A 288,358-nucleotide genomic window follows, 5' to 3' on the forward strand; every position below is an offset into this window, starting at 1 on the left:
AAAGGCTCAGAAGAAGCAGAAAATTTAACCTGGCATAGTGAAGCAAATGTAAATCACGTTCACGTACAGAGTAATAGCAGTAACATATGCTAATGACTTGCATCTTTTAATTAATAGAGTTGTTTACCGGGCTCCAGACAGCCAGGCAGGAGTCCCTCCTATTATTTTTGGAGGCGTACAATCTTGCAAATCTAAAGTTGTTACGTACGTATGGAACAAATCCAGTAATCTCCATGTAATTCAGAGGAGCCTTTTCAAGCCTGAAGATTTATTTTAATTGCAGATGTTAACAAGATGTGTACTTTTGCCTATGTCCTTGTCCACCTGGTCTTTTATGTTGCCTGGTTTCTATGTCACTATTGAAATTGAGACTCATCGTGTTGACTTTGGTCATTCTCAACAATGTGACGTGAAATGAATTAGAACTATCCTGAGTCAGTGTACAGGAAACAAGTCAGATCTTTCAAAACAATTATTTCTATAAATGAAGGAGTTAAAATAAATTGTTTTTCCTCATATTGAAAGGTCTCCTGAAATACAAGTCTGTTGAAGGTTTATTTTATTTTATTATTTTTTTGCAGTATGAGGGCCCGTCACTGTTGTGGCCTCTCCCGTTGCGGAGCACAGGCTCCGGACGCGCAGGCTCAGTAGTTGTGGCTCACGGGCCCAGCCGCTCGGCGGCACGTGGGATCTTCCCGGACCGGGGCACGAACCCGTGTCCCCTGCATCGGCAGGCGGACTCTCAACCACTGCGCCACCAGGGAAGCCCCTGTTGAAGGTTTATTGAGCTCAGTTGAATCAGGTGACTTCAATTCAATTCAATATAAAATATTCCCTACAATTCAAATCAATATAAAATCACTCATTGGACACCTACTATCTTTTAGGTATATGAAGAATGAATGGATTGGTAAGGAGCCTGGATGGCCAAAATCAGGCATTTTGGTTTAGTAGAGTGAATCATAGAATTCCAGAATCTTAAAGCTGGAAGAAAGCTTAAACAGCTGCATGGGTGTGTGATTTATGGGTAAGTAAGCAAGAGGCCATAGTGAAGTAATGACACATGGTCAAGGTCACCAGCTAAGACCTCAGCTTGAACCAAAGTCTGAGACCTACTCCAGTCCACCCATCAGGCCTTCTCCTTTTACATCTTGAGTGAAGTCTGTCTTGTGTGAAATCATCATCTAACTGTGTTTCAAACTCTCTGCTAATACAACCGTGGTTAACAATGGCATATCCACTCAATGAAATATTATTCAACCATTAAAGGTAATATTTATGATGTCTGAATAATAACAGGGAAAAGTGACCAAGAGGTAATGATAAAGGAAGAAGCAGGAAGTAAAGCTGTGTATGTAGCATAACGACAATTGTTTTTTTAAAAAAACTTTAAGTAGAAAAAATTGGGAAAAAAATGAAAGTTATTTGTGTGTATATTTGAATGTGGGAATGGCAAGAAATGTTTCCCTTTATTCCCATTTTCCAATACTTTTTAACTTTCCTTATAAGCATATCCCATTTTAAAGTGGAAATGTGACAACAACTGTTCTGCCATGTTCAAAGATAGATGAGGCTTTCTGCAGTGGGTCTAAAGATGTTTCTGGAGCAGAATATACCTCAAACAGAGAAGAGCAAGCCATCCACTCAAGAAGTTGGAGTGAGGGTGCAGGTCTCTCTCTCCTCCGAGCTTTCTTTCACAGTGAACCCAGGCCAGGGAGTCGGGAGAGCTCTCTCCACCCCGAACTCAGCCTGAGCCCTGGAAGAGAGGCACAATTAACAGGAGCATCGGAGGGCATCTACCAGATCAGACAAATCAATAACAAGGTTCCTCTCCAAGCACCAGAGAGCAGACTTGAGCTACACCCAGGAAGGCTCCTGATCTGAGAAATGAGAGCCTAATTGAAATGGGGAAATCCTATGCTTCAGTGCACTCACTCATTCAGATCATTACTGTGAAACGTTATGAAACATGTCAACTTTCACTATTGCTCTGATGACACTGACCCAGAACTCCATTCCTTCCATCACTCCTTTCAGTCCATTCTAAATTCTCTCAAGTTTTGGATTCCCAATGGCCTTGCAGTTGGCTTACTTGCTTTCCCAGAGGTGGGTGCTGAAATTTTTCTTTTTCTTTTTCTCTCTTACTTTTTTTTGGCTGTGGCATGCGGCATACAGAATCTTAGTTCCCCAACCAGGGATCGAACCCGTGCCCCCTACAGTGGAAGTGCAGTCTTAACCACTGGACCACCAGGGAGGTCCCCGAAATTTCTTTTTTTAACAACTTTCTTGAGGCATAGTTTACAAGAAATGAACTGCACATTTTTAAAAATATGCATTTTGAACAGTTTTGACAGACTTATACATCCAGGAAATCACAACCACTAACAAGACACCAACATTTCCATCACTCCCGAAGTTTCTTTGTGTCCCTTTGCATGTGATCCCTCCCGGTTCCCTCCAAACCCCTCCACCTGTTCCCAGGCAACCACCCATCTGCCTTCGGTCATTATAGATTCGTTTTCATTTTCTAAAAATGGATATAAATGGAATAATCCAGTGTATACGCTTTTGAATCTGGTCTATTTAACTCAGCATAACAACTTTGATATACATTCAAGTTATTAAGGGTATCAGTAGATGTTTTCTTTTGGTTGATAACCAGTATTTTATTTTATGAATGGACAACATTTTGTTTATTCACTTGTTGATGGACATTGGGGCTGTTTCCCTTTGAGGGGTATTACAATTAAGCGGCCATGAAAATTCAGTACAAGTCTGTGTGTGAACATATATTTTCATTTCTCTGGGGTAAATACCTAGGAGTGGAATGGCTAGGTTACATGTTGGATGTCTGTTTACCGTTTTAAGAAAATACTGCTTCCTATTTTATGTACGCACAGCAGTGTCAGTTCCAGTAGCCCCAGCTCCTTGCCATCTCTTAGTATATTCCACGTTTAGCCACTCTGGTGGGTATGGACAGATAGTTCACTGTGGGTCACGTCTCTGTCTCGCATCCCAGTCTCCTTGTGAAAGAAAGCTTGGAGGAGAGCTTCCAGCAGCCTCTACTCCGACCTTTTGAGTGGATGGTTTGTTCTTCTCTGTGTTTGAGTTCATTCTGCTACAAAACAGCTTTAGAACTCACCGTCACCGGGCTTTGCTTCTGCCTGAAAATGATCCCTACCACTCCCTTTAGAGAGCTTCCTATTCTGCCCTGGCCATGAAACAAGCCAGCATTCACTGAATTCTTACTGTATTCATTTGCTTGGGCTGCTGGAAAAAAATTCCCGCAAACTTGGTGGCTTAAAACGACAGAAATGTATTCTCACACAGTTCAGGAGGTCAGAGTCCAAAATGAAGGTGCTGGCAGGGTGGGCTTCCTGGAGGCTCTGAGGGGAAATCTGCTCCATGCCGTCGCTTGGAGCTGCCTCCCTCCAATCCTGCCTCTGTCTTCACGTGCGTTCCCTTTTGTGCGTGTCTTCTCCTCTGTATGTCCTCTCTCAGCGCCCCCCCCCCGCCCTTTTGCCTCGCTTGTCATAGGATTTAGGGTCCACCCTGGTAATCCAGGATGATCTCTTAATCTCAAGATCTTGAATCACATCGGCAAAGACCTTTTTCTAGATAAGGTAACATTCAAAGACATCCAGGGATGTGCCTTGGCTATATCTTGGGGGTATCATTCTTCAACGTTCCACATTTGGTAAGAACTAGGCACATTGCTAGACACTGTATTGACCATCTGATTTCCTCATAAACACCCTGTGAGGTATTATTCCTCTTTGGGGGTAATATAGGCTTAAAGAAGCAGGTGCTAGTGAGAGGTAGAATCAGGTAGAATCATGCAGCTTTTCCTCCCTCCTATGTTGCCCTTTGCTTCTCTGTCAGAGATTCTGAAACCTCCAAATACTTGAAAGCACCACCTGAAACATGTTTACTAGGTGGATTCTTAGAGTCAGATCTACCGATTTTGCTTCCTTATTGAACATCTAAGTGGTCTTTGGGTCAGTGGTTCTTAACCCTGGCTACACATCAGATTCACTAAGAGCTTTTAAAAAATGATTCATGCTGCCTGCCGATGCAGGGGACACGGGTTCGCGCCCCGGTCCGGGAAGATCCTACGTGCCGCGGAGCGGCTGGGCCCGTGAGCCGTGGCCGCTGAGCCTGCGCGTCCGGAGCCTGTGCTCCGCAACGGGAGAGGCCACAGCAGTGAGAGGCCCGCGTACCGCAAAAAAAAAAAAAAAAAAAAAAAAAAAAAAAGACTCATGCCCAGTTCAACCCTGAACCTTTGAGCCACATTTGAGGTGGCGGTGTCTAGCTTTCTAAAAAGCTTCTCGGGTAATCCTTTTATACAGCTAGGACTGAGGAACCTTGGAATTCTCGATCGAACCTGTGGCTTCCATGCTGTATTCCATTTTCCTTGGAAGTCCTCTGAAGTAGGTTAATTCCATTCAACGATCAGAAATGGCCTCAAGATCTTCCACTGTCAAAGGCCAAGTCCTGTTTTGTTTTTTTAAAAACTTTTTTGGCTGGGTTGGGCCTTTGTTGCTGCATATGGGTTTTCTCTACTTGCTGCGAGCCGGGGCTACTCTTTGTTGCGGTGTGCGGGCTTCTCATTGCGGTGGCTTCTCTTGTTGTGGAGCGTGGGCTTTAGGTGTGCAGGCTTCAGTAATTGCAGCTCGCAGGCTCAGTAGTTGCGGCTTGCAGGCTCTAGAGTGCAAGCTCAGTAGTTGCGGCACACAGGCTTAGTTGCTCTGCGGCATGTAGGATCTTCCTGGACCAGGGCTCGAACCCGTATCCCCTGCATTGGCAGGAGGATTTTTAACCACTGCACCACCAGGCAAGTCCTTCAAGTCCTGTTTTAAACTTACCCACCAAGTCTCTGGAAACTGCAGGAGGGGTGACTTGGATTATCAGCTCATTTGCTCATCCATTTAAGTGCTATTTATAGGAATCAGTGAATGAATGACTGAGCCAGGTTATTCTACAACTCTGCCTGCCTCCTCTGGTTCTTTTGATCAATCACTGCCCAGGAGTTTACTGAAGAAAGAGATCTTCTAGACGTTTATCTGTAGAAAGTTACATATCAAAAATACATCACCAAAAACTTCACACACAGAGGCAAAATGAAAGACATCATATTCATCAAAGGAATGTGGAGTCAATTGTAATTTTTCTTCTTTGTATTAAGAAAGGCATATTATTTCCTTCCTTTGCATAATTAGACATGGCTGGATGGATTCCATATGATTTTTTTTTCTCTAAAAACTGCCTAAGGACTAAAAGCAAGCATGGAAAGATTTATCCCTAAAGTAAATATTTGGGAGACAGTTATGGCACCTTAATATTTTCTCCTTTGAACACAGTAATTAAGGAATTTAGATACATAAGCTGATGTACTTCAAATGTTCCTTTAAAATATCTTATTTAGTGGTCTGTATTTATCAGTGCCTTTCCCACAGACCATTTGCTTTTGAAGATGAGTCTTTTGGGCTTTCTTGTATTTGATGTTTCACTATGATTTCTCCCACATGGCACAATTCAGCTAAGAAATTCCCAGTTTTCAGGTTTGTCTCTGAAGAACTTACAATGTGCAACGTTTATTGTTTCCCTAATTGTACTACATTAGAGTCTGTTTGCATGTTTTCCATAGAGAACTAGGGGCTACCCAAGTCTGTTCTTGGATTTACTTTTTTTCTGTGTAATCTACACTCTTTAGGAAGACATAGGATGGGAAATTTGGTAGGGTTGCCAAGTAATCTCTGAGTCTCTTCCAAATCGAAGTCTCTTTTGCTGATAATAAGTCATAATCAAACCAAATGCCTGAGTTCAGGTTCTGCCAAATGGAAGAAAAGGTCCCTGAGAGGGCCCTTCTGTGGAATATAAAAAGTCCCCAAGTTAAGAATGTGTCATGGATCTATTCTCTGCCTAGATGTACAGAAAAATAGGCTGAGGGATCCTGCATGGTTTCATACAAACTTATCCTCTAGTGCAACTCCAGGGAATTTGAGCAGGTTCCCAAAAAGAGTAGCTCCCTAGGGAACTATTTTCTGAAAGAATTGCATAACTTCATATTGTCCAGAAAGGACTCAGGAGGAAATCTTTTTTTTTTTTTTTTTTTTTTTTTTTGCGGTACGCGGACCTCTCACTGTTGTGGCCTCTCCCGTTGCGGAGCACAGGCTCCAGACGCGCAGGCTCAGTGGCCACGGCTCACGGGCCCAGCCGCTCCGCGGCATGTGGGATCTTCCCAGACCGGGACACGAACCCGCGTCCCCTGCATCGGCAGGTGGACTCTCAACCACTGCGCCACCAGGGAAGCCCCAGGAGGAAATCTGTTAAAAATTTCCCTTCTGAATGTGCTGAGAGGGTAGTCCTCACCTGTCTGAACAGTTAGGAAAATGAGCTCCAGAAAGTTTGAACGGAGGCTTGCCAAGAGAGTCTTCATTGTAACTCTGTCCTCAAATGCCCAAAGGGCAGAGGGTGTAGCCCGGAAAAAACATTTACACATAATAATTTTCCTTTCAGTCATCCTAGTAAGTACAGTTCAACAGTCAGTTGATTTGGATTGTTTGGGCCATCGCCAAACTGATGGAAATGGCACATATTTGACTTTAGTTATGAAGAAGGCCAAAAGCAAGGGAAACTACCATTTCAAAGATCAGTGATTTTGGCCAAATTTATGACTAAATCAATGTCTGGGGAGAGTTTAAATGACAGTCAGGGCGTCAGACCTCATAATGCTCCGAGTCACTGATCAACTGGGCAATTAGCATAGTTACACTCATAACTGATCACAAACTATGCATATTTTTCCACTTTATTTGACTGTCAAAAAGTGTTAGCCAACATCTATTGAGCACTTATTTTGGGAAAACACATTGCTTCCAGGGAGCAGTGAATATTCATAAAATGTGGCCTTTGCCTTAGGGGATTTTTCAGTCTCTATAAAGACACACTCTTAGCTCATTAATGGAGCTCGAATAGAGAACAAAATGTGATAATACCATTTGCAGAAACATGAATGGACTTAGAGATTATCATACTAACTGGAGTAAGTCAGACAAACAAAGACAAATATCATATGATATCACTTATATGTGTAATCTAAAATATGATACAAATTAACTTATTTACAAAACAGAAATAGACTTGCAGACATAGAAAACAAACATGTTTACCAATGGGGAAAGTGGGGAGGGTGGATAAATTAGGAGTTTGGGATTGGCAGATGCAAGCTACAGTATATAAAATAGATAAACAAGGCTCTAATATATAACACAGGGAACTATATTCAATATCTTGTAAATAAACTGTAATTGAAAAGAATATGAAAAAGAGTATATACACTATATATATTATATATACTCTTTTTCACTGTATATATATAGTGAGATATATATATGTGTATATATATATATATATATATCACTTTGATGTACACTAGAAACTAACACAGCATTGTAAATGAACTATACTTCAATTTAAAAAAAAAAAGAACAAAATGTAAGGCAGGAATATCTTTCTCTGGGGGTCCTCAAAGGAAGCAAAGCAACAGTGCTCCCAGCCTTCAGGGCGCCACCTGTTGGATGTCATGGATAGATGAAGGGGATGAGAGTCTCACAGAGGATGAAAACAGGAGGCAGAATGATGGCGCATAGTAGATACTTAAAACGTTTGCCACGTAATCCTAATATTAAGCCACTGTAGCATGACTTTCAGTAAGTGTCAAAATCCCCAGGCAGGAGTAAAACAAAAGAGCTTATGAAAAACCAGACAGAAATTGGAAATAAAAAAGAATCAATGTAATTTTAAAAATTGTACTAAACTCTAGGCTGAATTAAATCAACTAATTGGAAGAATCAGCCAGAATGTAGCACAGATATAAAGAGATGAACACTATGAAAGTGCACTGAAGACACATAAGCAAGATAAATTGAGATTCTTCAGTATAGGACTAAGAGGAGTGAGAGAAATAGAGAATGCGCTCTAAAATGACAGAGCAAAACAATATTCAAAAGAATAGTGGTTGAATATTTTCCAGCACTGATGAAAGAGATGACATTCCAGACTTAGGAAGCATAATGCTAAGCATGATCAAATAAAATGAATCCACATCTTAATATATCATAACATAATGGTATATCATCAAAGAGAAGAATCATAAAAGCTAACATGAATAAAAGACAGATTACTTACAAAGTAAAAACAATTAAACTTAAAGTGGACTTTTCATCAAGAAGACTAGATGCCAGGAGAAAATAATGAAGTAATATCTCCTAAATGGTGAGGGAAAATAATTGCCATATATGATTTCTATACCCAGCTAAGCTACCATCAGCGTTGTTGTTTTTGCTTTTGGTGGTGGTAATGATGATGGGGTGGGGATGGGGAATAGGAAAAATAGTTTTTTCCCCAGATATACAACAACTAAGAAAGTTTGCTACCTGTCTAAGTTTGCTGGGGATGCTATAACAAAATACCACAGGCTAAGTAGCTTAAGCAACATTTATTTCTCATAGTTCTGAAGTCTGGGAAATCCAAGACCAAGGTGCCAGCCAATTCACTTGTGCTGTCTACTCAACAATCAACAGCCTGTTATGATTCCTATCATCTCAGCACATATTTGTGAGCGTATCAATGTTCATTGTATATTAAAACATTTATTCGACTTGACTTCTCTCATGGATGGATCTGAAAGATGGCTGCTTTAAACAAAAAGTCGATCTTGTGGCTCTGAACAAGCAAAAAGTTGAACAATTTGGAACGAAGATGAATAACTTCAGCCTTCAGATCGTGAAAAACTGGAAGGCAAGCTATCCAAGATGAAATAACGAATGATTTTCGGAGCAGCCCACTGCAAAGATGCCCACATATTGCAAAACACACAGTTTGTGTTTTTCTCCCCTTTGTCACAACACCTTCTGTGCTCCAACAAAAACAGAATAAATGAATAGACTTGATGGTGCACCTGATATGGAGTCTGACTCAGCCCCATTGTTCCAAATGTTAATACCCGATAAAGGGAAGGATGTAAAATAGAGTTCGGTCGAAATCTGTTCGGTATGTTGGGTTTTATAATGCAAAGCATAAACTGAAAGATGATTTATTCTTTATATAGTTTATAGTTTGCTCTTAATAAAATAAAGTTATATTTGTATAAGTTATAGTGTATGTTAAAAGCATCTAAATTATCTATGATAAAAAGACAATTCAATAAAAATAGAGCAAAATATCTGGACAGACCTCTCACTAAAAAAAAATCTACACGGCAAGCAAACAGATGCAAAAATGTTCAACATCACTAGCCGTTAAGGACATGAAATTAAAACCAAATGAAATACCACTGCACACGCACTAGAATGGCTAAGGTTAACAAGGCTGACAATACCAAGTGTTGGTGAGGATGGGGGGAAGATGGGATTCTCATTCATTTCTTAACACAAAAGAAATGTATTCTCTCACAGTTCTGGAGGCCAGAAGTCCGAAATCAGGTTACAGGCAGGACCACACTCCCTCTGGAGGCTCTAGCAGAGAACCCTCCTCTTTAGCTCCTGGTGGCTATGGGCTTTCCTTGGCTCCTGGCTGCATCTCTCTCTACCCCATCTTCACGTCACCTCTCCTCCCCCTGTCTGTCTCCAAACTCTCTCAGCCTCTCTTACAAGGATACATGTGATGGCACTTAGGACCTACCCAGATAATCCAGGCTGAATTCCCTCTCTGGAGACCCTTAACTTCATCACATCTTTTGCCACAGTAGGTAATTTTCACAGGTTTTGGGGATCAGGATACATACATATCTTCAGCCCACTACACAACCCCAAAACCCAAATGTCCATCAATGGGTGAACGTAAAAACAAATTATGATACATCCATATAGTGCACTAGCAGACGACCATAAGAAAGAACTAGCTACTGATAAATGCAACAACATAGATGCATTTCAAAAGCACGTTGCTAAGTGAAAGAAGCCAGATTCAAAAAAACTACAAACTGTATGATGCCATTTGTATGATATACCCGAAAAGGCATCACTATAGGGATAGAAAGCTTATCAGTGGTGGCCAAGGGCTAGAGGTGGAAGGAAGGGATTGACTTCAAAGCGACAGAAGGGAATTGTGTGTGGGGGGGGGTGATGGAAATGTTACACATACTGATTACAGTGTTGGTTACATGACTACACACATTTCAAAAGTCATCAAACTACACACTTAAAATTGGTGAATTTTCTTTTACATAAAGTATACCTCAATAAACCCACTTTTAAACTAGCATATCAGTCAAATTTTGATAATGTCATGCATTTAATCTGAGACATTTGGGGGCTCCTGATAATATTCTTTCGAATGGTATAACTTTTCATTATTCTGTGGTTTAAGAAAAGTTTGGAAACCTCCTTCTGTCTCCCCTCCCTGGAATACATTATAAGCCACTGTGAAGAAGATAAGTAAAATGAATTCTCTCCCAAGACCACACTTGTCCAAGAAACATGGAAGTCCTCTCAGTTTCTAGAATGCCTTGTAACTCCCCAGCCCTCCAGAATTTCTTCCCCAGCTCACTACATCCACCTCTTTATCAGTGTCTGGCCCTCATCTCTATCTCGATCCCTTCTCCATAGTGACACCAAAATTACCTTCCTAAAAACCAAATCTAATCATGTAAATTTTAGGTTTAAAAATTACTTTTATCCCCCCCCCCCCCCCCCCCCCCCGCATAAGATAAATTCACATGCTGTGCCAGTTAGGACTCTTAATAATACACTCTTAAACCTGTCTTCCAACCTCATCATCTACCACCTTCCGTAAGGTACACTCTGTGTTTCTGGGTTCAGAGTGTCTTATTGTTTCTTACAGACAGTGCATTTCACACTCGTGCAGTTTTGCTTTTATTCTTTCTGGCTTCCCACATGCCGTCCCTTCCACCCACCTCATCATACGCTGATGGGCTTAGGCCTCAGGCCACTGCTTGTCTCTGACACAATCACTGTGGCCACGGGATGAGAGTCCTCTAATGGGTTGTCCGCTGGATGGGAACCCCTATATTCACACACCCGCTGCCAGTTTCCTCCGCCTCCAGTAGAGATGATAAGGGACTGGACAGCCATGGTAGAAGGTACAGGGCCATCTGTAGAGGTGAAGAGTGCTAGACACTCCCACTTGCTCGCCATACCCAGAGGCTCGGAAGATTACATGTAATTGTGTGTGTGTGCGTGTGTGTACACAGACACACTCCCACACACGCGCACACACAGCTGTCCTGAGTGCCTGCGGGTAACAGGAGGGAACCACCTACAGCGCGCAGGTGAGAAGTGGCGGGTGGCTGTGTGGGAACCACTGGACTTCATCACAGTCACCTTTAAACTGTATCCAAGCCGATCTTGCCTATTCCATGTGCTTTTCATTCTTTCTTTTCTTGTGACCAGCGAATTAATAGAGTGTAGACTCCCCCCAAACAAACAAATAAAAAACGTTCTAGAAAAGCCCATCCTCAGCGCGCCCCGGGCTAGGAGTCCATACTCAGTGACTACGTCGTGGCCTTGACTGCGGCGTCTATACAGCCCCTCCTGGGCCACTAAGCACCGGCCTCCCTTTCGCCCGAGAGCCGGAAGGAGTCGCCTCCCTTCCCCGCGCCACCTTCTCCCCAGTGGAGGACACGCCGCGGAAAGCGGGGAGAAGCCCTGGCTCGGCCCTGGACGTCCTCGTGGGAACGCGCCCGTGATCGCCGTCGCCGGCGGCCCGTGCGCGCCCCTCTTCGCCCCCCGAGTCGGAGGCCCGGCGTGTGATCGCGTTCCAGGGAGCAGGCGGGGTCCCGGGCCGCCAGGCGCAGGGCGGGCGCCTGTGATGTGCGGCCAGGGAGCGCGCGGAGCGTCCCGGGCGCCAACCTGTGATCGCCCGCCAAGCGCACAAGCGTAGCTCCCGGCCCGGGAGCCAAGCTCCCGCCGGAAGCGCCCAGGACGAAGGAATCGGGAACCGGGCTCAGGCTGGCGGCCGTGGTCTGCTGCCTCGCGCGCCCACCTGCAACCGGCCGCTGACCAAATACAGCGAGGATCCCCCAAACCTGCTCCGCAGAGATCCCTAACGTCCGCTCGCTTCCAGACAGAGCCCGGGGGGGGGGGGGGCACCCAGTCCCGAGACACAGGACTCGGTCCCTGGGCTGCTTGTCACGTGGGCCAGAAAAGAGGAGAAGGTGGATTCGTGCCTCCTCGCCATCCACAGGGCCTCTGCCTTGCTGAGCGTGTGTCCACTTAGGGGAAGATCTCTCTGGAATGGTATTTTAGTGCCACACTAGGTGATTATCAGAACAGGTGTGAATAGTTTACCAAGAAAGAACCATTTCTCCCTTAAATGCCTCCCTGTGCAAATTCAAAAGCAGACAAAAGCCTCATATTAGCATAGGTGGTGCAAGCCACCTGTTCAAATAACTCAGGCAAATAGTGAAAAACAGCCTTGGAAAGAAGAAAAGAACTCGAAACCAGTGCAAATACTTGAACACAAGTCGAAGGATTAAGCTTCATCAACAGTAATAGGCAAGGAGCTGGAGAGGTGTTTCCCGTTTGAAGCACAAACTTGCAGGAGTTATTTTTAGCAGACTATTTGATTCCATCAGATGGCCAGATAGCAGCTTTCTTAGCCTTGTCAAAATAAAAATACAGGAGAAAAATCCAGTCTGCTCGAATCCAGCAAGCATTTATGTTTGGAAAATCCTGATTTCAGGTAATGGGTGAGCAGAAAGGATTCTGTTCACAAAACAGCTAGGCACTGGAGAGGCTGCATCTCTGAGGCTGTTAACTGCCTCTTACATCCCAAGAAAACAAAACATGATTTCATCAGCATTAATTTTCAATATTTAAAAAATGCTATTTTTACATTTGTTTCCTGGCATAAGAGAAAAGCAGGGGAAGGAGTGGGGAATGCTACAGGAAAGGAGCCAAGAGAAACTTGACTTGGGGAGAGTGGGTGGGAGATCAAAGGGCTGCGGTGGAAGAGCTGGTAGGGGAGGACCAGGGCCCACAGTGCGGGAACAGAGCCCATTGATGCATCAGGATGTGGGCAAAGAAGGGACCAGACTGCCCTTAGACCAGGGCAAGAGGCCTCTGCCCCGAGCCTCACACTTTAGGGGACCCCAGTCCAGCCCTCCACTGACCCCGCCAGTCCCCACGGGGTGAAGCCTCTGAGAACCAAGGGTACACAACTATCCAGAGCCCATTCCTCCAGATGCTCGGTTGGCAAAGTGTGGACCACAGACCCGCAGCATGGGCATCTCCCGGACACTGGTTAGAAATGCAGGCTCTCAGCCCTGCCCTCTAACCTATAGCAGGTTAACAAGAGTCTGCATCGTAACAAGATCCCCAAGTGGATTATTTGCACCTTGAAGATCCAGAAGCACTGATCTAGATCACTCAGGGTACCCACGATCCTGGAATGGCCTGCCCGAAGTTCCCAGCCCACTTCAAGGACATGCGTGGGCCTATTGCCTGAGTCTGTCCTCCCAAGGACGAAAGCACCAGGCAACATCTCAGGCGTGAGTAGTCCTGGGCCTGGGAGGGCCCCTTTGCAAGGATAGGGAGGGGTGGACAGAACTTACCTGTGCCATCGGGGGTGTCTTCACTCGTGTGAATGGGGCTCCTTTTGGTGTGGGCTGTGGTCATGGGCCTGTTCTCCCCACATCTCCACATTTCAGCAAGAACTCTGAGAATCCAAGAATTCTAAATTAGAATCAGGCCTTCCAGGTAGTTGGGAAGGATTATCAAGTTGGGAGGGTAACATATTTTATTGAACACTTTGTTGGCTTGGTTTATAGCTCTACCTATTTAGACGTGATATGCTGGCCTCCACTTGTACTGCTCTGGGCTAGAAAATATCAGGGGTGAGCCCTGCTGATAATAGATACTTCCTACATTAAAGCAGCAGAAAACAACAACAGAGAAAGAATTGGTGTAACACAGCACACTTAGCACATAAATACACTGTCTCCAATCACTTGACTCAAAGTTTAAACTACATCTGAATTTTTTGGTGTTGAGATGTAGGTAACGGCCGTTCACCAGAAACAAGCATCAACTTGTTCAACTAACACTCAGTATGAAAGCCATTCATTCTTTCCACCAACACTAACTATTCTTCTGTGGTCTAGATGCCATGTTTAGCCAGACTCCGATGAGAGAGACCTGGCTGCCCTCAGAAACTCCCTTGGTACCTAAGCAGCCTAACCCTCTCCATACTAAGTAGGCCTGGTTCTTCAACTTCCTTCTTCCCAGAATGAGGAACTCCAAGCCAAAGCCTACAAGATCCTTCAACCAGTTCTGATCCAGGGTGAATTTGAGTGATAATTTGATTCAATAGGCAAGGCTGGCAGGTGGGTGATGCTCAAATCTGTCCATCTGGCTGCACAAAGTGAAGGCAAATTCAATTGCTTATGTGTTATCCAGGATACTGGCAATTTCCTTATTGTGATTTGATATTATTGTGCAACCTGGTTGTTGAAACATCTTTACCGGTGAAGTTTCCTGTCATGTTTACTGAGGATGAGTTCTTCCCTTCCAGGTGGATCATAAACACCCACCCTCCCAAATTATGTCTGGTATCCACTGCTTCTTTTATTAGAGAGAAAGCAATAATGGCAAACTCACTTGAGTTAAAGTGTTAGTGACTTAATGTTTTACACCTTCATTAAAATACAGGAACTTCGTTTTAAAAGGACCTCAAGGAGGGCTTCCCTGGTGGCGCAGTGGTTGAGAATCCGCCTGCCGATGCAGGGGTCACGGGTTCGTGCCCTGGTCCGGGAAGATCCCATATGCCGCGGAGCAACTAAGCCCGTGAGCCATGGCCGCTAGGCCTGCGCGTCCGGAGCCTGTGCTCCGCAACGGGAGAGGCCACAGCAGTGAGAGGCCCGCATACCACAAAAAAAATAAAAAATAAAAAATAAAAAAAATTAAAAAAATTTAAAAAAAATAAAAGGACCTCAAGGAAAGAGCACATGGTATCCACGTGAATGAATCAACAATGATGGCCCTTCAAGCACCAGTGGAAAACATACTCTGTGTAGAGGATTTCCCCAGGGCTCCCTAAATCACAATACATGGGTGGCTACCTGGTCTACCTACTCAAAACACTAGCTTTAAAGAGAGGCTCCTGACACTGATGAAATCAATATAGTGATATCTTTATCAGGTAGGGATAACTATTGCTGAGTCTAATATAGAACCCATTCTCAAAAAGGCTAGACTGTCTCCATCCCAAAGACTAGTAGTCAGGAAATCCTCTAAGCTGGAGTCAAGTTCTAATTAGAAGGAGAGGGAACCAAGGGGAGAAAGCAAGGAAGAGAACTAAAGGCTACCTACAGATAGCTAACCTGTCCTCCTCTGTGGGCTAGACATGCTGAGGTCCAGCCACAGACATCACAGCTGGGCTGGCTTGTTGATACAGTCTATCTATCAGTCCTCACCTCAGGAGCCCAGATGCTGCAGAAAGACCTGAAAGTCCAAATTCCCCCAAACAAGTAATTGTCTCAGGTTCCTAATTGTCATCTGCATTTTTACCCCTACACATGTAAATCAGAAACACCAAGCTTCTCAGGGAAATTTTCCTAACTTTTCTCTTTGCCTGATGACTGATCTTAGGTGCCTCCCCAAGAGACATGTGGCAGCAAATCTAGACCCATTGTGTAACTTAGAAGCCAAAATGTCAGTGAAAACTAGATCTGATATAGGGCCGACCATTATTGTGGCTGTTTGGAAGTTGTATTGACAAAGCACTGTGTGTTCATCACTGTTAACTTGGTTTTCTTAACTCTTTCACAGTGATATTTATGTATTTATTAAATGAATTTTCAAAGTTTTAGGAATGAATGATTATCTATCCTAAGAGTGTCCTCACAGTGTGGGGATATTGAAGCTAGGAGCTTCTGTGAGGTGGATAAGATACTGTTCATAAGTAAAATATAAACTCCCCAGTCTATCCTAACTGAAAGAGGCACTGTGACTTCTCTTTACATATTTTCTGGACCTTAAAATTAACCCATGCTCGTTGTAGGTAATTTGGAAAATTCAGAAAACCTATGAAAATTAAAATCAGTGATAATCAAACCAGTCAGAAATAATTAACATTTTTTAAACTTTATTTTCTTCTTTTTAAAAATTTTATCATTTTTTGTTATACAGCAGGTTCTTATTAGTTATCTGTTTTATACATATTAGTGTATAGATGTCAATCCCAATCTCCCAATTCATCCCTCCACTACCCACCCTCCCGCCGCTCTCCCCCTTGGTGTCCATACGTTTGTTCTCTACATCTGTGTCTCTATTTCTGCCCTGCAAACCAGTTCAGATGAAATGAAAATGTACCATTTTCTACATTCCACATGTATGTGTTAAAATACGATATTTGTTTTTCTCTTTCTGACTTACTTCACTCTGTATGACAGTCTCTAGGTCCATCCACGTCTCTACAAATGACCCAATTTCATTCCTTTTTATGGCTGAGTAATATTCCATTGTATATATGTACCACATCTTCCTTATCCATTCATCTGTTGATGGGCATTTAGGTTGTTTCCATGACCTGGCTATTGTAGAGTGCTGCAATGAATATTGGGGTGCATGTGTCTTGAATTATGGTTTTCTCTGGGTATATGCCCAGTAGTGGGATTGCTGGGTCCTATGGTAGTTCTATTTTTAGTTTTTTAAGGAACCTCCATACTGTTCTCCATAGTGGCTGTATCAATTTACATTCCCACCAACAGTGCAAGAGGGTTGCCTTTTCTCCACACCCCTCCAGCATTTGTTGTTTGTAGATTTTCTCATGATGCCCATTCTAACCGGTGTGAGGTGATACCTCATTGTAGTTTTGATTTGCATTTCTCTAACAATTAGTGATGTTGAGCAGCTTTTCATGTGCCTCTTGCCCATCTGTATGTCTTCTTTGGAGAAATGTCTGTTTAGGTCTTCTGCCTATTTTTTGATTGGGTTATTTGTTTTTCCAATATTGAACTGCATGAGTGGTTTATATATTTTGGAGATTAATCCTCTGACCGTTGATTCGTTTGCAAATATTTTCTCCCATTCTGAGGGTTGTCTTTTAGTCTTGTTTATAGTTTCCTTTGCTGTGCAAAAGCTTTTAACTTTCATTCAGTCCCATTTGTTTATTTTTATTTCCATTACTCTAGGGGATGGATCAAAAAAGATCTTACTGTGATTTATGTCTAAGAGTGTTCTTCCTAGGTTTTCCTTAAAGAGTTTTATAGTGTCTGGTCTTACATTTAGGTCTTTAATCCATTTTGAGTTTATTTTTGTGTATGGTGTTAGGGAGTGTTCTAATTTCATTCTTTTTACATGTAGCTGTCCAGTTTTCCCAGCACCACTTATTGAAGAGACTGTCTTTTCTCCATTGCATATCCTTGCCTCTTTTGTCATAGATTAGTTGACCATAGGTGTGTGGGTTTATCTCTGGGCTTTCTATCCTGTTCCATTGATCTATATTTCCGTTTTTGTGCCAGTACCATATTGTCTTGATTACTCTAGCTTTGTAGTATAGTCTGAAGTCAGGGAGTCCAATTTCTCCAGCTCCATTTTTTCCCCTCAAGATTGCTTTGGCTATTCGGGGTCTTTTGTGTCTCCATACAAATTTTAAGATTTTTTGTTCAGTTCTGTAAAAAATGCCATTGGTAATTTGATAAGGATTGCATTGAATCTGTAGATTGCTTTGGGTAGTATAGTCATTTTCACAATATTGATTCTTCCAGTCCAAGAACATGGTATATCTCTCCATCTGTTTGTGTCATCTTTGATTTCTTTCATCAGTGTCTTACAGTTTTCTGAGTACAGGTCTTTTACCTCCTTAGGTAGGTTTATTCCTAGGTATTTTATTCTTTTTGTTGCAATGGTGAATGGGACTGTTTTCTTAATTTATCTTTCTGATCTTTCACTGTTAGTGTATAGGAATGCAAGAGATTTCTGTGCATTAATTTTGTATCCTGCAACATTACCAAATTCATTGATTAGCTCTAGTAGTTTTCTGGTGGCATCTTTAGGATTCTCTATGTATAGAATCATGTCATCTGCAAAGACAGTTTTACTTCTTCTTTTCTAATTTGTATTCCTTTTATTTCTTTATTTTCTCTGATTGCCATGGCTAGGACTTCCAGAACTATGTTGAATAATAGTTTCAAGTATTGAAAATAGTTTCAATGGCAAGAGTGGACATCCTTGTCTTGTTCCTGATCTTAGAGGAAATGCTTTCAGTTTTTCACCATTGAGAATTATGTTTGCTGTGGGTTTGTCGTAGATGGGCTTTATTATGTTGAGGTAGGTTCCCTCTATGCCCACTTTCTGGAGAGTTTTTATCATAAATCCTTGTTGAATTTTGTCAAAAGCTTTTCCTGCATCTATTGAGATGATTATATGGTTTTTATTCTTCAGTTTGTTAATATGGTGGATCACATTGATTGATTTGCATATATTGAAAAATCCTTGCATCCCTGGGATATATCCCACTTGATCATGTTGTATGATCCTTTTAATGTGCTGTTGGATTCTGTTTGCTAGTATTTGGTTGAGGATTTTTGCATTTATGTTCATCAGTGATATTGGTCTGTAATTTTCTTTTTTGCAGTATCTTTGTCTGGTTCTTGTATCAGGGTGATGGTGGCCTCATAGAATGAGTTTGGGAGTGTTCCTTCCTCTGTAATTTTTTGGAAGAGATTGAGAAGGATGGGTGTTAGCTCTTCTCTAAATGGTGATAGAATTCACCTGTGAAGCCAACTGGTCCTGAACTTTTGTTTGTTGGAAGATATTTAATCACAGTTTCAATTTCAGTGCTTGTGATTGGTCTGTTCATATTTTCTATTTCTTCCTGGTTGAGTCTTGGAAGGTTATACCTTTCTAAGAATTTGTCCATTTCTTCCAGGTTGTCCATTTTATTGGCCTAGAGTTGCTTGTAGTAGTCTCTTAGGATGCTCTTGTTTCTGCAGTGTCCGTTGTTAACTTCTCCTTTTCATTTCTAATTTTATTGATTTGAGTCCTCTCTCTCTTTTTCTTGATGAGTCTGGCTAAGGTTTATCGATTTTGTTTATCCTCTGAAAGAACCAGATTTTTAGTTTTATTGATCTTTGCTATTGTTTTCTTTGTTTTTATTTCATTTACTTCTGATCTGATCTTCATGATTTCTTTCATTCTACTAACTTTGGGTTTTGTTTCCTCTTCTTTCTCTAGTTCCTTTAGGTGTAAGGTTAGATTGTTTGAGATTTTTCTTGTTTCTTGAGGTAGGCTTGTGTTGCTATAAACTTCCCTCTTAGAACTGCTTTTGCTGCATCCCATAGGTTTTGGATCATCGTGTTTTCATTGTCATTTGTCTCTAGGTATTTTTTGGTTTCCTCTTTGATTTCTTCAGTGATCTCTTGGTTATTTAGTAACATATTGTTTAGCCTCCATGTGTTTGTGTTTTTTACATATTTTCCTCCTGTAATTGATTTCTAATCTCATAACATTGTGGTCAGAAAAGATGCTTGATATGATTTCAATTTTCTTAAATTTACTGAGGCTTGATTTGTGACGCAAGATGTGATCTATCCTGGAGAATGTTCCATGTGCACTTAAGATGAAAGTGTAATCTGCTGTTTTTGGATGGAGTGTCCTATAAATATCAATTAAATCTATCTGGTCTATTGTGTCATTTAAAGCTTGTGTTTCCTTATTAATTTTCTTTCTGGATGATCTGTCCATTGGTGTAAGTGAGGTGTTAAAGTCCCCACTATTATTGTGTTACTGTCGATTTCCTCTTTTATAACTGTTAGCATCTGTCTTATGTATTGAGGTGCTCCTATGTTGCGTGTATATATATTTATAATTGCTATATCTTCTAGGATTGATCCCTTGATCATTATGTAGTGTTCTTGTCTACTGCAACGTTCTTTATTTTAATGTCTATTTTATCTGATATGAGAATTGCTACTCGAGCTTTCTTTTGATTTCCATTTGCATGGAACATCTTTTTCCATCCCCTTACTTTCAGTTTGTAAGTGTCCCTAGGTCTGAAGTGGGTCTCTTGTAGACAGCATATATACAGGTCTTGTTTTTGTATCCATTGAGCGAGCCTGTGTCTTTTGGTTGGAGCATTTAATCCATACATAATTAAGGTAATTATCAATATGTATGTTCCTATTACCATTTTCTTAATTGTTTTGGGTTTGTTTTGTAAGGTCTTTTCTTCTCTTGTGTTTCCCACTTAGAGAATTTCCTTTAGCATTTGCTGTAGAGCTGGTTTGGTGGTGCTGAATTTTCTTAGCTTTTGTTTGTCTGTAAAGCTTTTGATTTCTCTATCAAATCTGAATGAGATCCTTGCTGGGTAGAGTAATCTTGGTTGTAGGTTCTTCCCTTTCATCACTTTGAGTATATCATGCCACTCCTCTCTGGCTTATAGAGTTTCTGCTGAGAAATCAGCTGTTAACCTTATGGGAGTTCCCTTGTATGTTATTTGTCATTTTTCCCTTGTTGCTTTCAGTAATTTTTCTTTGTCTTTAATTTTTGTCAGTTTAATTACTATGTGTCTTGGTGTGTTTCTCCTTGGCTTTATCCTGCCTGGGAATCTCTGTGCTTACTGGACTTGGGTGGTTATTTCCTTTCCCATGTTAGGGAAGTTTTCGACTGTAATCTCTTCAAATATTTTCTTGGGTCCTTTCTCTCTCTCTTCTCTGGGACCCCTATAATGTGAATGTTGGTGCATTTAATGTTGTCCCAGAGGTTGTTGTCCCTCATTATTTTCACTGTATTTGACATAAAACAACAAGGAAGAAAAGCTGGAAATATTTAGTAGAAGAAATGTGCAGTAGAAATTTAAAGGAATCAGAAATGTGAAATCAGACATCCCTGTTTCTCAGCATTATCTCAAATTGCCAAGGTGAGCTTTCTTGAAAATGGTTTCCTACTTGGAGGAAAGGAATTCTAGAATCATTAACCTTCTCCTATTTGGTTGCGTGTTGGCTTGGTTACTACACATACAAGTAGCATCAACCTGGCGATGATGCTTTCTTATAGAGTCCACTAGTGGCAGAGTCAGAGAAGTTAAACCAGGTCTTTAAGAAAAGTAATGAAAAGCACTTGGTCTATTTACCAGAATAAAGTTGATTGGCACAACTCCAGGTAGAAATATCTATATATCCTGGGAGAAGAGAGAGCTTTCTGGAGAAAATGAATTTACACCAGAACACATAGTTTGGGGGAGTCTACAGGGCTTCTGTTGAGCAGCAAAGAGCAGTCTTTTGTGTTTCAGCTGCCCACGGAGGCCCCAGGCATCCACTCCTCACTGCAGCTCTGCTATTGGCAGAACCTCCACTCAGGACACAGGAGGATCCCACAGGGGCCACTCCCTCTGACAACAGTGGAGTGAATGGCAGTCCTGGGAATTTGGCTCATAGCTGAGTCTGCATTTGGCATTATTAGATCCTTAAAAAAAAAAAAAAAAAAAGTCACGTAATGCCGTATCCTGCCTGTGTGAAAACTAATTTTGTTACCAGTAAGCACCTCGACTCCACATGTGTGGGTACTGTACATGTTACTGTGGGTAACTGTAGCCCATTTTGTCAAAGATGGTGCCATTCTACTGTCCTGGCACCTTGGCTGGTTGTTGCTTTTCTTTCAGTCTCAAGGGTCCAAAATTCTGGACGATATATTCTTTGGGAACCCACATTGCTAGCAAGTGGCAGAGAAAGACCTGGCAAGCAGATCAGTGTGACTGACTTCAAAACCCGGGCTTTTCTAGTATCCCAGGCCACCTCTTAACATTTCAAAATTATAAAGTTTAGAGGGAAGATTTGTTCTCAGTCATCACTTTTTCACTTATTCATTCAGCAAACATTTACTGAGCACCCCCTATGTGATAGACACCGTGCTGGAAGATGTGACTAAAAAGTGAACAGGGCACAGTTCCAAGTCTTTAGAAGTTCATGGTTTAGTGAGAAAACAGACCACCTGTGAATGCTCATAATCAGGGCAGGCTACATAATTTACAAGATGCTGTGCAAAATGGAAAGCAGGTCCCTTGTTTAAAAATTAAGCATTTCACGATGGCAACAACAGGACATTAATCCAAATGTGGTTCGGTTTAACAAAAGAGAGGTGCTCAGGGTATTACAGAAATACGAGTTACCTAGGATGACGATTGATCTTAAGCTGGCTTCGTAGAAGAGGTGAAAACTGGGCTGACTCTGGAGAATGAAGCTCTCTCCCCTACATGGACCTTCTCCTCTTTTTTAGACCTCAATACAGGTATTAAGGAGAATCACTCAGTCATTCTGACTTACACGTCAGTCACCAAGAGTGTTCTGCCACAGTACGTCCTAATTATCTACCTCTGGAGCTGTGACAAATGCCACTTGGGGCATGGAGATGTGTTGTCCAGACCTCCCTTCAAGGACTTGTTGCCCAGCTGCTGGAAGCGCTGCCAGTGGGCAAGCTTAGGCTACCAGACCCTCTGGGGGCAGCCTCTCTGTAATGACCCATCCAGGTGGAGGTATAAAGGCCTGGCCAGTGGATGTGTCAGGACAGCCGTGAAGGGCCATCCTCACTCCAGAGCCCCAACGGAGTCAGCTAAGGTCATCTGGACAGCATTCCAGCTTGATTTCTCCCTCTGTCCTAATCTGTTTCTTCCCCGCTGATTCCACAAGTACTGATCCAAAGGCCACCCCTAATAAACACCCCAACACTAAACTCCATCTGAGTCTGTATCCCAGAGGACAAGCCTGCAACACATATCAAAAAAGATTCCATTGCTTGGGGAGGATTTTTATTTGACAATTACTGGTTATAAACATACTTAAAACATTTTAAAATCCCCAAATAGAATACAGAATGGTGGAAACAAGGACTCTGTGTTCCCCTTTTGTTTAAAATTCTTAATTTGATAAGGATTAAAGTCCATATGCCACAAACTTTGTGGAAATTAATCCATGAATTTACTGCAATTCTTGAGAAAACCTACAAACCTTTTTTTAATCTGTTCTTGGGAGGTGATGTAGTCTAACTTTTTTATAGAGAATATAATTTCCTTCAGTGACACACACTTATTCAGTTTTCAATAAATGAACTTTGGAGAATTAGGTCATTTGGTGACTAAACTGGGTTGTTTATAAAGATGGCTTTTAGGATTTTTGTTTTTAATTTGAATTTTCTCAATTTTCTTCATTCCAAGTGAAAGACTTCTTTGCTTTTAAAAAAATAAGTTCATCCATTCCCTGAACTACATTAGTGAAATTACAAGGAAGTTTTTTTCTTGAAATGTGGTATGCAGAATGTCATCATTTTCTAGGTAAAGATGTTACCTTGAAAACACTCCAAAACAGAATCAGTTGTGAAAGTGACTTACATATTCAGGCGCTAAATCTACCACACTCAGGTCATAAGGTTCTGAACATCATTAAACTTTTCAGAATTAGGTATGAAACAAGGACTCAGGTTTGAGAAGAGGGGCTTCTAATATCTCCAGTCAAACTATCAGAAAGAAAAGCCCCAGATTTTCACCGATTTACATAGGGTCAAAGTTAATCGGCTGATTAACAAAGTTAATCGGCTGATTAACAGGGTCAAAGTTGACATAGGGTCAAAGTTAATCGGCTGATTAACAGTTAACTCACCAAATTGCCATAATTGCCTAAATCACTGCCTTATGGAATTAACTTCAGTTGTTTCTTCACAAAACACATTTACGGTGTTATCAAAGCAGTTAGTATTAGAGATTGATTTGCTTGTGTCTTTCCTACTAATGGAGATTAAAAGCGAGGGTGGGAGGAAACTTTTGGAGGTGATGGATATTATATTCATGGCATAGATTGTGGGGTTGATTTCATGAGCGTAAACTTATCTCCAACACTTTCAAGTTGTTTACATTAAATATGTACAGCTTTTGAAACGTCGAGCATACCTCAATAAAGTGGTTTAAAAAAAAGGGATCATTTGGAGAGAACTGGAGAGAGGAAGTAGGATTTATTTTGATTGTTTAGAGAAAATATTGACTTTGAGCTCTTTGGTACCAAGAGCTTCATATGAGGCCATTTGTGACGGGCCAGAAGACCTTGCACAGCTTCATATTTTAAGAACTCAGCAGAAATAACTCCCCAGATGCAGGATTATTCCCGTTTAGATGACTGGACCACTGCGTTTGAACGAGATTCTAAAATAAAACTGAGGCAGTGAAGTTTCTTTTTCGTTAACTCAATTGTGAAGTATGACATGCAACAGAGAAGTGCTGAAAATAAACGAAGAGCCCAAGGAATGCCCATCTAACCTTCCCCAAACCCCCCAACGAGAGAATACTGTAAGCACCTCAGAAGCTACCCTTTTATTTCTCCCAATCACCAAACACCTTCTAACTCCCCCAAGTGAAGTACGGACTCTGAGCTCTACGATTTGATCGTAACTATGTTCAAACTTTGTATAAAGGGAATCATAAATATTCTTTGGGGTCAGACTTAAGTTTGTGATGCACCTGTGTTGTTGACGTTCAACTGCTTTCACTGCTGGGGGATATTCTACTAGATCACAGTCCACTCTCCTTCTGCAGTTGACGTGCATTTGGATTATGTCCAGCTTGAGGCCACTAGGAATTAGGTTTCTAGGAACATCCTTGAGCACATGTATATGTTTGGAGCAGGATTAACAGATCACAGGGTGTGCATTTTGAGTAAATGCCGTCAAACTGTTTTCCAAAGGCTTTTTTTCAACATACACGTTTTCGCACACAGAGTAGTGCACAAGAGTTCCCACTACTCCATCAGCACTCAGTTCCTAGTCTCCACCTTTTTCACTTTAGCCTGTTCTACTTGGTGTTTAGCGGTACCTCGTTGTGGTTTTAGTTTGCATTTCCTTGTTAACTAATGAGACTGAGCACTTTTCCAGTTATTGGCCATCTGGATATTCTCTTTTGTGAATTGCCTATCTGAGTCTCTTGTCCATTTCTCTAATTGGGCTTTCTGTGTTTTTCTTAATGAGTTTTAGGAGTCTTTTATTTTCTATGGTACTGCTTCTCAGACTTCAGAATGCATCAGAATCATCCTTAGGCCTTGTTAAGACAGACTACTGGTCCCTACCACCAGTGCCTATTCAGTTCAAGCTTGGGACATAAGCTAATACTTTCCCTTTATGGAAGGGGTACACCTGCGATTACTTCAGTAGCAACTGTTTAAATCTGTCGGACACCCTCCTCTCTGCATAGAGTATCTGGTGTACCTACTTAGCCAAGAAACCAGTTGAAAATAGATATTTCATTATCTCAGGGAAACTCACTGGCTTTCAACAGCAAGGACATGAGTCAGTTATACCTCTAAAAATACAAATACAGCTCTCTGGAGATGAAAACATTTATTTCAATTGAATTTTGTTTCATTAAAAAACTCTACAATGACTTTAAAAAAGAAATAAAATAGAAACATATTTAACTGCCTTTAAAGAGCAAATAAACACATATACATTTCAAATATCTCCACTGTTTTAACAAACCTCAATATTATCCTTGTTGTCATGTCATTCTCCTGAAATAAGAACCATGACTATTACACAATTTACTGGACTAAACATTAACCATATTATTTCTAAATACAAACTGCACTCAATGTATTTTGGTAGGTTGCTGCGTATGTGGTTTTTAAGGCTTAATTCTATGAGACATCTGTTTCTCTCTTAAAGAATCCAAAAACCGGCTATCAGAAGGCATATACATGTATATGTGTGTGTGTGTGTGTGTATGTGTGTGTGTGTGTGTATATAAACATATTCCATTTGAGGGCGGTTATGCCTTATTCTGAGAGTACATGTAAAACCAGGACAGTAAAACCTTTAGTAACTTGAACACACCATATCATAGGCACCACCATCGAAAAAAGCTAAGGACCCATAGTTCAAACAAAGTACGGCAGGCCCTAGGAAGTATTGTGGTTTGTTGATCTACTGATCAGAAAGAGCTAAACAAAGTACAATTAGTGGTCAGAAGTAAACTAACCTAGGCAGGCTCACGAAAGTGAACCTTCTAGATGCATCCTGAGAACATACTGCATAAATACAGTCAATGTACGCAACGTCTTTCTGTTTTTCTCACCAAGTCAGGAGAGCCCATGCATGTGATTTAGAAAGGATTTCAATGACAGGCAAAGCAAAAGCCTTATGTCAGCAGAGGGTCGACCCTCAATTGACGGTCAATTACAGTTAGCAACAGGGCCTTTTTGAAAATATCACCAAGCTGAGTCTAAAACTGCAACAGATATCATGTAGGAGCCACAAAATCCGTAAGACGATCAATGATAACACGTGTCCATCATTATCAAATCCCCTAGAAGGGCTCCTATCTTCTGAAAGCACTTTCTCTTCCATCTCTTTTAGAAAATATAATTAAATACTGACCTTCTGTATTTTAACCATCTATCTTTTTTTTGGGGGGGGGGGCTCTCCTACTATAATGCCACTTACTAAAGTGTATTTTTTTGTTTTTCCTATTAGTTTTTTTCTGTACTAGTTTAGCCAGAGGTTTTGGGCAGGGAATAGTGGATCCTACTTATGTTAAAGAAAGTGGTAGGGCAAAATGATAACTTCCACAGTCTTCAAGTAAATAGAATCCCTGATATAAGTGGAAAGTAATATGTAATTTGGGGGCAGTAAAAAACATCTATGACAACTTTGTCTTATACCTTAGAAAATGTGCTTTGGCTCTGGAGTCTCTTTAAGGCACAAAACCTGGTAAACAGCTTTTATTGGTGGCCTGTACCTGTGATTCAGATAAGACAAAAACATACTATAACGTATAAATAACAATAATAAATCATTTTGTTAGAGCTTGAAATCATTGGGTGAAGTGGGGGGAAAAAAATCCAAATAGACTAACAACTTGTATGTAAATATTTGTTGCTGGTGTAAAAAAAAAAGTAAAATGTAGTTTACACAGTGCAAAGACTATTGGAAAATTTGGAATAGAGTTGACCTCATGGTAGAATCACAGTGCTGTCTCAAAAACTGTTAAGGCTGAGGGCTGTCCATTGGAAGCATTCATAACCACATGCCCATTGTGAGTAATTTCTGGATAATTCCTTTTGAAGTACACCTGAAAAAAAAAGGTATAAAAACATGTTTAAAAGTTTTAAAGTCTTCCTCCACAAAGCAGTGCATTTCTTTTTTTAAAAAAATTAATTTATTTAATTTATTTATTTTTGGCTGCACTGGGTCTTCGCTGCTGCGTGCAGGCTTTCTCTAGTTGCGGCAAGCGGGGGCTACTCTTTGTTGTGGTGCGTGGGCTTCTCACTGTGGTGGCTTCTCTTGTTGCGGAGCACAGGCTTCAGTAGTTGTGGCCTTGGGCTCAGTAGTTGTGGCGCACGGGCTTAGTTGTTTCGCGGCATGTGGGATCTTCCCGGACCAGGGCTCGAACCCCTGTCCCCTGGATTGCCAGGTGGATTCTTAACCACTGTGCTGCTGGGGAAGCCCCAAGCAGCGCATTTCTACGTCCACTTTTCATGTGAAGCAATCCCATCACTAGTGGAGGAACAATTGAAAAAACCAGGGATGTATTTATTCTGTGGAGGAAGTAGCCCCACTAAAACCCTCAGTGGGGCTGGGCCTAATGCCAAACAACCTGTAGATCCACTTGAGTCCGATCATTCTGATTCACAGATATGCTTTATCACTACATTAAAGTGATAAGTGAAATCATTTTACTGACTCAAAGCCTGGCGATAAATTAAAAACAGGGTGACAAAGAGGCTCGGAAATCTAGCGTCTGCATGAGGGTTTCTCATTTTCGCACACAAAATGAGCACAATAGATTTGGATGTTAATATCAGGTTGCAATCCCTATATTTTATAAACTCTGATGACAAGCATTGAAATGCTGGCGTATATGTATGAAATATCCTGGTGTTTAATTTCTGCGGCAAAGCAGTTATAGGGCCTATAGAAATGTGATCTGTGGATAGTGGGATATAAGAATGAGAAGAGAATCAAAAGCTTTAACAATGACTCAACCAAGCAACTTCTCTAAAATGGAAGATGATACCAAATAATAGGACAGGTCTTTGCCAAGCCTTTGAGTTCTTGAATTCTACCAATTTCTAGCTGAACTGGAAGAGATACAGGTTTTCTGATAAATGTATAATCAGAACACAATGGAAATGAAATGCTGTCAAGATTCTCTGTTCCACAATCATCAGTTTTTAGTAGCTGTATCGTATCTCAGTTCCTTGACAGACGCACAGAACAAAATGAAATAATGTCAAGACTTGTGAGCTCTTATCTCTAAATGTGTTTGGGTGAAAAAGGACTTCAAAAGTAATTTTTTTTTCCTCCAAAGAAGAATGGGAAAAGTTTTGTTTGAGTCTTTAAAACAGAAAATGTACCATCTATCTGAGGCTTGCTTGTGTCATGTGCTGGGTTGCTTAGTCATACGAGTTCAGATCTATTTTACAAAACCTGACTCCAAGTGCATTTGTGGGTGCTGTCAACAAAGTGATCATGAGAGATAGTGGACATCACATATGAAATGGAAAAGCTCTGAGACACCTACCTTCATATTACGTGTATTTTCTTTTTCTCTTATTGCTTGCATACTTGCTACCCCCAAGACAGCACTACATATGAAATGCTGTATATTAAAATGTCACTTAAAAGGAGAAAAATAAGAATTTCTCCAAGAATGATTGGATCCCACTGGATGAAATTTGAGGCTATTTCCATTATAATGCAAGTATTTAAAAATAAAGCTTTGGGGGTGGGGCTAACTGCATTTCATCCCCTTCCTCAATTTTTTTTTAAGTAGCCATATTTGTGTGGTTATGTATTTATATACTCTGTTAGTGAAAGTAAAAACAGCCAGAAGAACAGAAGGGAATGCATTTCATTTCCTACTGCTTGACAGCCACCCCTCCCCCATCGACCTGGTTCCTTTCTCCATACCCCTTTCTCAATGTAATTTTTTATTACAAATTTTTTATTATAAGCAATTTTTAACCAAAATGGTCTTCATTTCATGGTCTGAAATACTTGGAACTGAATAATGAAAATGAGCTTCCTGTGTATAAAATCCTTGATTTGACCTTTCTTTTTCTCATCTGTTGCCATGGTGTAGACCACACTCTGGCTGACAGCACAAGTGAGAGAAGGTATCTTTTTCACAGGGCAGGTTATGAAGGGAGTCGAGATGACTGAAAGCTTGTTAGCGGAGTCCTTGTGGATGGGTTGAGCCTGGGATGGAGAGGCCCAAACTCACCTCTCTCTCCTGGGACCACTGCTGACCTTGGAAAAGTCACTTAAGCTCTCTCTGCAGCAGTTGCCTCATTTGTGAAATGAGACAATGACCTACCTCATAGGAACTAAGTGATGGCCACAAACTGCAGGTTGAAAACACACTGAGCTAAGTGTTGGGTGTGATTATGATGCTGCTCAGAGACGTGGCCCCTTAAGTCCACAGAAAGCAGCAGCACCACCCAGCTTAAATGATGAAAAGAGAACATCTCGGAGGCCCTTTTGTGAATCGTTTGATTTTTCTCTTTACAGAAGCGCAGGGTCGTAGTTACTACACATTTTATTCAGTAAATATAGTAACCCGGGAGGCAGAAAGTAGTTAAAAGATTACTAACACTTTCTACCCCGTGACTTTGAGAAGTTCCTTAGGCCCGTCTGCCTCAGTTTCTCGATCTGAGGGATAATACTGCCAGCTCAGAATGGTTTTAATGAGGATTAAAAGAGACAATGCCAAAAAAGTTCAAATTCTGGCCAAGCAGAACATAAGACCAGTGAGTGCTGGGTTTCAGCCTTTTCCTGTCCTTCTTTGGGTTTAGTTCATTATATAGTTCCTCCAATGTAGGTTGAAACTAAGTTTAGTATTTAAACTCCAACTTGTAAACAAAGCCACCATCATGGAATTAGATCTTACTAAATGCAACAGAGCAATAAACGCTCCCCTGCACGGATAAAGGCCAGCAATCAGTGGTTCAATATATGTAGAATTATGGTTCAAGAATCTGTCTACTCATTCTCACTGAACTGCACGGCCCTAGTTCAATCCCAGTAACCCTCAAACTCCTCATCTTTAAAGCAGGTCTAACTTTGTGGACATACTGGCAGGTATATTATCAAAGTTAAAGAGTGCTGGAGAGTTAGAGACGATTTCTCCTTTTAACTTAACGGAATATTGGATTTTTTTCTCCCCTTATCCTCTCAGAAATCACTCTCAACAGCAAGGATAGTGGAAGATTAAAGAGTAAGCCCAATATTTGATGAAATCAGGAATCATTTGAAATCACAACTGACCAAGTATCTAGATGGACTGCTCTATGCAACTGGATCCAATGGGCTGTAGCAAGACAGAGAGAAAGTACCTAAAGAGAGCAGATCTCAGCAATCATGGGAGAGCACAGTTCTCCAACTAACTGGCAAATTCTAAGGTGCCCATGAGGAATCATACAGAATCACCATATTTGCCTAAAGCATGTACACTGGTAAGGTCCTAGGACAAGAGAGATTCTAAAATGCAAACAGCATTGTAACTGCCCATCTCTGCAGGCTAGGGAGGAGTACAGGCTAAATGAATATGTATTATCAATTTCTCTCTCTCTTTCACACACACACACACACACACACACACACACACACACACACACACACACTCTCACTCACTCACTGTCTTTCTCTGGATCATGGGGAATGCTTCCATGTTAAGCAGAGGGAATTCCCTTTAGTGTGAAATGATGTGCTAGCAACAACTATCTAGCAAATATATGGTCTTAAAAAAATGAAATTAAAAAGTGAATGGTAGGAATAATAATAAATAAAAAAGTAATACAGAACTTGTAAAACACACAAACAAAAAATTAGGAAAAGCAACAGGATAAGAACATGATGGATGAAAGAAATAATCACTGAACAGATCAAAATTATGAAAAAAATAATATTACATATTTAAAGAAAATGTAGTAGAATAATCAACTCATGGAGGCAGAGATCTGAAAGTACAGGAAAACATGGCACAGCAACAAAAGATGAAACATGAACTGACAGATGTCAAAGTGAACAGGAAGATAAAAATGAAAACATCAAAGAAATGACAGTTCTGAAGGCTGCACAAAGATTAGTCACTACTGAACAAACAATATGAGACAAGGAGAATAGAACTGAGAAAGCAAGTCTAATAATTATAAATTAATAAGAATTTTAAAAAGATTAAGGAGGTAATAGCTTTATGAAACAAAGGACAATATATACATTATAGATATTTGTAAAGAGAATCCAATCAACTAAAACAAATTCAAAGGTATAATTCAAATAAACTCCCTAAAATAAAAGACTAGAAGCTAGTGACCAAGAGTCTGTGATGTTCTAGGAAAAACAAATGACTTTCAAAACAGAAAAAGAATCCTCTGAGTATCCAGGAAAGATCAAGTTATGTTCAACGTGGCCTTAGACTCCTACACGTGAATAAACAATGCTGGAAGACCTTATAGCAAAGATTACAACACAGTAAGTGAAAGGATGTGTGATCCAAGAATATTATAACCAGAAATATAAACTGGGGATGTAGCAGAAAAATATTTCATATAGGTGACCCTTGAGCAACATAGGGGTTAGGGACCCTCCACACAGTCGAAAATCCAAGTATAACTTTACAGTTGCTCCTTCATATTCACAGTTTCACATCATGCATTCAACCAACTACAGATCATGTAGTATTATAGTACATATTTACTGGAAAAAAAAACATATAAGTGGACTCCTGCAATTCAAATCCCTGTTGTTCAAGGGTCAACTCTATAGACAGTAAGTCGGGGATTCTTAACTCCAATGACCCTCCTTTATGATGGTATAGAAATTTGTTTTCAACCTTTCATTTGTACTGCCACCCACAATAGTAAGTACACTTAACTTTACTTTGAGTCTCAGTACAGATTCACAATCTGTATCTATATTTATCTATCCTGAAAGGAGTTTCATGAAATATTTACTATTACTATGAAAGATACATTGCTCCTTTTCTTCTATTCCATTCTTTTCTATTTCATTTCTTTTTTTTTTTTTTTTTTCTTTTTTTGCGGTACACGGGCCTCTCACTGTTGTGGCCTCTCCCGTTGTGGAGTGCAGGCTCCGGACGCGCAGGCTCAGTGGCTGTGGCTCACAGGCCCAGCCGGTCTGCGGCACGTGGGATCTTCCCGGACCGGGGCACGAACCCGTGTCCCCTGCATCGGCAGGCGGACTCTCAACCACTGCGCCACCAGGGAAGCCCTATTTCATTTCTTAAAGCATGCTGGTCATGACTGATTAAACGGATTTCTTAGCCCCACTAGTGAATCAAACCCTACACTGTAAAAACACAATACCAGAGGACAAATTTTAGCCAACTAAGAGATGGAAAAAGTATCATTTAATACAAGTAAGTAAAATAGTAAAGGTTTAAGGATTTTTAAAGATATGAAGATAAAAAGTAGAAGAAAAACAATTAAAATCTGATGGGAGAATGGGGAGAAGGAAGATATGACATCCTTGTTCATAATGGGGAGCCAAAAATAAGAAATAAAGTATTCTTAGAGGAAATGAAAGGAACATACATAAAACGAGCAAAGAAACACAAATTACAGGCTAAAAAATTTTTTTAAAGGAGCACTAAAATCTGACAGTATAACACGACTGAACTAAGACAAAACGTAACTATAATCTTAATAAATGTAAATGGCCTAAACTCATATATTTGGGGGGGGTGCCTCATGTGCTAAGATTAAATCTCAGAGCTAAACCTAACTACATGCCATTGCAAGAGACATATCTGTAATCTGCTATTAAAAGATAATCGGAGGAATCCCCTGGTGCTCCAGTGGTAGAGAATCCATCTTGCAATGCAGGGGACACCAGTTTGATCCCTGGTCACACAACTAAGCCTGTGCGCCACAACTACAGAGCCCATGCACTCTGGAGCCCACACGTCACAACTAGAGAGAAGCCTGCACATACACCACAATGAAGCAAAGAGTCCACATGTCACAATGAAAGATCCCGCATGCCATAACTAACACCCAACGTAGCCAATAAATAAATGAATATCGGGCTTCCCTGGTGGCGCAGTGGTTGAGAATCCGCCTGCCGATGCAGGAGACACGGGTTCGTGCCCTGGTCCGGGAAGATCCCACATGCCACGGAGCGACTGAGCCCGTGAGCCATGGCCGCTGAGCCTGTGCGTCCGGAGCCTGTGCTCCGCAACGGGAGAGGCCACAACAGTGAGAGGCCCGCATACCGCAAAAAAAAAAAAAATAAAAAAAATAAAAAAAAAAAAATAAATAAATAAATAAATAAATGAATATCAAAAAAAAAAAAAGAGAGAGACTATCAAAGACTGAGACTTCCCTAGTGGTCTAGAGGAGGTTAAGACTCTGCACTTCCACTGCAGGGGGAGTGGATGGATTTAATCCTTGGTCAGGGAACTAAGATCCCACATGCCCCACAGCATGGCCAAAACAAAAACAAAAACAGACAGTCAAAGACATACCAGGCAAATGAAAATAACGTGAAAAGGGGGACTCAATTTAATTATGAACCATATTGGATTCAGGGCCAAGACCATTAAATGAATCAATGAAAGGCACTTTAAAATAGTAGAAAATATAATTCATACTGATAACAAAAGTCAAGAATATATTTGTGCACTGAAAAAACTCATATCATCAAAATTATAACAACCAAAGAAAGCAGGAAGTACAAAGTGAAACTTGGTAGCATGAGACTAATTCACCTAGTCCAAGTTACATTAACCAGACCAAAATAAATAAGGACAGAGAAGAACTAAATAATGTAATTAAATAGATCTAATTAAAAATGAAGCTCTATAACTTAAAGACAATAGCCCATCTTTTTAAATACCCACAGAACACTCACAAAAATTGCCTATTTACTAGAACACAAAAAAAGTATTAAGAAATATTGTTTCTTGGGGGAAACAGGACAGACAACATTTTTTGATCATAAGGTACTGAGACTGTAGAGGAAAATAGAAACAAACATAAAAAAACTCCAACCCCCAGGAAGTTTTAAAGATATCCTTCTCAAATAATTTGTGGACCAAAGAGGAAACGAAAACCAATATCGCAGAATCTATACAAAAAACCTAACTATGATGAAAGCACTACACACCAGAACCTATAAGATATATCTAAAACAGTATTCAGAGAAAAGTTCACAGCCTTGAAATATTTATATTAATAAACAAGAAAAAATAAAAACAAATGCATTCAGGTAGTAAGCAACAATAAAATAAGCCAAAGAAAGAAAGATAATAGAAGGTGATAAATTATAAAAAAGAATACAAATAGTGAGTGAACTAGAGAGCTCCTCTTGTGGGGAAATAAACATAAAACTGTAACAATTAATTAGAAAGGAAAATGAGGAGGAGGGAATGGAGAAAGCATAAATACTATGTAGCCATTAAACAGAATGAGATAACTATGCACATAGATATAATATTCAATGAAAAAAGTAAGGAACAGCTATCATTTGTGCTTAAAAACAGGAAGGCCACATAGGCACAAATTTTTACTGAAGCACAGAACATGTCAAGAGAATAGTCAAAGATGGTGCTGGAGCTCCACCCCGGGGGAGGAGCTGTGTAATGACAGGAATGATAAAGTAACTTAAATTTCATTCATAAAATTTTAAAACCTATTCTAAAAAAGTAAAGTTTCTGAGTATTGTAGCATTAGACACATCATTTCTTTAAGAACTGATTATTAAAAATAAAATTTAATTATTTAGAGTCTCTAATGCTCCTTAGAAGAACTGTGGGTACATTTTCTTACTGGGAGATAAGGGTTGAATCTATAGCCTGAAAAAAAAAAATGATGCCACTTTTATCTTATAAAATGCTCAATATTCACAAAGCACTCTCTCATCTGATTCTTCAAGTGCGAAGGAGCCGGGCAGTGCTGCAATCCCTGCACTACATACAGGTGAGGACCCTGAGGCAGGCTCAGAGACAACAAAAGAGGTCACGAGGTTGCTAAGTGCCTCCTGCACTATTCAAACCAGTCCAGGGTCCTAGATCTAGTATATTAGGATTTCATAATTTTGGGGTTGTATCTGGTGATAAAACAAATAAAATGAAACCTCTGTTACACACTGGCAACAAAGAAACTTCAAACAGGCCTCAGTCAGGTCTGCTTCATGACAGAAGAAAATGAATGATAGGCATTTATCCTTTGTTATGGGATGAATTGTGTCCCCTCCAATTTTTTTTTTTTTTTTTTTTTTTTTTTTGGTCTGTGGTGGGTCCTCGTTTCTGCACGCGGCCTTTCTCTAGTTGCGGCGAGCGGGGGCTACTCTTAGTTGCGGTGCGCGGGCTTCTCATTGCGGTGGCTTCTCTTGTTGCGGAGCATGGGCTCTAGGCGTTCGGGCTTCAGTAGTTGTGGCACACGGGCTCAGCAGTTGTGGCGCACGGGCTTAGTTGCTCCGCGGCATGTGGGATCTTCCTGGACCTGGGCTCGAACACGTGTCCCCTGCATGGGCAGGCGGATTCTTAACCACGGTGCCACCAGGGAAGCTCCCCTTCCAATTTTATATGTTCAAGTCCTAAACCCACCAGTCATTCAGAATGTGACTGTATTTGGAGACAGGGTCGTTATAAAGGCGATTCAGTTAAAATGAAGTCATATAAGTGGCCCCTAATCTAATATGACTGGAGTCCTTATAAGAAGAGGCGATGAGGACACAGGCACACACACACGAAAGATCATGTTTCTTTCTTTTTCCTCTTTGAAAGAGGAAAAAATGGCATCTACAAGCCAAGGAGAGAGGCCTCAGAGGAAATCAATCCTGCCTATACCTTGACCTCAGATTTCCAGTCTCCAGGGCTGTGAGAAAATCAGTTTATGCTAAGGTGCCCACTCTGTGGTACTTTGTATGGCAGCCCTAGCAAACTAACGTACCCTTCAGCTTTATGTGGCTGAAAGGCACTTTCTCTATTTCATGAATCATCTAAAAGGGTCAATCAGACAGTGACTCAGCTTGCGTGCACCATTTTCAGAGAATCAACTACGTAGTCAAGAAAACATGACTTGGATGCACGTTTTCCCAGATGTTGAGTTTTCTTTTCAAATGAATGAATTCTGTTAAGAGTGAAAAGCTTGTTGACTTAGGCTAATCCTCCCGGTGTTACAGCTCTGAACGATGCTCTGAACGATATCTGATGCTTGCACGTTTGAAAAATTGACAATCTGAGAGCTTGTTCTCCTAAGAGGATCAAGCATACGTAGAAATAATGTCAAGAAGATACTCAACTGAGATGAGAATCAGGATATGTTATTTTTTTATGTCTTTCCGAAGAAGTGACCTGAGCCAGTGGCAGGACTGAAATCCAAGAGTGATGTTCTGTCTCCCTGTGAACTTGGGTGACTGGCCGGGCCTTGGCTACCACATGAAAGGAGCGGCGTTCTCATGCTCAACACTGAGCAGAGTACCTAGGGTGGAACTCAGCCTCCCCCACCAGTTCACCCCCTGCGCTCCCCGGACCAGCTCTGTGACCTTAGGTGAGCCCTGGACCCAACCTCCTCATCCGTGATGGGGGATAAAAAAGGGCCGTGATGAGGATTAAGTGTAATCATACATGCGAGAAATACGTATGTAAATTATAAAGAACTACACAAATGTAACTTACCACTGATACTGTTTAAGTACATGCAGGATTACTAGACCAGGAATCACAAGATATCTAATTCTATGACCTATGCCTGTTTTTCTATGTATGTTACACTTGATTTAAAACATTTATTGGAAGAGAAGATTTCTAATCCTGTGTCTGCTGCACACAAGCATTATCACTACTTGTATGTATATGGACACTTCCTTCTAAGGGGGGCTTTAGCTTCCTTACCTGTAAAAATGAGGGTGTCGACCTTATGTTATGTACCTACCTAAAAATGCTGTGATCTATTTCTCATTGCTCAATGTTTGATAATATATAATCATAACATATTTTTTAAGTGGAGACTTTTGACTCATACATGAGGACACATGTGTCTGATGTGTGAGATTCCTGGCTGTTCTGTGACTAGGTTATATAGGGAATCCCAAATAATTACTGGGTGTTAGGAGGGAAGCTCTGACTGGGAGACACTCTAGTGGATGAAAGCGCTCCGTGAATTTCATGCATGAAAAAATATAGGGCTCCAAGTGCAACTTCTCTGTATTTACATACAATATAAGTACTTGTGAAAAGTTCAGAATACAATCTTCCGTGTTCCCTAAACTCTTCAGCCAGCTCTGTGACCCAGCACAATTTCCTACATTATGAACAGTGGAAGGTACTGCTCTTCATTTCTAAGGAGGAAGAATGAGATAAAACAATGACAGAGAATTCAGGCCACATTTCAGATAAATGTTTCGTATAGAATTACTCAGATACTGGGACGTGTTTTCTTTTCCCTTGTTTTGTTTTGCTTCGTTTTGTTTGTCTGTCTGCTTAGGTTGTGGCACATGGGATCTTCGTTGCGGCATGCAGACTCTTAGTTGTGGCACGCAGCCTAGGCTTCTTAGTTGTGGCATTCGGACTTCTTAGTTGCAGCATGCGTGTGGGATCTAGTTCCCCAACCAGGGATCAAACCTGGTCGGTCCCTGCAGGCCGTTCCCGGGCCCCCTGCATTGGGAACGCACAGTCTTACCCACTGGACCACCAGGGATGTCCTGCAACTGGCAATTGTTGAACACAGTATTCTGTATATATGCCTGTGATGTCAAATTGGTTAACTGATTATTCAGATCTTTGGTATTCTGACCTAGTTTTCTTCTTGCTCTATTAATTTGATAGAAACTTGTTTTAATACCTCCCACTGATTGTGGATTTTTCTATTTCTCCTTGCGGCTTTATCCATTTTTGCCCTTTTTAAAAAAATTAAGCTATTTTACTATTTTGAAGTCTTATAATGGGAGCATACAAATTTCTAATTCTCTCTCTTGCTGGTAACATTATGGGATGTTTTCTTTAAGAGATATTTTAAATACTGAAAGAGTAATTTTATTCAACTAACAAGTGAAAATCTGGGAAATGCAGAGAAGTACAAAGAAGGAAAAATGCACCCACAATTTAACACCCAGAGGTAAAGTTTTGACGGAAAGCCTCACGACATACATTCCGAGGCCTCAACACCCGCGAACCCACCCATCAAAAAGGGCAAGAACAGCAGACTTTTCTTCTCGCCCTCTATCCTTCCATCAATCCCACTCCTATCTTATTCCAGAGAGAATTACAGCTGGCTGCATGACAGTGGCTAAGTCCCTTACCAGACCTCAGTTACCACATTTGTACTAGGAGATACCACCACCTCACCTTTGTTAGAAAGACACCACGTGACCTGAATGCTACTCATCCAGCACCTTTCTCACACCATGTACAGTGCTCAGTGCTTCCACACGCCTCATCTGTGAAAATGCTTTGTAAACCTTTCAAGCGCCATTCAGGCTACAGTTAGGGTTACTGTGAATTCTTGATTTATCCTGATGACAATTTCATCTTCTAGAAAGAAGAGGAAGCAAAGGGAGGCAACCAGACTTAACTCTAAACAACGAAGAATTAGGAAGAAAGTGACAGTATCATGTAAGAGTTTTCTTTACAGTTAGAAGCCAGAAGGGACCTACATCTTTCCCTGGTAGATCTTTCTAGACCCAATTCATATTCTTTTTTTTTTTTTTTTGCGGTACGCGGGCCTCTCACTGTTGCGGAGCACAGGCTCCAGACGCGCAGGCTCAGCGGCCAAGGCTCACGGGCCCAGCCGCTCCGCGGCACGTGGGATCTTCCCGGACCGGGGCACGAACCCGCGTCCCCTGCATCGGCAGGCGGACTCTCAACCACTGCGCCACCAGGGAAGCCCCCAATTCATAATATTCCACTCCAGTGCTTCTTCTCAAACTCTCAAATTTCCTGGATGTTCCCTGACAGCATTTGCATCATAAATGTGCTAAGCACCAATCGTAAGAACGTAAAGGGTCTGCAAAATGAGTGTTCTGTGCTCTATGAGATCTGACCCCAGAGTCCAAACATGTGGAAGCTCCAATCCGAAATCTCTCTCTCATGCGCACGTGTGTGCACACACGTCCTGCCACACACATCCCGCCCCCAACTAGTTCTGCAGGTTCTCAGCAGACATGTCCTCCCCGTGCAATGTACTCTCTTAAGGTGCAGTCATGAAGCTTTGTCTCTGGAGGCTTATAATTGAAAAGGGCACAGAGTGCTTGTTACCAGACCCCTGGTGCCAGATCCTGAGGAGTGAACCCTGGAGACGAACCTTAATTACAGCTCCCTGCAGTGGGCTCACCTGTTTTGCTGTTTCAGTGACGGCAGCGGCCTCAGCCTTGCCCAGCTGTTGCACCATCTTGTAAAATAGACTGTCTCTATTTTGTAGCAAAACATACGGCTCATCATATTCTTTCAGTCTCCCTGAATCCAAAACCTGTTAATCAGCAGAAAGCAGCCCATTAGCACACAATGTTTTGCAGTAACATATTATAACTCAGACAATATTTCCGAAAGGGGTAAGACAGTGAGAATAGAATCTATTTGGGTGGTAGGCCTGGCTGGTGTTTAAGCGGTTTGATTACCCTGTTTTACTAGGCAGACAAAGGCCCAACCCGACCTTTTATTATTATAATGTTATAGGAAGAAAATGAAAGTTTTAGACTATGATTAGAGGCACTCAGCAGTGGGTGGCATTTTATATTCTGCCCAGGGCATTGGGGGTGGTTATCGTTAGTTAGTGCTTTTAGCTCTCAGACTCTTGAGCTTTGAGAGCTATTTATACAGATATACAGAGCTGGGAAATTTCCTGATTCAAGGAAATCAAACTCAATTTAGCAAAAAATTAGGGTGATGTCATAGAAACTGATGGCAGAGAGCAAATGAACTCCCGAGTTGGTTTTACAGAATCTGAGCAATTTTGGGGACAGACAGTAAATGCTTCTGGAATTTCCTTAGGGCCCTGGAATATTTCAGCTAAGTGGGGATAGAATCTTTTGCCAGAGAGGTTAAGGTGCTTCTTGAAGTTAGCTTTGGTAGTAGTTTATCCTCCTGAGAGTGAAAAGCTGGCCAAAAGAGCTGCTACCTAAACAGCTTTAGCAGAATTGCTCTGCACAGAAGAAAATCTCTAGAAATCCAATTTTCTCTTTGGATAAGTCTAAAGAAGCAATTAAGAAATTGAGCTCCAAATTCCAGTGATCACGGCCTGCAGAGCACACGGGGGCAGCCCAGTCTGAATTACCGAGGATCTGAGTCTGCTTTCACAAATTATCTTTCCTTGCCTCTTGTTCTTTCTTCAGCTGCCTTCCTTTCACCCATTTTAGTGATCATTAATATGTCCACTAATTGGAAACTGAAAGGATGAGGAAAGGGCTCTTAACTCTGCCTTTCTACTTATTAGTGGCTTTGGTTAATGGTTTCAGAGGGAAAAAAAAGAATCTGAAATAATTGGCCCAAATGACATACCTAGGAAAACAGTTTTGATGTTAAGTGGTACTTAGTTCTTCATTTAGGTCATATTTAGAGTAAATGTATCTTAAGAGAAGACGATGAAAGTTTAAGCAGGACACAGGTTGTTCTTCCACATCTAGGTATTAACAGTTAATTTGGTCCCAGGGTATTCAATCGGAAACATTTATTAACTCTCATAAAGGCCATTTTCCTGTTAAACTTTTACTGCTGAGAATCACTGCTAACAGCAGCTCTCTCAAAAGAGTTTAAGAATAACTGAATCTGGGCTTCCCTGGTGGCGCAGTGGTTGGGAGTCGGCCTGCCGACGCAGGGGACGCGGGTTCGTGCCCCGGTCCGGGAGGATCGCACGTGCCGTGGAGCGGCTGGGCCCGTGAGCCATGGCCGCTGAGCCTGCGCGTCCGGAGCCTGTGCTCCGCGACGGGAGAGGCCGCGGCGGTGAGAGGCCCGCCTACCGCAAAACAAACAAACAAAACACAAAAAACAAACAAAAAAGAATAACTGAATCTGCTATATCCACATAATTATTAAAATGTCATATAATTTGACATGCCAATTTAGATGCCCTGAATGTGTAATTTTACTTATGCGTAGCATTATAGAGCATAACCATTCCTCCTGACGGTGAAGAAGAAAAAAAATGCAATTTAAAAACATAGGTCTCTCTCATGCCAAAGACAAAGTAAATAATTATATCAAATTAATTCATACAATGAAGAATTTTACCTTCTTCAAAAGCAACAACTTTTTTTTTTTTTTTTTTTTTTGCGGTACGCGGGCCTCTCACTGTTGTGGCCTCTCCCGTTGCGGAGCCCACGCTCCGGACGCGCAGGCTCAGTGGCCATGGCTCACGGGCCCAGCCGCTCCGCGGCACATGGGATCTTCCCGGACCGGGGCACGAACCCGCGTCCCCTGCATCGGCAGGCGGACCCTCAACCACTGCGCCACCAGGGAAGCCCGCAACAACTTTTAAAAATCACCACTTCAGAGTTGGTGGAAACGAGTTCTCTGACTATAAAGACTTTATATATTTTTTAGGAGAAGTATTATTAATATTTTGTCCTTGTCCAGGGCTTCCCTGGTGGCGCAGTGGTTGAGAATCTGCCTGCCAATTCAGGGGACAAGGGTTCGAGCTGTGGTCTGAGAGGATCCCACATGCCGCGCAGCAACTGGGCCCGTGAGCCACAACTACTGAGCCTGCGTGTCTGGAGCCTGTGCTCCGCAACGGGAGAGGCCGCGATAGCGAGAGGCCCGCGCACCGCGATGAAGAGTGGCCCCCGCTCGCCGCAACTAGAGAAAGTCCTCGCACAGAAACGAAGACCCAACACAGCCATAAATAAATAAATAATTTTTAAAAAAAATTTAGGAAGAAAAAAAATTTTTGTCCTTGTCCAGCTTTCTACTTTATTTACTAAAATTTGAATGAATAGCAAACCTTTTCATTTTCTTTCATATTGTCTAAAATACATGATTCCACTGAGATGAGTAGTGCTCAGGATTGACTAATATCTAAGAAAGGCAAAGCCAGAAAAAACATCAACACTCAAAAAACAATAGGATTAACAATATAAATGGCAGAAAGATCTATTTTGGCCCTTATAAGCATTAGCAACATAATGACTACGCATAAGGACAGTTTTCAAATTTTTTTTGTCGGGGGGTGACAAACAGTTTCTGGTTTTCATTCATCTGGGAAAACATTACTAAAAAGAGGTCTGAGTTGAGGAAGAAAGGCAAAGAATATTAAGCCGTAAGACTGTCTAGAAACAGAAGAGGTGGACTCCACGTTTCCTGGCCCTGGTGTTGGGGCCTCACCATCCATTTCCAAAGAATTCTCTAACTGTTGACCACAGGCAACAATATTGTTAGAGCAACTGCAGATTTTCACATGCTTCCTTTGCTCACACTTCTAGGGAGAATCCACGGTGATGTGAAGACTGCAGTGTGCAGGGACTGGAGGGAAAAGCTGTGCTATTGGCTGAAGAGAAAACAGGTCACAAGCAACCAGCTAATCCTAAAAACTACAGGAAGAAGCCTTTAATGTGGAGATCGTTGTTGAGTCTTAGGAGGAAGAGGATTTCTGATTTGTCTGTCTTGCTCCACTGTTTTGCGGCAACAGAGAAAGTAAGGAAGATTACATTAGCTGTCATTATGTCTCCATCATGTTGAATAAACTTAGAATTGAGAGGACATCTTTGCAAAATAGAATTTTTAGCCTGACACGTTAACGGTGCTTAATGAACCCAAACTGGGTAAATCCATTTGGAGAGCCAACACATAAACTTATAGCTATTAATTAGGTCACAGTTGTTTCCCAACAAGCCTTTTGCTTAATTTACTTACAGTAAACAAAACCATATCCACCCGACTTACTTTGTGCAGAAGTATTCGTCAGTGCAACAAAATGTAATTATTACACCTTAAGTACCTGTAATTACATGACTTTATGGTGTTAACTCTGTTCCTTTTGCCCTTCATTAGCACCTGTCACTTGCCCAGCCACTGCCGGAGGCTGGCCGCCCACCCCCTGCAACATCAGGATTTGCAGCAGATTGACTTGTCTTTATGCCCTTAAAGCTTTAGAAACAGACAATCACTTACTTACATCCCTCTCAGATTTGGGGGGTTCGGTTCCTGAACACCACAAAGACATGAATATCACAATACATTGGCTCACATGAATTTTCTGGTTCCCCAGGACGCACAGAAATTATGTTGATACTACATTGTAGCCTATCAAGTGAACAATAGCATTATGACTGAGAAAACAAAATACACACCTTAATTTAAAAATCCTTCATTGCTAAAAAACGGCAACCATCATCTGAGCCTTCAGCAAGCCGTAGTAGTAACATCGGAGATCACTGATCACAGATCACCATAACAAATGTAACGATAGTGAAACAGTGAATGTGAAATCGTGCTGAGAATTACCAAAATGTGACACAGAGACATGGAGTGAGCAAACGTGTTGGAAAAATGGCACCGATAGACCTTCTTGCCTTAGGGTTGCCACAGACTGTGTGCTCCACAGACGTAAAACAATGCAACATCTGAGAAGCACAGTTAAACAAGGTATGCCCATATTTCTAAAACAAGCAAGCAAGCAAGCAAAAAAAAAAAAAAAATTGCCACAAAAATCAAAGGTGTGGGAAAGAACATTATTTATGAGACTTTTGCAAAATTGAAAGCCAACTGGTAATCAGAAGCTCCAGAACAACATAAAAGGTTTACGCCTAGGGTGGATGGGACCACAGAGAACAAGTCCCCAGCTCTGAAGCTAGGGGATGCACGTCTCTTGGGTCCCCTGAGGTCTAAGGAGTCAGCAACCGCAACCAGCTTGGACCAAGATGTAAACAAGTGGCCATGTTTACATTTCCTGGTGGTACCTCCCTGCAACATCACCGATGACCTTGACCAGGGAGCCCTAAACTGAAGGTCTCCCAACACAGGAGTGCGAAGGGCAGCTCCATGGTCAAGGGCAAGGTCCACCACAGAAAACAATGTCGGTCATCACAGAGGTGACAGGTTCCGAAGAGAACCCTTGCAGCATTTCCCTTCTCCCAATGGACTCCTCTTCCTCATTCACTCAGATGATCAGGCCAGAAACCAGCATCGACTCCTCTCCCTTCCCTCAGATCCCACATTCAATCCATCACACAGTTCACTTGGCTCCATTTTGCTGTCTATCCCAAATCCAACCATCTCACCGTTTCCACTACTACCACCTTAGTCTAAGCCACCAATATTAAAAGAGAGGGCACAATTATGAGAGAGGGTGAAAACCGCACTTGGAGAACTGAAAGACCATCAATGTGGTTTTAGCTCTAAAGGAAAGCGCAGAGTGAGACAAAACTAGAACGGAGCGGGGGAGGGGCCGGGCTGTAAACCACTTTGTAAAACCATGTTAAGGATTTGTTCAGAAAAACTGAGAGAAAAATTTGAGATTATAGAAATTTACCAGAACATGCTGGTACATAAAGCGTTAAACAAATGGGACGTATTTTGATAACGGCAACAAAGCTGATTGGCTAATGTGATACAGATGTTCACACCTGTGGATCAAGTGCTGATGGATAAGATTTAGGAGTGACCAGCTGACATGTCTGCAAATTCTGTCCCTTCTCACTGTTTCTTTAACCAATCATATATTCCACAGTGACAGTACTTCTAATAATTAGATAATAAAAGAAACCAACTACCATAAATGCTGTAATGCCAAAAACCAAAAATTAATCTCCAGGTTACATTTAGGAGCAGTGATTAAATTCAGTGGGTCCCCCAACTGAACTGGGTGGAGATCAAGCCACCATTCTGCTGCTGCCTCGAAATACTGACAAAGGGCTTGAAACAGGTACACTACACAGCATCATTCACTTCTTGTGGAAGAAAGATGCTTTGAGGGACAGTCTGGAAAATACAATGCTGAGACATGAGACCAACAAATCGAAAAGTAAAGAACAGAAATAAAAGGATGCTTTTCCAATTAGCATTCAAGAACACAAAATGAGGGACTAAGGGTGATCCATGCTAAACAATGCTCCTGGTTTCTAAGTGTCATTGTCCTACAATCTTGGAATGCCACCTGGTTCCGCACAGAAGACTGCTGGTGGGGCCTGCTTCCTACTGTGACGTCCTAGTCCAGATGACCAGACACACTGCTTGGAGCCCAGAGCATCCCTCTGGTTGGGGATGCCCTGCTCCTGTCGTCTGCCTCCCCAGAGCTCACTCCTGGGCACGTCCAGCTCGGGGAAGTGAGGCTAATGGCGTTGCTTTAGTGCTGACGGACTGGTCAATTCCCCCACTGGATCCCACATGACAATGCATGTGAAGTAGCGTGGGAGGTGATATTCCAGAAACTGCCCAAGAAGTCAAAAGAGACACCTCCATTATCACTGGACACAAGGGACTTTGGGTATTACTGATCGTATATTACTGACTATCATCTGTTTAGTATGGACCATCAAAATCACTAGTTAACTGCATCTGTTGCCTCTTATGAATTGTGCAGGCTTTCTTTATCTCTTTACTTCATCACTAACCAGCATCACTGGATATAGTGGTACCTTGTGACAACAGTTATCATCTGTAAGATGAGTAAAACCAGCTCATTGCCACAGGCTGGGGGTTAGCCTGAAAATAACTTACATTCTTTTGGGCTTATTTGCAGTCAAAGGTTTTTCCTCTGAGGGATGATTATCTTATCATTTTATAAAGCCACACCCTAAAATATATTGACACTCAGCAAGCAACAGAGGGAAAGGACAAAGAGAGAGAAAAGAAGAAGAGAGAGAAAAGTAGAAGAGGGAGGAAGGAAGGAAATAAAGCTAAATAAATAAACATTAAATTACTAAGAAAGACAGAGCCAATCAAATCTGGAAGGAAGATACTAGACAGATATACAGAGACCGAAGCTTGGAGTCAGCTATGTGTGCAGTGCCCAGATCTATTGTGAAAGAGACCTGCTAGTTAGGTCTGCAGATCTGTCCTAGATAGTTGCTTCCTAACATTACTTACGCAGTGTTCACTTTCAGTTTCCCATGCCTCCAATTCCTATGTAGTAAAATTTCCTAAATTAAATCCATTCTGTTAAAATACTTTTTTTATCTCACTAGGCCTTTCTTCTCATAGACTCCCCTCTGACAGGAAATGTTGTGAGAGTCCCAACAGGTAAGAAATTCTGCAACCTTACCCAACAACCTCTTGGCGGTCTAAATGAAAGGCTAATTTCTTGATTAAGGGAATCTAAAAATCTGAAAAAATAACTGACAAAGGAAAAACGACTGTGTTCTAGAACACTGAAATATGAAGCTGCGGTCTTGGATTTGGAGTATTTTCGTGGCTGGCCATCTTAATGAAAACTAACATTTCAAATAAACTTTTAATATGAAAATATGAAATTACTGGATATATTATTTAATAGCACATTCTGAAAGTGTAGGTAAGTACTTGAGTTACTGTCAGGAATGAGAGGAAAACTTAAGAGAAAATTAATTTATTGGATGTTCCTATCACGTTTTCTAAGGAAGGATACATTGACAAAAGTGAACATAAATGGGAATGACTGAAATTCCACAGGTGAGGGTCTTACCATTATCCTGTCGCTGTCAATAATGGTGTTCAATCTGTGTGCAATGGTTAGCACAGTGCACTGGGCAAATTTCTCACGGATCTTTTTTTGTATTAACTCATCAGTTCTGGAAACAAAGAAGTTGAATTTAGTTCAGTAAAGGCAGAAATAGTAGACTTAAGACTTAAAAAAAAAAATCACATATTTTTATAATGTTTTAAAAAATCAATACTTTAAGACGTAATATTGCTCTTCAAAAACTGAGTATAAAAAGTCTCCTTAGAAGATTTTTCATAAAACAATGTAAGATTGTCTTCCCTCGAAATTACTTGAAACTATCAGAAGCTGGGTTTAGGAATCTAGCCCTCTTAGGTTGCCTAATAACATTAGCACCACATAACAGGTTTTGGTTTCTTCCTTTGTTTTCTGCAATTAATGTTATCAAGAGATATCTGTAGGGAAAAGAGAACGCTTAGAACATTTCTCAGCAACATTAAGTGTTTTCCATTTACCACATTTAAAATTCAGATTCCAAGTTTCATGGACCTCAACTCCATACCTTGGATCCACATTTGCTGTGGCTTCATCAATAATCAATATACGATTCTTCCTGAGAATAGCCCTGGCTAGGCACACCAGTTGTCTCTGTCCAACACTAAAGTTCGATCCTGATTCTGCTAATTCGGTATCCATTTTACCAGGAAGATCTTCGATGGCTTCTTTAAGTTGTACCTGTGGATTCAGAAAGAAGAATGACATTTTCCTAAAAAGAACTACTGAAGAAGGAGTCAAGCCTTTTAGACATTAGAGCTTTGAAGTCCTCAGGACTTCCTGTGTATCTCACATGTACAGCCAGGTGATGGGAAGAGCTCCTTCCAAGCAGCGTTCACTGAGAAAGATGGTAGACTCAACTCAGGACAGAAAGATCTGTGTCCCCCATCACCGCCACATGACATCCACCAGAAACCCCCCCATGGGATAAGTTAAGGAAGTCTCTCAAAAAATAAAGCTATTTCTCCCAATGTGATATAAACAGGATCTTTAGGGCTGATAGGAGTCAGTACACTACAGGGAAAAATTTTTTTTTAATTATTGTGGGAAGTATGGTTCTCTAGAGACATAATCTCATCAGCACTTTACCATGTTGGAAGGTCTAAAGGTTTAAAAAAAAAAACATTCGAACAATGACAAACTGTACCACAGTAAACCTTGAGCCTATTTGGGGGATGCTTCTTTCCCAAGTTTAACACCATACTGCTAGACCAGTCAAGGGTATTTACTTTAATTTCATTAATGTTTCATAGTGAATGAGAACTCATGAAAAACAGGACACAACATAAAGTTTTATTTTCCCCAGACTATGCGTGTAGATGGTGTTTAAAGCAGTGGATTGTTATAAGATTAAACTGTACTACAAGATTAAACAAACAAACAAAAAACCCAACTTTTAACTGCCAAACATAATCTGACTTCAGAAACCAGAATTATTGGCAGGAAAAACTCTAGGGCCGAATCAGCTTGCTCAGAGTCTGAGCTCATCCATAAAAACTGCAGATTTCACAGCTATCCTTGGAGAGGTGACATTGAATGTCAAAATGTACAAATTTAAAACAACAACATGTGAGCAATTGGTCACTGGGATTTGTACAAAAACAACAACAATAAAACTGCAATTTTTTAAAAAAATAAACAAGCCACACTTTTCTGAAATGAAGAGATCAAGCAAATATCCAGTAACTGCTTATTAAGTGTTTACTTTCTAAAAGCAAAAGACTGCACTAGGTTGTATGAGGAATTAAAAACCTGTGTATGGTTTACAAGTCTAGATATAGTTTCTGTCCTCAGTAGCTTAAAATCAATTTTCAGAACTAGAGCACATGCACAGAATAATTAGTATTAAAATATACAAACCATCAGTACCCTACCATTCAAAAGCTTTTTCATGCAAGAGTAAGGAAATTCAAAGAGGTGGTCCAAAGTGAAACACTACACAAATGAGAGAAAATCCTCTAGAAAGGAACTTATCCGTATAAAAACTGAGCAAAAGGGCCAGGGTTCTGTTACCTGCATTCATGCTGCAGCATTCAAATGACATGATTCCCAATTAATAATTATTATCACATTCCAAAATGTATAGCTCACCTTTATAAAATTTTGTTTCTAAAACTTCACAGCATGTTATTAGTATGATTTCAATTATCTTTCGGTTAATAGTGAAAAACTATCATTGTCTCCACTTAGTAGATGTCCCCTAAGACCAGAGGAATAAAATGAATGTTGCAGGGTAATTAGGATAATTACTTCACTAGGTCACTATTAGAATTAAAACCCATAATTGTAACTTCTGGTTTAGTGCTCTGCTAAGGACAAAAATAATCCGTCTCGCTGCTTTGGGTTCTAGGGCAAAAGCTAAAAAGCATGAGGCATTATGTTGCTGGTTTCCATCAGCATCAGTACACACATTTTAACTGCACCACGCCATCAGTAGTCTCCTAGGAGGTAAACAAAGTCAGTGAAACCTATAAGCTCCCCTTAATTACCTGCAATGCTATAAATGTCCATCCATATATATTGATGTTAACAAATTAATTGCATTTTATAAATTACCTCTTCTAAGGCATTCCACAGTTCCTCATCCGTATGCTCATTAAAGGGATCCAGGTTTTTCCTCATTGTTCCAGTGAATAAAACAGGCTCCTAAATGCCACAAAATAGGGAATGTTATTACTGTAGCTTATTTTCATTTTACTCGAATGCTTACAGAAAATAATTAAAATACGAAAAGAATTCACGATAATCATTAGCAATAAGGTTGCAAATGCCTCTTTGCAAAATTTTATCTCTATTAACTTTCCATTTTATAAAATGTGCTCCAAAATATCTTCCAGACCACTGAACGCTAATAACAGAAGAAAGTGTTGAAGTGTATCACCTGAAGAAGAAACGGAAGAAGAGAAAGAAAGGTCTGATTTTTTTTTTTTTAAATGCCTTCCTGGTAATATCTAAATAGAAACAAACAAAAAGGAAAGAGGATATAATTATTTGAGGAAGGTTACATCAAGAGTTATATAAGTTAACTGCCAATCCTGGTAGGATACTGGAAAATGCCAAGAGCATGATTAGTTGAAGTTTGTGGCTCACAGCAGAATTGCTAAATATTTGCACATTTGAACTAGAATATTTTCTTCATTCCTAAAACAGCCTTCAGGGATAGGGAATCTCTCCACATGTGTGAAAGGAACATCTCCACATGTGCAAAGAGAACGTCAGCTACTGGGGCCCGTGGCACCTCTGGTTCCTGAGGGTTTGGCCTCTGATTCTGCATCAGCTGATCCCCACGTTATCTCCCCTGAGCGTTAGGATTCCAGGCCTCACAGAACCTCGTTATCAACTGCAAGGCCAGGATGACCTGAAACCCACTGTGACCTGTGTCATAAAGAAATTCTTTTGATTTAAATAGCTCTTCCTATTCATCTGCTTCAGGAGGAACCACAAGGAAATTACTCTGCAAATATATGCCTCTTGCTGGGTTTCAAGAGAGAATCTTGTATGTAAACTCATGTAGGCCATTTAAGTTTTCTTCTGGAAGGCTCTGGTAAGCCAGGGCACAAGATTATACAACGGGACGCACACAGGTGGGAACAAGAGGAGATCTGACTCTTCCACAAGTGCCCGTGAACTGCCTGGAATCACCACGTTCAAACCCTGGCTGCTCTTGGGGCTGGACTATTCCTCCTCACTTCACAGAAGCCTGAGAAGAAAGAAGGCAGACATTTCTTTTCCCTAGCCAAGAAGAATGACACTCAGAGAGCCTCCAGTACGTTATTTCCCTACTGTCTTAGTTTTAAGTCTGGTGAGAGAGAAATGCATGAAAACACAGGGTGTGTCACCAAAAAAGATGTGTCCCTAAGCAAAATCCAAAACTAAAAAGACATTATAAAGGCAGCTTTCTTTGCACAAAGTGGATCAAGTGGCTGATACACTCCAAAAGCACTGGAATCACTGGTCATACGATGTTTCAAAATGATTACTGAATTGAACTGAAAAACCCAAGACCCAAGTTCCTTGTCAGGGGAATAACTATCATTCTACTTCAGAGTTTTATAAAAAAAAAAGTGTTTTATTCTTTGTAATTATCAACTCTAAGATTCTAATACGCCAGGCGATTTTCCTTCTTTTATCTGTGTCCATGAGGTTGACACTAATGATGTGGCCAGAAGAGGGGAGGCTGGTCCCCGGTATTCCACCCTCTCCCTTGACTCTTCTCCACATTCACCACTTAAGGCTCTAAACCATGGGCAGGATGCTAGTCTGAGGCCCCAAATGAGGGACTAGGACTGGTGTTTGAGGAGATAAAGGGGCTGAAAGAGGCCAGGTTTAGGAATTGGACTGAGCCCAACTGGGAGAAGTGAGACAGGGTATCTGCTTATAGTAACAACGGGACCATTTCTTTAGCCAACGGGGCTTGTACAACCTGACCATTTTTTCCTTCAGGTTCTTCTCATAGACCAAATTCACAAGTGGTAAGAGGTCCAAGTTTTTGATGAAGTGCCTACCTGGTTTTCTTAGTACACTCCAGAGTCATTACTTAAGCTAATCTACGAAATAAATTGCCCTCTTTTTAAAAGACAGACCTTTCTTCCTTCCTTGAACAATCAAAGGGCTCACGGTATTAGCATGTTGGTGAAGTGAGGTTTTGGTGATTCAAGACAGCAGTCACAGGGACCTCATTTAAAGTTTAATCACAGGCTTCTCTGGTGGTGCAGTGGTTAAGAATCCACCTGCCAATGCAGGGGACACGGGTTTGATCCCTGGTCTGGGAAGATCCCACATGCCGCAGAGCAACTAAGTCCACACGCCATGCACCATGCGCCACAACTACTGAGCCTGCGCTGTAGAGCCCGCGAGCCACAACTACTGAGCCCACGAGCCACAACTACTGAAGCCTGTGTGCCTAGAGCCCGTGCTCCGCAACAAGAGAAGCCACCACAATGAGGAGCCCGCGCACCACAATGAAGAGTAGCCCCCGCTCGCCGCAACTAGAGAAAACCTGCGCACAGCAACCAAGACCCAATGCAGCCAAGAATAATATAAATAAATTTTTTAAAAAATAAATAAAGTTCAATCACCTATTTCATAATCAGGGCCTCTCTCTATTGTCACTTCCCTCAACTTCTTCTCTTTAGGAAACTCTCTGAAGGGCATGAGTCTCTCCAAAGACTAGGGGGCTAAAACGGGATTCTGTGCAGAAAGAGAAGTCCCTCACTTCTGAACCCCCGACCAATGCCTGAACTTGGATTATGCTAACCTTTAAACAGAGCCCTCAGACATTCTGTAGGCCTTAAGGGACGAGAGGGTGTCCACTTAAGTCTGTACTGTCAGTCTAAAAGGATATGTTTGGAAATTTCACTTCTTTATTTAGCAGCACTAGATGGAAGAAAATTGTTTTCTATACAAGAATATTTCTCTTTGTTATGACATGCCCAATATATATTTCAAAATCAGTAAAATTTCAATCAAAACTTGTTGATGAAAAGAATGATTTACTAAAACATTAACTGATTGAAGCTATATTTTTCTTTAAAGGCAGCAGGCAATTTGTGAACAATGTCTGTTTTAGTATGTCAATGTGTTTTATGCAGGGTGTTCATTTTGGTTTCTACTCATTCTTCTTTCATCCACTTGCCAAATAAGAAAACATTATATTATCTACAAAAGGTAATAAAGTGCTCACAGTAGACACATACTGCAAGGGCAGATAAGGGTCAAATTAATGATCATTTCTGACAGATATGATTATTTAAAGTACCCACCTCGAAGCAATGAAGTTAATAAACTAATCGTATAAGTAAGTGTTGTAAAAACGTTTGCATGCAGAACCCTTCAGTGTAGAGATTTATGGCAGGATATACAGACTTCATGTAAATATACACTAAATTTATTAGCCTAAGAATATTTTTTTCTGAAGGGACACAACTAAACCTCACTTAATAAGAGGTGGCACAGTACAGTCAAAAACAAATGCTCTTGTTCAACGTAGTATTTTAAATGAAGCATTCACTTCAAACCTGTTTTTCATCAAGGTTTAAAGTTGATACTTAAAAAAAAACACATTTATTTATTTATTTTTGGCTGTGTTGGGTCTTCATTTCTGCGCGAAGGCTTTCTCCAGTTGCGGCGAGCGGGGACCACTCTTCATCGCGGTGCGCGGGCCTCTCACTGTCACGGCCTCTCCCGTTGTGCAGCGCAGGCTCCAGACGTTGCAGGCTCAGTAGTGGTGGCTCACGGGTTTAGCTGCTCCGCGGCACGTGGGATCCTCCCAGACCAGGGCTCGAACCCGTGTCCCCTGCATCGGCAGGCGGATTCTTAACCACTGCGCCACCAGGGAAGCCCTAAAGTTGATCCTTTTTACATGTAACCCTTTGTGCCATGTTCAGTAGTAATTTTCTCCTTGTTACTAGCATAACACGAGCTCATATTAGGCGTGTAACCCGAAATTGGCCACTCTGAATCAGAGTATTTAATATAGTAAATTGATAATCCCTCGACACAACTGTAAGACTGAAAACTGCAGTTTTACTGGACCTTTTGTATACGCTGCTGGAAGACAAGCTTCTCATTATCTTACAAAGAAATCCTACTCACTAACCTTCAGAGGGTTAAAATGCCCTGGGACCAAGACAAAAACTGTAGAAGTGGTTACAAACGTGGGAGGATAGAGCACAATCCTTACCCTCATCATTTCAGTCCCCAACCAGGAAACTGCCCTCTACTAAAATATATGTAGCTACTGCTAAATATATATATGTAAAACTGAATGTATACTTTGCTGTACACCTGAAACTAATGCAACATTGTAAATCAACCATACTTTGATTTAAAAGAAAAAAAACAAACAAACAAGTAGCTACTGCTGCTGTTTCCTCCAGTCCTAAAGCTATGTTCTCATTTCTAATCTGAGGACTTTTCTTAAGGGGAAGCTCATCTCCCTGTTTCAAGAATAAGAGAATCACCTGAAGTCACTTTACATTTTGGTTTCCTTTTTTTTTTTTCTAAATCCTGTAGCCTCTGAATGAACTGATCATCATCCATATTCAGGAGAAAAGGACATTGTTCTCCAACAAAGGAAAAAGAATTTAAGTCCTGTAAAGTCCTCTTTCAGGGGCTCCAGGGAGCAGTTCCAAAGGATTTAATGAAGACTTCAGTGTCAGAGACAAAGGGCCGACTGCATTAGGCTAGAATCCAGTTGTATTTCTTTACTAGTAACAGCATAGCCACCTCTTCTCTCTTTTCAGTTTTGTTCTCAACAAGGAAAAAAGGGAAAGAAAACCAGGTAACCAGCGAGAAGTCAGAGAGACAGCTCTGGTTCACGTTCTTTAACCTACTGAAGAAAACTCAGGGAACAGAAATACCAAAAGAGCAGACTGGACTGTATTAAAAAAATACCTAGCTGTTGATTTGATTGAGAAAAGAAAACTTTTAAATATAAAAAATCAATCTGTTTAATCATGATAACGACGATGGCTGCTGATCTGTGTCAACCCTTGGGCTGCAGTCATAAATAATGAATTTGCATGGAAGCCCTCTTCAACTAAAAACATTTTCTTTGTGCCAACAGGATAAAGGGCTCTAGGTGTAGAGATCATCCAAAGAGGTTTTGAAATCCATTTTTCCAGATCCTTTCAGATAAGCAATCTACTCCCTGGATATAACCTAAACGTTTCCTCTCTAACAAACTTAACTGCTTCATATCATGAGCACGAATGCCCTATACATTTCCGCTACCTGTCCTGTTTAAGGATATTATTTCAGAAGTGTGTTCGTCTTTTGCTTATTCCTGAAACTGTGAACACAAATCGAGGAGTACCTTACTAAGAATGTAGTATTTGTTTTTGAAAGTTCCATCCAGGACTCAAGGATTGATTGACTATATGTCACTACGCCCCTGCCTCTGGTTCCTATGCAGGTCTTGGTACTATCACATCTCCTCCAATTCTAACCTGCTCACAGTGAGGTCAGCAGCGATGAGGATGGGCCTGGGTGAGAGAGAGATCACCCCAGAAGCTCGCTGCTGCACCCAGGATCACAGAGAGCAGGGAGCCAGGGAAGATGATGTGGGCCTGGCCCACCAAAGCGGAGCAACTCAAAGAAACAGGACTGGGCTCCCTGGGCTCCCTCAATCTGCAGAATCTGCTCGCAGTTTCTAAGGTTCCCTAAATTACGGTCTTCAGACATGAGCGACACTTCTTCCTATGCATTTTAGAAGAAGAGGGATGCAAGCTTTTTGCAGTTAAGATTTTGTTTGTTTGTTTGTTTGTTTTGCGGTACACAGGCCTCTCACTGTTGTGGCCTCTCCCGTTGCGGAGCACAGGCTCCGGACGCGCAGGCTCAGCGGCCATGGCTCACGGGCCCAGCCGCTCCGCGGCACGTGGGATCTTCCCAGACCGGGGCACGAACCCGCGTCCCCTGCATCGGCAGGCGGATTCTCAACCACTGCGCCACCAGGGAAGCCCCTGCAGTTAAGATTTTGAGTATCGTCTCCTGACACATATTACCCCATGACATATAAATGAATAAATGTGTTTCTAAATTGATACTGTCCCAAAGCAGGACAGAGCACTAGGAGAAGTATCTTTCAGCTCTGTTCTACACTTATTAACTTTTGTGATGGTTTTGGGAATCCTTTTTAGTGGGGTGGTAGTAAAAAAAAAAAAAAAAAAAAAAAGGGTAAAATATCAAATGAAAACATCATTCAGTACAGCAAACGTATATGGAAATATACATATATGTATTTGCAGTCAGACAGTTCTGATTCTACTGCTTATTAGCAATTAGACTCAGGGTAAGTTACTAATCTTCCCAAGACTCAGTTCCCTTACGGTAAAATGGGGGTAATGCTGCAGGGCCCCCGTGAGAATCTGGAACAACAGTGAAGCTCCTGGAGTAATGCTAACAATGACCTGCAGGTGCAGCCAATGGATCCGGAAGTCAATTTTGTGCCTTGTGACCATCATTTTATCATTTGTATTAACTAGAATAGAAGGGATATAACAGAAAATATTAGAGTGCAGAGCACAAGAGAAATAATGTGTTCTGAAATTTTTATTCCCGTGTGTGTGTGTGTACGTGAAATCACGATACGAAGCAGTTCTACTGCAACAGCATGTTGAAGTCGCCAGCAGAGTGGTTAGCTGCTCAGGCTCTGGAGTTGAGAATCTCCCTAAAATAGATCTGAATCCGGGCTCTGCCTCTTACTTGATAAGTGGGTTAAGCTCACAGTGCCTCAGTTTTCAAATCTGTCAGATGAGGATAAGTAGAAAATTGTGAGGATTAAGTGGGAGATGGTAGAGAAAGAGGCTAAAACGTGTTAAGGATTCCACAAATGCTAGGAATTCTTATTAAAACTTGTGCAACGTGTCAGGGCCTGCAACAAGCACTAGAGCAACAGAAATGAGAGACACAGTCCCTGTCCTCAAGGAGAGGAAGAAAATAGTCGAGACCATGGGGAGGACTGAGAAAAAATGCCGGAGGTCTTGGTGGAGGACTGGGAAGTATGAGTGGGGTAACAGGGTGGTAATCAGGAAAGAACCTGGCAGGAGGGGAGCCAGAAATCGAAAGAAAAAAGAAAGTAACATTCTTTCCTCTTGTTCCTTGGAGAAAACACATTACGTAGATTTTTTGCGGCTATGCTTTTCTCCTAAAACTGCTACTGTGTTGATTTTTTTCTTTTGCTTCACTCTTTAAATTTATATAAACAGCGTGGTTTATGTTATAAGCAGTAAATAAATGTAATGAAAATCACCAAGGACCACAAAAACATAAACGGAAATTAAAGAACAAAAACATTAAACAGAAAAGAACAAAGCCTTTCCATAATGTGTTAGTCTTATAGAAATAATACCTAAAAGGCCAGTGCCCCAATCCTTAAGAATATTTATAGTTACTGTTGACTGAGCGTTCCCAAAACCCAGGTATGGGCCACAGACATTTTCTCATCCAGTCACACCTTCACAACAAATCCATGTGACATTAATTCCTAGACCTAGTTTAAGGGCGAGGACTCTGAGACTCGGAAGCCAAGTGACGTCATCAAGTCCCCACGTTCGTATGAGGCAAAGCAGGAATAAAAATGCGGGTCATGTTGACACTCTGTCTACCACTCTTAAACATTCTGTCCCTGGCTGCCTCCTGAATGATTTCCCGGGACCCGTTACACAAACACTCTCTTTAATCAACTAGCATTGCGCCTCAGAGACAAAGGGATATAAAGTGGAAAAAAAAAAAAAAAAAGAGTTCTGTGTTTACAATGGTTGGTGATCTTTACTTACGCGGATACCAAGCTTAGCACTGTTTGGTAGGCACACTCTCCGGAGTGTATACACAGAGCATACTCAGAAAAGTAGGGTGGAAACCGATGGAACAGAACCAAAACCTGGTGATGTCAAGGTATGTTTATAGTCTTTGCTCAGATGTGCTTCCAAAACATTACCGGCAGAGCCAAGAATCATCTCGTGTTATTTCTTTATTTACAGAGTTCTTTTATGTACACAAGCGTACAACTTCTCTTATTAAGAAGCATTAAAAGTAATGCAGGGCACGTTTCACATTCCTTTCATCCAAGAACATAAAAGCACTTTACAGACATGCTCATTATTTCTGAAAACTAATCTCATTTGGCCCATTTCAGAGATGGGTACCATCAAAATTTAAAAGTTGGGAATCTAAAATCACTTATTTTCTACATTAATCACTAAGCCACCAATCTAATAGCCAGAGGGCATCTTCAAATCCAGGGATTCTACATGCTGAAAATTTCTTTCCGTTTTTCGTAAAAGGGAAACGGTTATACACATAAGAAATGATATATAATAAAACATATATATCATTATATACATAATATTTTTTTTACTTGCAGTAAAATACATATAAAATTTACCACTTTAACCATTTTTCAGGGTACAGTTCAGTGGTATTAAATACATTCACATTGTTGTACAGCCATCACCACCATCCAGCTACAGAACTCCTTTCATCTGGCAAACCTGAAACTCTGTACCCATTAAACCACAACTCCTCCAACAAAGATGTTAAAAAATAAAATGAGGGCTTCCCTGGTGGCGCAGTGGTTGAGAATCTGCCTGCCGATGCAGGAGACACGGGTTCGTGCCCTGGTCCGGGAAGATCCCACATGCCGCGGAGCAACTAAGCCCGTGAGCCATGGCCGCTAGGCCTGCGCGTCCGGAGCCTGTGCTCCGCAACGGGAGAGGCCACAACAGTGAGAGGCCCGCATACCACAAAACAAAAAAAATTAAATAAAAAAAAATTTTAAAAAATAAAATAAAATGAAATAAAATAACAAACAAAAAAACCCCCACAACTTCCCCCTCCCCCCTCTCCTGTCTGGGTAGCTCCTGGCAACCACCATTCTACCGCCTGTCCCCATGAACTGACTACTGTATGTACTTCATGTAAATAGTATTTGTCCTTTGTGAGGAGCTCATTTCACTGAGCATAATGTCATCAAGGTGCAGCCACGCTGTAGCATGTGTCAGAATCTGTTTTCTTTTTAAGGCCAAAGAACGTTCCGTTGAATATACACCACATTTGTTTATCCATCCGTCAATGGACCATGGGGTGCTTCCACCTCTTTGCTAATGTGAATAATCCTGGGATGAACATACATGTACAGACAGATATCTCTGTAACATTCCCTTCTCAACTCTTTTGTGTTTATACCGTAAATTAGAATTGTTGGATCATACAATAATTCTATGTTTAACTTTTTTAAGGAACCTACACAGTGTTCTCCAGTCACTGTACCATTCTGCATTCTACCAGCCATGCACAAGGATTCCCATTTTTCCACATCCTCACCAACACTTATTTTTTTGTTTTTAATTTTTCTTAAACAGCAGCCATCATAAAGGGTGTGAGATGGCATATCATTGTGATCTGACAGGATTGTCTTCATTTCAAAAGTACTTAGAGTAATTCCAGGTATTTTGGAGGCTAGGGGTAGGTAGCAACACCTCAACTCAGTCATAAGACACAAGTCCACATTCTACTTCCTTTGGGTGCCCTGTTCTATATGCTTCCCACTAACCAGGCATTTCAGAGCTCATTATACCCACATTCCCGGAGTACATGTCCCTGGCTCTTTAATCATGTCTCTTCTCTGTGGTTCTCACCTCAAGAAGGTATATGTTTTAGTCAGCTTCCCTTGGTGACCTGATGATTGTAGAATATTAAAAAAAAAAAAAACAAAAAAATACCCAGCCCTGAACCAAGATGGCGGAGTAGAAGGACGTGCTCTCACTCCTTCTTGCGAGAACACTAGAATCACAATTAGCTGCTGGACAATCATCGACAGGAAGACATTGGAACTCACCAAAAAAGATACCCCACATCCAAAGACAAAGGAGAAGCCACAATGAGACAGTAGGAAGTGCACAATCACAGTAAAATCAAATCCCATAACTGCTGGGTGGGTGATTCACAGACTGGAGAACACTTATACCACAGAAATCCATCCACTGGAGTGAAGGTTCTGAGCCCCACGTCAGGCTTCCCAACATGGGGATCTGGAAATGGGAGAAGGAATCCCTAGAGAATCAGACTTTGAAGGCCAGTGGGATTTGATTGCAGGACCTTGACAGGACTGGGGGAAACAGAGACTCCAGTCTTGGAGGGCACACACAAAGTAGTGTGCTCATTGGGATGCAGGGCAAGGAGCAGTGACCCCAGGGGAGACTGAACCAGACCTACCTGTTGGTGTTGGAGGGTCTCCTGCAGAGGCAGGGGGTGGCTGTGGCTCACCGTGGGGACAAGGACACAGGCAGCAGAAGTTCTGGGAAGTACTCCTTGGCATGAGCCCTCCCGGAGTCCACCATTAGCCCCACCAAAGAGCCCAGGTAGGCTCCAGTGTTGGGTTGCCTCAGGCCAAACAACCAACAGGGAGGGAACCCAGCCCCAACCATCAGCAATCAAACAGATTAAAGTTTTACTGAGCTCTGCCCACCAGAGCAACAGTCAGCCCTACCCACCACCAGTCTCTCCCATGAGGAAACATGCACAAGCCTCTTAGATAGACTCATCCACCAGAGGGCAGACAGCAAAAGCAAGAAGAACTACAATACTGCAGCCTGTGGAACGAAAACCACATTCACAGAAATACAGACAATATAAAAAGGCAGAGGGCTATGTACCAGATGAAGGAACAAGATAAAACCCCAGAAAAACAACTAAATGAAGTGGAGATAGGCAACCTTTCAGAAAAAGGATTCAGAATAATGATAGTGAAGATGATCCAGGACCTCAGAAAAAGAATGGAGGCAAAGATCGAGAAGATGCAAGAAAAGTTTAACAAAGACTTACAAGAATTAAAGAACAAATAAACACAGATGAACAATACAATAACTAAAATGAAAACTACACTAGAAGGAATCAATAGCAGAATAACTGAGGCAGAAGAACAGATAAGTGACCTGGAAGACAGAATGGTGGAATTCACTGCTGAGGAACAAAATAAAGAAAAAAGAATGAAAAGAAATGAAGACAGCGTAAGAGACCTCTGGGACAACATTAAACGCAACAATATTCACATTATACGGGTCCCAGAACGAGAAGAAAGAAAGGACCTGAGAAAATATTTGAAGAGATTATAGTCAAAAACTTCCATAACATGGGCAAGGAAATAGCCACTCAAGTCCAGAAAGCATAGAGAGTCCCATACAGGATAAACCCAAGGAGAAACACACTGAAACACAGTAATCAAATTGGGAAAAATCAAAGACAAAGAAAAATTATTGAAAGCGGCAAAGGGAAAAACAACAAATTGTATACAAGGGAACTCCCATAACGTTAACAGATGATTTCTCAGCAGAAACTCTACAAGCCAGAAGGGAGTGACATGATATACTTAAAGTGATGAAAGGGAAGAACCTACAACCAAGATTATTCTACTCAGCAAGGATCTCATGCAGATTCAATGGAGAAATCAAAAGCTTTACAGACAAGCAAAAACTAAGAAAATTCAGCACCACCAAACCATCTCTACAACAAATGCTACAGAAACTTCTCTAAGTGGGAAACACAAGAGAAGAAAAGGCCCTACAAAAACAAACCCCAAACAATTAAGAAAATGGTCATAGGAACATACATATCTATAATTACCTTAAATGTGAAGGAATTAAATTCTCCGACCAAAAGACACGGCCTTGCTGAATGGATACAAAAACAAGACACAGGGGCTTCCCTGGTGGCACAGTGGTTGGGAGTCCGCCTGCTGATGCAGGGGACACGGGTTCGTGCCCCAGTCCGGGAAGATACCACATGCTGCGGAGCGGCTGGTCCCGTGAGCCATGGCCACTGAGCCTACGCGTCCGAAGCCTGTGCTCCGCAACAGGAGAAGCCCCAACAATGAGAGGCCCGCGTACCAAAAAAAAAAAAAAAAAAAAAAGACCCATATATATGCTGTCTACAAGAGACCCACTTCAGTCCTAGGGTCACATACAGACTGAAAGTGAGGGGATGGAAAAAGATATTCCATGCAAAGGGAAATCAAAAGAAAGCTGCAGGAGCAATACTCATATCAGATAAAACAGACTTTAAAATAAAGAATGTTACAAGAGACAAGGAAGGACACTACATAATCATCAAGGGATCAATCCAAGAAGATATAACAATTATAAATATATATGCACCCAACATAGGAGCACCTCAATACATAAGGCAACTGCTAACAGCTCTAAAAGAGGAAATAGACAGTAACACAATAATAGTGGGGGACTTTGACACCTCACTTACACCAATGGACAGATCATCCAGAAAGAAAATTAATAAGGAAACACAAGCTTTAAATGACACAACAGACCAGATAGATTTAATTGATATTTATAGGACATTCCATCCAACGCAGATTACACTTTCTTCTCAAGTGCGAACAGAACATTCTCCAGGATAGATCACATCTTGCGTCACAAATCAAGCCTCAGTAAATTTAAGAAAACTGAAATCATATCAAGCGTCTTTTCTGACCACAACGCTATGAGATTAGAAATGAATTACAAGGAAAAAAACGTAAAAAACACAAACACATGGACGCTAAACAATACGTTACTAAATGACCAAGAGATCACTGAAGAAATCAAAGAGGAAATTAAAAAATACCTAGAGACAAATGATAATGAAAACACGACGACCCAAAACCTATGGGATGCAGCAAAAGCAGTTCTAAGAGGGAAGTTTATAGCGATACAAGCCCACCTCAAGAAACAACAAAAATCTCAAAAACACCCACAATCTAACCTTACACCTAAAGTAACTAGAGAAAGAAGAACAAACAAAACCCAAAGTTAGCAGAAGGAAAGAAATCATAAAGATCAGAGCAGAAATAAATGCAATAGAAACAAAGAAAACAAGAGCAAAGATCAATAAAACTAAAAGCTGGTTCCTTGAGAAGATAACCAAAACTGATAAACCACTAGCCAGACGCATCAAGAAAAACAGGGAGAGGACTCAAATCAATGAAATTAGAAATGAAAAAAGAGAAGTTACAACAGACACCGCAGAAATACAAAGCATCCTAAGAGACTACTAGAAGCAACTGTATGCCAATAAAATGGACAACCTAGAAGAAATGGACAAATTCTTAGAAAGGTATAACCTTCCAAGATTGCACCAGGAAGAAATAGAAAATATGAACAGACCAATCAGAAGTAATGAAGTTGAAACTGTGATTAAAAATCTTCCAAAAAACAAAAGTCCAGGACCAGATGGCTTCCCAGGTGAATTCGATCAAACATTTAGAGAAGAGCTAACACCCATCCTTCTCAAACCCTTCCAAAAAATTGCGGACGAAGTAACATTCCCAAACTCATTCTATGAGGCCACCATCACCCTGATACCAAAATCAGACAAAAGATACTACAAAAAAGGAAAATTACAGACCAATATCACTGATGAATACAGATGCAAAAATCCTCAACAAAATACTAGCAAACAGAATCCAACAGCACATTAAGAGGATCATACACCACAATCAAGTGGGATTTATCCCAGGGATGCAAGGATTCTTCAATGTATACAAATCAATCAATGTGATAAACCATATTAACAGATTGAAGGAGAAAAAACACATGATCATTTCAATAGATGCAGGAAAAGCTTTTGACAAAATTCAACACCGTTTATGTTAAAAACTCTCCAGAAAGTGGGCAGAGAGGGAACCTATTTCAACATAATAAAGCCCATCTACGACAAACCCACAGCAAACATCATTCTCAATGGTGAAAAACTGAAAGCATTTCCTCTAAGATCAGGAACAAGACAAGGATGTCCACTCTCGCCACTATTATTCAACATAGTTTTGGAAGTCCTAGCCACGGCAATCAGAGAAGAAAAAGAAATAAAAAGAACACAAATTGGAAAAGAAGAAGTAAAACTGTCACTGTTTTCAGATGACATGATACTATACATAGAGAATCCTAAAGATGCCACCAGAAAACTACTACTAGAGCTAATCAATGAATTTGGTAAAGTTGCAGGATACAAAATTAATGCACAGAAATCTCTTGCATTCCTATACACTAATAATGAAAAATCTGAAAGAGAAATTAAGGAAAAACTCCCATTTATCACTGCAACAGAAAGAGTAAAATACCTAGGAATAAACCTACCTAGGGAGACATAAGACCTGTATGCAGAAAACTATAAGACACTGATGAAAGAAATTAAAGATGATACCAACAGATGGAGAGATATACCGTGTTCTTGGATTGGAAGAATCAATATTGTGAAAATGACTGTACTACCCAAAGCAATCTAGAGATTCAATGCAATCCCTATCAAATTACCAATGGCATTTTTTACAGAACTAGAACAAAAAATGTTAAAATTTGTATGGAGACACAAAAGACTCCGAATAGCCAAAGCAGTCTTGAGGGAAAAAAACGGAGCTGGAGGAATCAGACTCCCTGACTTCGGACTATACTACAAAGCTATAGTAATCAAGACAATATGGTACTGGCACAAAAACAGAAACATAGATTAATGGAACAAGACAGAAAGCCCAGAGATAAATGCATGCACCTACAGTCAACCAATCTATGACAAAGGAGGCAAGGATATACAATGGAGAAAAGACAGTCTCTTCAATAAGTGGTGCTGGGAAAACTAGACAGCTACATGCAAAAGAATGAAATTCGAACACTCCCTAACACCACACACAAAAATAAACTCAAAATGGATTCGAGACCTAAATGTAAGACCGGACACTATAAAACTCTTAGAGGAAAACACTCTTTGACATAAATCACAGCAAGACCTTTTTTGATCCACCCCCTAGAGTAATGGAATAAAAACAAAAATAAACACATGGGACCTAATGAAACTTCAAAACTTTTGAACAGCAAAGAAAACCATAAACAAGACAAAAAGACAACCCTCAGAATGGGAGAAAACATTTGCAAATGAATCAACAGACAAAGGATTAATTTCCAAAATATATAAATGGCTCATGCAGCTCAATATTAAAAAAACAACTCAATCCAAAAATGGGCAGAAGACTTAAATAGACATTTCTCCAAAGAAGACATACAGATGGCCAAGAAGCACATGAAAAGCTGCTCAACTTTCAACCCTGGAGAGGGTTTGGAGAAAAGGGAACCCTCTTGCACTGTTGTGTAAATTGATACAGCCACTATGGAGAACAGTATGGAGGTTCCTTAAAAAACTACAAATAGAACTACCATATGATCCAGCAATCCCACTACTGGGCATATACCCCGAGAAAACCATAATTCAAAATGACACATGCACCCCAATGTTCATTGCAGCACTATTTACAATAGCCAGGTCATGGAAGCAACCTAAATGCCCATCGACGGACAAATGGATAAAGAAGATGTGGTACATATATACAATGGAATATTACTCAGCCATTAAAAGGAACGAAATTGGGTCGTTTGTGGAGACGTGTATGGATCTAGAGACTGTCATACAGATTGAAGTAAGTCAGAAAGAGAAAAACAAATATCGTATATTAACGCATATATGTGGAAGCTAGAAAAATGGTACAGATGAACCGGTTTACAAGGCAGAAATTGAGAAACAGATGTAGAGAACAAACGTATGGACACCAAGGGGAGAAGGCGGCAGGGGGTGGGGTGGTAGTGTGATGAATTGGGCGATTAGGATTGACATGTATACACTGATGTGTATAAAATTGATGACTAATAAGAACCTGCTGTATAAAAAAATAAAATTCAAAAATTGAAGAAAAAAAAAAAAAAAAGGAAAAAGGAAAAAAAAAAAAACCTCAGCAAGTTTATCAAAGCAGAAAGCAGGATAGAAGATGAAGGCACAGGGCCTATGTTGCCCTTGGGTATATATCTGGAGGATAGTAATTGCTCAATAAAAGTTCTCTGAATTATTTTGAGTGGATGAAACATAAGGAATGACAGGAGCTTCTATTGTGCAAATAATCAAACACTCCCTGAAACCCATAGTTATTTAAGAAGTGGAAAAAAAGAAAATAGAATCAGAGCCCAATTCAACACTCCACCATCACAGAAACCATGTATGGGGTCTACGGGAAGCACTCCACACACACTGACCTATTTAGTCCTCACAACAGCTCGATGAGTTGGTCCTGTTAGCTGCCTCAAGAGAGAGAAAACTGAGGTGCACTGAGATGGCATTCCACGTCCTGTGTTCTTATGCACTATTCCGTACTGCCTGCCTGATTAAAATCACCTACTTATGGCTGAATTCTAAAAGTCTCTCCAAAGCATATATACATGCTGTAATTCTCAAAGCCCCACAGTTTCACAGAAAGTACTCCAGGGAGATAATCACCTTTGAAAAGGTAGCTTATTTCCTACAGCATAATTCCATCAAGACACTTAAAATTCGTATTTCCCTACACAAATCGCTCACATGCTAAACAAACCACTTATTTTTTTTCAGAATTATGTGGTTATCAGTGGATGAAATTGTGGTACCTGATAAAGTCTGAATCCAGAAATCTGTCTGGGTAAGTTATTGAATCACAGGCACACAAAAACAAACAAACAAACAAACAAAAACAGGTATCTGATGAAAATATCTGTTGAAAATCCCTGAAGTTAAAAATATGCTCTGTTGGGGGAAAAACGATCAACCCTTTCATCCAATTTTAAAAAGACAATCAAATTGAAAGACATTTAACTTAGGTGCCGTATTGAAAGAATATGTGCCAATGCTCTGAAGTACGTACCTGAGGTATGATTGACATTTTCTTCCTTAAATCATGAAGTCCAATTTCGGTTGTCAAGATCTTATCAATCCAAATTTTCCCTTCAGGTTCTGACAATCTAAAAAGGGCAGCGATGAGGGAACTTTTTCCAGCTCCTGTTCTTCCCACAATGCCAACCTGTAAAGAGATCCAGGAGGGATTAAGAATTCACAATATGCAACAAACCTAGGAAAATCCTTGGTTGTTGAAGATGAATTTTAAAAGTTCTGTACAGAGTACAGTCTATAAGTTTCTCAACTGTGGCACTGTTGAAATTTGGGGAAAGACCATTCTTCGTTGGGAAATGGGGGCTGTCCTGTGTATTCTAGGATGTTTAGCAGTATCCCTGGACTCTGCCCACTGGATACCAGGAGCACCCCTGAGATTGCGGCAACCAAAAATGTCAGACACTGACAAATGTCCCCGGTTAAGACGCCCTGGTCCAAGGAAGAGTTAAAAATAACAGAATCAGTCTACTGGCAGTGAAACAACAGCAGTTGCCTATGTGTTCAATTAGCAGTCAGCTTTTAAATTAGTTGTATTCCTAGCGTCTGGCTATTCTGAACATTGAGAATTATGTGAGCAATTTTACAGAGATGTCAACAAGTAAGAAGTATTATACACAAACAAGAATTCAGGATCCCAGATTCTATCATTTAAGAGGAAGTATTCTTTGGCAGACAAACAAAATCACTTCCTGATAAGAAGTACCGTAATAATGCTCTATCTTAAAAGGAAACACCTTAGAATTGTAAAATGCAGGTTTCAATGTCTTAAAAGGCAGTACCCAGTAGGCAAAATACACATAATGAGATCAACAACAACAACACAAATAACATTTGCTATTTACATGGGACCTTTCATCTGAGCACTTCAAAAGGCTTTTTACAAACCAATTAATACTTCTAATTAAACCCTGGAAAGATACATGTCACGTATCAGTCGAGTTATTAAAATCAAAGCAAAGAGAAATTAAGTGCATTAACAATAAGATCAAAGAATCAGTATAATGCAGGTAAAATGCTGGTCAGGAATGAAACTGTATTGTCAAAGCTGAATTCAAACATGTATGCAGAAACTGGCCTTTTTTTTTTTTTTACCAATGAGCTTCCCAACTACAAATTCCCTGGAGCTTCCCAAGAGAAGATTTCATCTCTATTTATAAATCTAAATACAGATGGGGGCCTAAGATATGCTTTCAATCATTTGTAAATTAATTTAGTAAATTTTAACAACTCATGGCTTTAAACAGAGAAGAACTAAACCCCTCTGAGCACTGATTATAGAACGGTAACTTGATATATTTTCTCATTAAATACCTCCAAAGTTTCCAATCTTAGTCTGTAAAAACAATAATCGAATTTCAAAAAATAATTTATCTTTATAGAAATTAACTGAAAGAAAAGTGGCTTTAGTTGATTTACATTTGTAGCCATTTTGTATGATACGGTAAATCCTAATTTATATAATATAGATGGGACACTCTCTGCATATAGGCAGGTCCTAGAGGGTATATATACATATGGGTCATTTGTTCTGTGTACATGCAGACTTTGAACATACTATGGATTTGGTTCCAGACCACCACAGAAATGGGAATATTGCGAAATAAAGCAAGTCATATGAATATTTTTCTTCCTCTGTGCATACAAAAGTTATGTTTACACTATACTGTAGCATACTAAATGTACAACAGAATTAAGTCTAAAAAAGAATGTACATAATGTCAAATACTTTACTGCTAAAAAAGGCTAACCATCATCTGAGCCTTCACTGGGTTGTAGTAAGCTTAAGAACACTGATCACAGTTCACCATAACAAATAGAATTATAATGAAAAGGTTTAAAATATTGCAAGAATTACCAAACTGTGACAAAGAGACACGAAGTGAGCAAATGTCGTAGGAAAAATGGTGCTGATGGACATGCTCAATGCAGGGTTGCAACAAATGTTCGACTTGTTATTTAAAAACAAACAAACAAACAAACAAAAACCACACCCACACATGCAAAAAAACCCCAAACAGCAGTATGCCTGTATTTCTGGGTGTTCTCATGTGTACATCAGCACACATCAGAACACAGGTGAGAACTGTGTCTGTGAGAATGTATGTATATTCCTATGCTATTAGCTGTACTGAAACTGATCCATCTATGCAAACTGGAACATTTGTAGACTCCTGGTAAACGGCGTAGATACGGCAGTGGCTCCGAAGGCTGCTTATGGGCCACAGGAATGGAAGTACAACGCTCCAGCGAGGAGGGTAAGAAAACAGCAACTCAAAGAAAACCCAGCTTAAGCTATTTCTACCATTCAGTTATCAAAACTATAATCTGAAAAAGTCTCTTTCCAGGTCACCAAAGGGTTCTACCAATTGCCTGAGGAGAGTGCCACCATTACCAGTTAAGTTTACGTTCCTAAAAGCAAAGACACTTGGAGAAAATCTTTACTGGGAGGTCTCCCTCAAATGCGATGCTGAGTCAGTAGGTCTGGGTGGGCCTGAGATTCTGCATTTCTAAGACGCTCCAGGCGATGCAGGTGTGCTGGCCCGGGCACCGCAGTCTGAGTCACAAGGAATTAGGAAGTCTGCAGGGGAAGTGCGACAATCTGGGAGTGAGGGGAGGGGTTGCCGAGGAAATACCGTGTAAAAGAGGAGAAAATGTAGCAAACTGATATTTCTGCACATTATAGCAAGGTCTAGTAAGCATCTGTAAGGATGCATTATTCAAGTAGTAGCTCTGAGCAAGAAAACAAAATAACAAATCAAAATCAATCTACCTCTAGAGCTGGAAAAGGCTTGAAAATGGCCCAGTCCTCTCTAAAATGATCAAATAAACCACAAAATCATCTAAATGAAAAATGCAGCCAGTGTTCAGAATCTAACCAGGAAGCCTAGGGTGCCATCTACCTCATTTTGGGTCTTTATTTTTACTTGCTCTTTCTTCCATGAATCCGAAACCTGCATAGTGCCTATTAATGTTTCCCATTCCCACTCGAACTCCCAGAAATTGGGACAGCAGAGGAAAGGACGGAAAGAGAATGAAGCTCCACTTCTGCTGGCCTGGCTCAGTCCCACATCCCAGCCTCTCTCAAAATCAAATCCAACTCCAAAGGGGTGTCCCAGAGCAACAGGGGCCGGGGCAGGTGTGCAGGAGAGGAAACCTGGGATGTACACAGACGGAGTGAAATGGCTTCATGACTATCCTACCCAGGTATAATCTCCAAACACAGAAATGAAGTTAACGGTGATACTGTGAGTGGATCAAGACATAAATAAAAAGTCACGTTACTACAGTTATTAATTCAGTCTCCGGATTCAATTTTCCCACAAACGTCTGCAAGCTCAGCTAATCGTACGACTTGGGGATTTTAAGACAGAAGAGCACACGTATGTTATGTTCCTAAATTCTACTGCACAGTTTCTTAAATTTCCCCCAAAGCCAGAAAGCATGAATTAAGACAAGTGCAAATTAACAGAATTATGTATCCAACAGGAAATATGATGAGCACATTGTAAGCAAACATCGCCTACAGAGTTCTCAGGGACGGGATTGCATCGAGAGCTGCAGCGAATGTTTTCTCGACACAGCAATCCTCACCTTCTTCCCAACCTGTGGTGAAACTGGAGATAATGAGAAGCCAGCTCTTGCCGTGTGACTACCTGAAGCTGCTCCCTGGGTATCACTTGGGCATTAAGTTGAATATCCTTTCCCATCACAAGGGTATCGTTCATTAAATTACGGCTATAGTCCACTAGATGGGTCTGTGGTGGAAAGAGTTTTAAAGAGCAGTTCTTAAAGTATTTGACACTCTAGGTGATCAGCTGTTTACGCAGTTGTCTTGTGTGTGTATTTTGGTTACTGGTTGCTCACACCTGTACATGTTAACTCACTCAACTCTCCCAGACAGCAGTTCCTCAGCACCCTCTCTGTGCCCTGTCGAAGGCCAGTTTGGGGGGAACAAGAGATGAAAACATGACGCTCGCCGATCTTAAGGAGCCTCAGGGTTCGGTGAGATACAGACCCACCATTACAAAGCATGCCACCGATGCCACCAGTTAATTGTGGTAAAATACAGATAACATAAAATTTACCAACTAAAGCATTTTTTATTTATTTATTTTTTTGTGTGGTACGCAGGCTTCTCACTGTTGTGGCCTCTCCCTTTGCGGAGCGCAGGCTCCGGACGCACAGGCTCAGTGGCCATGGCTCACGGGCCCAGCCGCTCTGCGGCATGTGGGATCTTCCCGGACCGGGGCACGAACCCGTCTCCCCTACATCGGCAGGCGGATTCTCAACCACTGCGCCACCAGGGAAGCTCAACTAAACCATTTTTAAGTGGACACTTTAGTGATAAGTACATTCATATTCTTGTCCCTACAGAATATTTTCTCCCTTGTAACAAAGAAACTCTGTACCCTTTAAACAACAACACCCAATTTCCCTTACCCAGTCTCTGGTGACCACCCCATCCTACTTTCTGCCTTCATGGATTTGACTGACCTAGGAACCTCATGTAAGTGGAATCAGACAGTATTTGTTCTCTTCATGTCTGACTTATTTCATTTAACCTGTTGTCCTCAAGGTTTATGCATAAGTTGGAATTTTATTCCTTTTAAGACTGAATAATATTTCATATAAGTGGAGTCATACAGTAATTGTTCCCTTTATGTCTAACTTATTTCATTTAACCCGATGTCCTCCAGGTTTATCCATAGATTGGAATTTTACTCCTTTTTAAGGCTGCATAATGTTTCACTGTTAAGGCTACAGCGCATTTGTTCACCCATTCATCTGTTACTTTCATTACGTAAGAGACGCTGAGGAACAATAGAGGGTCTCAGAGAAGCAGACGAATGAGAGTTGACTCAGAAAATGAGGAGACTTTCAGCAGCCACCATGACAGAAGGGGAGGGTCTCTGAGGTCGAGAGGCGGCGTGCCCACTGGAGGCAGGGAGGACGTGATATACTGGGAGAACCGACACCCGACCCGAGGGCAGGGGGTGTATGTACATCAGGACTTGAAGCTGGAGGGGCAGGTGCGGGGAGATTCCTGCCACCGTGTCTGTTCTCGTTTAGTCTCTTTTTCAAGAGCTTGCCCTGGTCCCGCCTGAGGGACTGATCTAATCAGCAACCGCACAGCAAAAAAAAAAAAAAGAAAAAGAGGCAAATGGCTAAAACAAACCTTTTCTCTCGACTTAATGAGTGCTGTCAGGTGCTTCAATACGAGAGGCCCATCTAAGCTGTAGGAGAAGCTCACGTTGTCAAAAAGGATCACTCCTTCCTGGGGCCAGGACGGCGGTGGGCGTTTCTGGTATTCCCAGGATGCTTCTTTTTCCAGATCTGTATATTCAATCACCCTTTCTACGGAGATCATCTGAAAGATATGACATCATATGACTCATATGACTCATATGACTCATCATATGAGTCAGGTTCTGCATTTATATCATTATATTTGCCTTTATATAATGAAGAACATCTCAGGTCTTAACAACCCCAAAAGACAGAAGTAGTAGTTTGATGGCGATGCTGATGATTTGTAAACTTGCTCATGGTCCTGTAACACTTTTATTACGGCTACCTTCTTCAACGTTGTATTAAAGCAAAAAGAACTAGAGAGGGCTTCCCTGGTGGCGCAGCGGGTGAGAATCCGCCTGCCGATGCAGGAGACACGGGTTCGTGCCCCGGTCTGGGAGGATCCCACGTGCCGCGGAGCGGCTGAGCCCGTGAGCCATGGCCGCTAGGCCTGCGCGTCCGGAGCCTGTGCTCCGCAATGGGAGAGGCCACAACAGTGAGAGCCCCGCATACCGGAAAAAAAAAAAAAAAAAAAAGAACTAGAGAAATGAATACTACGATTTCGCTGATCCAATTTTCGCATATGAATTTTAGAAAACAGAGAATTTTGTCAATGAAAAGAGTATGTATGGACGCCCACCAGTAGCATTTTGCTACAGAAGGGTCATCTGTTATAGATGAATGGAACTGCATAGTCAGTACACCTCATTTTAATAATTAGTTACTTTCTTCTCTGTTAGAGAGCGAAATAGAAAAGTTTCATTTTCATCATTTTTCTCCCTTTAGGAGAAATTGAAAATATTCGAAACAGCAGAAAATTTACATATTGACTAAGGCCTTCTAAACAACCGTAACTTGATAGTACAGTTCGGAGAGAAGGGGCACCAATAAATTCAGGTGTTCAACACGTATGAGGAAAAATTCTCAAATGGGGAGGGTGGGGAATAATTAAATTAAATGAATTAAACAAATAAACCTCAAAATACTAAATTCTCCTTTCACCAGGAATGAGGAATTACCCTAGCTTATATCTTCTTCTCCAGGATTTCAGAACCTCCCTCCTACAGAGACATTTATTATATTTGAAGACAGCTTGTGATGAATATAAAACCTGCTGACATGGCATACATAAGACTGAGAAAAAGATGTATATATTTTATTTTAAATAAATTGTAAACAGATGGAGGAAGGATCTAACAAACCCTGTTAGCTATGATGTAAAAAAAAAAAAAAAAAAAAAAGAAAAGAAAAGAAAAGAAAAGAAAAGTTTTAAGGTTTTTTTTTTTACATAAGAATTGCCTTTATGTGATGTAATGAGAAGGAGACCGGAAAAGGCTAAAAGGTAAATGTTACCATATTTTCAACTTCGGCACTTTGCCTGACACACCACTGGAACATCCCCATGAGCGTGAGGGCATAGGACAGCGCCAGGCCCACCTGCCCGGCATCCAACGCTAAATGAGGAAGAAGAAAGGAAATAACTTAGCTCCATTCTTAACCCTGAGTTGGGATCCCACTGTCACTGTACCAAGACTTCTTTATAATATTTAAAACACTTGCACATAACAACAGCATTACTTATATTTTTACTACCTGTTGATTGAGACCATAATACAACGAAAAAAAGAAAAAGAAAAAAAAAAGAAAAGCAAACAAACAAAAAAAACTACGAACTCAGAAAACTATTAAATAAGTTTATTAATCCCGACAGGATTGACATACGCTTGACAGTATTATACAGGCGAGGAATCATGTCATCGTTCAGGTTTCCGTCACTATGGTTTCAAGGACCACTATGTACTTTCATTGTGTACGCCCAACGCAGCCGCAGTTGGAAACCACGAAACACAAGTCAATAGGTTCTAAGAGCCAGTCCTTTTAAATCTACAATACTGCTCTCACTGTTCCATTATTAAACACTCTGATTCAGTGTTGTTACTACGGAAGAGTTAGGGATGGTGAATTCAAGCCACACACACCATTACCTGCTCATCTGGTACCCACACAGCAGAGAATACTGTCCTTTCCTACAGGGAATATTTCTCACCTCAGTACACCAGGAATCTACAACCAAGAGATCCGAGGAGCCTGAATGCCATAGGCTTGACAAAAAGCTTAAGAGCAAACTTGGTTCTCTCCTCCCAACACTAAGACGTTATCAGGAACGTTCAGAAGGTCTGTTGCTAGAGTTGTATAGACTTCAACCCACTTAAGAAATATAAAAGGATCAAAGCCCTCATCAAGACATCTCATTAAAGGCCTCATCAAGACCCAAATGACTCCTCTACAAGGGCCACACTGAAAAACCACACGCTGCAAACACTTTAATACAATTCATTAGAACCAAATGGAATATGAGATTAGACAAAGAGGCAAGAGTTTAAATTAATAACTGCAAACGAAGCTATAAATTGTAATCATCATACAAATAGTTATTCACATCTGTACTTACTTTTTGCCAGAATCAGGGACCCAAAGGCAACAACGATGACAAAGATGGCACAGATGGCATCCAGACGTACAGCGAACCATCGGGACGTGGTCAAAAACAAGAACCAAGCCTCTGGATTTGTGAAGTATAATAAGCATAATGAATAGGCAGAAGTATCATGGAGGCTGCTTCTAATGAAGGAGAGCATTTTGCTCAGCTGAGCTACAGAAGATTTTGACACAAGGTAGGACAGCAAACTTACGTACTCAAGCAAGCTAAAGATCACAAAAAGCGAGGTTCTGACGCAAGACAACGTATGGTATACACAGATATCGGTCCAGGGGCTTTGTGGGAAGAAGGTACTAAAATCTTCAACCCACAGGTTATAAACAGAATTACGATCATAATAATGAACACAGAAAAATGGTCTCATCGGTGTGTTTCTTACAGTTCTGGGCCTGAACATGAGGCTCATCCTCTCACAGGGTTGACTGTTCCTAGTTCTCTGCCGGCAGAGAGCGCAGCTCACACTCTGTTTCCAGCACCTTCTGCACTTACTGCAGGGCCCTGCACAATGTTTATTCTTAGGAGCCAGTATGCAAACGACCGTCAGCGAACAGCATCTGCGTGTGGCTTGCAAAACGCCACTTTACCTTCAAAATACAATAAAGACTGGAAAGTTGGGCCAGGATTTTACTGACTTAGAGGGAATTCTGGGTGGCAAATCTGTAAGAGAGAAATTATTTTCCTTCTTCAGGTCTGCCACCCTGTATGCTCTGAAAAGAGTCAGCAAATTACAGCCTGAGGGCCAAGAATGGCCACAACCTGCTTTTGTAAATAACGCTTTACTGGAACACAGCCATTTGCTGACGTTATTATTTTTGTCTGCTTTAGTGCGGTAATAAACAGCAAAGCTGGAATTCTCTGGTGGCACAGTGGTTAAGAATCCGCATGCCAATGCAGGGAACATGGGTTTGAGCCCTGGTCCGGGATGATCCCACATGCCACGGAGCAGCTGAGCCCGTGCACCACAACTACTGAGCCTGCGCTCTAGAGCCTGTGAGCCACAACTACTGAGCCCGCGATCCTAGAGCCCGTGCTCCACAAAAAGAGAAGCCACCACAATAAGAAGCCTGCACACGGCAACAAAGTGTAGCCCTCGCTCACCGCTACTAGAGAAAGCCCACGTGCAGCAAGGAAGACCCAATGCAGCCAAAAATGAACAAACAAACAAACAAATAAATAAATCTTTTGACAATTCAATTATTAAAGTAAATAAATAGCAAAGCTGAGTAGCTGCCAACAGAGACCGTGTGGCTCTTTGCTTAAAAAAATAAAATCTGTTGACATCCTCCCTAAACGGACAGAAGGCCACAGGGCACCTTGAAGGAAGGACAACGCAAGCCAGTGAGGGGAGAAAAGCAGGGGTGTGACAGGGGAAGAGGGGCGCACAGAGGGGATGCTGAGGGGAAGGGGTGGAGAGGAGGACGTGCAGAGGCACAGAGAGAGGTGTGGGCCTGCAAGGCCACCTGACAAGGACTCAAGCCTCAGAAGGCAGCACCTCCCACCCTTTGAAACCATTTCTAGAAACTTACAGACCTGAATGCAAATCCTGGTGTGCATCGAACAGTTCCTGAAACCTCTCTTCGGCTTTGTACGCCCGGATGGTCCAGAGTCCTTGGAGAGAAGATGATAAGTGGGAAAATACTGGGCTCCGAGCTGGGGAAGCAGAGACAGACAAGCGACAGAGAAAGTCAGGGAGACTCGATGCAAAGAAATCCACCGCCTTCCACAGGGCACACCCAAGGGCTTCCTGGAGGGCTGCCTGGAGGAAGAGGGATGACACCCTTCTGGAGAGGATCCACCATGTGACCCTCCAACTCCTGCTCACACTAGGTTTCACTCTTATGACCTGGACATGAAAGATTGTCTTTAAAACCATCTTTGACCGAATTCAAATCTGACCTAGATTTAGATAATGAATCTCCACACCAACTCAATCATCAAGGTCCTCCTCAAACAGGGCCACATTCCAAATTCTTCCCCGACATCCCTCCAGGTAGACATTACCTGGAGGTAATTCCCTGTTCACTAATTTTTCATTCAGTATCATTTTTAAATTTAATTCTCCATCAGAGTCCCTTCACCACACTGAATTTTGATGACCTATCTGTGTGTTGTCTCCACCTGAGATTAGAAACTTAAGGGCTGGCACAGGACAGACGTGAGATGAGTAAGGTGAACGGACAGTCTGCCATCTCCTTCCATCCTGGGAATTTTCCTACACCTATGCCAAGAGCCTCTTCGTGTGCCACACGGCCCTTGTGCCCAGTCAAGGGGTATTTGAATAGTTGCAACTTCCGCTCTGGGAACCTCAGGGATGTTTTTATAACTGCCCTACTGGATACCTGAGGCACTTGGAGGCCACTGTGGTATGTGGCACTGATAGCACTCTTTTAGACTCTGACAGTGGCCATTCTCTTTCTAGTGACTACGCACTGGTTTGGGGCCTCGTGTCACATGACTGGCCATTTGTTTCCTGGCATCTTCTCTAAGAGCACACTGAACGAGCGCCACGGTCTGGCCCCTGCACATCAGGGAACAGGTGGGTTGTAGGTTGCTGGGCAGGGAGGACCCCTTTTGGTTTTCGTTCCCCACCGTGAATGAGGCAACTTGCTTTTTTGTGTGGGCAGATTCTGAGCCTGTGACCTTTCTGGGATGAGTGATAACTTGTTCTGTATCAGCAGGAAATACTGACATCACTTTTGTTACCTGTGCATCTCATAGAGAAGACATTAGTTCCAACCTGATGAAATGTTGTATGTTTAAGAAAAGTATTTATGGAGCAGATGCTCGGTGTGAGGAAGTGTGTCGTGAACAAGACAGAATCAGTCTCCTTCCTCATGGTGCTCACATCCGTCCTCCTTGTGCTAGAATGCAAAGCTGCAGCTCACCTGCCACCAGATCCATGTGCCTTAAGGGCCCCGTGGACTCACAGTGGCCATAATATCCGATTACCTCATGTTAACTTAGTGAGAAATTCCAGAAGACGGAGTCTGCAGAACTTCAGGGGTCTGGTTCCTTACAGCATAAATGGAAGCCAGCCTGAGCTGCCATCCCAACCTGAGAGCCCCTTGAATCTACTCACTTGTAGATTCAAGGCGTTTCACATCCCTTGACGTCTGCAGGAAATATCTCCGGAGAACAAAGAAAATGATGCCAAGGGGAACCAGGGGTATCGCAATCCAAGGAATCACCGAAACTGCCACACCCACCACACCAATCACTTGTAGAAATGTCTGGAAGAGTGAAAACAGATACAGTGGCCTGTTTATCCAGCATTCTCTTCAAAAATAACCTTTAATGGGTTGTTTTGTTAGGATTAAACTCCTTTCTTCGAAGGACATGTTGGAATGGTAAGGAATGCTTTCCCATCCAAAGAAAGAAGAAAAGTATAGGTGCTGCTCATGATATTTACTGCCCACTTACCATGTGACAAACTTTTCTAAAAAATATTTATTTATTTATTTGTCTGTTTATTTATTTATTTATGGCCGCATTGGGTCCTCGTGGCTGCGCACGGGCTTTTCTCTAGCTGCAGCGAGGGGGGGCTACTCTTCGTTGCGGTGCGCAGGCTTCTCATCGTGGTGGCTTCTCTTGTTGAGGAACACACAGACTCTAGGTGCTCGGGCTTCAGTAGTTGTGGCTCGCAGGCTCAGGAGTTGCGGCTCGTGGGCTTTAAAGAGCAGGCTCAGTAGTTGTGGCGCACGGGCTTAGTTGCTCTGCGGCATGTGGGATCTTCCCGGACCAGGGCTCAGACCCGTGTCCCGTGCATTGGCAGGCGGATTCTTAACCACTGCGCCACCAGGGAAGTCTGACGAATACTCTTAATCTAAGCAAAAACTGCGATATACCAACAACATAAAAGGACGGTGATGCGAATCAAATGAGATACTGTATATAAAATGCTTCCCAGTTCATATATAACAAATATAAGTTCTAACTCCCTTAACTGTGTTCTAGATTCAAGGAGCCAGGGGAGACAGGACGGTGTATTAATAGATTTATGGACCCAAAGAATCTTAAGAATCTCATGAGGTTGGACCCTGTTAGACAGTTCATTCTAAGGACTGGAACAGCTCAGTACTAACCAAGGACATATTGGAGCAGGTGCTATTTTTCCTAGGTGTGGTAATGATGTCCCCTGTACCAAAGTGACTGTGGCTTTTCTCTGGCCACAGAGAAAACTTGAATGTGAGGTCTATTCTGTTTGAAGACACACTTTTAAAATAATAGGAACAATAAACCTCCTCCCTACTACAATTTCTGTCCCCTCTGTATTTTCTTCCCAACTCTAGGCCTTCCAAAGATCGATAACCTTAGGGGAATGGAGGCAAGTCGACATTTTGAGATGTTTCCTATTCTGTATCCTTTTTTCATTTCAAACTTTGCTTCTTATTAGTGGAAATTTACTGCTCTGAAATTGCTGAGCATTTCTTGGAGGCTAAGGGGAAAAAATGGTAGACCTCTGAAGCACCAAAGCAAACCTGATTAAGAAGTATATTCCAAACAGAAGATCAATCTGACGTTTTCTCTTTCATGCACCATGCATTGGTGAGTTGGTATCAAAGAAAGTACAAAAGCTACATCTTGTAAACTAGTGAATCCCGGGAAATTTAACTGTGTCCACCCTAGGTCACCCTTCTTGGTGGAAGGAAGCAGCCTTGTTAGGATGTCAGGATGACTCAGGCAGAGGACACTGTCACCACCACCTGTGGAAGGGAGGTCTAACGAGCACCTCTCATCCTCAGAAATGACGCTGTCCTGTGAGCAGCTCTTTCTGACAAACCACACTGTAAGCTACATGAATTGTTACTCGAGTATAAAAAAAGAGTAAAGGAAAAAAAATAATAATGCCTTCTGGAAAATGTTAATGGTTTTGTTTAAAAAACCTCCCCATCCAAAAATGTGAAAACTAAGATAACTGCTGTATTGCTAGTGCCCGTGGCAAATTTTTTCACAATACTGAAGAAATTCCACAATGCTCTAGATCTGGTTGACAACCAAATAAACGGTGGTTATTACCATACCCGCCAAATTACCAATAATGGATGACATTTCATGAGGCTTGCCATGGGTCCCACCTCTCTAGTATTTCACAAGCATTACTAATTTCATTCTCATATCCCATCTGAGTAGGAGAGATTATCCTTTCTGTTTACAAAGCTCAGAGAGGTTTGGGAGTTTGCTCGAAGTCAGAGAATTTACTCATTTTGTCCCCAAGCCCGTTCTTTTAATTTCTGCCTGATACAGTATCCCAGATACAGATAAAATTCATAATAAAAAAATTAAGATTAAATATACTCTCCTTTTATAATTTTCCCCATTTATTTGCATTCTCTCCCAGGCAGGGACCAGTTCTAGTTTCCTAGCTAATTAGAGCCTGAGCAGCTCACAGAACAGACTGATCATTAAAAGGTCTTGAAAATGACTGCTCATAGAACACACTAGCATGTTTTAATAATTACTGTTTAAATTTTTTTTAAAAGTTTCATAAGAAAGCATAAAATACAACATGACTTAATTTTAATAAATACATAAACCCCAAGAACACAAACATGAGGCTAAGGATTTTATAAGTTCAATATATACACTTGGATTAAAGTTTCCCCAGGAAGTCTCTCAGTCTAGAATTAACACTATATTCTAATATTGCAGACTTTAACATATTCCTTTTACAAGCACAGTGTGAAATATGAGGGCCTGTTTGCCTGTTTGGCATTTAAAGTCCAAATTGCTTACAGTCCTGTAGGAATTCCTAGGTATCTCTACCCACATGTTACTTTAAACTTAATTCCATGGGATTCTGTTCCTGCTAGTCTCTGTGAAGCTTGTGCCAAAGAACATGTTCTCTATAAACACCAGTAAAAATGTATTCTTCTTACTCGATGCAAACAAATATGCCATCCATACTTTTGGCTGACTCTATTCTTATGTGAACTCTCTCACTCACGCCTGTATTGGGCACAATGTGAAATATGTATTTAATCATAAAATCACTTAATAAGTAGCCAGGACTTTTATTATCTGTTTACAGGATTAAAAATAAAATCAGGATCATTAAGATTGTTAACACCCCAAGAGAATTTCAGATCTTTGAATTTTGCTCCCAGTCAGAATCTAAAGAATTATATTCCAAGTTGCGATAAGTACAAATCGTCCAGATTGCCTCAAACTATTACTGATTTTTGCAGAAGATATGACTCAAGTGCAATAAACAAAGCAAGATTCACTTCTTGGCAAGAAAATACAGCAAGATTTTCTTCTGATTTAGGGAGATAAAAAAATAATGCCCAGTTTTTGATCAGTAAGCTGTTTATTGATGTGGGTGTAGGAAAGCTTCTTCTACCTATTTATTCTGGAAACATATGAGATTTTTTAAAAAGCCTTTCAATGAAATGACTATCTCATCAGTTGTGCTGCTAGCTAACACAAGATTCTTGTAGAGGTAGTAAAATCCCGAACACCTACACGAAGCTCTCTAAGTATTAAGAAATAAAATGTGATTTCTGGGACTTCCCTGGTGGTCCAGGGGTTCAGAACCTGCCTTCCAAGGCGAGGGACGTGGGTTCGACCCCTTGTCTGGAACTAAGATCTCACATGCCGTGGGGCAACTAAGCCCACGAGCTCTGCAGCCCGGGCGCCACGACTAAAGAGAAGCCCACATGCAACAACCAAGAGCCCACGTGCTGCAACGAAGAGTTGACACAGCCAAATAAATACATAAATAAATATTTTTTAAAAATACAAAGCAATATAATGTAATTTCTATGAAGCAATACTCCTTACCCTTCAATTACAGGATAAATAGAAGCAAAGGGAAAAATAGGGAAAGCTCTTCAGTGCAAGCTCCTAAACTTAATACTAACCCTAGAGTTAACACTGAGTCTGCAGGTGTAAGGTGACATACTACCTTGCATGTCTAAGGGAGTCTACAGATCAGCTCTGGTTCCAGACCCCTCCTTTATCACATTTCTGTTGACCTCATCCAACCCAATTAACTCTTTTATATAAGAAAATGATGAAAAGTGGTGTGTCTTATCTCTATGATGAGATCCATACACACTCTAATTTTTTTTTTTTTTTTGCGGTACACGGGCCTCTCACTGCTGTGGCCTCTCCCGTTGCGGAGCACAGGCTCCGGACGCGCAGGCCCAGCGGCCATGGCTCACGGGCCCAGCCGCTCCGCGGCATGTGGGATCCTCCCAGACCGGGGCATGAACCCATGTCCCCTGCCTCGGCAGGCGGACTCTCAACCACTGCGCCACCAGGGAAGCCCCCACACTCTAATATGAATAAAGCTTTTCTAAACCTGTCCTTTCCTTAGGATTCACTAATCATGCTTTTCATCCCTCAGTTGACTGCCTTAGATCTTTTCAGATCCACACTAGCTGTGGAACCTGTGTAATCCTTCAGGTAGCCCTTAATCCTGAGTCACAGTTAACTCCACTAAAGAGTGAATGGTGGGGTTTGGTTTACAGTTTCTTAACCAACACAAGAGCAATGATTAGGGAAACAGAGTGCACTTCTCCCTTCCTTTGTGTTCAGCAAATCTCAATGATCAATAGCTTCCGTACTAACCTTTTTCAGTGTTTGAGCTTATTATGAAATTCAAGACTATAGTCCGTCTATTTCCTATGTTTGAAAAGCACAGCTTAGAAATAACACCAAATAAAAGTGGAAATAAAATGTTGAACAAGGTACCCCATGTAAAAACTAACCAAAAGAAAGCTGGAATATCTATCTAACATGAAGTTTGGAAGGATTACTAGAAATAAAGGAAAACATTTCCTAAGAATAAAGGGTCAATTTTTTCTAAAAGATATTTAAAAAAATCCAAACTTACATAATCCTAATAACACAGCTCACCAATGTATAAAGCAAAATCTGACAGAACTCAGTAGAAATAGACAATGCCATACCCATAGTGGGAGACTGAAACCCACCCATCTCAAAGACTGATAGAAAAAGCAGATAAAAATCAACGGAGAGGGCTTCCCTGGTGGCGCAGTGGTTAGGAGTCCGCCTGCCGATGCAGAGGACACGGGTTCGTGCCCCGGTCCAGGAAGATCCCACGTGCCGCGGAGCGGCTGGGCCCGTGAGCCATGGCTGCTGAGCCTGCGTGTCCGGAGCCTGTGCTCCGCAACGGGAGAGGCCACAACAGTGAGAGGCCCGCGTACCGCAAAAAAAAAAAAAAAAAAAAAATCAACGGAGATATAAAAGATTTTAAAAATGTCATTAATATATTTGACCTAATTAGGAACTATACAGCACGGCAGCCAGTGAGACATTCTTTTCAATTGCATATATCCTATATTATAAAGCAAGTAGCAACAAACTTCAAGGGACAGAAATTGTACAGAATATATTCTGACCTAACAAGAAATTAGTAACAAAAAGGTAACTAGTATATCACTAAATATTTGGAAGTTCAATAATACATTTCAAGGTATCATCTAATTCAAAATTACAATAAAATTACAAAGAATTTTGGCACAAAAGAAAATGAATATCTACAAATATTAAAATTTGAAGTCTGCAACTAAGGTGCTTAGAGGTAAATTTATAACTTTGAACATTTTTTTTAAAGGCCACAGAGAATACATGGGAAATCTCTGAATCTTCCTCTTAATTTCACTGTGAACTAAACTGCTGTAACAAAAAAAGTCTTATTTAAAAAAACAAAAAGAAGGTATAAAAGTCAAGGGTCTTAAAATAAAAGGACAGCATATTTCACAAAATTATGTAAAAGAATGGAAAGTAAAAAGCAGACACTAATGAAATACAAAACTACCTTCTAAGGAGAAAAATTAATAAACCCAAAGCTTGGTTCTTTGAAAGCACCAAGGAAATACTAAGAGAAAAAACCAAAAAAACGGGGGCGGGGGGAGGGATTACCATGAACATGAATTAAAAGAGAATAACGAGATACCACAGGCACTAAAAACGGGATATAATGAGCATTGTGCTCATAAACTTAAAAATACAATGCAAACAACAAATTTCTTGAAAAACCACATACAAAGACTGACATAATATGAAACAGAAGATCTGAATACTTCCATATCAATTTAAGAATCTGACTCCATAATATGAAAATTTCCCACCAAAAAAAGACTTTAGGTCTAGAACGGCTTCACAAGTAGACTGTGAAAAGTTTTACCAAATTCTTCCAGGGAATTTGACTCCAGCATTATCATGATATAAAAACCACACAAACACATTAAAAGAAAAAAAATTACAATCCAAACTGTCTTAGGAACACTAAACAACATACCAATAAACTGAATCTAACAACATAAAACAAGTAGTATTTCACAATCAAACTTGGCTAGGCAAGTCAGAAATCCACAGGGCCAGCTGTTACAAACGATAGGCTGGAACTCTTGGGCAGGAGCCAATGCTGTTATCCACATGCAGAACTTCTTCCTATTCAGGGAAGCCTTAACTCTTAAGTCCTTTCAACAGACTGAATCAGGCCCACCAAGACTATCGAAGATAGCATTCCTTACTTAAAGTCAACTGATTATGCACTTTAATCATATTTATAAAATATCTGCATAGTAACACCTAGTCTACTTTGTGGCTGAATAACTAGAATGCAGCCTGGTCAAACTGACACATAAAACTGACCATGGGAGTGCCCTGGTGGCCTAGTGGTTAGGATTCCGGGCTTTCACTGCCCTGGCCCGGGCTCAGTCCCTGGTTGGGGAACTGAGATCCCACAAGCCACAAGGTGCAGCTAAAAAAAAAAAAAAGACCATAACAAAAATATCCATTTCCCATGTCTTTTTATGAGGACTGCATAACTCTGATACCAAAACCTGGCAAAGCATTTAAAGAAAAGCAAGTTATGAACCAAGATGCCTCATGAACAACAGATACAAATATTATTGACAAAACATTAACAAATTGCATACAATGATACATAAAAAATATATATATGGTACACATTAGGACCAAGTGGAGTTTATTCTAGAATATAAGGTTAATTTAACCTGTAAATATCAACCGGTATAATATACCACATTAAAAGATTAATGGTGAATAATAATATAATTATCTGAAGAAATGTAGAAAAATACTGGTCAAATTTTAACACCTATTCTTGATTTTAAAAACGTTAAAATTCTCAGGAATTTAGGAATTAAAAGAAACATTCAATCTACCTGAAAAATTGCAGTTAACATCATTCTTGATGGAAAAATATTAACAGATATTATCTTAAGAGTACAAGAATGTATCATCATCTTTTTTCAACATTGTACTCAAACCTCTAGCCACAGCAAGGAAATAAAACTAATAAATATTGGAAATGAAGAAGTAAAATTGTTAATATTCACAGCTAACATGATTGTGGATATAGAAAATTCTACAAGATTAAAAAAGAAAAACCACGCCCAGGAAATGCAAAATGTATTCACAAATAAATCAATTGTATTTCTATATACCAGCAACAAGCAATTGGAAAGTGATATTAAAAACAATCCCATAAATACAATCAAAAGACATCAAATATTCAGGAATGAATTTAACCAAAAGATTGTAAGATTGCTGTAACAACTACAAAACACTTCTAAAATTCAACATGACCTAAATAAGTAGAGAGATGTACCACATACATAACTGACAGATTCAACAGTGTTAAACTCAGACACTCCTCAAATGGATCTATAGCTAAAAGAAAATATTAATCAAAATTCCAGCAGGCTTTCATTGAAAACAAATGAAAAGGCTTCTAAAATTTATAGAGAAAAGTAAATGATCTAGAATGATCAAAGCAATCTTAAGGAAGAAGTACAAAGTTAGAGGACTTAAACCAGAGGATTTCAAGTCTTACTAAAACGAACAGTAACTAAGACCACAGTACTGGTACAAGGATAAACAGATCAATGGAACAGAATAAAGTATACAAACTCAGGCTTGCTCACATACAGTCAGATGGTTTTTAATCAAGGTGCCAATTCAATCCATAAAAGTCTTTTAAACAAATGTGGCTAGAATAACTAGAAAAAATAGTCAGTAAGCATGCATGAAAAAGAGCTCAATATCATTAATCATCAGGAAAATGCAAATTGACACCACAATGAGAGTAGTCATGCACAGAAAGACTTGAATCACAAAGACTGATAATACTAAGTGCTGCAAAAATTGCTAAGGTGTGGAACAACCAGAACTCCCATATATTGCTGGCGGGTGTGTAAAATGGTGCAACTATCTTGAAAAACTTTACGGTAATTTTTTTTAAAGTTAACAAACGCCTACCTTATGACCCAACAATTCCACTGTACATGGAGCTTGTGTCATTCCTCTAAAATAGAGCTGAGAAGAATGATAAGTTGTGTCCGTATAAACACTTCTCCAAGAAGGTTCATTGCTAAAAGCTATGAACATCACAAATATCCATCAACTGGAGAATGGATAAATAAATTGTGGTATCTTCATATAATGGAATGACTCAGAAAGGAAAAAGAAGGAAAGAACCACTGAAACAAGTAGCAGCATGGATGGATCTTGAAAATCTTGACAATACGTTAAGCAAAACAAGGCTTCACAGCAAAACCCGTACCGTGTTGATTCCATTTATATACGGAGCCCGAGAACAGGAAAACTGATTTATGTAGACAGAAATATCGGATAACTGCAGGGGTGTGGAAACTGACTGCAAAGGGGCAAGAGAGACTTTCTGAGGTCATGGGAATGCTCTACATTTTGTTTTGTGTGGTAATCAAAGGGATGTAAACAATTATCAAAACTCATTAACCAAAAAAATGAAAAACTGCTTGATTCCTCGTACGTAAACTATACCTCAAAAAAATCAATAAATACGTTTTAAAAAATAGATTAAAAGACGGTCCAGTGGTTAGGACTCGGTGCTTTTCACTGCTTGGGTATGGGTTCGATCCCTGGTGGGAGAACTAAGATGCCGCAAGCCCCACAGAGCAGCCAAATCATAAAACAAAACAAAACAAAAAGACAAACAACAAGAGGAAAAAGAAAAACACAGCAATGACAGCCATGGTGACACCAGAATCCAATTCCCATACCTTAGGTTACGCTGAGGCAGGTGCTGGCAATGTGTAAAACACACAATCATAATTTCATGTGTTGATTACCTTGGGTGCACTGGGAAAGGAAGGCTGGGGGGACACAGGCGGGAGATAACGGTAACCAGCGGGGGGCCTGAGCCCCATTTGACATATCTCCTACAGGATGCTGCCCTTAGCTTCAGTGCTAGAGCTGTCCTATCTGCTTCCTAACTGGATGCAGATAACAATCAGGGAAAACTAAATCAAAAGACCCAGAGAAAGAGGTGCAAGAAACAAAACTCACAAGCAGAGGGCAACCACAAGACAAATAGATTATAATGAATCACGTCCCACATCAGATTGAAGACATAGATCCATATGCATAAAAATAGCAAGGACGAGGTTTTCATAAAAATGAAGGAAGTTCTCCAGCTCACCCGTTCTTCTTAATTTTATCAAGAAAATACACTGGTAGATAGAATTGAAGAAATATACTCAAGAAGAGCATATAGAGACCCTAAAGGTCCTCAACATGACTAAATGTTTTGCCATCTTCCTCTCCCTGGGAACAACAGTCCATTGGATCATTCCTAAAGATACAAGATGGCGGGGAGAGAAAGTGCTGTGAATGTCCACTATAGTTTTGTAATGGACATCATCCAATAATGCTACAATGCAAAGTTCTATGCTCTGAATACCACCACAAGGCTTGATAAAAATGGGGTCCTTATTTTTCTTTCTTTAGGTCTTAATTAGCTTCTTGTTAAACTATAAACGCTATCATTGGACCACACATGCTGGGACAGACAAAATGGAACACTTGGTTGCCAGCCTAGGAAGGTCCCCGCTGATTAACTGTCACCAGGCTGATGCTGACAGCGCTGATTTCTAAGTGTGCTAACTATCAGGCTGGAAAAACCCACCCGCCGTCTGATCTTTCATTAAAAAGAAAGGTAAACGGAGCGTATGAGTCGGTTTGTGTGAAGCATATCACCTTAATCTCTGAAACCCAAGGGTCAAGTGTTTGCAAATATTTCCAGTAACCAATATCATCAATTCTCCTTTCTATTAAAAAGGAAACCCACTTTAACTTGGCAGTGTGCATGAATCTTTATCTCCGGAACCAGCATTTTCAGGGAATATCCCATCCCTGAAAATGCCAAACTAAAACGCTTCTGTTGATTTTAAAAGCGGGAAAAAAGCTGTGATTCGGTTAAAATGGATGAGTTTACTTTTGAAGAGTCCCAAAAACAGAGATCTTTCAAACAGGGCAAGGCAGCCTAACTAACAATCTCTTTTGTCCAATGGGGATTTGAGGGAGGGGGTGGGGAAAGGGTCAACACACCACAGAAATCTCAAAATGACAAAGTCATTGTTCAGTGAAAGAGGCTGGAATGCTTTCTACACACTTTCCCTGACATCTCTACACAATGAAATGCAAGGGTCAGTGGTACTGAGACAAGCAAAGGCAGTTCCACTCTTTGCTTCTATGAAAGCAAGTGACCCAACCCTATTATGCCCTGGTCTCAGGCTTGCTTTGTTCTCAATATCCAGATGCAGCAGCTTGTTCTTTTGTGCTCCCCCCTCTGGAAAGAAATGACTGAGAACACCTCCTTCACATTTTCTTTTTCTTGGGCATTTTCACTTCATAAAGCTGCAGTCAATGTGTTTTGTGTGTGGTGAGGAGGGAATGACACGTTCCCTGGTGGTCCCCGCCATTGCCAGCATTGGTGGCTCAAGTAGCCTCTGGATGAGCCCTTTGTGTCCATGAAAGGATATGAAAAGTCAGTTATTTAAGCTCAGCCAAGCTGCTGTGTTTTGTTTTGTTTTGTTTTTGGGTGGATTAGGGGTGTGTGAGGAGGAAAGGTTTTGCAGTGCAGTTTTCCTCAATAAATTACAGCATTTCGCTGTATGCAAGTTTGCACGCTCAGAGCAGTTCCCAAGTTTTATTAATTAATATACCTAAAGCCAACCTTCCGAATCTTACTGGTCATTGTCACTCACTCATTTTTCTATTGGAAGACTTCTTGAAAGTGGACATTTTAATGGAAAGAATTCTGGAATAATTGTGACTCCTTACTCAATGTTATCTGGGATCTTGAGGTTTCCGAAATTGTATGGAAATATTTAGTACTCGATGGTCTATTTAGAAAACAACTGTTGTTTCCCCCCCCCGTAAGTCTACATTGGAAAGTGTCCATTAAATTCTTCAGGATCACAAACCTAGAATCTTTGTAGCACACACTTATGTGGTGATATAGATGGACCTGGAAACTGTCTGTAACAATTACTTTATTTATTTTTATTTATTTATTTTTTTTGCTGTACGCAGGCCTCTCACTGCTGTGGCCTCTCCCGTTGCGGAGCACAGGCTCCGGACGCGCAGGCGCAGCGGCCACGGCTCACGGGCCCAGCCGCCCCGCGGCACGTGGGATCCTCCCGGACCGGGGCACGAACCCGCGTCCCCTGCATCGGCAGGCGGACTCCCAACCACTGCGCCACCAGGGAAGCCCATAACAATTACTTTATTGTATAACATAATGCTGTTATTGGACTGTTTTTCCTAATGAAAAATATATGTGTTATTTCAAAAATAAGTAGCCATTATTTAGCGCTTAACATGTAGTTAGAATTTTATTGACTTCAATGTCTTCCCAACCAACTTTATGAAGTTGGTAATATTCTCTCTATTTTACAGAGAAGGAAAGTGTAGCTTTGTGGGAGAGAGCTGGGATTGAAGCTTGGAAAGGGAGACTGCGGGTCTCCAACTCCAGCACTCCTTAAAGCTCCTGACATCACAGACGATTATCCCTTAACATATAATCAGTATATAATACAAGAGCACAATCACACCACTAAAACATCAAGTTTTTCCTAGAGAACAAAGAACACTGAAAAAAAAACCATTTTCAGGGCTCTTACATCCTCAGGTAGAATCACACTAAATAGACCACATCAATTGGCTTTTTTAAAAAGTTGACTTCCTTCTTCCTTTAGAATGATGAACAGCTCCCATTTGGACAATAACTATAATTCAACTGGACAGGAAACATATCTGGTAACTACAAGAGTCAAACGAATGGTGTACAAACTCGTGATTCCCCTGCTAGGATATGGGGATAATAATGCCCTCACCTGAGGGGATGGACAGTCCTGCAGCGTGGAACGCCTATTAAGAATCCAGGGTTTGGGCTTCCCTGGTGGCGCAGTGGTTGAGAGTCCGCCTGCCGATGCAGGGGACGCGGGTTCGTGCCCCGGTCCGGGAAGATCCCACGTGCCGCGGGGCGGCTGGGTCCGTGAGCCATGGCCGCTGAGCCTGCGCGTCCGGAGCCTGTGCTCTGCGGCGGGAGAGGCCACAGCAGAGAGAGGCCCGCGTACCGCAAAAAAAAAAAAAAAAAAAAAAAAAAAAAAAAAAAAGAATCCAGGGTTTTCATTAGAAACGCAAGGCACCGCTACTTGGATGCCCCAGAGGTAAACCTGGGCAAGTCAGTGCCTCGTCCTGTCTTCCCTATGTTGGCAAAATCCTATCCTTCTTCCTCTCTGTAGCCTTCTATCCAACTCTCCAAACCAAATTCCTGTGCTGGAGACACGAGTTACCCTGTGGTCTGTCCCACTGGGCCTCTCCATCTTTATCTCCTGCGATGACCGACCCCCCACGCTTCACAATCCAGCTATTCACAGAATGCTGGCCTCCCCCACACACACACACATCCTACACTCTCCTGGGCTCCCTGTCACTTGTGAATCCCTCCATGTCTACACGAGGTTCAGGAATCAATGCGAAGCCATGCCCAGTCCCTCCAGGCAGCAGGGTTACAGAAGATGCCCCCTTACCTGCTACAACCTGAATAGTTAGTCAACTCTAGAATAATACAAAGTCTTAATGTTTCGGTATAATTTAACAGCACAAATAGGTATCATGTCAAGAGTTTCTCTTGTAGAAATCACATCTGTAGTGCATCATCTACAATTTCTAAAACACCTCTGAAACTCTCAGCACAGAATTCTCCTATATTTCTCCAATTCATCCCCCACCCCCATCTGTTGTCTCATCGACACCTTTTTTACTTAAGTGACGCCTTTATTAATTCCTTCCAAAGTATCCAACTTGCCAGACAAACAACTCTTCAGTTTGGAATCCAGAGATTTACAGTTAAGATGATACAACAAGGGCAAGTGTAGCACGAACAAGGTTAGCAAGAGTCACAACGGATTCAGAAGAAAGATACCGAGGCTGAGGACTGGAGCGGAGCGTGTAGGCACCCCGGAAGCACAGTTTACAGAGGAAATGGAGAGATGATGTGATGCCGGAGGAGGTGAGAATGAAGAAGTGGATTAACCGAAAAAGAGCAGCTGCTGAATCTGCCGTCCCATCCAGAGGCAATCAGCCTCCTGTTACAAGGTCTCTTCTTTTCTGTAAGGTATGGACATTGTTTTATTGCAGAAAAGAGCGGTCAAGAAAAGCTTCATTAATGTGGAAGAGAGACTTTTTCTGGTCCTTAAAAACTGAAGCATTGAGAGGGTCCATTTGAGAATGGGCTAAAGATGTGCAAACGCACGCGCACACACACACACACACACACACACACACACACACACACACACACACACACACACAGACAAACCAGTAGATCAACAGCCAGTCCATCAGACATGTAAACTTTCTTTCCAGGAACTGTAGGGAGATTAGATTTAAGGACTAGGAAATTTCAATTTTACTCTCTAGGCCTGGGCTCCTTCATAACACAAATCACTGGCAAAGAAAGAGAAACAAATCTCTTTAGATGTGTATTCCAAGACGGTACTGCACCGTGGGAAAAGGGTGTGGGTCCCGCTCCAGTGTCAGGGGTGCTCCACGGCCAGTCTCTGAGGATCCTGGGATCCGATGATCCCTTCAAGGGTCTCACCCTTTTATGATATAGTAGTCTGCATTTCAGTGAAAAAGCAAACTTAACTTCTGAAATAAGCAATTATTTGGGCATCTGAAGCAAAAATAATAAAGATATCTGATCTTCGAGGATCGTGGGCAGGTTAAACTATGCAACGTGCTATTCATAAGGAAAAGACAGAAGAAACAAAGAAATAACACAAAGCAGGTGTTTTGTATAATTACAAAATACTAAATGAATTACCTGAGATTTCATTTTAGGGAAGGAGAAAGAATTAGACGAGAAAAAGTATAGGGAACAAACACTTTAGAATGAAAATGATCAACTATATTTCAAGGTTTATCAAATATACCCAAGGATGAGCAGCATCATCAAAAATGAGTCTGTGGGACTTCCCTGGTGGTCCAGTGGGTAAGGCTCTGCGCTCCCAATGCAGGGGGCCTGGGTTCAATCCCCGGTCAGGGAACTAGATCCCGCACGCACGCCGCGACTAAGAGTTCACATGCCCCAACTAAGAGCCTGCATGCCGCAGCGAAGATCCCTCGTGCCACAACTAAGATCCGGAGCAGCCTAAATAAATAAATAAATACATTAAAAAAAAAAAAATGAGCTTTGAACACACTTGGCAGTACCTATATCCCTTAAAACAAAACAGAACTGAAAAACCCTCTTCAAGGCCCTTGCCAACACCACTCTCAGCTGGTGACAGACAGAAAAGACTGTTGCCCATTTGGAACTCTGCTTCCAGCGGTCCCTCCTGCCCCACCATCCACAGAGGCCTTTTCCTCTCATCGGGGATCAAAGGTCGCTTTCTAGAAGCCACGCCCACCTCCTGGACCAGGCTCCCTTACGACCTCCAGCCCCACAGCCAGTTTGCCTTCCAGGACTTCCACGGGGCCGCTGCCACAGTTAGGATATTCCAAAGGCGGCAAGGGGTGGACCTCTGTGTGTCTCCCTCCCCTTGGGGGCCTGGAGGGGAGGATTCCTGCCTGACTCACCCCTGTACTTCAGGGCCTCAGCGCTAATCCCTGTTTGTTGAGGGGAAGGAGGGACAGAGGAGAATATTACCCACCACACAACCCCCAGCCCCAAAACTAAACACCCAACCAGCAGCTCCTCCGCAGACCCTACATTCCGGATGGGTTTCTCTCCTGTTGCAGCCAGACTCCTTCCAGGAGCAGCCTGCCTTCCCTTCAGCTTCCTCCACGCCTCCTGCATTTGCAGCCCTTTGCAATCTGGCCCCTCCCATCTGAAACCTGCTCCTGTGGTCACCAGAAGCCTCCTGATTTCTAAATCAACCGACAACTTTCCAGGGACTGACCTTCTCCTTTGCACTTAACAGGCCTGTCCTTCCTCGGTCCCCCAACCTATTTCCTCATCTCTCCATTGTGTGTCTCCTCTGCTTCCCTCCTCTCTCTGCTTTCTCTCTGAATATCAAGGCTTCCATAAGGATCTTTGCTCCTGAAATGCTTCACTCTCTCTCTGGGCCATCTTATCCATTTTCACAGATTCAGCTTTTACCTACTCAGTAAAGAATACACAGGTGCCACACTCATCCCAGGTCTCTCTTTCAGACACCACACTCTTACTTCCAATGAAGCACAGGATGCTTCCACCTGGAGGTCCAAAAATGTCAAGGAAGATCTGGGTGTGGAAATCAGATCTGTCTCACACTAAAGCCTTATCCAGTCTCCTATCCAGTATACTCCCGTTGTAACTTACCACACAGCACAGTACTTGCTGACTTCCGATCTGTCTCTCCCAGGAGAGTGTGCCTCAAGGAAGACGGGAATTAGATTTCACTCAACTCCACATCCCCAAGCCCTGCGAGGCGCCTAGCACACGCGGCACACTCAAATGAATGCTTGTCCAATGAACGGAGACAAAGGCTTTACCTTTTTCATCCCCACATCCCTAGCACATAATAGAAGCCCGATAACAGACTGCTGCAAACAATCCCAAAATGAAGACATGTTGTGGGGAAAGAGAAATACTGAACGAATTACAAATCCACACATCACAAATATGCAATGGAAATCATTCGTTTGAGAGAAACTTCAAGATTTTCCATTATATTTCTAGTTGCAAATACATTCACAAAACAATACAACTGCCCATCAAATATTACACATTTACTGTATTCTTAAAATGATCATTAAGAATTAATTTAATCCGTAATAAAATTAAATTTTAAATTTAAATACTACTGAAGCATAAATATTATGTATGTACGGTACCATTATTAATTAAATCAATCACTGTTTTAAGGAAGTGAGAGGCTATATTTATGTTGCTGGTATTTATGCTGTGGCATTAGGAAGTCAAGTCATACACTTAAGAATGTGAATTTTAAGTGACCACATTTTGTTTGTTTGTTTATGTTTATTCAAATACATTATGTTTTAAAGGCCAAAGTCCTATCCAAAGAATTCTCCTTCATTGATTTCTCACATACGAGGTTTATATGGTCTTTATACTTTGTATTTCAATCCCTGTTTTCATAAAGATATTTAAGTTTTCATGAGTGAAGAACCATGTTCGGGATTGACAGATGACTTGGTTTTTAAAATACTGTTAATACTCAAAGCTGTTATGATTTTTGAAGAAGCAAACAACCAAAATGTGTCTGAACAACACTTTAATAAGCCAGATGTGCACTGCCAGCCACTGGCTAACCTATCTGATAAGCCCAAGGCAACCCTGAGATAACCTGCAGACTGTTGTTATTTTGTATAAATTATTTATTTCCTATATTTAAAAAACTTCCCTCATTTCTGGCCTACCCTTCCAAAATGCCTCGTCAGTCAAAAATTGGTCTCTCTTCATTCACTCGTGTTCCATGCCTGTGTCAGCTCAGGTTCCCAAATCCCACACATTAACCCCGCTGTTCCTCTGGAATTCTCACTGAAATGTTGCACAATAGTAAATTACACTCATTTCAAAATGAGCTGTGTCACTGTTTCCCATCAGCATGGATATGAATCACTAAATGAAACCAAAAACAAAACAAAAAGCAAACAAAACCCCACCAATGTTCACACAAATAGAAATCATTTGTTGAAGTCCAAGAGACATAAGTAAATACCTTCCATGTGGCCAGAAAACTTGCTCACATTTTAAACAGAATTTTCTCATCTCAGTCACTGTGTTAGTGGAATAATAAAATCTGACTTCTGACTTCCTTCATGGGAGTATACCCCCTCCCCCATTATGAGGCTCTGTCTCAGTTCCCTTTCTTCAATTCATCCGCATCAGACTTAACTGGAGACACAATTATGTTCTAGGCCAATGGTCCATATTTCTGAACTCTTACTTACAAAACCAACAAAATTATCATTGTTTTACAGATACAGTAACGAAACACGCATGCTATGGATTAAAAAGTTACCATGGATAAGTGTAATTACATTATTTCTGTATCTGTTTGATTTTAATTCTCCTGAAAAGTATTATCACATGCTTATCTTCAGGAAGAAACAAACATTAAACATGTCAGTGTTGGCTTTAATATTCTGAAAAGTGGAAAGATATCTAAGCTTTGAATTTTGATTTGCATTCTATTTGTTACTATAAATCCTGCCAAGTTCTTTCTGGCTCAAGAATAAGACATGACATGTAGATCAGGAAGGACCACAAGATCAAACCAAAGTTAACTTTTTTTTTTTTTTTTTTTTTGCGGTACGCGGGCCTCTCACTGTCGTGGCCTCTCCCGTTGCGGAGCACAGGCTCCGGACGCGCAGGCGCAGCGGCCACGGCTCACGGGCCCAGCCGCTCCGCGGCACGTGCGATCCTCCCGGGCCGGGGCGCGAACCCGCGTCCCCTGCGTCGGCAGGCGGACGGACCCCCAACCACTGCGCCACCAGGGAAGCCCATAAGGTTAACTTCTTGATACGGAATTTCCCAACCCTTCCTAAAGTCAGCTGTTGGGTGCAGAAGGCCTCATGTTCTGTGAGCCTCCCTGAGCAGAGGAAGCGCTGACAGTCATTAGGATTTGGACCCCAAGAATCAGACGAGAGACATTAAAACCCAGGGTCTCCTGATGTCAGCGGCCCGTTCTGCTAATGACATTAAAATCAAAGGCACACAAGAAATTTTCTATCTCAATTCTGAAAGGGGATGACAAAACTCTTCAGAGAAGCTGATGGGCCAGACAGGAGACCTAAAAGTCACTTCCATTTCAGATTCCTATGCGCTTGAGAGGGTGTTAACTGTTAACAGAGATAATATTCAGGATGCCTTTCATCCCGACTTTTTAAATTAGAGGATTGGGTCCAAGTGGATAAAATTTCCTTAAAAAAAAAAAAATTAACTCCTTAAAAAAAAAATCCACCTCTTAAGCAAAGCCGTAAGGTGAGTCAAGCTGACTGTCATTTTGACCTTCCTTTGCTTTAATTCGGGAGCCTATTTAGAAATGTAACAAGCAACCCTCTTCATTCGGTTCAGCTCAGCTAGCAGAGCTAATAGGCTTCTAATTAATTTCCAGTAGATTGCTGTTATAACTAACAGGTTTTAAACATTTGGTTGATTGGGGAAAATGAATTGAATATAATGTATTTGATTTGGAAAATTAGTTTTCATTCTATGTGCTTACCATAATAGTGTTTAAGTTTACATGATTCCATTAAGAGTCCCAGATCACCACTGGGTTCTTTTCATCTTTACAGTGCCCTATCCAAATTCAAAAAAAGAGAAAAAAATAATCAATTTACATTTTTATTTTTGTTGGCCTTTCTTTTGAGGGCAGGTTAACTTCATTTTTGTGACTTTAATAAAAATCTTTGCTTGCTAATATAGCAACAGGTCCAAATACTTCAAAATGATCCCAGTGATACCTCATCAAAACCCCACTCACTGAATGCAAAGCCTCTGGAGAAAGGCTTCTGCACACAAAGTAAGATGAACCAGTTACTGCATTGTTCATTAAGTTTCACCTGATTCCTCCTGACAACCATTTAAACAATGAATGTTGGGAAATGTCTCTCAAAGAATCAACAACAATGGCAGAGATCAGGGCTTTTATATTTAACTAATACTATCTTTTAGAGGAGAAAATATTTCTTCCTGAAGGGATTATGGGAGCCTTCTTAAAGACACCTGCAAACAAAACCAGTGACAATAGATCTTTATCGTAATTGATAACTGAGTCATCCTTTATACAAAAACTCCTTTCTTGAAGACAATCATATTGAGATTTACTATTGCGATTAGATTCAAGAAATCAGCTGAGTGGAACTACTGGTATTTAAGATTAAGTTAGACCACCTTTGTCCCTCAGGTTAAAAAGAAGAAGAGTAAGACTCTGCCTCTAAATCACAGCTTACTTCACATCGGTAAACAGTGGAGGCCTCTGCCCATAGGCTACATTCATTGGCACATTACTCTGTGACTAACAGGAATAGCTAGAATAATCTCAGGCCTATTACTGATATTTGTGACACAGCTCATTTTCCAAATTAAGTATTTGTGGCTCCTTTTATAAAAATGGCTCCAGGAGAGACCCTAAGTTTTTACTTAAAGAGCACTTGAGCATCGAAATAAAAACTGGGGCAATGGCGAGCAACAGCATCAAGATGTAACTGCAGCATTTCTCCTTCGTGGTCTTAAAATGGGTTCATGTTAACTGGCACTTGGGGAAAGTGAAAAGGCTTCAAACGTAGGAAGAATCAATATTAGCAGCAGCAGCAGCTGGGATTTTAGAAAACGTACACCTTTCGATAATCGCTTTTGATGTCCAAAACACTTGGAAATGAAAAAGAAAGTCCCCTCAGCCTGAATCACTTAAAACGAGACAGAATTAAACAACAGAAAAAAACATCCCAAACGAGATTAGAGCTCAGATGACCTAACATCATTCTTTAGAACCTCCAAGTCCACAGACAAAACAAAGGCTGTGTAGAAGATATTTCTGTGGCATTGAAGGTTTGTTTTTTTAAAGACACCTTAAGACAGAGCAATCAATGTGTGAAAAGAAAAGCTGCCTACAAAAACAAAAAAGACATTTTCTGAGATAACTTTGATCCCTTACTCAAATTATTGGCTTAAACGTACTTGCTTTTAAAGGCTTTGTATCTTCCATAACTGCTCTCTATTGTCCTTGTTCAAGTATCATTTTCACCTTATTATTACTAATCTTTTCTTTGTAAGTAACCACACCTGGCTTTATACAAAAAAAAAAAAAAAAGGTGCAGTAAATATTTGTCCTTTGTGGCAATCCAATGCATAATTTAGTTAATCTAGGCTACCTTTCCGTGAGAGGAGACTGCTTCCTCTGTTGTGAAATGTGCTCACAGTAAAGGGAGTCCAGGCCAGACACCTGAACAGCAGCAGGAGGGCCACTTACCAAGCACATCGCTGCTTCGAACCAACCTCGACGAGACTGCCCGGCCACTCCTACAGCAGGTGTCACGCATGTTAACTCGGCCTCCCGATCACAACCGCACCTTTCTCTTACAAACGCGGCCTCTTAGTTAATTAAGATAACACAGTCAGGCTGAAGGGCCCATCTCAGCCCCTGTGCAAAGGCCTTGAAAAGCAGGCACTTTGCTTTGCGCTGTGAGAACTCTGACATGACTGTTCCCTTACCTGGATGAAATCAAGAAATGTCAGGGGCAGTAAGTCATCCATATGCCCAATGTCTTTGGAGAAACGATTCAAAATTCTTCCTGCAAGAACAGGATATGAGAAATTACTCATTTCCCCAGACAGGCCCTTTAAGAGAAACAATTCACGAACAAATCAAAACAATATTTTAAATGCATATGTATTTAATACATTATAGATTCATATGAAATAAGCCAATGTCAGTGGTAAAGAAAAAAACAGACGTTACCTAAAGAGATATTAAAATACCAATGGCAGTGAGCGGGCAGTTGAAACTTTTGGCCCTTATTTTTAAACGGTGGGGGCTGGGGGGGGAGAAGAAGAGGATCTTGTGGAAGTATCAGGAAGGGTTGGTGGATTTTAGAATGTTTCGTCCTTTTACATCCATCCTATTTACGACTTCAAGTGCGAGAGGCGGTAAACAATTTAAAATTCATAAATTACTCCTAATTGTTACACTAACTTTGATTTATCAGAATTAATTTTGCAGAGGGGCTTCCCTGGTGGCGCAGTGGTTGAGAGCCCGCCTGCCGATGCAGGGGACACTTGTTCGTGCCCCGGTCCGGGAGGGTCCCGCGTGCCGCGGAGCGGCTGGGCCCGTGAGCCACGGCCGCTGAGCCTGCGCGTCCGGAGCCTGTGCTCCGCGACGGGAGAGGCCACGACAGTGAGAGGCCCGCGTACCGCTAAGAAAAAAAAAAGAATTAATTTTGCTAAGTGATACTTTTAAAAAAAGGCAAACTAATTATAACCTCTCTGCAATTCTTTAATCCCCAGGAGGATGCATAGCACCTTACATTTTGGGAAATTTGGGATTATTCCAATTTCCAAGTCGTGCGTTTACCAGGGTAATAAGTTGTTGTTTTCAGAGGCGCACCAAGTGTGAAGAACACACGACACATTCTTAAGCCTCCAAGAAGACTAGAGGGATGGAAGCAGGAAAACAAATGTTACTTGATGACTAAAAGATCATTTCTTATTGCTTTTATTTCCCTTCTCAAAATTCACCAAAACAGTATACTCTGAAGGCTGCAGGATTGGAAGATGAGAACTAATTTGTAATAAATATCTGTGGTCTTTTTTTTTTTTGGCGGTATGCAGGCGTCTAACTGTTGTGGCCTCTCCCGTTGCGGAGCACAGGCTCCGGACGCGCAGGCTCAGCGGCCATGGCTCACGGGCCCAGCCGCTCCGCGGCATGTGGGATCGTCCCGGACCGGGGCACGAACCCGTGTCCCCTGCATCGGCAGGCGGACTCCCAACCACTGCGCCACCAGGGAAGCCCATATCCGGTCTTTTTAATGATTAAATTCAAAGGCGTCGAAGTAACAACACACGCAGGCACGCACACAGCCTACTCTGGTGTAGCAACTCCTGAGAAATGTGTTTATCGAGGCCCCTGAATTTCTTTTGTAATGAAGGCTGGCTCCAGGAAGCCCGCCGGTAGGTGAGATGTGGGACCTCAACCTGCTCTTTCTGACCTCTGTCAGAGGCTTCACACCACGCCACAGTTGGACACTGAAGGAGCAGGGGCTGGGCGCTGAGTTTCTGCTGCCGGGGTGAGCCAGCTCCGCTGTCCTCCACAGGGCGCCTGGCTCACCGGAAGCACAGCGTGCGCCCAAGCCAGGAGCCACAGACATTGGAGGCTTTCGCCCTTGGCCAGGCCAGGCCAGGCCGTTACAGGCTGGGCCTCAATTCTCCTGTCTCAGGCTTAGGAAATACAGACTCCAGGAAACTGTCTTTTAGTGACACGTTCAGAGGCCCAGGGACACATTTTCGGAGCCTCTAGGAACGCTTGCTTGCTTTAGAAGGTGATTCTCAGGAGTAAATGGGCTCATGCAGGTGAAAGAACCCAGTCACAATGCCCGGTGAGTTAACAGGTGCTCAACCACCAAGGTGAGATAATGACTGTTCCCTCCAGGTTCTGCAGCATCATGTCACCTGGGAGTCTACCAGACGCCGTAGGAGTGTCCACTTGTTAAAATGCACTTTCTGATTCAGGAGTGTTGGGGGGGAGCCAGAGAGTCTGCATTTCTTCCCAGCTGTCAGGTGACGCCCCCCCACCTTTCTGCTATTTCCCAGATCACACTTCGAGCGACAAGAAGATGGGAATCATTTAATCAATTCTGCTTTAGGAACATTAAAATGAGATGTGCAATTTGCCCACATATTCTTATGCATATTGTGGCCCATTTAGTTATTCTTTTACCTTCTCAAAGCAGCAGTGCCCAAATAAGGAAGATACGCGTCAAAAAATGTTAAAGACATGGTTAAAATTCTTGTGATTACTTCAATGGAAAAACACAACTTTTTAACGTAGGCAGAATTTGGAAACAAGTACAATTTGTCTTAGGAAGTGTTACAAAAGATATTGGCTACTCAGGGATGAACAGTAGGTGTCAACCACCCCTTTACCAAATGAAATCCTAATGATGAATTCGCTTCACACGCATGCCGTGACTCTTCACCCAAATGACACGTGGCCCCTGCTAGAGTATCTCCAGGGAGGTAGAGGGAAGGGGAGTTCACACGAACATGGGGAACCCAATGCATTTTCAGACTGTTCTGTTAGACAGGGCTTTTCTTACGTTAAACCAAATCTTGCCTTCCTGGAACATCCAAGCTGTGCTGCTTATTCTGCCCTTATGACCACACAAAGTGAACCTAATTTCTCTCGATATGACAGCGTTTCAAATACTTGAGTGAAGTGAATCATATCCTTTCCAGCAACTACTCCCTGGTGCCTCAATGATCCCTCATAAGGCATGGAGTCCTGTCTTGGCCGCTGCCTCTTGTCCAGACTCAGGTGGACAGTCTCCGTTAATGCCTTGTGCCCAGTATTAAAATCAATACCCCAGATACTGCTTGATTACCTTCGGGTACAGTGGTATCACCACCTCTCCCGTCTTGCATATCCAATCACACAGCCAACAATCACGATAAATTCTGGTGGCCAGGTCACATTTTAGATGTGGGTATAGAGAATATCCACGTTGCTCCCATCTGTACTACACAGAAAGATATTAGGGACCGACGAGCAGTATGTATGAACAACTCTAAGAGTGAACCTCTTCTGACCCAGAAATTCCATTTCCATGAACATATACCCAGGAGTGAATGAGTGCATCAGAGATATTCAATGCGGCAAATTTGGCAAGTGAGAAGTAGAAAACCACCTGAACAAGTCTGAAACAAGTCTACAATGTATTATGTGCAATTTTAATTTTTTTCTCTCCCCAAGGGAAGCCAACTCACTGACTAGCCGCCTCGTCATTCCGGTTTACCCCCTCAAGCAATACGAGGCCAGGAGAGAAGCCAGGAAAGTGGACCAGCCTCGCCATACCCAGCAAAGATCAGAGGCAAAGTGGCTCTGAGCACGAGCCCTGTGACAATGGCGCCAGCTCCCATGAGGACCCCAGTTCCCAGCTTCAGTTACAGGAAACTCAGCATCGTTCCAGCTCCAGGAGATGCCCATTTCCTTTCGATCAAGGTCTCCTCGTCTGAACTGACTTGTGGAGATTCTGCCCCTAGCAACCCAAAAGCCTGGACTAGAACCAGCGCCACATGTCCAACAAGAGACTTGCATTCTAAAATTAGTTGGGGGTGGGCTTCCCTGGTGGCGCAGTGGTTGAGAGTCCCCCTGCGTATGCAGGGGACACGGGTTCATGCCCCGATCCGGGAAGATCCCATATGCCGCGGAGCGGCTGGGCCCGTGAGCCATGGCCGCTGAGCCTGTGCGTCCGGAGCCTGTGCTCCGCAACGGGAGAGACCACAACAGTGCGAGGCCCACGTACTGCACAAAATAAATAAATAAAAAAAAATAAAATTAGTTGGGGGAATTGTACAGTTAGAATTACTAATTACCCTTTTAAGTAACAAAACTAACCTTTTTTACTTTGAGCGTTAATCGTTAAACTGTTTTTAAACGTGGCAATAGCCTTTGGGGCTGCTTAAGGCTACTGAAGCTGCACTCCAACCTCCACCCGACTACTTTTTAAAAATATATATATTTTTATAATACTGTGCTTTCAGCTGATATACTACGCTATTGCCCAGAGCTTGCCACCAACTTCCATTTTTCCTTTTAGAGCTGAGGACTGAGGAGACCCTACATCCAAGTAGAGGCGAAAAGAAGACTCCACACACTCTCGGCAAAGACATTAAGTGATTCTCATGTTTAAAGGCATAGATTTTCTGACACTTTGTTTGGTGAGGGACTGTTTCAGCGAGCTTCCAGATTCCACCTGGGGTCTGGGTACATTCTTAGAACATATCACAGTATAATCTATTTAGTGGTTTGACTACTTTTCATGTATATTAGTCTTGAGTTTACATCTAGATTATACACCCTTTGTAAACATACACCACATTTCTCACACAATCTATAACAAAATGCAAAGTGCTGGGTAAGGCAGAAGGTGGGGTTTACTATTAAAACACCACAAAGGCCCTGGCTTTCCAACCTTCTTTCTAAAAATAGGAACCCTTCTGTGCAGATACACTCTTACACAAAAACCTAAAACAAATCTATGAAATGAATTAGTTCAGAAGGGGCTCATCCTGAAGGGAGATATATAGTAAGACCTGGAACCCACTTAGTGACCATCTTATACATGTCAATCGGGGGCACAGCTGGAAAGATTAATTCTGATCACTACGGAGTCCACCAGCACTCCGGTCATGTTCGATTTATAAACACATGGGTGAACGTTCCAGGACCTTGAAGGCTCCTGTGCATCCAAGTGAAGTTTGATCACAAAGAGCCCAAGACTCACAAAACGATGCTTCTAAGCTATAATCTGTATGAAAATCTCCAAGGCACCTGGATTAAAATGTACTTTTTCTCAAGAGCTCTGTCTGGGTGAGGTCCGAGATTCCTGATTTCTAAGAACTCCCAGGGTAATGTTGATGCGAGCCGGTCAAAGGACCACACTTTGAGCAACAAGGAACAACCTGAACATTTCTGACGACGTTCTGTCTCAAGAACCTTTAATCTGGTTTCATCAACACGTATAATTATGTCCCCTTTATTTATTTATTTTGGCCGAGTGGCTCACCAGGGATTGAACCCGGGGCCCTGGGCAATGAAATCGCAGAGCCCTAACTACTGGATTGACAGGGAATTCTCACGGCCCCTTTAAATTCCATTCTTTGCTTCCAGAAGCTAATAACCACTTGTCTCCATCTTAGTCACAGAAACTGAATTATAATATAGACATTATTAAGGCAGGAGTTTTACCCGTTGCATTCACTGCTGTTACCCCAGTGCCTGGACCGATGCCTCACAGATAGAGGGTACTTGAGCATATTCTGTATCAATCTATAAAACGAGCCTTTCTATAAAGAAATGGTTTGTTTCCAAATCTCAATATCTATCGATCTTTCATGCACTCTTTTCTGCTGGGTGCTATTTTCCAAGCTGGGGAAATAAATACGAAGTGTCTGGTTCGCCACACTCACACCAGCAAAGGCCACATTAACAACGCCTGGGAAATAAAACTAGAATCTGGGTCATAAAACCAAGTCCAACCGTTTTTCTTCTCCTTTGTGCTTCATCAAGTTTCACGGGCTCACACACCGCCTCGGGCAGATCGCTGGCCCTGCACCCGGCCCTTCAGACCAGAGGCCCCGGCGCGCCACGGCCGTGCCGACGCCTCAGCTCGGCGGCCCGGCTGCAGAGAGGCCGGGCCCGGCACCGCGATCCAAGACGGCACAGAGCGAAGACGGAGCCACGGCAGCAGCGGGTGACACCAGGCAGTGCCACTGGCTCGCAGGCTCGGGCGGGGTCAGGCTGATGGGTTCTCACGGAGGAAACACAGCCTGAGCACTCAGAAGGAGGCCAGAGGATGGACGGATGGAGAGTGGAGTTTGTCCGGGTGGGAGGACAAATATTTGCCTACTTGGAGAGCTAAGACAGGGGAGAACCTGTGTGTGAACGGGCGTGGAGAAGAGTGTAGTGTTAAGGGGCCTCTGCTGAAAATTCCCTAGAGTCAGAAAGAGGTCTGGGGCTTCCCTGGTGGCGCAGTGGTTGAGAATCTGCCTGCCGATGCAGGGGACACAGGTTCGAGCCCTGGTCTGGGAAGATCCCACATGCCGCGGAGCAACTAGGCCCGTGAGCCACAACTACTGAGCCTGCGCGTCTGGAGCCTGTGCTCCGCAACAAGAGAGGCCACGATAGTGAGAGGCCTGCGCACCGTGATGAAGTTGCCGCAACTAGAGAAAGCCCTCACACAGAAATGAAGACCCAACACAGCCAGCAATCAATCAATCAATCAATCAATCAATCAATCAATAAAAAGAAAGAGGTCTGACTTGTCTTGTCAAAGCCGTGCTTCTGAGGAGGAAGTCCTGAGGAGGGCGCCTGGCGGAGTCAGCATGCATCTTACACATCCGACCCAGGCCAGAGAGCGTCTGAGAGCTCCCAGCCCACAGCCGAGGACCAGTTCTGTCTTGGCCTCCGGGCCCCACACACAAACCCTGCACAGATTCACCAGGCTGCCTGCGCTACACACCAGAGGTCTGGTGGGATTTTTTTTTCTTGTGGTCGCTCTGCTTGGTTTCCAGAACACCACCAACACCACGTGACCACCAAGGAAGTGCCACAGACTACGTTCATATCATCTCAAAACCAGGAGCGAGCTGTTGTCCCCATTTTACAGAAGAGGCAGCTTAAGCTTAGAGGCAGGAGGAAACTAATTCAATGACACTCGGCTGTAAAGTAGCCAGGCTGGGGACTTGCACCCAGGGTTACAGAGACGAAGAAAATGCACGTCCTCACCTCTGGGACACAGAGCTACTTTACTGGACACATCTGAAAACTCTATTAAAAATGTACTAATAAGGATGAGACACTAAAATCATAGGCAGGGCTGGTGGTGTTAAGCTGGTATGAACGGTGATCGTCAAACTGGCCTTGGCCAGCCCAGCCACTTCGGATTGGCTAATGCTGGATCCATTAGCATCCACTGGACGCTGAATGCTTTGAGGATTAGAAGAGTTCCAGGAATTCTCTCTTGGCTAACCATAATTAAAGCAAAACATTTAATATAACCCCATCTGAAAATTAAATTATACAAGTTATTGAAGATGGAATGAATCGATAGATTAACAAGTGAACAAGTGACTGAAAAAGAATGTATGAGGACAGAAGCAAAGTCCAGGGCTTCAGAGCCTCCCCATTCCAGGCCTTACCCTGTCCTGTGACACAGGGCAAGTCACACCACTCTCACTGCTAAGTTTGGAAAGGGACTGACCTTGAAGGAGTGGATACACCCCACAAATTGACACAGAAAACCATGCTGCTGCAGCCGCCATGATATCTTACATCGCCTAAGCATTGGCAGGGGGGGTGGAGGGGGGAGTGTCGGGAAGCTAGACCAGGCTAGTTCCTTTACCGCTGGATCTCGTTCATATGTCACGCAGGACTCTGGCTCACAGCTCATATAAGGTCAGGAATGGACAGCAACAGGCAGAAAAATCTCTAAGACAGCGGCTCTGAAACGCTGCGGGTTTGATGAAACCTACACAGCATGTCCGCTGGAAAATGCCCATGTGCACAGTCTGCATGATCTCAGGGGACACCTAAACCATGAACCACAGGAAGTGGGGTGGCCACGAGAGTCGTGGGCCAGGTGAGAACTGCCAACTCTGAGGGAACAGGACACCACCCATCACGGGGCCCCTCCTGCCACAGGAATGCACCACTCTGTCTCCAAGGTCTTTGTTTCCCGGCCCAGTGCACCCTGACCACCTTTTAAGGCAAAATGCACAGTCTCTATCTCATATCTCCCAAAGAATGGGGATCTGAGGGGGGGGCGGGGAGGGGGGGGGACATAGAGCAGTCTCACCTGGGGAATGTGTTCCCACAGAGACGCAGGCAAAACCACCTATTAATAAAGCTTTCATCTAAGCAGAGAAGTCCCACTTCCACAGAGGCACATTATCAGGAAGTTACCATTCAACACGCGAAATCCGCCTGTCCCATCTCCAATACACGTACAAGGACATGTAATGCTCAGACACGGCACAGCAAAACATTTGGTGTGAGAATGTGACGAAACTTTCAGACCGTCGTCACTCCCACTATACCCACCCAACGTGCAGTGACTGAAGGTGAGCTGGAGTGCGATCAACCAACACCCAAACGTGATCTCAGCTGATCTCCAGCGCATCGTGTGAATATCTGGGGACCACCTATAGACGTTACACAAATGTGGATGGGTCGTATTAAAGTGTATGCGCGTGGACCTTTGTTGGGGGGAAGAAACTGCAAAGTAAGAACACCATTACAAAGGAGGGGGTGAAGAAATTTAAACAAAATCACAGACAGAAAACAATCTTATGGTTACCAAAAGGACAGGGGGGTAAACTAGGACTAGGAGTTTGAGATCAACAGATACACGCTACTAAATACAAAACAGAGAAACAATAAGGACCTACTGGACAGCACAGGGAACTACGTTCAATAGCTTATAATAAACTATAATGGAAAAGAACCTCAAAAAAGATAGATACCTAGATAGATAGATAGATATGTATATACAAATAACTGAATCACTTTGCAGTACACCTAAAACTAATACAACACTGTAGGTCAACTATACTTCAATGATTTTTTTTTTAAAGAAAAAAAAAGGAGGGGAAAAAAATCATTGTCAACTACTGTACTCCTTCTTTCAAACATCAGATAAAAGTGATAAGTGGAAATATTGCTCTAAGAGTTATAACTGTATGATTTCTATTGTCAGTTATAAAAAGCTGAGGAGATACATTATCTCTTAGCCAGACGATGGAATCATGACCTATTCAAAAACCCCACAAATCCCTTCCAGTCCATCTTCTGCCCTCTCTACACCCCTCATCTAGTTTCTAAAACCAGTAGCCAGCTTTCCCTCCATCCTCACTCATCCTGTAGCAGATAACACGTCTAATGACCTTCTTTTTGAAATAGTCCTGTACACGCTGGTTTCTGGGATATAATGGTTTTTTTCTTTGAATACCTCTCGTCCTTCCTGCGACCTGGCTTGTTGCCAAAATGCAACTCCCCCCTGCTCCCCACCCCGTATTTGGAACTCTACCCCCACGGTGATCATCTCCTACCTCTTCTGCCGTCATCTGTTCTCTAAGGGCAGAGACCGGCCCCACTGTCCCTTCACCATCGGTGTGTCTAGCTGGTGGATCTCTCCCCCTGGACATCTCACGTGCGCGTACACGGTGACACATTATGAAATGAGGAAGCTGACCCATTTGTATAAAATGTTGAACACAGCCGAATGAATATCTTAAAAAGAATTTCAACATAACAAGAAAACCTTTCCAGACTGATGCTGAATTTTGATTCCTAAAACTTTTGCATATTAAAAGAAAAACTGAAATCCCAATTTGTACGGGGTTTTGATACTTTTTGAGACGGTCTCTGAGCTTTGAGCAACCACAGAGGTCGGCCTGTCAGCACTAAGGCAGGTACAGCAAGGACAGAGCTGACTTCCCCAGCGCCGGGGGGGGGGGGGGGGGTGTGTATTTTACATCATATAACTTAATCAGAACACAAACTGTTCTCAGATTCCGTGGGAGGTAATTAAACACCAATTCAATGCCAATTAATCACAATCAAATAAGAGTCTGTCAGAGAAGAACTCTATACACATGGAGGCTATTTAATGGTCAAATACTTGGCAGGATCTTAGTTAAACAATGATTCATTAAGCCTCCTCTACCACACAATGGCCAGGCTGAACTCCAAGTGAAAAAAATCAAAACTCTTTTGTTCCCCCATAAAAAGACATCAAATGGGGCTTCCCTGGTGGCGCAGTGGTTGAGAATCCGCCTGCCGATGCAGGAGACACGGGTTCGTGCCCTGGTCCGGGAAGATCCCACATGCCGCGGAGCAACTAAGCCCGTGAGCCATGGCCGCTGCGCCTGCGCGTCCGGAGCCTGTGCTCCGCAACGGGAGAGGCCACAACAGTGAGAGGCCCGCGTACCGCAAAAGGAAAAAAAAAAAAAAAAAAAGACATCAAATGCCTGTGCATGATATTCCTTCCTTCCCCACTTAGCAGGCAGCTCAATTTGCATGTTTCAGGATGTGCTGGGCTAGTCCTCCTGAGTTCTATTCTCAATACCATACCTAAGCAACTCCCTTCTTCCTAAAGGAAAAGTGAAGAGCTGCACAGCTGACCACATACTTAAAATATTTACTCACTCTGAGCAGGGAAAAGAATAAGAGACAGGGAACCTACCTTCCACCTGAAGGAAAGGCAAGCTATGGTCACTTCTCCCAAGGGCAGATAATGAGCCGCCATAAAAGCCCTCGGTCCACACAACTGTCCTCCAGCAAAAACGCACCTACCTAATCAATTTGCTTCCCTTAAATTACTCATCCCTTCAGAACACAACACCCCAAGAAAAGCCAGAGGGCTAACACAACACTGTATGTCAACTACACCCCCAATAAAAATTAATTTTAAAAAAAGAAAAGAAAACCCAGAGGGCCATTTTAAGTTCAGTTGATAATTCCCAGAGACTTGCCCCCAAGTTTCTTAGATGAACTACTACTTTCCTGCAAGTTCATTTCTTCCTAAGGGTGAAGTATCAAGGAAAACGACATTGGTCTCTATTTGCTGGGGTTTCCCCCACACACACACTAGCACTATAAGCACTTCCATAGTTTCACTAATGCTGCTATTTTTTTTTTTTTTTTTTGCGGTACGTGGGCCTCTCACTATTGTGGCCTCTCCCATCGCGGAGCACAGGCTCCGGACGCGCCGGCCCATTGGCCATGGCTCACGGGCCCAGCCACTCCGCGGCATGTGGGATCTTCCCGGACCGGGGCACGAACCCGCGTCCCCTGCATCGGCAGGCGGACTCCCAACCACTGCGCCACCAGGGAAGCCCCAATGCTGCTATTTTTAAAGTGCATGATTTCTACCCTTCATTGTGGACTCAGATATGAATTAGAAATCTTAGAGTTGGCTGAAAATGGGTTTTATGGTGGTGTAGTACAGGTGCTGCTGAAGAGTCTACTTGCCTCTTTAGAGAGGGATGTGTAGTCCAGCTTTATGAAATGCTGTATCGTTACTAGTTTTATCATGCACTTAAAAATAAAATTGTGAAAGTGAATGAATAAAATTAACTGTATTTCTCTTTATTTAATAACCAAATATGTACTAGGAAATATTTTTAGAAGGGGAAGTGTCTCGTGAAAAATTTTGAAGTTTGGTATATCTTACCGCCCCAACTGAATTTATTATAATTGATAAAAGATAAATACACGTGACATTGTTTTCCATAAGAAAGTTTAGAAACGTCATGTAAAACTTATTAGCACAATGTATTCTAACTCTGCTCATAAACTGGGCGATACAAAAAAAGGATGCACTTTTACTGGGTCTCATTGGACACAAAATATTAAATTCATATGCAAACCATAACAGTGAATGTAGGATACACTGTATATTTATAATTTCAAAAAGCATACAAAATCTGAGTCCAAAACTGCTAAGTCTCAACACAGTAACAAAAAAAACCAAATGAATAAATTTTAAAATTGACCTTAATTATAAATATTAAATCTGTTTTTGTGATCCCTGAGGCATAAACCCACATCTTGTTTTATGTTGCTCTAATAGGACACAAGGATAACAGCCCTGCATGTGTTTATTTCTCAGCTACACTATGACATATAATGATTCTGAAAAGGAAAGTCACACTGTGTCTGTACATAAAAATAGGAAAACAAATTCTCCTGCAAATATAAGCAGTTGTACAGCCTATCAAAGTGAAGCCAAAAAGTAGATTTATTCACATTAAGTGCTGACAGGAGCGAAACATTTCAGCAGTAAATAAAGTACACTGTAACCCAATCTTCAAATCAATAAAGTCATTAAAAATAGGCTCCATTCTTCAACGGAATGGTGAGTTGAGGGGAAAAAATAATATTCGGTCGCAATGGAGAATGTATCTCCAACACATCTGACAGTAACTGATCTGGACCCTGTCTTCTCCCCTGTGCCTAGAAAAAAAGTCTTTGGGTTTCTTATCTTTCTTCATCTGTATTTAGCCATGTAAACTGCCAGGCGGCACTGTCAGCTTCCCTACAGGCGTCCTATAAATACAAATAAGAAAATATGTAATTTTTCTTCTTATTATTCTAGGCCCCAAACTGACAAAATATTAGCACTTTTGTAGACTCTTGCAAAGGGGCACATTAGCACTGGGCAGAAATGTGCTGAGATTATAATATCCATTTATCTAAACTGCCAGCATATAACAAAATTCGGGTGGGGTGCTTGCCACCTCAATTAATTTACTACTTGAAAGAGACTTCTTAAGTCAAGCCTGTTAAAAGGGAAACAGGAAAGGAGTTAGGAAACTGTAAATAAATCTAAACACGGTTTGCATTTGAACTAATTTTCAAGTGTAGAATTTTAAAAAGGCAACAAGAGGAGACCAGCAACAGAGAAACCTGCACTCAGAGCACAGGACCCGCACGGGCATCCTGTTTTCAGGGAACTGTTGCCCAGCTGTTTGGGGGACGCAGCCCGTGCTGCCATAGAGGACTGGCATCCAAAGCCACCTCCTACGATTTACTCAAGAAAATAAAGGATTCGACCACCTCGCACGTGTTACAATAGCTACCATCAAAAACAAATCAAAAAACAGCAAGTGCTGGCGACGATGTGGAACCCTTGGAACTCTGTTCACTCTAAGTGAGAATCTAAAATGGTGCGGCTGCTATGGAAGAAGTATGGCAGTTCCTCAAAAAAAAAAAGAAACACAGAATTGCCACATGATCCAGTAATTCCACTTCTGGGGATGTGCCCGAGAGAACTGAAAGCAGGGTCTTGAAGAGATGCTTGTACACCTGTGTTCAGAGCAGCACTGTCCACCATCGCCGAAAGGTAGAAGCAACCCTAAGTGCCAATTGACAGGTGAATGGAAAAACAAAATGTGATGTATATACACACAGCAGAGCATGATTCATCCTCAAGAATGGAAATTCTGACACATGCCCAGCACGGGTGAACCTGGAGGACAACCTGCTAAGTGAAATCAGCCAGACACAGAAGGTCAAGAAGGTCACAGAAGGAACAGTCAAATTCACAGACAGAAAGGGGAACGGTGGTTGGCAGGACGTGAGTACAGGGAGTTGGCTGCGGGTTCAGAGTGTCGGTTGGGGAAGACGAAGAAGCTCTGGAGATGGATGGTGCTGGAAGCTGCACAATGGACAATGACTATGTACTTGATGTCACTGAGTGTAAGTAAAAATGAATACAATGGTACATTTTATGTTGTATGTATTTTACCATAACTTTTTTAAAATAAAAAGAGAAGACAAGATTCAAGCTGATCCTTCTCTCAGAATCCATTCCATCCGTCTCGCCCATCTGCTCCCGCTGACCTTATTAGAAGTGTCAGCTCTACGTGTACACTTACGCCCGACGTGCCAGGGCCAAGGAGGAGGTGCCCGTTGGGGCAGCCAGCTCTGTCACCATCCCGGTGAGGAAGACAGAGGCTTGGGCACTTACGGATATCAAGAGGTCCCAGGTCCCCCCCAGCACACCAACAGAGGAGAGCTGTCTCTCAGTAGGTTAAGGAGAACAGAGTGAAGATGAAGAAATTCTGCCAGGGTGGAAATGAGCAAAGGGCCGGGCTGCCTGCTGCTGGCACAGAAGAGGGCCAGAGAGACACAAATGCACCCACCACACAGTGAAGAAAAGGAGACAGAACAGAATGTGTAAACATTTTAGTCTTCAAAACATGGCTACAGTGCTGTAGCAATTTACCCTTTTCAAAAATATTTCACCCAGTCCATAAACGTTCTTGATGCACTCCCCCACCCCGTTGATAAACTCGCCAAGACCTTGAAAAGCCTTTCAAGATGCAAAAGATATGTAAGTCAACTATACTTCCATAAAAATTTTTTTTTAAAGATGCAGAAGATGAGCATAAATGGAATCCAGCCCCACTGGATGACGCGGCTGGATCAACACAACCAGGACTCACTTAAAGCCTCCCGGTCTATATAATTTCAAGGCAAGGACAACCCCATCAGAACCCCATAGACAGTACCTAGGCTGGCCATCAACACCCAGAAGCAGGATTAGGAGCCTTTTAGAAGTGCCAACAGCCTTTGCCCTCTGTGAAGTGACATATAACTTAAAAACAGAAAGCAAAGGGAGAAAACACCAAAATAAATCTAAATTGGATCTAAACAGAAGATGACAGCCGAGTATATACGTTCTTTGTACTTCCGGGGCATGTGTCTCCCGGAATAAAAAACAAAGAGAGATATATCATTAGATCAAGTGAGGTGAGTATGGGCCAAGCATTGAGTCCAAAGAAGAAAAACACCACGGGTACACCAGAAAAGAGTTATCTAGGAACATGGATTAAGGGAAGGGTGATCCTGAAAAGCACTTAAAGGATGGAAAGGAGCCTTGAAGCTCGGTGGGCAGGAATAAAAGACCCACCAAACCAACGCCTGGGGGAGGGTGCGGGGAGGGGTGAAGGTGGCAACACCAAATGCTGAAGGCAACGCCACACAGGGGTTACTCCGACGGCCCTGGGGCCTCACTTTCAGAACACGTGTAACACGGACTTCCCTGGCGACGCAGTGGCTGAGAATCCGCCTGCCAGGGTTTGAGCCCTGGTCCGCGAAGATCCCACATGCCGCGGAGCAGCTAAGCCCGAGCGCCACAACTACTGAGCCTGTGCTCTAGAGCCCGCGAACTACAACTACTGAGCCCGAATGCTGCAACTACTGAAGCCCGCACGCCTAGAGCCTGTGCTCCGCAGCAAGAGAGCCCACCGCAATGAGAAGCCCCCGCACCGCAACGAAGAGTAGCCCTCGCTTGCCGCAACTAATAGAAAGGCCACGCGTAGCGACGAAGACCCAACGCAGCCAAAACTTTAATTAATTAATTAATTACAAGAATACATGTAACAGGTCTGATTGTGTCCAAACTTCGGACAGCACATGGCATCCGTTTTCATTTATTTCTTTAAAAGGCAGTAAGTAAAACCACTAGCTAATGTATTTTTTTTTTTTTACCACATATACACAAAATTGCTATTATTTTCTCCCTTATGCAGAAACTGTTCGAAAACCTCTGAACAAGCCTTGGTAGAACTTAGTAGTGACGACTTAGCATCCAGCAGAAAACACCAGCATCATTCTGAACATGACGCCATTTTAAAGGGTTTCGTATCATATGATAGTTAATTTAGACCCTTAGGCAAAGTACAAGGGAAGAATACCATCAGAACCAAAGGAAATTAAATGAGGAGCATGGAAATACAGTTTTACAAACTCAGCACAAAAGTTTCTTCCCTGAACCCTACCATTTCAAGATCAGGTAAAATCCTAATGATATCCATAATTCTCATTGGAAAAATCAAGATGTTGCTAGCATTCAAAACACCAATATTAGGGGCTTCCCTGGTGGCGCAGTGGTTGAGAGTCTGCCTGTCAATGCGGGGGATACGGGTTCGTGCCCCGGTCCAGGAGGATCCCACATGCCGCGGAGCGGCTGGGCCCGTGAGCCATGGCCGCTGGGCCTGCGCGTCCGGAGCCTGTGCTCTGCAGCGGGAGAGGCCACGGCGGTGAGAGGCCCGCGTACCGCAAAAAAACACACCAATATTAGAAGGAGAAAATACTTTGACAATTATATTCAATTTAGATTTTCATTCATTAGGCATAAAAGCTACCTATACCTCCTGTGTACAATTGCAGAGATCTAATGCTCAAAAGCAACCTGAAGCCAATACTGATCTCAGAGATGTAAGATACAAAAATTATATTTAAAAAAACCACCAGTTCCAATGAGTAAAAGAACATCAGGTATGAAAGCACCTGTAGCTAAATGTCAACGTGGGCTTTAAAATACATTTAGCGAAATCAAAACTCAATGGATTTTTTAAAGTGTGGGTAAATCGTGACTTTTCAGACACAATTCAATGGAAAACTCATTAAGTGGAAAAGCGAATTGATAATTTTATAAATATTTAAGGGACAGCAAGCCATTTATTCTCAGTTCTCAAATCCAAAACAAACCCAAAGGGCTAGGTTAACTGGATTGAGCAGACAGCCAGTGTTGCTGAGGATATACCCAGCAGGACTGGCAGCATCGAGAACCTAAGCCAAGTTAGATTCTTTTTTTTTTTTTTTTTTTGTGATATGCGGGCCTCTCACTGTTGTGGCCTCTCCCGTTGCGGAGCACAGGCTCCGGACGCGCAGGCGCAGCGGCCATGGCTCACGGGCCCAGCCACTCCACGGCACGTGGGATCTTCCCGGACCGGGGCACGAACCCGTGTCCCCTGCATCAGCAGGCGGACTCTCAACCACTGCGCCACCAGGGAAGGCCCCAAGTTAGATTCTTGAAGTCACTGATGACAAGGCTGGATTCCTCAAAGGAGATCCAGCCTCAAGCTGACGGAAGTCAAACGGTGCCTCTCCAGATAGGCCAACCTGTAGAAGACAAGAGAGCTCCATGCCCTTTGGGCTAAATTCACTGAGCTTAAAGGCAATTCTTTTCAACTCTCTCACCTAAGGGTGGCTGATACGCTGGAGAGGAAGATGGGAGGGAGAATCAAGCACTTGAAAAGGTAACGAGCCACAGGCAGTTCCCAAGAGCACGGACGCACGAAGCCCGGACTGCCAGCAACTGGGCTGGTTAACAGCTCACGTGCCGCCCTTCTAGGAAGGCTCCCAGGTTAGCGAGGAAAGCACCACAGACTTCTGGACGGGTAACGCCCAGAGCTGGGCTAGGGTTAAGGTCAAGTTTACACCTCGCGTGGTTTGCTCTGTAGAGAACACCGTGTTCAGAATAGGTACGAAGGTACGAGAGACGGTTTCTTTTCAAGGCTGTCACTTCGCACAACTGACTGCCTGCCTTTCCTCCTTCCACGTGTCTCACCCGGAAGACATCTGCGGTGAGGAACGGAAGCAAGAAAACATCTACTGATTGCTTTCACAACGCTGATCGATGATGCCATAACCCAAATGCATGATCTCTAGAACATTCGGGTTAAGAACATCAAAGAAGGCCTTCTGTGTCTGAGACTTTCATAGCAGAAGAGCTTCTGCAGCTCCTGCCTCTACTCATGCGTCTCTACGGCCTCAACCATTGAGGGCGCTTCCTTGTTCTGAGGTATCGGTCACCGGGGCAGTAATGATCACTACAACAACTCTTGCTGTTTTCCATTTAGATGGTTTTATTTTTAAACTAATATAGAAAGTGACACCCCTATTTCTAATGGGCTGTCTTTAAAATTCTGTGTTGGTTAATTTAGTCATATTCAGGGATGGTGGAGAAATCATTATTGCCTATGTTTGAAAGGAAGAAATAAAAACATCAGTGCTAAAATGTGGTTAAGACAAGAGGTCAGAGGTGCCCCAGCGAGCTAACAGAAGGCCTTGTTCTGCAGGAGGGTTTCAGGCGAAGATCCCTCACTGAGCAGAGAGAAAGAACCCCACCCAGGATGGGTTCTTCACCAGGTGCTTGGGCCCCATCTGGAACATTCCTCAAGACAAGAGGTGGACAGCAAGAGCTCTTACTTGGTTCCTTTCATAGAAATCATTTCAAAGGCAGGCCTGAAGTGCTACAAAGAGTTCCTAAGACATAAGTCTTTGATCTTTGTGGCTTTGCCATGTATGTTTTTAAAATTTCTGGAATGCACCCAGGGAGGCAAACGGCTTGACAGCAAACACTATAAATATCGAAATAAATAAATACACACAAACATCTGGAACCCTGATTAAGCACCAAAGTTTCATTTTTTTTCAGGAAAGGAGGGGTGTGGGTAGCGGAGGAGAATCCCCCATGAACAGCATTTTTATTTTGATGGAAAAATGTCCTACTCTTTTCATATAACAAACCCCCTCTGACATGAATAAAACTTTTAGAAAGCTGAAGTCTGTGAGTCCCAGGGAAAGGGAGGAGCTGCTGGTGTTCTGTAGCTGCATCCTCACAAAGGGGCAACTTCACTGCTATCCCAGAACCCAGATGGAACCACAATTCACTTTTCTGATAACTAGTGGTAGATGAGTATCTATGAAATATTAGTCATTACTTAGAACTACAAAAATAAATCCAGGCAATACAGTAATCTGTCCTGAGTTTCAAATTAAGTTTGCACAGATTTTACAGTTACTCATTATGCAATAATTTTCTTTGTTAAAGGTATGCTAAAATACGTTGGGTTTTTTTCCCTCTTCATAAGGCACTCTGAACAATAATAAACAGTGAGAAGACAGAATTTGTCAGTTACGGCCGATACAATTAAACGAAAACCAAAGAAGCAAATGGCCACACAGCATGTGGTTAAGTGTGAACTAGGAGTCAGAGAATTACAGAAGTTTTAAAGGAGAAAACGCCCCCGAATTCCCACTCCACCTACTATGAGGTTCCACGGTGTGACGGAGCTTTGGGAAGCACAGAACGGCGTGTGATCACGCATCTTACCTATCGGATCCTACCGATCTCGGGATAGAGTTCAAAGTCGTTCCCTCCACCCGGCCCACGGCCACGCCACTCCAGGCCAGCAGACGTCCTCCCCTGGTTTCCAGGGCAGGGTCACCCCAATCAGCCACCCCCACATCCTGGATAACCCAACTCCTTCTCTGGTCGGTCCCACCTGTGCCACAATAGCAGCGGCTCCTCAGATCTGCTTAGGTCCCCTTGCACATGTGGCCGGTTCCCTGAGCTGAGCCGCTTTGGCTCCACAAGGCCGACCACAGCCATACTCCCACGGTCACGAACGTGGTGTCCAGCAGCAGACGCACAGGTGTGGATGACACCATGCCTCGAGAAAAACTTAGGGAGCCATTATCACAAAAGATGGATAAAAGACTGAACAAACGTGTTTAGAAAAGGGTGCTTTCAGATTGGCACTGTTCAGAAAAGAGATATTATGGGAACCTCATTATGAGCCTCTGAGGCCAATGTGGAGACAGGCTGGCACTGACCACCCAAAGGAGGGATGAAAGAGGGCATCAAAGGTGGGTGTCGGGGGGTAGATGGGGCCAGTCACTGGTCTAATTCAAAACAAGAGGAATGTTCCAGCTTCTTCCTGTGGCGGCTACGACACAGACAGAAACTTGGCCCTGTGACAAAAGCATGATGGGGGCGGGGGCGGGGGGAGACCTCACCCAGCGCCGGGAACTGCCACCCCCGGCCCGGGAGCACCCTAGCCGCCCATGCTGAAGGAGGCCCTGTGCTCCCAGAAGCAACATGCGCGTGTACGTGATTTCTGTCTGCCTCCACCTCAAGGAAGGCAGGATCTACAGAAATTCTCCAAACTCAACAAAGAAAATAAGATTTCGTCTTGCTCGTCATTCTAAGTTCCCTCTTTGCAGCTTCAAGATAATTAAGGATCCCGTGTTGTAGTCAACTGTGATTCCCCACTCAGTTCACACCGGTACAACTCGCCATCTCGGTAGCTGTTCTAAAAGGGGAAGATTCTGGTGCCAAATGTCTGAGTGGTTAATCACATCTACATGACCGTGTGCTTCCGTAAACGCCACAGCATCCCCTGGCATGCAGCTGGCAACAACCCACGTGGAAAACTCTTGTCAACTCCATGCTGATCTCCTAGCCTCTGGCGCTCATTCCGACCCGTTCTACTATCCGCCACCAAAATTGAATTCTGTGTTGCCTCAATTATCCCCACTCCAACCCTCTCCTGGTTCCACTCAGAATGCTTCTGCTTCCGAAGTCTTGCCTCAGGCTCTCCTTCTTCAAAGTCTCTCCTCCCCCCGTGAAGTCAGCCCAGTGCACTCTCACCAACACGCAGGATGGATACACCCACGGGCTCTGCGTTTCCTCCACGGTGGGAAGGGGGTGTCTCCATTCTCTTGTCTCCCTCAGAGGGGAGGGCAGCCTATGGATATTCCACAGCCTCAAAGGAAAGGCAACAAAGCTAGTCTAAGGACAAGATACAGATTAACCGAAGAATTTGCAGGTATTTATTAACCAAAGAATCTGCAGGTGTTCATCAGGTATTAAAACCTGATTTCTCGCTGCACAAGCAAACAATATGAACAGCAAACCATCTCAGTAATCCAGGCTACCAAAGACTGCACCAGTGTACTATTCTCGAGGATTGGTATGCATTTCTTAAGGGACAGTTAAAAAGAAATCCATAGAATAAAAGGCTTCTCGCGCATTCTTTCAACAGAAAACTCTAGCAACTAAGGAAAGGAGAAATCTCTATGTAAGGGGGAAAGGGTTTAAAATCTACGAAGACATAATTTTGTTGAACTTTTAAGAAAATTCTCTATTAGGAAAATCTGCAAAAGTATCATCATTCCTAGTAAAACCCAACTGACACATCTGCAGGAATATTCTTGGCCTGGTATTTATGGATTTCCATGACTAATTTTTGCATACTAGTTATTCTTTTTCCTCAAAATACATATTCCGCCTGACATTCCCATCCCTCTCAGGGTATGTTGGCGATTGTAACCTACACGAACAAATATTCATCTCCCAAGAGCTACACTGCACAAGCTGCTCTACATATTAGGCGAAAATCAGGCTTCTGCAGGACATAAAAGTCCTTTAAAACCATGACCTTAACTGTGTTCCTTAGCAGCATTTGAAACTTGGTTGCATTAAATAATGTTGGTGTAGGCTTGTAATGAAGCAAAATCACTGCAAGATCCCAATCTCTTGGACAGTCACGGGCTCACAGGCCTCAGATGAAAAGTCCCATTACTGAAAAGGTTTCCTCAGAGCCAAATAGATCCACTAGTCACAATTCCGAAATTGCTAACATTTTCATCAGAAAGGAGTAAGAGAGCTTTAATTCACCAAGACATTACAACGTGGAGGCTGCAAGGAGGCCCAAGGCTGAATGGTTCTCGCCTTCAAATGCCATGAAATGTATCGAAATGTGCATGGCGAAGAGAGTCCAAGACGTTTTACTTTTCTCAGATCAAAGCACATTATTCCTTATCCTTGGATTTTTTAGGTCAATTCACTTTTCACCTAGGTCTCATTTGTTTCTGTTTTTGTCCAGATGCAGTCTTTATCAGCCAATGATTTTTGCCTAACCTGTGCCCTCAACAAAGGAAACAAAAAGTTTCAAAAATCCAAGAACTTAATACTGCTCTGAAGTAACAGTGTGAAGAGAGAGAACACAGGCTATCACATGAACAGAAAGCCCCATATGCAATCTTTCACTAAATTACACATCATACTGGGCTTGGGGGGGGGGGGGGGGTCACGCGCCCGGGGATTAATGACATTTTTGATAAATAAATCTTCATCTGTTTCAGCCAATATTTGAAAAGAACCTGAGAGGTGAGGCATGTGGGGGGAGGATGGATAACTGGGGACCAGGACCATGACACTGGGTTACTTTAGCCCAACAAAGGAGAAGCTGGTCCAACCATCATCCAGGGAGCCGGCCAAGCCCGCCACGGTTCAGAAACCCTATTTCTGCATTTCTATCAACACTTAAATGACACTAGAAACAGGTTTTCCCAGGAACCAAGAAAACAGTGATACTTCCAGGTTATACACCTAAGTTCACAACAAAAAAACAAAAAGATGGCTAAAATTAGGATTGGCTCCTATCCGTATACCGATTGGGATAAGGCGAATAAGCAAAAGTTGAATGAGCAGAAATAAAACTGTCTCACTGTAAAAGATTGGGCCTTATAGAGACTAAATAATAAGATATTCTAGGCACTATTTTCCTGCAACTTTCCAAATATTTTTTCACTTCTATATCAGACAGTCAAACAAGTAAGAAAGCAAAACACTAACGTCACTGCAAAAAAAAAAATTATGACACAGGCAGTAAAACAGACAACTGAAGAATCTCTTCTCTTTCCAGTCACCATAAATTTGGGGAGTAGGGGCATGGGGTAGGGGAGTGAAAAACGAACTAGGTACTGAATAAACGAAAGAGAAAAGGTGGTTTTAAGTGGGATTTCGCCTGGATTGATTCATCTATGGCTCCAGGCTGCCATCATTATCAACTCTAAGCTCCTGATTAGTAACAGGGTTTATCTAAACTAAACCAATGTGAGACCTTACCCAATCTTCTATAGCACCGCCATATGGGTGGGGTTCCTATAATACCAGGAGTCGTTTTGCTGTGGTTCCCCCAATAGGAACATTCTCAGATCTCTATTCTTCCACTCTGAGTCCTCTAACCATAATATTCTCCCATTTAAAGTCAACATGAACCCTATTAAACATTAAACTACTTTCCAAAATAGCCTACCTAAGGGTAGTTTTCTCTTTATGCAAATTATTAAAGACATCATGGGATGCTTAACAGCATTTCTAATATGATAGGATCTGAGAACTAACTCTTACTCTCTGACTCCTCCTCCCCATTTAAGTTAGGGAAAAAAACGCTCGTACGCGTCCTTTGCTGTTTTCACTCCCAAGAGTGACTTAAATGCCAAAGAAGAGTTCACTATGAAACCAAGATCCCACATACTTTCTTATAATATCAAATAATATAAATTTCAGATCTAACATTTTCCTAACTTATGATCACTTATAAAATTACAAAAATTGTATTCTGAAAGTCAAGACAGAAATGGAACAGGATGCAGAATAGATACATGCACTCCTGTTTTTACTGCAGCATTATTCCCAATAACAAAGATACAGAAACAATCAAAGAGTCTATCAACAGATGAATGGACAAAGAAGATGTTATATGCATAGATAAATACATAGATACGTACATACACAGGGAAATACGATTCAGCCATGGGAAAAAAGAAAATTCTTTTTTTTTTTTTTTTTTTTTTTTTTTGCAAAAACATGGATGGACTTTGAGAAAATTGTGCGAAGTGAGATATGTCAGACAGGGAAAGACAAATACTGTATGATATCTCTTATATATGAAATCTAAAAAAAAAAAAAAAAAAAAAAAAAAAATCAAACTCATAAAACCAGACAGTAAAATGAGAGTTAAAAGGTCTATATTTGCAATTAAAAGATAAATAAGCCCTGGAGACCTAAAACACAGTACAGTGATGATAGACAACAAAACTGTACTACAGATATTAAATTTGCTAAGAGACTAGATATTAATCATTTCCCAACATGAGAATAAACAATTATGTGATGCCACAGGTGTTAGTCAACTAACACAATAATATCAATCATACTGCAATATAAATATACCAAATCAATATGTTGGACACTTTAAACTTATACAATGTTGTACCACAAATATACCTTTTTTAAAAGTCATGACAAGGCACTAGTAAAAGTCTCTTAAAAAATAGGGCCACGAGAACAGGCAAAAATGATCATCTAGTTTTCAGAAACAGTCATCTTCCTTGCAGATGAAAGATCCATCTCCGATTCCCCATTCTGGAACTAATTCATTTTCAAATGCTAAATCCTTCTGAAAACTGATAAAAGCAAGAAGCTCGTGTAAAAGCTGGATAAACAAAATGAGGAAGATGAAGATCAAAGAATTCATACACCCACACTCAGATGCACATATCCATTCATTTCATACACACTGAAATACCTGTTTTGTGCAGACTGTCCAGGTCATGGAAATTTCTGAAACAATTTCTGATTAATACAATGTCCACATTCATTTCATAGGAAATACTAGGCTAAACATAATTTCACCTCTACCTGAAGAGCTGCCATTATTGTATAGTGAAATGTAATATGTAGGAATGGGTGCTGGATCTTTAGAAAATGGCCATGGAGATTTCAGAATACAGTATTTGGTTACCGTATGCAAAATTCCCAGCACACTGGCATATGCAGATGCTTCTTAAATGTTGAGTTATATAATCTGTAAGATGATTAATGATTTGGGGCAAACTGGTTCTTTATTTCCAATTCGAGGCATCATATCTCTATGGTTTCCACATAAAAACCAATGGGGACAATAACTAGAGGATTCGGCGAGAAGGTAAAGAAGACCATGCGTCTGACAGAGGCAGAAGAGACTGCAAAAAATGTTCTTGTTCTTCAATGGTATTAGAGATGAAATGACCTACTAGAGCATGGACTTGAGGATATGGGGAGGGGGAAGGGTAAGATGTGACAAAGTGAGAGAGTGGCAGGGACATATACACACTACCAAATGTAAAACAGATAGCTAGTGGGAAGCTGCCGCATGGCACAGGGAGATCAGCTTGGTGCTTTGTGACCACCTAGAGGGGTGGGATAGGGAGGGTGGGAGGGAGGGAGGGTGACGCAAGAGGGAAGAGATATGGGAACATACGTATATGTATAACTGATTCACTTTGTTGTAAAGGAGAAACTAACACACTATTGTAAAACAGTTATACTCCAATAAAGATGTTAAAAAAAAAAAGAATGAAATGAAACAATGGAAGAGACAGTAGTTTAACAAGATTAAATTGTCAAATACATTTACACCGTTGCTCTGAAATGACAAGACATAGGGCAGAAGTCCAAATTTATCATACTTCAGGCTGATGTTCAATATGATGGAGAAATACATCAAAACTGCCAACAGACGAAACCTCTGTCGGGCAGCAGATCTCTGAAACATTGTACCGTGTGCGGAAACTACCATCACAAAAACACTCTAAGTCCTTACAACCTATTTTTGGTTTTTTTCTTCTTCATCAAATTATTTCTAAGCCAGTTCTGCAGGATGATAAAATCATTGAACTTCCGAGCTTAAGGCCTCTCAGACATAACTGAGGTTGAATGCCAAGACTTGGGACGAGGTAGGTGCTCCCTGCCTAACTAATACGGCCACCTGGCAGGCAGGTGGTTAACCAAGGAAGTGCTCTGTCTGTCTTCACTTAGGTCTCTCCACCCAAAATGATGTATTCTTCACCGGCCTCAATGCCATTTTACCCAGCCAGTAAGTTATGGCATTTACACGGTTCATTTATTAATGCTAATTGAGAGATATTTATAGGAAAACTGTATTTGTTCTGTTGCATTTGGTATGCCTTTAACTGCATTAAAAATGCAATCTACGGTTTATAACAACTAACAGGGAATCTCATTTTCATCCCAAGCTGCCTTAACCATTATTTTGTGCAAGAAGAAGTTTTGAAGTATCAGAATGTCCATCTGACAGAAATGCGGGAAAACTGCCTGGAATTAACCTGAGTGAACAAACCACGAAATTTCTCTTAAAAACATCCCATGAATAAACTTTGAAGGCTGGACAATCTAAAACTGCCTTAGGTCAACTTTAACTTTCACTTGTGAAATTTGCCATTTTTCATGCTTTTTGGAAAAGGTGAATACATTTTGACCAGTTACAGCGTTGTCTTTAAAAAATAGTTAAGTTGGGGCTTCCCTGGTGGCGCAGTGGTTGAGAATCCGCCTGCCGATGCAGGAGACACGGGTTCGTGCCCTGGTCCGGGAAGATCCCACATGCCGCGGAGCAACTGAGCCCGTGAGCCATGGCCGCTGAGCCTGTGCATCCGGAGCCTGTGCTCCGCAACGGGAGAGGCCACAACAGTGAGAGGCCCGCATACCGCAAAAAAAAAAAAAAAAAAAAAAAAATAGTTAAGTTCCTGCTGCCCCTAAGAAGTATAGCCGTTCCCTGGAATAATTACAATGTTCCATTTAAATAGAAGTTATATTATAAAATTTCAAACTGTCTTTACTTAATTACACAATAGACTTCTGTAATAAACTTCAGCCGTATCATTTTCAAACAAACAAAACAGACCAGATGTTTGGTACTTATATGCAAAACTGAGCTCCCGCTGTGAAACCAAATTAAAATGAACTCGGGAATGAAGCTAAGCCCCGATGAAAACAAAAACAAAACAAGCAAACAAACAAAAAAACATGCTGTTGATTTTGCTTTGTAGGTTGTTAGTCTTGATCATTTACATATTTTTCTTTGCATCTGGGAAAATACACACATCCTTTCCCACCATTTTATCAAAATTCACATAATCCTCTGGATTTTGTAGGTGTAAAAAAAGACAAAAAGAAAAATCGCTAAAAGTTCATGATGTCAATTAGTCAAAATTCAATCAATGTCAGTTATTTCTTGGGCATTTTTACATGCTTTACATAAAGTAATTCTCTTAATGCTCACAGGCATAAAAAAAACATTGGGACTATTATTATACAATCATCCCCATTGTACAGATAAAGTTGAGGCAGATAGAGTTTAAATGACTGGACAAAGGTCTGTCTGTCTCTGGCCAAGCTGGATTCACATTCAGGCAGGTTGATTCCAACGTCTGTTCTCTTTACCACTGGGCACCGTGGATCCCAAATTACAGTGGTCAAAACCACTATCGTAAAATAAAGGAAAACCATTCAATCTGGTGTTGGTAAAGTCAAAGATCACTTTATTGGCTGGTTACTAACCAAACCTTAAATTTCACATCTCTTTAATAGAATCTGATACTCGGTGTGACAATCTAACTCAAAAGAACTCATTCACAAACACACACACACACACACACACCACCACCACCACCACCACCAACACCACCAACACCAACACCACCACCACCACCACCACCACACCACCACCAACACCACCACCACCAACAACAACAACCAGCCCACATCAATGCTGCTGAAGATAACTGTTCTCCAGTCATGAGGATCTTGATTGTGCCAGTGAAGTGACAGGCGCAGCTCTTCCAAAGCTCTGTTCTAGCAGATCTGAGACATCGCAATATCTCCACCTACATCCCAACTCCATTCCCATTAATAGCTTTAAAATGTCTACTGATGACAATCAAAGTTCTCTTATCTGATGTCAAATAAAAAATGGACATAAGAATTAGGGGGAGAGAAAAGGTGAGGTATATTTTTGAAAATACTCAATGTTTATCCAAAACCTATAAGGTACTCATTGTGTTACCTAAAATCTCAAACCTTAATCTTATGTTAAAAAGTTGGCAACTTGCTTGTAACAAGAACTAAGAGACGAAACACCTGAAGGCCAGGTCAATTAAGCATGAAACTCTTATAATGTCTACTTTGTGAAAGGAGATGCGAGTGGTTAGAAAATGTGATGTCACGGGGAATTAAACCTCCTTCATTCAAGTTTTAAAATTCCCTAATGTATGACTGAAATATACTCTCACCTGGTCTAAAGACTTGACAATTTGTTTAAAAAAAAACAGCAGCTTATCTGATTGTAGGCTAAACCACTGACTGTCTGGATTACACAGGTGCTGCCTTTTATTAGTATGGCTATTTACATCAACAACTATTTATTTAATCTTGAAGTCAAGGAAGAACAATTTTCTAGCAACACTGATTACTCATCATCTTGAAATACGTGTTTATTTTCCTTCTATTTACAGGATTATGTCAAGACTAACATTTAAAACTTGGCACCAAAAAGAAATATTCCTGTCTACGGTATCACCCATCGGTGGAACTCATTAAGCCATATTTGACAACCTTCTCATTTCTATGCTAAGAGGAAAATATAGTGAAGATTTACATAACTGTGAGATATAATTTTAAGATATTATTGCCACTTTATTCTCCAAAAAGGAAAAATAGTAAATGTATATAGTTCCACCAAAGGAAATAAATTTTATGAGCCCAGGCCAGTCTGACACCAACAGAAAAGATTTAAAAATTCTAAAAATAATGACTACATGTAAGAAAGCAACCATTTCTTCTTATTCTATGTCTAAATATGTGGAGGTAATGAAAAAAAATTAATCCATGATCTTGACTACATCTCAAAGCACTGCTACTGACCTAGATAAACAGAATTATTTATGTAAGAAAATATGTTTAAGGACAAATCCACATCCACTGTGGTATCTGTTCAGATATCTTTGTGTGGAACAGAAAGAGGTGGAGGCTTTGTTTTTCTTACCACACCCTCAAAAGTCTCTATACATTTTCATTATATGCCTCAAGCAGTGTAAAGAATAAGATCAGTCACTGAGTCAAAAGAACACTTCTAGAAACATCCACTTGAAGTTGAGAGAGAAATCATTAACTAATTATTGACTTAAACATCCCCAAATCAGGAACTTGGGCTGCAAATCAACCAGGGCAGATACCCTGGTTTCTCCTGACGTGTTAACAACACGCTGCTCGGTGGCACTGCCTTCTCCCAGCAGCAGACCCAGAGGCAGGGTTCCCCTTCATGAAGAGCATGACTGCAGCGGGAATAATGTCTGGATAAAGATTCTTTTTTTTTTTTTTTTTTTTTTTTTGGTACACGGGCCTCTCACTGTTGTGGCCTCTCCCGTTGCGGAGCACAGGCTCTGGACGCGCAGGCTCAGCGGCCATGGCTCACGGGCCCAGCCGCTCCGCGGCACGTGGGATCCTCCCGGACCGGGGCACGAACCCGTGTCCCCTGCATCGGCAGGCGGATTCTCAACCACTGTGCCACCAGGGAAGCCCTGGATAAAGATTCTTAAACACATAACAAGTCTAAAATAGACTTTCCAGGTGTTCAAGAGGTTGAAACATTTCCCCGTGTGATACAATCTATGAAAACGCAGATGCAAAAGAGAAATGAAAGGAAAATATTTCCAGAACAGAGAACTTGATTTCATGATATCTTTCCACTTAACCACAGTATTTTCATAAACTTCCACTCAAAGTGTACTTTGAAGCTTGTCAGATAGACTTTCTATCTAAATGAGGGGGAACTTTTTAACAGAATAATCGTGGTTACCAAGAATGAAAAGAACACTCAACAGATCACAGTTGATTGCATAACATTACTTATGGAGAAAATGTCATTGCTTATGGTCTACCTACTGTCAAAGCATTTGTAACACACTTCTAAAAAGCCCAAAGAGGGGGCTTCCCTGGTGGCGCAGTGGTTGAGAATCCGCCTGCCAATGCAAGGGACACGGGTTCGTGCCCCGGTCCGGGAAGATCCCACATGCCGCGGAGCGGCTGAGCCCGTGAGCCGTGGCCGCTGGGCCTGTGCATCCGGAGCCTGTGCTCCGCAACGGGAGAGGCCACAGCAGTGAGAGGCCCGCGTACCACAAAAAAAATAAATAAATAAAAAAAATAAAAAGCCCAAAGAGGACTTCCCTGGAGGTCCAGCAGTTAAGGGTCCATGCTCCCAACACAGGGGGCATGGGTTCGATCCCTGATCGGGGAACTACGATCCCACATGCTGCAACTAAGAGCCCACAGGCCTCTGAATCTGTACCTTTTCTATATGGAATTGTAGAATATTAACACTAGATTTAAAAAAAATAATAAACAATCCACTGTCGGCAATTTTTTTAAAATTTGCAAATGCCTTGAAGACCGGACTTTGTGCTCCAATGCTTGGGACCACAACTGACCAGTCAGTGACCGATAAATGGTCATTTTGACGAGTAAAAAAGCCCCAGTTAAAAGTGAAGTGACAGCTCTTCCAAAGCTCTATTCTAGCGGAGCAGGAACACTGCAACATCTCCACCTACGTCTGAGCTCCCTATCTAATAACCGTTTACTAATGTCTACTGACATTTTAAAATGGTTGAATTCCCCCTCTTTACTTCTTAAGGGACTGTAGTTTAGAAGGTAAAACTACCAGGTATCAAACATTTAACCCTCTTAAGTGCCAAGATTCATCTTCAATGCACAACTAAACCACAGGGAAATGTATTAGCTGTAACAGTTCCATTTCCATGACTGCCTGGCATTAGGAGAACTTGGAACCTTGCATAGTCTGGTTCTATGAGCCGCAGCTTCCAAAGAACCAATATGTGTGGGTTTTTTGTTTGTTTGTTTGTTTTTGCGGTACGCGGGCCTCTCACCGCCGTGGCCTCTCCCGCTGCGGAGCACAGGCTCAGCGGCCGTGGCTCACAGGCCCAGCGGCTCCGCGGCACGTGGGATCTTCCCGGACCGGGGCACGAACCTGTGTCCCCTGCATCGGCAGGCGGACTCTCAACCGCTGCGCCACCAGGGAAGCCCGATATGTGTGGTTTTATTCTTCATGCCATCAAATACCAAAAACAAAGTCCACCATAAATAATCGATTGTACAGGGCTTCCCTGGTGGCGCAGTGGTTGAGAGTCCGCCTGCCGACGCGGGTTCGTGCCCCGGTCCGGGAAGATCCCACGTGCCGCGGAGCGGCTGGGCCCGTGAGCCGTGGCCGCTGAGCCTGTGCGTCCGGAGCCTGTGCTCCGCAACGGGAGAGGCCACAGCAGTGAGAGGCCCACGTACCGCAAAAAAAAAAAAAAAAAAAAAAAAAAAAAAAAAATCTATTACAAATTCTACCTTTGAAAATAAACTATATGGAAGAATTCAATTTAATATAAACACCAAGTGTTCTTTCAAGACTGTAAACTTCCATTGTTCTTCGAGATCATGGCATGGACAGATTCATATACACTCCTGAACACCCTTTCTTCTATCCAGTCAACAAATACTTACTACGCAGCTACAGTTGCCCAATCCTGATTTGGAGGCTTTCACAGTAACACCACAGATATACTCTAGGAGGGCAGAGAGCACAAGGCCAACAGAGGAGACAGGCAGTCAATATATAATTACCTAAATTATAATTTACTTGTAATTGTGAAAAGTACTATAAAGATGAGATTAAAAACATAACTTTATGGGGACTTCCCTGGCAGTCCAGGGGCTAAGACTCCAGGCTCCCAATGCAGGGGGCCCGCGTTCGATCCCTGGTCAGGGAACTAGACCTGACATGCCACAACTAAGAGGCCTAGGAGCCCACACGCCTCAACGAACATCCCGCACGTGGCAAAGAAGATCCCACACGCCGCAACTAAGACCGGCGCAGCCAAATAAATAAATATTTTTAAAACAAATAAATTAATTAAATAAAACATAACTTTGTGTGAAATAAAACATTGCTGGCTCAATGTTATTAATATTTGGATTTTTTTCATTCTCTTCATGGCAAAATAATAATAAAGTTTAAAATAAAGGGGAGGAAGGGAAGAAATGGTAACAGAAGATGAAGGCTCCAGTAAGAAAATGAAAATCAAACTTCGCCCCATGGTGTCATAGGAGAGCTTTGAAATCAAATCTTTGAGAGGAAAGACTTGGCCGTAAAGCAAAACCATATGGAATTTTCTATCCAGGAAAATGATATACTTAATGTTTATTGTTGTTGAATCCGACCTCGAAGAACTATTCCAGTTTCTCTTGAAATAGCTGTACAAAAGCAATGAACTGTGTCATAAAACTACTTTGATGTATTTTCTGAGTGTCACAAACAGCTACAAGGTTGAAGTAATTGTGTGTGTGTGTGTGTGTGTGTGTGTGTGTGTGTGTGTGTGTCTGGGGAGGCAGGTGTTGTTAAATAACAGTATTTGAATTATACTTACACTTGGGCCTTCCCATCCATGAGTTCCACATCCTTGAATTCAACCAACCATGGATCAAAAATATTTGAAAAAAATCCCAGAAAGCTCCAAAAAGCAAAACTTGAATTTGCTTATATAAGTAAAAGTATAAGTAATCTAGAAGGGATTTAAAGTATATGGGAGGAGGATGTGCATAGGTTGTATTAGGGACATAGAGCATACTCAGACTTTGGTATCCACAGGGGTCCTGTAACAAACCACCCGAGGATACCAAGGGATAACTGTATAATTCATACATCCCATAAAATAATGCCAAATTACTGAGCACACTAAGACCAGAAACTGGAATACAGAAGTGAAGTCCTGGGTACCAAAGTCTGCCTGGCTCCAATTAAGCTGAAGGTTGATACAACACATATTAAAATGAAGTGGAGAACTTCTATATCCTATGATATTGGAAAAGTCTTAAATGCAATCAAGTAAAATGTCATCCTTAACAATTTCCGGAGACAGTACCATTAGCACATGGAACAAGGTACAAGCTTCTCAAATCTTATCTTTTTAACATTTTATTGGAGAACCGCAGTGCTTTCTCTGTTATTAAACTGTCCGCATTTCCATGTATGATTATTAACGGAGGAAAATAATGGATAAAGAGTAACCAGAACATTCTAGTAGATTTAAAATGTACACCAAAATGTTGCAATATTTACCAGGTGTAGACAAGTGCTATAATAATCACCTTTATAGAGATTACTGACAAAATAACAATGGTAATCAAATATATGTAACTATTTAAACTCGTAACAAAGGCTTCTATGATACTATTAGCAGTAAATGAGCAACACCCATAAAATATGACTTAATATCACCCCCGATAAGACTTTAAGTACATATAACCATTGTTATGTGAAAAACATTATTTTTAATATGTCACAACCCAACAGGATTTAATTACCACACCTACTTCAAACTATTAGCTGTTTAATTGAAACCTGAAAAAGTAGTATTTATGTGGCCATTGAGAATCATTATGATTGATGAAATCTTTTGTGTTATTCCCATTATAGTCACTTGCATTTGTTATTTTTAACAAGGAAAAATGAAAGGGGAAATGTGTGTTTTAGTTTTGCAACAAAGCTTCTCAGATGATGACTAACTTCTTCCTTTGAACACAAAAAGCCTCTTTAACTCATGTACATATATACAAATATGTTCTCTACAATGTGCGCTGAGCAAAGAAAGGGAAGAAAAAACAAAGACGGGGGGGGGGGGGTGGGGAGGCTGTAGGACTTAAGCCAGAATTAAAAGCAACCTAGGCAAGATGAGCACATGAAAGCTGTCAGGATAGTTGTTATTCTTATTCTCAATTACTTACAGCCCATCTGCTCTCAAGGAAGAAAAATCATAGTTTCTTTTAACCATATCCACAACAGATCTCACTTGAAAGGAAACATAGCAAGTGATTTGGCATGAATGGGCATATTACCAATTTTCCAGCATCACTGCTGAATATTTATGTAGGTGACGAATGATGACACTGGTGAAATATTTTAACACGAAGCCTTGCCTTGTAAATCGTCTGAATGATGCTCTGTCAAAACAACACCTACCATAAATCAGAGGTTTTAGGACCAGTATTTCTTGTTCTAACATGCTGCCTGCTCAGCAGAATCGCTTGTGTGAACAGGAATAGATTACTGGGTGCTAAGCAGAGCCATCTTACCTCCTAACTTATAGAGCTATAATTTAACAGGCCTATTATCGTGAAGGTAATTTTGACAGTGCTGAAATATTATACTTGTTAAAAATATGCATTTAGCACTAACCTCAGTGGTCACTTGCACTGAATAAACAGACAGGTATCCCCGCAATTATTCCTCTTCCCTACGGAGGACTCTCTTTTCTAGCAAGGCAGTGGTCTGTTGACAACCGATTTTATAAATAGTATATAGCAAGAGGGTTATTCTGATAGTACAAAAAGCTCACCACGCTGCTTTCAAATCACTTTTCACTTCTTCACAAGTTCACTAGCAACCTGCAGTGGAGGCTAAGGACTCCCTTTCCAGGTTAAAGCAACGGCCATGGTTCAAACCTCCACTACCGTCCTCCTTGTTTCAACCCTCAATTCCTACACGATGCACACCCTAATTCGGGGTATTTTACATGCGCGCAAATCTGCAGAGCCTCACTTCCCACTCAGTCAAGTTGGAAATATTAACCCTTAGGGCAATTCTAGAGCTTTGATTACGGAAGATAAAAGAATATATCTTCTCTCGAACTGTAGTGCTACCAGAAGAATAAAGAGGACAAAAGAAATCAGTACTTTTTCTCTTTTGGTAATGCATTAAGCCCTAACTTAACTTGATCTGTGAAGAAAAACTAAGGATATACATTTGTACCTTTCTTTTTACACTGAATGCATAAATAAGTGAACTAACACGTGTGCGCACACTGCAGAAAAATCAGTCGCGTGAAATGAACATACTGGCCACAGTCCAATTAACTTCGCGTTTCCCTAAGGGAAGAAACACAACATCTAGCAACGCCGGTGGCACGGTTTCTTAGAGCCAAATTAACAAACGGACAGAAAATAAACAATTATTTATCCGGAATCCATTACACTCAAAGCACTCAGCCAAGTGTTTTGTCACAAGGATTCAGCATGAAAAAGCAGGACAACTATCTTCTCATCTTGTCTCCAAAACAAAGGGTGAAATTCTAGACACTTGATAAGAATAAAATATTTCTGCTGACTCTGATGGCATGGATGAAAATGGAAGAAACTGTGTGGTCATATTTCTTACAAAACTCATGTTTGACTCAGGTCCTACAACTGACCATATTCTACCCTTCGGGAATTAAAATATATCCAGTCAAGATGTCAGCAGCGGGGCTTCCCTGGTGGTGCAGTGGTTAAGAATCTGCCTGCCAATGCAGGCGACGCGGGTTCGATCCCTGGTCCAGGAAGATCCCATCCCACCTGCCGCGGAGCAGCTAAGCCGGTGCGCCACAACCACTGAGCCTGCGCTCTAGAGCCCGCGAGCCACAACTACTGAGCCCGCGTGCCACAACTACTGAAGCCGGCACACTTGGAGCCGATGTTCCGCGCAGGAGAAGCCACCACGATGAGAAGCCTGCGCACCGCGACTAAGAATAGACCCTGCCTGCTAGCTTCAACTAAAGAAAGCTGGTGCGCAGCAACCAAAGCAGCCAAAAAAAAAAGTCAGCAGCAGTCTATTCCAGTTACTAGGGTAGAACATATAAACTAAGAAATCCCTGGCAGTCCAGTGGTTAAGACTCCGTGCTTCCACTGCTAGGAGGGCAGGTTCGATCCCTGGTAGGGGAACTAAGATCCTGCATGCAGCACTGCACAGCCAAAAAAAGCAAAGCCCAACTTGTTATTAAAAAAAAAGAAAGGGATCTAAATACCTTGAATGCTAGATATTTCAGGACAACAAGAGTTTACTGTTTCACACATAATAAACCACAACAATGTCTCTAAAATTCTGTATCAATACTACAAAATACAAAGATTCAAGACATAAAAATGGAATTTCCAAGAAATCTTTAATACAAAAAAACCAGATTTTGCAATAAGGTGCTCCTTACATTAGATCCCTGAAATAATGTAGATCATGCTGCCCTCTTGTGCCAGATGTAGAAAATAAAACAATTTCTGCCTGTTCAACGGAAACACAATTTGGATTCAAAATAGAAATGATCTCTAAGTGTCTAACTGATTTACTGTTGACCTGAGAGATTTGCGTTACCTGTGTATGAAGATCTGATACAAGTGGAATGCAGCTTCGGTGATAACAGACAAAGACTGGCTAGGAAGAGGTGGACGTAGCAAACAGCACAGGGACACAGCCCACATCTGCAAAGGCAGCATACTATCCAAATCCAGCTGCAATCAAATCGTGTAAGAAATGTCGAGGCCCCTGGAAACGTGTGGCACTTTAATAAACACACACAGTACCATTACTAAAATACATCAAAGGAAGAAAGCATAGCAGAGAGATCGGTGAGATAATGGCAAGGCAAGAAGAAAAGAGAAAAAAAGAAACATTGCTTTTGCCATTCTAAGGAACAGATTATGAAAGACCAGTAGGCAGTAAGGTATCAAATTATATAAACAAACTAAGTAAACTTCATGCACCCAATACAAGGATTCAAAATGGAGAGGAACATAGCCACTGGAGCTTAGAGGGATAGAACCCTCTTTAAAATCGGCTTCCTGGAATGTTAAACTGCAGGCAGAGAAACTATGCTATTCAGAAGAACCGCACACTTGCCAGGTTGACTCTGCCCTCCTTCTTAAAATACAAGTAAATGAACCCGGGACTTTGGTAGGACAACCTGGGTTTCCGGAACTTCCCCTGGAGGCCTGGTTCTTAGCGTAAGTGCAGAGTACCCCAGTGTCTAACAAAGTTCATGAAGATCTGAGATGAAGCATGAGAAGGGAGACAGGACATCTGGAGCATTCCCACCAATGGACAAACGTATAAGAGGCATTGTGACAATCCAGTTCAGGGTCATTGAGAAGCTACTGGCGCAAGTGGGCCCTGGAGACAAGTATAAAGAAGGGAACTCCTGGCAAACTGCCTGCAAATCCCAGCCAGACTGGGGAATGGGGCAGATTCGATGGGCCTCTGCCTGGAGTTTCCAGCGTCCATCAGTCACCATGCCAACTGCACACACCGGCCAAAGTCCTTCCTCTCCCTCCCTTTTCTAACTCTGGGAGGCTGTCAGGATCCTGAACTCACAGGAAACTTCCTCACCCCTGGGGTCTCCCGGAGAGTGTGCTCTGACAATGGAAGGATATGCTTCCTGATCTCTCCGTGCTCCCTGGAGAACATACTCTGGAACTCAGGGGCCACAACTTTATGCTGGGAGCTTGGATGCATTAAACGCAGATATCTAATGCAACTTAAAAGTCAAGCATGTCCGTCTCTCTACTGTAGAGGGGAATTTTTAAAAATATTATACAATTATTAGGTTACACACAATCCATAATGTCAACTAAGAGGCGTAATTCTTACCCATGTAAGAATCTGTGCTTTTTCCAACTACAAAAAGTACAAAATTTTTATCCAAACAGAAAATTAAACTCGATCACTTAAAATTTTTAATTAAAAAAAGTTTTCACCTACCACTAAAAGAGTAAGTAAATAATTCTTGGCCCCTAAACCTTTGGGGCAAAGTAGGCCTATGCTTGTAGTACTTATTTGGGCTTCTATTTTCTTGAAGGAATGAAGTCCTGCTAATAGATACGGGAGGGGGAGGCAAGATAAACACGAGCGTGCCAGCTGCTCTAAGATTAGTGACCTCGAAGATGTAACCGTGGTCCCAGATCCTTGAATAACAAATAAACCAGCGTCTGAAGAAGCCTACAGGTCTTGAACACGAAGGGCCAGGTTAACGGTGGTCGCGAGCACTCAGGAGGCTGGGGTGACAGACATCCACTCCCACTTAATGCTCCCAACTTTATGGCTGTAGTTTTCACATTAACTGACAAATTGAAGCAACTTCACAGCCGTGATAGCACGTAATCCTCCCATCACTTCGGCACTATGGTGACATAAAAAGACGAGATCTGTGTGGGCCTCTGCAGTTTACCGTCCTGTGCTCTGCACAGGGCCTGGACTAGACAACACGTGCTGAGTAAATCTGCACAAGATGCTGCCCTGAACAGTCTTACTGAATCCTCACAACAGTCCTGTGAAACAGGAGGGGCAGCAGTTATGCCCATTTCACAGGGGAGGAAGTCCCCAGGTACCAAGCAGTCAGAGCCACCAAGGTCCATTAGGCACTGACCGTACGTATATGCCAAGCGCTGTGAATGTACTGACCTAATTAATTCTAACAGTATCAATATATTAATGAGTATGTGGATAGCGCCCCCATTTTACAGATAAAACTGAGACACAGAGAAATTAAATAACCAACACATACATATTAATATAACTTTAACAGACTATTACTATTAGTAACTAGCACCAGAACTGAACCCAGGCAACTGGCTCCAGAGTCCATACTTTCAGAGCAAGGCAGACAACGTCCTGCCTTGAGATTCGCCTGCCCAGCAGTAGGTATCTGCTTTGGCCTTGGTCACATGGCTAGTTGATGGCCAGGCCAAGGTTACTCCTGTCCTCCCCTCCAGCCCACATCCCTGCCTTGAAAGGTACTGTTGGTCACTGCCTGCAAAAACAAAGCCAACCCTGGGCCTCACCACGAGTCGAACCAACTGAACAGAGAGGGCAGGTATGCTGATGAACTAACTCTTCATCGGGGCCCAGGTCAGGAGCAAGACAGGTCAAAGGCCTGAGGGTGGAGGAAGCAACCACGGATAAGCCTCCAGGGACACTCATATCCAGAAACTTACTACTGAAGATCCACCTGCTATGTACCACAAAGCCTCTTACGTGTCACCAAAAGTCCAATGTAAATTATACAGTTAATTTTATTGAAAAGGACGTTTACATTTCACTAATCTTGGGTTTTAATTAATTTTTCATTACCATTCTAGGTAAACCTCATAGTCACGGCACATGCCAGAGCTCTGTGATTCCAGAAGCGGATGGGAAATGAGAGAAAGAAACACACAGCCTGTCGTGTAGAGATTCATTATAAGGAGGTTCTAGCAGACGACCTACCTTAACAGAATATAACGCAGCCAATAATTTAGCAACTAGCCCCAAATATTTAAATATATTTGCATCAAATGTAGGGTGTTTCATTTGCCACACAACAGATCGGTTCCTAAATCATTCTGCAAAGTGAGCATACACTTATCTTTCCACATACACATAAATTGGAATAAAAGCTTATATGCCTCTATATTTAGATATCCTCTCGTAGGCGAAAAATATCAGCAAAGCTTTTTGTAGAAAACGGATGAACATGCACAGTGACTTTCTTCCAAGCATCTCAAATATCAAACGTAATCAGGCATTAAGTACGATAACAAGACATATTTACTGAGAAACTTGGTGTCTGACTTACCTACTGGGTTTCTATCAAAGAACAATACTGGAGCTCTCAAAATGGACTCGAACATTTGGTTGTGCAAAGTTTGTGAAGAACTAACAAGGACGTAGAAAACCAACAGAGATCTGGCGAGGCCAAAAAGGACGGCAGATACAGTTAACCCTGAAATAAAGAAACCACTCAGCACAAGATCTCTGCCTTTTCTTCAAGGATGCTAAACCATGTCACGCAGCTTATAAAGATACTATGTAAATACCTCATTCCATTAAGCATCTGGATTCTAAAGGAGTTTAATGCATTCACAAGATACATTTAAAAAGAGGAATATAAAAAAATCACTGTATTCCTCTCATTAAATAGAAACCTCATGGGGGAAAAACATCAAGTGTGAAATAAAATTTCATTCAAGGATTTCCTAATTCAATTATACAGTCTACTAAAAACTCAGAAGAAAGGTAATTTTTAAAAGTAGTTGATGGTCCCTTCTTCGCACTTGAAATCTTACTAATTACAACGTGTCTCAATCTAATATTGTGATATGCTTTGGTAACGGCATGTGAATTAACAGGTAACAGGAGAAATGATTTACTACCATTTCCTTGTAGACAAAGCCCAAGTAGCTTTAAAGAATATGACAATACCACATTAATTTTCAAGCAGAAAATCTAATTCTAACTAACTGAATTGTAAGAAAAATACAAATTATAAATATAAATAATCATCATTTAAATTCCATTTTGTTAGTGATATAAATGAGTACCTACTATGCACATAAAAATTAAAATACTCTCCCCTAAGACCTTTTTGAACTCACGGTGCTAAATAGAATAACTTCTGTAATAAATATTCCATCAAGCACTTTTTTTCCCTTAGATGACACAACACTTATTTAAACCCTGAGAGCCGCTCAAATTCCTGGATTCCATCAATAAGCATTTTCCTTAGCCCACCATCCTATGTGAATGTATAACAAAATCCCTTCCTTCTCCCTTTAAGCCCCCATATCCACCAGTTCAGAAGGTAAACAGCTAATGGATTTAGATTTCTTAGCAAGAGATCAACAAAATACACACAAAATTTCAGTGAGTATGTTCTTCCGAAGATAACTCACTCTCTATCTTTGCAGAAGGCTTGGGTGAGTATTTCCTGTGGGAATATTTAAAATTTTAGATGAGGATTTCCTTTTAAAAAAGTATGCAAGGCTACATATATTCTAGGCACTCTTGTGAAAACAGACAGCCATGTTAATATTAGCCTGGCAAGCCAGAAGTTAAATTAATCGCACAGTTGCAGATACGATAACATTGTGATCTCAAGGTAAGAAAGACTCGGAATCCTACTTCCCAGACACTGGATTTCTCCCTGCTTAGCTTCTCTCTTAAGTAATTAGTGAAGCCCAAGACATGAGCAATGTGGCAAAGGGGAGTTTTGCATACCTACAAGGGAATAATGCTTTTATCTGGGGGCCCTCGCTGCCAGAGGATTTCATCCAAGGTCCATAAACGCCAAGGTTTATTCAGACAGAATTGGAAACAATCCGAACCACAGGTGGGGATCCGTTTCTAATCCTCTTCCCCATCCATCTAATGAGATAAGATTTAGCTAAAGCAACCTATTAGAATAGACAATAGCCACATATTTCCAGTGGCTGATTTTCTGAATGTGAAATCCTGGTTTGACTTCCAAAATCCAGTACAGAGCAAATTAAGAGTTTTCATGCAACCTCTCTCTTCTAGTAGATTCTAGAAATAATTATTCTAATTAATTCACAGAATAAATGCGACTCAGACTCTTAATCTGTTAAGACATTACTGAATTACTCCTGGAAGCCCTGGTTGCTCACACAGGCTCATAGTAAGCACCTCCGACTCTCGTATAATAGAGCAGATGATTCAATTTTACCTGAGTAAATTCCTAAGTACCAGTATAAATCGAGTTTTTCAGTTACATTTCCTTGTCCGTTAACAGTGACGTTCACGGCACTCTGTTCGTTCGCCCTGTGGAACAGGGAAGAAAAAAACATTATGCAATAGATGGAATTAGGTAAATTAAAAAAAAAATTAACCTCGATTTAGGAGTCATGTTTTATGCTGGAAAATGGTTCCCAGCTCACAAGGCCCTGGGACTGTCTACCTTATAAAAATTCAATTTGAATCACGACTTACAGTTCTCAAAATTGTAAGGAACCTGCTAAGGGTCCGACATCAGGAGAGACCACGGGAGGCTCACACCCACCAGCAGGAACTTTAATTTTTCTTCAGGGAAATGACGTGAGGATTAGAAGAGGGGGCTGAACAAGCCCCATCTCTCCCCCCGGGACTCTGTGGGAAACTGAGGAGTCGTGTCGAGTTTACAGCACTTTGGGTCAGACCAGGAATCACTCACCAGTATGAAAGCCACCAATCCTGAAGGACGTAGGCAACCTGGAGCAGGAAACAACAATCACTCAAACACTGTCATCACTGACCCCCTCAAAACCCCACGCACTAGGATGGGTGATGGAAAGGCTGCAGAGAACGGAGACGGTCCTTCCAGCTCAGGTCAGTGGCAAGCCCCACCCCCCAGATATCCACAGGTCAGGGAAGGGCATGTGACATTTTAAAATCTTTAAAAGACTTCATATTTTTCCTAGAATCTCTCTGTCACGCACACACAACACCAGTAAGCCTCACTTATTTTGCTCTGCACGTATTAACGCTTTTCAGTGCAAACCCTAGTGGACTGCAAAATACAGTAATAATTGTATAAATGTCAGGATTTTTCAAAGGAAGAAAGCTTGACAGCTACTGTGATGGAGAGTTTTCTTTTTTTTTTTTTTTTCGGTACGTGGGCCTCTCACTGTTGTGGCCTCTCCCTTTGTGGAGCACAGGCTCCGGATGCACAGGCTCAGTGGCCATGGCTCACGGGCCTAGCCGTTCTGTGGCATGTGGGATCTTCCCAGACCAGGGCACGAACCCGTGTCCCCTGCATCGGCAGGTGGATTCTCAACCACTGCACCACCAGGGAAGCCCGATGGAGAGTTTTCTGTGTCAGCTTGCCCAGGCCAGTCTCCAGTGATTCCACGAAACCCTCATCTAGATACTGCTGTGAAGGTGCCTTGCAGATGTGGTTCGCATCTATCGTCAGAACTTCAGTAAAGAACATTCCCCTGAACAGTGTGATGGGCCTTCTCCAGTGAGACGAAGGCCTCAAGAGCCATGCCTGAGGCTTCCTGGAGAGGGAAGAAATTCCGCCTCAAAACTGCAGGGTCAGCTCCTGCCTGGGCTTCCAGCCCGCACACCTGCCTTTCCGATTTCAGATTCACTCAGCCAGATCCCACAATCTCATGGAGGCAGTTCTCTGAAATAAATCCCTCGATACACATATTGAAAATAATAACACAGGAAAGTAAATAATACAGCATGAAGAGTATTATTAAGTGTCCACCTTAGGGCACAAATCAAAATAAACGTCCTTACGTACCTGAGCCGCGATGTTTAGTGGAAAAAGGAACATGATGATGAGCCAGTGAGCACTGGCTGTGAAGTAATGTTTGTAGGCCTTGAAACCAACGTTTCCTTCCAAACGGCTCTCCTCAGAGAGTGTAACCTGCATATTCGCAGTCTGGAAAGGAAAGGCAGTGAGAGACAAAACTATCGATAATGAACGCTAAAATTCTCAAAGTTCAACCATGACCTCCACCGCAAAGCTGTAGGGAAAGAGACACAACCTACATTCTGACAGGCGTGTGCAAGACGGTCCGCCTCCTTACAGAGAAAGGTGGGGAAACATCCAGCCAGACCGTGTATGCATTTACCCAACCATGCTACTTCTGGGAATCTATTCGAGATAAGGAATACCATTTGCGCAATGTTCTTGGGTACCTTTGCTTAAATCCGAACACCACGATTTGATAGCCCACTTAAAACATAACTGATTATAAAGTATATGTGCAGAAGCTTTTACCAAAATAATTACACGAAATGTCATGTAGCCAAAGTTGGCCTCTAGTTTATTTGTGTCACTCAGTTACAGAAACATAACACAAAGTGTGGGCTCAAAATATTAGTTAAATAGAGCAAACTGAGTTCACACTGTGAGCTGGAGACGTGTGAGTTTGGATGGCAGGGGAACAGCATTAGGATCCACATCTATTTGGTTCCCGAATTTCAGAGAGGGATTCCTGAGTTTGGAATGTCAGTGGCTAATCTGAACGCTTATCAGAATCATCCAGACTCCCGGGTTTGGAGAGTGAGGGATTGGATATCGAGAAATACCTGTGCATGTTTCTAAGGGAGATCTAGTGCGTTTCTGCATGTCTGTCGGGAGGACTTAGAATACATCATAGAGTCACATGGGCTATGGACGTCCTGGGCTCTATGCTGGCCACTGGAAATGCAAGGTGGATAAGGTGTGGTTCTCGGTCTTGAAAGGTCAGAAAGAAAGACAAGAACTAACTCCAGAGTGTCTACTATGTGTCGGGTCCTTTGGACATGCTACCTTTGGCCTATCACAGGCCATCTGACAATGGGGAAAAATACTACCATCAGTCACCTGCACTGCCAGAACATTCCAACATGTAGGAAAAGTAGCTGATTTTAATGTAAGTCATAGCAGGCTGGGTATGAGGGGGTCTTCAAATTAAGCCTCTTAATTTGAAGAATAAGGGAAGCCAGCGTCTACCAGAGCAAGTACGATTTAATATGGTAACATGAAGAGTTCTAATGTCAGTATCACATGCATCTTAGAATTCACAGCAGTACACCCACTACTGGAGTCCATAGGATTCTCGACCCTACACCCAGAGAAGAACCCTAATCAGGCTTGCTCCCTGCACGCTCTTTTAATTCTACCAATTCCATGGAGTAAGGCCTAGGCAACTTGGGATCTACTTTGGGACAAACGAAGATGTCACGAGCGGAGCAGGTGGAAGGTCCTTGAGTCCACCAAAGAGCAGACAGACCAGGACATGTTGCAGGAGGACAAACTCACATCTTGGTCCTCTGGAGCAGCATCTTTCAACGAGGGTCTGGAAGACTGTTGAGACCAAACTGAGGACTCGGAAAAGGTGCGATTCCTCAGAGCTGGAGTTCCTGGAACTGCAGATGGTTCAGTCTCCTCATTCTCCTTCTTTAAAATGGAACCAAAATCTATCCCAGATTTCAGGAACTCAGTGTAAGTCCCCTTTTGCACCATTTCTCCCTAAAATAGCAATACAGAATTTGAAAGGAATGCATCTGCATTTGACAATACTGATATAATATAAATACTAATCAAGAGACGTAAATTAAGCTTAAATTATGATTTTTGTTAAAAAAATGATCCTTAGGGCTTCCCTGGTGGCGCAGTGGTTGAGAGTCCGCCTGCCGATGCGGGGGACGCGGGTTCGTGCCCCGGTCCGGGAGGATCCCACATGCCGCGGAGCAACTAAGCCCGCGAGCCATGGCTGCTGCGCCTGCGCGTCCGGAGCCTGTGCTCCGCAACGGGAGACGCCACAGCAGTGAGAGGCCCGCGTACCGCAAAAAAAAAAAAAAAAAAAAAAGATCCTTAGATCTGAAATTCTGGTTAACAAATGCAGTTCAGTTCAACTGAACTGAGCATTCTGTTCTCTGTCACAGCCTGTGGTAGATACTGGGGGATATGAAAGAAATGTGTGATCATGAATTTAAAATGCAGGCCACTGATGTAACTATATCATGGGCATTTTCAGGGAAGCAAAAAGCACAGATGTTGGTGGGAGGATCAACACAGTCTGTTTAGACAACATGGGAATTGAGAGAACCCATGAGCGGCGTCTTCATGGCCTTTACAACCTCCCCACAAACGCAGAAGTTAGAAAATTCAATATTCCACCTGATGAAGTAGCTAAACAAGGAGGCCCTAAGACTGGGATGGCTCTAATGCCTTGGTACCCCATAGGCCACAAACGAAAACTTCAGTCAGAACCAACGCACTTCAGTTTGAGAAAGGACTTAGGAATGAACAAGCAGCCAAGTCTTCCCCAAATCAGGCAACTGCTTCAACTACAGCCAGTCCAACCATTTTCCTTGAACACATGTGACACCATCATTGCAGTTGATAAAATAATGTGCAGAAGATTTCTATTTTTTTCACCATACAAAAAAAGACACAGCTGATTCATTCAGTTCCAAACAAAATATGGAAAATCCCAGGATGCAAAACTAAACAAAGGAGGGCAGCTCTGGTTAAGGCAGTATGGCCGAGTCCCTTTGCTGTGCACCTGAAACTATCGCAACATTGTTCATTGTCTATACTCCAATATGAAATAAAAAGTGTATATATATATGCATACAGTGAATCACTGCCACTTTTTCCAGAAGATGAGCTGCTTCTAGGAGTCTCAGTAGGTTTAAGCCACGTTTTACCTGCTGATTCTCTGCAGTAAGCCTACCCCTTTCTTTCCAAAGAGCCCCGTGCGTGTGTAGGATGGCATATGCGTACCGGGAGTCTGTGTCTACATTTAAGATCTTCCCTGTCCTGAGCTCCAATGCTCAGGTGAGTGTTATCAGCTCACCTTTTGGGCTGAAGTCCCTGGGGTCAGGCTTCGTGCCTCTATGACTTGGGTCTGGGAGGTCACCGTGGGGCCCACCAGCCTTTTTCCCTCTCTTATGAAGCTGCTCCCATCTGTGAACCATTCCTCTTCTGTGTCTGGGAGAGAGGCTCACTTCCTAGGTCGGGCAACTGGAATAGATCATGTCTGTGGTTTCTATACAATCAGGCTCCAGAGGCCCTGTTTCTGTGGGTAACAGGGTAGCCGGACTGAGTGTGGGACAGGTTCTTATGGTAACCACTGGGTTATCTAAAAGCATAGCCTGAACCTGACCTTCACGGCATAGCCATTCTGTTCCCTTAGAACGTACTAAATAAAGCCTGAACCTGGCATGGGGTCCACAGAGTGACTGGCTGACCCAACGTTCACTTTTCGGCCTCCTTTAGCAGAGTTGTAGTAGCTGCTGCTGCCCGTAGGCAAGGAGGCCATCCCTTAGCAGTCTGAGCTAATTGTTGAGAGAAATAAGCAACCACCGAGTAAGGGGTCCCAGTCATCCCCTCACTACTGTGAGAGAGGGACCAGACAAACCGTAAGGATGGACCCCAACTCACCCAAGGGTGCTCAGCAGCGGACAAGTGCTTGTTCTGACAGTACTAAAGCTGAGGGTGGTCTCCTCAAAACAAGCAAGACGGGGGGCCCTGGAACATCCAGACACTGGTTATTCTGGTCATTCAGGTTACTCGGACAATCACCGATTCTGTGCTCATAATACACCGCTAATGCTGGAGCTTTACCACACTAGCCTCCTGTCTCTGCATATGAAGTTGATTATTCTCAAGTTGGAAGAATCTGAGCCCCCGCTTTAGGGAGGAATGGAGGATCTGCATTTTAATACACTTTCTTATGGCAGAAATTCATTTCATAAGCGAGGGCCTATTGGGACAGACAAGGGGTTCACGATGGAAGTGCTGAGGAACACAGGCAAACAAGGAGAGAAGCATAAAACCACCACTGACTCGGCAAAATTCTCACTGATCTCCACTCAACCCCCAAACACGTTGAGTTGCTGTGCATTCACTGAATGGTGGCCCCCCCCAAAAAAAGTTATGTTCAAGCCCTACACGTGACACCTCTGAACATGACCTTATTTGGATACAGCTTCTTTGCACACGTAATGAAGGAAAGATGACGTCATACTGCAGTAGGGATGCCTTAAATCCAATATGGCTGATGTCCTTATGAGAAGAGAAGAGACTCAGACAGACACGGGGACAATGGCCACGTGACATCAGAGGCAGAGACTACAGTCCTGCAGCTGGAAGCCAAGGAACCACAAGGAAAGCCGGTGAACCCCGGAAGCTGAAAGGGAGGATTCTCCCCTAGAGCCATCAGGGAGAGCACGGCCCTGCCAGCACCTTGATTTGGGACTTGCAGCCTCCAGAACAGTGAGATGATAAATTTCTGTTGCTTTAAGCCACCCAGTTTGCAGTACTTTGTTATGGCAGCTCTACAATCTTCTCAACAATACCAAGACTTCTGTTTCTGCTGTCGCCCGTCCAGCGAACATCGGAGGAATCGTTTAAATCCCACGTCAGACCCCATCCGTCCTCTGCTCTGGACCGTCCAGCGGCTTCCATCCCACTTCCTGGCCCGCTGCCCAGAGACCAGCGCCCTCCACGCCCCCCGCTCGCTCCTCAGACACGCTGGAGCTTCCTGCCATTCCTGCAACCTGCCAGCTCAGCTCCTTCCTTAGGGCGCCCCTCCCCCAGGTGCCTGGATGGCCCTCACCTTCATGTCACTCAGGCCAGAGAGGCACCAGCTCCCCGGGGAGGAAGCCAGGATATCAGCCCCACCCCCTCTTTCATCACATCTGTCCCCGTAAGAACGGGAGCCCTGGGAAGGCAGAGCCTTGTCCTACCGCTGCACACGATCTCACACGTATCAGACACATAAAAAGATGTGAGCAGTGAGACAAAGCAACTGGGTAAACCAGCAGAGAGGGCATCTAAAACTGGGGGTGCTCGGTTACCCATTCGGGTATTAATGACAGATGTTATTTAGGCAAACTGTATAACAAACAGGTAGATAAAAAATATGTCTCAGTATCTCTAATTTCCAAATAATACACTTTGATTTAGGTTGTGGAAGGGGAAAATAAAAAGTTCTAAATCAAATAGCATCATTATCCTTAACAATTGTCACGACAATACTGATAATTCAGCAACTCTGCAGTAGCACTTTTATACAGTTTAGGGTTTATGTGGCTTAGAGTGTAACAGTGATATTTCTAAGGTCTTTGGAGTCATCCTCAAAGGCATGGATAACAGCTCTGAGAAAAGCGGGGCATAAAACTGAGACAGGGAGGGCGTTTACAAAGAATCCGAGAAGAATGACCTGCAGGGAGGGCTGGCCTTCAACACAACTAAGTGCTATAGCAATTTCCATAGACTTTTTGAAATTACTTACATCTTTCAATATCAGAATCTGACTTGCAGCTTTTAGGTACTGCAACTGATGTGTCACTAAGATTGTGATCTTCTGATACAAGGCTTGACAAATACACCTACAAAATGTAAAAGGTACAGCATGCAAAAGCACGTTAGTGGAGGTGCTCCAAATTGGAAAACAGAATTTGAAAACATAATGAGAAAAAGACAAGACAGCAGTCAACGTTCTCTACTTCAAATACCAGTCTGAAGACAAATTAAATACACATATAAATCAATCAATTCAACTAGGTCCTCAAATCAGCAGCAAGTCTGACTCTAGCTACACTAAAAAATTCTAAAAAGCAGTCCAGTGGAAGATGCACCAACTGTTAAGTGGTTTTTCCTAAAACTGATCTTAACAATTATCTACACAGTTCACGATGAAAAACAATGGGGCAAAACTGAGATCCCAAAAGTTGACTGAATTAAAATACTAATTATTTTATACCTGTGTTGAGAATGGGAGAAGAGTGACCTATGTCATATAAAAATGTACACATTTTTCGTAGACAGTTTCCTGGGTGATCGTTTATGATGTACATATTAATGCCCCTAAAAAAGTCATAGCTTCTCGGTAACCTTAGCCAGACTGCATTTTGGAGACATTTCTTCCCAAATAACATGAGATTGAAAACAAATGCCACCAGGGCCTTGATCAGTCTCTGCGACACCCCCAGTCTCATCCACGAGGTAAATCTTATTTCATTTGCACTGAAAACTTTCTGAATGTGAAAACGAAAGATGAGAGTCCAAATGGTCCACATCACAGTGGAAATCATCCAGTGGCTCAACCCACGCCAATTCTCTTAGCCAAAATCCCCTCAAGTATTCAAACTTCAGTGTTGTTTTTTTTTTTTTTTACAGTAACCCCTCAGACTGTTCCACATTTTAAATGCAGACCCCCAGGGACTCAGCCCCAGGCTCAGCCCAGAGGGGTCTACAACCCCTCTGGGGAAGCTACTAGCCGGATCCAGGGCCCCGGCGGTGACCACGGGCAGGGCTCCAGGCATGGACTCTGGGTGCCCGAGCCCCTCGCAGAGCAAAATCTCAGGGACCTGGGCCACAGCTCAGCCTGCTGAGTGAACCAGATGCAGAGTCTGGAGGCAGCAGACTGCAGCTCAATCCCTCTCACGAGCCTGAAAGCGTCGGAGAAGCTCCTAAAACCTCAGCGTCTTCATCTCAAAACAAGGCCAATGACAACTCACCCACATGTGCTGAGAAATCAAACCACCAATCCGCTCAGTACACGTCAGCCCTCTCCTCCACTCCTCCTAACCCACGAGCGGTCATGTGCTCTGGACTCGGGGCACAAAAGTCCTAAGGGGACACGCCGGACACTGGGTCTATAACCAGAAGCCAGAGCTCAGGATGTAGACACACACACCATTGCTCCATTATGTCCAAACGGACTTATTTTTACCTTTTGACATGTCTTGGTTCAGATTTTGTACTAGATTTCTTGACCAAGTAAACACCTTTTCAGACTTAGCACTAAAGCTTTTCATGGAATTGTTTCTCCTAAATTCAAAATTATCTGTCAGTAACCACTGAAGGCAGATGTTAATCAAATCTAATGGGCTGCTACGTCCAAGACAGAGCTACCCAAAAGCTTTAGAATGTTTTTCTCCTGTAATTCCATCACAGAAAAGGTAATACAAATAATTACAATGAAGTGATCAGTTGATGGCTACAGATTTACTCCTAATTAAGACTTTTAATCAAAATCTCTACGAAAATAATCTATCTTCCAATTTTTAAGAGTGAAGATTTCCAAGACATACCATAAAAAAATAATTGATTCAGGAATGAGTTCTTTAAGCATTACTCCTATATAAGGGCTGTGTTAATCCTATAATACTATATATATTCCTATATAAGGGCTGTGCTAACAGGGGATACACATCCCGTAGCAGAGTGAATCAGAGAAGAATGAAAAAGAGCAGCCATCTTACGTTCATTCACGCGACAGGCTTTGGTGAGATACCAGGCACAGTCTTAACTGTCGAGCATACATCCACAGCTCAAGAAAGCAGACACTACTCGGCACCGTGTACAGGAGGACACGCTGAATGAGTTTAGAAAATGCACTATCCGGCCGTGATGTGTGCTCTGAAGGAAAAGCAAGGGCGGCTGTTGTCTTAGATGGGGGTGACACGGGAGCCCTGAGACTATCCGGTGAAAAACATCCTGGAAAAAGGTACAGCGGGTCCAAGGGTCCTGGGACAGAACATGCCGGGCTAAGGAACCTTCATGCATTCACAGCTTATAGTGGGTGGGGAGGACTGAAAAACGGTCAAGTGCAACCCACTGAGGGCTGTGGGAAGACAGAGGCTCCCCCTGAAGGAACAGGAGGGAAAGGCAGGGGCTCTGGGACAGAGGGAGCAGTTATCTACAGACAGACAGGTGCGAGAAAGGGCCCCTCACAAAGCCAGCCCGGCTGGAATGCCCAGCGGGTGTGAGGACCAGCTAGAAAGGCTGATGGGGGCAGATGGCAAAGAAGCTCGTTCTCCGCTGGAGGACCTGGAGCTGCAGCCTGAACGTGACGGGAGTCTGTGAAGGCCTGGAGCAGGAAGGGCGAACTGTGTAGACAGCAGCGTGGGCACCTGCTCAGGACAGACCCGAAGAACTGGTGACGCAGGAGGCCGGGGGTCTGGCGACGTGAGGTTCTCTGAACCAAAACGGGATCCACAGCTGGACACGGGTGGGGCTGCATCAGTTCACCTAAGGCTCAAGCCCTCCGTAGGTGACAGAATCCACTTAAGGTTTACAACATATAGTTGTAAAATTCACAAACCTTAATAACCTTGGCTACAGATTCGTGACTCAGGGAAACTGTTAACGGCAAGTAGAAGTGCAACTCGTTCACTTTTAATACAAAACACTCCCCGTTACTAAGCTTTGACACGACCACCATCTTTCATAGCATGCTGTTCCATCCAATTTTCTAACTCGTTGAGAACATCCTCCAGTTGCTGCTGAGTGATTTCCTAAATTGCATTCGTGCTCCCTGCCCTAAGTTCCCCCAGAGAATGTGGTTCTGATTAGCAAACAACAGTCTGAACAAGCTTGCTTCTATCAAGTGTACATCCAAGGTCATTAGACCCAACAGCTATAAATACTGCCTCTGTTAGAAGAAGAACTTGGGAGAACTTCTGTGGTGAGCAGCCTAGGAACAGGGAGGCTGAACTGCCCACGATGCCAGGAGGGTGGGGGGTGGGGGAACCTCCGTCACAGCACTGGCGCCCTTTTTCACTGGACTCGTGACAAGCCACACGGCGCTTCTCTAAGGGAAAATTCATCAAGTCACGATCAGGAGAGGGTGGGAAAGGCAGTCAGATCAGAGAGCTGGAGGCCATGCCACGTGTCAGCTGCCCTCTCGTGGTCTGAAAGATTCAACGCTACTGTGCACTTTTTGTGCGTGTGTTAAGATCTACGTAACATGAAATTTACCGTTTTAACCCTTTTTAAGCGTGCACCTCAGTGGCGTTAAGTACAGTGCCGCTGCTGTGCAGCATCACCACCACCCGTCTGCAGAGCTTTCATCACCTTAACACTAAGCACAGGTACATGCTGACTCTGGTGGAACCCGCCCCCCGACCCCTGCTTAGGGGACGTGGAATCCCAGCTCCTCGTCTCCAGAGCTCAGGGCTGCCTCACAGGTCTCTCTCTCTCACACTGCTGCCTCTGCTGAAGTCTCTCTACTTTGCTATATTCTGGACCTGCTGTAAATCAATCATGTCTCCCCAAATCCACCTGTTGACACCTTAGCTGCCAGTACCTTAGAATTTGGTGTCAGGGCCTTTAAAGAGGTAATTGTTATTCTTAATTAGGGTGGGGCTAATCCAATCTGACTGGTGTCCTTAGAAGAAGAGACTAAGACGTAAGGACAGAGACACAGGGGTGCACGTGAACAGAGGAAAAGCCAGAGGAAAAGACAGGACGCAGTGAGGAGGATGCCACCGGAAGTCCACACCTTGATCTTGGACTTCTAGCTTCCAGAATGGTGAGAAAACTAATGTCTATTGTTTAAGCTCCCCGCCATCTGTGACAGCCCGCTATAGACAATGTTGTGTCCTTAAAATTCATACACATGAAACCGAATCCCCACCGTGAAGCTACTGGAGATGGGGCCTCCGGGAGGTGGACAGGTCATGAGGGCAGAGCCTGCATGAATGGGATTAATGCCCTTATAAAAGGGACCCACACGGCTCCCTCACCCCTTCCATCATGTGAAGACACAGGAATCAGGCCCTCACCAGACACCAAATCGGCCAGCACCCTGGCCTCGGACTTTCCCAGCCTCCAGAACGGTGAGACATAAATTTCTGTTATTTATAAGCCACCCAGTCTACGGTCTCCTGTGAGAGCAGCCTGGACAGACAAGAGCCCTACCAAACTAATAGAGGAACTGACAGCGAGAATTTCCAAACGGCTTCTCTCTGCCGTACGACCTGCATATCCTCCAGGCGAGGACGTACCTGCTGTTCTTCTCACAGCCTTGCTTCTTCCCACCTCTACACCTGTGCTTCTACTATTCCTTTAGCAAAAGGAACTGAATCCCGTTCTTGGCCTCCACAAACCCTGCCCAGCCTGCAGGCCCACAGGGCACTTCCCGCTAAGGCCAGTGCACAGGGAGCTTCCCAGCTTCACCTGAAAGCCTACAGCTGCCCACTTCTACTTCCATTTAGCGTTTACCGTCCTATGTCCAAACCCTCTACACCGTGACTCTGCTGAACTTTTCCCAGGCATCTGTCTTAACAAGCTCCACAGAGACAGATTCCTTAGAGGCAGAAATGAGAGCTGAACGTCTCCGTCTCCCTTATTCTGCCCCGTGTGGGTCCTTCCCCTCTCCTGGCGCACTGTTCTCCTTTGCAAACTGAGAGGTTTTGTGCAACAACACCTACAAGGGCATGGATCTCCGTGCACACAGTAGGGCTTTCATAAGTGCAGCCGGAAGGGCGCGTTGGCTTTAACAAGGTGAACAACAGCACGGTAACTAACCGTGGGGTAGACGTGGTGCCGGTTCAGAAAAAGCAAGTTCACGAGGCTTTCAAAGAGGCCAGTCTAGACTCCACGGAGGCCTCGGTCAGCGTGCGTTAGGACACATTATACACAGAAAAGCATCAGAGCTGTGCTGCTTCGGGGGTTCCGTGGCCAAACGAGAGCCAGTGACAACAAATTCCAGAAACTCAAAGTGAAAGTCAGGATTTCAGCCAGACTCTAGATACCTAGCTACAAATTCAAGTTAACCGCACACTGTGGGTCTAATTATTAATTCTAATAATCACGCCTGAAGCAATGTTAAATGATTGAAGCCATACTCAGATGTGGAATAACTCATTATTAAATTCTAGACTGTATTAAGTATTTCCAAACCGACAGAATGATAAGCGTGAACCAACAAGGCCTCTCCATGGAAGCCCTAGGTCAGTACTGGAAACTTCGCTTCTGACGTGCCTTAAACAAATGATGGAGGAAGAGGCCTGGCAGCCAAGCACCAGGCTACCGAGTCCCACTCTCCGATTTAGAAACTGCACGTACGTCGTCTTTCTTATTGCTGGGGTCTGGGTCCATCCACAGTGTCTGGTTATCACCTGCAAGCAGCAGGGGGAAATCTGCCCTCTGTTCCCCAGCTCCCTGAAGCACAGACTCCCTGACCCCCACACACTGGAGGCTCCTTCTGCATTTTCCCATCTGGACCTCACCATGATGCACAATTTCTCTAGGACGGATCTTCTGTGGAGGGAAGGGAGGGGAGAGAGGGACGCCGGGGCGGAATGAGCAGAGTCTTCTGAAGCACAGACGCTTTGCTGAGCTCTCTTCCCTGAACTCCACAGCGTTCCCGGAAAGCGGAGATGATAGAAAACAGGAGCAAACTCACAGTTCGAACAGGTGTCTGCTCACTTCCGCATCCACCGCACTGAGAGGATCGTCCAGGAGGTAGATGTCTGCATCCTGATACACGGCTCTGGAAAACGAAGAGAGACGTCAGGAGGAGAACGCTGCCAGCTTCCTGTGTCCCATCTTTGAATCAAGATGGTGCCCAACAAATCACTATTCATTCCAAGAGCCCAGGGAAAAGGGCCAAGACCCCGCTTCACACAGGGCCCCCCCCCCTCCCCGGCGAGCGGGGTCTGCGCGCTCACTTCCACTAGGAGCCGTGGAGGACGGAGGGGCAGGATGGCAACTGAAACGCCATTTACCTTGCGAGGTTGACGCGGGCTTTCTGCCCTCCGCTCAGCGTGGCGCCCCGGTCTCCTATCACAGTTAGGTCTCCATCCTCCAAAACCTCTAAATCCTACGTGGAGACAGAAAAGGGGAAGAAGAGCAAGATTTCAAATGTGCTCTCCTCCTGCCATCCTAACCTTCTAGCATCAGTTCTTTATGCACGTATTTCATCAAAAGGAATGGGTCTGTTTCATAGTGACTAAACCGTAACCTTAAACATTTTTAAAAACAGCTCTCAGGGTTCTTCATGTGTTTACATTCTGTAGTTTTCCACAGCATTTACGCATTAGGTCATTTTAACAGATACTTACTGAGGATCGACAATATATGCCAGGCTCTGTTCTGGGCACAAGGAATTCAGCCAAGAGGAAACAAAGTCCCTAGAGTTTCTTTCCGTGATGGGAGATGGAAAATTGACATGAGTGCAAGTGCTGAGGACTAGAAGAAAAAGGAAGCTGGCTTGGGGGAATAGGGAGTAAAGGAGGGAAAGTGAGTCACTACTGGGGTTGAGAAGGGCTCTGTTCAGAGGGGGTTTGAGCAGATCTGTTGCAGGGTGAAGCACGCTTAGATTTAGATTGCCTATAACTGTCATCTGACAGATCCTGGCATAGACAAGCAGAGTCTGCAGAGAGTTCGTTTTCTACTAAACCCCTCAGGCATCAACCTAGGATACCCAGATTACCTTTCTACAGATGAAGGCCTTGTTTCTTGGTCTCTACTTCAGCAAATTTGGGGGAGAATTAGTGGCACGCTGGGGTCTCCGTGATAAACTGGTCCTTCGAAATCCCTAAGTCTCATTTGCAACTTCTACAGAAATGTGCTGCAGAAACAAGAATCACTAAACTCAAGGATCCTGTGAGAATCAGACCAAGTGTACAAACACCCTCCGTAAATGGAAGAAGGACGTGAAGGGGCTGTAACTTGCTATTGGTGATTGAGGCCTATTTTCTCATCAAACCAACAGTGAAAACCCACGCACAGTGTGAATCATGACACGCAAAGCACATGACCACAAGGATAAGAAAGAGACTATCCCCATCATAACCCTCCCTGACAGCCACAAAGGCCCACACAGATTCCCTGTACACGCAAAGCGTAAATGTGGAGCATCAAACGAAAGGCAGCAATTGCTCTGTCATGAAAATTCATCATTTTTTCACCTGAACTCTTTACTACCATCGCTTGCTTTTGGTTTTCCTGAGATACAGTAAGCCGTTTTGAGATACATTCCCAGCCTTACACACACACACACACACACACACACACACACACACACACACACACACACGAGTTTACTTAGCCTCTGTTTCACTGATGACAGTCCTTGCAAACTGTTCTGCTTGGCTTTCATGCCTACATTTTATGCTGTTTTGGTTTCCTTCTCAAAACAGCACACACTGTAGTGCAGCAATCTGAACCGTGTTTTAGAAGAGGCACTTAGATCCACTTGAGCACAGTTAGGGCATAAGAAACAGGCTCTCTCTCCAAGTCTGGTAGGAGGACTTCAAGTGTGCTGTTAGCTCTGCAATCTATTTAGGGACCAGCCACAAATGGGAAAACATTTCAGACGATATGAAATAAAATCCAAGTCAGGCTGATTTCCCAGCCACCATTTTCTGATTAGGTTAAACGGGAAAAGCCTGAGTTCATCATATATTACAGTCCCTCCCACTGACAGGAAGGTATTCTTATTCACCAATTTTCAATGAAAAGCAGACACACAAACTACGGGAAAACTAGGCAATGGCGACGCTGGTTTGATGCCATCTGTCCAGAAGCACGTCAAGGGCCCTTTAGGGATGCTGGAGGCTTAGTGTACAAACGTGGAACAGACGGTTAAAATATTTAATGGGGACCTGACGTGAGCCCCTGGCAGAGGAGGGCTGGGTTCCAGCGTCAAACAGCGTAAAACTGCCTTTCAGCACAGCTTTAAATCCGTTTGGCTGATAGCACTATGATTTCCATTTTAAAGATGAAGAAACTGAGGCCAGGTGAGGTTCAGAAAAGCAGCCGAAATCACATGGTTTTTTTCCCTACTAAACGGAGAAACTGAAACTCATTCGCTGAAGCCTTCTATCTCCTAAGCCCTGCAGTTTCAACACAATCCCTACAGCAGGCCAAGCATTATTATTAAGTTGTTCCCTACACTGTGCTGTATAACCCCCCACAGGGTCACTTCGAACATGGCATCAGCTTAATTCAACGTTGCCAAATGGGATCGCTTTGTATTTGAACTACAGGTATGTTCTCGGCTCAATGAACTTAAACACGTACTTCAGTTAGATCTAGTATAAAGCATCTAGTTATTAAGATATGTAATTAACGAAATGCTGCTATTTCCTGCTTTATGGGAACCACCCATATAAAGAAATCTTTATTGTTTTTGTTTCTATGTATGTATTTACCGAAAACCTGGCAGGTTTGCATGTTACAAACATTGCCTTTCTGTTTACAGTAAACCCATACCTCCCCCTCATTTTATAAAAAGGAAACAGAGAAACACCAGAAATTACTACTCAGGACCATTTCTCTCCAAAGACCACACTTTTTTTTTTTCCTACTACACATGTAGTCTCTGTATCTACAGGTCAAAATGATTCCATGACACCAGTATTACCCGTGATGGTCTTATGCCCATTCATTGACACACGGATTCCATTTCAGAGCAGCAGCAAAACCTCTTGGAAACCCTCGGACCCAACGCCCTCATTTGGCTGCAGAAACGTCAGAGGCCCAGGCAGGAAACAGGACGTGTCCAAAGTGACCGCGGGCAAGTGACGAAGCCGGGGCCGGGACTCTGCTCTCCGCTCCTTCTCCGCCCTGGGCCTCCCTTCCTGCCAAGGAGGGAAAGGGCGCGAGGGGCCCCAACTCTATGTCCCGACCACGCAGCACAACAGAAGAGCAGTCGTGTTTATAAACCTCACATCAGGGCTTCCCTGGTGGCGCAGTGGTTGAGAGTCCGCCTGCCGATGCAGGAGACACGGGTTCGTGCCCTGGTCCGGGAGGATCCCACATGCCGCGGAGCAGCTAAGCCCGTGAGCCATGGCCGCTGAGCCTGTGCGTCCGGAGCCTGTGCTCCGCAACGGGAGAGGCCACAACAGTGAGAGGCCCGCATACCACAAAAAAAATAAAAAAAATAAAAATAAAAAAAAAAAAACCTCACATCACGTACAGAAGAATCGCTGTGCAGCCCGATCCCGCGGGGGCCCCTTCCCACCAGAGTCTGTGCCGCAGGGAGACACCCGAGGGTGGGTGAAGCCCCGGAACACGGCCCGAGTTACCGGTCCCGTCACCCCACGAGGCTGGGGCAAAGCATTGACCCCCATGGGTCTTAAACCTGAGCTGCAAATGTAGAGGTGAGGCATTCCATCTCTCAAGCCTCAGTTTTACTAACTATACAACGAGGATGGGAACATCAGAGATCCTTGTAAAAGATTAATAACTCATACACCTTGTTATGTGTGCTTGCATGTGACGACAAACAGAAAAACGACTTCTGCGCGGACTCCGAATAAATGAGAGCTATTTTTCTCACTGTTTTACATTTGCATTTCCCCTTTTCGGATACCATTTTTAAAAAAAATCTACCTTGCTCCTGTCAGCTTTACTGCATTTCTGTAAACGAAAATTCTCCCATTAACCATAACTCACAAGAAGGAAATAGAAGCCCATTAAACAAGCAAACAATTGTGCTGTGTCCACAACAGCATCAAATGCTACTCATCTAACACAAGTCTATGATGTTCAAGCCACAGTGACTATTTCCACACGGGCCTTTGACACCACACCTTTGAAAACCGGTCCCAGCCTTTTCCTCACGGTGTCAAAGAACAATAGGATGTCCAGAATGCTCTGACCAGACCCCGGGGAGAGCTCTTTAACGCTATTATTCACAGATTTTCATAACCAAAGAGAATAGCATAGCATTTATCAGTATTTACATTTTTTCTTTTGTTTCATTAAATTATACTATCCTACTAGCTACGTTCAGTTTGCCTAACTGATCCACCAATTTCATTTAAATCCCCACGTATAGAGAAACGTTTCGTTTTCCATTTTCTATGAAATTCAATGCCATTTCTGAAAACAATCTCTCCCCCGCTGAAAATAGACCGCATTAAGAAGAAATGTTAAAGCGCCACTTCTTCTTTAAACAGTAAATTACAAGTCAAAAGCGAAGCGGAGAGGGAATCCTAGAGAATGACAGGGACAGAGGAGGCATCAACCAGGCGCAGGGGGCAGACCTTCCGTGGAGGCTGATTCAAGCCAATGGTTAAAGAACTTTCCCAGTGAGATGATTAACAACATGTAAACACTGACGAGAACACTGATGATATTCAGGAATTTTGGTTACTTTTCAGGTGTAATAATGTGGTAATTTTTTTCCAAAGGTCTTTTAGAGAAGACTAGTGAAACGTTTACAGATGAACCAACTAGAGGTCTAGGATCTGCTTCAGAATAATGTGGGGTGGGAGTGGGGCTGGCAGGGGGCAGGGGTAGAGGTGCAGCAAGACTGGCCACGAGCTGATCCCGGCTGAAGCTGGGGGCGGGGAACTGAGAGCTCATTACACTGTGCTCCCTATTCTTTACACATTTTTTGCAATTGCCCATTAAAAACAGAAGTTAAAAATGAATAAAACTTCACAAAGTGCAACAGTCCCCGCCCCCAAGAAGGCATTCTGTGAGCGTCGTTACCACATCAGGATTCCAACAGTAGCCGCATACGTGAGTACATGTTCATCCAGAAGACCAGCTTAAAAGCATTAAACAACATTAAAAGATCTTTTAACGAACCTTGTGGTTCAAACCAACGCTCTCGTCATTTGAAATTCGAGCATATGCAACTCAAAAGTCATGACTCACCTTTTTCAAAGCACAAGCCTTTATTACTTTTTCATATCGTTCTTTTTCGTATTTCTTCCCGAATAGAATATTACTCCTCACAGTTCCTGAAAACACCCAGGGCTGCTGAGAAACATACGCGATCCTCCCGTGCACGCGGACCAGCCCCTGGCTCGGGGGCAGCTCCCTCAGCACCGCACTCAACAGTGACGACTGAAACAGATGGTAACACACACGCACGTGAACAGGCAGCACTCGGGACGGACACGCCCCGCAGCACAGCCGGCCCCACCCTGGGCGCTTGATGAACATAGAACCCTCTTCCTTTAAAAGAGGATAAAGTACAGCTGTGGCAGTTGAGACAAAGATATGGAAAATAACACTACCGGTCAATGTACACGAATGACTGATAAGGAGTATTAACATAATACTATGACAATGTAAACTGCCCCAGAGCTGCTCCCAGCTGAAGTGCTCTACTCAGCAAAGACTAAGTTAGAATGTGGAACATCCTTAACTAGCAGAGCAGCCCAGCAGGATGTGCAGTTTCATGTATCTGATGTTTAGTGCCGTTGTTCCTGCATCCGGGTATCCTTGACTTGACAAACACATGTTCTTAAATAAAGCTTGCTATGAATAATGTATCGAAAGATGATTATGTTTTTAAAAAACTCTTTAGTCAGTCGTGTCCAAAGAGCAAAAGTCCATCCTAAAGGAAGTCATCAGCCCCTCGTGCACACACCCCACATTCAGGCTCCCGTATTTTGCTGTTCCAGACCAAGCGCACGTGCGCATGTCCTTCACATCTTTAACAACACACAGACGGGGCGTGGCTGTGTCCGCGGCATCACAGCGCTCACCACACCGGGCCGGAATAACCTGCCTGCGTATCTGTCTCGCCCCAGAACCTGGTTGCCTCTGGAGGGCAGAGGTGTCTGGGTCTTGCTCACGTCTGTATCTTCATCCCCAGCACATGGCTGCACATTCACTACCCGTGCACTGACGGGACCAAGTCAAGTCACGTGAGGAAATGCTCAAAGCTTCCCGGAAGAGCCGTTACAACCTCCAGACGTCCTGGAGGGACCACTGTGACAGAAACGAAGTCCGCATTGTCTCTGTCCATCCACAACAGCTATCACATAAATCATGTCCTTCACTGAGACGCCCGAAGTCCCAACAAGCAGTTCCCAGCTGTGTCACGTGAAGCAGCAGGGAGGAAAACACAACGTGCATTTATCCACATTTATTTGGACCTGCAACCTTCCTGCAAAACTAATGTTCCACGGAACAGAGAAATGCTGTTTGAGATACACCCAATTCAAACTGTGTTGCCTACAGCTCTGGGCTCGACTCTGAGAATTTCACAGGGGCTGCGGCGTTGCACCAAGCTGCCGAAAGGCAGCATAACTTACCTTTCCTGCTCCTACAGGTCCGACCACAGCTAACAGCTCACCGGGTCTGACAGTAAAGGAAAGGCCTTGTAGAGTTGGGGTTTCTGATGCCTGCAAATTTAAGTTTACAAAACGGTTCATTTCAATAAAATAAAAAAAACGAACTTCAGAAAGTAGAGAAAATAACGTTAAGTCATTGATGTGCTAATGTAACCCACATTTTCATCCTTCCGATTTTAAGTGAGTCCTGGGGGCATTTTCATCAAAAAACACCTTTGAAACAGCTTTAGTTGCCTTTAGGAAGCCTATTTCTTTTGCCAGATTTTCATACGGACACAGCTCTGGACACCCACAGAATTTAAGGAGTTGAAATGACAAGGCCCCTCCTCAAAATGCAAACTCCATGATGCGCACTAGCTTATTAATATAATATAATTAATAGAATATCCCGTATGGGAGGTTTTTCATCCTTTGTACGTTTTCATTAGAGCCACTGGTGTTGTTTACTTCACCACTCTCCACAGGGTGGCAGCGTAAGTACATATCATGCCTGGTCCTCTACTAATTATTTGACATCTCCACTTATCTCTCTATTTTCACCTGATAAAGAATGAATCAGGGCACTTTATATGATAAAGTTGCTCTTGATAAAGTCATGTAAATGGCAGTCAAGGCTCCAATTTCACCAGATTCAATTTAACACCAAAAACCAAAAAAGGGGGCGGGGGGAGTCGGGGATTTTGTATATAACACAGTAGGTTAGAGTGATAAAGCCTCAATTTTGTACCTCTTACATGAATTACCTATTCTAGGTAAATAGGGACAACAAAGTACTTCTACTGTAAAAAAACAAAAACAAACCATGGATGTACATGTCACAGCAAACAATCCAACACAAAGGAGAAGGATAAAGTACACATCGTGTCAATCACAGGTCATGTTCTCGAACAAACTGTAAATTCTATCATAAAGAGACTTAGGGTTATGTGTATTTTTTTTACATATACTAAGTGTTTAAAAAAAAATCTTGGGGCTTCCCTGGTGGCACAGTGGTTGAGAGTCCGTCTGCCGATGCAGGGGACGCGGGTTCGTGCCCCGGTCCGGGAGGATCGCACGTGCCGCGGAGCGGCTGGGCCCGTGAGCCATGGCCGCTGCGCCTGCGCGTCCGGAGCCTGTGCTCCGCAACGGGAGAGGCCACAGCAGTGAGAGGCCCGCGTACCGCAAAAAAAAAAAAACCCCAAAAAGCAAAAACTTAACTGCTAATGTTAAAAAAAAAAAAAAAAAAAAAAGTGGTTACATGTGATTAAGTAAAATGCCCAAAAGATTAATAAAAGCACAGGGTCTGGATAAGAAGTCTGGATAATGTTCTAAATGGAAAATTTCTCTGGAAAGAACTGAACTGATTATAGATACAGGCAGCTACTGAAAAAATAATTATTTTTAATCATCAAAATAACTAGCCCCATATTTTAACACGAGACATTTTTTTAAAGCTACTCCACTCCTTTCTTTTTGATTAACACTTGTATTCTTATTTTGCTACTTTTCACTCAGTTGTGACTGCTCGATAATGAGCCCCCTACAAACACTGCTTCCTGCCGCAGCCCTTCAGCTCGTCAGGGCAGAAAACATGGACTCCCTCCCTGTTCAGGCTTGAGGCTCATCGTCAACAAAACACTAGCCCCAGGTGTTACAGGAACTACAAATCTATCAATAAGAAGCTAGACTTTAATATAAGAAGCTAGACTTTAATACATGAGAAACATTTAAGCTTCTCCACTTCTTCTTCTCTGACACTTAGGACTCTTATTTTACCACTTTGCACTCAGTTAAGACGACAAAATAGTGGGCCACTTACAAACATCAGCTCCCTGTCACCACACCTCACCGTGTGTCAGGGCCAGACACTGAGTTCCCTCCCTGTTCAGGCTTCAGGATCGGGCACTGCTCGGCCGTGACCAGAAGGGGGCAGCACTCGACAGCCCATGGTACAGACGCCTGTCCTCTCCTGGTTATCCCGGCTCAGGGCATGCGGATTCCACAGGATCGTCAGCTGAACCACCCACTCAGTTGCCAGACACAGTTTGAAATCCCTGTCCCTTGGAGGCTCCCACAGGACCATTTATTTTAAACCTTAAAGACTGAGACCAGGTCCCATCATTTCATGAATGAGACCTGGGTCCCTGAAACCTTCTGCCACCTGCCCGCCTGGCTGTATAGTGGAGCAGCTTAGAAAGCTCATGTCTATCTCCAGCCTCCCAATCCAGCAGGGGATTCATTCAGACTCGGCTTCTCTCCCCAAATCCCCAAGGTCTGTGCCACTCCCCTTCCCGAGGGCTCTTTCACCCGTGACCTAACCTGAGAGGCCCTAATTACTAACGACCCAGCACAGGGTACAGCCTTCCATAGGCAAGGCCAGGACAACAGGATAGCGTGTTCTGTACTACACTACAAGTTACACAGAAGTCTGAGAGCATGTTATTACGTTCTTGCAAGAAGAACAAAACAGCTCATTTTAAAATGCTGCAGAGGGCTTCCCTGGTGGCGCAGTGGTTGAGAGTCCGCCTGCCGATGCAGGGGACGCGGGTTCGTGCCCCGGGCCGGGAAGATCCCACATGCCGCGGAGCGGCTGGGCCCGTGAGCCATGGCCGCTGCGCCTGCGCGTCCGGAGCCTGTGCTCCGCAACGGGACAGGCCCGCGTACCAAAATTAATTAATTAATTTAATTAAATGCTGCAGAGTTTGGTATAAGAGATTTTGTTAATGTTTCATACAAAGTATGTGTTACCATTCACAAAGAGTTGCCATCGTAATGGGATTTTTTTTTTTTTTTTTTTTTTTTTTTTTTTTTGTGGTACCCCGGCCTCTCACCGTCGTGGCCCCTCCCGTTGCAGAGCACAGGCTCCAGACACGCAGGCTCAGCGGCCATGGCTCACGGGCCCAGCCACTCCATGGCATGTGGGATCTTCCCGGACCGGGGCACGAACCCGTGTCCCCTGCATCGGCAGGCGGATTCTCAACCACTGCGCCACCAGGGAAGCCCCCGTAATGGGATTTTAATGGTGCTTTTCATAAATGCTTCAAGTGTATTATGAGAAATACCAAGCCGGAGGTAAATCTACAATATTAAGGTAGGAGAAACTATCAGGTCAGTTAAGGTACCTTGGTAAGAGTTTCCATGTGCAAAAGCTAAGGGGGTATAATTTTATTTATTTGGGAACATACTACTGTTTTGCTGGTGGGGAAGCTGGTACTGAATCAGAAGTAGGTGCATAGGATACAAGTGGCACCACACTTAGTGTGACAGGCGTGAATACACACGAGGAGTCTGCAGAGTCCAGACACTTGCACTGTGGTCTCCACTCCCACCAGCAGCCGAGCTCCTGGGCTCTGCACCAGATGGTGGACCCTCTGACAGAGGCACCATCTCCTTTGAGTCCTTCCAGCCCTGGGGGTGGGAGCGGCTTCCCACCTCTGCTCATCTCTGGGCTGGGTTGTCTCCAGCACCACCGTTTTGCCCTTTCTGCTTTTTTCTTCCCCCGTCTTTCATCCTCTGGGTAAGTAATTCCCTACGTGGAATCCCCTTCTCCTGTGGTATTGGGTTCTGTCTTACTGAGTAATCCACAGAGGACCACCGAACCGGGGAGGCAGAATGTTTCAGTCGTCAGAAGAGGGGTCTGCACTAGGTGTGCAGTTTTGAGAGCAGACCCTGCTCTTTTTCCTGTCTGCCTGAACGTCATAAATAAACCAAGCGTTGGACAATCACCAGTTCTCCCTGTCAGCGTGCCACACAGGGCGGCCCTTCAACCGGGAGTCACTGGTGCTCAACTATGCCCTCCTGCTGCCGCCTCCCCGCCCCTGGCTGCCACCAAAGTAGCCACCATCATCCGGAAGCTGAGGATGCCTCCACCCTGGCCCACAGTAAAGGTCCGTACGAAGATCCATGGCTTCAGTCCATAGGTAGTAAGATGATCTGAGAACATCAAGGCAAAAAATGTACACTGATTCCCCAAAGCCTCTGGTCTGTAACAACTGTTTACATACCTGTTAGTTAACCCATTCCATACTGCAGCATTTTTTCTCTACAATCAACTACAATCAATATAAATTCTAACATTACAAACATATGGACTTGAAGGTCAAAATGTGCTAATACTTTGAAAGCTCTCTTGAAAATGAGAGAGAGAGCAACATGTCAAACGTCTTAGGCTGACTTTATACTTAATCTCCATTAGCTGCAAACCTTACTCCCGATTTTGAGAATTTTTATAACATACTTTCAGTAAATGAGCAGGTCACATTTTACACCAGGTGTAAAACCTCAAAGTTCTCCAATAAATCTGTTGTCTTTTAGCAGTCACCATCTTGGTACACAGGATGTGTTACCTTATCCCAAAAAGCAGTGAAATCTTGCACGTCCACTATCATTTTACCATCTGATGGCAGCTGAGGGTTGCACTGTGTTATCTCATCAAGTAACAGAAAGTTCTACAGAAAAAGGAAAAACACAGATTGTTTAAACTCCAGGAGAAAAGCATAAACAACAGTAACTGCTTTCTTGGAATTTGCAGTAAAAAACTTTATACAGCCTACATATCGTTTTGCCAACTGTACTTAAAGTGAGGTTCACATCAGAACAGACTAGGTAACATGCGGAGTATGATACGGTATTATAATAATGTACAATAAAGTCTACAGATAGTGTAGGGTATAGTATGATATATATTACGTATATGACAAATAAAGAGTTCCTGGCCCTGAGGCTGTCTTTGTAACTTTCTTAACAAGTGGATTGGTTCCACCCTAAGGAGAAAATGTGGCTCCGAACTCCAACACATTCAAAAGCTTGGTATTTCCATTGTTTTACTTTTGTGTTACTGACAATAAACAAAGGAGTTGGTAGGGAATTATTCCATAAATATTTACTGAATCTCACCGTGTGCCAAGCAAGCGCCATGCAACGCTGCTAGGAACACAGAGAGGAAGGCCATTCCCAGGCCTGCAGGTATCAGGTGGCACAGGACAGGCTGGGAACACAAGACCTATGAAAACCCTGGCTCTGCCTGTTTTGAGTCGTGACCTTTTCCTGGGCACTTAAGTACACTCTGCTTTACTCCTCATGCATGTTAAATCAATATCACTGCTGTGTGTCATTAACTATCACTGAAGTCACTGCTCTAAAAATGAAATGCTCTTATTCAGTTTCTATCTCTTAAAAACTAGTTTACAAGCATCTATTCACAACCACTTGTATCTTCTCCTTAGTCAGCGCCCTCTGTCCTCGACAGCAGGAATGGCCACATTTCCCACTGCTCGCTATTTTCACACCCCTTTAGCAGCTATTCAACGCAATTCAGTTGAATGAAACCAAGTCCTGCGAACCACTGCTGAACATAATCCTATATAGGAAAACTCCCTCTTTCCCTGCAAATGCTAGACGTAATTCAACAAGAAAAGCTACAGGGGTAGAGAAATACCACCCTCGCTGCCCACTCCCCCCCCATAAGAACTGTGAATGTGTGGCTGACAGAGACTGCTGGCTGTCCTCAGAATCTGCTCTCGTTCTTCTGAGGTAACAAAGCCCAGATTTTAGCTGGCACCTGGCAGCCTGGAAGGAGGCCCTCTCTCTCCAGCCTCCCGAGCAGATAGGTGTGGCCATGTGACTACATCCAGGCCGGTGGAAAGTGACAACATCCGGGACCTTCATCTACCACCACCCCCCCCCCACCCCGGCCCGGGCCTTGGAGGTTTACCAGCTGGGTCAAGGCCACATGCAGAGGAGTAACAAGAGAGAAAGAGTCTGGGTCTCCCTAACACCCTGGTGGATCATACTAGCCGTGGAAATTGTTACAGGGAGAATTGCTCACCCCAACCAAAAAAAAAAAAAAAAAAATGTTAAGGTCCTCACCCCAAATACCTCAAAACGTGACTTTACTTGGAAATAGGGTTGTTGCAGATGTAGTCAATTCAGGTGAGATCACGCTGCACTAGGGTGGGCCCTCAATGCAGTATGATTGGTGTTCTTATCAGAAGAGAGACGCAGAGACACACACAAGCAGAAAACAGCCATGCGACGACGGACACGGAGGCTGGAGTGACGGCTGTTACGAGCCAAGCTTTGTCTCCAGCCACCAATAGCTAGAAGAGGCAAGAAAGGATTCCCCCTTATAGGATTCAGAGGCATCGTGACCCTGCTGACACGAGAAGGCAACCCAGGGGGCCCAGCAGAGTGAGCCAAAACCAGGGATGCATGTGACGGGTCACACAGACAACCCGTCTTCCCCACTCCCCCGCCAGAGCGGAGGGTCGTGCGCTGTGAAACAGAGCTGCCAATGGAGCGTAGAGTTTAAAATTTGGATTCTGCAAGTGACATGGAAACTCTGAAGGTCTTCAGACTAAGACCAGGTGATGAAAACAACACTTAAATAGATATTCCCCATGCTAGAAGGTACTAAGAAGGCAACGTAACAATGGTTTAAAAAAAACCAGGCTTTGGGCAGGATCCTAGTTGTCATTTACTAGCTATGTAAGGATAGGTGAGCTATTTCACCTGTTACAGGAAGCCGTTTCCTTATCTGTAAAGTGGGGACACTAATGCTTATCCCAGTCAGTTGCTAACAGGATGAAATGAGATGACACGCAAAGGCTTCAGGAGTGCCCGGACCACACAGAAGCCACAGCAGCAGCAGCAGCGATCGAAGACAGCAGCTGCGGCAGCAGCAAGAACAAAACCACAGCAGCACAACACACGTGTGAAGCCTCCAACTGGACGGGTTACTGTGTCACTAAGAACGTCACCACAGTTCAAGGACATCCCTAAATGTCCTCTTTCAAGATGTGAAAGTTTCATAAAAGAAATCTTATTGAACTGCATGGACCATCCCTTAACAGTGTTGCTAGAAGCCCCCATCAAAAAGAATGATTAGGGCTTCCCTGGTGGCGCCGTGGTTAAGAATCCGCCTGCCAATGCAGGGGACACAGGTTTGAGCCCTGGTCTGGGAAGATCCCATGTGCCGTGTAGCGACTAAGCCCGTGCGCCACAACTACTGAAGCCCATGCACCTAGAGCCCGTGCTCCGCAACAAGAGAAGCCACTGCAATGAGCAGCCTGGATGCTGCAATGAAGAGCAGCCCCCGCTCTCCACAACTAGAGAAAGCCCACGCGCAGCAACGAAGACCCAACGCAGCCCAAAATAAATAAATAAATACATAACATTAAAGAAAAAGAAAGAAAAGAAAAGAAAAGAAAGAAAGAATGATAAATTCAGGGGAGCGGAACTGACCCCATATAACTGATCTGTTTTATGGGCAATAGCTTTTTATATGAAAGAAACTTCATCATAAAAAAAAAAACCTCACCTTTTTTTTTTTTTTTTGCGGTATGTGGGCCTCTCACTGTTGTGGCCTCTCCCGTCGCGGAGCACAGGCTCCGGACGCGCAGGCTCAGCGGCCACGGCTCACGGGCCCAGCCGCTCCGCGGCACGTGGGATCCTCCCGGACCAGGGCACGAACCCGTGTCCCCTGCATCAGCAGGCGGACCCTCAACCACTGCGCCACCAGGGAAGCCCCAAAACCTCACCTTTTATGACGACTGAATGATCAAATAAAAATCACAGCCAAAGCTATCTAACTTCACAAGAGATCTATTACTGGCCATCCATCACTATGGAGAAGTAGGAACAAAACAAACTAGATGTGTTTGTAAAGGCCAGACACTCAAGCTCACGCCCAGGCCAGCTCACAAAGCCAATTTATCTTCATTTTACACCAATTCATAAACACACAACTCCTTAAATATCTACAGGTTCTCACCTTGGTGATGTAAATTATTCACCCCCGGCAATTTACAGACAGATTAAAAAGAGAGAGAGAGAGAGAGACTGTGGATATGGTGGGAATCACAAGTTTGAAAGGAAGAGGGCAGCTAGAGATAGGATCACACGGAGGTGAAAAGAGAACAGGGCCAAAAGGCAGATCGGAAAGGCCTCTCACCGCTGTGGCCTCTCCCGTTGCGGAGCACAGGCTCCGGACGCGCAGGCTCAGCGGCCACGGCTCACGGGCCCAGCCGCTCCGCGGCACGTGGGATACTCCCGGACCGGGGCACCAACCCGCGTCCCCCGCAATCGGCAGGCGGACTCTCAACCACTGCGCCACCAGGGAAGCCCTATTTATTTATTTTTTTGCGGTATGCGGGCCTCTCACTGCTGTGGCCTCTCCCGCTGCGGAGCACAGGCTCCGGACGCGCAGGCGCAGCGGCCATGGCTCACGGGCCCAGCCGCTCCGCGGCACGTGGGATCCTCCCGGACCGGGGCACCAACCTGCGTCCCCCGCAATCGGCAGGCGGACTCCCAACCGCTGCGCCACCAGGGAAGCCCAAGAACCCATTTTTAAACACAGAGAACGAAGTGAGGCTGAGGCCAGGCTTCCTACCCAAGGAACATAGGCCTCTCGGCATGTTCATTCCCTCCCGGCCCAGAGAGGAATCCTATGCACCCCAGGAGTGAACACAGCTGTCACCCAGTCAATGGAGTTAGCAAAGGAGATGAGATCTGTTTGCTTCTCCTACTTTGAGACAACTTAAGTGTCTGGCCGTCATTACTCGACCAGAGCCCTGTACCACTGGTGCTTCTACGACTGCCCAGAGATGAGGAGCCTCTTAAGCTACTTCTAACGCACCCTGTGTCAGAAGACGGGAGCGCTAAAGACTTTCTGGAACCGCCACCAGCTTAGGCGGTGAGCGAGTTAGATCTCACCTAACTGGCACACACTTAGGTGACACCAGAGAAAAGGAGGCATTTGAGGTAAAATCCACCGACAGGTTAATAAAGTTATCTGTCAGCACACCTTGATTCTTCGGATGCTGACGACTGCCTCTGACACCTTCTCGACGGCCGAAGGGAAGAAGAGGGTGACCGTCAACCGCACGGCCCCGTACAGTGTCACCGCCACAAACACACGACTGGCTGTGATCACATGGCCAAGGAGCACATAGGTGGTGAAGGTGACGAAAACGATGATTTTGCTCGCAACAAAAAACGACGCCAGATTCATCCCTCTAAGGTAGGAACTCCTCAGAATCTTGGAAATTTCCTTCCTGGAAAAGAGGAGGAAGTAAGATTTTAAAAGAAGCATCAACATCCAAGACATGAATCCAAGTGCCCCGTATGAGTGGCCTCTTCCTAGGGAGTGGACCCAGAGGAAGATAAACCATCCCTCACATCGTGGGGATACTACGCAGTGCACGCCCGGGGGCCCGCCCAGCACAAAGACCTCACGCTTCCTCACCACTTCACTTCCAACTAAATAAGAGGCTTCGTGTCACATTTTAAACATTTTGGGTCAACCAGACTGGGTGTGAACGTTCAGTCAACACCCATTCGTAACCAGCATTCCTGTGCCGCCGGGCTCCTCACGGATGACAGAGAGACACAGCCCGTCCCCTCCAGGAGCTGACGAACATAAAAGGAGAGAGAAAACAACCCCCCAAATTGGGAGACACCAACAAGACATCAGACAAGAGGCGCCAGCACGGCCCCCACGGGAGCGCAGAGCAGAGGCGTGTAATTCGGAGCAGTTAGAGTCCAGGCAAGTCACACGCCCGTGGACCCTGAGAAGACGAGCTGGGGTCAGTCGGGCTTGGCGGGGGCCAGAGAAGAAGGAAGATGAGAGTGTATTCCCAGCAGAGGGAGGGCCACCCACAAAGGTGCAAAGCGAGAGGTGACAGGGTGCTGCCAGAGACTTCTAAGTACCCTGTGCTGGAATATAAGCACTCATCAGATATTTAAGTCAAAGATGGAAAACAATTCTACAAACATAAAGCAAAGCAAAAAATATATTTATGGCTTTGTCTGGAATGAATGATACTGACTCATAAACTATGGCCCGATGTAAGTACCCAATCTTTATAATCTCCCCATTTGTGCTATGGTAACATAAATTATACTTTTAGTTTAAATATTGTTTTAGATGCCAACATCTTAAATCATTGTTTATTTGGAATTTGTGCTATGAAGAAATACCTGGGGGCTTCCCTGCTGGCGCACTGGCTAAGAATCCGCCTGCCGATGCCGGGGTCACGGGTTCGAGCCCCGGTCCAGGAAGATCCCACATGCCGCGGAGCAGCTAAGCCCGTGCATCACAACTATGGAGCCCGCGAGCCACAACTGCTGCAGCCCGCTTGCCTAGAGGCCGTGCTCCGCAACAAGAGAAGCCCCGGCAACGAGAAGCCCGCGCATCGCAACGAAGAGGGGCCCCCGCTCGCCGCAACTAGAGAAAGCCCGCGCGCAGCAACGAAGACCCAATGCAGCCAAAAATAAATGAACAAATGAAGGAATGAGTGAATGAATGAAAAAACAAATTTTTTTAAAAAAGAAAGAAATACTTCGAATGTAATTTCTGTGTAAGTAAGAAGCATGTATTTTTTTTCCTTTAAGAAGATGGTACATGGAAGAGCAGGTTAAAATGACGTCTCCACTGTTGCACTGGACCCCACTGTCACACGTCGGGGGTGGAGTGGATAGCAGTTAAGTTTACCTTAATGTGAAAACTTGGTAAGACTTCGAAACCATTCAGTAAATATGAGATAAATTATGAAAATATGCTGGATATACACAAAAACTTACCTTCTCAAACTGGTAATAAGGTCTGCAAAAGACTTTTCCCAACCATACATTTTTATGATTCTGATGCCAGTTATAACTTCATTCATGGTCCTGATCCTGGTGTCTGTGAAAGCTGCAGTCTTACTCCTAAGGGACAGACGTGAGAGATGAGCCTTAGTGACCACAGCCCAACTTTCCTCATCGGTAGCAACAGCGGCGTAGCCAGAGACCAGGGATCAAATGATTCCCTACAGCTCTTTTGCGCAGACAGGCAGGTCCTACTCGAAGTGGAAATGGAGAAGACTTCAATTAGGAAGCCAACCATTCAGCCCAACTCAAGGAGTAACTTGGAGAACTTGCAGTATCCGCTAAGGAAGACCCAGAATTAATCGGATGTGAACCGTCTGCCCAAGGATATCACGGTCAGGTAGGGAAGGCAGAAGGACACCCGACTCTAACAGGAAGACAGTGGCTGTGCTGTAATCAAAGAGGAGTGAAGTGCTTTGGGAGCAGAAGAGATGGGGTTGATAATTCCACTGGCAAAGGAGAACAAGAAATCCTTCAGAGACCCGGTGGCACTGGAACAGGGCCTCAGAGGATAAGGAACCTCTCTCCACAGCAAAGAGAGGAAACGAAATTCCAAGTAGAGAAAAAAAAAAATATCACACGAAAAGGTACACACACACACACACACACACACACACACACACACACAAGAACTCAATGAGCTTCAAAGAGCACAACATCTCCATCACCTGACAACCTGGACAATGGAAAAAAAAAAACCATCTCCAACCCTCTGGCACCGGCTTCAAGTCTCACTAATCAGCATTAGGCTGTTCATCACCAGCCACTTTTCTATCACATAGGCTGCTAGGAATGTGGGGCTTTATAGAGACATATTTAAGATCGATCTTGCCCTTGGGGTGCTTATAACTCAATGGCAACACTGAATTAAAAACAAGATGCAAACATATACACACCTGAAAGTGGCTCTAACACAAGCCTAACAAAAATAGATGCATCTGGAATTGGGCCCATAAGATCATTACTACTTAATAATGCTTAAATAACACTATCCAATGTACATTCTGCTAAAGGACACCCTACTTGCTCAGGTACGGTGCCGGGAGGAGCCTGCGAATGCTGTCACCTTTCCCGCTTCAGGACCAAACTTCAGCTTAAGGCTGGAGCATCTACTGGCTAGGCCTAAAGGGTCTACGACACATGCAAAGAGACCACAGAAGGCATTTTTGTTTTGTTTTTGAACAAAAGCATCAAGCAGATGGTGGATGTTACCTGTTACATAGTAACACTTTTTTAAACCAGTGTTTCTCTTACCGGAGTGATGAAAACATCTTCCCAATGCAGCTTTGCAAAGGCAGAAGAATAATTAGAACCGCCATCCCAGCGAGACATGATATTCCTATTTCCATCCAGAGCAGAATGGTCACTAGGAGAGCCTGCAGGGGCCCCGCCCACAGGAAGTGCAAGAATATCGTTACCTTAAAAGAAAAAAAATAAAGCCTTCTTAGGAATGTATAAAAACCAGACCAGTCAGGACACAATTTAGAAACCATCTTCCGTCAAAGAACAGACGGGAACCTAAACAGAAATGATCACAGCGGGTTTTAAACCTGCTAAGGCAGAAATCAAGCATCTACCCCAGGTGACGCTATTCTGGGACAGCACAGGGCCAGGTTCAGGGACGTCCAGGGAGAAGAGGACTGGCAAGACCAGGAAGTCTTCAGCTTTGTCCATCCCACAAATGAGCTCAGGGCTCCCTCGAAGTCGGCCCAGAATTCAGCCGCTGTCGAGAAGGGCCACTCCAGGAGGACCCTTAGAGACAGTACCACGCAGGGCAAGAACACTGCTGCCTATTTATTATTAGAAAAATAAAACTCTCATCTAAAGGACAACACACATGATCACATCTGATTTGCACGCAGAAGAAATGAGAGTTGGATAAAGAGAACTCTTTGTCTTATGTCTTCAAAAGAATCCTGGCGGGGCTTCCCTGGTGGCGCAGTGGTTGGGAGTCCGCCTGCCGATGCAGGGGACGCGGGTTCGTGCCCCGGTCCGGGAGGATCCCACGTGCCACGGAGCGGCTGAGCCCGTGAGCCATGGCCGCTGAGCCTGCGCGTCCGGAGCCTGTGCTCCGCAATGGGAGAGGCCACGGCAGTGAGAGGCCCGTGTACCCCCCTCACAAAAAAAAACAAAAAACAAAAAACAAACAAACAAAAAAAAAAGAATCCTGGCCAACGCCAAACACTGGCACGTGGCATCCCCAAAAAGCTAAACACAGTAAGGACAGGAAATGGGAAGGGATCCCCCAGGGGCAGCTTACCTGATCAAACCTGTTCACATCGTTGGACAGCAGGTTGACTATCTGGCCTGTGGTGGTCTTCACCATGGCCAAGTTACTCAGGCAAAGGGCCTGAAACGAGAGAGGGTGACAGAGAGTTGGACCCCTGCGGTGATACCAAGTCACTCTTGGAACATAACAAAGCAGAGCACGTTTTCACGGGGGTCTTGAGTGGCGTCAGGACGAGCAGGATGACCCCTGACAGCAGGGCTCTAGGGACCCATGTGGATCCTCTGACTCCTCAATGCGGCGACAGCCACGCCCACAAGGACAGCAAACAGAGGCCGACGCAAAATCTCCCACGTTTTTTTTTTTTTTTTTTTGATGAATCTGGACATGCCCAAAATAGAAAGGGATGTAGGTTCATACTTAGAAGCCAACTAAAGTAATTTGGGGCCGTATTAGATGAAAGCAGGGAAACCGCCTGCAAATCAATCATCAGTTTTGTGTGTGACATCATTTCAACACTGTATTCTCAGTTTCCTCATCCTCTGAACGGAAATAACGCTTCACCGTGCATAAGATCACAGGGTACGTATGAGAGTTGAAGGGCAGATTTGTTATCTACTCTGTGGAGGACACCAGGTGCTCCTGGAGATATATTTACTGATAGTCATGTCTCCTTGTCTTTGGAGATGGGACAAGACACATACCAACACCTGTAATTCAGGTGTGAAGGGAACAGTAAATACAGTGGCACAGGGAACTGGGGAAGGGTTCTACCAAGTGACACTGTGGTGAGGGAGGAGCTTGGACGACGAAAAGGATAAAGTATATGGAGAGAAGGGAAGGGGCACTGTGGGTGAGAGGAACCCAGGCAGAGACTCCAGGGAGGGAAAATGCAAAATCTGGCTAGAAAGGTGGTCTGGGAAATAGCTAAAGAGTTTGGAAGGCAACATGGAAAAGTCAATGTTTTTTCACATTAGAGAAACTCAACTTTAGGAAAATTAAACTGAAGAAGGGACTGGCCAGGAGATTTTTGGAAGAAAGGAGAATTAGGGGTCAGTGAAGCAGTCAAGAGGTAACCAGACTGTGCAGCAGAGATGTGTGAATGGTAGCAAAGGGCCACTGAAAACACTGAAAGGTAGAAAATGCTTTGCAAATATGAGCGAAGGAGGGAAGGAGGGAGGGAGGGAGGGAGGGAGGGATATATCACTACAGGAAAGAAAGAAACCATATTGTGCCTTAATTACTGAAAGCTCTCTTGAAAATAGTTTTAAAGCCTATTTTACACACAAATACATGTTAATCCCTCATGAAGAAAATATTTATTTTAAAGAAGTAACTAGTTGATCCCTAATTTGAACAACTAAAAGAAGGCAGAAATGGTGTACCAAACTCTGAATTTAAACTGATCATCAAAAAAAATTAAGACAACTGCACCTAATTGGAATTGATGGACCAAAAGGCTGGTTCTGGAACAAAAGTTAACATGAATCAACTATAACACTGCAGCCAGGGACTTCCCTCGTGGCGCTGTGGTTAGGAATCCACCTGCCAGTGCAGGGGATGTGGGTTCAAGCCCTGGCCCGGGAAGATCCCACAGGCTGCGGAGCAACTAAGCCCATGCACCACAACTACTGAGCCTGTGCTCTACAGCCCACGAGCCACAACTACTGAGCCCGCGAGCCACAACTACTGAAGTTTGCGCACCTACAGCCTGTGCTCCACAACAAGAGAAGCCACCACAATGAGAAGCCCATGCACCGCAACAAAGAGTAGCCCTTGCTTGCCACAACTAGAGAAAGCCCGCGCGCAGCAACGAAGACCCAACGCAGCCAAAAATAAATTAATTGATTAATTAATTTAAAAAAAGCAAAAAAAAAAAAAAAAACAAGTCCTTCCTCTGTTCTGGTTCCCCTGAGTGGTGAGCTTCAGGGTGAAAGACATTTAGGAACTGCTGCCCCTAAGGAGAACAGTCACCACCACACTCATGGCAGGGATTTTGCACTCAATAGTTGACAAAAGGTGTGGAGCCCCTTGTTTGTACATATTGGATTCGTCACAAATTTGCGAAGTCAAGAATTCCAGATAAAGTTTTCTAGCCTTCACCTGAAGATCATGAAAAATATGGTGGGGATCCACAGCAACCTCATAAACTGCATATTGTTGCCAGAATAAAAAGTACAAAAAGACGTCCATATTGGGAGAAAGATATAATAAAGGTCACGCAACGCCAGCAGACTAGAGTTTCTGCCTACCTAGAAGAAAGAGTTCTTCTTAAGCGCCTCAGACATTCACTTAGCTGCCAGGAAGGCCATGCCTTATGCTCTAGAGTAGAGCCATGCACTTGGACTAAGTTCAAAATGGAAATAATTGCCCCAGATAGACAGACAAGACAAACAGAAACATAGAAAGAACAAATAAGCCAATTCTAACAAGAACAATCTACCAGGAATTCCATATCAGAACAAATACCCTTTAATCCAGACTTCCTATAATGTATACTTTATAACACCCTACATAATAAGACAATTATCAGACCTGCAAAGAAGCAAGAAAATTTGACCCATAATCAAGAGGAAAAAAAAATACAAGCATTAGAAATAGACCCTGAGATGATCCAGATTTTGGAATTAGTAGACAAGAACTATTAAACAACTATTATAAATATGTTCAAGGAATTAAAGGAAAATATGGTTATAACAAGTGAATGGATAGGTAATTTTTTTGGTTTTTTGTTTTTGGCCTCGCCACGCAGCTTGTGGGATCTTAGTTCCCCAACCAGGGATGGAACACGGGCCCCTGGCAGTGGAAGCACAGAGTCTTAACCACTGGATCACCAGGGAATTCTCTGGATAGGTAATTTCAGTAGAGAGATGGACACTATCAAAAAGAAGCAAATGGAAATTCTAGAACTAAGAAGTACAATATGAAAAATTCACTAGATAACTTTTTTTTTTTTTTTTTTTTTTTGCAGTACATGGGTCTCTCCTGCTGCAGAGCACGGGCTCTGGACGTGCAGGCTCAGCGGCCATGGCTCACGGGCCCAGCCACTCTGTGGCATGTGGGATCCTCCCAGACCGGGGCACGAACCTGTATCCCCTGCATCTGCAGGCGGACTGTCAACCACTGCGCCACCAGGGAAGCCCGAGATAACTTTAATATCAGATAATTTCCATTGCTCTGTGCCCCTATTCATTAAGCCTTTCTTTAAGTTTACAACCTGAAGAACAAACAGAAAACAGAGAGCGATAGCAAGATTGATTGAAGAAAAGAAAGCCTAAGGGTTCAATGGGACCATACAAGCAATGAAACACACATGTAATTGGAGTCCTGGGAGAAGATGACAAAATAGGGAAGAAAAAAATATTTGAGGGAATAATGGCTGAAATTTTTCCAAGTTTGGTAGAAAATATTAATATAGATACCTAAGAATCTTAGCAAACCCCAGAAAGGATCAAAACAAAGAGACCTATGCTTGGGCACATCACAGTCAAAATCCTGAAAACCAGAAAGTAACAGAGTCTTGAAAGCAGCCCAGGAAAACAACGCATTACATAACAGAAGAAAAATAATACAACTAATAGCTGACTTAACAAACTCAATTCTGTAACTATGTATGGTGATGGATATTAACTAGGCTTACTGTGGTGATCATTTATACACACATACACACACACACATACTATACACTATATATATATATATATATATATATACATACAAAAAAATACTGAATCATTTTGCTGAATATCTGAAACTAATATGCTGTATATCGATTATACCTCAGTTTAAAAGGAGGAGGAGGGGGCTTCCCTGGTGGCGCAGTGGTTAGGAGTCCGCCTGCCGATGCAGGGGACGTGGGTTCGTGCCTCGGTCCAGGAGGGTCCCGCATGCCGCGGAGCGGCTGGGCCCGTGAGCCGTGGCCTCTGGGCCTGAGCGTCCGGAGCCTGTGCTCCGCAACGGGAGAGGCCACGGTAGTGAGAGGCCCGCGTACCGCAAAAAAAAAAAAAAAAAAAAGGAGGAGATAGTGGAACAAAATTTATAGAGTGCTGAAAGGAAAGAATAACTGTCAACCCCAAATTCTATAACCAACAAAAGTAAGTATCCTTCAAATGATGAGGGTGAAATTAAGACATTCTCAGATAAAGTCTCAGAGACTTTATCACCACACAACCTGATCTTTAAGAAATTATAATGGATATTCTTTTTTGTGTGTGTGTGTGCAGTACGCGGGCCTCTCACTGTTGTGGCCTCTCCCGCTGCGGAGCACAGGCTCCGGACGCGCAGGCACAGAGGCCACGGGTCACGGGCCCAGCCGCTCCGCGACACGTGGGATCCTCCCGGACCGGGGCACGATCCCGTGTCCCCTGCATCGGCAGGCGGACTCTCAACCACTGTGCCACCAGGGAAGCCCCTATAACGGATATTCTTCAAGCTAAAGGGAAATGGTACCAGATGGAAATTCAGTTGTAGAAAAATAAGAGAAACCAAAATGACAAACAAACGTGGGTAAATATAAGAGATTGTATTATTCCTTTCCATGTCTTTGCGAAACAAATGGCTACTTAAAAGCAAAATAATGGTAACACCGTATTGTGTATGTAGATGTAAAATATATAACAATAGTACAAGAGATAGGATGTTACTCCTATACGTTTCTTACATTTTATGTAAAGTAATACAATATTAACATGCAAAAAAAGACTGCAATAAGATCCCTACTTTAATCACTAAAGCAAGATTAAAAATACGAGATACTGCTAAAAAGCCAACAAAGGAATCAAAATGGAATACTAAAACATATCTGATTGACTGAAATAAGTCAGGAATGGAGCCCAGCCACCCAAAAAAAGGGAAGATGAAACAAACAGAAAATAAACAGTAAGCAAAAGGCTTGAGCCCCATCACATCAATATTTACACTAAACTAAAAGCAAACATACTAACACTCCAGTTAAAAGCCGGAGACTGCCACACTCACACTGGATTAATAGAAGAAAGATCCAGCTTGTTGTATATGTGAGATACACTTTAAAGTAAAAGGATGGGAAAAGATGTGACATGCATGCTAACAGTAGGAACAAGAAATCACGTGAGGCTGTATTATTATCAAAGTTGATTTTGAGTCAAGGAATTAAACTACCAGAGATTAAGAAGGACATTTCATACTGATAGGATAGTCAATTCACCACTCCTAAATGTGTATGGATCTAATTACCGAGCTGCAACATATAGGAGACAGCAACAGAACCATGGAGAAAAATCAGAAAAGCCCACAATCATAGCAGGAGATTTTAACATCCTTCTTCTCAGTAAATGTAACAAGTAGACACCCCCTCCAAAAAAAAAAAAAATCAGTAAAGTAACCAACTTAATCTAACCGACATTTATGGAACACCACGCCCAACAATTATAGGACAGGTTTTTTCCAAGTACCCGTTGTAAATTCACCAAGGCCATATGCTGGGGCCATAAGATAAATCTCAATAAATTTCTAAATATAAAAAGGGTACGCAGAATGTTCTCTGATGACAAGAATTAAATTAGAAATCAATAATTTATATCTTATCTAAAAAGCCCAACTATTTGGAAATTAACATATTTCCAATATGCTAAGATTGGAACGAAATAAAATATCACAAGGGAAATAAGAAATATGGGTAATCAATTACATGTCTATTGCCCTCAAGAGCTATCAGCTAGTTGAGTGCAGACATCATAGTCATTTATGTCATCATGATCATAAAAACAGCTACCATTTATTCAGCACATACTACAAGTCAGACACTGAATAGAAAACAACCTTATTTGTAAGAAATTTTCCTATCTTGCACATAAGAAAATACACTGCAAGTATTCATACCTGACAAAGAATGGGCACTCAGTTATTTTGTTCTCGTTTTGGTTTTGTTTTTAATGAGGTAAAGTTACAACTTGTGAAGGAGAGAAATGTTACCTGCCAAGTCATTAAACAAAGGATGTTGCAGCCATCAAGCTACCACATTACTGCCGGGTCCCCTGAGGGAACTCGGGATGGAAACAGAATGCCAGTTGGTCAGGAAACAGTCAACTGCTGCAGCCACCCCTGTCCTGCACCCTGAGGACACTAAGGATGAGAAAGCACAGGATATTGGCCCCAGATAGCTGGGGTGCATATCAAAGGAACTATTTCAATGAGCCCAGACTTGCATCTTGCTATACACAGAAAAGAGCTGATTTCATTACCTTGAGATGTCTGGTTTTCTTTAATGAACAGTAATCTTTTGATGTTCTGACTACCCAGCCCTTGTTGCAAAAACCCCTTTGTATCCTGCCTCGCCCCACGTACCCCCTTGCTCTTCAGAGTGATTCCAGCGCCCTGCCTCCAGGGCTTGAGGTCCTGAAAGAGTCTGCTAAATAAAATATAACTCTCAACTCCTAGGTTGTGGTTTTTTTTTTCCTTTTTTTCAGTCCACACACTGCTCCTCGTTAATGTAGAAAATTGAAGTTCAGTTCTAATAAAATGTATATGTTATAGTTAAAAACACATCACATCCAGTGTAGAGAAAAACATACAAATAAATGCTAATGTTTGGGTTCTATATTTCCTTTAAGTTGACATTTTACAAGGGGATACTATTTGGTTAAATCTGTTTTCCTTGTGAAAGCAAAATAGTTCCACCATGAGAACAATAAAAGGCAAACAAACTGGAATCATATTTGCACCATGTATGCCAGACGCTAAATTAGTTAGTAAGCTATTTATCTTTAATAAATCAAGGACACCTAAATATAGATAAGAATTATATTATAAAAGCCTACCAATTTTTTTCAAGGGCAAAGAACATGTACAGGAAATTCACTACAAAACACACAAAAGGCTAATGAAAATTCGCAAATACTCAAATTCAAAGAAACTCAAAATGTGACATCCACGTCTGGCAAGGGTGTAGGGCCATCGCATTTCACTAAAGAGAACAGTTAACAGATTTCCAGAAGGAAATCTGGCACATCGAAAGGCTTCAAATGTATACACCCTGAGAAATTAAGGATGTCTCCAAAGGTTTAGCTTTAATCAAGTTCATTGCACTGCTGTTTGTTAATATATAAAAACTGGAAAACAATCTGAATATCTAAGTACTGATTATACTAGAATCCGCATGGCCTTTAAGAACAATATTATGAATTGCCAAGTGCGAATTCCACCCAAGCAAGGATCCATTTATGGTGGGTTCCTACGGCATGGGGGCATAGGGGGTGCTAAATTACATATGGGGTCATAAGAGAACTCTATAATCTAGGCCAAAACATCGATTTTGTTCAACTTTTTAAAAAATAAATGCAAGAAATATTAGTCATTCATCTGAAAAACAGTGTGTCCTTCCCTCAATTATTTTAAATCAGCAGACTTCGTGAAACACAAAACCCAAGTGTGGGCAGATAAATATAACCATCAAAGGAGCAGAGGAGAAAAGAAAGTTCTTTCCACAAAATTAAGTTTTCCAGACTGGTGAAAAGTATTATCCCTTTAAGAATCCAATCTTCATTTTAATAAGAAACGCTCCCCAAAACCGTTCTCCAATAGTCCTTTAAAACAGAAGATGGGGGGCTTCCCAGGTGGCGCAGTGGTTGAGAATCTGCCTGCCGATGCAGGGGACACGGGTTCGAGCCCTGGTCTGGGAGGATCCCACATGCCGCGGAGCAGCTGGGCCCGTGAGCCACAACTACTGAGCCTGCGCGACAGGAGCCTGTGCTCCGTAACGAGAGAGGCCGTGATAGTTAAGAGGCCCGCGCACCGCGATGAAGAGTGGTCCCCGCTCGCCACAACTAGAGAAAGCCCACGCATGGAAATGAAGACCCAACGCAGCCAAAATAAATAAATTAATAAACTCCTACCCCCAACATCTTCAAAAAGATAAAAAATTAAAAAAAATAAAATAAAATAAAACAGAAGATGGGAGCTATAGTTCACCATCCTCACGATGAAGATGCCTCATCACTAACATGATGACTCTTTTCCAGCGCCAACGACCCCCCCGTGTGCAGAGGCTCCTCCGTCCTACAAAGTGCCCCAAATGGCCATGCTTTCAGGGATCTTCATACATTGTCATTCTATCTTGTCCCTTGCCATCAGGCAGGCTATCCCTTCAAGAGACCATCTCCCCATTAACTACTGCTGTTTCTCTACTAGGATATGGCTTCGGAATACTGTCCGTGAGTAAAGAGTAAACAGGCTCTGAGTAAGAACCTAAAGGACTTTCAGAATAGAGAACAGGCGCCGTGTCACTTAATTTGCGCTTCTGGCTTACTTCCTGGTTCACGGCCCTACCCTCCCAGGGTTGAGCTCGTCAGATCATGCACTTTCTAGGTACACTGGGTATTACTCCAACAGGCAACGAGAGTGAGAATATGTTTAGCTCGCCTAAAGCAGAACATTGCTGTCTTCTTCGCAAATTGCTGCCCAGAGATGCATGGTAATGCTGTCACACCTACTTTCATGATTGCATAATCTAAAGCCATTATAACCTCTTCTTTGAGGGGAGAAGGCAAAGTCTGCCTAATATCTTCCACCCCCACGAACAAGAGCGACCTCTATAAAACTAAACAAATTCCCTCTCTGGCTCTGTAGGAAAACAACTGATTGAAGGAAGTGAAAACCAAAGTCAATGCAAGATCCACCACACGCTGCTCTCTCATCTGACAACTCCATCGCCTATTTTTGTTGTTGGCCTGGTTTTCCACGGCTGGCGGGCAAGCCGACACAACTACTCAGAAGCTCTCTGCAAGCTCTGAAGGATGTGGCATCTACCTAGCGGTCCTGGAAGAACTGTTAGCTTTCATTTAACTTCTGCTGGCCACCTTTGGCCATGATACCGCAAAACCCGCCGCATTCGCCAGAACGCCATGTATACAGAGCTGACAAGTGAGCCTCTGACCGTGAGAGTCATAATGCGGACCGCGAGAACCACTGGGGGATGGGAGCCTGTGATATCTACCCTAAGGTCAGGCTAAGGACGTGCCCTCCTCAGGAGGAGTTTCTACGCATTCTCGGACCTCACCCCCCCCCCACGACGCCCTAGAGCTCCTGCGCGGTGCAGACAAGCAGAATACGGCCAGCCCCCCGTTCTGACAACTGCCACCAAGACTGCCAGACCCTTTGCTGGGGACCACTCAGCACGATAAATACTACTCTCCATTGTGGGAGGGCCGGAAGTGCCCGAGGTCCTTGAGATCACCCCAGAAAATCTGAAATGATGAACTAAAAATAGGTGTTTACATGACTGAGATGGTGGTCAACATATACTGTTTTAGGAAAATGACTACAGTTTAGTTAATAAAGTCTATGACATCAATGCAAGGGATAGATCAGGAAAATTCATAGACGTATGTTCAGAGTGAGGTCACATTCCAAGATACCGGCTGAAAGACCCTTTACCCTTAGACCCTTCCACCACCAACTGCTCCTCTTGAAAGAGAAGCCCCGATGACTGGTTTACCAGGCAAGAGAAGTGAAGAGAAAGACGAACCACACAGAAACAGCTGTGGCAAAGGTGAGCGAGTAGGGCAACAGGAAGAAGGGAAACCACGGAGAGTGCTGAAAACCCCATGACAGGGAGAGAAAGGAGATCCAAGAACATGCGTAAGTACACATTTTAGCGTTCGGCAAGAGAACATAATCTTAATGAGAATACAAATCAACTAGGCCCCCCAAAAGGGGGGAGGAAAAAAGACTTCTATCAACATTTTAAAAAAATGTATCGTGTTTCTGTACTTCTAAAAAAAAAAAAAAAAAAAAGTGTTTATAATCTATCTTCCCCAAAATGGCATGTTCAGGGGCTTCCCTGGTGGCACAGTGGTTAAGAATCCGCCTGCCGATGCAGGGGGACACGGGTTCGAGCCCTGGTCCGGGAAGATCCCACATGCCGCGGAGCAACTAAGCCTATGAGCCACAACTACTGAGCCCGCGCGCCTAGAGCCCGTGAGCCGCAACAAGAGAAGCCACCGCACCGCAATGAAGAGCAGGCCCTGCTCGCCACAAACAGAGAGAAAGCCCACGCACAGCAACAAGGACCCAACGCAGCCAAATAAATAATAAACAAACAAACTTTTTAAAAAATGGCATGCTCAGTTGTTAAGAATTTACACGAGGCCATATGCTAAGTTTTTATAGCAACTATACTGAGAATTATTTTGTCTATAAAGAATTTTCCAACTATTTTGCTTATCATTTATCTGCCTTCTTTCGGACCAAAAGAATACAAGAGGTAAACAATATGCCTACTACTGTAAACTCACCCAGGGTATGTAATTTTACTGAGAATTTGTCAAAATGGGGACTATTTTCAAAGGGTGGTCTTCCTTTTTCCCAGTGTTGTATATTTATCAAAGTATTGATCTTGGGGAGGAAAACAGCAAACCTGAAGTAACCAACAGGGCACGCTTTCGGAAAAACACAAAACTAGTTGCGTTACCCCTTCCCTTAAGCACCATCTTGGAAGCTTTCAGAAAATGAAGATACCTGTGCAGCAGAAAAGGGAAAAAAATGACAAAAGTAAGAGATGCTGCCTAAATAATGATTCATTCACAACATACAGTTTTACAACCAAACGTACCAAGAGCAGTGATGCCTTCATTTCTCTTGTCGATGCATATAAAGGAATTAGAAGAAAAACTGCTCAGAGCAAGCAGGACAAGCTCCTCCCAGAAAGCCACCTAACACACTCTTTACCCAATTCCATTTTCCTAAATCCCAGGTCCCCCTATTCACTGGAGTGGAGCGTACAAAGTAGCAGCCAGGTACCTGCAGCTGTAAACTCCCAGAAATCCAGAGTAAAGAAAATGACTTAGTTCAGCTAACGAGTCCCAGGGGGAGAAGGAAGGAGGAGATGAGGACTTCAAAACAGAGCTAAGGCAGAGCCGCTTGCTCAGAAAGGCGGCCAGAGAGGGTGCAGTTCTCTCTGAATTGCCTTCCTCTTTCCTTCCACAACGAACTCAAAGTCCATCACTGCAGCCGTGGATCATGGTGAGCGGTAAATTTTTTCCAGTGAATACTGAGTAAATGTATGACCTCCACCTTTTCAAAAAAAGTAAACTAGCCTTGAGGACATTATGCAAAGTGATAAGCCAGTCACCCAAGGACAACTCCTGTACGATTCCACATACATGAGGTCCCTCGAACAGGCGAATATACTAAGAAACGAAACTGGAAAGCCGGCGTTCAATGGGCACAGAGTTCTGGAGACGGATGGCGGTGATGGTTGCACGACAATGTGAATGTACTTACCACCACTGAACTGTAGACTCCAAACTGGCTACCTTCACCAATTTTATGTTTTGACTATTTCAAGATAGTTAGAAACAAAAGACTTGTTAATTTACAAAACAATTACCAGGCTTCCCTGGTGGCTCAGTGGTTAAGAATCCACCTGCCAATGCAGGGGACACGGGTTCGATCCCTGGTCCGGGAAGATCCCACCATGCCGCGGAGCGACTAAGCCCGTGCGCCACAACTACTGAGCCCACGTGCCACAGCTACCGAAGCCCACGTGCCTAGAGCCCGTGCTCCACAACAAGAGAAGCCACTGCAATCAGAAGCTCGCGCACCACAACGAAGAGTAGCCCCCGCTCGCCACAACTAGAGAAAGCCCACGCACAGCAACGACGACCCAACACAGCCAAAATAAATGAATGAATGAATAAATGAATAAATAAAATTTATTTTTTTTAAAGAATTACCTTTGAAGACCTAAACGAAAATAACCACCAAACTAAAATGGTAAACCTAACAAAATATTATAAAGAATGAAGGAGAAATAAAAACATATTCAGACAAAAAAAACTGTTTAACTAATTAGAATTTTTAAAAATAGCTATGAGTCACGAGTACAGCACAGATCCGAGGGAAAGGAGTGCAGAATGTGCATGCTGCTCTCTTCCCTTTCCAAGAGGGCGCCGCATCTTCCCCTGCCCCGTTCCAGTCTGCTGAAAGTATCATCAAACTTTCTCGATGATAAGAATCCCTGGGGCACAGATTAAATAATACAGATTTTTAGGCTTCTTCCTTAAAAAAATTCCAAGGGAGTATGTCTGGGATTAGAGAGAGGTTCTGGGTTTTGGACTAAGCACAAAAGTGACTCGTGCCAGAATGTGGCGAACCTCAGCCCAGCATAAGCCCTCACCCTTTATCTGTTCAGCGAGAAGTTCGAACAGGTCTCCTCTGCAGGTCAAACTACCACGCCCTGCACTGTACACAGAGTGCCCAGCCTCAAGGCTCATAGACATCCAGCTATGAAAAGCAGTGGAGAGATTGCTGCTCTGATGAATGGCTGAGTAGCTGACAGCAGATCAGCGCCACTTCCCCTGCAACCACATTGGCAGGTACTGGATAGGCAGCCCAAGACTGATCCTCGAGACACCCACGAGGTGGACACGGTCACCGCCCTGGCTCTCAGCCACTTCACAACTGTGGCAGCGAACTGAGGTCCAAGGAGCACAGGAGTCCCATGGAGCCGAGGCGGAGGCCAGAGACTGAGTCAGCTGGAGCAGCTGGCAGGCTCCTCCAGGGCAAGACGCCAGCCAGTAAAGAGGTTTACCCCCAAAAAAAGGATCTTGGGAGCCTCGGGGTACAAGGTAGCCCCCCTACTCTTCACCCCGTCCCCCTAACACACACACACAAAGAAATATCCAGCCCCCAATGGCAGTCAGTACTGCTGACGTTTAGAAACCCTCCTCTAAAACAGACTTACTCTAGACTTGTCCTAGAGAAGACTAACACCAAGGCCTAAGAAGACCCACAAGAAACATGGGGCGTGAAGGTGGAGTCCTACATGTTAGACAAGCTTGGGAAAAACACCTTAGGACTTCCAAAGATCTAACCTAACAAAGCATCAAACCAAGCCTACACAAGTTCAAAGACAGATTTGGGCAAAATTCAACACTTCAGAAGAACATCAGAAAGCAATTACAAGGGAGCTTTCAAAACGTCCAATAAACAATGTAAAAGTCCTAGACGTGCAAAGAAATTTAAAAATGTAACACACGCAAAAAAGAAGGCACTCTTCCTAATAAAAACAAAGCTGACCCACATATTCGATTCTGAAAGATTTAAAGAAACTGCTACACATACATTCCAAGTGTATACATTTGTCAAAAATCAAATGCACAAGTGTGTGCATCTATGTAAAATACTCGAGTTGATTAAAAAATAGTGACGAGACACAGAACTTTAATTACATGAAAACAGAAGACTCAGTATTAAAGTGTACCCAAAACTTCGGAATTTAGTTACATTAACTTTTGATGGAAGGGTGTAGGAATTTTATTGTTGTTGTTGGGGAATTTTTGAAAGGAAGCAGGTATTGCCAATTTGCTTTCAGACTGGCTAGCTAGTAAAAACCTATTACCCTGGGTCACACACAGCCCACCTCCAGCGGGGACTTACACTGTCACTATGAGAACGGCACAGCTCGAGTGGAACGGTGTGCTGCCATACTCAGTCTCCCATAACGATTACGACAAAAAATCCCATCTGAAGGTAACTCTGGCATATTCCAAAACATGGACCAAAGAGACACTCCATGTAAGACCGCGAATATCGACACCTTTTACCCTGAGACTAGCAAACACAGGAAGTCTGTTAGATGGACTAACAATGCAGCCAGTGAGGACGTTAAGAGTGCAGTCAATACAGTGACAAAACTGGACACAAGCTGTATACATAGTAAGACTGTAAGTGTATGGATACGTGTGGCTAGATAAGGACTGGAAAAGAATCTGCAAAATGATACCTGCCATTATAGGATGATGGCATTTGGGATATTTCCTCCCAAATTTTTGTTGTAACGGTAAGCAAAAACAGCAATACTTAAGAGACTGAGAGCTTTGTGGATTCCTATTAGAACTATGATTTCCTAACCAACACTTTTCTCCCTTTCTATAATTAATCGCTCAGATCTGGCTCCTTTCTAGTCTTCTTTTCTCCATCTCTCATGAATATTTCAATGAATTAAAAGGTCTGCATACTAACTCATTTTGCTCTTTTGTCTAGCATGTATTTCTGCCCACTATTGTACTAGATCAGTTCACATATACATGAGATGAAATAAGACATTATGATATTCTTACAGTGACCTACTACTCTCATCTGTGGGATATCAGGAGCAGTCACTGAGAACTAAATGCTTCACCAAATAGCCAAAATGGTACGAGTTAATGAATGAATGAAAGAATGAACGAATGGCTTGTAAGATACTCAGACTGCACCTCCCAGACCTGACTTCCTTTCCAATCATTATCTCCATGAGGGTCCCTTGCAACTTCATGCATGGCCATGTACAATAGGCTTCAGGTGCATTTTCCTAAATCATTGCTCTGATCATTTACTACCTTACTAAAAATTTCCAGGGGTTCCCCTCCGCCAACTAAATAAATCCAAGGTCCTTAAACTCATGACCAAGGCCCTCCATCACCTGGTCCCAATATTCCTTTCTGGATGTACCCTGGAGCCTAGCGCTCTCCTAAATTTTTATGCCAACTGTGCTTCCACAATTCCCTGAATAAACTGTTTCAACTTCCCATCTCAACACTGCTGAGCGCATGGCACGCCCCCCGCCATGTGCATACACATAGACACACATACACAAACACACAGACATCCCCTCCACCAACTGGAGGGATCCTTTCCTAAACCATTAAGTCTGTACACTTGTGTACCACTTAGCACCCGTACTGCTATTTCATCTGATTATATTATGTATTTGACCCTTCTGTGACTGAGCGCCAAGAATAAAGATGATAGCAATGTTTGAACATTAGCTAAATGCCAGGCACTATGTGAAATGCTTTACACAGATTGACTCATTTAATCCTCCCTACGACCTCAAGAGTTGGGTACTGTTACAAATGAGGAAATTAAGGCTTAGAGCAGTCTGCCTAAGGCAAACATCTACAAAGAGGAAAGCTGGGGTTCATACAAAAGCAGTCAAACTACAGAGTCTTGTTATGCTTACGACACCCACCCTCCTAATTTTAATAAATGACTTCTGTAAAAAGTGCTTTGCAGGAGTTATTTTATCCAATGCTAGTGAACATTCATTGCTCCTGAGGGAAATACAGGGCTCGGGTTCTGGCAGCCTTTGGTAACAACATCTTCACCATCTCCTCAATACTTACATAACCTTGTTACGTATGTTTCTACTTAACCTTATTTAATCGCTGTTGTAAATTCATTAACATTGGCCTCACAGCCAGCAGCACTATAACACATACCTGAACCAAGCTTACTCACCTACACACATATTTTCTCCATAAGACACATGACAGTCTTCCTCAGCTGAGGAACACCGGACAGCACTTCAGCCCTCTTTAGGGGCCATTTTAAACTGCAAAATCCCCCCCCCCAAAAAAAATACAAAAATGTGGAAAGCAAGGCACTAAGTAGACCACAAAGATGGCATCTGGGGCTTCCCCGGTGGCGCAGTGGTTGAGAGTCCGCCTGCCGATGCAGGGGACACGGGTTCGTGTCCCGGTCCGGGAAGATCCCACGTGCTGCGGAACGGCTGGGCCCGTGAGCCATGGCCGCTGCGCCTGCGCGTCCGGAGCCTGTGCTCCGCAACGGGAGAGGCCACAACAGTGAGAGGCCCGCGTACCAAAAAAAAAAAGATGGCATCTGTTCCATAGTATGAAAGAAGGAACATACTGTTTTCACCCCAGCTGCTCAAACTAATTAGATTCTGCAAGTACGTCTGCACTGGGTAACAAGCAGCAGAGAACACTAAGTGACCTCAATGACTATGTGCTCTGGCTTTACCTGGCGTTCAGAGCAAACCAACCCAACATCAGGACCCACCATGGGGAACGGCCACAGTTCTACAAACTGCACACAAAGTCAGGAAACCTACAGTCCACTAGGCTATTAAGGAGCCTCTTACGGAAAAACATCTGTGCCCTATGCATTTTATAACACATAAAATCTCTGTGCCCTATGACAAGATCCACATGCTTAGTGAGGTCACCATGCTGTCTGCCCTGGGTCAGAACACGTGTAACATTCAGGCACGAAGACAAGGTCGGGATCGGAAACCGGGAGATACATTCTCACTGCTGACTGGGGTTGGGGATCCACAGCTGTCTTCAATCCAGCCTCAGCTTGCCTGAAGTTACCATCTTCCCCCAGCCCGGGCCCACCTCCCATGCTCTGAGCTGGGCAAGTTACACTTTGAGATTTGAAGCTGGATGAGTTCTCCTTCTCCTCTGTCCCAACCAAGAACCAGGACAGGAATTAAGACACTGGTCTCAGTGTAAAGGTGACAGCAACTCATGCTGGGAATATCACCAGGGACTGGGGGCGATTTTCTAAAATGAGTGAATATAATGTTTAAAACACGATTCCTTGGAGGAACCTGTGTTTGTTAATGCCAGTCTGCTGACTTTACAAAAAACAGAGCCCGTGTCCCACAATCCCTTTATTTGGAAAGAAGTTCGAAAAAATGCCCTAGAGATTTGAGGAACCTGAAGAGACCATCATGAGCTGTTTCAACAGACCGATAACTGCAGCCACTGATCCAAACAAAATGTCACAGTTCATAAAAACTTCTCATTTAGTCCTCAAGTTAAGCAGAAAAATCAGTGAGCGAGTGTGAATGGAAAATGATGTAGCCACAGTGGAACAGAGTATGGAAGCTCCTCAAAATACTAAACATAAACATTAGCATATAATACAGCAATTCAACTTCCTGGGGATGTACTCAAAAGAACTGAAAGCGCAGACTTGGACAAACATTTGAACACCCATGCTCACAGCAGCATTGTTCACAATAGCCAGAAGCTAGAAACAACCCAGATGTCCATTGACAGGTGAACGGATACACGAAACCTACAATGGAGTATTACTCGGCCTGAAAAAGGAATTAAATGCTGGCACCTGCTACAACATGGATGAACCCTGAAGACACTGTGCTGCATGACATAAGCCCAGACACAGCATGACAAACACTGCACGATTCCACTTCTGTGAGGCACCCAGAGCAGTCGAATTCATAGAGGCAAGTGGAACGCCGAAGGCTGAGGGGAGAGGGGCTGGGGAGATAGCGTTCAATGGGCGCAGAGGTCCAGTCGGGGAAGATGAACAAGTTCCGGAGACGAACAGCGATGACGGCTGCACAACAAGGTGAATGTGCCTCGTGTCACCGAACGGCGCACTTAAAAAGAGTTAAAACGCACAATGTGCTGTTGTGTATATTTTACTACAATTTTTTTTTAAAAGCAGTGATCAAAAGGAATTTTACCAAAGCAGTTGCAAGGTAGATAAACGACGAGTCATGCTTATATATGATACATCCCACAAGATCATTCAACGTTACATCTGTGACTTAGAGACCATTCCATTTCTAACACCCAACCTGATTTCTCCCAGGACCAGGGATTGGGGGGGGGGGGTGGGCGTAAGCATAAACCCCAAAGATCAGAGGGGCTTTTCAGAGCTGCTCTGCAGCACCAGCTTTTCCCCCAAGGAACTAGCCCACCTGTAACCTGCTAAGAAGTGTCATATTTCTGCTCCTGAGAAGGATCCTAGATGTAAGGCTGTGCTTGAGCAAAATGGTCTTTCCCACGTTTCTGGAACTTCAGGTCACGTCTATGGCATAATCCCAACAATAGCTGTCTTCGTGAAGAACAATTCTCTTACCCTCATCGAGCCAGCAAATTAATGGCTTTGGGACACGTTTACATTCATCGAAGCAAATGTGCCAGATTATATCAGATTTCCCGACGGCAACGTTTCCAAGTGTTAGTGGGAAGAGGAAGAAAACCAGGTGGGCAATGGCTCACCTGTGCAGCAAAGAGCGATCCGTTTGACCGACCCATCAGACCTCATGAGAGGTTTTCACAGTGCACTTCTGGTGAAATTGCCTATTTATTTACGGGCGCTAAGCATGATCTGGAAAGACAAGCATCTAGCTAATTTGTCTCCTGAATAGCAGAAGGTGCAACAGAATAACAAGGATGATGATGGATGACAAGAAGACCCCCTGACTAGAGTGTACGGGCACCACTGCCATTTCCACGTCACCCAGGAGGAAACTGGCTCACATGCTGTAGCCAAACACAGACAGCGAGATGCCAGGTCCCTGGGTTCACAGACCCCGGAGATTCACAAGACTCTGCTCAAGAAAGGATGATGACACATCTTCCATTTTGCCAAGAAAAGTACTCCCAAGAAACAGAAGGTCTAAATAAGTAGCAACTAGGTAAAAGAAGTGAAAAATTTCAATTTAAATGGTTTGGTTTTGGCTTTCAAGGACGATTTTAATTGTTTTTTTTAATAAAAACTGTATACATTTAAGGTGTATAACATGATGCTTTGATATAAATATACAGTGGGAAATAATTACTGTAGTAAAACCACTTAACATGTCCATTATGTAGTAGTCCTATGTGTATCCGCTATCTCAGTAAATTTCAAGTATACAATACAGTCAAATGAAAATTCTTAAAAAAGCAAATAGGTAAAAGAGATATCCAGGATCAAGTTTATAAAGAGCCCTTCAGCTCTTGACACTGGTGTATCTGTGGCGATTCCTTTGTAAAGACACCTGAGATCCTTACTCCTTTTATACTAGTTAAGACCAGGGTACTTTACGGAATAAGTCTATGGGCATTTCTCAATACAAAAGCACTGAAAACATCAAACCAGGTCTTATTAAAACCGCCATAATACATATTAAAGAAAAAAGGGAAATGTATTAAGAAAAAGACTTTGAAAGAACGGTAACAAATTCTCCCCCAAATTACTAAAAACAATGAAAAATTTCAAGTTTTATCCCAAACACCTATTTTCTTTAATACTGTTATGAACAATCACAACTCTACAACACAATGAGTGAGTCTATATGTAGCATGGACTCCATTTACATTTTTCTTTAGTTAACATAATGAATATGATTAGATGGGTCACTTAAAAATATAAACATTCCCTTCCTCAAATACATTCTTTTCTCCTAGATTTAATTCTATAGATCCAATCACTGAAGCTTACTATTAAATACAACTTTGTGTCAATAAAGGTTTTCATGAACAACAACAGAGTCTTCATAAATACCACTATGAGATTTAGGCATGAAAACAGTAAAAGTCAACTTGATAACTCTGATGCTTATAGACTTCATTACAAATTTACTGCATGTGAATGAAAGTCACCTGATCTCAACAGAAATCTTTTCATTATATTTTTGTAAGGTTTGCTTAAACAACAAAATTGGCTTGATGCAAATAGCAAGCCTCTGTAGTATGGTGTAAATGAGTACAGTCATTAAAAAAAAAATTTTTTTCCCGGGTACAATGTGTTTTTCTTACTTTTTTACCGAAGTATACTTGATGTGCAATATTATATAAGTTACACGTGTACAATGTAGTGATTCACAATTTTTACTAGTTATAAAAATTTTTACTTTACAGAGAACTTTCCCGAAAGGCTTCTGATACTTCAGGAAAGGTACACACTTTGGTACCGAATGACACTTACCTTGCGGTAAATCATATGGCACATGGCTACTCTTAACCTCATCCCCGCACACTGAACATGATAGAAGTATAAGTGGTGAAGAATGGCCAAAACGAGGGTGCAGGCACTCAGCACTCCGGCATAGCCGTAGGCTTCGTACAAAGCAGCAGAATCAGTGGGATTGTAGTTTTCAAAATAACCAATAATTTTCCCCAAAATTATGGGCTGAACTACTCTGGTGCTTTCCTAAAAGTAAAGAAAAAAAGCCTTAATTAGAAATACAAGCCAAACCAGTTTTTTTTAACACAAGCTTTACTTTTATTATGACTTATTAAGAAGGCATTTTGACAAAATGCAACATTCATGGTTCATCTAAAAGAAAAATCCACATATCCGCTATCTTCTATAACACAGGCAGACAACAGTTTTAACCTTAAGCAAAAATTTTACAAAGACAATAAAGCCATAGTACATTGTGCTTCATATACACTGTGGAGGCTCAATAGATATTACAACCGGTGCTTTAGAAAGCATTCGGCAAAATACCAAGCAAGTCTTAGCCGAAGATAAGCTGAAGAAGGGTAAGAAATCTGCTTCCATATGAACAAGCCCTGCTGGCAGCCTGCCCCCGTCCCCTGTACTCTCAACGTCCCAGCCCAACAGAAAGTCAAGATGGTTCACGTACAGGAGACATGCTCTTGCCTTCATCTTCTGTTTTAAGAGTCTTTATGGAATGAGACACTGGCATAAACACATCCACTCTTTCCCAACCCAAACTCCCCATGTCCAAAGATCAAGAGAATGGAGCCCAGCTTCTGCGGGAGCATCACAAAGAAACAAAGCTTGGGAGGTTCGCAGGCTCTCAGCCCCAGGGGGCGCTGTGTGAGTATGTCTCTACCCACTAGAAGCTGGGATGTTCCTTGGAGTCAAAAATTAAACAGGACAGAAGCCAAGCTAAAATATGATGTCATCCATGGTTCTCCATCCACCACACGCTGCTGCAGCTGCTGGCTTGGAAGAAATGTTACCAATCATCTATTCCCCAAGGCAAAAATTAAAATCCTAAACCAACGAGTTCGGAGGCATTGATGCTTACCTCCTGAGAAAGACTTAGTGAAAGCAATTTTCTTTCCCAAAACTAAAGGCAAAACAGCAGCACTTGCCCACCCTGCCAAGTGGCCACTCCACCCCATAACCTACTTCCTCCCTCTCGTCACCCCTCGAAAGTTACCCTTCTCCCCCATCAAGGGAAAACCAAACACTCAACACAAATCCAAGTCACCAAAAGTATAAACACCTCCACCCTCCACATCCTTTCCTCCACAGACTTCTCAAAAGACAAAGTGCCAAAAGTTTGGAAATCTTTCTGGAACTCAGCTTTTCCTTTTAAGCAATCCCTCCTTACTGACACAGACATGGTAAACAAATGACAGGTTGAATTTGATAGCTCTCTTCTGTCCGTCTGAAGCTGAAGAACCCACACACCAGAGGAGGGGGTGGAGGATCCGAAACTCCAAACGCACAACAAAACTAACATGCATTTTGTGCTCAACCAACTAGTACCCAATCAGGATATTTACAGAAAGCTGTCCCCATCCCTCACATCAGTGTGACATCAAACCCCAACCCTCCTGTCTTGCTCTACACACACGTTCACAGGCTGCACCAACTGCCTCGCCTTCCACGAGGTCACGGAAGGTTTCATCTACTACAGACAAGTAAAGTAACACTGTTTAGCTGAACAATCATGATGAGTAAGATCCTCAGATCAGAGCGAGATAATCAGTTCTCAAGGACACAAAGGCTCACTGTTACATTTTCAGCATGCCCCTTCATTCACCCCTAGAGGCATTAAGAGCTCATGGAAGAGCCTCTCATACAGTAGATGGTAAAACACACTGTTTAGAATGTACTGAGATGGATATCTGGAGGCTTACAGAGAGAAGCAAGAATGTCAACCTGTACACATTGGTAATCCCAGCCCGGGTATGGCCAAGGGCAGCCCAGTGCTGCATCCTACAAACCTGGGGCTCTCCACCAGAAGCCCAGTAGTAACAATTGCCATCCCAAACTTTCCTAAAACTTATAATTATCTTTGGGAATCACTGTTCCCTGTTACTCAGCTCTCCGTTTGAGCCTAACGTCAGAAACCCACCAAAGAGAATACCGACAGATGCAACAAATTCAGCAAAATAGAGTACAAAATAAAGGCAGGTCACTACTGCCTAAGCGTCATGATTTTTTCACTGAGACCATCTTTAATAACTCAGTTGAGCAAACAGTCTCATTAAGGAGTAATGCCAGGGACTTCCCTAGTGGTCAGCGGTAAAGAATCCACGTTACAATGCAGGGGACACAAGTTCAATCCCTTGTCAGGGAACTAAGATCCCACATGCCACAGGGCAACTAAGCCCACGTGCCGCAACTACTGAGCTCGTGCACCTCAACTGGAGGCCACGTGCTCTGGAACCCGCACGCCACGACTACAAAGCCCACGCACCCTGGAGCCTGTGCTCCACAACTAGAGAAAACCCGTACGCCACAACTAGAGAGAAGCCCGCACACCACAACGAATATCCCATGTGCCGCAACTGAGACTCGATGCAGCAAAAAAATTAAATGAATTAAATCAATCAACCAATCAATCTTTTTTTTTTTTTAAAGATTAATGCCAGTCCATGGCCCAAAGCTTCCAGACTGCTGTCTGTTCCTGATCCTAACCCTCAACTCGTGAGAAATAAAACAACTGAAAAAATATTCATTATCAAACTTGAAACTAACCAAATGAAAACTTTCTGGATAAGCAGGAACAAGGTCAAAAATTGCTCCAATAAACCCTTCATCTTTGGCACCAACTTATGACCCAGTGAATATTGTTTCCACAAACCAACTGAGAATATATAGTTCTTATTCCTTCACAAGAATTCTTCACAACCGTAAAACCATAAAGGATTTTTAAAACAACCCAATATAATACGACAAAGCCCCATTGTTCGAGGTTTCACAAGAGTCTCTCAGGCAAACATTTCTGGGTGGAGTCCTTCCTATTCAGCCTCCTGAAAGCACCTGACATTTCACCCCACCTCTTACTTCTAAGGGGTATTTCTTACACAGTTCGATGGTAGAACTTCCCCAGTAGGTACAGTTTCTCCTCCATGTTTCCCCATGTTCTTTCTTTCTCTTCCTTCCTTCCTTCCTTTCTTTTTCTTTCTTTCTTTCTTTCCTTATTTACTTACTTGCTTATTTATTTATTTTATCCGGCTGCACCGGGTCTTAGTTGTGGCATGAGGGATCTAGTTCCCCGACCAGGGATCGAACCCGGGCCCCCCCCGCAACTGAGGGCACAGAGTCTTAACCACTGGACCAGCAGGGAAGGCCCTCCTTCACGTACTTTAAATATTTCTTGCCCAAATCTGTCATCTCTGAGTCATGGGAGGAAAAAAAAAAAAAATACAGGAAATAGAAACCATCTAACACACAAAGAAACAAGTAAGTGAGGCTGTGGGAAAATGAACAGGCAGTTAATTTTTAGAAACTGGGGAAGAAGTGACAAAGTTAGAGTTGAGACAGATCCAGAGCTAAGGAGGAAAAGCAGTGACTCTGGAGAAATAATGACCATCAGGATTCTGGATCTGTCTCCACTCCTCTTTCACACTGTGCTCTTCATCGTGACTGCGTCACCTCCAGGAGTTAAGAGCACTCACTGGCCTGAGGCCCAGCCCCCAGTAACTGGTTTAGGTTCAACAGATTAGCGATGGAGCCTTAAATTCCCTCTCCCTGGAAGATTCTGGATGCAGAAACTAACCTCATGTGAACATCTGCTATCTTCCTCTCCTGCATCACCATGGCATCTGAGTCCAGAGGGGCTACAGACGTGCTCTGAAGGACTTACAAGTACCACAGAGGGTTTTAATCAGGATTCCATGAGACATATCGTACTTCCAAGAAAAACCTATATGAACACGAGTCCTGAGGTTCCAGCTAAACAGGGGGAGGGGGGAGCCTTATGAGAGGTTACTGGGAAAAGCAGAGTAAACAAGTTAAGAAAAGCAGAGCTGGATTCCTTTTGCAAACCCAATCTCCACTGACAAGATTCTTTTGAGATTTAGAGCCAACATGCTCTTTCAGGTACAGAGAAGGAGAAGCCCCTACAAACGGAGTTATCAATGTAAACGTCCCTGTGTCTATTTCTCAGACAACAGTCAGCTCAAAATAATCTTTACTCCAGAAAGTCATATTCTAGGGTGGTGCATTCTGCTACATTTCAACACTATTCTGTTTCTCTATTTTTGAAATCTTCAGCGGGGGGGGGGGGGGGACCCCCCAAAACCGCACTGCAGGAAGCAGCTGAAAGAGGAGCACAGAGCTGTTATCAGAAAACAAAAGTTGTTCTCATAAAGTCTTGGCTCTGCGAGCCTCCACTGGAAGCTGCGGCAGGAGAGGAAGCCTCAGGACAGAACGCAAAGAACGCTGGCCTAGGAATCAGACGCGGTGCTTCAGAACCCAGGTCGGCCACCTACAAGTCACATGACCCCCTAAGCCCACCATGTGCCCTCCTGCACCTCCAGGGCCTTGTCTGTGGATTGCCTTGTCTACCTCAGAGGAATCCTGGGACAGCTAAATGGGATACAACAAGCAGCTCAAGGCCCTCTGAAACCAGCATAAAAACAAGTGTAAGCTATGATCCCTTTATTATCCAGAAGTTCTGGGAAGAGACCTGTTCTGTTCTGAATGGCAGAGGCTGGTTTCACAAAGGGCTTGGAAAAACCCATTGCTTCTTACGGGCGATCATAGCAGGACAAGCACTCTTGAGAAGCCATTCATAAAAGCCAACGTTTCTGGAAGGTAATAAAAAGTTTCGGTTCCAAGCAGCTTTTAAAAATTTGAACCATTATAAAGGCAGTCTTGTAAAAATGAGTCACCTACTTGCCTGACTTCTTAAAAAACGACGGGTTGGGATGGGTGGGGGGGTGAGTGAAATATAGGTGAAGGAGATTAAAAGGTACAGTCTTACAGTTATAATATAAATAAGGCAAGAGAATGCAACGTAGAGCACAGGAAATAGAGTCAACAATATTGGAGAACTTTCTATGGTGACAGAGGGTAACTAGACTTACGGGGGTGATCATTCTGTAACGTATAGAAATATTTAATCACTACGTTGTCGTGATTAAACCTGAAACTAGTATAATACTGTAAGTCAATCATGCTCCAAGTTTTTAAAAAAACTTTTAATTGTTATAATAAAAACTTTCATATGTTTAAAAAAAAAGGCAAGAGAGTGGATTGAAAAGCATCACCCTCATTTATGACTCAAGGTCATCGCTATGGGAATCACGGATAGCTAGTGGCGACTGTATACACTCAAGAACCAGCGGGCGCGCGCAGCAGGCCTGCCCTGCAGCTCCCCCATATCCTCTGCTCAGTGCTCCCTCTCCCTCGCTGTGTGGCCCTCAGTGGTTGCTCATATGGCCCACAGTACCTTTCCCACCAGTAGCCACTCCTCAGTCTTCTGGGTTGAGTGGAAGTGAGAGACAGGTGGAAGGAAGTGTTAGGAAATAAATGCAAAGGCCCAGTACAGCTCTCGGGGAACCAGAGCACTCTGCTTACTTCCAACCCATCAGCTGAGCTCCAGAGTGAGTTTAAACAAACATGTGCCTTCCTACAGGCTCCACCTGGACCAGAGACAAATCAGCAAAAGTGGCCTCAGAAAAAGGCCAAATGAGGCCTTTCTAAGGGTAAGGCGGGGGCCACTTCTAAGGGTCCCGGGAATAATACATGACCCCCCAGGCCACTCCTCCCCTCTCAGGGGAAGGGACTGGGCGAACCCACACTTGCTCTTTGAGGTCACCCCACTTGCACACCAGCAGGCAGGCAGAGACCTCATCTCTCAGCGAGAAGGCCCCTGAGGACCTGGGGAGGCAGCCTCTGTGTCTCTGGCCCAGGCAAGAGGCTTCAGGCTCCTCCTCTCCGACCGGAGGGCCCTGGGCAGGCAGAGACCTGTCCTCCCCACCTGCGGTCCCCGTGAAGGTACACACGGCAGCCAGGCGTGCTGCGAACTCGCTGGTTGTTCTGTTCTACTTAGGGGTGGCCTGCGAGCGCTCCATGTTCAGCATCAGCCTGGTACTTGTTTCTCCAACCATTATGATCACTCCTCAATTATCAGAGGACAGAGGTTTTCATACTTCAAAATCCTAATCCCGAAAACCCCACCCTGGGCTGGAATCACCTGCCTCTTCCTGCTGGTGCGCCAGAAGTGCCGCGGAGGCCCCACCTGCACTGTGGGTGGTCACAGCACACCGCCCGGGAGTCATGGATGGTCCACAAGGCATGCTGTGCACCAGAGGAATTAAAAGAGGGCTGGAGGTCACAAAGGAAACATCCGCGTTTTAGAGAACCCTGGACGGAGTACTGAGCATACACCTTCCTCTATCTAAAATACGAAGACCAGGGACTTCCCTGGTGGCGCAGTGGTTAAGACTCTGCGTTGCCCATGCAGGGGGCCCGGGTTCGATCTCTGGTCAGGGAACTAGACCCCACAGGCACGCCCCAAAAAAGAGTTCGCATGCCAGTGGTTAAGAATCCACCTGCCAGTGCAGGGGACTCGGGTTCTCTCAAAGATGGAACACTGCATCACAGAGATGTCCCCACCCTCTGGCACAACGGCCAAGCCACCTTCATCATCAACGAGAACTCAATCTCCCAGCACCACCCAGTCACCTGTGAGGGGACAGAATCCTCTGGTTTCTGCAGCTGTGCGGGACAGACTTCACCTACCCAGCTGCCCACAGGGCCCTTCAGGACAGCGAAGCCTTTTAAACAAGAGCCACACCATAAAAAAAAGGGGTGGAAGACCTAAATAAACATTCCTCCAAAAAAGACATACAGATGCCCCACAAACACATTTTAAACTGCTGCTCAACATCACTAATTATTACAGGAATACAAGTCAAAACTACAGTGAGATTTATCACCTCACACCGGTCAGAAAAGCCATCATCAAAAAACCTGTAAACAATAAATGCTGGAGAGGGTGTGGAGAAAAGGGAACCCTCTTGCACTGCTGGTGGGAATGTAAATTGGTACAGTCACTATGGAGAACAGTATGGAGGTTCCTTAAAAAACTAAAAATAGAGCTACCATGTGACCCAGCAATCCCAGTCCTGGGCATATACCCGCAGAAAACCAGCATTACAAAAGCTACATACACCCCAATGTTTATTGCAGCACTATCCACAAGACTCTTCTATAGCCAGGACGTAGAAGCAACCTAAGTGCCCATCGACAGATGAATGGATAAAGATGATGTAGCACATGTATACAGTGGAATATTACTCAGCCATCGAAAGGAACGAAATTGTGCCATTTGCAGAGACGTGGAGAGACCAAGAGAAGTCAGAAAGAGAAAAACAAATATATAATATTGCGTACATGTGGACTCTAGAAAAATGGTACAGATGAACTTACTTGCAAAGCAGAAATCGAGACACAGTGTACAGAACAAACTCATGGACACCAGGGAGGGAACTGGGGGTGGGGGGGGAGACAGGATAAATCGGGACTGACATATACACACTACTATGCAAAAAAGAGAGAACTAATGAGAACCTACTGTACAGCACAGGGAACTCTACTCAATGCTCTGTGGTGACCTAAACGGGAAGGAAATCTAAAACAGAGGGGATCTATGTATACATTAACTGATTCACCTTGCTATATAGCAGAAATAAGACAGCATTGTAAGGAAACTATACTCCAATAAAAAAAAAAAAAAAAAGAGCCACACCTCCCACCTACAAACCACCTAGCCGACCCATCTCACCCCCAATAAAAAACATATTTATGACAACTCACCACCTTCTCCACCTAAAACAACTCTTTCATAGCAACTGCATCTTCTATCCCTCCTGCTCTCACACACTCACAGGCCGGCCCTGTCCCCACGGCAGCACTAAGGTACCACAGAGAGCACAAGCCACCCAGGTGGATTTGCAGCAGACCTCCAGCGAGCTGCAGCCAGAACGGGTAGGCTGATTGACACTGTGCCCCCGGAGAGGACTGTCTCACTAGGGGATCTCAACCCAGAACCTTCTGGGTCATGGTGGTCACTGACCTCACAGCTTTCTGCCTTAGGTTTTCCCCTGCACACCCCCCTCCTACACCCTCTGCAAATGCCAGCTACCAAGACTCTGCTTTCAACCAGCAATCCACTCCCACAGCCAGGGACAGAAACCAGAACGTGTGGTGCACAGAATTCGTGGTGAAGCTGGAGCCCCTCCCCGTGGGGGGGCTCTGGCTCTCAGTGCCCGGCCCGCTGGGAAGGGCCAGCCCAGCGAAGGGTTATGCTCTCTTCCGAGCTCTGGGCACCTCCAACCCAGATGCAGGGCCACGGGTTCCGTTCCGCTGGAAGGGGGAAGGTGAAGACACCTTCTTAGGAAAGCATTTATCAGATGTGACCTGGTCAAGTTAACAATTATTTGTTGAGCCCCTGTAAAATGTCTTATGTTGTTGTGGGCTCAGGTCCAAGTCTACTTTCTCCAAACCACAGGGCACATACTCTTTGAGGTTGCAGGATTTTCTTTTGGTCAAGGATCACTTTCAGCAGAGTTATGCTGAGCGCCAAGAACACCCTAACATAATACGTCTTTCCTTTTCAGCGCCATCCCTCCACGACACTATGTTTCTGATTAAAAAACTGATTAGTTTAACAGATTAGTTAAAAGAAAAATAGTAACCCCCCTGGAGGTCCACTCCTTTTAAGGACCTGTCCATTCTAAAGCTAAATACGACCGCTGGGCTACGTGTTTCCTAGACAAGGTTTATCCTCAGACCTTAAAACGACCGGCCTCTCCCCACCCGTCGCATCCATCTCATTACTGAGCCACATACACTGAAAAGCAATGCGCTGTATGTAACAGCTTTTACCTCAATTAACGTAAAAATTCCCAACACTAAATAGGATTTCCAGTAACACTTTATGATTGCTTTCGTTAAAGAAGGCTCCCGTGTATCTTTCTCGGCTCTCAAAACTTCCTGATCCCAGCACCTGCAATGAAGAAACAAAGCACAGTACAGAACAGCCCCGCCATAGTTAAAACAGGGGAGGTGGCAGAGTGGAAGATAGGCCTTCACTACAGGGCACTCTGTGGTTGTCCCATAAATGCTGGTTAACTGCTTGCAGGGCTCCTGAAAGAGGAGCGGTGCAGACCCTGAAGGACCAGGAAAACGGGCTCTGAGGGGAACAGTCACAGTCTTGGAAACAAGTTACTTCCAAGCTTTGTTGTATTCGCAGCACCACGAGCAGCTCAAGAGGGCAGACAGCCTCCTCCAGGGACACCACCTCCGGGGACAGAGCTCAGCATCCGGGGCCTTGGCTGCTGGCTCCCTCCCCTTCCACAAACGCACAGGAAACACGGGTCTCCCCGGCCTCCCAAGTGGGCTAAGCCCAGCGTCAGCCTCAGGGGGCTGAGCGTGCAATGTCATGGGCAAGGAGGCTGCAGAAGAACCCAGAGGAAGGTAAAACCCACTCCAAACCATTAGCCACATGTAGAAACTCTCACCCTTCCTTCCCCTTCCCCTCACTGCCTGCTACTTACCCCTGCAGCTCTTCTCCAAGGTGCTTGGAGCGATCTTCCGGAAGCACTGAATACATGTCATCTTCTTCTAATCTGCGTTTGTGACCAATTTTAAACAAGGGGTTTAGCCACCTGTTAAAAATTAAAAGGAGAGTGACATATATGCAAACTACACATCTGTCTAATTAGAATCCCACATCGATGGCCTTTGTTTTTTTATTTTTTTAGTTTTTTATTTTTATTATTATTATTTTTGCGGTACGCAGGCCTCTCACTGCTGTGGCCTCTCCCGTTGTGGAGCACAGGCTCCGGACGCGCAGGCCTAGCGGCCATGGCTCACGGGCCCAGCCGCTCCGCGGCACGTGGGATCTTCCCGGACCGGGGTACGAACCCGCGTCCCCCGCATCGGCAGGCGGACTCTCAACCACTGCGCCACCAGGGAAGCCCCAGGCCTTTGTTTTTTAAAAAAAATTTTTTTTTAATTAAAAAGAGGTCTACAGAAATAGGTCTACATTTTAAATATAGAGAGATATGGGGGAAGAAAATTAGATGCGTATTTACACACACACACACACACACACACACACACACACTCTCTAACTCTATATGCCGAGAGGCCCTGGAAGAAATGACACACTGGTAGCAAGGAGCATTCACGCCTCCAGATCTTGGTGTTTTGGTTTTTTAACATACACAGTAATAATTTTTTTTTCCTTCTAATGAAAACTTTTAAGGTCAACTCTCAGCAGCTTTCAAGTAACACAGTATTATTAACCACAGACACTATGCTGGACATTCCGTCTCCATGACCTCTTTCTTTTATAACTGAAGTTTGTGCCTTTTGGTCCCCTTGACCCAGATCTCAGCTTTTTAACATCCTTCCTAAGAGGAACCAGCTCTCCTTGAGGCAATGGCTGATTCCAAGGTTGGTTCAGTGTGTGTCAGCACCTGACAATTAGCTTTTTTCATCCTACGTGCCCGTCTGATACGCACCCAGCCCTTGACCCCAACAAGGCAGGAGTGCAGGTACAAGCTCACTCACGTGCGCGTGCCCTCCCTGCCTCCCTCCCTCCGTCTCCCTCTCTCTCTGGGGCTGCGTGACCCCAGGTGTGCCTCGTACCCTTCAGGACACGTGAGTGATAAGCCTTGCCATTTCAGAACTCCCTCTTGGTCGTTGCTGAGACACGTCTCACAATCGTAAGAACCACAAGGGCCGGTCCAGCCACAACATGGGCCCCAAAAGAGGAAACTTCTGTGCGGGCTGTTGTAACTAGAGCGGGTCCAGGTGAGTAGAGCCCCAGGCATTCCCAGCAACAGCATCACTATCCACGGGCCAGGACCAACGGCAGAGAAAGTACAAGATGGGCCTGGACATCTTGCACCATAGAATAAGGAAGCTCTAAAGTACTCACAAGGGTGTGTGCAAAAGACAGAGGAGGCAGCTTGAAGGGCTCTTGCTAGCCAAATCTGGGATACCTTAGGTACTAAATAAATGTCAGTGAATTAGAACCCATTAAATAACAAAAGAATCCATGACTTTATTGCTTCGTAAACAGGAGAGAAGGGAAAGCTGTTGCAGTCTAAAATGCAAACAAATATAGAAGGAACAATGGAGCCAGAAAATTATCAATGGAAGTTAAACCTAGTGGGTGAAAGCTTGATGTGAACCATGATATTTACATAATCTCAAATTACCTCTCTACAAATTACTTATTATTAATGGAAAAAACAGTAACTATACAAAGGACTAAAACAAAAAAATTATCCGAATCTATTATGGATTATTTAAATGATAATGATTAATATACAGAGACAGCCCAAAGGTTAACGCCATTCTACTCACTTTGCCAGAGTAAGGAAATTTCCAAGGCCAGACAATAATAACCCATGAAAGCAGAGACCACACTTCTCTCTCTCTCTCTTTTTTTTTTTTTTTTTTTTTTTGCTGTGTTGGGTTTTCGTTGCTGCATGCGGGCTTTCTCTAGTTGTGGCGAGCAGGGGCTACTCTTCGTTGTGCTGTGCGGGCTTCTCACTGTCACGGCTTCTCTTGCTGCAGAGCACAGGCTCTAGGGGCGCGGGCTTCAGTAGTTGTGGCACGCAGGCTCAGTAGCTGTGGCTCGCGAGCTCTTAGAGCGCAGGCTCAGCAGTTGTGGCGCACGGGCTCAGCTGCTCCATGGCACGTGGGATCTTCCTGGCCCAGGGATCAAACCCGTGTGCCCTGCATTGGCAGGCGGATTCCCAACCACCGCGCCACCAGGGAAGCCCCACACTTCTTTTATTGCGTTATTCCTAGCACGGTACAGGTAGAGAGGAGATGCTAAAGAATTCTTTGTTGAATAAATGAATGTCTATGAATTATTAAAGAAGCAGTAAGAGAGACTGAGCGTCAGATTTTGCTAATAACCCTGGTAGCTTGGCACCTCTAAAGATCCCCGGACCGGGAGGCAGAAGACTGGATTCTAGTGCCAGCAGTGGTACTGAGGTCCCAGGGCCTCAACTGTCCCCCCCCCATCTCCTTCTCCACTCCAGTTCAGCATCTCCATGACCCTTAATATCTCTAGGTCTCAATTTCCTTCCAAAGTAAAAGTATAAATCTGTGAGCATCACCACTGAACAGGTTCGAAAAATGTTTTGCCATTTATCCTACACTTATTCCCTACCGAAAACGCTCAGGCAATTAACACTGGGATTCACCCTGAAAGGCCCTCTTTAAAAGTCTACTTGCACAGGAAAAGATTCTCAACGTCACTCGTCGTCAGGGAAATGCAAATGAAAACCACAATGAGAGGCCACCTCACATGTATTAGGATGGCTGTCATGAGGAAGGAAGGGAGGGAGGGAGGGAGGGAAATAACAAGTGCTGGCAAGGATGCAGAGAAACTGGAACCCTCGCACACTGCTGCTGCTGGAAGTGTAAAATGGTACATAGTCACAAAGGACAGACACCGTATGATTCCACTTAAATGAAGTACTTAGCCAAACTCGGAGAGAAACAAAGCAGCACTGTGGTTGCCAGGGGCGGGGCGGAAGGAGAGCCGGGAGTTAGTGTTTAATGACACACTGAGGCAGGATGAAAAGAGTTCTGGAAATCGGTTGCACAACAACGTGCATGTATTTCACACTACTGAACCATGTGCTTAAAAATGGTCAAGAGGGTAAATGTTATTTTATATGCATTTTACCACAATTTTTAAAAACGTAACGATACTTTGCCGCTTTCCGCTTTCCGATTGCGTGACCTTGAATCAGCCACGTGACCTCTCAGTACTGGCCTCCGGCAACCGGGGAGAACACCTGGAGATGATAACACCTCCCCGGGCTGCTGAGCCATCAACTGAAGGACAGCGATCTGGAGCATTCCCGCGTGGGCCCCAGCAGAAAACAGAAGAAGTTGCTCAGTTAAGCAAAAATTTCTTTCCCCACAGCTCTTGATTTAAGGACCCTCACAAACCCCTTCACTTCCCCATCAGGCATGAAGGTTTTCATTTCCGTCGGAAGGCAAGCTGACTGACAGGAGCCTAAAGTACGTGTCGCCACCTAAACAGTTAGACGTGGAGACCTGCGGCAGCTGGCACCCTGACTCCAGCGTATCCCTGACGGCATGGGGATCACGGCCGAATCAGCCGCCCCTCAGCCCAGGTCCAACCCAGGAGTCCTCCTCGCCGCCAGGGTGCGTGCTCTCCCCTTCCTCCTCCCCCACAGGTCTTCCTCCAGCAGCAGCACTTCCTCCTAACTGTCCCACCGCAAACAGCGACTCCCTCCAGGCAATGACAACTCACAGGCCCTGTGGAAAGCTCCACGGGCCTTGCGTGCCACGGTGCCTGGCACAGATGTCGCTGGAACCCATCCAGCGTGACATCAGAACACCCACACTGCTGATGAACTATCTTGAAACGGGTCACCACCCTGGCTTTCCGGGAGTGGCCCACAGCCAAATCCAATTAGACGTGGGTGGCAATGTTCAAGCTAGAATCTTCTCTCCTTTCCTCTGTAACTTTCCCCAGTTCTTAAAACTTGCTCAAAATCCATTTTCTCATCCCTGCTCTTTTTATCCACTTCCTGTTCTAAGCGAAGCAGCCGTGCAAGCTGCGTGCCCCCAGCTCCCTCCGTACCCTCTACCCTGGGGTCCACCAGGGTCCTCCCAGGCTGTGGGCACTGCAGAGCCTTCCTGCCTCTCTGAGCTTCCAGGCCTTTTCTGCTTCAGCCCTGGCCTTCTTATCTCCCTTTCCTCCCACCAGCTACTCCCCTCCTTGCACGCCTTCGTAGCGTCCCTTGTCTCATCACCACACGGCTTCCAAATACTTTTTCCCACGCTACAACCGACCCTGAGCATCTACAACTACTGTGCATGGGTAACCGTCCTCATCGCCTCCTCAGAAATAATTTTTTAATTAATTTTTATTGGAGTTGATCTAGTGTTGTGTTAGTTTCTACTGCTCAGCAAAGTAGATCAGTTACACATATACATACATCCACTCTTTTTTAGATTCTATTCCCCTATAGGTCATTACAGAGTACTGAGCAGAGTTCTGTGTGCTCTGCAGGAGGTTCTTATTAGTTATCTATTTTGTATTTAGTAGTGTGTACATGTCAATCCCAGTCTCGCAGTTTATCCCTCCCCTCCAAAAAAAATTTTTTTGACACAGTTGCACGCAATTCAGTTAACACTGAGAATAAAACAAGGAGTCACAAGTAAAATATTACTCATGCTGACCACCTCCCAGGGTTCTGAAGGGACTGAAGCAGTATTGGTTGGAACTAACGAGTAAGGGACCTCACAGCCAGCAGGTGATACCTTATCTACTTAGCACAGCACACACAGCCACCACCAGATACAGGACTCAATTCGTCACCGAGATCCCTCTACGCCGGCGAGCGCCTGCGCGGACTCACCTCTGAATATCTGGCCTTTAGTGTCTGTTCCAATCAAACGCTTTCTTCCAAACTATTAAACTTCTTCCCCCACGACGGACGACAGAGCCCTTGCTTCCAAGTTCCAGGTATCCCTCCTGAGAGTTCGGGGTATGACTGCCTACCCGAGCAAGCCTTGGACGCTACTCATTGGCATTTGTGAAACCGCAGAGCAAAGGAAAGAAACCACCTCTCTTGGGTCAAAGAACCATTCCAGCAGCTGAATCAAATGCACGTGAACAAGTAATGCACATTTTCTTAATTAAAAGGATGCCTAGGGGACGCCCCTGGCAGTCCAGTGGTTAAAGACTCTGCACTTCCACTGCAGCGTGCGGGTTCGATCCCTGGTCGGGGAGCTGAGATCCCGCGTGCATGCGGTGTGGCCAAAAACAAGGATGTCTAACTCAAGGTCAAAGAACTGACAGAACTTAGTGAGTTATCCTGATGCGTTCACCGAGTGCACGGTGTATCGGTCCGTGGGAAATAAACATCAATGCGTTTAGGTTAATTTAGGATACATGGCATCTCACACAGCTTGCAGAGCTGTGCCTCATGCTTCATCGGTAGCCTGGGTCTGCTCACACTATGCACACCTGATATTTTCTCTTTCGGTATTTACTTAGGCCGCGCCAGGTCTTAGTCGCAGCACACCGTATCTTCGTTTCAGTGTGTGGGATCTTTAGTTGTGGCATTCAGACCTCTGAGTTGCAGCATGCGTGCGGGATCTAGTTCCCCAACCAGGGATAGAACCCAGGCCCCCTGCACTGGGAGTGTGGAGTCTTACCCATTGCACCACCAGGGAAGTCCCGTCCCCTGCTATTTTCTATTTTAGCCTACTTCATTGCAAAAGAAATGCCAGTCGTGATATACCCATCATGACAGGAGCATTATTCACAGGACCCAAAAGGTGGAAGCAACCCAAGTGTCCAATGATGAATGAATGGATAATCAAAGCGTGGCACACATGTACGTACACTGGAATATTACTGAGTCTCAAAGAAGGAAATTCTGACAGAGGCTGTAACACAGATGAACCTTAAGGGTATCATGCTAAGTGAAATAAGCCAGTCACACAGAGACAAATACCATATGATTCAACTTATATGAAGTATCCAAAGAGTCAAAAATGAGAGAGACAGAAAGTAGAATGGTGACTTATGGGGCGGGGGGACGGGGAGCTGTAGTGATGGGTACAGAGTTTCTGTTTTACTGATGAAAAGGATCCTATGGACCATGATGACGGTTGCACAGGAGTGTAATGTCATTAATTCCGCTCAGGTGTCCACTTCAAAATGGTTAAGGTGGTCAATATGTTGTGTATTTTACCACAATTTTTATAACTTATTTTGAAGAAAGAAACACCAGTCGAAATCCACAAAACTGATTTCGTGCTGCACTGGGTTGCGATCTTATGTCTGAACCACACTGGTGTGGACAGCTGTCCACTGAGCACACGCTGTCCTTAGCACCGTCATCTCCACAACAGACCGGGGCTCCCTCAAGGGCAGGACAGCCTCGCACACGCTTCGCACACTCCGTGACCCGCACGGTTCCTGGGACACGGTGAAGTTCAGTGGACACAGAGCCACGTGGAAGTGACCTCCTTCTGAGGAGGGCTTCCTCCTTCCCCAGCTCACACCTGGCTGCCACTCTGTGTCACTTGTTTTCCATAAAGTGAGAAGGAAGTGACATGTAAAACGACCAAAACAATACAAGTACTTATGCTGTAAAGGCCAATGCCCCATGGAGCCATGTGCCTGACCTGACCAAGGGAATCCCACGCTCCCAGGAGGGCTCACAGATGCCCCAGGAGAGCACAAAGCCACAGAAACACTGGCGCATCTTCCTGGAAGTTTTATTCAACTGTGGCGCATGCTTAAAACAAACAAACAAACAAAAAAAAACTCAACACTGAAAGAAGAGAACAACTGGCAGAGACGTGCCATGGCCTCTGTAGGTGTCGGGGAGTGTTTACAGGTAGGCAGGGATGGTGCTAGAAAACACAACTGAGGCTCCATTATTGGGAAGCTGCACCCACTTGGTGTTGAGCAAGTGTATCTGTGGAGCCACTGCTTTTTCAGCTCTGTTCCCCACGGCCCCCAAGAGGAGAGGCTGAAGGCGACACTAGGAAGTGTAGAGATGTTGGCCGAAGCAGTTGCCCGCCCTCTCCGACACAGGCTACTCCCCCAAACTCCTATGGCTAAGTGCCCCCCTTGTCCTCTCCTCGTAGATGCTAACAGGCATCTCCACTTTAAAGTCCAAGATGGGACTCCTGATCTCCCCACCAGAACTGCTCTTCCCGTTCTCTCTGTAAATGTCAACCTCACAGAGGCACCGCTCAAACCAGAAACCTGGCGGTCACCACCCCTGACGCCCCCTCCCCCTCACCCCCCGCAGCCAACCCGCCGACCAGCCCCACAGCTGCTTCCTCCAGAATGCAGCCTGGCCCCAACCACTTGGCATCTTCTCTCACCCTCCCACCATCATCGTCCCGAGACCGAAGCCCCAAGCCGCCGTCGGTTCTCAGAGCTGCAAGGGCCTGCAAACTGTACCGCCTGCTTCCACCCTCGGTTTCCCCATGATCTTTCTACGGCGAAGCCAGAACGCTACCTTCAAAGTGCAAGAGCATGCTGTCCTCCTGCACTAGAATTACACCTCCGGTCCTGAGCGAGGGTAACTCAGGGTGGGTCCCTCCCAGCTCACCACCCCATCTCCCGTCCAGCCCCTTTGCTCAGTGTCCCAGCCATGCTGCCGTGCTATGCCTCCGAGAGCCTGCCACGCTCCTGACTGCTGTCCCCTTGGCTGGGAACACACAGGTCCTCTTGTTCACTTTCCCCCATCATTACACCTCTCCTCTTCCAGGTCTCAAGCTAACGGTGGCCTCCACAGAAAGGCCTGGACTGCCTGGTCTAGAAAAGCAAATCCAGATTCTCTACTTCCTCCTTCCAACTTTCTTTACCCACTTACTACATGCTATTTGTTGAGAGAAAAAAATAACCCACTTATTTATTTCATCCTTCTGCACGCCAAGAGCTCCATGCAGGTAGGACCCAGTCTTTCCGTGGTGGTTGACTGGGCCCGGCAAAGAGTGAGTCACTCAAAACTCTGCTGAAAAAAATAAATGAACAACTCGCTGGTGGAGAAGCCGCGGCAAAGAACACTCACACAAGCCTCTCTAAATTTCTCCAGGAGAAGAGGAATGCAAAGGTCAGCTGAGGTCAGTTAATCATTCAACAAGTGCCCTCACCCCACTCAAATAAGTCATTTATTGTTGAAAGAATAATGCAATTTAAAGCACTTTTAGCTGTGGCAAGTTGTTAATCATTGGTTAGCGCTCCCTGATTACTGGAGGCTTCCGAGGCCCAGCCCGGGCAGGGCTGGTGACGCAGGGGGTGTAGGGAAGTAGGATGGCCTGGGTCAGAGAGTCCAAGAGCAGGGACCGAGGTGAGGGACAAATGAGAGGCACGCAGACAGATCTCACAGTAAGACCCACCCTACCGCACTAGAACGCTTTCCCTCGCGGCAGGATTCCCTAAGCGCGGTGCTGCTGACATTTCAGGCTGCGTGCTTCTTCGCCACCGGTGGCTCTTCTGGGCTTTGCAGGGGAGTTTGCAGCGCCCCTGGGCTCCTTCCTCAACATGCCAGTAGCATCTCTTCACCCTAAGCTGTGACAACCTAAAATGACATTTTGGTAGCAGAATCTCCTAGATCAGAGCCACTGCCCTCATCTGTCTTTCTGGAAAAGGCGCAGAACTTTACTTCAAAGGTTGGCCCCAGAGAGTAGCACAGGGCACTGGCAGCAGCCCTTAGCCACCAAGTCAAGGGTTATGGTTTAAACACATTCCTGTATTCGCTGGTTCAACTGTCCTTGAGCAGCTCAGTCTGGGGAACAAGGGATCCGCGTTAACAAAGAATGACAACATGATGTGGAAACTGTGGTGGTGAGCTATGCATAGGATCAGCTTCTTGGCTTTTTTTGCAGGTCAATGTAGGGTGAAACAGGGCTAAGGGATCAATCCCCCAGCTTATCCATCTTCTATACAGCACAGGTTCTCAAACTGTGGTCCCCAGAGCAGCAACATCAGCCTCCTGCAACTCGTTAGAAACGCAGATTCTCGGCCCCAGCCCTGCCCTGTGAAAAATACCGTGTGTGGCCCAGCAAAGCTGTCCTCGACCAAGTCTTCCAGGTGATGCTGACGCTGGCCGCGGTCTGAGAACCTGCCACAGAGCGTGCTTCGGCGCACCTTGTCTGTATGTACATCAACGGTCCCAACCCCGGGCTTCCCTGGTGGCGCAGTGGTTAAGAATCCGCCTGCCAGTGCAGGGGACACGGGTTCGAGCCCCGGTCCGGGAGGATCCCACATGCCGCGGAGCGGCTGGGCCCGTGAGCCATGGCCGCTGCGCCTGCGCGTCCGGAGCCTGTGCTCCGCAACGGGAGAGGCCACAGCAGTCAGAGGCCCGTGTACCACCAAAAAAAAAAAAGAAAAGAAAAGGGAACACTCATACACTGTAGGTGGGAATGTAAGTTGGTACAGCCACTATGGAAAACAGTACAGAGATTCCTCAAAAAGTTAAAAACAGAACTACCACACAGTCTAGCAATTCTACTTTTGGGTATACATCCAAAGGAAATGAAATCTTTATCTCAAAGAGATACCTGTACTCCCATGTTCACTGCAGCATTATTCACAATAGTCAAGGTAAGGAAACAACCTACCTGTCCAACAAATGAATGGATAAATAAACTGTGATATATATGTATATGCATGTATGCATATGTATACACACACACATATACATACATACACACACAACACAATGGAATATTCTTCAGCCTTAAAAAAGAAGGGAATCCTGTCATTTGTGGCAACAGTGAATAACCAAAAGGCATTATGCTTTCTTTGTGAAATAAGCCAGAGAGAGAAAGACAAATACTGCATGGTATCACCTATATGCAGAATTTTTTTTTTTTTTAAGTCGAACTTATAGAAACAAAAGAAAAGTGGTTGCCAGGAGCTTGGGGATAAAAAGGGAAAGGTTGGTAAAAGGGTACATACTTTCAGCTCTACGATGAATAAGGTCTGAGAATCTAATATAAAACACGATGACTATACTTGATAACACTGTATTGTCCACATGCAATTTGCTCAGATAGAACTTAAATGTTTTCCCCAAAAAAAGGTGTCCGTGAGGTGATGGATATACTAAACTTGATGGGAGAAATCTTCCCACAATGCATACATATATCAACCCATCACATCGTAAACTCCAAATATCCTACAATTTTGTCGACTGACCTCAATAAAGCTGGGAAGGAAAAAAAAAAAAGACTTTGGCTGCTACTTATCCTCACTCCTCTAAATCCGTGGAATTTCCCAAGTAACGTGAGTGTGGGCTCTGACTGTTTACGCTAACAAGGTGACTCATGGTTGGCTCCTAAAGGTTATGTTAACAGAGGACTCAGGATGGGGACCAGCCACACCAAGAAGAGTAACCATGGGAGTAGAAGGTCGGGCCTGTGAGTCCATATGCTTTCAGCCTGACCTCCGTAGAGCGGGGTCTGAAGATGAGATCAATCACATAGCCAGTGGCCCAATCCATGATGCCTACATAATGAAACCCCAACAGAAACTCTGGACACCAAAGCTTGGGGGAGATTTCCTGGTTGGCCATACTCTTATCATCACACACCGATGTGCTGGGAGGGTGACATGTCCTGCCTCCACAGGGATAAGTCGTGGAAGGAAGCCTAGAGTTTGGGACCCTCTCAGACCTCACCCTGTGTGACTCTCCCTTTGGTTCCTATTTGAATCCGTTTGCCATAATAAGCAATTGTGTTCTGTGTGTTGTTCTAACCAATTATTGAACGGGAGGGGGTTGCGGGAGTCCCTTCATTTGTAGCCAGTGGGTCAAAAGGGAGGGTGGCCTGGGGACCCCCCGGACTGGGAGCTGGTGTCTGAAGGGAGGGAGGGCAGTCTTGTGGAGGACGAGGCCCTTCACCTGGGAGGTCTGGGTCAACTCCTGGGAGTTGGTGCCAGAACTCAGTGCAGAACTCTTCCCTAGAGCTTAAGATTCCACATCATCAGCTCACATCTCAGGACGACACGTGCTTAGCTTCTGCTGGCCAAGAAGTCCACCCACAAGCTGGCTCCTCTGCTTTGACCACCTCCTTCTCCCACAGCCTCCCTGTCCTCCCCGCAGTTAATACACAACTACAGTCCTAGACCTAATGCCCACGAGCCCATTGCTGTCACTATGAACATTTCTGCCAACACAGAAAAGAAGAGACTAGAAATGGTTTAAGAGCTCCCTCCTCTTGCCCGGTGGGCACGGGCTCTATCTAACTCTAGGACAGACTTCTCACACTTTACTCGGCAATGAAACCACCTGAGAAGCTCGTTAAAAATAAACACAGACCCCACTCACGGGGGTTCTGACTTCCCAGATCTGGGGCAGAGACAAAGAATCTGCATTTTCAGCAAGCATTCCTCGTGGATTTGGTCTGGAACTGCATGGAGAATTACCCTTCCAGGAAAGACCAGCGGTGGTAAATGATTGTTGGATCATACGGGATGAGAGCTAGAACACACTTTGGAAAGTCTAGTACAGCCCATGAGCCCCAGAGAGGAAAACTGGCCTAAGATGGCAAGGTCAGTTAAATGATTGAACTAGAACCAAAAACTCAGGCTTTGGGACACCCGGCCTTTGGAATCTTACAAAGGGTAGGTCAAAGATCCCTCTCTCCCCCTAGAACCTAGCTGTGGTGGATGCCTGAGGGAAGGACGGAGAAGCAAGGATTTGGGATACTGCCTAGCAGACCAGCTACTGAATGGGAATGCACGGGCCCCTGTCACTGGGGTCCCCTCATGCCCACCACTCCGGCCACCACTGACCACTGGCTCAGAAGTGGAACAGGCCTGAGGCTCCAGACAGCTGTGGAAATTGACAGCAGCAACTGGAACGAGGTAGGAGAAGGGCTCTCAATGGACAGATCATGAGCACCTGGGGCCATGCCAGTGTGAAGAGGGTAGGACTTAAGTAAGGGACACCTGTGAGGAGCGAACTTGGCCCCGCCTCACTCGTAAGGGCATTAGCGGTGAACAGTCAACCTGTTCAGGAAACCCAACAGTCAACAGTGCTGGGGAAACGTCAACCTTGATGGGAATCAGAAAAACACAAAGGTGCCATGCCAGACCCAATTTCATTTTTCCTTCCAATTTTGGCCAGGTCAACACAGATACAATGACAAGATCGGCCTATTTCAAACTGATCCAATTTTCCTTTAAAACAACTCAGCTGTAGGGACTTTCCCTGGTGGTGCAGTGGTTGAGAATCCACCTGCCAATGCAGGGGACCCGGGTTCGAGCCCTGGTCCGGGAAGATCCCACGTGCCGCAGAGCAACTAAGCCCACAAGCCACAACTACTGAGCCTGCGCTCTAGATCCTGTGAGCCACAATTATTGAAGCCCCTGTGGCTAGAGCCCGTGCTCCGCAATGAGAAGCCACCGCAATGAGAAGCCCGTGCACCGCAACGAAGACCCAATGTAGCCAAAAAATAAATAAATAAAAATTTAAAAACAACCAAAAAAACCCCAGATGTGTTTATTAATACAAAACCAGTGTATCCTTTGCCTCAGAAATTTAACTTTTAGAAATGTACTCCAGGGACTTCCCTGGCGGTCCAGTGGTGAAGACGCTGCAGGGGACGCAGGTTTGATCCCTAGTCAGGGAGCTAAGATCCCCATGCCGTGCGGCACGGCCAAAAAACAAAAAGGAAAAAAAGAAATGTACTCCACAGAGCTAAACTTTAAAGCTTGGGAGAGAAGCCCAGCACTTTCTCTCCCCAGCGTGTAGTCCAATACCTGGGGCAGAGAAGGTGCTGAATATGTATTCTCAGGATGAATAATTACATGTCTCAGAATTAAAGAATCAGTCCAGAGATGATGATTACACTCAAAATACTACCTTAAAAAAGTAGCCAAATGGCAAGTGCCGGAAAAACAGATAAATCACTAAAATATATATGCTAGACTATGTCAGAGTTGTTTTAAAAGATAAATGTAGGACCAGCATCATCAAAAGGCATTGCTATATTAAATTATACTGCATTTTTTTTTTTTTTTTTTTTTTTTTTGCGGTATGCGGGCCTCTCACCGTTGTGGCCTCTCCCGTTGCGGAGCACAGGCTCCGGACGCACAGGCTCAGCGGCCATGGCTCACGGGCTTAGCCGCTCCGCGGCATGTGGGATCCTCCCGGACCAGGGCACGAACCCGTGTCTCCTGCATTGGCAGGCGGATTCTCAACCACTGCGCCACCAGGGAAGCCCTATACTGCATTTTAAAAGGAAGCAGAATGTGAACCCATCAGAGCATGCAGACTAATTAAAACTCTAAAAAAATGAATACACTACAGTATACCGATGAAGATTTAAAAGAAATACAGACAATGAAGAGTCTGAAGTTGACCTTTAATTCTTTTTCAGGAAAGGGAAGGGCTTGTGACTGCGACAGGATACTTGAAGGTGCAAGGGGAAGCTGGCAGAACCTTATTTCATAATCTGGATGGTGGTTACAGGGTGTTAACAATAGTTCTCTAAAGCTATGCCTTTGTGTATATAATATTCTGTGCCTGTTGTATGACACAAAGAGTAAAAAAAATGTGAAGTGAGAAGATGTACAATGTGATTTCAATAGATAATTTAACAGGTGTGTATGTGTATATATAATCATACCGACACTTTCCTACAAAGACTTGTGAAAATTACATAACAAATATATACGGTGACATTAACAAAAGTGGGTTCTGGTGCCCTTCCTTTATTAAAAAAAAAAAAAAAGGAAAGAGCAATGCTTTATCATTTGTATTAGTTTGCTAGGGCTGCTACAACAAAATGCCACAGACTGAGTGGCTTAACCAACAGAAATTTCTCACGTTTCTGGAGGCTAAAAGTCCAAGATTAAGGTGTCAGCAGGGTTGGTTTCCTCTGAGGTCTCTCTCCTTGGCTTGCAGACGGCCACCTTCTGTGTCTCCTCACAGGCCCTTTTCCTCTGTGTGTATGTGCGTCCCCAGTGTCTCTTTCAGCGTCCAATTCTTCTCTTCTTACAAGGACACCAGTCATATTGGGTTAGGGCCCACCCTAATGTCTTAATTTTCGCTTCATCACCTCTTTAAAGGCTCAATGTCCAAATACAGTCACTTTCTGATGTACTTGGCACTGGGGTTTCCACACATAAGTTTTGCAGGGACACAATTCAGCCCCATTCTTCACTAACACCATTCTTCACTCATCAGACATGCAAAAAAATGGACACTTCACATCCAGCACAGGAGGTGAGTCAGAAGTGAGTCGAGGGCTTCCCTGGTGGCGCACTGGTGGTGAGTCTGCCTGCTGATGCAGGGGACGTGGGTTCGTGCCCCGGTCTGGGGGGATCCCACGTGCCACGGAGCGGATAAGCCCGTGAGCCGTGGCTGCTGGGCCTGTGCGTCCGGAGCCTGTGCCCCGCAACGGGAGAGGCCACAATGGTGAGAGGCCCGTGTATCACAAAAAAAAAAAAAATGCTAGAAGTGAGTCGAGGCAAGATTAGCCATGACGTGGTACACTTGTGAACACAGATGAGAGCTCAGGGGTTCGTTATGCAACCCCTTCTACTTCTGTATATGCCCTGTCATCTTCCATCATGAGAGAAGAGAAAGGAAGACTGGGGGTAAATCCACATCTGTACAGAGGTCTTAGATGTTGGGTTATTTTCTCTATAAAAGTGAGTCACCCAACAATTAATATTGGTGTTATCTGTGGTTAGAAATGAAATTAGTATCTTTTTCTCTAATCAGCAATGAGTATACTTTTAAAATATGTTAATTAATGTGACGATTAATGAAAAACAAAGAATAAAGGAGTAACAGAAGGAAAGGTGGGGATAATATTAACAGCTGAACTCCAGCCACAGTGCAGCTCTCCTAATACATCACTTGGCCCATGCCTCAGTCTGCTCCTTCCTTCTCCTATTCCAGGCACATGTTCAGACTATTTCCTAGCCCCCCTGCAGTTGGGTGAGACCGTGTGGCACGGGAGACAAGAGAAGGGCTGTGTGCCACTCACACACAGGATCCAGGCCTTAAAACCATGAGCACACCCCCCTCCACACCCTCCTCTTCCACCGCCAGAACCTGGATGAGGTAAGCAACCCAGCTTCGACAAAGCACAAGACAACCGGAGCCTGGCCTAGACCCATGCATTCGAATCACCTGGAGATCCTGGTCAAATACACATCCTGATTCACTAAGTCTGTGGCAGGACCTGAGACTACGTTTCTCCCCAGCTCTAGGTGATGGCGATACTGCCGGTCTGCAGCCCGGCGAGGCTCTAGGCAGAGACACCCACCGAAGAGGTTCTCATTTCTGAGGACTCAGAGATGGCAGTCAAATGAAGCGGTCAAAAGCGGTAGAAGACACACCAAAAAAGACCCGGCCGGGAAGAGCCAGCTGGCCTTTCTCTCCTGACCCATGACAAAGTTTAACTCTGACCTATGGTTAACTCCAGTCTCCAAGTGCAGCTAGCAAATGAATCCAGAGACAGCTGCAGACAGATTATTTTAGTATGTGTAACGGGATACAAGTTGTCTGGGTTCTATTAAAAACAGTATCTGCCACCCTGAGTCCGAGGACAGGGCTGTCAACAGTGGGATCCCCACCGCACACGAAAAGAGACAGCTGGCCTGGCAGTAGAGGACAAAAGGACAAGAGGGTCACACGTGGGCCTTGGGTTCACACACAGGGCCCAGCAGAACTCCTGTTCTCACGCAGAAGTCCGTGTAGAAACTGTTTACTCCCCGAGACCACAGCTATCACTAACAGACTATTTGTCTACATAAAATCTCGGCAAATATTTGCATCACCTCAGCCCTCAACACACTAGCAGTCCAGTGTTTATAAAGGTTTTGTAACCTTTTGTACACTGCGTTTGTCCAAACTTTGCAAGAAGCAGATGAGAACTTGGCAGTAACCCCGTGATGCTTTGAGACGCTGTTTTGCAGTGGAAACTTCTTGGGTTTAGGGTGAAGTCTACCTAACTTCATGCTCTTTTGCTATGCACGTAAGAGACACCGGGCACACAATGTATCAGGGCACACAGTGGGTCACGGCTTTGCATGAAACCGGAAGAGGGGAATAGGGTTCCCTCAGCCTGCAAATCACCATTAAACCAAAGCCTGGGAAACAGGCTGCACATCTCTAGGAAGCCCCGACACGCCCGCTCAGCCCCCAAGAACGCCCATCGCACGCCTCGGCCCACTAACTCTAAGAAAAAGCCATCTGAAGGGGAATTCATGAGAAATCTAAACGATTGGATGAACTCAAAGAGGCGCAGGCTGCTTATTCTCAGGGACCCGAGACAACTTCCTCGGGAAAAGCATTCTAGAGTTCAGGGCATCTAACTTACAATGTTTATGTACTTCGGAAGAACATTTCACAGCCAGGGAAGAAAGCACCTTCCAGCCTGGCACTGTTGAAACTGCCACAAATTTCACAGCCAAAAAATCTAAATCAGTCCCCTCTACTTTCAGTGGCCCCACGAGGCCACAGGTTGTCTACTGCTTTCATTTCCCCAAGGCACCTAATATATAATGCAACGTATGTTCTGGGCAAACCTAAATACTTGCTACTTAACACAAAAACACACATACGCCTAATTTGTGAACCCATTTATTTTATGTCCCCAAAAAGGGCAAGAAAAACAGATATTTTGCCACCCCCCAAAAAAAATTAGGAAGATGCATCTATTGCAATCATTTATGTCTAACTCAAAAACAATTCATTCAGAACAAGGCTCCTATTTATTTGGAATGTCCCCCAAACTTCCAAACTTCTTTTTTCCCGAAGTCTCCACACAGCACAGTTCTAATTTTTAGACATTCTCTTTTTCTGATGATTCTTTCAGCATTGACAGTCTGGGGTTCCCTTTTACATTGATGTGAATTTCAGGGCACAATTCCATCTTACCCAGCCTCACCGTAGCTCTGTCAGCTTGGCTTAGGTGTGAAGTCCTGAAGATCATCCTCTGTTATTGCTTCCTTTTGTTCCTGGTCCCTTCCCTTGGGGTCATGACTCTTCAGGCCCACCGATCAGACACAGTTGTGCCTTCAAGTCCCCAGAGGATGTCATCGAAAATACAGAAAGGTAAAAGTAAACCCACCATGTTCAATGAGGCAGCATTTGGTGTGTTTCCTTCTGTTCCACTGAGAGAGCTGAGGACCCTAAGACTTTGGTATAGTACCACTGACCCTCTTGTTCTCTCCAATGCCTCTTGCAGCTGGCGCCAGGATTTTCTTAACAACCTGCTTCAGCTCTTCATGTTTCTGCCCAAACTTCTTTCTCCTCAGGCCTGGCCATCAGATTCTTCTATATCATCACACAGCAAGGTGACTAATTTTTAAATATTTAAGGCCCCATAGGAACACTCTGACAGAGACTTCAAGCCCTGGCTTAGGTTGTCCTACAATTCACAATTATCTCTTGGCAAATGGTATGAGGTTTGAAGAGAAAGGGCAGTTGATGACACAGCTATGATTTTACTCCAAGTACACCGAATAAATAATAAAGTAGTTGAGCCTATTTTTTCATTTCATTTTTATGTCACCACCCTACATGATTAGGAGAAAAAGTAAAGGGTTAAAAAAAAAAAAAAAAAGCAATGATTTGAGTTCATATTTCTTTTTTTTAAAATAAGTGTGTAGAGACCACACATCACTATTTATTTATTTATTCATGGCTGCATTGGGTCTTTGTCGCTGCGCACGGGCTTTTCTCTAGTAGCGGTGAGCGGGGGCTACTCTTCGTTGCAGTGCACAGGCTTCTCATTGCGGTGGCTTCTCTTGTTGCAGAGCACGGGCCCTAGGTACCGTGGACTCAGTAGTTGTGGCTCGCAGGCTCAGTAGTTGTGGCTCGCGGGCTCTAGAGCGCAGGCTCAGTAGTTGTGACACACGGGCTTCGTTGCTCTGCGGCATGTGGGATCTTCCCGGACCAGGGCTTGCACCCATGTCCCCTGCACTGGCAGGAGAATGCTTAACCACTGCGCCACCAGGTAAGTCCTCGAGTTCATATTTCTGGTAATTATCCATGAGCTAATAACTGAGAGATTGCTTAAGCTCCATACACAAAACACAGAAGGCCCAACAGCCCTGAGGCAGAAGGCGTGATGGAAAAATCCCCAGGGCCCACGCTGGCTTTGAACATAAAACCACTCCTTCCACACCAAGTCAGTCCTTCTTTATTACTATTCCGTCCATCTTTCTTCTAGGCAACTGTTTAGAGCTCTGAGCTCTCAAAAATCCAGACCTGGAATGTGGAATTCTTCACATAATACTGAGAAGAGCTGTCCAAAATGATAACCCAATTTAAAATGTAATGGGCTTTCTGCCTATTACTCAGTTAAGGGGGGAAAAGCTAATTATAAATTATACACTTTCTATCTGGGCAATACTAAGTCACTAGGACAGACTTTAGGAAAATTCCAGCTAAACCAGTTCATTCTTTGAAGCATTAGGTCAATTATGAACATACCAACCCTCAGCTTGAATAGCTGCATATTCAGAAAGAACAAAAACATCTTCTGAAAAGCCTCTGTACGTGGTCTGTTAAAGGGCTTATTTGATAGGAAGTAAGTTGAGAGAGATGAAACTCCCTAGCGAACCCTGGGACAGGCTAAAACAGCTTCCTTAATAATTTCGGTACCTTCTCCCATTTGCTTTAAAAAAAAAAACATGTTTCCTATAAGCTTGCCGAGGCGGGAAAAAAGCAACGGAAAACAACACAAACAGGCTTTGTCAGCAAAGAGAATGCTTAGTAGGAGACACTTTAAGGTGGCCTGTCACCTTGGGCTCTAGGCTGTCCTGTTTCCCCACAGCCCTAAACCAGCCCCTGTGATCTGAACGCCATTTTCAAGGGAATCTAATTCCCTCTCACATGCCTCTCTACTCCCCGCCCCTCTTGGAGGTCACCTGCACTTCATCAGAAGGATGGGGGGGACACAGGTAAGAGAGACCACCGCGCACACACCCCGCAAAGGGTTATGGGCCTCAGGACCCTGCTGTGTAACCCAAGAGCAGAGGAAGGGCCGCTCCCTCATTCTCCCTCCAAAGAGGCCAGAGCCAAATGAGATCTTCCTCCCTCAATCCCCAGGGAAGCAGCCCCCAAACCACAGCGTATGCATAAACCCTTTATTAATACAAAAGGATGCAACACACAAACTCACTTTTTTCACCAGGAATCTCAACAACAGGACTATAGGGAAACCGGAATTATACCATAAATTCGAATTAACGCTTAAGCACCCGTCGTGTAACAGGCACTTTTCTAGGTTCTAGACCTCAGATACAGTCTTCTTCATGGAGCTCACATTCGGGAAGGGAAGACGGACGATAATCAAATTTAAAAGATAGGTCCAGGGCTTCCCTGGTGGCGCAGTGGTTGAGAGTCCGCCTGCCGATGTGGGGGACACGGGTTCGTGCCCCGGTCCGGGAGGATCCCACGTGCCGCGGAGCGGCTGGGCTCGTGAGCCATGGTCGCTGAGCCTGTGCGTCCGGAGCCTGTGCTCCGCAACGGGAGAGGCCACAGCAGTGAGAGGCCCGCGTACAGAAAAAAAAAAAAAAAAAAGATAGGTCCAGAACAATGATAATGACCAGACAGAAAATAAAAAGAGGGACACACAGCTGAGGTGGGAGGCAGCCGCTTTAGGTGGCGAGCTCACCGAGGGGGCCAGGTGTGGACCAAGAGTCGAAAGACGAGCAGGGTCCTCGTGTTCCAAGCAAAGAGAACAGAGAGTCAGAAGCCAAAGGCCTACAGCACTCTCAGAAAAATCCTGAAATCCTAAGTACTTGCCTCTAATTCAGCAGAGATCATAAAAGAATGTCCTGTAGAAGGGAGGGTATGGGGGAACCTGGGAGAGGTAGCCGGGCTTCAGGCAGGTCCCAGAGGAAAGCAGCAAAAGCAAACGTGGCTAAAATCTTCTCCCATCCACCCCACAAGGTTAATACTAATATGTTAAATCGGCAAATAAAGAAACTGGCTTGGGGAATTGCCTGCCCGTCCAGTGGTTGGGACTCAGGGCTTTCACAGAGGAGGGTGTGGGTTCAATCCCTCGTGGTGGAACTAAGGCCCACAAGCCAAGTGGCGTGGCCAAATTAGAAAAGAAAAAAAGAAAAGAAAAAAAGAGACTGGCTCGGATTGGAACTGGACCAAGATCGAGTTGACACAGCTGGTTACAAGCCAGGACAGTCACCACAGAGTTCAAACTCACTAAGCCCCACCTCAGACACAGTGTCCTTCCATCAGGGCTGAGAATCCAGCTGCCTCAGCCTCTGCAGAGCCCACGGGCACAGGAAGCCACCGGGCCCCTGGGAGCCCCTGGCCCACTCTTCCCCCCAACCCACTACAAAAGCACTACAGTCAGCTTTTCGTCTCAGCTCGCTAAGACGGGGAAGGTCTGGGTCATCCGGGGGCCTGCCAGCCTCTCCACCTGACCCAGGACTCCCCTGGCGCCCGGCCGCTCCCGGTCCCCCTGCCTGCCTGAGCTAAGCGCGTTCACCGGCTGCACTAGCACACACCTTCAGGAGACCCCTTTAGGTACTGTCGCTCTAGTCCCAAGACTGTCAACATTGCCCCAGGTCCCACGGGGGGGAAGCGGCTGGGACCAAGCAACCCAGACGCCCACCCACCTGGCCTGCCAGATGCCACCTCCAGGAGGACACACCCTCCCTGGAGCTTTCACAGCCATCACGCTCATGTACATTACCACAGGTCAGGGGTTCTCTTAGGAGGATACCCGCTCAAGTGGGGATAATAATAGTAATAGGTTTTCATTAATCATTACTCTTGGTAAGAGTTTAGCAAATACTAAAAAGTTTATTAGCGTTACTCGGTCCACAGTTTCTGCCCGTACTCCACGGCAGGGGGGAGGGGCACATTTTAAGGAAGAGGACCTTAGCTCCATTAGAGGGATCATACCATTCATCATCCAACCCAAGATACTCCTAGGAGTAAAACGGGGTGCTGCTAATAATTACAATGCGGTAAGTGATGTAAACCAGGACGGTCCTGGGCAAACCAAGAGTTGAGCCACCTGATACAGGTGAAAAGAAAAATTTTTCTAAAAACCAGACTTAGAGGCAGATTGGTTCAAGATGGCAGAGTAGAAGGACGTGTGCTCACTTCCCTCTTGCAAGAGCACTGGATTCACAACTAACTGCTGGACAAGCAACAGGAAGACACTGGAACTCACCGAGAAAAGATACCCCAAAGACAAAAGGAGAAGCTGCAATGAGACACTGGGGGGGCACAATCACAATAAAATCAAATCACAAACTGGAGAACGATTATTACCACAGCAGTCCACCCACTGGAGTGAAGGTTCTGAGCCCTAGGTCAGGATTTCCAACCTGGGGCTCCGGCAACGGGAGGAGGAATTCCTAGAGAATCAGACTTTGAAGGCTAGCGGGATTTGACTGCAGGACCTTGACAGGTCTGGAGGAAAGAGACTCCACTCTTGGAGGGCACACACAAAGTCGTGTGTGCATCAGGACAGAGGGGAAGGAGCAGTGACCCCACAGGAGACTGGAGCAGACCTACCTGCTGGTGCTGGAGGGTCTCCTGCAGAGGCAGGGGGCAGCTGTGGCTCATCACGTGGACAAGGAAACTGGCAGCAGAATTTCTGGGAAGTACTCTTAGTTGTGAACCCTCCTGGAGTCCACCATTAGCCCCACCAAAGGGCCTGTAGGCTCCAGTGCTGGGTCACCTCAGGCCAAACAACAAATAGAGAGGGAACCCAGCCCCACCCATCAGCAGACAAGCAGATTAAAGTTTTCCTGAGCGCTGCCCACCAGACCAACACCCAGCTCTACCCACCACCAGTCCCTCCTATTGGGAAGCTTGCACAAGCCTCTTAGATAGCCTCATCCACCAGAGGGCAGACAGCAGAAGCTAGAAGAACTACAACCCTGCAGCCTGTGGAATGAAAACCACATTCACAGAAAGACAGACAAAATGGAAAGGCAGAGGACTATGTTCCAGATGAAGGAACAAGATAAAACCCCAGAAAAACAATGAAATGAAGTGGAGATAGGCAACCTTCCAGAAAAAGAATTCAGAATAATGATAGTGAAGATGATCCAGGAGCTCGGAAAAAGAATGGAGGCAAAGATCGAGAAGATGCAAGAAATGTTTAACAAAAACCTAGAAGAATTAAAGAACAAACAAACACAGATGAAAAATACAATAACTGAAATGAAAAATACACTAGAAGGAATCAGTAGCAGGATAACTGAGGCAGAAGAACGGATAAGTGACCTGGAAGACAGAATGGTGTAATTCACTGCAGTGGAACAGAATAAAGAAAACAGAATGAAAATAAATGAATGCAGCCTAAGAGACATCTGGGACAACATTAAACGCAACACATTCGCATTATAAAGGTCCCAGAAGGAGAAAACAGAAAGGACCCGAGAAAATATTTGAAGAGATTATAGTGGAAAACTTCCCTAACATGGGAAAGGAAATGGCCACCCAAGTCCAGGAAGCACAGACACTCCCAGGCAGGATAAACCCAAGGAGAAACACTCTGATACACACAGTAATCAAACTGACAAAAATTAAACACAAAGAAAAATTATTAAAAGCAACAAGGGAAAAATGACAAATAACATAAAAGGGAACTCCCATAAGGTTAACAGCTGATTTCTCAGCAGAAACTCTACAAGCCAGAAGGGAGTGGCATGACATATTTAAAGTGATGAAAGGGAAGAACCTACAACAAAGATTACTCTAGCTGACAAGGATCTCATTCAGATTCGACAGAGAAATCAAAAGCTTTAAAGACAAGCAAAAGCTAAGAGAATTCAGTACCACCAAACCAGCTCTACAACAAATGCTAAAGGAACTTCTCTAAGTGGGAAACACAAGAGAAGAAAAGGACCTGCAGAAACAACCCCAAAACAATTAAGAAAATGGTAATACGAACAAACATATCAATAATTACCTTACATGTGAGTGGATTAAAGCTCCAACAAAAAGGCACAGGCTCACTGAATAGATACAAAAACAAGACCCGTATATATGATCTCTACAAAAGACCCACTTCAGACCTAGGGACACATACAGACTAAAAGTGAGGGAATGGACAAAGATATTCCATGCAAATGGAAAACAAAAGAAAGCTGGAGTAGCAATACTCATTTCAGATAAAATAGACTCTAAACTAAAGAATGTTACAAGAAACAAGGAAGGACACTACATTAACGATCAGAAATCAATTCTAGAAGAAGATATAGCAATTCTAAATATATATGCACCCAACATACGAGCACCTCAATACATAAGGCAACTGCTAACAGCTATAAAAGAGGAAATCGACAGTAACACAATGATAGTGGGGACTTTAACACCTCACTTACTACAATGGACAGATAATCCAGACAGAAAATTCATAAAGAACACAAGCTTTAAATGACACAACAGACCAGATAGATTTAATTGATATTTATAGGACATTCCATCCAAACACAGCAGATTACACTTTCATCTCAAGTGCACATGGAACATTCTCCAGGATAGATCACATCTTGGGTCACAAATCAAGCCTCGGTAAAGTTAAGAAAACTGAAATCATATCAAGCATCTTTTCCAACCACAACGCCTCAAGATTAGAAAAAAATTAAGAGGAAAAAAAGTAAAAAGCACATGGAGGCGAAACAATACGTCACTAAATGACCAAGAGATCACTGAAGAAATCAAAGAGGAAATTTAAAAATACCTAGACAAATAACAATGAAAACACGACGATCCAAAACCTATGGGATGCAGCAAAAGCAGTTCTAAGAGGGAAGTTTAGAGCAATACAAGCCTACCTCAAGAAACAAGAAAAATCTCAATCTAACCTTACGCCTAAAGGAACTAAAGAAAGAAGAACAAACAAAACCCAAAGTTAGCAGAAGGAAAGAAATCATAAAGATCAGAGCAGAAATAAATGAAAAAGAAATGAAGGAAATGATTTCAAAGATCAATAAAACCAAAAGCTGACTCTTTGAGAAGATAAACAAAATTGATAAACCTTTCGCCAGACTCATCAAGAAAAAGGAGAGGACTCAAATCAATAAAATTAGAAATGAAAAAGAAGTTACAATAGACACCGCAGAAATACAAAGCATCCTAAGAGACTACCACAAGCAACTCTATGCCAATAAAATGGACAACCTGGAAGGCAAATTCTTAGAAAGGTACAACCTTCCAAGACTGAAGAAATAGAAAATATGAACAGACCAATCACAAGTAATGAAATTGAAACTGTGATTAAAAATCTTCCAAAGTCCAGAACCAGATGGCTTCACAGGTGAATTCTATCAAATATTTAGAGACGAGCTGACACCCATCCTTCTCACTCTTCCAAAAAACTGCAGAGGAAGGAACACTCCCAAACTCATTCTATGAGGCCACCATCACCCTGATACCAAAATCAGACAAACATACTACAAAAAAAGAAAATTACAGGTCAATATCATTGATGAACATAGATGCAAAAATCCTCAACCAAATACTAGCAAACAGAATCCAACAACACAGTAAATGGATCATACACCATGATCAAGTGGGATTTATCCCAGGGATGCAAGGATTCTTCAATACACACAAATCAATCAATGTGATACACCATATTAAAATGAAGAAGAAAAACCATACGATCATCTCAATAGATGCAGAAAAAGCTTTCGACAAACTTCAACACGCATTTATGATAAAAACTCTCCAGAAAGTGGGCATAGAGGAAACCTACTTCAACATAATAAAGGCCATATATGACAAACACACAACAAACATCATTCTCAATGGTGGAAAACTGAAAGCATTTCCTCTAAGATCAGGAACAAGACAAGGATGTCCACCCTCGCCACTATTACTCAACATAGTTCTGGAAGTCCTAGCCACAACAATCAGAGAAGAAAAAGAAATAAAAGGAATACAAATTGGAAAAGAAGAAGTAAAAACGTCACTGCTTGCAGATGACATGACACCATACATAGAGAATTCTAAAAATGCTACCAGAAAACTACAAGAGCTAATCAATGAATTTGGTAAAGTTGCAGGATACAAAATTAATGCACAGGAATCTCTTGCATTCCTATAGCCTAATGATGAAAAATCTGAAAGAGAAATTAAGGAAACACTCCCATTTACCATTGCAACAAAAAGAATAAAATAGCTAGGAATATACCTACCTAGGGAGACAAAAGACCTGTATGCAGAAAACTATAAGACACTGATGAAAGAAATTAAAGATGATACAAACAGATGGAGAGATATACCATGTTCTTGGATTGGAAGAAACAACATTGTGAAAATGACTGTACTACCCAAAGCAATCTAGAGATTCAATGCAATCCCTATCAAATTACCAATGGCATTTTTTACAGAACTAGAACAAAAAAATCTTAAAATTTGTATGGAGACACACAAAAACCCTGAGAATAGCCAAAGCAGTCTTGAGGGAAAAAAACAGAGCTGGAGGAATCAGACTCCCTGACTACAGTCTATACTACAAAGCTACAGTAATCAAGACAATATGGTACTGGCACAAAAACAGAAACATAGATCAATGGAACAAGATAGAAAGCTCAGAGATAAACCCAAGCACCTATGGTTAACTAATCTATGACAAAGGAGGCAAGGATATACAATGGAGAAAAAACAGTCTCTTTAATAAGTGGTGCTGGGAAAACTGGACAGCTACATGTAAAAGACTGAAATTAGAACACTCCCTAACACCATGCGCAAAAATAAACTCAAAATGGATTAAAGACCTAAATGTAAGAGTGGACACTATAAAACTCTTAAAGGGAAACACAGGAAGAACGTCCTCTGACATAAATCACAGCAAGACCTTTTCTGAGCCTCCTCATAGAGTAATGGAAATAAAAACAAAAATAAACAAACGTGACCTAATGAAACTTAAAGGCTTTTGCACAGCAAAGGAAACCATAAACAAGATGAAAAGACAACCCTCAGAATGGGAGAAAATATTTGCAAATGAATCAACGGACAAAGGATTAATCTCCAAAATAAACAGCTCATGCAGCTCAATATTAAAAAAACAAACAACCCAATCCAAAAATGGGCAGAAGACCTAAATAGACATTTCTCCAAAGAAGCCATACAGATGGCCAAGAGGCACATGAAAAGCTGCTCAACATCATTAATCATTAGAGAAATACAAATCAAAACTACAATGAGTTATCACCTCACACCAGTCAGAATGGCCATCATCAGAAAACCTCCAAACAGCAAATGCTGGAGAGGGTGTGGAGAAAAGGGAACCCTCTTGCACTGTTAGTGGTAATGTAAATAGATACAGCCACTATGGAGAACAGTACGGAGGTTCGTTAAAAAACTAAAAATAGAATTACCATATGACCCAGCAATCCCACTACTGGGCATATACCCAGAGAAAACAACAATTCAAAAAGACACATGCACCCCAATGTTCCCTGCAGCACTGTTAACAATAGCCAGGTCATGCAAGCAACCTAAATGCCCATCGACAGATGAATGGATAAAGAAGATGTGGTACATATATACAATGGAATATTACTGAGCCATAAAAAAGAACGAAATTGGGTCACTTGTAGAGACATGGATGGATCTAGAGTCTGTCACACAGAGTGAAGTCAGAACGAGAAAAACAAATATTGTATATTAACGCACATATGTGGCATCTAGAAAAATAGTACAGATGAACCGGTTTGCAAGGCAGAACTAGAGACACAGATGTAGAGAACAAACGCATGGACACCAAGAAGGGAAAGTGGGGCGGGGCAGCGGGGGTGGTAGGATGAATTGGGAGGTTGGGATTGACATATATACACTATTATGTATAAATTAGGTAACTCATAAGAATCTGCTGTATAAAATAAACAAAATTTTAAAAAATACTTAGAACAGCTCTACAACCTCAGGCAATCAAAAATTTTACTATTAATCTGATTTCGTATCAAATCAAGGTATGTTTGTTTCCCCTTTTTTGGGCGGAAAAGCAGGAGGGAGGCCGCTAGACCAAATCATTTCCTTCCGAAATAAAGATGCAGGAGGGCTTCCCTGGTGGCGCAGTGGTTGAGAGCCCACCTGCCGATGCAGGGGACACGGGTTCGTGCCTCGGTCTGGGAAGATACCACATGCCGCGGAGCGGCTGGGCCCGTGAGCCATGGCCGCTGAGCCTGCACGTCTGGAGCCTGTGCTCCACAAAGGGAGAGGCCACAACAGTGAGAGGCCCGCGTACCGAAAAAAAAAAAAAAAAAAAAAAGATGCTGGAATTCCCTGGCAGTCCAGTGGTTAGGACTCTGCACTCTTTTTTTTTTCCTTTAAAGAAGATGTTGGGGTAGGAGTTCATTAATCTATTTATTTTTGCTGTGTTGGGTCTTCGTTTCTGTGCGAGGGCTTTCTCAAGTTGTGGCAAGTGGGGGCCATTCTTCATCGCGGTGCGCGGGCCTCTCACTATCACGGTCTCTTCTTGTTGCGGAGCACAGGCTCCAGACGCGCAGGCTCAGTAGTTGTGGCTCACGGGCCTAGTTGCTCCGCGGCGTGTGGGATCCTCCCAGACCAGGGCTCGAACCTGTGTCCCCTGCATTAGCAGGCAGATTCTCAACCACTGTGCCAACCAGGGAAGCCCAACACTGCATTGTTACTGCCGAGGACCTGGGTTCAATCCCTGGTCAGGGAACGAAGCGTCACTGCACGTGGATTTTCGTGGAACTCTGTAGACGGGGCCAACTTTCTGAGGACGGAGGGGAGGGGAGCAGAGAGAAAAATAAAGCAGAGAACACCGGAGAAGGCAGGACCAGGAGGCGGAAAGAGGCCCGAAGGAGGGCGCACAGAAGCGGCAGGAAGCGTGGAGTAAGACCTCAGGCCGCCGGCGGCGCTGCGTGCTTCCTGCGCCCTGGAAGGCAGGGCTCGGAGGCCTCCCTCAGGTCCACAGTCTCCACCGCGCTCGGCGCCGTGGGTCCTTCCACACGCAGGGCGCTGCAGCGGTGCTCACGTGCACCTCTTAGGGCCTTGAAATCCTTGCCAGGAACTCAGCCTCAACGTGTGAGAGGGAGGAAACCGCACAGCGGCTTTAAGCCACAGCGGCTCTTGTCTGCGTGACCCTGCGCAGCGTTTTCTTCAACCTGCCTGGGCCTCCCCTGTTCGCCTGTCACCGGCTTCTCAGAGTAATCAGACTTTCCCAGGGTCGGCTGGCTCAGAAGGCCTCGGGTTCACGTGCAGTTTGCAGGCCGAGTTCAGTCTCTCCAGCACAGCCCCTCCCCCGCCCCATATACCACCTTTCGCACAAGCTCCTTACTCACGCCGCCCGCTCTCCCCTAAATCAAAAGGCCACTTCCCAGAAATCAAAGGCGGCTAATTCCCTTTCTGTGTTTGAGTTGGCTGCCCTGCGGGATTCCTTCCTGCTGCACCTCATCCTTCCTGGAAGGGTTTCTTAGAAAATGTGTCTCCCCCTTATAGGAATCCCTCCCCGCATGAAGGGGCTGGAATTTCCCTCCAGAAGACTTCAATTTACTTTCTGAGCGGCTCCTAGCAGAGATGACCAAAATCCACTCAAGACAGGAAGGGAGGGAGGGGGGGAGGGAGAAGAGGAGTCCTAATTTGGCTTAGAAAAAGGGACTACTCTTCTCTAAGTATTTGTTGAAGGAAAAACTAGGACTGCATCCATATTCTAAGGGGGGAGAAGAAAGGATTGTGAGTTTGCCCGAGAACAACAGAGCCATCTTTTTTCGACTGTTAATATCAGATACACTACAGACTTGTATGGGGTTTTCCCAAAAGCAAACTAATTGGGGAAACTTTCATGTGGATGAAAAAGAGGAAGTTTAGAGCATGAGTCTGAGTTACCTCATAGCCCAAAAGAACAGAAGAGCTTACACTGGATAGCCTTATGCCAAAGATGTCCCCACCTCGTTCCCCTCGGGAAACTAACAGCAACAATGAGTCATCGAATTTCCAGAGCAATAAATTATGCTTGCAATGCCCAGTCTGCCTGTCTAGGGACAGAACGCACTCTCCCCTCCCAAGTACAGCACTCGGAAGGGTTTATGAAGGTTGGCTACATGTATGTTTGAAGACTTAGGAATTATACCTGAATTCAGCTCAAAAAGATATGTGAGGGCAGGTCTATTATAAGTAGATGGAGTAGAGGGTAAGGCTCGTGGGGTCAGAATCCTTGGTGAGTCCAGTCTAACGGGACAAACTACCACAATACAAAGCAGCTCTGATCAATGACCAGTGGCTCTAACTCCGACCAAGCCCTCCATGGGAAACCGGAGTTGCTCATGTGCTCGGGCTAACAAAGTACCACACACAGGGTGACTTAGACAGAGGAAATTTTTTCTCTCACAGCTTTGCCAGCTAGAAGTCCAAGATCAAGGCGTTGGCGCTGTTACTGAAAGAGGGAAGCTGCCAGAAGTTGGCTTGGGCAGTCCTGGCCACGTTGCTCTGCTGAGAAATTGCTTTCCAGAAGACTTCCAGCAGATGTAGCAACACCCCTTTATAATTTTCAAAGTGCTTCCACAGACAGCAGCCCAGTTCTGAGTGTAAATGACATTCCTCTCGGTTGCTTTTTTTCATATATCTTAATTTCTGTGGGACAGTTACTAACGGGTCACTTCTCCATTCATCAGAGATGGATATTATACACTGCACTACTTCCCACATTTACTTCCCTGCTGCCTTGCCCTGCTTGATTGGAAGTGGGGGAGAAAAATAAGTATATGGAACTTTATTCGTTCATTGTACTACATCTAAAATCTAATTTTTAGAACACATTGTGAGTAGGTTTAATTTTGCCAGCTTCTAGAAGAGGGTACCAAAGCCCAGAATGGTTAAGTGTTTTGCCCAAGGTCACACAGCTAGTAAGATCCCAGACTAGGACCCCTGGCTCCAGTCTGATGCTCTCTCCTTATACTCACTCAGCTTGCTCCGATCTAAGACGGAGGTGTCAGCAACTCCAAGTTAGAAAAACTCAGATGAAGACTAAGGTAACTTACAATCACTGAATAAACCTATTAAGGCCAAGATGCTCAGCTAAGCACTGAGAGATGCCAAAGACACTAGTTTCTGCCCTTGAAGAGCTACCGATATAATTTTTTTCTTTTTTAAGTCACAAATGAATAAAGACTTAAATAACATTTGATCATTTAAAGCAATAAAAAGACATGATAGGACTTCCCTGGTGATGCAGTGGTTAAGAATCTGCCTGCCAATGCAGGGGACACGGGTTCGAACCCAGGCCCGGGGAAGATCCCACATGCCACGGAGCAACTAAGCCCATGTGCCACAACTACTGAGCCTGTGCTCTAGAGCCCACGAGCCACAACTACTGAGCCCACGTGCCACAACTACTGAAGCCCACACGCCTACAGCCCGTGCTCTGCAACAAGAGAACCCACGACAATGAGAAGCCCACGCACCGCAACGAAGAGCAGCCCCGCTCGCCGCAGCTAGGGAAAGCCTGTGCGCACCAACGAAGACCCAACACGGCCAAAAAAAACCAGGACAGACACTTTTCTACATTTACAGAGAGAGAGAAGAGTGCACACTGCCTAGTTAAAGAATCCCTTCAATAGAAGTTAAAAGAAGTAGCCTACTGGGTTTATCACCTAATCTCAGTCACATCCTGACCAACAAAACACACCAATAAGGGTCTGCAAATAAAAGCAATTTATTGGGTGAGCAATTTTAGGCTCACAAGCTTTTGGTTGACAAGTGTGAGATTTCCACTCAACTACCCTTGTAGGCTCAATCAATCCAGGCATTTCTTGTCTGCCCAGGGTGAGGAAATAAACACAGTGACAAAGACGCCATAGCTCGTTCTCTGGAATTTGTCCTCCTGACTCGACTCTGAGCAGCTCAATGTCCTGCCTTGGTAAAATGAGGACAAAGCCAGGCTCCACGAGGGTTTACTACAAGGACCCAAGGACCAAGTATATCTAAGATCCCCACACATAGGAAGCTCTCTTCCTCCACAACCCCTTGCTGAGTCCCCACAGGGATGAACGAGCCAGGTGTTCTCCCGCTTTGAGAGGAACTTAGAAAAGGGGGTGCAGGTGAGGGCAGACCAGAACCCCCAGCCACCAAAACGAAAATTTGCACAGAAAAATGTCTGACCTTTGGAAACTTTTTAATCGGGGGTACTTGGTCTTCATTGTCCATCAGAAACTTGCAGGGAACCTTTTAAAAATATTGATACCTGGGTTCCGTGCCCTGAGATGATGATTCAAATTGGCCCAACGGGAGGGACCAGGCATTCAAATTTTAGGGCTGCCCGGGTGATTCAATCATACTGAGGGCAGAGAAACTGCTGCACACGCAATAGCAGGAACTTACTATAAAATAGAGCTAGCAAGTTTAACAGATCATACATGCCAACAACTGTTTGAAGAAGGTAATTTCCAAGTATATTTAGGAAAGGCAGCAACCAAGAGGCAGCCTGCAATCATTAAGAGGGAATCACGTCAAACTAACCTCAAGTCTTCTCTTTGTAGGATTTCAGAACAACTACCCAGTAGATAAGAGACCTCTGAACTCCCGACCTCTCCTGGTACCTGTGTCAAGTTCACCCACTGCCCAGTGTTCACTAGCAGATTGGCCACCCAGAGGACAGTCCCAGGACCTGTCCTTTCTCAAGTAAAGACAACAAAGGTTTTCAAAGCACTTTCTACAGGCAACAATGAGACGTTGAACTTTGACGTCAACAAAACCAGATAAAACAGAAGTTTGTATGGCGATGCACTGTGAAGTCAGTTGACCACGGGTCCAATACATCTCAACTGTGTGCGTTGCTGATGACGCCCAAATTTTATCTCCAGCTCAGACTTCTTCTCTGAGCCCTTGACTCATGACCTGCTCAACCTCTCCCACGTGTACCAGGCATCTCAAACTCAGCTCGGTCAAGACCAAACTCCAGGTCTTCTCCAACCCATTCCTCTTTGCAGGCTTCAGCATTTCATTTAATGGTGACGCCATCCTTGCAGGTGCTTGGGCCAAATCCACAGAGGTAACCTTGAAAGTCACTTCCTCTCAAGTTCCCCCATCAAAGCCAACCCCCTCTCGCACAGCTCCACCTTTTCAGTGGACTCCATCCATGCGGAGGGAAGCCCAGGTCCTCCAACGGCCAAGAGTCCCCGTCATCTCATCTTACACTTGTCCTTCCCCCCGAATGTGCACACCTCACTCCATCACCTCCTCCAGGTCATCTCTCTGGTGTGTTGTCTTCTCTGTGAAGCTCCCCCTGGCCCCCCTAAAACTGTCACCTCCCTTCCCCACACACATTCCTGACCCCTCTCCCCATCTTATTATTCTCTCTTCTCAGCACTCATAACCATCTAACATACTATGTGTTACTTATGCACCTTTTCTAGAGCTTAAGTTACGTGAAGGCAGGGACTGTTACCTCTTTTGCTCTCTACTATATCCCAAACATCTAGAACAGGGCAGCAAACATTTTCTGTAAAGAACTAGATCATAAACATTTTAGGCTTTGCGGGTCACAGCCTCTGTTGCAACTTCGCATCTGTTGCAACATTCATGCTCATGAATGAGCGTGGCTGTGTTTCAATAAAACTTCATTTACAAAAGCAGACCGTAGGCTGGATCTGACCTGTGGGTCATAGTTTGCCAACACGTGGTCTAGAACATAACCTGGAACACATCAAGCACACAAATTATTTGTTAAATTGTCTAAGTAATTAGTTAAAAACAATACCTCTGATCAGATCAAACCTGTCCAGTTCCAGATGCCACTTGAGAATAAAGATGTTGATAAACGAAAGAGCATTCAGGGGGCAGGGGCTTCCCTGGTGGCGCAGTGGTTAAGAATCCGCCTGCCAATGCAGGGGACACGGGTTCGAGCCCTGGTCTGGGAAGATCCCACATGTGGTGCAGCAACTAAGCCCATGCGCCACAACTACTGAGCCTGCACTCTGGAGCCCATGAGTCACAACTACTGAGCCCATGTGCCACAGCTACTGGAGCCCGCGCCTCTAGCCCGCGCTCCGCAACAAGAGAAGCCACCGCAATGAGAACCCCACGCACCACAACAGAGTAGCGGCCCCCCTCTCACCTGAATAGCCCGCCCGCGCACAGCAACAGACACCCAATGCAGCCAAAAATAAATAAATAAAATTTTTTATAAAGTAAAAACAATGAGCAAGATTCCAGAGCCCAGAGAAAGCATTCAATAGGTGTTAGCGGTTACGTGTATTGTTATCTAAATGCTTCCACCTCTGAGGACTAATTGCACGCAAGTGCTGTGAATAAACTTAAAATGCAGGTCCCTTCCACACCTACCAGAATCAGAATACCTTGAGGCAGGGAGGGAAAGAGCCCTGCATCTGATTTTTAAAAGCACATCAGAAAATACTGCTGAAAATGGGAAAACATGAGTTAACATCTGAAGAAAAGTATTAAGTTTGCATCCTGCCATTTTCAGTTATCCCTAGGTATTTACCTAACATAAAGAGATCTTAAAAGGAATAATCTTTGAATGGACCTAAAAGTTACCTTCCTGTCTTCAGGCATCCCCTCGCCCCAACAACCTGAGGCCATAACTCTGGACTGGGTCAGTTGCATTAGGATTATCTCCAGCCTCCCAACTTTAAGCCAGGGGAGGCTGAGATTCACTTGCATATAGCTACATAGAGTTTCAGGGCCGAAGATAAGACCTGAGTCCATCCACACCTAAGTCCAGACCTTCCCACTGTATTACAGTATTCACCTTTATTTTATCCGTGGTGGACACAGAAACACAGAAAACACTTACAAGGGCTTATCTCACACAAAGAGGAAACCCATGGAAACAGCCTCATGGTAAGAAGGACAGGGTTCTCTGGATCCATCAAAAAGTTACAGGCAAGATTTAGGATGAAGGTGTTCCGCACACCACATAGCAGACATAGCCTGGGAGACAGACAGGGAAGGGTAAAAAAATTAACAAACAGAAACCTCAATTAAATAGTTGGGAGACCAGGAGGGGGAGCTCTCACGCCTGCAAAAATATCAGAGCCCAAAGTCAAGCAGACCAACTCCTCTACTTTCCTACCAAGGACTCAGCCAATGAAAAGCCAGGGGGCTTCCTGGAGGCACAGTGGTTAAGAATCCGCTTGCCAACACAGGGAACAAGGGTTCGAGCCCTGGTCCAGGAAGATCCCACATGCTGCGGAGCAACTAAGCCCGTTTGCCACAACTACCGAACCTGCCCTCTAGAGCCTGTGAGCCCCAACTACTGAGCCCACGTGCTGCAACCACTGAAGCCCACGCGCCTAGAGCCCATGCTCCACAACGAGGGAAGCCACCACGATGAGAAGGCCACACACCGCAAAGAAGAGTAGCCCTCGCTCACCACAACTAGAGAAAGCCCGCGAGCAGCAACGAAGACCCAACGCAGCCTAAATAAATAAATAAATAATTTTTTTTTTTTTTTTTTTTTAAAGAGAAAAGCCATGGACTCTGCTTACGACAACAGCCCTCGCAACTCTCTTTTCCCCTCTATAAGAGTTCTCCTTGGGGGCTTTCCTGGTGGCGCAGTGGTCGAGAATCTGCCTGCCAGTGCAGGCGACATGGGTTCAAGCCCTGGTCTGGGAAGATCCCATATGCCGCGGAGCAACTAGGCCCGTGAGCCACAACTACCGAGCCTGCGCGTCCGGAGCCTGTGCTCCGCCACAAGAGAGGCTGTGACAGTGAGAGGCCCGCGTACCGCGGTGAAGAGTGGCCCCCCTCTCGCCGCAACTAAAGAAAGCCCTCGCACGGAAATGAAGACCCAACGCAGCCAAAAATAATTAATTAATTTAAAAAAAAAAAAAAAAAGTTCTCCTTCCCCTGCCCTTTGGAGACGTACACACGGCCCGCCATGGCTGCAGACCCTGAACTGCAACCCTCAGCTGATCCCAAATAAACCCATCTTTGCTGGAGAAGTATGTGACAGTCTGTTTCAGGTCAACCAAGGAAGGGAGTCAACAAGATCTGGGGACCCCGGAAGACTCAGAAAGGCAAATTATCCACGTGACACATCTGAATGGACACCAGTTGACACCTCTCAGGCTGAGCAGATGAGGACTACAGAGACCCCAAAATCAAGAATGTACTATAGGGAGTAAACTTACATTTGTTACACTGTGTGTTTCACTGTAAGGACTTAGTCGTAAATTTTAATACACCTTTAGGATGTTCTTCATCTTCCATGGTGCTGGAGTTATTGTATAAAATTGCCAAAACTACTCAAAACTAAACACCTAAGAAAGGGGAACAAACCAAAGTCAGAGAAAGAGCCCTGGCAAGCTCATGCAGCCTGCCATCTACAACATTTGGATTCCTGACTGTTCACAAAGAACAACAAGATTCTAACAAGTAGTAGTATGAAAATGGTGCAAAGAATCCTAGGTTTTTGGGGTTTTTTTGTTTTGTTTTGTTTTTTTCGGTATGCGGGCCTCTCACTGTTGTGGCCTCTCCCGTTGCGGAGCACAGGCTCCGGACGCGCAGGCTCGGCGGCCATGGCTCACGGGCTTAGTTGCTCCGCGGCACGTGGGATCTTCCCGGACCGGGGCACGAACCCATGTCTCCTGCATCGGCAGGCGGACTCTCAACCACTGCGCCACCAGGAAAGCCCCAAGAATCCTAGTTTGGAATTATACATTTCTGTGCATTCACGATCAGTATTTACTGAGGGCCTAACAGAACCAACCTCCCTAAACATCTCAGCACTCAGCCAGTTCACACCCCCCTCATGTCATCAGCTTCTCTGACAACAGTTTCCAGAGAGTCTGTCTAGACACCAGTGGCAGTTTCCACAACTGTACTCGCTTTGCAAGGCGACAGTTCACCAGCTGAGACGTGGTCAGCGTCGGGGGAGCTACAATTTAACCACTCCCGGATGGGCCAAGTGCCATCTGGCCAAAGACCCTACTCTACCCTCATCTCTGGGGACAGGTCCCACACTAACGCCCAACCTGCTGGCCTCCGGGACGAGGGTGGGAGAGAAGTGCAGAGCACACCCCAGAGGCCTGCAGTGCAGGACAGCGGGTACATCACCAGGAAGAGTCTCAGCAGACTGGACGCGGCTCGTAATTTATGCCACTTATTTCCAACAATGGGGATGAGCAAGAATTATTCAATAAACCATGATAGGAAGATGGGCTGTTTCAGAAAAAATGGGGCCTACCTTATATGTAACACTAAGAGAAATTCTAGCTGGCTTTATTGCTAGAAATGAAACAAGAAGTAAAGTAAAATGCTTACAGATATTTAGATGATGCTGGGATTTAGAAAAGGTATTACAAAAGCAACAGGAGAAACCAAAAAGAAAAGTTTGATATACTTAATGAGATATAATTTAAAACCTCTAAGCTAAATTAAGAGAAGTGAAAATCTGGAAAATTATAAGCACTATTACAAGTTATTTCAAAAATATAAATACCTCATAGGAAAAAAAATCTATTAATACGCAATTCAAAAAAATACAATAAATGGTCAATAGACACCAAAAAAAGGTTCCATTTCTGCAAATCAAATAAATTCAAATTAAAACTGTTTGATATTGGGGGACTTCCCTGGCGGTCCAGTGGTTAACACTCCGCACTTCCAATGCAGGGGGCGCGGGTTCCATCGCTGGTCAGGGAACTAAGATCCTGCATGCCTCGTGGTGCAGCCAAAAAAAAACGAAGCAAACAAAAAACAACAAGTTTGATATTATTTTTAACTTTAGACCTAGAAAAATGTAATTCACGTACTCAAAGCCGACAATGAAATGAGCTCACAAACAGCTATTAAGAGGGCAAATTGGCCCAAACCTGATGGAAAACAATGTAGCCTTTCACTGGTTATTTTACTTCTGAGAATATAGAAAAAGTAAAGATGCACCAAAATACAAGGTCATGGATATACATCACATCATAATTAGCAATAAACTGTGCTAGACAAAAGTAAAACACTGCATAAACTGCAATTAAATACCATGTTTTAATACCATGCTTATTTAATGCCATAAGTAAATGTTAACCATAGAAAATTAAGAAGGGTTCAGGACTCAAAACTATTTCCTTTTATAGAAAAGACGTGGCTGTGTGCAGATGTGCATAAAGATTTCTAGGGGAAAGACTAAGAAACAACCAAAATATCAGCAAGTGTACTTGGCTAATATAAACCCATCCTTATTCTTTTCATCTTGTGCTATAGTTTTAAATTTCTTACAAAAATAGAAAAATATATATTCCTTTCTAAAATCCACAAAAATTATCAATAGCCATAGTGTATGACTCCTTAGATCCTACGTGCGCAAACTGTGCTGTGGAAACACTAAACCCCAGATGAAATTTAAGAAGGACATACCCAATGAGAAGATAAAAACTTGATTTTTCTCTACAAGGTGGGCCTTTTCTCTGGGCAGAACTTCCTGGCTGGGCTCATTTCAGCTTTCCCGTGACAGCCAAGTTGGGGACACAAGGAAATCATTAAGGTACCTCCGACTTTGAATACACGATGGCAATCATGGTCAACAGCTAACTTCGCAAAGTCTGGACCCCGCCCCCCTTCTTTCTTATTTTGGCCGCATGGCATACGGGATCTTAGTTCCTGGACCAAGGATCAAACCCGTGCCCCTTGCAGTGGAAAAGCGGGGTCTTAACCACTGGACCGCAAGGGAAGTCCTGGACCCCTTTCTGAAAGTTAATACTGAAGTAACAATGCCAGTGGGAGAAGTGACTTAAAGCAGTGGCCAGCATCAACCTTCCATCAGAATCACCCGGAGCGCTTGTTCAAACCCCATCCCAAGAGTCTCTAATTTGACAGAACTGGTCTGGAATGAGTGCAGGGGAATTTGCATTTCTAACAAATGCCCAGGTGATGAGGATGCTGCTAACCATACTTGGAGAACAGTCGCCCTTTAGCTTGGTTATAGAGACGCATCACATACCATGACCTCCAACAGCTGCTAACAACTTCCCTTGAGAAACTCCCACCGACAGGAACAAAGATGTGTTTGCAATCGCCTTCTCTGTGCGCTTACCAACGAGTACACAAACAGGAGCAGCTCAGAGAGAACTGCAGTCACATACACGGGGAACACAGGCTCAGAAGCCAGACTGCCTAGTTTACGGCCCCTCTCCGCCACTTACTAGCTGTGTGATGGTAGACAACTTATTCAAACTCTCGGCTTCGGTGCCTTCAGCTGTAAAATAAGAGATAGTGGGTGCCTACCCAAATCAGTGAGAAGTCCTCACCTTCCCATTTGCATCTGCATACATTTTGAAAAGTCCACCAACAGAATGGGCTTGGAGAGTTCCTTGCCCCGCCTGAAGTTACTGTAACCACACCCATATTTCTTCTTCTGGGCCCCTCTTGATCCTGAAAGGCCACCAAATGGCCAAGAGACCGTAGCTACACAAACTGAATACACCACCGTCAACACAAGCATAGACGCTCCCATCCCCGGGGGATCCCCTAGGCTGTCTCATTAAAACAAGGAAATGGAATATATGGGGAAGATGAATGGGTTACGGTCCTGAAACAAAAGATCTAATAATCAGGCAAGTGTGACTAAAGCCCAAAGGCTGAAGTTAGTAGTTCCAGCTACTAGACGGAAAACTTCAGTTAAGAGCTTCTCTCTGAGCCGTTTTTTCATTGGTGTTTCCCCTCAACTCGAGGACTATTCAGCGGTTTCAAGACCATAGGACTCGTGGGCAGACCACCTACACCAAGACCACAGAACACTTCTCTGAAGGCTAGGGACCTGGGTAAGACCCCACAGACTTCAGGGACCCCAGCCCCTGAGGGGTCCTCAAAGGTGGAAGTGGAAAGGTTCCCAACGGGGAAAGGGCTGGTCAAATACACATTCGGGTCGTGGCTGTGAGTCCCGGGCAAAAGCAAAACGTGTTCTCGAATAGTGTCCCCGGTTCATTAAATACAAATTAAGAGTGTTTTTTAGTCCACTAGAAATTTGCCTGAACTACGTACCAGGACACTGAGAGACGCACACGGAGGGAGGGAGGGAGCCAGGGTCACAGACACAGAGGGAGCCCGGAGGAGTTGGAACGCTGCTGTCACATAAGACACAAGGGATATGGTTAAAGGTGGGGACATTGTTGGAAAACGGCGACTGGTCCAGGGCACTAATGACATAAAGGAAGCTGGTCGTAAGCTGCTTGCTTACGAAAAGAAGAAAAAAGGGTGCAGTTCAGAGGTGGAGTCGGGGGGTGGGGGGGTGGGGGGGTCCTGTCCCTCCTCCCGCTGGGTGCCGATTCCCAACGGGCAGCCTCGGCTCTCAGCCTCCCCGCCTCCGGCTCCCGCCGCTCCCGGGAACTGGAAGCTGGCGGGGGCGGCGAGCGGAAAGGCAGGGACACCCGGCGGCGGCGCCGCCAGGTCCCAGTCACCGGCCCTCTCCCCCGCCGCCGCGCGCAGGCGGGCACCAGGCGGCTAGTGCGGGGCGGCCCCACCGGCAGCAAGAAGCCCAGCGGCCGGGGCGCCAGCGGAAAGCGCTTGCTCGCCGCAACCCTCGGCCCCGAAAGGCGCCAGGCGCCGGCCCGCGGCGACGAGGGGTGTCACGGCTCAGGCGGGGAGCTCACCAGAACAACACGCGCGAGCAGAGGTTCGCGTCCTGCAGCGGGTTGGGCTTCACCTCCGGGTACACCGGCAGCATCTTGCCGGCCAGGACGGGCGTTGGCCGGGGGGTGCGCTGCTCGGGCGTGGGCGCCGCTCCCGCTGCTCCTTGGAGGCGTCGGCTGGGATGCTGGACCTCAGGCTGCCGCGCGGATCCGCGCTCCGGGAACCAGAGAACCACCCGCTTCCGGGAGCGGAGCGCTTGTGGCCCTCCGGGTCCCCGCCTCCCAGGCCGCGCCGCCTCCCGGGGCCGCCTGGAGGAAGCCGGCAACTCGCTGCTGCCGGATCCCTGGGGGCCTAGGGCTACAGGCCGCGTGCGGAGGCGGCGGCACAAAAGGTTGGCCGCGCGGACGCAGTAGGGAGCCTGGCGAAGGTGTGAGGCAAGGCCGCCGGCGCCTTTGGATGGAGTTGGGTAGGCCGAGCGCAGGGAACACCGGGCTCCGCGCCTAGGCGCCCACGTGCTGGCACCTGGCTGCAAACTCTGCCGTAGTTCTTGCTCCCAGCCCAGGCACCCACCCAGAAGGTGGAGAGGGGAGGCGCCATATCTGCCCGCCCCTGCTGCTCAGAAACGCCCCCTCGGCAGCCGCTTTCCCAACGCCGGGAGAAAACGGGCAGAAGGCGTTAGCAGTCGGCCCTCTGGGCCCCCTGCCCTCATCCTGACCAAACTAGAGTCCTGGGGGAGAGTCTCCAACCTGCGGCCGAGCATTTGACCACGGACAACAGCAGGGTTTAGCACAGATTATGTTCGTAGAGCTGCAAGAGCTAAAGAAAAGTAACACAGGGTTAAGAACTCCAATGATTTTGGAAAATGACTGCATGTTGCCGCTGGGGACAGGCTTTTAGCATCTCACATTGCTGCACTGTGCGAGGGACCTCTGTGAGCTCTTTGCTGCCCTCTTAGATGAGGAAAGGGGAATATGGGGAGAGAGAGACTGCCTTATGATTTCTTTCATCACGTGCTCACATCCTAGTGGAGTAACAGTGACATATGTTTACAAAACACGGTTGTTCGAATTTCTGGGGACCTGATCTCATTTTTAACTCTAACAATGCCCTACTTAAGAAGTCATTATTATCCCTATTTCACAGATGAAAAAGATGAGGCTTAAGGACAGAACTTGACCAAGGTCTTAAAATCAATAAATGAAGAATTCTGATTTGGACTCAAGCAAGAGTCCAGCAAGGTCTGGTGGATGGACAGTGTGTGTGGAAAGTACCTAGACTACACCTTGAGTGGATGAATGACTGTAGGACTTAATGAACAAAATCTTGGGCTCCCACTCATACGTGTTTAGCTATTTGTGTGGCCATCTTACCAGCTCAGCAGTTTCTCATCCCTTCTACCCTAAATGAGGGAAGATCAGAGTTCTTGGTGCCTATAACAAGATCACTTTGATAATTTCCCATGTACCTTGGCTAAAATGGTGTTATTAATAATGGCTTTTAACACAACATTGTAAATCAATTATACTTCAATTTGTAAAAAAAAAAAAAAAAAAAAAAAACGGCTTTTAGCTTCAGTTAAGCAAGGTGAACAAATCTGTAACTAAGCACAACCCTGTGAGGTCCTTCTGGGTGCAAAAGCCAGTCTTTGTCCCCTCCTTTCTTATTTGCAGGATAAATACTTCAGCCTCCTAAACCTCCCTGCTGCAAAGAGCAGATTCACACAGTTGCTAATCATGGAAGTAAGAGATTGCACAAACAAGGGAGGAACAATCAAGAAACTACAGTGCAGTGATTAAAGCAGGATCCTGGTTCCTCCTCAAGGAATATACATTAAAATATCTTTGAGTTCTTCTGCAGGAAATAAAGCCTCCGCCCTTGTGGAGGATGCTAACTTCAGGCTGAGCACAGGATTCCTGGAATACTGCCGTTACCTCACAGCAACCAATCTGAAGAAATTCACACACCCTGCAGCCCTCACCCCAAATTTTGCCTATAAAAATGTCTCCCCAAAACCATCTGGGAGTTTGCGGTTTCTGAGCATGAACCAACCATCTCTGCCTGAGTCCATTTTTCCAGTTGCCATAAAACAACCATCTCTGTATTGTAATGGCACTTGTCGATCCATTTGGGTGTTTCATTGCATTTTCCTGCACTGTTTAAAATAAATACATGGAAGATGGAGAAAATAGCATGCCAATTTAATAAAGTAATGCAAATATGGAGAGAGTATGAAGTAGACCAAAGGAGACACCTCTTCAGTCTGGTTTGGATGCATATTGGAAGTAAGCTGGTTGATTTTATGTTCAGTTTTGAAGAGAAAGGAATTTTTTTGAATCTGTGAAATGCCTATAGCAGCTTTATTCATAACTTCCAAAATGTGGAAGTAACCAAGACATCCTTCAGTAGGTGAATGGATAAACTGACCCATCCAGACACTGGAATATTATTCAGCACAAAAAAGAAATGAGCTACCAAACTATGAAACGACATGGAGGAAGCTTAATGCTTACTACTAAGCGAAAGAAGCCAGCCTGAAAAGGCTGCATACTGTATAATGCTAACTGTATGACAGAAAGGCAAAACTATGGCGTCAATAAAAAGATCAGTGGCTGCCAGAGCGTGGAGGTGGGAGTGAGGGATGAACTGGTGGAGCACAGAGGATTTTTTGACAATGAAAATACTCTGTATGATACCGTAACGATGGAAATGTCATTATATATTTCTCCAAAACCACAGAATGCACAACACCAAGAGTGAACCCTAATGTAAACAATGGACTTTGGGTAACTAGGATGTGTAGATGTGGATTTATCAATTGTAGCAAATGTATCACTCTGGTGGAGGAATGTCGGTAGTGGGGAGGCTATGGAGTGCGGGGACAGGGCAGATATGAGAAATCTCTGTACTTGCCCCTCAAAAAAAAAAAAGAAAGAAGGGAAGGAAGGAAGGGGGAAAGAAAAGGGGAAAAAAATCTATGAAACACTGGTAAGACACTGATGAAGACGATTTATCCAAAAGGTGAAATGTTATAATAGTGGAAATAGATTTTTTTTAAGTTATATTCGATTCTATATTAATAAAATATCCCCACTGATCCCTTAGAGAATTTCAGTCTTATATAGCATCTGATAGAGACAAAGCTTTCTTCAACTCAAGAAAATTAGAAAGGCAGACTTAGCTTTTCTCCTGTCAATTTTTAGAAAATAATGTATAAACACTACCAAAGTTATCATCATAATCTCCTTTCCATACCTTGCAAATTACCATCATCGGGTCCATTTTTTTTCTTCATTAATTTTTTTATTATATATTAAACTAAGAGAAATAGAATTTGAGGTAAGAAAGATTTATAAAATTAATTTGTATTGCATATTATTGTTTAATCTGTTTTAGATACTCATAGATATGTAACATTAAGGGGTTAAAAAGCTGAAGCACTCTTCCTGAACATTAAAAACTTTAGAATTTCTTTTTGGTTTTCTGAAAAGACGTCCTTTCATTCCTTTTATTTATTTATTTATTTTAATATTTAGTTATTTCTTGTGGCCGCGCCGGGTCTTAGTTGCAGCAACGGGATCTTTGTTGCTGCATGCATGCGGGATCTAGTTCCCTGACCAGGGATTGAACCCAGGCCCCCTGCACTGGGAGCTCAGAGTCCTAGGGAAGTCCCCCCCCTTCATTCCTTTTAGACATGAACTCTCAGGGAAGCTGTAGGTATAGAAGTAGCAAATTGAATCTAAATGAAATGTTAAGTTTCATACCTTCACAGAGCAGCTTATCAATTTCCATCCTTAGAGACACACCTTTGAGTGAAGGCTTTTATTGTAATGTAGATAATGGAAATAAATTCCATTATGTTTCAATATTAAAACCAAAAATGATGACTTTTTTTTTTTTTTTTTTTTTTTTTCGGTATGCGGGCCTCTCACTGTTGTGGCCTCTCCCGCCGCGGAGCACAGGCTCCGGACGCACAGGCTCAGCGGCCATGGCTCACGGGCTTAGTTGCTCCGCGGCATGTGGGATCCTCCCGGACCAGGGCACGAACCCGTGTCCCCCGCATCGGCAGGCGGATTCTCAACCACTGCGCCACCAGGGAAGCCCATTGCTGACTTTTTTAATGGGCATTTTTCTGAAATGTATTGCTGATGGCTCTCCATTCTCAGAGTGGGCAGAACATAACGACAAATGTTATTGCGTCATTTGGTGCAATACTCTTAGGCCTAATGAAACATAGGTATAGGGGTTTACTGATTTATGTATATATATTGAATAACAACAAAAAAACAAAATTTTTTAACTTTAAAAAATTCACGTCTATTTTTTCTACATTTTTATTTCTTCTCTTCCTTTTTTTAATACTATTTTACTTTTAAATGCTTTTTTTTTTTTTTTTTTTTGGCTGCGTTGGGTCTTCATTGCTATACACGGGCTTTCTCTAGTTGTGACAAGTGGAGTCTACTCTTCATTGCGGTGCATGGGCTTCTCACCGCAGTGGCTTCTCTTGTAGTGGAGCACAGGCTCTAGGTGCACGGGCTTCATTTGTTGTTGGCACATGGGCTCAGTGGTTGTGGCTCACAGGTTCTAGAACGCAGGCTCCGTAGTTGTGGTGCACGGGCTTAGTTGCTCCACGGCATGTGGGATCTTCCCGGACCAGGGCTCGAACCCGTGTGCCCTGCATTGGCAGCCAGATTCTTAACCACTGTGCCACCAGGGAAGCCCCCCCTTTAAATGCTTTTAAACTGGCTTGTAAAGTAATACTGAATAGGCTTCGAAGTAAGGACATGAGGCTCTCTGCTAGGAATAATGAGTTTGTACACATAATTTTGGCAACTTATATGCCTCTTGGCCTCAGTTGTCTTCTGTGAAACTGAACTTGCCTAAAGAATGACAGCTGGAGAAGCGAATGTTATCACAGGGCGCTTTGGTTTGCTAATGGTTTATAAGTGTCTCTAAATGGTTAGTAAAATTTCCCTCTTCTTTGAATGTGAAGTATTTTAAGAATGCTAAAAATATCACCAAATTTTATTATTTAAATGTGTATATAACCCCGATTATATAAAATATTGATTTTCCTATATTTACTTAGAATTTCCCTTAAGGAACTAAGATGTATGGAAACAAACAAAGGGGGAGAGAGAGAGAGAGAGAGAGGGAGAAGCCAAAGGAGATAGAGGTGGGAGAAAATGTGGTCACAGAAGTGCAGGAAAAGCTGGAACCTATGCTTGTGAGAGGCTAGTAAGTTGAAGACTGAAGAGTAACAATTGGATTTGGCAAAGTGAAGGGTTTTGGTGACTTCGGAAAAGCAGTATTTTAAAGAGAGAGAGATAGAAACACTATAAAACTGTGTTGAGCAGAGAACAGTGTGTGAAGGTGTGGAGACAGTGGTTATGCACAACTCCTGCGAGAAATTTTGCTGTGAGGAGGCACAGAAAAGAAGTAGAAAAAGAAATAACTGCAGGAGTACAACCCTTGAGAAGGCACTGCTCCACGCTGTAGACTGTTCTATAGCCAGTGTTTAATAACACGGGTGAGTCAGTGTTGTCGGTGCCTGCCCATAAGCCCTGGCCCCTTCCATTTCACACCAGCCTGACTTCCTGCAACTCTGCCTGAGGGCTTTGTCTGTCACCACAGTCAGCTCTGCTCAAGTACAAGGCAGGCCCAGAGTGCCAGGGAGTTTAATGTCTCTCTCTGCTCTCCTCCCCCAGCAGCCCTCAGTCAACAGACAGACAGGAGTATAAATACCCCAACTCACTCACTCCTCAGAGAAGTTAACCATGAGGCTTGTGTTCCACACTGTCTTCTCAAGTTACCCAGCCGGATTATGCTCCAGTAGCCCATCCCGGGGAAATGCCTGATAACAAATCCTTTGCTGCCTTCATTCCCTGTCTTGTCTCACTTCCCCCCTCCATTACCAGCGTTTCCTGGGACCACTTCCAAAATAATCTACTGCATTCAAATTCCTGTCCTAGAGTTTAGTTTCAGGGGACCCAAACTAAGACAACAAAAAATATTCATACAATGAGACGAAACCATTATACCAATTTTGCACGAGAATGCGTGAAACAAGAAACACTGGAAGAAAATATTCCAAATGGTAACAATAATTGTCTATTTCTGTGTTGTCAGATTATGGGTAATTAAAAACCACGGAAAACCTTATTTTTCCTGAAGGAAAAAAAGTTTTTGAAAAGAAATGCTGTAGTGACTTCCCTGGTGGTCCAGTGGTTAGGACTCCGCGCTTCCACTGCAGGGGGATGCTCATCTGATCCCTGGTCAGGGAACTAAGATCTGGCATGCAGCGCGGCATGGCCCAAAAATAAGTAAATAAATAAACAAAATAAAATAAAATAAATGCTGTATTACATTATACAGATTAACAGAGGTTTTCTAAATTTCAGAAGGCAGTGTTGAAAGAACAAGAACTGTTACTAAATAAAATCATCGCTGATGTTAGCTTTCTCAGCAACACATAGCAAATGAAGTACATACCAATATTCATATGAAAAACACACCAAAAATCCAGCCCTCCAAGGAATTTATAATCAGTCTGTAATTATGCTTCTGACCAAAGGTTATGTCATATAAGGCAATTGTTCGGCAAAACGTGGTGTTTTTCATTTACTATCAATAACTACCCTTCATTGAATGTGTAACTGTACCCTTTTATCATCTCACTAAATCCTTGCAATAGGTATAGGGTATATATAATTGTCATCTTAATTCCCCAACCAGGGATCAAACCGGTGCCCCCTGCATTGGGAGCACAGAGTCTTAACCACTGGACCACCAGGGAAGTCCCCGCTTGTAGCTTATTTTTTACATAGTAGTCTTAATCTCCCCGCCCCCCGCTTCCCTCTCCCCACTGGTAACCACTAGTTTGTTCTGTATATCTGTGAATCTGCTTCTCATTTGTTATATTCACTTGTTTTATTTTTTAGATTCCACATGTAATATTGTATAGCATTTGCCTTTCTCTGACTTATTTCACCAATCATAACACCCTCCAAATCCCTCCATGTTGTTGTCCATCTGTTTTTTAGGGTCCCAATGCCAAGGCTGTTTTACAGGCTCTCAGTGTGTAATATATAACAGATCAGTGGAGGTGTTTCTCTTTGATCTGGGGGGTAATGTGTCCCAGTTATAGCAATTTATGTTGTTCTAAACTGAGCAGTCAAATTTATGGCAAGACAAACTATGTTACAGAAGGCCTACTCACCATACACTTATATAATTGAGACTCTGGTCAAGTGACTCTTCCCTGCACAATGGAAATAATTCCAAGGTAAATAATCTTTCTCCTAGGACAATGTCTCCTACCTATTTACCTAAGTAGTAAGGCTCACCCTGCAGAGGCAATCTCCATCAGAAATCACTGACAGCACGTGCCAGGAATCCAAAATGAAATTTAGGGCAAATATTAACCCATTGAATCAAACACGGCCTGTCTGAAACAAAAGCTCCAAGAAGAAATCTAAGGACTTAAGGAGTAAACGTGCTTAAGGATAAGACAAAACAGAAAGGAACTAAACATGAGCTGACAGCTCAGAGAAGAAATGCAAAAACCTACACTAAAATAATTAAAGTTTAGCACCAACATGGTAATAAAATACAAGAGACTCCGATTTTGGACAACAATACATGAAGGAAGTTAATTTGTGATGAAGGCAGCAATTGAAACTAGAAGGGATACATTCGTGAATGAATAGTATTGAGTGGGAATGCCCTGTTGGTGCCGTGGTTAGGACTCTGAGCTTTCACTGCTGAGAGCCCAGTTCAATCCCTGGTCGGGGAAATAAGACTCTACAAAGTACAGCCAAAAAAAAAAAAAGAAAGAAAAAAGAAAATAAATAAATAGTATTGAAGTAATAGGCTAACTATTTGGAAAAGATAAAATTTAATACGTATGTCACACCTTATACAGTAATATATATATATACGTACATACATATTATATATATGAATCAAAGATTTAAATATTTTTACAAATGAATCTATAAAAGTTCTAGAAATAAACATAGGTGATTTCTTTCTAATGATCTTGGCTTAGAGAAGACCTTTAAAAGTCAGAAACCCACACACCATGGAGAACAAGACTGTTAAAATGGATTTACTAAAAACAGAAGTTTGTCATATGGCAAAAATCACATAAAGAAAAATCAAAATATAAAGAACAAGACAGGAAAAAAAGACAATTGCGGTAGGTATGCTGTAGATAAAAGGGGCTGTTCCTTTCATTTACAATGATATTGGATAAATCAGTAAGAAGAATACTAAAAACCCAATTGAAAATTGAACAAAAGATCCAGAAGGCTGATCATAAGGGAAAAAAATGCAAATTGCTTATCAATCAGAGAAAAGATGCTTAATATCTTGCTCATAATTAGGGAAACAAACTAAAACAATGATATATATAATTTTTCACCTTACAGAGTGCAAAAGATCAAAAAATGTGTTGGCTAGGGTGTGGAAACTGGCATCTTTATAAGACTTGGTGACATTTTATGAAAAACGAAATCTATAAACATTTTGATGGACATGTGTTTCAACACAACAACGTATTTCAGGGACACATCCTAAAGACACAATCATGCCTGTGTGTTGACGTCTCTGAAGAAAGGTGTTATCACAAAATTGGTTGTATAAGCAAGGGCTGCAAATGATACGTGGTCCTCATCAATGGAGGACTGGTTAAATTAATGTGGGGCATTGATACAGTGGAATACCAGGGAAACAGAAAAGGGAGGTAGAGATCTATCTGCTCTATCTGATATCAAAGGTTACCCAAAATAGATCATGCAATGAAAAGTGCCAGACAGAAAAGAGTACTTATATGTCCCCTCTGTGAAAAACCCCAAACAGTAGCATATGTCATCCTTGCACGTTTGTGGAAACTTACCTTTCCTTCAATAGTTTCCTTTGATGCACTCAAAGGGTCTAAAGTGAATAATCTCTTTAATTTAGGAAAAAATGGGAATATGCTTTTCTGTAACCATCTTGCAGCAACTATCCAAATACAATTATTTTGATCATGCCTTGTATCAAAATGTGTGTGTGGAGGGGCTGGGGCCAGTGATATGGGATACAGTAAGAACACATGCCCCCCCCCAAAAAAAAAAAACAGAACATATGCCCAGTTATACTAAGCGAAATAAGTCAGACAAATACTGTATGATATCACTTTTATGTGGAATATAAAAAATACAACAGGGGCTTCCCTGGTGGCGCAGTGGTTGAGAGTCCGCCTGCCGATGCAGGGGACGCGGGTTCGTGCCCCGGTCCGGGAAGATCCCACGTGCCGCGGAACAGCTGGGCCCGTGAGCCATGGCCGCTGGACCTGCGCGTCCGGAGCCTGTGCTCCGCAACGGGAGAGGCCACAGCAGTCAGAGGCCCGCGTACCGCAAAAACAACAACAAACTAATGAATATAACAAAAAAGAAGCAGACTCCCAGATATAGAGAACTAGTGGTTACCAGTGCGGGGACAAAGTGGGGGCGAGTTAGGGGTAGGGGATTAAGAGAGTAAGAGGTACAAATGATCAGGTATAAAATAAGCTACAAGGATGTAACATACAACATGAGCAATACAGTCAATATTTTATAATAACTATAAAGGAGTATAACCATTAAAACTGTGGATCAATATATTGTACATCTGTAACTTATATAATATCACTGTACATCAACTATATTTCAATTAAAAAATGGTTAAAATTTTAAAATGGAAAAAAAAAACCCTACATGCCAAGAATATAAAGGAATGTAGAACTGTACTGTTACAAAATAGATACAGATAACCAAATACAGATACCCCAGATACAGATACCATGTAACTCTTGATAAGTACAGTTTATCTGCATCCTACAAGATTTGATAGGCAACACTTTCATTTTTATTCAGATCTTATTTGAGGGATAAAATATATTTTGTATAATATGACTATGGCTATTGCTTTCTTTTAGCTAGTATTACCTGGTATCTGATTAATGTTTGTTTGTTTTCCTTTCAACTTGATGGGTCCTTATGGTTTAGTTTCATCTCCTGTAAACGGTATAGGTCTGGCTTTTGTTATTCATCCAACAAGACATTTTATTTCTCTTATTTCATAAAACTGATCAATATTAACTTATTATAATAACTGATATACTTAGAATTAACTTCAACCATCTTATTTTTTACTTTATTTATCCGGATTGTGTCATACCATTTAAGAGGAAAAAGGAAACAAAATTATATATGTACAATATGAACATATATTTTACTCGATCTCCCACATTATTGTGGAAGAGAGACCAGAAGGAAAGATATCTAAATATTAATGATGTAATGGTTTTTCTTAAAGAAGTGAAATTATGGGTGGTTTCTTCTATTTTTTCCCATATTTTCTAAATGTTGCATGATGAGCAGATATTATTTTTAGAGTAAAAAAACAAAATTGGCCAGCAAATTAAGATACATTTTATTTAAAGAATAAAACTGATGAGGATGAGGATGAACAACCCCATTCCCACTGGCGATCCTTCCCTTCATCCTGTCCAAAGAGCACCGGAGACTCCTAGGGTGTGCGTGTCTCCGCTTACCAGTCCCTAGATTGAGTTTTCCTTTTATGTCTACAAATGGCTGTGTCCTCACCTGGCCCTTGACTCCTCAGGGTGTGGGAAGAAAGGGGAGGGTTAAGTGAATGCTCAGGGCCTTATCCTGCCATTGAGTCTCCTAGGGTATCAGCAGGATGTGGCTCTGAGGTTTTTCCTCCCCTGGTTTCCCCAAACAGAAAATGTTATCCATTGTCTAGACAGTACTTTGACGGACTGTGGATACAAGCATATTAAAACTTTATCTGAAGTAGATGAAAATGTCTTGCAGCCACTTAAAACTTAATTTGTGGAGGTAAATGTTTGTTCACTCTTGGTTCCCAGCCTGGATGCATTTGGCCGCCAATACCTACTGAAGTGCTTAGTCTGAATTTAATTTTGATGTACCCTTTATTTTTTGTAAATTCTTGGCACTGTTTGTAATGCCTTATGATGTTGGTCTTGCGTCTTGGGTTAACGGGAGTTTTGTCTTTTCAAGCCCCAACTTTTAAAATCTAGGCTACCCGGTAAGAATTATAAAGCCTCATACATTTTTCAAATGAATGAAACACAGGACCTAAAAACAAGCCAAAGCAAAGGAAGCAGTAGCCTTATTGTCTTAGAATGATGAACAGCTCCACCCAGGGCTCTTTTAAAATCTTATTAAGTTCTGGACAGGACCAGCTACACAATTTGGAGGGCCCAGTGATAAGTGAGAATGTTGGGTTCATTTTTTAAAAATTATTAAGACTTCCAAGATAACAACAGCAGATCATTAAACCAATCTGAGGGCCCTTCTCAACAGGGGCCCTGTGCTAATGCACAGGTTGCATATCCACAAAAGTGGCCTTGGCTTTGGACACTTCTGATGGGTCCCACCCCACCTAAGTTCCCACGTCAAAATGCACTCACATCCTACAGAAGATATGCTTTAATGTTGGAATCATTTGAGAAAGGAGTTTGCTTTCAAATTATGTGGCTACAAATAACTCATTTAGTTGATTGACTGTAATATCTCTATCCATACATATCCTTACAAATAGTGTATATGTTTAGAAACACCTGTGCGGTGAGAAAACCAGACCTTTCAGATCACTCTCTTTTTTATTTTTCTAAATATTTATTTATTTGGCTGCACTGGGTCTAGCTGTGGCATGTGGGATTTCATTGCCATGTGCAGGATCTTTAGCTGCGGCACGCGGGATCTAAATGGTTCCCTGACCAGGGATCTAACCCAGACCCCCTGCATTGGGAGCAAGGAGTCTTAACCACCGGACCACCAGGGAAGTCCCTCAAATCACTTTCATTAACATTTACATAAATATTAAAATTGGCAATGAAAAGAGTTGTCATTGGTTGTGTTGTATGAATATTTAATTAAATAACTGTAAACCTCAATACTACAGCTTTCTTTTGATACTTTGTAGTTGATAATTGTGGGTTCTTTTCGTTTTTTTGCTTTTGTCTTCGTTCTCTTTTGGCTGCATCAGGTCTTAGTTGCAGAACGCGGGATCTTCCTTGAGGCATGTGGGATCTTTCATTGAAACTCGTGGGCTCTTCCCTGCGGCGCATGGGCTTCTTTCTAGTTGTGGCGTGTGGGTTTTTCTCTGTCTAGTTGTGGCACACAGGCTCCAGGGCATGTGGGCTCTGTAGTTTTTGAGGCACACGGGCTCTCTCACTGAGGCACGCGAGCTCAGTAGTTGTGGCGCACGGGCTTAGTTGCCCCACAGCGCCATGTGGGATCTTAGTTCCCTGACCAAGGATGGAACCCGTGTCCCCTGCATTGGAAGGTGGATTCTTTACCGCTGGACCACCAGGGAAGTCCCGATAATGGTTTGTTTTTTAGACCCAGATATTGGCGTAGGTCCCAGAAACACTCAACACTCCACGTGCCATGACTAGAGAACTTAATGGGGGAAAGAGTGGTGCTAAGCACCCCGACTCCTATTCTGACACGGCCCCTCACGAGAGCAGGCCAGCCCTCTTCCAACGCCTCGCGCTCACACACACGCTCACGCACACACAGAATGGTCGTTGATAAAGCCCACGGGACTACAAAGCTCTGTCTGGTACAGAGGACATTTAGGGCCTTGTTTTCTCGTTCTGTTCACCTAAAGTTAGAACTGAGTGTCTTGGTATCTGTACAGCCTGTAACAGACTTATCCTCACATCTCATCGGTTAAAATTGTATCACAAGTCCACTGGCAAGGGAACAGAATTCCTAAAAGGTCTGGATTCAACGCCTGAGGTGGCTGAACCCACCTTTTCTGAATTACAGGATGGCACGGAGTATAGATATCAGAACAAAACTGGGTCCGTGCCAGCAGGAAACAAGGGTGACACTCAGCAATGTCCTCTCACCTGTCCACTTGGCCGGATACCTGCCTAAGCTTTGTCAACTGGACTTACCCACACAAGATTTTGATCTAGGAGCTACTGATGCCAAGAGACCGACCTGTGTGGAATCCATCCTGTCTTAGGCAGGGCTACTACAGCCAGTTTCCAGAAGTGTGGAGGTCATGGTTCCAACAACAGGGTCCAAGGTCTAGGAACCGTGCAGGAGGCTATGTCTGTGACCAGGGGCACTAGCAAGGGCATCTTCACAAGCCTAGTAGGGCGGCACAATTTCGGACCTATTTTTTCCTGTGGACATAGCCTTCAATCCTAGCTGTCCCCCCTACTGGACATACTACGAATTATGCAAAAGCCTGTAATAACTTTTTCCCCTGATTAAGTTAGTAGTTTGGATTCTTTTTCTTGTAAGTCTGAACCTGATTATCCATCCCTTTCTGAGGGTCTAAGTCAGATTGTCACATGTGAAAAGGCCATGCAGAACTTAGGTGCACAGGTGGAGAAATTCATTTCACTGGCGCTATTTTACAGCTTAATAGTCCAGGAAATCCTCAATTTGAGCTTAAACTTTCTCATTTGGATAACTCAAAACTGAGCTCAGAAGCTTCAATTCTGCTTTCATGTGAGTTTTGCTTTAAATCCTGAAAAGGAACGAGTGGCCTTATTCACTGAGCAAGACAACTCCTTCCTGGTTTGTAATATTCCTCTCTTTCCCTCTTTGAGGGTGGCCTCAGGGGACCTCTCGGGAAGGCGGGAGGGGGAGGTGTTGAAAGAGAAAGTTCCACAATGATCGAAAGACAAGCTTTTCCTATTTCATAATAAAGCCAAGTTCCCTTATCACACTGACCCATTCAGCAAAGATGCAGTTGCACTGTACTGACATACGGGTTACTGGGGGGCATCTTAGGATACGATGAATTTGTCAGTGTTTGGATGCTGTTGTGGAATGTGCTACAGTACACGCAGACTAAAGATAACATACTCAGAATAGAACAGGATAGAGACGTCTACTGGTCACTGGAATTCATGCGGGAGTATTATGGGCTGCAGTCCTTTTTTTTTTTTTTAAAAATAAATTTTATTTATTTATTTATTTTTGGATCTGTTGGGTCTCTGCTGCTGCATGTGGGCTTTCTCTAGTTGCGGGGAGCTGGGCCTACTCTTTGTTGCGGTGCGCGGTCTTCTCATTGCAGTGGCTTCTCTTGTTGCAGAGCACGGGCTCTAGGCGCATGGGCGCAGTTATGGCTCACGGGCTCTAGAGCACAGGCTCAGTAGTTGTGGCGCATGGGCTTAGTTGCTCCGCGGCATGAGTGATCTTCCCGGACCAGGGATTGAACCCGTGTTCCTGAATTGACAGGCGGATATTCTTAACCACTGCACCACCAGGGAAGTCCCCCTCTCATATATCCTAATGATAAACTCCACAGCTGAGATAACCTGTCCATGTTTGTTGCCCGACAGAGTTCAATTTTTATCTAGTTATTTGTTTTAAATTTAATTTAGTTTTATTTTTGGCTGCACCGTGTGGCAGCGGGGTGTCAGTTCCCAGACCAGGGACCGAACCTGGGCTAAGGCAGTGAAAGCGCAGAGCCCCCCGACCACTGGACTGCCAGGGATTTCCCTAATTTTTATTTTTTATGTGATAGTGAGATGTAATAAAGGCATTCCAAAAATAGTCGCAAATAACTGTTGCAAATTGAATTACCACAAGTCCACAGACATCAGCTATGGATGATCCGGAAGCTATCTGCCATAATAAATGATCACAGACAATGTAATTGAGAGAATTTGGGAGTCAGGGAGGTTTGAAGGAAGCAAGCACACTGACTGAAGTAGATGTGATTTATCCTGGCAGTTCAGGCTCCCAAGTCACACTGGGAGCCCCTTGCAACAGCTGGGGTTTCTTTCACTTGGGATGTTCTAAACATCTCTCAAAGCAACAACATACAATCTGAGAAAGTGGGGATTCAAACGATGAAATGAGAAACTCTAGGGTTGTTGTTCTCAAAGTTTCTGGTTACAGAACTCTTTCATTCTCTGAAATATTATTGAGTATCTTCAAAGAGCTTTCCCTTTTATGATTAAACCTGCTGATATTTACCATATTAGATAGCAACACTGAGAAATGTTTAAAATATGTACTAAGTCACTTAAAACTAACAATGATAAACCTATTCAGCTTGACATAAATGTCTCCCACACTTGCAAATTTCTTTAGTATCTACTAGTGTAACAGACAACAGCTGGATTCTCATACTTGTTTTGCATTCAATGCATCAATTACACGTTGTTGCAGTTGAAGGATACGCAGAAAATCTGGCCTCACCCTGATATATGGTTGGAAAGAAGAATCTCAAACATCTCCTGAAAGGGTCGTGGGCGCCCGCAGGAGTCCTCAGACCACACTTTGAGAACTGCTGCTACAGACTTAAACAACAACTGTATATATATCAATTTTTTTTTTTTTTTTTGGCTCTGCCACTGCACAGCATGCAGGATCTTAGTTCCCCAACCAGGGATTGAACCCATTCCCTCTGCAGTGGAAGTGCAGATTCTTAACCACTGGACCTCCAGGAAGTCCCTACAACAAATTGTAAATACATATGGTGGAGATTCTGATATTAACTTTTTGTTCTTTAATAAGGAAACTGGAGACATTCTCAGGCAGATATGGACCATTTTTCTTATTGTATTTGGGGTCTGTTGATTCTACTCTGTGGGTTGTGGGCCTATCCCCAGGGTTTTTTTTTGTGTGTGTGTGTGGTATGCGGGCCTCTCACTGTTGTGGCCTCTCCTGTTGCGGAGCACAGGCTCCGGACGCACAGGCCCAGCGGTCATGGCTCACGGGCCCAGCCGCTCCACAGCATGTGGGATCTTCCCGGACCGGGGCACGAACCCGTGTCCCCTGCATCCGCAGGCGGATTCTCAACCACTGCGCCACCAGGGAAGCCCTATCCCTAGGGTTTTTACTTCCTTCTTTCAGAGTCATTCTTATTCACAGCAGAATGATTCTTGGATTCTGTGTACAATTACTCAAGGGCCTTTCTAAAAAGAGGCTTTTACTTGGTGGAATTTTAGGGAGAGTTTGCTTCTGTCCAATGCTCTGCTAACAAGCCTGCGCTTACATTTTATATATCACCCAGGGGTGGAACGTGCAAGCCTCGTGGTAGTGCAGACTCTTTGCCTGAGACCTCTGTGCTCATAGCCTGCTGCCCTTCTCCCACTGTAACAACAGAATCGAGGACAAAATCCTGTTCATTCCTCACGAATAGTAATTTCCAAACTAGGTTTTCAGCTAAAAACAGATTTCCACCTAATGCCTCAACATGGCTGCCGCGATGCTCTCTGTGTCACCCATTGAACACCCCTTCCACTGCAAGAAGGAAGTACTCCGGGCTTCCCTGGAGGCACAGTGGTTAAGAATCCGCCTGCCAATGCAGCGGACACGGGTTCAAGCCACGGTCCGGGAAGATCCCACATGCCGCGGAGCAACTAAGCCCGTGCGCCACAACTACTGAGCCTGAGCTCTAGAGCCCGCAAACCACAACTCCTGAAGCCCAGGCACCTAGAGCCCGTGCTCTGCAACAAGAGAAGCCACCGCAATGAGAAGCCCACGCACCGCAACTAGAGAAAGCCCGCACACAGCAACAAAGACCCATCGCAGCCAAAAATAAATAAATTAAATTTAAAAAAAAAACTTTAAAAAAAAGAAGAAAGAAATATTTTAAGGATTTACAGTTTAACCGCACCATGCCCTCTGCTGGGTGGGTATGGATTCAAGACTGCATAAAATGAAAGCACTGCCCACTAGCATAAGAACGACAAGCTATATTTGGTTTTGCTTTCTAAATGTGTGGTAACAGCTATGTCCTCCTGCGGGAAATGACACAGAAAGTGAGAGATACAGCCAGGACCAACTGTTTTGTCTGAATGCTCCTGGTGTGCCTGGCTCTCATATAGAATAAGCCTAATATCTTCATATTCAAAATCCTTTTTTCCCTTACCTGAGCTCAGTGTTTCATTTACAACCTTTATCACACCCTCTTACCCTTGAGTCCCTGTTGGAGTTAGATTTCAAGACCCTCAAGATCCTTGATTTTACTCTCAATTAAAGAAACAAAGGATTTAGGGAATTCCCTGGTGGTCCAGAGGTTGGGACTCCGAGCTCTCACTGCCAGGGGCCCACGTTGTATCCCTGGTTGGAGAACTAAGATCTCGCAAGCCACAGGTGTGGCCAATAAAAAAAAAGAATAAAAGCATTTAAATTTTTCTTCAACTTGAAGATCTGAAAATTCAAAGTGACTTGCCTTTGCTAATTTTCCCAACACATAAAAGCTTCCAAACTAATGTGTATCTAGAAAATCTAAGTTAGGCAAGATTTAAGAATATTGTAATAATTAACAATATCAGTTGTATCTTATATGAAATAAATATTAACATATTAATTGCATTGTCCCAAAGACTTCAATCTGCTATCATGAACAGATATGTGCCTTTATTATGTATAATAATTTAAAAGTTTCATAGATAGTGCTTCACAAGCTTTAATGTTCACACAAATGACCTGGGAATCTTGTTAAAATGTTGATTCTGGTTCAGTAGGTCTGAGAACTTGTATTTCTTTCTTTTTTATTTTTCTTCAATTTTAGCCGTGCCACATGTCTTGTGGGATCTTAGTTCCCTGATCCCCAACCAGGGATTGAACCCAGGCCCCTGGCAGTGAGAGGGCAGAGTCCTAACCACTGGACCACCAGGGAATTCCCGATAACTTGTATCTTTTTTTTTTTTTTTTTTTTTGTGGTACGCGGGCCTCTCACTGTTGTGGCCTCTCCCGTTGCGGAGCACAGGCTCCGGATGCGCAGGCTCAGAGGCCATGGCTCACGGGCCCAGCCGCTCCGCGGCACGTGGGATCTTCCCGGACCCGGGCACGAACCCGTGTCTCCTGCATCGGCAGGCGGATTCTCAACCACTGTGCCACCAGGGAAGCCCCGATAACTTGTATCTTTTTAAAAAATAAAATTTATTTATTTTTGGCTGCATTGGGTCTTTGTTGCTGCAAACGGGCTTTCTCTAGTTGCGGAGAGCAGGGGCTACTCTTTGTTGCGGTGCACGGGCTTCTCATTGTGGTGGCTTCTCTTGTTGCAGAGCTCCGGCTCTACAGCACAGGCTTCAGTAGTTGTGGCGCACGGGCTTAGTTGCTCCGCGGCATGTGGGATCTTCCCGGACCGTGGCTTGAACCCGTGTCCACCCGTGTCCGCTGCACTGGCAGGTGGATTCTCAACCACTGCGCCACCAGGGAAGTCCCGAGAACTGGTATTTTTTACCCTTTCCCAGGTGATGCCGCTGCTGTTGATTCATGGGCCACACAGGGTACAGAGCATGCTACCTGCCTTTAATCATTATTTCAACTGAATTTTTAAAAATACTCCAAAGAATAAAATAGTGACTTAATGTTTTCTTCTTGCCACCAGGATGTCTTATTTTGTTTAGAATATATTAAATACATTTTTTTGGTCTCTCTGTAGTTACGTCTCTTGCTTAGATCAGTAGTACTTATTAGCACAGGAATCTGGGAACTTTATCTGATAAAGAAATCCTTTGTTTACTTGATCTTCAGAAATCAGGCCAGGAGCCAGCATTTGTATAGCAGAATTAGGTTCCCATGGCAATTTCAGAGCTTTGCCACTTTTGTTGCTATGTAGGATACGAACACTCTCGAGGTGGACTTTAAAGCTCTTTGTGAGCTAAATCCTGTTTGGCAGCTTTCTAACTCCTCCCTATTGTGTGCCTGTTGTATCAGAGGATTCCTCTTCAACAGCTGCTGGTGAGAACTGCCTCCTGAACGCTTGTGAAGTTCTTGGGGCTGCGGTCTGATTACGGGCCCGCGTCACACGCTCATCTTTATAATTCCGCTTGTCTTCTTGAGCAACAGCAGGAAGGGTCTGGTGTCGGAGCCTTTCCTATTAATGAAAGAAAGTCACTCTTACATAATTGCATGATGTCATTTTTGCACCCCTGTAATGCCTTTGTTACCCTGAGGCCCTTCCTCCTTTTAACACTTGGCACGGAATAGACCACACAGAGTGCAAAAGGAATGAAAGAATGGAATCCTTGAGTTTTTCAGCTTGAAGGGAACTGGTGCTGGCATAAAGAGCATGGTTTACAAGAAAACGTATCCAGCCAAGTTCTCCTCCGAAGAGAGATTGGTTTGGGAACGAGGCCGAGAGCTGGAGATCTCTGTCCCCAACTGTCACCATCCCCAAACTCCTGGGCAAGGGCAAGTTAGGGGGGGATACAGGATATGGCTTGTGCCTTATTGTTAATGCAAGTTTGTGTGCCCGACGCAGAGTGAGGCCAAACTGAAACGTTGGGGTTTGGAGCAGAGAAAGTTTTATTGCAAGGCCATGCAAGCTTAAGCCCTAAAAATCCTCGAGCTCCCTGAAGGGTTTCAGCAAAGCCCTTTCAAAAGCCAGGTGAGGGAAACTGCTGGCAGGGTATGTTGTGCACAGTTCTCTGCCTGGCTGATGCTGAGGTAGCAGGGTGGTGTCACAGAGATAATCGTTATCAGTCCTTAGGCTCCCGCAGGCCTGGGGCTGTGTGCTCACGGTCTTTGTGTCCTTAACATCTTCCATTTGTTGCAAGGGGTGGGGGGGGGGGGGTTACATCTGCAAAACCACTCAGGAAATATGCATCAAATACTATTATCTACGTACTTCAGACAGGAGCTAAAGCAGAGGATAGGGGGAAGGCCTGTCCCCCACCGCCAAAGGCCCCATGGGGCCCTGCTCCGTTACCATTCCCCCCTTTTCTTTGATACTCCTCAATCTTGAGGAGACAAAAAAATTTTTTTTTAAATTTATTTATTTTTGTCTGCATTGGGTCTTCGTTGCTGCGCGCGGGCTTTCTCTAGTTGCAGGGAGCAGGGGCTACTCTTTGTTGTGGTGCGCGAGCTTCTCATTGCGGTGGCTTCTCGTCGCAGAGCACGGGCTCTTGGTGCGTGGGTTTCAGTACTCGTGGCATGCGGGCTCTAGAGCGCAGGCTCAGTAGCTGCAGCGCACGGGCTTAGTTGCTCCGCGGTGTGTGGGATCTTCCCGGACCGGGAATCAAACCCGTGTCCCCTGCATTGGCAGGTAGATTCTTAACCACTGCGCCACCAGGGAAGTCCCGAGAACAAGTTTTGAACAAGAAAAGGAATAAAGGTTCGGATCAGGAGGTTAACTGTTAACTTGACAGAGGTACCCACATTCCAGCCGACACTGCTTTGAGAATGGCTTGTGGCACAGCTACTCCATTTTTACTTCCAAATGCATTCCTTTCTTCAGTGGCCAAAGCAGATGTCACCATTAGTGATTTTAATGCTTTTCTATATGTGAGAAGATGAAAGGATTTGGACTCATAAGATATGAGAGAGATTTCTGAAAATATCTAACTATCTGAAGGCCTGTTCTGCCAGTTTTTCCCAGAGCTCTGCCTCATTCCTCATCTCCACCTTGAACTCCTTTCAGGGGGTATTGAAGGTCATCAGCCGCAGTGGAGAGGTAGATGGCAAGTGCCAATTTTCAGCTGGCAGGGCCCCTTCATGGTCATAAATTTGACCATGGTTTGGGGGGCACTTCATGACCATTTCGTCCCATGGCACTAGGAATGCTCATTCCCAGGTCTGGCAAAGATTTCACTGGTAGGCCACTCAGTGTGCTACCACTGGAGTAGGACTTAGTGCCAAAAGTCTCTGGACCACCTACCTTACCAGTCTCTTATGGTCCAGGAAAATATTGCCCTCCTGTGGCTTCTTCCCATATCTCAAGTTACATTATTACAATCATTGATCTCATCTGGAACTATATATCATTTTATCAGAGGCTCAGTCATTTGTTCATGCAAGAAACAACAGGAAAGGCAATATAGGTTATAAGTTGTTGCAAATATCTCCCTTTCCGCCAGACTCAGGAGGGGATGTGTTAATTTCTTCTTTCCTGCAGCCCTTCACAGGTGGGCTGGGGCAGGATGTTCCCTGCGAGCTGAACGAAGGTATTCTAGTTTAACATTCAAGCATGTGGGTAGGGGTCCCTGAGATGGGCCATTATGTGTATTTTAAGCTATAGGTAACATCCCTTTATGATTAACTTGTAGCAAAAGCAATAGAATACAAAAGTGAAAGTGAAAGAAACAAGTCTAATATGGCGTCAGATTTGTTCTTTCCTATTACATTACTTCCTGCTAGAAGACAGTCGAGTTGGCAGCTTTGTAGAAGAGACTCCCATGCCATCAGCCTGTATTACAAGTAAAGTAGAAAAGCCCTAATTTCCCACTTGGGGTCTGGAAACTTCAGAAAGTGAAACCAAGCAGGATTCTGTGGGGTTCCTGGGCATAGAACCCTTTTTGTGCCCGCCTTTCTTGTAGACAAGACTCCAGCCTCCATGACCTATCCCGAGTTCCAAAGGGCAGACTGGAACTGCTGCTAATCAAGGGAGGAGCAGCCAAGAAACCACCTGAGGTTAAGATTAGAAGGACCAGAGAAGCTCATCAAGATTTGAAGACCAGACCACCAGAGATGAGATTGACGGAGTGCAGGCTCTGCACACACCCTCATCTTGTCAGCAGACACACCCTTGAACTACTGCTATAAAACTCCTCATAAAATCCTCCCAGGTTGGGACACACAGTTTTTTGAGGCAGGAGCCCACTGTGTCCCCGCTTTGCCTGACAAAGCCATAAAGTTATCCTTTTCTACTCCACCCAGAACTCTGTCTCTGAGATTCGATTCACCACTGGTATACAGAGAAGGCTGAGCTTTCAGCATGAAAAGGGGGAGGATTGAGGATACTGTGAGCCAAGATGAGAAAACACCAAAGAAGAAGGTGAAGCATGTACCATCCAGCTGGGGAGCAGATGAGGACTCGGTTACATCTGTCCTTTAAAATCCTGTAGCAGGGGCTTCCCTGGTGGTGCAGTGGATAAGAATCTGCCTGCCTATGCAGGGGACAAAGGTTCAATCCCTGCTCTGGGAAGATCCCACGTGACAGGGAGCAACAAAGCCCGTGCGCCACAACTGCTGAGCTTGCATTCTAGAGCCCGTTAGCCACAACTGCTGAGCCCGCACACCTAGAGCCCGTGCTCCACAAAAAGAGAAGCCACCGCAATGAGAAGCCCGCACACCGCAGCGAAGGGTAGCCCCCGCTCGCCGCAACTAGAGAAAGCCCGCGCGCAGCAACAAAGACCCAACACAGCCAAAAAAAAAAAAAAAAAAAATTAAAAATTAAAATAAAAATAAAATCCTGTAGCAAAGTTGATTTTGAAAACAAAATAAATTTTTAAAATATCTGCCCAGAAAAGTGGAAACCACTTTGCTAAAGTTTAAGAGACAACAACAGGAAGATACATAAGAACCTTGCTTAAATCTAGAGAATGTTTGTTACCGAACCAAACTTGAGTCCCCTCACCTGTGCACAGAAAAGCCAATCCGCTGACGCTGAGCTGTGGTGAAGGAAAATGTAACTTTGTTGTAAAGGTGCCAATACAAGGAGTACAGGTGGCTCATGCTCTAAAACCCCAAGCTTCCTGATGGTTTTTTTGGGGGGGAAAGTTTCTATAGGCAAAATCTGGGGTGAGGGCTGCAGGGTGTGGCTGATTGGTGGTGAGGCAACACAGCACTGCTCCAGGAATCCCATGCGCAGCCTGAAGTTACCCTCCTCCACCTGGGGGGGGGGGGGCTCAGTTCCTGCAGAAGAGCTCAGAGATACAGTTATGTATATTCCTTGAGGAGGAACCAGCACCCTGCCCCCAAGGCTGCACTATTGTTTCTTGACTGCTCCTCTTTTTTCTGCATTCGCTCCCTTCCCTGATTAGCAACTGTTAGAATCTGCCCTTTGGAAGTCAGGGAAGGTCGAGAAGGTTGAAAGAAGCCTATTTCCTACAAACAAGGAAGAGGGACGGGGGTCACAGAAAGGATTTGTGCCCAGGAGGGCCCCACAGGGTCCTGCTCCATTTCAGTATGATCTGTAATCAGGTTAGGTCTATAATCCATACTCTTCTTCATCCTCCACAGTACAAGCACACACACACTGTTTCCATATTGACAAGGCCATCTTAGCCTGTTACCTGGGAGCCCAGACCTGGTTCTCTGTGCACACCGATGTCTAGGCCCTTTCCTTTCCCATTTAACTAATACCCAGTTCTCTTCTGCAAATACAGGACACTAAGGACTCTCATTCATTTCAGGAGAAACATCCAACCCCTAAAAATAGGGAGTTACCTTATGGGTAAAAAAACAACAAAATAAAACAAAAAACATTACTTTAATACCTTCTCTCTTTGGACATTCAGGCATAGGGTCTTTCTCTTTATCAGGATTATCTCCATTGATAACAAAGGAAACAGTGATTAAAGGTAAGGTAGTCCCCTTAATTTTCAGCAGCCCATGCTGTGACGAAACTGTCACCAACAAAGCCCATTAACAATTCCCTAGGAGAAAAATTGAATCTGGGTAATAAAATAAACCCTAACTTTTTCTTTCCCTTTGTGCTTAGTCTAGTTTTGAAGCAGCAGGGAAGGGGGCAGGATGCAATCTTTAAAAGAATGACTTAGCCACAGGACATAACAAAAACTGAATAGAACCAACTAGGTCCGAGATGGCGGAAGATTCTACTTCGAGTAGACCTTGAACCTCATTATATGTTCACTGTCATACATTAGCATGCAAAATGACACACCCACCAGCGCTATGACAGTTGAGGCCAACCACAAAAGGTTAAAAAGTGGGCAGTGGACCAATTCCTGGAAATCCCCACCCCTTCCCCCAAATAATGGAATAATCCTACCACTCATGAGCCTATGAAATTACCCAGCCCATAAAAACTAACCACCCCATATTTCAGGGCCTCTCGCCTTCTGAGATGTCTGACACTCTGCCTGTGGAGTGTGTTTCTCTCTAAATAAATCCACTTCTTACCTATCACTTTGTCTCTCACTGAATTCTTTCTGCAAGGAGCTGGGTTTAGGCTGGGTTCGAGTCCTGGGCACTTGGATTCAAGTCCCAACCTGAGCTGCACGGCTTCAGTTTCACTTGCTCACAGGGTGCCTCGTGCAGAGGCCTTGCACCTGGCCCTTCAGACCAGAGTCGCTACTGCAAAATGACTGCGCTGACACCTCAGCTTGGCCGGCCTGGTGCAGAAATGCTACGCTTGGCACTTGAATCTGGAACACCCCCTCCCCCAAGAACTTTATAAAGCAGCCCTGCCTATGGCCTTTTGGAGAGAGTATGCACTCTAGAGCAGGAGCTTGCACCTCTCCATTTTTTAATCAAAGACTAAAAGGTGTCCTTTGCTTCTGAACAGTACTTAGTTCAGAAGGGCAGCCCTAGAACTGGAAACTTGGCAACTACCATCATACCAAAAAGGCCAGATCCATCCTATTACTCCCTAGTCTATACGAAGGATGAATTACACAAAGCCCAGAAATGGGGCTTCAAAAGAGATCTAGGAGGCCATGGAGAGGTAGTTAATGCATGTGGGCAATACTTCTTTCCCCAAACAGCAGCTTGTCAAGTCCTAAGGGAGGCTCATCAAGGAACTCACTATGGGAGGGATGCCCTCTATAAATGGTTAGTTCACCTCATGGTAACTCCCGGCATGAAAAGTATAATTAGTTTGATAGTTGAGAGGCGTCCCATCTGCACAATGAACATCCCCAACACCAGACCCCCAGAGGCCCCCAGATAAGGCCCATTCAGACCAGAGGGACATATCCTGGAAAAGACTGACAGACTGACTTCACCGCCATACCGAGAGCATAGGGCAGCGTCAGGTATCTCTTGGTGCCAGTGGACATGTTTTCAGGGTGGGTAGAAGGGTTCCCCGCTAGAACTGAAACAGCAGCCAAAGTGGCTAAAGTATCACTAAAAGAGATAATCGCCAGGTTTGGGCTCTGAGGATCCTTACAAAGTGCTAATGGCCCAGCATTTCTGTCTCAAGTGACAAAAGGGGTAAGTGCCCTGGGCATAAAATGGACCTTGCAGTCAGCCTGGAGACCCCAGTCATCAGGGCAACTGGAGAGATCCAATCAGACCTTAAAATGAATCTCAGCCAAGCTATGCCAGGGGACTCAAGAAAACTGGATTAAGGTAATCCCAACTGCTCTACTCAGCCTGTGGTTAGCCCCAAGGGATAAGCTAAAGACTGTTTGAAGTCATGTACGGTAAACCCACCCCCCAAGCCCAAGAGAAGTGACTTTTTTTTTTTTTTTTTTTTTTTTGCGGTACGCGGGCCTCTCACTGTTGTGGCCTCTCCCTTTGCAGAGCACAGGCTCCGGACACGCAGGCTCAGCGGCCATGGCTCACGGGCCCAGCCGCTCCGCGGCACGTGGGATCTTCCCGGACCGGGGCACGAACCCGCGTCCCCTGCATCCGCAGGCGGACTCTCAACCCCTGCGCCACCAGGGAAGCCCAGAAGTGACTCTTTAACCCACTTGAAATGGAGCGACTGGAGTGTGCCCTCCAGGTGGGAGACACCGCGGTCACCAGGGGCTGCCCGCACCCCCCGACCTGCCCTCCACCCCTTCCAGCCAGAGGACCAGGTGTATCTGAAAACCTAGAGAACCTGCAGCCCCGCAACACCAGCGCCTCCTAAGAGGAACGGACCCCACTTGGTGATGCTCAGCACCCATCCGCCCGGAAGCTGCAGGGCGTCACTCCAATGGGGACATGGCCCGGATCATCCTCAGCTTCCCCGGGAAGGAGGGGGGCGGGGCTCTGTGCACCGGGCAGCACGTGAAGCTGTTTTCACGCAGACGCACGCGGCCTAATGGGAGGAGGCGCGGACAGAGCACTGGCAAGGCCGCTTGGCTGCAGAAACCAGGCCGCCTGACCTGGTGAACGCTTCTGGAGCCGGGGAAACGCCGGCCACCCTCGCACCGCTGGGGCTGTGCCTTTCCTGGGCCCCTTAATGACCCTCAGGATCTATAAAACTCCGGACGGCGGTCACTCACAGACGCAACAGTTAGGGCTGGGGCCCCGCGTGCCACCAGACACGGCTACAGGCGGCGGGAGAAGTCCTGCTCCTCCCCCCGGGGCCTGACGACCCCACACAGCAGGAAGCAGCTCCAGGAACTGCGCCCCTCGGCGCCCCTCAGGAACGAGGCGCAGGACGGAAGCCAGAGGAGGGACGTGTCACTGGCAAAGCCCATCAACAAGTCCCGGGGAGGAAACACAGAATCTGGGTCCTAAAATTAAGTCTCACCTTTTTTCTTTTCCTTTGTGCTTAGTCCAGCTCGCACCCGGGCCTTCGGAACAGAGTCCCGGCGGTGAAACGGCTGCGCCAACACTGCAGCCCAGCGGGCCCTGCGCAAAGAAGCTGCACCCATCACCATGATTCAAGATGGCGGGGAGGGAGCCGTGTGCAGAGACGCTGCACCGCGCCCTGCAATCTGGAGCACAGCTGCGCCTAATCCACCAAAACTCCGCCCTCCTCCCCGCTCACCGGAACCAAATAAAGCAGCCAGGCGAGTGCCTTCCGGGGGGGGGGGGGAGTGTATGCTAGAGTGTAAGATCTCACCTCTCCCTTCTCTTCTGTGATCAAAGACTGAAGCTTTCCTTTGCTTCTCATCTGAACTTGTGATCCTTCTATGGGCACCAGGCGGAAGGACTCCTGTTGGGGTCTGACTCGGGAGGGTCGGTAACAGAACAGGAAGAAATCAAACCCTCTTCTGCCCAATAAAGGTATGTGACATCTTCTAGAGACCTAGATAAGGGAGAAGCACGGGATTAGCTAAGAAAATTATTGGTTTCTGAAATGTGAGTGTAGTCTGCATCGTTCCCTTGAAAAGTGATTATTTACTCTTGGAGACTTGTGCCTCCCCTCCTGATAGAAACCAGGTGAGGTTTATAGACCTTCTTGTTCTATCAGGTCAGAGACTTAAAGAAACAGACACTCAGGAACCTCTCAGAGGTGGGATTCTGGAAGCAAATCCGTTGTCCAGGAGACCCAGGAGCCAGCAGCATCAAGTGTTTTCTCCTTCACACGCCCCACCCTACTGACCTGAGCCCCAGGAAACGCCCCTGTCACTCTAAACGGAGTGATTTAGACTTGAGACTTGGCGACTGGCCAGGGGAAGGGAGCCTGACGCAGTTGATGAGACCCTCTTGGGGGTGAGGTTTTCCTATGAGGACGGGTCTCCTGAAGGTGATGGGTAGAGATTCACGTGAAGAGAGTTGAACAAGGGCCCTCAATAAAAAACCAGGGGCAAGAGGAATGGTGTGGACCCTGGGGATTTCCCACGAAGGGATCTTTCTGCCAAAGGCCCAGTTCTTTAAGCGATTTCCCTCTTAGAATCTGGGAAAAGACAAGTTGTCAAAAACTTTAGCCATTTCCCTTCTGCACTGAAAGAAATACCCTTTTGAGTTTATTCCGGCCCTTGAGTTAACTGAATTAGAATATCCCTGCCCAGTGCAGTGCTGCAGCCCTAGGGAGGCTGATGCGACGGCGTGGTGACATGGGAAAGGGGACCCGGTCTCCTCTCCTCTGCTCACTGCCCTCCTGGGGAGAGAGCATCATCCTGTCAAGTGGGCCGTGACCCAGAAACTCAGGTCTTGAGCGACAGTCCTGGGAAGGGTGACAGAGCCAGGAGGTGAGGGGAAAATTCCGCACAATATCAGGGAGCTCTTCTTAGTGCACAGCTCAAGAACGCCTGTGAGAATGAATCTGCTGTCTATCACTACATAACCCACCCGAGACATAAGTGGCTTAAACCAGTGGTCATTTATTTATTCGTTACTTAGTACAGCTGTGAGGGCTCACTCACAGGCCCAGCTGGGGGCTCAGCTGGCACTGGGTGTCCAAGACAGGCCTCACTTCCATCGCAGGCCTGAGCTGGGATGGCTGGAAGAGCTGGAATGGACCAGTTTCTCTCTCCACGTGGCCTTCCATCTCAGGCTGCTTACAGCTTGGTGGTCAGGGAGGGAGTCTGATGGGGTAAGCTGTGAGCTGAGGTCTCCTAAAGGATTGGAAGGCAGCAGTGAGTCGGCCAAAGGGGGAGAGGCTGGTAAGAGGGAGGGAAATGATTTATAAGAGGGAAGAACATGTGCCAAGACCCTGTGAGGGAGGAGGAAGTATGATGCTTTCTAGAGAAACAGGAATGAAGTTCATCCGGTTACTGCACAGAATACAAGAAAAGAGGGAGGGTGGCTGTCAGGTCATGCAGGTTCAAGGAGCTGAGGATTTTTTTTTTTTTTTGGTTAATCTTCATACTAAGAATAATGAGAAACAATTGAAAGATTTTAAGCAATGGAGTGACATAATACACGTTGCTCTTTAAAGAAAGAGTATGGGGGTTTCCCTGGTGGCGCAGTGGTTAGAAATCCTCCTGCCAATGCAGGGGACACGGGTTCGAGCCCTGGTTTGGGAAGATCCCATGTGCTGCGGAGCAACTAAGCCTGTGCCGCACAACTACTGAGCCTGCACTCTAGAGTCTGTGCTTCGCAACAAGAGAAGCTACCGCAATGAGAAGCCTGTGCACCACAACTAAGAGTAGCCCCTGCTCGCCGCAGCTAGAGAAAGCCCGCGTGCAGCAACAGACCCAACGCAGCCAAAAATAAATAAATAATTAATTAATTTTAAAAAAGAGCATGGTTGGGCTTCCCTGGTGGCGCAGTGGTTGAGAGTCCACCTGCCGATGCAGGGGACACGGGCTCGTGCCCTGGTCCGGGAAGATCCCACGTGCCGTGGAGCGGCTGGGCCCATGAGCCATGGCCGCTGAGCCTGCGCGTCCGGAGCCTGTGCTCCACAACGGGAGAGACCGCAGCAGTGAGAGGCCCGCGTACCGGAAAAAAAAAAAAAAAAAAAAAAACAGAACAAAAAACAAAACAAACAAAAAAGAGCATGGTTATGTATTTGAGGTATTGCAGGGGGACTGGAAGCAGGCTTTCTCAGCCTCAGCACCATCGACATTTTGGACCAGATAATTCTCTGTCAGTGGTGGGAGCTGTCCTGTCCATTGCAAGATGCATGGCAGTGTCTTAGACCACTACCCACTAGATGGCAGTAGTCACTGCCCCTGCCTCCCCCCAACTTAGTTGTAACAACTGATAATGTGTCCAGACATCGCCAGATGTCCTCTGGGGGAGCTGAATTCCCAGTTGAGAACCACTGGGCTGCAGTGAATGCAGGGCTTCCCTGCTCACTATGACTGTCTTCCAGGAGAGAAATACTCTTCACTGGGCTTGAGTGGTGGAGCTGGAGCTGAGATAAGCAGATGGGATTAGAGATTCAAGGAGATGAACTCAACAGTATTTGGGTGGACAGACCCATCAGGACAGCCCAGTCTTCAAACCTCCCTCCGCTTCCCTCCTCAACGTTCTACCCACTCTGAAAAAAGAATCTGGTTTTGGGAATACTCATGGTCAGATGGCAAAAGGATAACACGTGAAGTATACATTTCATTTTCACTCCTTTGTCGTTTGTTGATGCAAGGCTCGTGCAGGGTCAAAGTCTGATCAAGGAATTAATTGAAGATCAGCAAGGCAGTGTGTTTCCAGGCTTATTTTGGGATAAGGGAAGTCTAGGGATGTGGAGAGCAAACCCTGAGAAGTGAGGGCAGTGGAGAGAGGGTTCTGGAATGAACCTGCATGAGTCACTGGCAGCAGCCTTAGCAGTGAGGGCTGCAATTGTCCGGTGTCCCAGCCATCAGCCCACCTGTCTGCAGAGGCCAGCTTGTTCCTTCTTATTGTAATTGTGCCCTCCTTCCCTTGGTTTTTACACAAAGACGAATAATTCTCTATCCCTGTGCCTGCCTGTAAGGAAGGATTGTGAGGAATGGTGAGTTCCCAACCCTAAAACACTTGGAATTCATCGGATAAAAGATCCTGCGCTTATTTCTGTACCTACAGAGTGCAGTTTTCTGTAGGAGAGGAAAGGTTGTGTTTTCTGCTCGTATAGAGAAAAAATAGAAACCCAAACCCCTTTCAAGTCAAAGTATTTTTCTGGAGTCAAAAGCACCTCCTGAGCCTCCAGCCAAGTCCATGAAAAGGCTTTGTTAGGTGATCTAAAGCCGCCAGAGTTCACAAAGGTCATCACATCATTCGCGCTGAGCTTGAGAAGTCTGTCCTTTCTCTGCTTCTCACAAGCAGAGGAAACTGAAGGAGAAACTTTCATGTCATTTCTACCCTACCCACATTCTTTTCTTTCTGACTTAATGAATACAGTCACCCAGAAGATAATCAGTCATGTTATGGTCTATTGTACTGTGAAAGTGTTATTATTAAATTAATGACAATGAAATCACACAAAATTTGGAAAACAATACGAAAAACTGAAAGTCAATTTTTTTCTTCACGGTCAGAAGGCTGGTGCCTTTCCATCCGCTCCTGGACAAAGGTGACCATGAATCATCACCACAAACCACAGAGCCAGCAGCCAGGACACTGTCCTCCCCACTCTCACTTAGAAGTGAGCAGAACCCTCTTTTAGAGTAATTTCCAATGAATAAACGGAGACGTGTTGGCAGAAATGTTAAAAATTGCCATGTGGTAAACATCACAGTAGTAATAGTTACAGGTAAGTATAAATGCTAAAATTAATAGGCAAAAATATGATGAGAAACAAGATATTGCATACTTACCTGGCAGGGGAGATACCATGATCACAAAGGTGGTTTTCCCAGGGCGAGCCTCATCCATTGCACTCTGGATGTTTTGACCCCTGAGATTTCCCCAACTATGGGAAACTCGACTGCGTAATTTGTGGCACTGGGGGACTGCGTTCATGCTTTCCCCTGGGAAAAAAAAAAAAAAAGAAACAGGATATTGGCATAGACTCAAAGTATATCCCCACAAAACCCTTAGTGAGTTGGAAGGGAAACAGTAAATTCACCGTGGAGAAACCTGTGATTTTGTTAATATCACCGATGCTGAAACATATCTACATCGTGTATCTCCCAATATGACGTCAGCTTGACTGGCTACAGAGGACCCACATTCACCATTGTTTCTGGGTGAGTCTGTGAGGAAGACTAGCATTTGAATCAGTGGGCTCTTTAAAGTAGACTGCCCGCCCTCCCCAGTGTGGGGTGCCACCTCCCAACCTGTTAAGGGCCTGAATAGAAGCAGGGCAGAAGACAGAGGAATCCACTCCTTTTTTTCCTGTCTCACCGCTTGAGTGGACATCTCATCTCATCTTCTCCTGCCCTTGGACTGGTATTTACATCTTTGCCTCCCTTAGTTCTCAGCCCTTCTTCGGACTTGGACTGAATTACACCACTGGCTTTCCTGGGTCTCCAGTTTTCAGATGGCAGATTGTGAAACTTCTCAGCCCTCATAATCATGTAAGCCAATTCCTCTTAATAAATCTCCCTTATATAGGTATATGTTTATCTATATTTATATATGTCAGTGAAAAATAGATCAATAGTCAATCTAAGAAAGAAATGGAAAATTTTATTGTTGCCAACCTGAGGGTTATAACCCCAGAACACAGTGTTTTAGAAAGCTCTGAGGACTGTTCTGCCCCGTTAGAGATCAAAGCACAGTTAATACATGTTTTTGAAACAAAGGGTAATTTGTCAAATGACGTATTGACAGTTACACAATCCAGATCTGCAGGTACAAAGTAAGTAGTGGGACATGTGACACCTTACAAGATTAAGAAGGCAGGTCATCTCCTGAGGAGTTATCAAGTAATGGGTCATCCTGACTCTTTACAAGGTTAAGAAGGAATGTTATCTCCTAAGGAGGTCTGGTCAATGCAAATGCACAATGATACACACTCAAGGGGAGGGAGGAGGCCCAAACGGATGGAGAAAATTTAAATTTTTCTTGTCTTGCCATAAAATATGAATTTTATTTCATCTCCTGTTAGTTGTTTTTCTCTGGAAGGACACAACATCATTTCTGTGTTATTCTTGCCAAAAATGCGTACCTGAATTTAATCACAAGAAGACATTAGACAAGCCCAAAAGTCACCAGGAACCTTTGTGTTGCCGAATTCAATAATCATTTCTCATTCCACGTTTTACTCAACCTATAAGTATTATGTAATATTGTTGAACAGCTGTCTTTAAATCACTTTCTTCTCTTGCTCTCTAGGGCATAACTCTCTTTTGATTCTCCCACCTTATAGTTAGTCTCCTCTTCTGATTTCTTTTCATCTTCCTACTAATGGAGCTTTACTTTCCATCAACTGTACTGAGCCCCAACGTGACCTCATCCACTCCTATGGCTTTGCAGCTGCAGGAGGACCACTGATTACATTCTCATTCTAGGCAGCAGGAATAAAGAAGGGAAGAATAAGGCCCCCAACCAACACCCTTCAATATAAGCACAAAACTCCTCCACCTACGTTCCATCAGCCAGAATTTAGTCCCACGGCCGGCCGCTCTGAGCTGGAAGGACCACGTGCCAAGCTGCCAACAAGGTTCTGTTATTGCCGAATAAGAGAAGGACAGACATTGGATAAATAGTAACTCTTCTATAGGTGGCAAATCTTATCACTCCTCTGGTTTACACAGTGCAGAAGTCAGAGGGATCTAGAATAAAACAAGTGGATTATTATAAACTTAATCAGATGTTAACTCTATTAACAGCTGCTGTTCTAGGTAGAATTCTTTCCTAGAGAAAATTAACACAGCACCTGGTACCCGATATGTAGCTCTTGAGCTGACAGTTCCTTTCCTCTTACCCAATAAGCAGGGAACATAATAGGCTGTTGGATGTTATCCTGATGTAGAATGACATAAAGTGACAGAAGGCATTTTGTCACAATTGGTCTGCAGTGACTTTATCACCTCCTTATTACACAGGGTATCAGTCTGGTCCACTACATTGATAACATCATGCTGATAGGACCTGTAGAGTAGGAAGTAGCAGGCTTTGCACTAAGTGCTTATCTCAGGGAGACGAGAACTGCTGTGGTATATCAGCCACACTCAGGGAAGCACCGAATAAGTTGATGTGGAATATTCCCTGTCAGCAAAATTTTGAGTCATACGTGCACAACATTACCCACTTTGCCTAGAAGGCATGGCCTGAGAAATAGGAACAGACATGAGGGTATATGTCCCTTTCCCCCCTTCTTCCCTCCCTCCCTTCCTCCCTCCCTCCTGTCTGTCTGTCTGTCTATCTATCTATCTATCTATCATCATCTATCATAGCTAAAATTTTAGCCAGATGATAGGAATTAATGGTTGGAAGATTTGTAACAAGTTCTAGGGAAGAGATATATGAATGGATGGATGTATCTTTTGGCATCACAGTGAGACAATATTTTTGTCCTATGTGAATGCCCACTGGAAGTCCCACACTGCTGGGGATGTTTTCAAATTGGGTATTCCCACTCTACAACAGCTCTTTGCTCAGCCTCTTCAAGACCTGCCCAACGAGTTCACGAACAAAGTGGCAAAGGTGCTAGGGATGGAAACCACGCCTGGACTCAGTAATACAGATCCCTTCTATCCAAGTTAGCCTGGCTGCTGTCACTGCTGAGCGTCCAGCTTGCCCACAACAGCAGCAACCAACCCTGATACCCCAATATGGTACCACACCTTGGGTACAAAGCCATCCCAGCCATCAAATGGCACGTTGATGCCATGGGCCCTTCCGTTGTAGCTAGGGCAGCAATTTGTCCTCAGTGGAATAGACACATTCTGGATTTGGATTTGGTTTCCTTGTGTACCATACCTGTACCAGCCCCACCATCCATGGGACTTACTGAATGCCTTATTCAAGGTCATGCATTCCATTCCAAAGTTGATTCCGATGAAGGGCGCTTAACCATGTACATGAGCCATGGGGCTGCAAATTCTCTACATCAGTTTCACTAGATTAGGTCTAACTCGCCCAGGGTCCTGACCTCCTCAATATAGACTTTCTTCCAGTTGCACCCCATCATCACCTGGACCAGACTTTTTTTTCACTTGGTGGTTTTGCTTCCTCCTAGACGACTCATCTCCATCTATACTTCTCCCCCATCCCCTGCCTCCCATGCAGCGAACTGCTGCTGTTTCTAGCTTCCAGAACTATGAACGAATAAATTTCTTATATGGGTGGTTGCTGCACACCCAGCTCGTGGTGCTTTATTACAACCCTAGGCAGCTAGAGCCATAATCATTCATTGATTTCAGAAATATTTGCTGGGCATCTGCCATGTACCAAGCACTCTTAAAGACACGGAGGAATACAGAAAAAAAAAAAAAAAAAAGAACAGATAAATAGGGTCTATTCCAGCTTAATAGAGGATGACATAAAGAAGTGAAAAAAAAAAAAAAACAACCACCAAAACCCAATAAGTTCAGATAATAGGGAGAGCTCTGAAATAAATACAACACTTAGAATCTTTCCTTTAAAGGACACCAGTCATTGAATTTAGGGCCCACCCTAATCAACTATGACATTATTATTATTATTATCTTTGGCCGTGCCACATGGCTTGCAGGATCTTAGTTCCCTGACCAGGGATTGAACCCCGGCCGCCACAGTCCTAACCTTTGGACCTCCAGGGAATTCCCAAGTATGACCTTATCTTAACTTGATTACATCTGCAAAGACACTATTTCCAAATAAGATCACGTTCACAGGTGGGAGTATTGGTGTTCAGACTTCAATATATTTTGGGGGGGAATGGGGGCACAGTTCACCTTGCCACAGATCAGGACTGGGAGAGTGGCATCTCTGTAGAGACTGTAGATAAATGAAGGCCTAAATGGTAAGCCATGTTGCACAGCACTACTGCAGTGTAGACACCAAGTGCTAATAGCCCTTGTAAACAAACAAATCCAGTGGGAACTAGTGGGCTTCCATTGGTGAAGTGAATAGCTCATAACTGGCATCCTGGGTGTAGAAGTGGATCCTCTCTGGTGACTCAGTGGTACTCAAATGACAAGAATAGATTAAAATATTTTAGACAGCATTATGTAAAACCACACCTTACAGGAACAAGGTAGACATAACTTTGAAAGACTTCCTTCTCTCTTCATTTGGACTGGATCCCAAGGCACCTTTCTGAAATGGTCTTGCACATCCAGCCATGATTTCGGAGAATTTTGATTGCCAGTGGGTTAACTACTTATTATCTCTAGATTGCTGTTAACTGTCTCAAGTCAACCTTTCCTAAGGTGTAGTTACAGCATTTACAGGGACGGGGAGCTGGGACTTTATGGAGTTTACAGAACAAGTTACCTGAACAGTTTTTGGGGTTTTTTTGTTTTTTATGGTACGTGGGCCTCTCACTGCTGTGGCCTCTCCCGTTGCGGAGCACAGGCTCCGGACGCGCAGGCTCAGCGGCCATGGCTCACGGGCCCAGCCGCTCCGCAGCACGTGGGATCTTCCCAGACCGGGGCACGAACCCGTGTCCCCTGCATCGGCAGGCGGACTCTCAACCACTGCGCCACCAGGGAAGCCCATGTGAACTGTTTTTATGCTTGCTTGCTCATAAATGTTTGCTAATAGCTGACTCTCCTTGTGGCAGAATTCCATCTGAAATCAGCTGTCATTAAAATTCTGTAGTTGGGGCTTCCCTGGTGGCGCAGTGGTTGAGAATCCGCCTGCAGATGCAGGAGACACGGGTTCGTGCCCTGGTCCGGGAAGATCCCACATGCCGTGGAGCAACTAAGCCCGTGAGCCATGGCCGCTAGGCCTGCGCGTCCGGAGCCTGTGCTCTGCAATGGGAGAGGCCACAGCAGTGAGAGGCCCGTGTACCGCAAAACAAAAAACAAAAAGAAAAAAAAAAAAAAAAACCTTGCTAGGGGGGACTTCCCCGGTGGCGCAGTGGTTAAGAATCCACCTGCCAATGCAGGGCACACGGGTTCGAGCCCTGGTCCAGGAAGATCGCACACACCACAAAGCAACTAAGCCCGTGTGCCACAACTACTGAGCCTGCGCTCTAGAGCCCGTGAGCCACAACTACTGAGCCCGTGTGCCACAACTCATGAAGCCCACGCACCTAGAGCCCGTGCTCAGCAACAAGAGAAGCCACCACCATAAGCCCGAGAGCTGCAATGAAGAGTAGCCCCCGCTCACTACAACTAGAGAAAGCCCACGCACAGCAACAAAGACCCAAAGCAGCCAAAAGTAAATAAATAAATTTATTTTTTAAAAAAAGCTTGCTAGGGGCTTCCCTGGTGGCACAGTGGTTGAGAGTCCGCCTGCCGATGCAGGGGACACGGGTTCGTGCCCCGGTCCGGGAAGATCCCACATGCCGTGGAGCGGCTGGGCCCGTGAGCCACGGCCGCTGAGCCTGCGCATCTGGAGCCTGTGCTCCGCAACGGGAGCGGCCACAACAGTGGGAGGCCCGCATACCAGGGAAAAAAAAAAAAAAAAAAAAAGCTTGCTAGGAGGGAGTATATTGAATGGTACCATGACCTGTGGCTGCACCCTGGGATCTGAATAGTTAGGCTTTTATCTGGGCCAGGCATTCACTGTCTGAGCTACAAGAGTCTGTACTTTGCCCCGTGCTCATCCCACTTGGAATTTGGAACCAAATTGAGTCCGAATGTCCAATAAACCTCAGTAAAAAAAAAGAGGTTACTCCAGCAAGATCTGGTGTGCGTTCCCTTTCAGAATTCAAAGGTAAGGATGACTTAGCAATAATATTTTGATGAAACAAGACTGTTTTTAGTAACAGTGCTGAGAATTTGTTGATCTAGTTAAAGATTTAAATCAGTGTCCTCTACAAAGTATCAGCAGAAAGCCAACACTGTTCAGAGAAGACAAGCTGTGGCCTGATACCAAATACGTAAATGAGAATTTAAAGTAGAAGCAACATTGCTAAGATGTAAGCAAAATTATCTGGCAGGTTCCACGAACTGTGAATTCTCAAATATCTGGAAATACAACCAGGTATTTCTTTTCTTTTTTTTTTTTTTCTTTAATTTATTTTTAACCATGTATTTCTGTGTCACTAATGGGGCCAAGGAGAGGTCTTCAGGGCTGGGATTAACTTAGGCTACTGAATGCTCAGAAGGGCCGTAGAGTGACCCTTATTCCTCCTGTTGATTGGAAAGACTCCCATCCTGATCCTTACTTGGGGAGGTTCAGAGACCTGCCCTCCGAGTTGTGTTGTGTGTTTGCCTTTCTACCACTTCTCCCTGGTGATACGAAGGACCATCCCAGAAGTGCCAAGACTTTACAAGAAGGCAGTTTAAGGCGGATGTGGAATGCGGCATGGGAGGTTGGGGCAATGCAGATGGTACACCAGCCCAGCAATTAGCACCTCTGTCTGGTTGCTAGGAGGCTACATTGACATGCAAAATAAAGTGCTACGCTTCCTGGAAGCACCTGGAAACCATCTCCGGGGAGACTTCGGACAGTGCCTAGCACACTGACAAGATGGGGGTGCTGCCCACTCCCCGGTGAGCTTTTCCTGGAAGGACAATAAACACCACACCCCTGAGAGACACGTGGTGTCAGCGGCTGACCCTTTAACCACAGGAAGAGCACATGTGAGGCTGCCCAGAAATACCCGTTGAAACTTGGAGCAGGTAGGCTCCGTTGATTTTACAGATGGGGGTTGGGCCAGGGACTGTTGCCAAGTTCCCATGCTCTTACTTTATCCTTGAGTCAATGTAGCCAGAACGTTTACTCAGCTAAGTGAGCCTTGGGTTCCCTGCACCCTGTCTCTACATTATCTGTCTCCACAATGGCGCCCACAGCTCTGTGACGGCAGTGACCCCAGCCTTTGGTACTGGAGGAACCAGTACCAAAGTTCTGGGAAGGTTGCAGGAGAACGCACTGCTGGCCTCAGGCATTGAACTATCCCTGAACTCCAGGGTCCCTATACGAATCCCAACCGTGGGGCAAAATCGTGTGTTTAACTTGCCGGAAGGTGCGCTGCCATGTCTTTTGGACTTTATAATCATCCTATGAGGAGACGAGCGGACGTTCCCCTCTCTGTTGTAGCCGTCTCAGACTCCTGAACTGGTTTTCCTACTGCCAAAGTGCAGGCCATTGTTGACAAATCACTCTCTCTCTCTCTCCATTGCTGAGCTGGTCTACAGGAGTAATCTTTGACACATGCTTCTCCCTTCTCCCTTAATTGAGTCAGCCAAGTAGTCTGTTTGTTTCACCTTTGACAGTGTTTACGTCCAATTCTTTTACTGTGCCCTGGCCAGTGCTGCATTTTAAGCTCTTGAAGTTGGGTTCAACTGTCTACGTACCAACCATCACGCTAACTGCAGAGATAAAAGTAAATACAAGATTTCGTCCCTGTGATCAAGTTGTTATTATGTTTTGGGCAAAACGTAAAAAAGGGAAAAGCTGCATGGTTTTTGTAGACCACACATTGAATATATTGCCTTAAAATTTAAAAAAAAATGTTTTTGCTTGTTCCGGTGATATTTTTTCTGTGATCAGTACTTTGATAGGATGCTACCTGCTATCCTCAAGTCCTTCTTCAAGGAAGTAAGTACCCACCCAAACCAGCAAACCAACAAATGACAGAAAAAATCCCTATGTTACAGCTCACTATACATCAGGCAATGTTCTAAGTGCTTAATAAAAATGAGCTCATGTTATAAATATAGCTCACAACGCTTTGATAACGTTAATTGTTACTATTATTCCCATTACATAGATGAATAAACTGAGTACAGAGAACTTAAGTAAATTCCCCCAAACTTTTATGACATAAACTGCAAAACTAGTATTCAGATCTAGGTGGATTCCTGACTTCAGGTCTTAGGCTGAATCCTCCAGGTCTTAGGCTCTTAAGTACTACACCAGTGGCTTTCAAACTTATCGGACTGGGACCCATAGTTAGAAATATAAATATTTATTTATTTATTTTTGGCTGCGTTGGGTCTTTGTTGCTGTGCACGGGCTTTCTATTGTTGTGGTGAGCGGGAGCTACTCTTCGTTGCGGTGGCTTCTCTTGTTGTGGACCATGGGCTCTAGGTGTGCCGGCTTCAGTAGTTGTGGCTCGCGGGCTCTAGAGCGCAGGCTCAGTAGTTGTGGTGCACGGGATTAGTTGCTCCATGGCATGTGGGATCTTCCCGGACTAGGGCTCGAACCCGTGTCCCCTGCATTGGCAGGCAGATTCTTAACCACTGTGCCACCAGGGAAGTCCCAGAAATATCAATATTTGCGGCATTTCTCTGGTGGTCCAGTGGTTAAAACTCCACGCTTCCACTGAAGGGGGTGAGGGTTTGATCCCTGGTTGGTGAACTAAGATCCTGCATGCTGCATGGTGAGGCCTAAAAAAAAAAAGAAATATATTTTGTATTGTGACCCAGTATTATCTCAACTATTCAGATGATGAAATTGAAGCACAGAAGGTTTAATAAAATTTCTCATGTAAAGGGCAGAGCTAGAATTTGAACACAAAAATCTGGTTTCAGAATCTCTTCTCTTACTTCACGTGGTGTCACATAGTATGAGCTTAATATGTTTAATATTCATCCTAGTGTGAATTATAGGATATTTGCTTTAGCTTTGCCATTTGTAGTTTTCTGGGATGGGAAGCAAGAGACTTCTTCCCTGAAATCTCCACAAAGGTGGTATGGCATCATGGAGAAAAGATGGGCATTTTCTGGGGTCCAAAAACTCCCCGTTTTTCTCCTCATTGAGGCAGCTCTGTGAATTTTTTTTTTTTTTTTTTTTTTTGCAGTACGCAGACCTCTCACTGTTGTGGCCTCTCCCATTGCGGAGCACAGGCTCCGGACGCGCAGGCTCAGCGGCCATGGCTCACGGGCCCAGCCGCTCCACGGCATGTGGGATCTTCTCGGACCGGGGCACGAACCTGTGTCACCTGCGTCGGCAGGCGGACTCTCAACCACTGCGCCACCAGGGAAGCCCAGCTCTGTGATTTCTAACAGAATTGGCCAATAACTTTCTACAATTTCAAGTCATTAAATAATTCGTAGAATTAAATGCAGCACCATAGGCAAATAGACATTTAGAAATGATCTTATAGTCATATCTTCATTATTATTTTTCACAAAATTATCTCATTGGACCTCAGAACAATTTATAATATATTAGAATTCATATGCAAGAATGTTTCACTAGAGGTTTAACAACTTTATTGATCTTCTCAAAGAGCCAGCTTTGGATTCATTTTCACAGCCATTTTGCTGTTTGCTATTTCATCAACTTACACTTTGATCTTTATTATTTACTTTCTTGCTTAATTTGGGTTTTATTGCCCTACCTTTTCTAGTTAAGGGAAAAGCTGAGGCCAATTATTTGAGACCTTTTTCTCCTTTCTAATGTAGTCATTTAGTGCTATAACTTCTCCCTAAATACTGCTTTGCTGGCATTCTATAAATTCTAATATGTTCTGTTTTCACTTTCAATCAGCTCAAAACATTTTCTAATTTTCCTCTTGATTTCTTTTTTGATCTATGGGTTATATAAAAATATATTATTTCATTTCCAAATATTTGAGTATTTTCCCAATATCTTTTATTTATTGGCCGTGCCGCGTGGCATGGCATGTGGGATCTTAGTTCCCTTATCAGGGATGGAACCCGCGCGCCCTGCATTGGAAGTGCGGAGTCTTAACCAGTGGACCGCCGGGGAAGTCCCCAAACAGTCAACTATCTTTTAAAGAGATTTAGGGCTTCCCTGGTGGCGCAGTGGTTGAGAGTCCGCCTGCCGATGCAGGGGACACGGGTTCATGCCCCGGTCCGGGAGGATCTCATGTGCCGCGGAGTGCCTAGGCCCGTGAGCCATGGCTGCTGAGCCTGCACGTCCGGAGCCTGTGCTCCGCAACGGGAGAGGCCACAGCAGTGAGAGGCCCACGTACCGCCCGCAAAAAAAAAAAATAAAAAATAAAGAGATTCAGAAAAAAATCTTAGTATTAATTAATTAATTTTTTTTTTTTTTTTTTTTTTTTTTTTTTTTTGCAATACGCAGGCCTCTCACTGTTGTGGCCTCTCCCGTTGCGGAGCACAGGCTCCGGACGCGCAGGCTCAGCGGTCATGGCTCTCGGGCCCAGCCGCTCCGCGGCATGTGGGATCTTCCCGGACAGGGGCACGAGGGCACAAACCCGTGTCCCCTGCATCGGCAGATGGACTCTCAACCACTGTGCCACCAGGGAAGCCCCTTAATATTATTTAATACTTAGCATATGCTTTCCAAGTAGTGACTATTTCCAGTGCTCTTCATTCTTTGTGTGTAGGTTCGGAGTTCCACCTGATAATATCTTTCTTATGCATGAAGGACTTTCTGTAACATTTCTGTAGTGTGAGTCAGCTGTGATGCATTCTTTTAGCTTTTGTATGATTGCAAATGTCTTTTGCTTTTTTAAAAAAATAAATTTATTTTATTTATTTTTGGCTGCGTTGGGTCTTCACTGCTGTGTGCGGGCTTTCTCTAGTTGCAGCGAGTGGGGGCAACTCTGTTGTGGTGCGTGGGCTTCTCATTGCTGTGGCTTCTCTTGTCGTGGAGAATGGGCTCTAGGTGTGGGGGCTTCAGTTGTGGCTCACAGGCTCTAGGTGCGGGGGCTTCAGTCGTGGCTCACGGGCTCTAGAGCACAGGCTCTTTAGTTGTGGCGCATAGGCTTAGTTGCTCCGCGACATGTGGGATCTTTCGGACCAGGGCTCGAACCCATGTCCCCTGCATTGGCAGGCAGATTCTTAGCCACTGCGCCACCAGGGAAGCCCGTCTTTTGCTTTTTTAAAAATGTTGTAAAATTCTTATAAATTTGATGGAACAAAGGTCATTTGCTTCAAAGCAAGAGATCTCCCTGCTAAAGGAAAATTAAAAAGAGAAGGCCTTGCAAGAGGGACTCAAAAGCAACTTTATGAAGGCATATTTTTTATGCCATCTAATGCCCGCCTTTCAATTGTACATGATTTTCAGTACATTTACCAAGTTGTTTTCACTTTGCTTTTGAAAGTTAATTTTGCTACTTACACAATTCTAGTTTCACAGGTTTGTTTTCCCCTCAATATTTCTTTTTTTTTAAACATCTTTATTGGAGTATAATTGCTTTACAATGGTGTGTTATCCCTCAATATTTCAATGACTCTATACCAATATCTTTTTTCTTGAATTTGTTTCTGACAAAAACTTTGTTGTCATCTCGATCTTTGTTTCTGGATTTTTGGTTTGTTTTTTTTTTACGGCACTGTGTAGCTTGCAGGATCTTAGTTCCCTAACTAGGGATCAAACCCGGGCCCATGGCAGTGAAAATGCTGAGTCCTAACCACCAGACTGCCAGGGGATTCCCTCCTCTGTATTTAACATGTCCTTTTTCTTTTCTTTTTTCCTCGGGATGTATTTAAAGTTTCCTCTTTGTCCATTGGCTTTGAGCAATTTGATTATGATGCACTTTAATATAGATTTCTTTGTATTTCTTATGTCAGCATTAATTGTGCATCTGTGATCCATGGGTTTAAAGTCTTCATCAAATTTGGAAATTTTTATTTTCAAATATATTTCCCCTTTCTCCATTCAGGGCCTTCAATTACACATCTATTAGGCTGTTTGAAGTTGTCCCACAGCTTACTGATGCCCTTTGTTTTTTATTTTTTTAATTTATTTTTTATCTCTGTGTTTTATTTTGGACAGTTTGTATTGCGACGTCTTCAAATTAACTAATCTTTTCGTCTACAATGTCTAAACTGCCTAATCTGATTATTTTTTCACCTCAAAAATTGTAGTCACTAGAGTTCAATTTGAGTCTTTTTTTTTTTTTTTTTTTTTTTTGCGGTACGCGGGCCTCTCACTGTTGTGGCCTCTCCCGTTGCGGAGCACAGGCTCCGGACGCGCAGGCCTAGCGGCCATGGCTCACGGGCTTAGTTGCTCCGTGGCATGTGGGATCTTCCCGGACCGGGGCACGAACCCTTGTCTCCTGCATCGGCAGGCGGATTCTCAACCACTGCGCCACCAGGGAAGCCCCGAATTTGAGTCTTTTTATATCTTATTTGCCTTTATTCAACCTTTTGAACATATGGGAAATAGCTATTATAGCTGCTTTAATGTCTTTGTCTGATTCTAACATCTGTGTTAGTTTTAGGTTAGTTTCAATCAATTGATTATTTTCCTTATTATAAGTTGTATTTTCTATGTCTCTGCATGTATTTTTGTATAATCTTTCATTAGGTGTCAGCCATTGTGAAATTTACCTTGTTGCAGGCTGGATATTTTTATAATCCTATAAATATTTTTGAGCTTTAATCTGCAATGTGTTGCTTAGAAGTTGGATTCTTTAGGGTCTTGCTTTTGTAATTTACTAGGAGGCTCTGGAGTAGTAGTTAGTCTACAGCTCATTATTCCCCATTATTTAGGCAAGATCTTCCTAAATACTGTACCCAATGCCCATAAATTATGAGTTTTTCAATCTGGCCATTGATGACAGACATGATTCCTGGTCCTGTGTAAGCACCAATGCTTCTTTCCTCTCATTCTTTCAGATTATTCTTTCTTAAGCCCCGGGTTTCCTCACATGTACGTGCTGATCTGTATTCTAGTGAATGCTTTTTTTTTTGAATTTTATTTAATTTATTTTTTTTTTTATACAGCAGGTTCTTATTAGTTATCCATTTTATACATATTAGTGTATACATGTCAATCCCAATTTCCCAATTCATCAGACCACGACCACCCCCTGACACTTTCCCACCTTGGTGTCCATACGTTTGTTCTCTACATCTGTGTCTCTATTTCTGCCCTGCAAACCAGTTCATCTGTACCATTTTTCTAGGTTCCACATATATGTGTTAATATACGATATTTATTTTTCTCTTTCTGACTTACTTCATGCTGTATGACAGTTTCTAGATCCATCCATGTCTCAACAAATGACCCAATTTCGTTCCTTTTTATGGCTGAGTAATATTCCATTGTATATATGTACCACAGCTTCTTTATCCATTTGTCTGTTGATGGGCATTTAGGTTGCTTCCATGACTTGGCTATTGTAAATAGTGCTGCAATGAACATTGGGGTGCATTTTTGAATTATGGTTTTCTCTGGATATATGCCCAGTAGTGGGATTGCTGGGTCGTATGGTAATTCTATTTTTAGTTTTTTAAGGAACCTCCATACTGTTCTGCATAGTGCCTGTATCAATTGACATTCCCACCAACAGTGCAAGAGGGTTCCCTTTTCTCCACATGTTCCCAGCGTTTATTTGTAGATTTTCTGATGATGAGCATTCTAACTGGTGTGAGGTGATACCTCACTGTAGTTTTGATTTGCATTTCTCTAATAATTAGGGATGTTGAACAGCTTTTCATGTGCTTCTTGGCCATCTGTATGTCCTCTTTGGAGAAATGTCTATTTAGGTCTTCTTCCCATTTTTGGATTGAGTTGTTTGTTTTTTTAATATTGAGCTACATGAGCAGTTTATATATTTTGGAGATTAATCCTTTGTCCGTTGATTCATTTGCAAATATTTTCTCCCATTCTGAGGGCTGTCTTTTTGTCTATTTGAATTTTCGTTTGCTTTGCAAAAGCTTTTAAGTTTCATCAGGTCCCATTTGTTTATTTTTTATTTTATTTCCATTACTCTAGGAGGTGGATCAAAAAAGACCTTGCTGTGATTTATGTCAAAGAGTGTTCTTCCTATGCTTTCCTCTAAGAGTTTTATAGTGTCCGGTCTTACATTTAGGTCTCTAATCCATTTTGAGTTTATTTTTGTGTATGGTGTTGGGAGTGTTCTAATTTCATTCTTTTACATATAGCTGTCCAGTTTTCCCAGCACCGCTTACTGAAGAGACTGTGTTTTCTCCATTGTGTATCCTGGCCTCCTTTGTCATAGATTAGTTGACCATAGGTGTGTGGGTTTATCTCTGGGCTTTCTATCCTGTTCCATTGATCTATATTTCTGTTTTTGTGCTACTACCATATTGTCTTGATTACTGTAGCTTTGTAGTATAGTCTGAAGTCAGGGAGTCTGATTCCTCCAGCTCTGTTTTTTTCCCTCAAGACTGCTTTGGCTATTCTCAGGGTTTTTTGTGTCTCCATACAAATTTTAAGATTTTTTGTTCTAGTTCTGTAAAAAATGCCGTTGGTAATTTGATAGGGATTGCATTGAATCTGTAGATTGCTTTGGGTAGTATAGTCATTTTCACATTATTGATTCTTCCAGTCCAAAAACATGGTATATCTCTCCATCTGTTGGTATCGTCTTTAATTTCTTTCATCAGCATCTTATAGTTTTCTGCATACAGGTCTTTTGTCTCTTTAGGTAGGTTTATTCCTAGGTATTTTATTCTTTCTGTTGCAGTGGTAAATGGAAGTGTTTCCTTAATTTCTCTTTCAGATTTTTCATTATTAGTCTATAGGAATGCAAGAAATTTCTGTGCATTAGTTTTATATCCTGCAACTTTACCAAATTCATTGATTAGCTCTAGTAGTTTCCTGGTGGCATCTTTAGGATGCTCTATGTATAGTATCATGTCATCTGAAAACAGTGACAGTTTTACTTCTTCATTTCCAGTTTATATTCTTTTTATTTGTTTTTCTTCTCTGATTGTTGTGGCTAGGACTTCCAAAACTATGTTGAATAATAGTGGCAAGAGTGGACATCCTTGTCTTGTTCCTGATCTTAGAAGAAATGCTTTCAGTTTTTCACCATTGAGAATGATGTTTGCTGTGGGTTTGTCATAGATGGGCTTTCTTATGTTGAGGTAGGTTCCCTCTATGGCCACTTTCTGGAGAGTTTTTATCATAAATGGGTGTTGAATTTTGTCAAAACCTTTTTCTGAATCTATTGAGATAGTCATATGGTTTTTATCCTGCAATTTGTTAATATGGTGTATCACATTGATTGATTTGTGTATACTGAAGAATCCTTGCATCCGTGGGATAAATCCCACTTGATCATGGTGTATGATCCTTTTAATGTGTTGGATTCTGTTTGCTAGTATTTTGTTGAGGATTTTTGCATCTATATTCATCAGTGATATTGGTCTGTAATTTTCTTTTTTTGTAGTAACTTTGCCTGGTTTTGGTATCAGGGTGATGGTGGCCTCATAGAATGAGTTTGAGAGTGTTCCTCCCTCTGCAGTTTTTTGGAAGAGTTGGAGAAGGATGGGTGTTAGCTCTTCTCTAAATGTTTGATAGAATTCACCTGGGAAGCCATCTGCTCCTGGACTTTTGTTTGTTGGAAGATTTTTTATCATAGCTTCAATTTCGTTACTTGTGATTGGTCTGTTCATGTTTTCTCTTTCTTCCTGGCTCAGTCTTGGAAGATTATACCTTTCTAAGAATTTGTCCATTTCTTCCACGTTGTCCATTTTATTGGCATACAGTTGCTTGTAGTAGTCTCTTAGGATGCTTTGTATTTCTGCAGTGTCTGTTGTAACTTCTCCTTTTTCATTTCTAATTTTATTGATTTGTGTCCTCCCTAATTTTATTGATTTGTGTCCTCCCTCTCCCTCTTTTTCTTGATGAGTGTGGTGAAAAGTTTATCAATTTTGTTTATCTTCTCAGAGAACGAGCTTTTGGTTTTATTGATCTTTGCTATTTTGTTTGTTTCTATTTCATTTATTTCTGCTCTGATCTTTATGATTTCTTTCCTTCTACTAAATTTGGGTTTTGTTTGTTCTTCTTTCTCTAGTGCCTTTAGGTGCAAAGTTAGATTGTTTATTTGAGATTTTTCTTGTTTCTCGAGGTAAGATTGTATTGCTATAAACTTCCCTCTTAGAACTGCTTTTGCTGCATCCCATGTGTTTTGGATCATCGTGTTTTTGTTGTCGTCTGTCTCTAGGTATTTTTTTATTTCTTCTTTGATTTCTTCAGTGATCTCTTGGTTGTTTAGTAACATATTGTTTAGCCTGCATGTGTATGTGGTTTTTACGGGTTTTTTTCCCTGTAACTGATTTCTAATCTCATAGTGTTGTGGTCAGAAAAGATGTCTGATATGATTCAATTTTCTTAAATTTACCAAGGCTTGACTTGTGACCCAAGATGTGATCTATCCTGGAGAATGTTCCGTGTGCACTTGAGAAGAAAGTGTAATCTGCTGTTTTTGAATGGAGTGTCCTATAAATATCAATTAAATCTGTCTGGTCTATTGTGTCATTTAAAGCTTGTGTTTCCTTGTTAATTTTCTGTTTGGATGATCTGTCCATTGGTGTAAGTGAGATGTTAAAGTCCGCCTCTAATATTATGTTACTGTTGATTTCCTCTTTTATAGCTGTTAGCAGTTGCCTTATGTATTGAAGTGCTCCTATGTTGGGTGCATATATATTTATAATTGCTATGTTTTCTTCTTAGATTGATCTCTTGATCATTATATAGTGTCCTTACTTGTCTCTTGTAACATTCTTTATTTTAAGGTCTATTTTATCTGATATGGGTATTGCTACTCCAGCTTTCTTTTGATTTCCATTTGCATGGAATATCTTTGTCCATCCCCTCACTTTCAGTCTGTATGTGTCCCTAGGTCTGAAGTGGGTCTCTTATGGACAGCATATATATGGGTCTTGTTTTTGTATCCATTCAGTGAGCCTGTTTCTTTTGGTTGGAGCATTTAATCCATTCATGTTTAAGGTAACTATGACCATTTTCTTAGTTGTTATGGGTTTGTTTTTGTAGGTCCTTTTCTTCTCTTGTGTTTCCAATTTAGAGAAGTTCTTTTAGCATTTGTTGTAGAGCTGGTTTGGTGGTGCTGAATTCTGTTAGCTTTTGTTTGTCTGGAAAGCTTTTGCTTTCTTTGTCAAATCTGAATGAGATCCTTGCTGGGTAGAGTAATCTTGGTTGTAGGTTCTTTCCTTTCATCAGTTTAAGTATATCATGCCACTCCCTTCTGGCTTGTAGAGTTTCTGCTGAGAAATCAGCTGTTAACCTTATGGGAGTTCCCTTGTATGTTATTTGTCGTTTTTCCCTTGTTGCTTTCAATAATTTTTCTTTGTGTTTAATTTTTGTGAATTTCATTTCTAAGTGTCTTGGCGTGTTTCTCCTTGGTTTTATCCTGCCTGGGACTCTCTGCACTTCCTGGACTTGGGTGGCTATTTTCTTTTCCATGTTAGGGAAGTTTTCGACTGTAATCTCTTCAAATATTTTCTCTGGTCCTTTCTCTCTCTCTTCTCCTTGTGGGGCCCCTATAATGTGAATGTTGTTGCGTTTAATGTTGTCCCAAAGGTCTCTTAGGCTGTCTTCATTTCTTTTTATTCTTCTGTCTTTATTCTGTTCTGCAGCAGTGAATTCCACCATTCTGTCTTCCAGGTCACTTATCCATTCTTCTGCCACAGTTATTCTCCTATTGATTCCTTCTAGTGTATTTTTCATTTCAGTTTTTGTATTGTTCATCTCTGTTTGTTTGTTCTTTAATTCTTCTAGGTGTTTTTTCTTTAATTCTTCTATGTTTTTGTTAAACATTTCTTGCATCTTCTCAATCTTTGCCTCCATTCTTTTTCCGAGGTCCTGGATCATCTTCACTATCATTATTCTGAATTCTTTTTCTGGAAGGTTGCCTATCTCCACTTCATTTAGTTGTTTTTCTGGGGTTTTATTTTGTTCCTTCATCTGGTACAAAGTCCTCTGCCTTTTCATTTTGTCTGTCTTTCTGTGAATGTGGTTTTCCTTCTACCGGCTGCAGAATTATAGTTCTTCTTACTTCTGCTTTCTGCTCTCTGGTGGATGAGCCTATCGAAGAGGCTTGTGCAAGCTTCCTGATGGGAGAGACTGGTGGTGGGTAGAGATAGGTCTTGCTCTGTTGTCCAGAGCTCAGTAAAACTTTAATTTGCTTGTCTGCTGATGGGTGGGGCTGGGTTCCCTCCCTGTTGGTTGTTTGGCCTGAAGCGACCCAACACTGGAAGCTACCCAGCTCTCTGTTGGGGCTAATGGCAGACTCTGGGAGGGCTCATGCCAAGGAGTACTTTCCAGAACTTCTGCTGCCAGTGTCCTTGTCCCCCCCGCCTCTGCAGGAGACCCTCCAACACTAGCAGGTAGGTCTGGTTCAGTCTCCTGTGGGGTCACTGCTCCCTCCCCTGGGTCTCAATGCGCACACTACCCTGTGTGTGCCCTCCAAGAGTGGAGTCTCTGTTTCCCCCAGTCCTGTCGAAGTCCTGCAATGAAATCCTTCTAGCTTTCAAAGTCTGATTCTCTGGGAATTCCTCTTCCCATTGCCAGACCTCCAGGTTGGGAAGCCTGACGTGGGGCTCAGAACCTTCACTCCAGTGGGTGGACTTTTGTGGTATAAGTGTTCTCCAGTCTGTGAGTCACTCACCCAGCAGTTATGGGATTTGATTTTATTGTGATTGCGCCCCTCCTACCATTTCATTGCGGCTTCTCCTTTGTCTTTGGATGTGGGGGGTCTCTTTTTTGGTGAGTTCCAGCATCTTCCTGTTGATGATTGTTCAGCAGTTAGTTGTGATTCTGGTGCTCTTCCTTCTACTCTGTCATCTTGAACCAATCTCCTCTAGTGAATTCTTGAGGGATTCTTTCTGTGCAGCTCTTTAACCACTTTGGTCTCCCTGGACCCTTGGCTCAATCTTCTTGACTCAGAGACTCCTGTGGGCTCTGCCCAGGTGCCCACTTCCTGCACCCTGGCCTGGAAAGTATTTCAGGACAGTAAGCTGAATCAGGTGTTGGCTCACCTTGTTGTTTTTCTGTGTCTCAGGGGTCACTGCCCTTCATTGTTTCATGTCCAGTGTCTTCAGGTTACACGTATCTTTCTGATTTATTGTTGTTCTTCTTCTTTCAAGTGAAAGAATAAATCTAGTCCCTCTTATTTCATCTTGACTGGAAGCAGAAGTCTGTCAAAGTTATATTTTTGAAAGTTAAATTTCATTCAAAGGTAATTATAGGCAAAAGTTAGATGAATCTTCCCCTGAGCGCTTTTCTTTTAAAGAACCTTATCTACCAACACCCCTTTGTCTAATTTTAAAGTAATTTCTAGGATTGCTAGGATCTGGATAGAAATAGTTAAGCCAAAAGGTGAATTATATAGACATTTCCCCCAACTATGCATCTTTCTTATCATTTAGCAATGATTCCTAATCAAATATAAGACTGCTCTTGGGGGCTCATTCTCCTCCTAGAGTTTCAGAAGCAGAAAACCTTCCCCACTCCCACCCACCAGCCCCAGCCAGAAAGCACATGTGGTTGCATTTATTTATCAAAATATTCCGATGAGTCCAGGTAACATCACACAGAAATTGTGCGCAGAAGGCACCTTGACCAAGTCACCTGATGTTTCTCGTTTCATTTTCTCCCATCTCTAGCTATAAACACAAATCTGCTCAGTTGCGTTGCTTTGAGAATAAAATGTACAGGGATTTGAACTTAAAATCTGTGTTCTTCCCGCAAATAATTAAATCATTACTCTG

General features: G+C 43.9%; 1 protein-coding gene and 1 non-coding gene across 5 annotated transcripts; one reads left to right on the plus strand and one right to left on the minus strand.

Moving 5' to 3' along the window:
* Positions 1 to 13,601: 13,601 nt before the first annotated feature.
* Positions 13,602 to 238,812, minus strand: ABCC4 (ATP binding cassette subfamily C member 4 (PEL blood group)). Of its 4 annotated transcripts, none has more exons than XM_067016881.1 (31): positions 238,260 to 238,812; positions 198,736 to 198,846; positions 198,065 to 198,185; positions 189,161 to 189,385; positions 169,700 to 169,789; positions 168,694 to 168,857; positions 167,374 to 167,499; positions 165,596 to 165,845; positions 161,139 to 161,240; positions 156,775 to 156,864; positions 155,384 to 155,575; positions 150,496 to 150,590; positions 150,174 to 150,260; positions 144,270 to 144,366; positions 140,285 to 140,494; positions 138,776 to 138,916; positions 137,699 to 137,736; positions 137,216 to 137,310; positions 135,329 to 135,475; positions 97,090 to 97,169; positions 76,678 to 76,828; positions 75,129 to 75,248; positions 73,551 to 73,661; positions 72,452 to 72,552; positions 70,986 to 71,177; positions 65,784 to 65,939; positions 49,136 to 49,225; positions 47,088 to 47,260; positions 46,550 to 46,655; positions 39,293 to 39,427; positions 13,602 to 13,680 (listed from the first exon to the last, which is right to left on the minus strand). In XM_067016881.1, the coding sequence occupies exons 1-31, from the start codon at positions 238,331 to 238,333 to the stop codon at positions 13,669 to 13,671; spliced, it is 3,882 nt and encodes a 1,293-aa protein (XP_066872982.1). In that variant the 5' UTR covers positions 238,334 to 238,812; the 3' UTR covers positions 13,602 to 13,668. The 4 variants fall into 4 exon arrangements, with proteins under 4 accessions (XP_066872982.1, XP_058898289.1, XP_066872983.1 ...); XM_059042306.2 differs by lacking the exon at positions 13,602 to 13,680 and adding an exon at positions 25,320 to 27,066 and having other exon boundaries at positions 238,260 to 238,804; XM_067016882.1 differs by lacking the exons at positions 13,602 to 13,680; positions 161,139 to 161,240 and adding an exon at positions 25,322 to 27,066.
* Positions 238,813 to 268,757: 29,945 nt separating this feature from the next.
* Positions 268,758 to 268,921, plus strand: LOC131743598 (U1 spliceosomal RNA). Its single transcript, XR_009331866.1, has one exon. It is a non-coding gene; the product is annotated as a U1 spliceosomal RNA (small nuclear RNA).
* Positions 268,922 to 288,358: the final 19,437 nt, after the last annotated feature.

Source organism: Kogia breviceps, chromosome 16 (genome assembly GCF_026419965.1).
Source record: "Kogia breviceps isolate mKogBre1 chromosome 16, mKogBre1 haplotype 1, whole genome shotgun sequence".
NCBI classification, from domain to species: Eukaryota; Metazoa; Chordata; class Mammalia; order Artiodactyla; family Physeteridae; genus Kogia; species Kogia breviceps.

Bases quoted from the DNA above. Each gene is read 5' to 3' on its own strand.
- ABCC4 (XM_059042306.2), bottom strand. From the start codon at position 238,333: ATGCTGCCGGTGTACCCGGAGGTGAAGCCCAACCCGCTGCAGGACGCG. The intron at 71,178-72,451 runs GTAACATTTACC...CATATCTTTCAG, and splicing joins GTGCCGAAGTTGAAAATATG to ATGATCTCCGTAGAAAGGGT. The intron at 47,261-49,135 runs GTAATTTATAAA...CTGAATCCACAG, and splicing joins TGTGGAATGCCTTAGAAGAG to GTACAACTTAAAGAAGCCAT.